We start from the raw sequence: 288,358 nt of genomic DNA on the forward strand, positions 1-288,358 counted from the left end.
TCTTCTTACTGACTATGTTTTGAACCATTCCTGTGACACTAGTTATAGATTCCGATGCTTCACTTCAGGTTTACTGTATCCCTTGGACCTTCTTATTGACGATGAAACACAGAAATGGCATCTGAATTAAATAGAAAAGGCACAATGCCGACTTAAGTACAACAGGACTGACTCTTCCTTCTGTCTAAGTTTGAACCATTCCTGTGATACTAGTTGTGGATTCCGATGCTTCACTTCACGTTTACTGAATCCCTCTGACCTTCTTATTGACGATGAAACACAGAAATGGCATCGGAATGAAATAGAAAAGGCACAATGCCGACTTAAGTACAAGAAGACTGACTCACCTTACTGTCTCTGATTTGAACCATTACTGTGACACTAGTTATGGATTCCGATGCTTCACTCCAGGTTTAGTGTATCCCTTGGACCTTCTTATTGACGATAAAACACAGAAATTGCAACGGAATTAAATAGAAAAGGCACAATGCCGACTTAAGTACAAGAAGACTGACTCTTCTAACTGATTATAGTTTGAACCATTCCTGTGACACAGGTAATAGGTTCCGATGATTTACTTCAGGTTTACTGTATACCTTGGACCTTCATATTCACTATGAAACACAGAAATTGCATCGGAATTAAATAGAAGAGGCACAATGCCGACTTAAGTACAAGAAAACTGTTTCTTATTACTGACTATGTTTTGAACCATTCCTGTGACACTAGTTTTGCATTCCGATGTTTCACTTCAGGTTTACTGTATCCCTCTGACCTTCTTATTGACAATGATACACAGAAATTGCATCGGAAATTAATACAAAAGGCACAATGCCGACTAAAGGACAAGAAGACTGAATCTTCATACTGACTATGTTTTGCACCATTCCTGTGACACTAGTTATAGATTCCCATGCTTCACTTCAGGTTTACTGTATCCCTCTGACCTTCTTATTGACTATGAAACACAGAAATTGCATCGGAATTAAATACAAAAGGCACAATGTCGACTTAAGTACAAGAAGACTGACTCTTCTTACTGTCTATGCTTTGAACCATTCCTGTGATACTAGTTTTAGATTCCGATGCTTCACTTCAGGTTTACTGTATCCCTCTGACCTTCTTATTGACTATGAAACACAGAAATTGCATCGGAATTAAATACAAAAGCCACAATGCCGAGTTAAGTACAATAAGACTGACTCTTCTTACTGTCTATGCTTTGAACCATTCCTGTGATACTAGTTATAGATTCCGATGTTTCACTTCAGGTTTACTGTTTCCCTTGGACCTTCTCATTGACGATGACACACAGAAATTGCATCGGAATTAAATACAAAAGGCACAATGCCGACTTAAGTACAAGAAGACTGACTCTTCCTACTGTCTATGATTTCAACCATTTCTGGGACACTAGTTATAGAGTCCGATGCTTCACTTCAGGATTACTGTATCCCTTGGACCTTCATATTGACTATGAAACACAGAAATTGCATCGGAATTAAATACAAAAGGCACAATGTCGACTTAAGTACAAGAAGACTGACTCTTCTTAATGTCTATGTTTTGAACCATTCCTGTGACACTAGTTATAGATTCCGATGCCTCACTTCAGGTTTACTGTATCCCTTGGACCTTCTTATTGACGATTAAACACAGAAATTGCATCGGAATTAAATAGAAAAAGCACAATGCCGACTTAAGAACAAGAAGACTGTTTCTTCTTACTGACTATGTTTTGAACCATTCCTGTGATACTAGTTTTGCATTCCGATGCTTCACTTCAGGTTTACTATATCCCTCTGACCTTCTTATTGACTATGAAACACAGAAATTGCATCGGAATTAAATACAAAAGCCACAATGCCGACTTAAGTACAAGAAGACTGACTCATCTTACTGTCTATGATTTGAACCATTCCTGTGACACTAGTTATAGATTCCGATGCTTCACTTTAGGTTTACTGCTTCCCTTGGACGTTCATATTGACGTTCAAACACAGAAATTGCATCGGATGAAATAGAAAAGAAACAACGCCAACTTAAGTACAAGAAGACTGACTCTTATTACTGATTATCCTTTGAACCATTCCTGTGACACTAGTTATAGATTCCGAACCTTTACTTCAGGTTTACTGTATACCTTGGACATTCTTATTGACGATGAAACACAGGAATTGCATCGGAATTAAATAGAAAAGGCACAATGTCGAATTAAGTACAACAAGACTGACTCTTCTTACTGTCTATGTTTTGATCCACTCCTGTGACACTAATTATAGATTCCGATGCTTCACTCCAGATTTACTGTATCCCTTGGACGTTCATATTGACGTTGAAACACAGAAATTGCATCGGATGAAATAGAAAAGGCACAACGCCGACTTAAGTACAAGAAGACTGACTCTTCTTACTGACTATGCTTTGAACCATTCCTGTGACACTAGTTATATAATCCGATGCTTCACTTCAGGTTTACTGTATCCCTTGTACCATCTTATTGACGATGAAACACAGAAATTGCAACGAAATTAAATACAAAAGGCACAATGTCGACTTAAGTACATGAAGACCGATTCTTCCTACTGACTATGATTTGAACCATTCCTGTGACACTAGTTACAGATTCCGATGCTTCACTTGAGGTTTACTGTATCCCTTGGACCTTGTTATTGACGATGAAACACAGAAATTGCATCGGAATTAAATAGAAAACGCACAATGCCGACTTTAGTACAAGAAGAGTGACTCTTCTCACTGAATATGTTTTGAACCATTCCTGTGACACTAGTTATAGATTCCGATGCTACACTTCAGGTTTACTGTATCCCTTGGACCTTCTTATTGACGATGAAACAAAGAAATTGCATCGGAATTAAATAGAAAAGGCACAATGCCGACTTAAGTACAAGTAGACTGACTCTTCTTACTGACTATGCTTTGAACCATTCCTGTGACACTAGTTATAGATTGCGATGCTTCACTTCAGGTTTACTGTATACCTTGGACCTTCTTATTGACGACGAAACACAGAAATTGCATCAGAATTAAATACAAAAGGCACAATGCCTACTTAAGTACAAGAAGACTGACTCTTCCTACTGTCTATGTTTTGAACCATTCCTGTGACACTAGTTTTGGATTCCGATGCTTCACTTAAGGTTTACTGTATCCCTCTGATCTTCTTATTGACTATGAAACTCACAGATTCCATCGGAATTAAATACAAAAGGCACAATGCCGACTTAAGTACAAGAAGACTGACCCTTCTTACTGTCTATGATTTGAACCATTCCATTGACACTAGTTATAGTTTCCGATGCTTCACTCCAGGTTTAGTGTATCCCTTGGACCTTCTTATTGACGATGAAACACAGAAATTGCATCGAAATTAAATACAAAAGGCACAATGCCGACTGAAGTACAAGAAGACTGACTCTTCTTACTGACTATGTTTTGAACCATTCCTGTGACACTAGTTATAGATTCCGATGCTTCACTTCAGGTTTACTGTATCCCTTGGACCTTCTTATTGACGATGAAACACAGAAATGGCATCTGAATTAAATAGAAAAGGCACAATGCCGACTTAAGTACAACAGGACTGACTCTTCCTTCTGTCTAAGTATGAACCATTCCTGTGACACTAGTTGTGGATTCCGATGCTTCACTTCAGGTTTACTGAATCCCTCTGACCTTCTTATTGACGATGAAACACAGAAATGGCATCGGAATGAAATAGAAAAGGCACAATGCCGACTTAAGTACAAGAAGACTGACTCACCTTACTGTCTCTGATTTGAACCATTACTGTGACACTAGTTATAGATTCCGATGCTTCACTCCATGTTTAGTGTATCCCTTGGACCTTTTTATTGACGATAAAACACAGAAATTGCAACGGAATTAAATAGAAAAGGCACAATGCCGACTTAAGTACAAGAAGACTGACTCTTCTAACTGATTATAGTTTGAACCATTCCTGTGACACAGGTAATAGGTTCCGATGATTTACTTCAGGTTTACTGTATACCTTGGACCTTCATATTCACTATGAAACACAGAAATTGCATCGGAATTAAATAGAAGAGGCACAATGCCGACTTAAGTACAAGAAAACTGTTTCTTCTTACTGACTATGTTTTGAACCATTCCTGTGACACTAGTTTTGCATTCCGATGTTTCACTTCAGGTTTACTGTATCCCTCTGACCTTCTTACTGACAATGATACACAGAAATTGCATCGGAATTAAATACAAAAGGCACAATGCCGACTAAAGGACAAGAAGACTGACTCTTCATACTGACTATGTTTTGCACCATTCCTGTGACACTAGTTATAGATTCCCATGCTTCACTACAGGTTTACTGTATCCCTCTGACCTTCTTATTGACTATGAAACACAGAAATTGCATCGGAATTAAATACAAAAGGCACAATGTCGAGTTAAGTACAATAAGACTGACTCTTCTTACTGTCTATGCTTTAAACCATTCCTGTGATACTAGTTATAGATTCCGATGTTTCACTTCAGGTTTACTGTTTCCCTTGGACCTTCTTATTGACGATGACACACAGAAATTGCATCGGAATTAAATACAAAAGGCACAATGCCGACTTAAGTACAAGAAGACTGACTCTTCCTACTGTCTATGATTTCAACCATTTCTGGGACACTAGTTATAGAGTCCGATGCTTCACTTCAGGATTACTGTATCCCTTGGACCTTCATATTGACTATGAAACACAGAAATTGCATCGGAATTAAATACAAAAGGCACAATGTCGACTTAAGTACAAGAAGACTGACTCTTCTTAATGTCTATGTTTTGAACCATTCCTGTGACACTAGTTATAGATTCCGATGCCTCACTTCAGGTTTACTGTTTCACTTGGACCTTCTTATTGACGATTAAACACAGAAATTGCATCGGAATTAAATAGAAAAAGCACAATGCCGACTTAAGTACAAGAAGACTGTTTCTTCTTACTGTCTATGATTTGAACCATTCCTGTGACACTAGTTATAGATTCCGATGCTTCACTTTAGGTTTACTGCTTCCCTTGGACGTTCATATTGACGTTCAAACACAGAAATTGCATCGGATGAAATAGAAAAGAAACAACGCCGACTTAAGTACAAGAAGACTGACTCTTATTACTGATTATCCTTTGAACCATTCCTGTGACACTAGTTATAGATTCCGAACCTTTACTTCAGGTTTACTGTATACCTTGGACATTCTTATTGACGATGAAACACAGGAATTGCATCGGAATTAAATAGAAAAGGCACAATGTCGAATTAAGTACAAGAAGACTGACTCTTCTTACTGTCTATGTTTTGATCCACTCCTGTGACACTAATTATAGATTCCGATGCTTCACTCCAGATTTACTGTATCCCTTGGACGTTCATATTGACGTTGAAACACAGAAATTGCATCGGATGAAATAGAAAAGGCACAACGCCGACTTAAGTACAAGAAGACTGACTCTTCTTACTGACTATGCTTTGAACCATTCCTGTGACACTAGTTATATATTCCGATGCTTCACTTCAGGTTTACTGTATCCCTTGTACCTTCTTATTGACGATGAAACACAGAAATTGCAACGGAATTAAATACAAAAGGCACAATGTCGACTTAAGTACATGAAGACCGATTCTTCCTACTGACTATGTTTTGAACCATTCCTGTGACACTAGTTATAGATTCCGATGCTTCACTTGAGGTTTACTGTACCCCTTGGACCTTGTTATTGACGATGAAACACAGAAATTGCATCGGAATTAAATAGAAAACGCACAATGCCGACTTTAGTACAAGAAGAGTGACTCTTCTCACTGAATATGTTTTGAACCATTCCTGTGACACTAGTTATAGATTCCGATGCTACACTTCAGGTTTACTGTATCCCTTGGACCTTCTTATTGACGATGAAACACAGAAATTGCATCGGAATTAAATAGAAAAGGCACAATGCCGACTTAAGTACAAGTAGACTGACTCTTCTTACTGACTATGCTTTGAACCATTCCTGTGACACTAGTTATAGATTGCGATGCTTCACTTCAGGTTTACTGTATACCTTGGACCTTCTTATTGACGACGAAACACAGAAATTGCATCAGAATTAAATACAAAAGGCACAATGCCTACTTAAGTACAAGAAGACTGACTCTTCCTACTGTCTATGTTTTGAACCATTCCTGTGACACTAGTTTTGGATTCCAATGCTTCACTTAAGGTTTACTGTATCCCTCTGATCTTCTTATTGACTATGAAACTCACAGATTCCATCGGAATTAAATACAAAAGGCACAATGCCGACTTAAGTACAAGAAGACTGACCCTTCTTACTGTCTATGGTTTGAACCATTCCATTGACACTAGTTATAGTTTCCGATGCTTCACTCCAGGTTTAGTGTATCCCTTGGACCTTCTTATTGACGATGAAACACAGAAATTGCATCGAAATTAAATACAAAAGGCACAATGCCGACTGAAGTACAACAGGACTGACTCTTCCTTCTGTCTAAGTATGAACCATTCCTGTGACACTAGTTGTGGATTCCGATGCTTCACTTCAGGTTTACTGAATCCCTCTGACCTTCTTATTGACGATGAAACACAGAAATGGCATCGGAATGAAATAGAAAAGGCACAATGCCGACTTAAGTACAAGAAGACTGACTCACCTTACTGTCTCTGATTTGAACCATTACTGTGACACTAGTTATAGATTCCGATGCTTCACTCCATGTTTAGTGTATCCCTTGGACCTTTTTATTGACGATAAAACACAGAAATTGCAACGGAATTAAATAGAAAAGGCACAATGCCGACTTAAGTACAAGAAGACTGACTCTTCTAACTGATTATAGTTTGAACCATTCCTGTGACACAGGTAATAGGTTCCGATGATTTACTTCAGGTTTACTGTATACCTTGGACCTTCATATTCACTATGAAACACAGAAATTGCATCGGAATTAAATAGAAGAGGCACAATGCCGACTTAAGTACAAGAAAACTGTTTCTTCTTACTGACTATGTTTTGAACCATTCCTGTGACACTAGTTTTGCATTCCGATGTTTCACTTCAGGTTTACTGTATCCCTCTGACCTTCTTACTGACAATGATACACAGAAATTGCATCGGAATTAAATACAAAAGGCACAATGCCGACTAAAGGACAAGAAGACTGACTCTTCATACTGACTATGTTTTGCACCATTCCTGTGACACTAGTTATAGATTCCCATGCTTCACTACAGGTTTACTGTATCCCTCTGACCTTCTTATTGACTATGAAACACAGAAATTGCATCGGAATTAAATACAAAAGGCACAATGTCGACTTAAGTACAAGAAGACTGACTCTTCTTACTGTCTATGCTTTGAACCATTCCTGTGATACTAGTTATAGATTCCGATGCTTCACTTCAGGTTTACTGTATCCCTCTGACCTTCTTATTGACTATGAAACACAGAAATTGCATCGGAATTAAATACAAAAGCCACAATGCCGAGTTAAGTACAATAAGACTGACTCTTCTTACTGTCTATGCTTTAAACCATTCCTGTGATACTAGTTATAGATTCCGATGTTTCACTTCAGGTTTACTGTTTCCCTTGGACCTTCTTATTGACGATGACACACAGAAATTGCATCGGAATTAAATACAAAAGGCACAATGCCGACTTAAGTACAAGAAGACTGACTCTTCCTACTGTCTATGATTTCAACCATTTCTGGGACACTAGTTATAGAGTCCGATGCTTCACTTCAGGATTACTGTATCCCTTGGACCTTCATATTGACTATGAAACACAGAAATTGCATCGGAATTAAATACAAAAGGCACAATGTCGACTTAAGTACAAGAAGACTGACTCTTCTTAATGTCTATGTTTTGAACCATTCCTGTGACACTAGTTATAGATTCCGATGCCTCACTTCAGGTTTACTGTTTCACTTGGACCTTCTTATTGACGATTAAACACAGAAATTGCATCGGAATTAAATAGAAAAAGCACAATGCCGACTTAAGTACAAGAAGACTGTTTCTTCTTACTGTCTATGATTTGAACCATTCCTGTGACACTAGTTATAGATTCCGATGCTTCACTTTAGGTTTACTGCTTCCCTTGGACGTTCATATTGACGTTCAAACACAGAAATTGCATCGGATGAAATAGAAAAGAAACAACGCCGACTTAAGTACAAGAAGACTGACTCTTATTACTGATTATCCTTTGAACCATTCCTGTGACACTAGTTATAGATTCCGAACCTTTACTTCAGGTTTACTGTATACCTTGGACATTCTTATTGACGATGAAACACAGGAATTGCATCGGAATTAAATAGAAAAGGCACAATGTCGAATTAAGTACAAGAAGACTGACTCTTCTTACTGTCTATGTTTTGATCCACTCCTGTGACACTAATTATAGATTCCGATGCTTCACTCCAGATTTACTGTATCCCTTGGACGTTCATATTGACGTTGAAACACAGAAATTGCATCGGATGAAATAGAAAAGGCACAACGCCGACTTAAGTACAAGAAGACTGACTCTTCTTACTGACTATGCTTTGAACCATTCCTGTGACACTAGTTATATATTCCGATGCTTCACTTCAGGTTTACTGTATCCCTTGTACCTTCTTATTGACGATGAAACACAGAAATTGCAACGGAATTAAATACAAAAGGCACAATGTCGACTTAAGTACATGAAGACCGATTCTTCCTACTGACTATGTTTTGAACCATTCCTGTGACACTAGTTATAGATTCCGATGCTTCACTTGAGGTTTACTGTACCCCTTGGACCTTGTTATTGACGATGAAACACAGAAATTGCATCGGAATTAAATAGAAAACGCACAATGCCGACTTTAGTACAAGAAGAGTGACTCTTCTCACTGAATATGTTTTGAACCATTCCTGTGACACTAGTTATAGATTCCGATGCTACACTTCAGGTTTACTGTATCCCTTGGACCTTCTTATTGACGATGAAACACAGAAATTGCATCGGAATTAAATAGAAAAGGCACAATGCCGACTTAAGTACAAGTAGACTGACTCTTCTTACTGACTATGCTTTGAACCATTCCTGTGACACTAGTTATAGATTGCGATGCTTCACTTCAGGTTTACTGTATACCTTGGACCTTCTTATTGACGACGAAACACAGAAATTGCATCAGAATTAAATACAAAAGGCACAATGCCTACTTAAGTACAAGAAGACTGACTCTTCCTACTGTCTATGTTTTGAACCATTCCTGTGACACTAGTTTTGGATTCCAATGCTTCACTTAAGGTTTACTGTATCCCTCTGATCTTCTTATTGACTATGAAACTCACAGATTCCATCGGAATTAAATACAAAAGGCACAATGCCGACTTAAGTACAAGAAGACTGACCCTTCTTACTGTCTATGGTTTGAACCATTCCATTGACACTAGTTATAGTTTCCGATGCTTCACTCCAGGTTTAGTGTATCCCTTGGACCTTCTTATTGACGATGAAACACAGAAATTGCATCGAAATTAAATACAAAAGGCACAATGCCGACTGAAGTACAAGAAGACTGACTCTTCTTACTGACTATGTTTTGAACCATTCCTGTGACACTAGTTATAGATTCCGATGCTTCACTTCAGGTTTACTGTCTCTCTTGGACCTTCTTATTGACGATGAAACACAGAAATGGCATCTGAATTAAATAGAAAAGGCACAATGCCGACTTAAGTACAACAGGACTGACTCTTCCTACTTTCTATGTTTGAACCATTCCTGTGACACTAGTTGTGGATTCCGATGCTTCACTTCAGATTTACTGAATCCCTCTGACCTTCTTATTGACGATGAAACACAGAAATGGCATCGGAATGAAATAGAAAAGGCACAATGCCGACTTAAGTACAAGAAGACTGACTCTCCTTACTGTCTATGATTTGAACCATTACTGTGACACTAGATATAGATTCCGATGCCTCACTCCAGGTTTAGTGTATCCCTTGGACCTTCTTATTGACGATAAAACACAGAAATTGCAACGGAATTAAATAGAAAAGGCACAATGCCGACTTAAGTACAAGAAGACTGACTCTTCTAACTGATTGTAGTTTGAACCATTACTGTGACACAGGTAATAGGTTCCGATGATTTACTTCAGGTTTACTGTATACCTTGGACCTTCATATTCACTATGAAACACAGAAATTGCATCGGAATTAAATAGAAGAGGCACAATGCCGACTTAAGTACAAGAAAACTGTTTCTTCTTACTGACTATGTTTTGAACCATTCCTGTGTCACTAGTGTTGGATTCCGATGTTTCACTTGAGGTTTACTGTATCCCTCTCACCTTCTTATTGACAATGATACACAGAAATTGCATCGGAATTAAATACAAAAGGCACAATGCCGACTAAAGGACAAGAAGACTGACTCTTCATACTGACTATGTTTTGCACCATTCCTGTGACACTAGTTATAGATTCCCATGCTTCACTTCAGGTTTACTGTATCCCTCTGACCTTCTTATAGACTATGAAACACAGAAATTGCATCGGAATTAAATACAAAAGGCACAATGTCGACTTAAGTACAAGAAGACTGACTCTTCTTACTGTCTATGCTTTGAACCATTCCTGTGATACTAGTTATAGATTCCGATGCTTCACTTCAGGTTTACTGTTTCCCTTGGACCTTCTTATTGACGATGAAACACAGAAATTGCATCGGAATTAAATAGAAAAGGCACAATGCCGACTTAAGTACAAGAAGACTGACTCTTCTTACTGATTATAGTTTGAACGATTCCTGTGACACTGGTTATAGATTCCGATGCTTTACTTCAGGTTTACTGTATACCTTGGACCTTCATATTGACTATGAAACACAGAAATTGCATCGGAATTAAATACAAAAGGCACAATGCCGACTTAAGGACAAGAAGACTGACTTCTCTTACTGACTATGATTTGAACCATTCCTGTGCAACTAGCAATAGATTCCGATGCTTCACTTCAGGTTTATTGTATCCCTCTGACCTTCTTAATGACGATGAAACACAGATATTGTATCGCAATTAAATACAAAAAGCATAATGCCGACTTAAGTATAAGAAGACTGACTCTTCTTACTGTCTATGTTTTGAACCATTCCATTGACACTAGTTATAGATTCCGATGCATCACTCCAGGTTTACTGTATCCCTTGGACATTGTTATTGACGATGAAACACAGAAATTGCATCGGAATTAAATAGAAAAGGCACAATGTCGACTTTAGTACAAGAAGACTGACTCTTCTTACTGTCTATGTTTTGAACCATTCCTGCGACACTAGTTTTGCGTTCCGATGCTTCACTTCAGGTTTACTGTATCCCATTGACCTTCTTATTGACTATGAAACACAGAAATTGCATCGGAATTAAATACAAAAGCCACAATGCCGACTTAAGTACAATAAGACTGGCTCTTCTTACTGTCTATGCTTTGAACCATTCCTGTGATACTAGTTATAGATTCCGATGCTTCACATCAGGTTTACTGTTTCCCTTGGACCTTCTTATTGACGATGACACACAGAAATTGCATCGGAATTAAATACAAAAGGCACAATGCCGACTTAAGTACAAGAAGACTGACTCTTCCTACTGTCTATGATTTCAACCATTTCTGGGACACTAGTTATAGAGTCCGATGCTTCACTTCAGGTTTACTGTATCCCTTGGACCTTCTTGTTGACAATGAATCATAGAAATTGCATCGGAATTAAGTACAAAAGGCACAATGCCATCTTAAGTACATGAAGGCTGACTCTTCTTACTGTCTGTAATTTGAACCATTCCAGTGACACTAGTTATAGATGCCGACGCTTCACTTCAGGTTTACTGTATCCCTTGGACCTTTTTATTGACGATGAAACACAGAAATTGCATCGGAATTAGATAAAAAAGGCACAATGCCGACATAAGTACAAGAAGACTGACTCTTCTTACTGTCTATGCTATGAACCATTCCAGTGACACTAGTTATAGATTCCGATGCTTCACTCCAGGTTTACTGTATCCCTTTGACCTACTAATTGACGATGAAACACAGAAATTGCATCGGAATTAAATAGTAGAGGCACAATGCCGACTTAAGTACAAGAAGACTGTTTCTTCTTACTGACTATGTTTTGAACCATTCCTGTGACACTAGTTTTGGATTCCGATGTTTCACTTCAGGTTTACTGTATCCCTCTGACCTTCTTATTGACAATGATACACTGAAATTGCATCGGAATTAAATACAAAATGCACAATGCCGACTTAAGTACAAGAAGACTGACTCTTCCTACTGTCTATGTTTTGAACCATTCCTGTGACACTAGTTATAGATTCCGATGCTTCACTTCAGGTTTACTGTATCCCTCTGATCTTATTGCCGATGAAACACAGTAATTGCATCGGAATTAAATACAAAAGGCACAATGCCGACTAAAGGACAAGAAGGTTGACTCTTCTCACTGATTATTGTTTGAACCATTCCTGTGACACTTCTTATAGATTCCGATGCTTTACTTCAGGTTTACTGTATACATTGGACCTTCATATTGACTATGAAACACAGAAATTGCATCGGAATTAAATACAAAAGGCACAATGTCGACTTAAGTACAAGAAGACTGACTCTTCTTAATGTCTATGTTTTGAACCATTCCTGTGACACTAGTTATAGATTCCGATGCCTCACTTCTGGTTTACTGTATCCCTTGGACCTTCTTATTGACGATTAAACACAGAAATTGCATCGGAATTAAATAGAAAAAGCACAATGCCGACTTAAGTACAAGAAGACTGTTTCTTCTTACTGACTATGTTTTGAACCATTCCTGTGATACTAGTTTTGCATTCCGATGCTTCACTTCAGGTTTACTACATCCCTCTGACCTTCTTATTGACTATGAAACACAGAAATTGCATCGGAATTAAATACAAAAGCCACAATGCCGACTTAAGTACAAGAAGACTGACTCATCTTACTGTCTATGATTTGAACCATTCCTGTGACACTAGTTATAGATTCCGATGCTTCACTTTAGGTTTACTGCTTCCCTTGGACGTTCATATTGACGTTCAAACACAGAAATTGCATCGGATGAAATAGAAAAGAAACATCGCCGACTTAAGTACAAGAAGACTGACTCTTCTTACCGACTATGCTTTGAACCATTCCTGTGACACTAGTTATAGATTCCGATGCTTCACTTCAGGTTTACTGTATACCTTGGACCTTCTTATTGACGATGAAAGACAGAAATTGCATCGGAATTAAATGGAAAAGGCACGATGCCGACTTAAGTACAAGAAGACTGACTCTTATTATTGATTATCCTTTGAACCATTCCTGTGACACTAGTTATAGATTCCGAACCTTTACTTCAGGTTTACTGTATACCTTGGACATTCTTATTGACGATGAAACACAGAATTTGCCTCGGAATTAAATGGAAAAGGCACAATGTCGACTTAAGTACAAGAAGACCGACTCTTCTTACTGTCTATGTTTTGTACCACTCCTGTGACACTAATTATAGATTCCGATGCTTCACTCCAGATTTACTGTATCCCTTAGACGTTCATATTGACGTTGAAACACAGAAATTGCATCGGATGAAATAGAAAAGGCACAACGCCGACTTAAGTACAAGAAGACTGAGTCTTCTTACTGACTATGCTTTGAACCATTCCTGTGACACTAGATATATATTCCGAAGCTTCACTTCAGGTTTACTGTATCCCTTGTACCTTCTTATTGACGATGAAACACAGAAATTGCAACGGAATTAAATACAAAAGGCACAATGTCGACTTAAGTACATGAAGAACGATTCTTCCTACTGACTATGTTTTGAACCATTCCTGTGACACTAGTTATAGATTCCGATGCTACACTTCAGGTTTACTGTATCCCTTGGACCTTCTTATTGACGATGAAACACAGAAATTGCATCGGAATTAAATACACAATGCAAAATGCCAACTTAAGTATACGAAGACTGACTCTTCTTACTGTCTATGCTTTGAACCATTCCTGTGACACTAGTTATAGATTCCGATGCTACACAGCAGGTTTACTGTATCCCTTGAACCTTCTTATTGTCGATGAAACACAGAAATTGCATCGGAATTAAACACAAAATGCACAATGGCGACATAAGGACATGAAGACTGACTCTTCTTACTGACTTTGTTTGAACCAGTCCTGTGACACTAGTTATAGATTCCGGTGCTTCACTTCAGGTTTACTGTATCCCTAGGACCTTCGTATTGACGGTGAAACACAGAAATTGCATCGGAATTAAATACAAAAAACACAATGCCGACTTAAGTACAAGAAGACTGACTCTTCCCACCGTCAAAGTTTTGAACCATTCCTGTGACACTAGTTATAGATTCCGATGCTTCACTTCAGGTCTACTGTATCCCTAAGACCTTCTTATTGACGATGAAACCCAGAAATTGCAACGGAATTAAATACAAATGGCACAATGCCGACTTAAGTACATGAAGACCGATTCTTCCTACTGACTATGTTTTGAACCATTCCTGTGACACTAGTTATAGATTCCAATGCTTCACTTGAGGTTTACTGTATCCCTTGGACCTTCTTAATGACGATGAAACACAGAAATTGCATCGGAATTAAATACAAAAGGCACAATGCCGACTTAAGTACACGAAGACTGACTCTTCTTACTGTCTATGCTTTGAACCATTCCTGTGACACTAGTTATAGATTACGATGCAACACTCCAGGTTTACTGTATCCCTTAGACCTTCTTATTGACGATGAAACACAGAAATTGCATCGGAATTAAATACAAAAGGCACAATGCCGACTTAAGGACAATAAGACTGACTCTTCTTACTGACTTTTTTGAACCATTCCTGTGACACTAGTTATAGATTCCGATGCTTCAATTGAGGTTTACTGTATCCCAAGGACCTTCGTATAGACGATGAAACACAGAAATTGCATCGGAATTAAATACAAAAGACACAATGCCGACTTAAGTACAAGAAGACTGACCTACTGTCTATGTTTTGAACCATACCTGTGACACTAGTTATAGATTCCGATGCTTCACTCCAGGTTTACTGTATCCCTTGGACCTTCTTATTGACGATGAAACACAGAATTTGCATCGGAATGAAATACAAGAGGCAAAATGCCGACTTAAGTACATGAAGACCGATTCTTCCTACTGACTATGTTTTGAACTATTCCTTTGACACTAGTTATAGATTCCGCTGCTTCACTAGAGGTTTACTGTATCCCTTGGACCTTCTTATTGACGATGAAACACAGAAATTGCATCGGAATTAAATACAAAAGCCACAATGCCGAATTAAGTACAAGAAGACTGACTCATCTCACTGTCTATGATTTGAACCATTCCTGTGTCACTAGTTACAGATTCCGATGCTTCACTTCAGGTTTACTGTTTCCCTTGGACCATCTTATTGACGATGAAACACAGAAATTGCATCGGAATTAAATACAAAAGGGACAGTGCCGACTTAAGTACAAGAAGACTGACTCTTCCTACTGTCTATGTTTTGAACCATTTCTGTGACACTAGTTATATTGTTCGATGCCTCACTTCAGGTTTACTGCATCCCTCTGACCTTCTTATTGACGATGAATCACAGAAATTGCATCGGAATTAAATACAAAAGGCACAATGCCGACTTAAGTACAAGAAGACTGACTCTTCTTACTGTCTATGTTTTGAACCATTCCTGTGACACTAGTTATAGATTCCGATGCTTCACTCCAGGTTTAGTGTATCCCTTGGACCTTCTTAATGACGATGAAACACAGAAATTGCATCGGAATTAAATACAAAAGGCACAATGCCGACTTAAGTACACGAAGACTGACTCTTCTTACTGTCTATGCTTTGAACCATTCCTGTGACACTAGTTATAGATTACGATGCTACACTCCAGGTTTACTGTATCCCTTAGACCTTCCTATTGACGATGAAACACAGAAATTGCATCGGAATTAAATACAAAATGCAAAATGCCAACTTGAGTACACTAAGACTGACTCTTCTTACTGTCTATGCTTTGAACCATTCCTGTGACACTAGTTATAGATTCGGATGCTACACTCCAGGTTTGCTGTATCCCTTGAACCTTCTTATTGACGATGAAACACAGAAATTGCATCGGAATTAAATACAAAATGCACAATGCCGACTTAAGGACATGAAGACTGACTCTTCTTACTGACTTTGTTTGAACCATTCCTGTGACACTAGTTATAGATTCCGATGCTTCACTTCAGGTTTACTGTAGCCCTAGGACCTTCGTATTGACGGTGAAACACAGAAATTGCATCGGAATTAAATACAAAAGACACAATGCCGACTTAAGTACAAGAAGACTGACTCTTCCTACCGTCTATGCTTTGAACCATTCCTGTGACACTAGTTATAGATTCCGATGCTTCACTTCAGGTTTACTGTATCCCTTGGACCTTCTTATTGACGATGAAACACAGAAATTGCAACGGAATTATATACAAATGGCACAATGCCGACTTAAGTACATGAAGACCGATTCTTCCTACTGACTATGTTTTGAACCATTCCTGTGACACTAGTTATAGATTCCAATGCTTCACTTGAGGTTTACTGTATCCCTTGGACCTTCTTATTGACGATGAAACACAGAAATTGCATCGGAATGAAATACAAAAGGCACAATGCCGACGTAAGTACACGAAGACTGACTCCTATTACTGTCTATGCTTTGAACCATTCCTGTGACACTAGTTATAGATTCCGATGCTACACTCCAGGTTTACTGTATCCCTTAGACCTTCTTATTGACGATGAAACACAGAAATTGCATCGGAATTAAATACAAAAACACAATGCCGACTTAAGGACAAGAAGACTGACTCTTCTTACTGACTTTGTTTGAACCATTCCTGTGACACTAGTTATAGATTCCGATGCTTCACTTCAGGTTTATTGTATGCCTCTGACCTTCTTATTGATGTTGAAACACAGAAATTGCATCGGAATTATATAGAAAAGGCACAATGTCGACTTAAGTACAAGAAGACTGACTCTTCTTACTGTCTATGTTTTGAACCATTCCTGTGACACTAGTTATAGATTCCGATGCTTCACTTCAGTTTTACTGTATACCTTGGACCTTCTTATTGACGATGAAACACAGAAATTGCATCGGAATGAAATACAAAAGGCACAATGCCGACGTAAGTCCACGAAGACTGACTCTTATTACTGTCTATGCTTTGAACCATTCCTGTGACACTAGTTATAGATTCCGATGCTACACTCCAGGTTTACTGTATCCCTTGTACCTTCTTATTGACGATGAGACACAGAAATTGCATCGGAATTAAATGCAAAAGTCACAATGCCGACTTAAGTACAAGAAGACTGACTCTTCCTACTGTCTATGTTTTGAACCATTCCTGTGACACTAGTTCTGGATTCCGATGCTTCACTTCAGGTTTACTGTATCCCTCTGACCTTCTTGTTGACGATGAAACACAGAAAATGCATCGGAATTAAATACAAAATGCACAATGCCGACTTAAGGACAACAAGACAGACTCTTCTTACTGTCTACGATTTGAAGCATTCCTGTGACACTAGTCATAGATTCCGATGCTTCACTTCAGGTCAACTGTATCCCTCTGACCTTCTTATTGACGATGAAACACAGAAATTGCATCGGAATTAAATACAAAAGGCATAATGCCGACATAAGTACAAGAAGACTGACTCTTCTTACTGACTATGTTTTGATCCATTCCTGTGACACTAGTTATCGATTCCGATTCTTCACTTCAGGTTTTCTGTATCCCTGGGACCTTTTTTTGACGATGAAACACAGAAATTGCATCGGAATTAAATACAAAAGGCAAAATGCCAACTTTAGTACAAGAAGACTGACACTTCTTACTGTCTATGTTTTGAACCATTCCTGTGACACTAGTTATAGATTCCGATGCTTCACTCCAAGTTTACTATATCCCTTGGACCTTCTTATTGACGATGAAACATAGAAATTGCATCGGAATTAAATACAAAAGGCACAATGCCGACTTAAGGACAAGAAGACTGACTCTTTAATGACTATGTTTTGAACCATTCCTATGATACTAGTTATAGATTCCGATGCTTCACTTCAGGTTTACAGTATCCCTCAGACCTTCTTATTGACGATTAATCTCAGAAATTGCATCGGAATCAAATAGAAAAGGCACAATGCCGACTTAAGTATAGAAGACTGACTCTTCTTACTGTCTATGTTTTGAACCATTCCATTGACACTAGTTATAGATTCCGATGCTTCACTCCTGGTTTACTGTATCCCTAGGACCTTCTTTTTGACGATGACACACAGAAATTGCATTGGAATTAAATAGAAAATGCACAATGCCGACATAAGTACAAGAAGACTGACTCTTCTTACTGACTATGTTTTGAACCATTCCTGTGACACCAGTTATAGATTCCGATGCTTCACTTCAGGTGTACTGTATCCCTTGGACCTTCTTATTGACGATGAAACGTAGAAATAGCATCGGAATTAAATATAAAAGGGAAAATGCCGACTTAAGTTCACGAAGACTGACTCTTCTTACTGTCTATGTTTTGAACCATTCCTGTGACACTAGTTATAGATTCCGATGCTACACTCCAGGTTTACTGTATCGCTTGGACCTTCTTATTCCGATGAATCACAGAAATTACATCGGAATTAAATACAAAAGGCACAATGCCGACTTAAGTACAAGAAGACTGACTCTTCTTACTGACTATGTTTTGAACCATTCCTGTGCACTAGTTATAGATTGCGATGCTTCACTTCAGGTTTACTGTATCCCTCTGACCTTCTTATTGACGATGAAATACAGAAATTGCATCGGAAATAAATACAAAAGGCACAATGCCGACTTAAGTACAAGAAGACTGACTCTTCTTACTGTCTATGTATTGAACCATTCCTGTGACACTAGTTATAGATTCCGATGCTTCACCTCAAGGTTGACTGTATCCCTTGGACCTTCTTATTGACGATAAAACACAGAAATTGCATCGGAATTAAATAGAAAAGGCACAATTCTGACTTAAGTACAAGAAGACTGACTCTTCTTACTGATTAAAGTTTGATCCATTCCTGTGACACTAGTTATAGACTCCGATGCTTTACTTCAGGTTTACTGTATACCTTGGACATTCTTATTGACGATGAAACACAGAAATTGCATCGGAATTAAATAGAGAAGTCACAATGTCGGCTTAAGTACAAGAAGACTGACTCTTCTTACTGTCTATGTTTTGAACCATTCCTGTGACACTAGTTATAGATTCCGATGCTTCACTCCAGGTTTACTGTATCCCTTGGACTTTCATATTGACGACGAAACACAGAAATTGCATGGGAATTAAATAGAAAAGGCACAATGCCGACTTAACTACATGAAGACTGACTCTTCTTACTGACTATGTTTTGAACCATTCCTGTGACACTAGTTATAGATTCCGATGCTTCACTTCAGGTTTCCTGTATCCCTTGGACCTTCTTATTGACGATGAAACACAGAAATTGCATCGGAACTAAATACAAAAGGCACAATGCCGACTTTAGTACAAGAAGACTGACTCATCTTACTGACTATGTTTTGAACCGTTCCTGTGCACTACTTATAGATTCCGAGGCTTCACTTCAGGTTTACTGTATCCCTCTGCCCTTCTAATTGACGATGAAACACAGAAATTGCATCGGAAATAAATACAAAAGGCACAATGCCGACTTAAGTACAAGAAGACTGACTCTTCTTACATTCTATGTATTGAACCATTCCTGTGACACTAGTTATAGATTCCGATGCTTCACCTCAAGATTGACTGTATCCCTTGGACCTTCTTATTGACGATGAAACACAGAAATTGCTTCGGAATTTAATACAAAACGCACAACGCCGACTTAAGTGCAAGAAGACTTACTTTTTTTACTGATTATAGTTTGAACCATTCCTGTGACACTAGTTATAGATTCCGATGCTTTACTTCAGGAATACTGTATAACTTGGACAATCTTATTGACGATGAAACACAGAAATTGCATCGGAATTAAATAGAAATGGCACAATGTCGACTTAAGTACAAGAAGACTGACTCTTCTTACTGTCTATGTTTTGAACCATTCCTGTGACACTAGTTATAGATTATGATGCTTCAGTCCAGGTTTACTGTATCCCTTGGACCTTCATATTGACGACAAAACACAGAAATTGCATCGGAATTAAATAGAAAAGTCTCAATGCCGACTTATCTACAAGAAGACTGACCCTTCTTACTGACTATGTTTAGACCATTCCTGTGACACTAGTTATAGATTCCGATGCTTCACTTCAGGTTTACTGTATCCCACTGACCTTATTCCCGATTAAACACAGAAATTGCATCGGAATTAAATACAAAAGGTACAATGCCGACTTACGGACAAGAAGACTGACTCTTCTTACTGACTATTCCTGAACCATTCCTTTGGCTCTAGTTATAGATTCCGATGCTTCACTTCAGGTTTACTGTATCCCTCTGTCCTTCTTATTGACGATGAAACACAGAAATTGCATCGGAATTAAATACAAAAGCCACAATGCCGACTGAAGTACAAGTAAACTGACTTTTCTTACTGCCTATATATTGAACCATTCCAGTGACACTTGTTATAGATTCCGATGCTTCACTTCAGGTTTACTGTATTCCTTGGACCATCTTATTGACGATGCAACACAGAAATTGCATCGGAATTAAATACAAAAGGCACAATACCGACTTAAGTACAAGAAGACTGACTCTTCTTACTGTCTATGTTTTGAACCATTACTGTGACACTAGTTATAGATTCCGATGCTTCACTCCAGGTCTACTGTATCCCTTGGACCTTCTTATTGACGATGAACCACAGAAATTGCATCGGAACTAAATACAAAAGGCACAATGCCGACTTAAGGACAAGAAGACTGACTCTTCTTACTGACTATGTTTTGAACCATTCCTGTGACACTAGTTATAGATTCCGATGCTTCATTTCAGGTTTACTGTATCCCTCTGACCTTCTTATTGACGATGAAACACAGAAATTCCATCGGAATTAAATACAAAAGCACAATGCCGATTTAAGTATAAGAACACTGACTCTTCTTACTGTCTATGTTTGAACCATTCCTGTGACTCTACTTATAGATTCCGATGCTTCACTTCAGGTTTATTGTATCCCTCTGACCTTATTCCCGATTAAACACAGAAATTGCATCGGAATTAAATACAAAAGGTACAATGCCGACTTACGGACAAGAAGACTGACTCTTCTTACTGACTATGTTTTGAACCATTCCTGTGACACTAGTTATAGATTCCGATGCTTCATTTCAGGTTTACTGTATCCCTCTGACCTTCTTATTAACGGTGAAACACAGAAATTGCATCGGAATTAAATACGAAAGGCACAATGCCGACTTAAGTACAAGAAGACTGACTCTTCGTACTGCCTATGTTTTGAACCATTCTGTGACACTAGTAATAGATTCTGATGCTTCAGGTTTACTGTATCTTGGACCTTCTTATTGACGATGAAACACAGAAATTCCATCGGAATTAAATACAAAAGCACAATGCCGATTTAAGTATACGAAGACTGACTCTTCTTACTGTCTATGTTTGAACCATTCCTGTGACATTACTTATAGATTCCGATGCTTCACTTCAGGTTTACTGTATCCCTCTGACCTTCTTATTGACGGTGAAACACAGAAATTGCATCGGAATTAAATACGAAAGGCACAATGCCGACGTAAGTACAAGAAGACTGACTCTTCTTACTGACTATGTTTTGAACCATTCCTGTGACACTAGTTATAGATTCCGATGCTTCACTTCATGTTTACTGTTTCCCTTGGACCTTCTTATTGACGATGAAATACAAAAATTGCATCGGTATTAAATAGAAAAGAAACAATGCCGACTTAAGTACAAAAAGACTGACTCTTCTTACTGTCTATTTTTTCAACCATTCCTGTGACACAAGTTATAGATTCCGATGCTTCACTCAAGGTTTCCTGTATCCCTTGGACCGTCTTATTGACGATGAAACACAGAAATTGCATCGGAATTAAATAGAAAAGGCACAATGCCGCCTTAAGTACAAGAAGACCGACTTTTCTTACTGATTATAGTTTGAACCATTTCTGTGACACTAGTTACAGATTCCGATGGTTTAGTTCATGTTTACTGTATACCTTGGAACTTCTTATTGACGATGAAACACAGAAATTGCATCGGAATTAAATACAAAAGGCACAATGCCGACTTAAGTACAAGAAGACTGACTCTTCCTACTGTCTATGCTTTGAACCATTCCTGTGACACTAGTTGTGGATTCCGATGCTTCACTTCAGGTTTACTGTATCCCTCTAACCTTCTTATTGACGATGAAACACAGAAATTGCATCGGAATTAAATACAAAGGGCACAATGCCGACTTAAGGGCAGGAAGACTGACTCTTCTTACTGACTATGTTTTCAACCATTCCTGTGGCACTAGCAATAGATTCCGACGCTTCACTTCAGGTTTACTGTATTCCTCTGACCTTCTTATTGACGATGAAAAACAGAAATTGCTTCCGAATTAAATACAAAAGGCATAATGCCGACTTAAGTACAAGAAGACTGACTCTTCTTACTGTCTATGTTTAGAACGATTCCATTGACACTAGATATAGATTCCGATGCTTCACTCCAGGTTTACTGTATCCCTTGGACCTTGTTATTGACGATGAAACACAGAAATTGCATCGGAATTAAATAGAAAAGGCATAATGCCGACTTAAGTACAAGAAGACAGACTCCTCTTACTGACAATGTTTTGAGCCATTCCTGTGACACTACTTATAGATTCCAATGCTTGAATTCAGGTTTACTGTATACCTTGGACCTTCTTATTGACGATGAAACACAGAAATTGCATCGGAATTAAATACAAAAAGCACAATGCCGACTAAAGTACAAGAAGACTGACTCTTCCAACTGTCTATGTTTTGAACCATTCCTGTGACACTAGTTGTGGATTCCGATGCTTCACTTCATGTTTACTGTATCCCTCTGACCTTCTTGTTGACGATGAAACACAGAAATTGCATCGGAAATAAATACAAAATGCACAATGCCGACTTAAGGACAAGAAGACTGACTCTTCTTACTGACTATGATTTGAACCATTCCTGTAACACTAGTTATAGATTCCGATGCTTCACTCCAGGTTTACTATATACCTTGGACCTTCTTATTGACGATGAAACACAGAAATTGTATCGGAATTAAATTCAAAATGCACAATGCCGACTGAAGTACAAGAAGACTGACTCTTCTTACTGTCTATGTTTTGAACCATTCCATTGACACTAGTTATAGATTCCGATGCTTCACTCCAGGTTAACTGTATCATTTGGTCCTTCTTATTGACGATGACACACAGAAATTGCATCGGAATTAAATAGAAAAGGCACAATGCCGACATAAGTACAAGAAGACTGACTCTTCTTACTGATTATAGTTTGAACCATTCCTGTGACACTAGTTATAGATTCCGATGCTTTACTTCAGGTTTACTGTATACCTTGGACATTCGTATTGACGATGAAACACAGAAATTGCACCGGAAATAAATAGAAAAGGCACAATGTCGACTTAAGTACAAGAAGACTGACTCTTCTTACTGTCTATGTTTTGAACCATTCCTGTGACACTCGTTATTGATTCCGATTCTTCACTCTAGGTTTACTGTATCCCTTGGACCTTCATATTGGCGATGAAACACAGAAATTGCATCGGAATTAAATAGAAAAGGCACAATGCCGACTTAAGTACAAGAAGACTGACTCTTCTTACTGACTATGTTTTGAACCATTCCTGTGACACTAGTTATAGATTCCGATGCTTCACTTCAGGTCTACTGTATACCTTGGACCTTGTTATTGACGATGAAACAAAGAAATTGCATCGGAATTAAGTACAAAAGGCACAATGCCGACTTAAGTAAAAGAAGACTGACCCTTCCTACTGTCTATGTTTTGAACCATTCCTGTGACACTTGTTTTGGATTCCGATGCTTCTCTTCAGGTTTACTGTATTACTCTGACCTTCTTATTGACGATCAAACACAGAAATTGCATCGGAATTAAATACAAATGGCTCAATGCCGACTTAAGTACAAGAAGACTGACTCTTCCTACTGTCTAGGATTTGAACCATTTCTGTGACACTAGTTATAGAGTCCGATGCTTCACTTCAGGTTTACTGTATCCCTTGGCCCTTAATATTGACGATGAAACACAGAAATTGCATCGGAATTAAATACAAAAGGCACAATGCCGACTTGAGGACAAGAAGACTGACTCCTCTTACTGACTATGTTTTGAACCATTCCTGTGATACTAGTTGTAGATTCCGATGCTTCACTTCAGGTCTACTGTATACCTTGGACCTTGTTATTGACGATGAAACAAAGAAATTGCATCGGAATTAAGTACAAAAGGCACAATGCCGACTTAAGTAAAAGAAGACTGACCCTTCCTACTGTCTATGTTTTGAACCATTCCTGTGACACTAGTTATAGATTCCGATTCTACACTCCAGGTTTACTGTATCCATCTGACCTTCTTATTGACGATGAAACACAGAAATTGCATCGGAATTAAATACAAAATGCACAATGCCGACTTAAGGACAAGAAGACTGACTCTTCTTACTGACTATGATTTGAACCATTATTGTGATGCTAGCAATAGATTCCGATGCTCCACTTCAGGTTTACTGTATCCCTCTGACCTTCTTATTGACGATGAAACACAGAAATTGCATCGGAATTAAATACAAAAGTCATAATGCCGACTGATGTACAAGAAGACTGACTCTTCTTACTGTCTATGTTTTGAACCATTCCATTGACACTAGTTATAGATTCCGATGCTTCACTCCAGGTTTACCGTATCACTTAGACCTTGTTATTGACGATGAGACACAGATATTGCATCGGAATTAAATAGAAAAGGCACAATGCCGACATAAGTATAAGAAGACTGACTCTTCTTACTGACTATGATTTGAACCATTCCTGTGACACTAGTTATAGATTCCGATGCTTCCCTCCAGGTTTACTGTATCCCTTGGACCTTCTTATTGACGATGAAACACAGAAATTGCATCGGAATTAAATAGAAAAGGCACAATGCCGACTTAAGTACAAGAAGACTGACTCTTCTTACTGATTATAGTTTGAACCATTCCTGTGACACTAGTTATAGATTCCGATGCTTTACTTCAGGCTTACTGTATACCTTGGACATTCGTAATGACGATAAAACACGGAAATTGCATCGGAAATAAATAGAAAAGGCACAATGTCGACTTAAGTACAAGAAGACTTACTCTTCCTACTGTCTATGTTTTGAACCATTTCTGTGACACTAGTTATACAGTCCGATGCTTCACTTCAGGTTTGCTGTATCCCTTGGCCCTTAATATTGACGATGAAACACAGAAATTGCATCGGAATTTAATACAAAAGGCACAATGCCGACTTGAGGACAAGAAGACTGACTCTTCTTACTGACTATGTTTTGAACCATTAGTGTGACACTAGTTATAGATTCCGATGCTTCATTTCAGGTTTACTGTATCCCTCTGACCTTGTTATTGACGATGAAACTCAGAAATTGCATCGGAATTAAATAGAAAAGGCACAATGCCCACTTAAGTACAAGAAGACTGACTCTTCCTACAGTCTATGTTTTGAACCATTCCTGTGACACCAGTTATAGATTCCGATGCTTCACTTCAGGTTTACTGTATCCCTTGGACCTTCTTATTGACGATGAAACACAGAAATTGCATCGGAATTAAATACAAAAGGCACAATGCCGACTTAAGTACTAGAGGACTGACTCTTCCTACTGTCTATGTTTTGAACCATTTCTGTGACACTAGTTATAGAGTCCGATGCTTCACTTCAGGTTTACTGAATCCGTTGGCCCTTCTTAATGACGATGAAACACAGAAATTACATCGGAATTAAATACAAAAGGCACAATGCCGACTTGAGGACCAGAAGACTGACTCTTCTTACTGACTATGTTTTGAACCATTCCTGAGACACTAGTAATAGATTCCGATGCTTCACTTCAGGTCTACTGTATACCTTGGACCTTGTTATTGACGATGAAACAAAGAAATTGCATCGGAATTAAATACAAAAGGCACAATGCCGACTTAAGTACAAGAAGACCGACTCCTCTTACTGATTATAGTTTGATCCATTCCTGTGACACAAGTTATAGATACCGATGGTTTACTTCAGGTTTACTGTATACCTTGGACCTTATTATTGACGATGAAACTCAGAAATTGCATCCGAATTAAATACAAAAGCCTTAATGCCGACTTAAGTACAAGAAGGCTGACTCTTCCTACTGTCTATGTTTTGAACCATTCCTGTGACACTAGTTATAGATTCCGATGCTTCACTTCAGGTTTACTGTATCCCTCTGACCTTATTGCCGATGAAACACAGAAATTGCATCGGAATTAAATACAAAAGGCACAATGCCGACTTAACGTCAAGAAGACTGACTCTTCTTACTGACTATGTTTTGAACCATTCCTGTGACACTAGTTATAGATTCCGATGCTTCACTTCATGTTTACTGTATCCCTCTGACCTTCTTGTTGACTATGAAGCACAGTAATTGCATCGGAATTAAATACAAAAGCCACAATGCCGACTTAGGTACAAGAAGACTGACTCTTCTTACTGACTATGTTTTGAACCATTCCTGTGACACTAGTTATAGATTCCGATGCTTCATTTCAGGTTTACTGTATCACTCAGACCTTCGTATTGACCATGAAACACAGAAATTGCATCGGAAATAAATAGAAAAGGCACAATGCCGACTTAAGTACAAGAGGAATGACTCTTCTTACAGATTATAGTTTGAACCATTCCTGTGACACTAGTTATAGATTCCGATGCTTTACTTCAGGTTTACTGTATACCTTGGACATTCTTATTGACCATGAAACACAGAAATTGCATCGGCTTTAAATAGAAAAGGCACAATGTCGACTCAAGTACAAGAAGACTGACTCTTCTTACTGTCTATGTTTTGAACCATTCCTGTGACACTAGTTATAGATTTTGATGCTTCACTCCTGGTTTACTGTATCCCTTGGACCTTGTTATTCACGATGAAACACAGAAATTGCATCGGAATTAAATAGAAAAGGCACAATGCCGACTTAAGTACAAGAAGAATGACTCCTCTTACTGACTATGTTTTGAACCATTCCTGTGACACTAGTTATAGATTCCGATGCTTCACTTCAGGTTTACTGTATCACTCTGACCTTCGTATTGACCATGAAACACAGAAATTGCATCGGAAATAAATAGAAAAGGCACAATGCCGACTTAAGTACAAGAGGAATGACTCTTCTTACTGATTATAGTTTGAACCATTCCTGTGACACTAGTTATGGATTGCGTTGCTTTACTTCAGGTTTACTGTATACCTTGGACATTCTTATTGACCATGAAACACAGAAATTGCATCGGAATTAAATAGAAAAGGCACAATGTCGACTGAAGTACAGGAAGACTGACTCTTCTTACTGTCTATGATTTGAACCATTCCTGTGACACTAGTTATAGATTCCGATTCTTCACATCAGGTTTACTGTATACCTTGGATCTTCTTATTGACGATGAAACACAGAAATTGCATCGGAAGTAAATACAAAAGGCACAATGCCGACTTAAGGACAAGAAGACTGACTCTTCTTACTGACTATGTTTTGAACCATCCCTGTGACTCTAGTTATGGATTCCGATGCATCACTTCAGGTTTACTGTATCCCTCTGACCGTCTTTTTGACGATGAAACACAGAAATTGCATCGGAATTAAATACAAAAGGCACAATGCCGACTTAAGTACAAGAAGACTGACTGTTCTTACTGATTATAGTTTGAACCATTCCTGTGACACTAGTTATAGATTCCGATGCTTTACTTCAGGTTTACTTTATACCTTGGACCTTCTTATTGACGATGAAACTCAGTAATTGCATCGGAATTTAATACAAAAGGCACAATGCCGACTTAAGTACAAGAAGACTGACTCTTCTTACTGTCTATGCTTTGAACCATTACTGTGACAAGTGTTATAGATTCCGATGATTCACTCCATGTTTACTGTATCGCTTGGACCTTCTTAATGACGATGAAACACAGACATTGCCTCGGAATTAAATACAAAAAACACAATGCCGTCTTAAGGACAAGAAGACTGACTCTTCTTTGTGACTATGTTTGAACCATTCCTCTGACACTAATTATAGACTCCGAAGCATCACTTCAGGTTCACTGTATTCCTCTGACCTTCTTATTGACGTTGAAACACAGAAATGGCATCGGAATTAATACAAAAGGCACCTTGCCGACTTAAGTACAAGAAGTATGACTCTTCTTACTGTCTATGTTTGAACCAGTCCTGTGACACTAATTATAGATTCCGATGCTTCACTTCAGGTTTACTGTATCACTCTGACCTTCTTATTGACGGTGAAACACAGAAATTGCATCGGCATTAAATACAAAAGGCACAATGCCGACTTAAGGAAACTGACTCTTCTTACTGACTATGTTTTGAACCATTCCTGTGACACTAGTTATAGTTTCCAATGCTTCACTTCAGGTTTACTGTATCCCTCTGACCTTCTTATTGACGATGAAACAGAAAAATTGCATCGAAATTAAATATAAAAGGCACAATGCCGACTTAAGTACAAGAAGACTGACTCTTCTTACGGTCTATGTTTTGAACCAATCCTGTGACACTAGTTGTAGAATCCGATGCTTCACTTCATGTTTACTGTATCCCTTGTACCATCTTATTGACGATAAAACACATAAAATGGCATCGGAATTAAATACAAAAGGCACAATGACGACTTAAGTTCATGAAGACTGACTCTTCTTACTGTCTATGTTTTGAACCATTCCTGTGACACTAGTTATAGTTTCCGATGCTACACTCCAGGTTTACTGTATCCCTTGGACCTTCTTATTGACGATGAAACACAGAAATTGCATCGGAATTTAATACAATAGGCACAATGCCGACTTAAGTACAAGAGGACTGACTCTTCTTACTGACTATGTTTTCAACCATTCCTGTGACACTAGTTATAGATTCCGATGCTTCACTTCAGGTTTACTGTATCCCTCTGACCTTCTTTTTGACGATGAAACACAGATATTGCATCGGATTTAAATAGAAAAGGCACAATGCCGACTTAAGTACAAGAAGACTGACTGTTCTTAATGTCTATCTTTTGAACCATTCCTGTGACACTAGTTATAGATTCTGATGCTTCACTCCAGGTTAACTGTATCCCTTGGACCTTCTTATTGACGATGAAACACAGAAATTGCATCGAAATTAAATAGAAAACGCACAATGCCGACTTAAGTACAAGAAGACTGACTCTTCTTACTGATTATAGTTTGAACCATTCCTGAGACACTAGTTATAGATTCCGATCCTTTACTTTAGGTTTACTGTATACCTTGGACCTTCTTATTGACGATGAAAGACAGAAATTGCATCGGAATTAAATAAAAAAGGCACAATGCCGAGTTAAGTACACGAAGACTGACTCTCCTTACTGACTATGATTTGAACCATTCCTGTGGCACTAGATATAGATTCCGATGCTTCACTTCAGGTTTACTGTTTCCCTTGGACCTTCTTATTGACGATGAAGCACAAAAATTGCATCGGAATTATATACAAAATGCACAATGCAGACTTAAGTACAAGAAGACTTACTCTTCTTACTGACTATGATTTGAACCATTCCTGTGGCACTAGTTATAGATTCCGATGTTTCACTTCAGGTTTACTGTTTCCCTTGGACCGTCTTATTGACGATGAAACACAAAAATTGCATCGGAATTAAATACGAAAGGCACAATGCAGACTTAAGTACAAGAAGACTGACTCTTCTTACTGTCTATGTCTGAACCATTCCTGTGACACTAGTTATAGATTCGGATGCTTCACTTCAGGTTTACTGATTCCCTCTGACCTTCTTATTGACGGTGAAACACAGAAACTGCATCGGAATTAAATCCGAAAGGCACAATGCCGACTTAAGTACAAGAAGACTGACTCTTCTTACTGACTATGCTTTGAACCATTCCTGTGACACTAGTCATAGATTCCGATGCTTCACTTCAGGTTTACTGTATCCCTCTGACCTTCGTATTGACGATGAAACACAGAAATAGCATCGGAATTAAATAGTAAAGGCACAATGCCGACATAAGTACAAGAACACTGACTCTTCCTACTGTCTATGTTTTGAACCATTCCTGTGACACTAATTATGGATTCCGATGCTTCACTTGAGGTTTACTGCATCCTTTGCACCTTCCTATTGACGATGAATCACAGCAATTGCATCGGAATTAAATAGAAAAGGCACAATGCCGACTTAAGTACAAGAAGACTGACTGTTCTTACTGACTATGATTTGAACCATTCCTGTGACACTACTTATTGATTCCGATGCTTCACTTCAGGTTAACTGTATCCCTTGGACCTTCTTATTGACGATGAAACCCAGAAATTGCAATCGAATTAAATAGAAAAGGCAAAATGCCGACTTAAGTACACGAAGACAGACTCTTCTTACTGTCTATGTTTTGAACCATTCCTGTGACACTAGTTATAGATTCCGATGCTACACTCCAGGTTTACTGTATCCCCTGGACCTTCTTATTGACGATGAAACACAGAAATTGCATCGGAATTTAATACAAAAGGCACAATGCCGACTTAAGTACAAGAAGACTGACTCTTCTAACTGACTATGTTTTCAACCATTCCTGTGACACTAGTTATAGATTCCGATGCTTCACTTCAGGTTTACTGTATCCCTCTGACCTTATTGACGATGAAACACAGAAATTGCATCGGAATTAAATAGAAAAGGCACAATGCCGACTTAAGTACAAGAAGACTGACTCTTCTTAATGTCTATCTTTTGAACCATTCCTGTGACACTAGTTATAGATTCTGATGCTTCACTCCAGGTTAACTGTATCCCTTGGACCTTCTTATTGACGATGAAACACAGAAATTGCATCGAAATTAAATAGAAAACGCACAATGCCGACTTAAGTACAAGAAGACTGACTCTTCTTACTGATTATAGTTTAACCATTCCTGTGACACTAGTTATAGATTCCGATCCTTTACTTTAGGTTTACTGTATACCTTGGACCTTCTTATTGACGATGAAACACAGAAATTGCATCGGAATTAAATGGAAAAGGCACAATGCCGAGTTAAGTACAAGAAGACCGACTCTTCCTACTGTCTATGTTTTGAACCATTCCTGTGACACTAGTTATAGATTCCGATGCTTCACTTCAGGTTTACTGTATCCCTCTGACCTTCTTATTGACGATGAAACACAGAAATTGCATCGCAATTAAATACAAAAGGCACAATGAGGACTTAAGTACAAGAAGACTGACTCATCCTACTGTCTATGTTTTGAACCACTCCTGTGACACTAGTTATAGATTCCGATGCTTCACTTCAGGTTTACTGTATCCCTCTTACCGTATTGCCGAAGAAACACAGAAATGGCATCGGAATTAAATACAAAAGGCACAATGCCGACTTAAGTACAAGAAGACTTACTCTTCTTACTGACTATGATTTGAACCATTCCTGTGGCCCTAGTTATAGATACCGATGCTTCACTTCAGGTTTACTAATTCCCTTGGACCTTCTTATTGACGATGAAACACAAAAATTACATCGGAATTAAATACAAAATGCACAATGCAGACTTAAGTACAAGAAGACTGACTCTTCTTACTGTCTATGTCTGAACCATTCCTGTGACACTAGTTATAGATTCGGATGCTTCACTTCAGGTTTACTGTATCCCTCTGACCTTCTTATTGACGATGAAACACAGAAATTGCATCGGAATTAAATACGAAAGGCACAATGCCGACTTAAGTACAAGAAGACTGACACTTCTTACTGGCTATGTTTTGAACTACTCCTGTGACACTTGTTATAGAGTCCGATGCTTCACTTCAGTTTTACTGTATCCCTCTGATTTTCGTATTGACGATGAAACACAGAAATATATCGGAATTAAATAGAAAAGGCACAATGCCGACATAAGTACAAGAACACTGACTCTTCCTACTGTCTATGTTTTGAACCATTCCTGTGACACTAGTTATGGATTCCGATGCTTCACTTGAGGTTTACTGCATCCTTTGCACCTTCCTATTGACGATGAATCACAGAAATTGCATCGGAATTAAATACAAAAGGCACAATGCGGACTTAAGTACAAGAAGACTTACTCTTCTTACTGACTATGATTTGAACCATTCCTGTGGCACTAGTTAGAGATTTTGAAGCTTCACTTCAGGTTTACTGTATCCCTTGGACCTTGTTATTCACGATGAAACACAGAAATTGCATCGGAATTAAATAGAAAAGGCACAATGCCGACTTAAGTACAAAAAGACTGACTCTTCTTACTGACTATTTTTTGAACCATTCCTGTGACACTAGTTATAGATTCCGATTCTTCACTTCAGGTTTACTGTATACCTTGGATCTTCTTATTGACGATGAAACACAGAAAATGCATCGGAAGAAAATACAAAATGCACAATGCCGACTTAAGGACAAGAAGACTGACTCTTCTTACTGACTATGTTTTAAACAATTCCTGTGACACTAGTTATAGATTCCGATGCTTCACTTCAGGTTTACTGTATCCCTCTGACCTCATTGCCGAAGAAACACAGAAATGGCATCGGAATTAAATACAAAAGGCACAATGCCGACTTAAGTACAAGAAGACTTACTCTTCTTACTGACTATGATTTGAACCATTCCTGTGGCCCTAGTTATAGATACCGATGCTTCACTTCAGGTTTACTGTTTCCCTTGGACCTTCTTATTGACGATGAAACACAAAAATTACATCGGAATTAAATACAAAATGCACAATGCAGACTTAAGTACAAGAAGACTGACTCTTCTTACTGTCTATGTCTGAACCATTCCTGTGACACTAGTTATAGATTCGGATGCTTCACTTCAGGTTTACTGTATCCCTCTGACCTTCTTATTGACGATGAAACACAGAAATTGCATCGGAATTAAATACGAAAGGCACAATGCCGACTTAAGTACAAGAAGACTGACACTTCTTACTGGCTATGTTTTGAACTACTCCTGTGACACTTGTTATAGAGTCCGATGCTTCACTTCAGTTTTACTGTATCCCTCTGATTTTCGTATTGACGATGAAACACAGAAATAGCATCGGAATTAAATAGAAAAGGCACAATGCCGACATAAGTACAAGAACACTGACTCTTCCTACTGTCTATGTTTTGAACCATTCCTGTGACACTAGTTATGGATTCCGATGCTTCACTTGAGGTTTACTGCATCCTTTGCACCTTCCTATTGACGATGAATCACAGAAATTGCATCGGAATTAAATACAAAAGGCACAATGCCGACTTAAGTACAAGAAGACTTACTCTTCTTACTGACTATGATTTGAACCATTCCTGTGGCACTAGTTAGAGATTTTGAAGCTTCACTTCAGGTTTACTGTATCCCTTGGACCTTGTTATTCACGATGAAACACAGAAATTGCATCGGAATTAAATAGAAAAGGCACAATGCCGACTTAAGTACAAAAAGACTGACTCTTCTTACTGACTATTTTTTGAACCATTCCTGTGACACTAGTTATAGATTCCGATTCTTCACTTCAGGTTTACTGTATACCTTGGATCTTCTTATTGACGATGAAACACAGAAAATGCATCGGAAGTAAATACAAAATGCACAATGCCGACTTAAGGACAAGAAGACTGACTCTTCTTACTGACTATGTTTTGAACAATTCCTGTGACACTAGTTATAGATTCCGATACTTCACTTCAGGTTTACTGTATCCCTCTGACCTCATTGCCGATGAAACACAGAAATTGCATCGGAATTAAATACAAAGGGCACAATGCCACCTTAAGGACAAGAAGACTGACTCTTCTTACTGACTATGTTTTGAACCATTCCTGTGACTCTAGTTATGGATTCCGATGCATCACTTCAGGTTTACTGTATCCCTCTGATCGTCTTTTTGACGATGAAACACAGAAATTGCATCGGAATTAAATACAAAAGGCACAATGCCACCTTAAGGACAAGAAGACTGACACTTCTTACTGGCTATGTTTTGAACTACTCCTGTGACACTAGTTATAGATTCCGATGCTTTACTTCAGGTTTACTTTATACCTTGGACCTTCTTATTGACGATGAAACTCAGTAATTGCATCGGAATTTAATACAAAAGGCACAATGCCGACTTAAGTACAAGAAGACTGACTCTTCTTACTGTCTATGCTTTGAACCATTACTGTGACACTAGTTATAGATTCCGATGCTTCACTCCATGTTTACTGTATCGCTTGGACCTTCTTAATGACGATGAAACACAGAAATTGCCTCGGAATTAAATACAAAAAACACAATGCCGACTTAAGGACAAGAAGACTTACTCTTCTTACTGACTATGTTTGAACCATTCCTGTGACACTAATTATAGACTCCGAAGCATCACTTCAGGTTCACTGTATTCCTCTGACCTTCTTATTGACGATGAAACACAGAAATGGCATCGGAATTAATACAAAAGGCACAATGCCGACTTAAGTACAAAAAGTCTGACTCTTCTTACTGACTATTTTTTGAACCATTCCTGTGACACTAGTTATAGATTCCGATTCTTCACTTCAGGTTATCTGTATACCTTGGATCTTCTTATTGACGATGAAACACAGAAAATGCATCGGAAGTAAATACAAAATGCACAATGCCGACTTAAGGACAAGAAGACTGACTCTTCTTACTGACTATGATTTGAACCATTCCTGTTTCACTACTTATTGATTCCGATGCTTCACTTCAGGTTTACTGTATCCCTTGGACCTTCTTATTGACGATGAAACACAGAAATTGCATCGGAATTAAATAGAAAAGGCAAAATGCCGACTTAAGTACACGAAAACAGACTCTTCTTACTGTCTATGTTTTGAACCATTCCTGTGACACTAGTTATAGATTCCGATGCTACACTCCAGGTTTACTGTATCACTTGGACCTTCTTATTGACGATGAAACACAGAAATTGCATCGGAATTTAATACAAAAGGCACAATGCCGACTTAAGTACAAGAAGACTTACTCTTCTTACTGACTATGTTTTCAACCATTCCTGTGACACTAGTTATAGATTCCGATGCTTCACTTCAGGTTTACTGTATCCCTCTGACCTTCTTATTGACGATGATACACAGAAATTGCATCGGAATTAAATAGAAAAGGCAAAATGCCGATTTATGTACAAGAAGACTGACTCTTCTTAATGTCTATCTTTTGAACCATTCCTGTGACACTAGTTATAGATTCTGATGCTTCACCCCATGTTAACTGTATCCCTTGGACCTTCTTATTGACGATGAAACACAGAAATTGCATCGAAATTAAATAGAAAACGCACAATGCCGACTTAAGTACAAGAAGACTGACTCTTCTTACTGATTATAGTTTGAACCATTCCTGAGACACTACTTATAGATTCCGATCCTTTACTTTAGGTTTACTGTATACCTTGGACCTTCTTATTGACGATGAAACACAGAAATGGCATCGGAATTAAATACAAAAGGCACAATGCCGAGTTAAGTACAAGAAGACTGACTCTTCTTACTGACTATGATTTGAACCATTCCTGTGGCACTAGTTATAGATTCCGATGCTTCACTTCAGGTTTACTGTTTCCCTTGGCCCTTCTTATTGACGATGAAGCACAAAAATTGCATCGGAATTATATACAAAATGCACAATGCAGACTTAAGTACAAGAAGACTTACTCTTCTTACTGACTATGATTTGAACCATTCCTGTGGCACTTGTTATAGATTACGATGCTTCACTTCAGGTTTACTGTATCCCTTTGACCTTCGTATTGACGATGAAACACAGAAATAGCATCGGAATTAAATAGAAAAGGCACAATGCCGACATAAGTACAAGAACACTGACTCTTCCTACTGTCTATGTTTTGAACCATTCCTGTGACACTAGTTATGGATTCCGATGCTTCACTTGAGGTTTACTGTATCCTTTGCACCTTCCTATTGACGATGAATCACACAAATTGCATCGGAATTAAATACAAAAGGCACAATGCCGACTTAAGTACAAGAAGACTTACTCTTCTTACTGACTATGATTTGAACCATTCCTGTGGCACTAGTTATAGATTCCGAAGCTTCACTTCAGGTTTACTGTATCCCTCTGACCTTCTTAATGACGATGAAACACAGATATTGCACCGGAATTAAATACAAAAAGCACAATGCCGACTTAAGTACAAGAAGACTGACTCTTCTTACTGACGATGTTTTGTTACATTCCTGTGACACTAGTTATTGATACCGATGCTTCACTTCAGGTTTACTGTATCCCTCTGACCTTCTTATTGACGATGAAACACAGAAATTGCATCGGAATTAAATAGAAAAGACACAATGCCGACTTAAGTACAAGAAGACTGACTCTTCTTACTGTCTATGTTTTGAACCATTCCTGTGACACTAGTTATAGATTCTGATGCTTCACTTCAGGTTTACTGTGTCCCTTTCACCTTCTTATTGACGATGAAGCACAGAAATTGCATCGAAATAAAATACAAAATGCACAATGCCGACTTAAGTACAAGAAGACGGACTCTTCTTACTGATTATTGTTTGAGGCATTCCTGTGACACTAGTTATAGATTCCGATGTTTTACTTCAGGTTTACTGTATCCCTTGGACCTTCTTATTGACGATGAAACACAGAAATTGCATCGGAATTAAATACAAAAGGCACAATGCCGACTTAAGTACAAGAAGACTGACTCTTCCTACTGTCTATGTTTTGAACCATACCTGTGACACTAGTTGTGGATTCCGATGCTTCACTTCAGGTTTACTGTATCCCTCTGACCTTCATAATGACGATGAAACACAGAAATTGCATCGGAATTAAATACAAAAGGCACAATGCCGACTTAAGTACAAGAAGACTGACTAATCCGACTGTCTATGCTTTGAACCACTCCTGTGACACTAGTTATAGATTCCGATGCGTCACTTCAGGTTTACTGTATCCCTCTGACCTTAATGCCGATGAAACACAGAAATTGCATCGGAATAAAATACAAAAGGCACAATGCTGCCTTAAGTACAAGAAGACTTACTCTTCTTACTGACTATGGTTTGAACCATTCCTATGGCACTAGTTATAGATTCCGATGCTTCACTTCAGGTTTACTATTTCCCTTGGACCTTCATATTGAAGATGAAACACAAAAATTGCATCGGAATTAAATACAAAAGGCACAATGCCGACTTAAGTACAAGAAGACTTACTCTTCTTACTGACTATGATTGGAACCATTCCTGTGGCACTAGTTATAGATTCAGATGCTTCACTTCAGGTTTACTGTTTCCCTTGGACCATCTTATTGACGATGAAACACAGAAATTGCATCGGAATTAAATACAAAATGCACAATGCCGACTTAAGTAAAAGAAGACTGAATCTTCCTGCTGTCTATTTTTTGAACCATTCCTGTGACACTAGTTTAGGATTCCGATGCTTCACTTCAGGTTTACTCTATCCCTCTGACCTCCTTATTGACGATGAAACACAGAAATTGCATAGGAATTAAATACATAAGGCACAATGCCGACTTAAGTACAAGACAAATGACTTTTCCTACTATCTATGTTTTGAACCATTCCTGTGATACTAGTTATAGATTCCGATGCTTCACTTCAGGTTTACTGTATCCCTCTGACCTTATTGACGATGAAACACAGAAATTGCATCGTAATTAAATACAAAAGGCACAATACCAACTTAAGTACAAGAAGATTGACTCTTCTTACTGTCTGTGTTTTGAACCATTCCTGTGACACTAGTTATATATTCGATGCTTCACTTTAAGTTTCTGTATCCCTTGGACATTCTTATTGACGATGATACACAAAAATTTCATCGGACTTAAATACAAAGGGCACTATGCCGACTTAAGTACAAGAAGACTGACTCTTCTTACGGACTAAGTTTTGAACCATTCCTGTAACACTAGTGTTAGATTCCGATGCTTCACTTCAGGTTTACTGTATCCCTTGGACCTTCTTATTGACGATGAATCACAGAAATTGCATCGGAATTAAATACAAAAGGCAAAATGCCGACATAAGTACAAGAAGACTGACTCTTCTTACTGTCTATGTTTTGAACCATTCTCTGTGACACTAGTTATAGATTCCGATGCTTTACTTAAGGTTTACTGTATCCCTCTGACCTTCTTATTGACGATGAAACACAGAAATTGCATCGGAATTAAGTCGAAAAGGCACAATGCCGTCTTAAGTGCAAGAAGACTGACTCTTCTTACTGTCTATGTTTTGAACCATTCCTGTGCCACTAGTTATAGATTCCGATGCTTCACTCCAGGTATACTGTATCCCTTGCACCTTCTAATTGACGATGAAACACAGAAATTGCATCGGAATTAAATACAAAAGGCACAATGCCGACTTAGGTATAAGAAGACTGACTCTTCTTACTGTCTATGTTTTGAACAATTCCCGTGACACTAGTTATAGATTCCGAAGCTTCACTCCAGGTTTACTGTATCCCTTGGACCTTCTTATTGACGATGAAGCACAGAAATTGCATCGGAATTAAGTCGAAAAGGCACAATGCCGACTTAGGTACAAGAAGACTGACACTTCATACTGTCTATGTTCTGAACCATTCCTGTGACACTAATTATAGATTCCAATGCTTCACACCAGGTTTACTGTATCCCTTGGACCTTCTTATTGACGATGAATCACAGAAATTGCATCGGAATTATATACAAAAGGCACAATGCCGACTAAAGTACAAGAAGACTGACCTTTCTTACTGTCTATGTTTTGAACCATTCCTGTGACACAAGTTATCGACTCCGATGCTTCACTACAGGTTTACTGTATCCCCTGGACCTTCTTATTGACGATGAAACACAGAAATTGCATCGGAATTAAGTACAAAAGGCACAATGCCGACTAAAGTACAAGAAGATTGACTCTTCTTACTGGCAATGTTTTGAACCATTCCTGTGACACTAGTTATAGATTCCGATGCTTCGCTTCAGGTTTGCTGTATCCCTTGGACCTTCTTATTGACGATGAAACACAGAAATTGCAACGGAATTATATACACAAGGCACAATGCCGACTTAAGTACAAGGAGACTGACACTTTCTGCTGTCTATGTTTTGAACCATTCCTGTGACACTAGTTTTGGATTCCGATGCTTCACTTCAGGTTTACTGTATACCTTCGACCTTCTTATTGTCGATGAAACTCAGAAATTGCATCAGAATTTAATACAAAAGGCACAATGCCGACTTAAGTACAATAAGACTGACTCTTCTTACCGTCTATGTTTTGAACCATTACTGTGACACTAGTTATAGATTCCGATGCCTCACTCCATGTTTACTGTATCTCTTGGACCTTGTTATTGACGATGAAACACAGAAATTGCATCGGAATTTAATACAAAAGGCACAATGCCGACTTAAGTACAAGAAGACTGACTCTTCTTACTGACGATGTTTTGTTACATTCCTGTGACACTAGTTATTGATTCCGATGCTTCACTTCAGGTTTACTGTATCCCTCTGACCATCTTATTGACGATGAAACACAGAAATTGCATCGGAATTAAATAGAAAAGACACAATGCCGACTTAAGTACAAGAAGACTGACTCCTCTTACTGTCTATGTTTTGAACCATTCCTGTGACACTAGTTATAGATTCCGATGCTACACCCCAGGTTTACTGTATCCCTTGGACCTTCTTATTGACGATGAAACACAGAATTTGCATCGGAATTTAATACAAAAGGCACAATGCCGACTTAAGTACAAGAAGACTGACTCTTCTTACTGACGATGTTTTGTTACATTCCTGTGACACTAGTTATTGATTCCGATGCTTCACTTCAGGTTTGCTGTATCCCTCTGACCTTCTTATTGACGATGAAACACAGAAATTGAATCGGAATTAAATAGAAAAGACACAATGCCGACTTAAGTACAAGAAGACTGACTCTTCTTACTGATTATTGTTTGAGGCATTCCTGTGACACTAGTTATAGATTCCGATGTTTTACTTCAGGTTTACTGTATCCCTTGGACCTTCTTATTGACGATGAAACACAGAAATTGCATCGGAATTAAATACAAAAGGCACAATGCCGACTTAAGTACAAGAAGACTGACTCTTCCTACTGTCTATGTTTTGAACCATACCTGTGACACTAGTTGTGGATTCCGATGCTTCACTTCAGGTTTACTGTATCCCTCTGACCTTCATAATGACGATGAAACACAGAAATTGCATCGGAATTAAATACAAAAGGCACAATGCCGACTTAAGTACAAGAAGACTGACTAATCCGACTGTCTATGCTTTGAACCACTCCTGTGACACTAGTTATAGATTCCGATGCGTCACTTCAGGTTTACTGTATCCCTCTGACCTTAATGCCGATGAAACACAGAAATTGCATCGGAATAAAATACAAAAGGCACAATGCTGCCTTAAGTACAAGAAGACTTACTCTTCTTACTGACTATGGTTTGAACCATTCCTATGGCACTAGTTATAGATTCCGATGCTTCACTTCAGGTTTACTATTTCCCTTGGACCTTCATATTGACGATGAAACACAAAAATTGCATCGGAATTAAATACAAAAGGCACAATGCAGACTTAAGTACAAGAACACTGACTCTTCCTACTGTCTATGTATTGAAACATTTGTGTGACACTAGTTATAGATTCCGATGCTTCACTTCAGGTTTACTGTGTCCCTTGCATCTTCTTATTGACGATGAATCACAGAAATTGCATCGGAATTAAATACAAAAGGCACAATGCCGACTTAAGTACAAGAAGACTTACTCTTCTTACTGACTATGATTGGAACCATTCCTGTGGCACTAGTTATAGATTCAGATGCTTCACTTCAGGTTTACTGTTTCCCTTGGACCATCTTATTGACGATGAAACACAGAAATTGCATCGGAATTAAATACAAAATGCACAATGCCGACTTAAGTAAAAGAAGACTGACTCTTCCTGCTGTCTATTTTTTGAACCATTCCTGTGACACTAGCTTAGGATTCCGATGCTTCACTTCAGGTTTACTCTATCCCTCTGACCTCCTTATTGACGATGAAACACAGAAATTGCATAGGAATTAAATACATAAGGCACAATGCCGACTTAAGTACAAGACAAATGACTTTTCCTACTATCTATGTTTTGAACCATTCCTGTGATACTAGTTATAGATTCCGATGCTTCACTTCAGGTTTACTGTATCCCTCTGACCTTATTGACGATGAAACACAGAAATTGCATCGTAATTAAATACAAAAGGCACAATACCAACTTAAGTACAAGAAGATTGACTCTTCTTACTGTCTGTGTTTTGAACCATTCCTGTGACACTAGTTATATATTCGATGCTTCACTTTAAGTTTCTGTATCCCTTGGACATTCTTATTGACGATGATACACAAAAATTTCATCGGACTTAAATACAAAGGGCACTATGCCGACTTAAGTACAAGAAGACTGACTCTTCTTACGGACTAAGTTTTGAACCATTCCTGTAACACTAGTGTTAGATTCCGATGCTTCACTTCAGGTTTACTGTATCCCTTGGACCTTCTTATTGACGATGAATCACAGAAATTGCATCGGAATTAAATACAAAAGGCAAAATGCCGACATAAGTACAAGAAGACTGACTCTTCTTACTGTCTATGTTTTGAACCATTCTCTGTGACACTAGTTATAGATTCCGATGCTTTACTTAAGGTTTACTGTATCCCTCTGACCTTCTTATTGACGATGAAACACAGAAATTGCATCGGAATTAAGTCGAAAAGGCACAATGCCGTCTTAAGTGCAAGAAGACTGACTCTTCTTACTGTCTATGTTTTGAACCATTCCTGTGCCACTAGTTATAGATTCCGATGCTTCACTCCAGGTATACTGTATCCCTTGCACCTTCTAATTGACGATGAAACACAGAAATTGCATCGGAATTAAATACAAAAGGCACAATGCCGACTTAGGTATAAGAAGACTGACTCTTCTTACTGTCTATGTTTTGAACAATTCCCGTGACACTAGTTATAGATTCCGAAGCTTCACTCCAGGTTTACTGTATCCCTTGGACCTTCTTATTGACGATGAAGCACAGAAATTGCATCGGAATTAAGTCGAAAAGGCACAATGCCGACTTAGGTACAAGAAGACTGACACTTCATACTGTCTATGTTCTGAACCATTCCTGTGACACTAATTATAGATTCCAATGCTTCACACCAGGTTTACTGTATCCCTTGGACCTTCTTATTGACGATGAATCACAGAAATTGCATCGGAATTATATACAAAAGGCACAATGCCGACTAAAGTACAAGAAGACTGACCTTTCTTACTGTCTATGTTTTGAACCATTCCTGTGACACAAGTTATCGACTCCGATGCTTCACTACAGGTTTACTGTATCCCCTGGACCTTCTTATTGACGATGAAACACAGAAATTGCATCGGAATTAAGTACAAAAGGCACAATGCCGACTAAAGTACAAGAAGATTGACTCTTCTTACTGGCAATGTTTTGAACCATTCCTGTGACACTAGTTATAGATTCCGATGCTTCGCTTCAGGTTTGCTGTATCCCTTGGACCTTCTTATTGACGATGAAACACAGAAATTGCAACGGAATTATATACACAAGGCACAATGCCGACTTAAGTACAAGGAGACTGACACTTTCTGCTGTCTATGTTTTGAACCATTCCTGTGACACTAGTTTTGGATTCCGATGCTTCACTTCAGGTTTACTGTATACCTTCGACCTTCTTATTGTCGATGAAACTCAGAAATTGCATCAGAATTTAATACAAAAGGCACAATGCCGACTTAAGTACAATAAGACTGACTCTTCTTACCGTCTATGTTTTGAACCATTACTGTGACACTAGTTATAGATTCCGATGCCTCACTCCATGTTTACTGTATCTCTTGGACCTTGTTATTGACGATGAAACACAGAAATTGCATCGGAATTTAATACAAAAGGCACAATGCCGACTTAAGTACAAGAAGACTGACTCTTCTTACTGACGATGTTTTGTTACATTCCTGTGACACTAGTTATTGATTCCGATGCTTCACTTCAGGTTTACTGTATCCCTCTGACCATCTTATTGACGATGAAACACAGAAATTGCATCGGAATTAAATAGAAAAGACACAATGCCGACTTAAGTACAAGAAGACTGACTCCTCTTACTGTCTATGTTTTGAACCATTCCTGTGACACTAGTTATAGATTCCGATGCTACACCCCAGGTTTACTGTATCCCTTGGACCTTCTTATTGACGATGAAACACAGAATTTGCATCGGAATTTAATACAAAAGGCACAATGCCGACTTAAGTACAAGAAGACTGACTCTTCTTACTGACGATGTTTTGTTACATTCCTGTGACACTAGTTATTGATTCCGATGCTTCACTTCAGGTTTGCTGTATCCCTCTGACCTTCTTATTGACGATGAAACACAGAAATTGAATCGGAATTAAATAGAAAAGACACAATGCCGACTTAAGTACAAGAAGACTGACTCTTCTTACTGATTATTGTTTGAGGCATTCCTGTGACACTAGTTATAGATTCCGATGTTTTACTTCAGGTTTACTGTATCCCTTGGACCTTCTTATTGACGATGAAACACAGAAATTGCATCGGAATTAAATACAAAAGGCACAATGCCGACTTAAGTACAAGAAGACTGACTCTTCCTACTGTCTATGTTTTGAACCATACCTGTGACACTAGTTGTGGATTCCGATGCTTCACTTCAGGTTTACTGTATCCCTCTGACCTTCATAATGACGATGAAACACAGAAATTGCATCGGAATTAAATACAAAAGGCACAATGCCGACTTAAGTACAAGAAGACTGACTAATCCGACTGTCTATGCTTTGAACCACTCCTGTGACACTAGTTATAGATTCCGATGCGTCACTTCAGGTTTACTGTATCCCTCTGACCTTAATGCCGATGAAACACAGAAATTGCATCGGAATAAAATACAAAAGGCACAATGCTGCCTTAAGTACAAGAAGACTTACTCTTCTTACTGACTATGGTTTGAACCATTCCTATGGCACTAGTTATAGATTCCGATGCTTCACTTCAGGTTTACTATTTCCCTTGGACCTTCATATTGACGATGAAACACAAAAATTGCATCGGAATTAAATACAAAAGGCACAATGCAGACTTAAGTACAAGAACACTGACTCTTCCTACTGTCTATGTATTGAAACATTTGTGTGACACTAGTTATAGATTCCGATGCTTCACTTCAGGTTTACTGTGTCCCTTGCATCTTCTTATTGACGATGAATCACAGAAATTGCATCGGAATTAAATACAAAAGGCACAATGCCGACTTAAGTACAAGAAGACTTACTCTTCTTACTGACTATGATTGGAACCATTCCTGTGGCACTAGTTATAGATTCAGATGCTTCACTTCAGGTTTACTGTTTCCCTTGGACCATCTTATTGACGATGAAACACAGAAATTGCATCGGAATTAAATACAAAATGCACAATGCCGACTTAAGTAAAAGAAGACTGACTCTTCCTGCTGTCTATTTTTTGAACCATTCCTGTGACACTAGCTTAGGATTCCGATGCTTCACTTCAGGTTTACTCTATCCCTCTGACCTCCTTATTGACGATGAAACACAGAAATTGCATAGGAATTAAATACATAAGGCACAATGCCGACTTAAGTACAAGACAAATGACTTTTCCTACTATCTATGTTTTGAACCATTCCTGTGATACTAGTTATAGATTCCGATGCTTCACTTCAGGTTTACTGTATCCCTCTGACCTTATTGACGATGAAACACAGAAATTGCATCGTAATTAAATACAAAAGGCACAATACCAACTTAAGTACAAGAAGATTGACTCTTCTTACTGTCTGTGTTTTGAACCATTCCTGTGACACTAGTTATATATTCGATGCTTCACTTTAAGTTTCTGATTCCCTTGGACATTCTTATTGACGATGATACACAAAAATTTCATCGGACTTAAATACAAAGGGCACTATGCCGACTTAAGTACAAGAAGACTGACTCTTCTTACGGACTAAGTTTTGAACCATTCCTGTAACACTAGTGTTAGATTCCGATGCTTCACTTCAGGTTTACTGTATCCCTTGGACCTTCTTATTGACGATGAATCACAGAAATTGCATCGGAATTAAATACAAAAGGCAAAATGCCGACATAAGTACAAGAAGACTGACTCTTCTTACTGTCTATGTTTTGAACCATTCTCTGTGACACTAGTTATAGATTCCGATGCTTTACTTAAGGTTTACTGTATCCCTCTGACCTTCTTATTGACGATGAAACACAGAAATTGCATCGGAATTAAGTCGAAAAGGCACAATGCCGTCTTAAGTGCAAGAAGACTGACTCTTCTTACTGTCTATGTTTTGAACCATTCCTGTGCCACTAGTTATAGATTCCGATGCTTCACTCCAGGTATACTGTATCCCTTGCACCTTCTAATTGACGATGAAACACAGAAATTGCATCGGAATTAAATACAAAAGGCACAATGCCGACTTAGGTATAAGAAGACTGACTCTTCTTACTGTCTATGTTTTGAACAATTCCCGTGACACTAGTTATAGATTCCGATGCTTCACTCCAGGTTTACTGTATCCCTTGGACCTTCTTATTGACGATGAAGCACAGAAATTGCATCGGAATTAAGTCGAAAAGGCACAATGCCGACTTAAGTACAAGAAGACTGACACTTCTTACTGTCTATGTTCTGAACCATTCCTGTGACACTAATTATAGATTCCAATGCTTCACACCAGGTTTACTGTATCCCTTGGACCTTCTTATTGACGATGAATCACAGAAATTGCATCGGAATTATATACAAAAGGCACAATGCCGACTAAAGTACAAGAAGACTGACCTTTCTTACTGTCTATGTTTTGAACCATTCCTGTGACACAAGTTATCGACTCCGATGCTTCACTACAGGTTTACTGTATCCCCTGGACCTTCTTATTGACGATGAAACACAGAAATTGCATCGGAATTAAGTACAAAAGGCACAATGCACACTAAAGTACAAGAAGATTGACTCTTCTTACTGGCAATGTTTTGAACCATTCCTGTGACACTAGTTATAGATTCCGATGCTTCGCTTCAGGTTTGCTGTATCCCTTGGACCTTCTTATTGACGATGAAACACAGAAATTGCAACGGAATTAAATACACAAGGCACAATGCCGACTTAAGTACAAGGAGACTGACACTTTCTGCTGTCTATGTTTTGAACCATTCCTGTGACACTAGTTTTGGATTCCGATGCTTCACTTCAGGTTTACTGTATCCCTCTGACCATCTTATTGACGATGAAACACAGAAATTGTATGGGAATTAAATACCAAAGGCACAATGCTGACATAAGTACAATGAGACTGACTCTTCCTACTATCTCCGATTTGAACCATTCCTGTGACACTAGTTATAGATTCCGATGCTTCACTTCAGGTTTACTGTATCCCTCTGACCTTATTGACGATGAAACACAGAAATTGCATCGGAATTAATTACAAAAGGCACAATACCGACCTAAGTACAAGAAGACTGACTCTTCTTACTGTCTATGTTTTGAACCATTCCTGTGACACTAGTTATACATTCCGATGCTTCACTTCATGTTTACTGTATCCCTTGGACCTTCGTATTGACGATGAAACACAGAAATTGCATCGGAATTAAACACAAAAGGCACAATGCCGACTTAAGTACAAAAAGCCTGACTCTTCTTACTGTCTATGTTTTGAACCAATCCTGTGACACTAGTTATAGATTCCGATGCTTCACTTCAGGTTTACTGCACCCCTTGGACCTTCTTATTGACGATGAAACACAGAAATTGCATCGGAATTAAATTGAAAAGCCACAATGCCGACTTAAGTACAAAAAGACTGCCTCTACTTACTGACTATGTTTTGAACCTTTCCTGTGACACTAGTTATAGATTCCGATGCTTCACTTCAGGTTTACTGTATCCCTCTGACCTTCTTATTGACGATGAAACACAGAAATTGCATCGGAATTAAATACAAAAGGCACAATGCCGACTTAGGTATAAGAAGACTGACTCTTCTTACTGTCTATGTTTTGAACCATTCCCGTGACACTAGTTATAGATTCCGATGCTTCACTTCAGGTTTACTGTATCCCTTGGACCTTCTTATTGACGATGAAGCACAGGAATTGCATCGGAATTAAGTCGAAAAGGCACAATGCCGACTTAAGTACAAGAAGACTGACACTTCTTACTGTCTATGTTCTGAACCATTCCTGTGACACTAATTATAGATTCCAATGCTTCACACCAGGTTTACTGTATCCCTTGGACCTTCTTATTGACGATGAATCACAGAAATTGCATCGGAATTATATACAAAAGGCACAATGGTGACTAAAGTACAAGAAGACTGACCTTTCTTACTGTCTATGTTTTGAACCATTCCTGTGACACAAGTTATCGACTCCGATGCTTCACTACAGGTTTACTGTATCCCCTGGACCTTCTTATTGACGATGAAACACAGAAATTGCATCGGAATTAAGTACAAAAGGCACAATGCCGACTAAAGTACAAGAAGATTGACTCTTCTTACTGGCAATGTTTTGAACCATTCCTGTGACACTAGTTATAGATTCCGATGCCTCGCTTCAGGTTTACTGTATCCCTTGGACCCTCTTATTGACGATGAAACACAGAAATTGCATCGGAATTAAGTACAAAAGGCACAATGCCGACTAAAGTACAAGAAGATTGACTCTTCTTACTGGCAATGTTTTGAACCATTCCTGTGACACTAGTTATAGATTCCGATGCCTCGCTTCAGGTTTACTGTATCCCTTGGACCTTCTTATTGACGATGAAACACAGAAATTGCAACGGAATTAAATACACAAGGCACAATGCCGACTTAAGTACGAGGAGACTGACACTTTCTGCTGTCTATGTTTGAACCATTCCTGTGACACTAGTTTTGGATTCCGATGCTTCACTTCAGGTTTACTGTATCCCTCTGACCATCTTATTGACGATGAAACACAGAAATTGTATTGGAATTAAATACCAAAGGCACAATGCTGACATAAGTACAATGAGACTGACTCTTCCTACTATCTATGATTTGAACCATTCCTGTGACACTAGTTATAGATTCCGATGCTTCACTTCAGGTTTACTGTATCCCTCTGACCTTATTGACGATGAAACACAGAAATTGCATCGGAATTAAATACAAAAGGCACAATACCGACCTAAGTACAAGAAGACTGACTCTTCTTACTGTCTATGTTTTGAACCATTCCTGTGACACTAGTTAAACATTCCGATGCTTCACTTCAGGTTTACTGTATCCCTTGGACCTTCGTATTGACGATGAAACACAGAAATTGCATCGGAATTAAACACAAAAGGCACAATGCCGACTTAAGTACAAGAAGCCTGACTCTTCTTACAGTCTATGTTTTGAACCAATCCTGTGACACTAGTTATAGATTCCGATGCTTCACTTCAGGTTTACTGCACCCCTTGGACCTTCTTATTGACGATGAAACACAGAAATTGCATCGGAATTAAATTCAAAAGCCACAATGCCGACTTAAGTACAAAAAGACTGCCTCTACTTACTGACTATGTTTTGAACCTTTCCTGTGACACTAGTTATAGATTCCGATGCTTCACTTCACGTTTACTGTATCCCTCTGACCTTCTTATTGACGATGAAACACAGAAATTGCATCGGAATTAAATACAAAAGGCACAATGCCTACTTAAGTACAAGAAGACTTACTCTTCTTACTGACTATGTTTTGAACCATTCCTGTGACACTAGTTATAGATTCCGATAATTCACTTCAGGTTTACTGTATCCCTCTGACCTTCTAATTGACGATGAATCACTGAAATTGCATTGGAATTAAATAGAAAAGGCACAATGTCGACTTAAGTACATGAAGACTGACTCATCTTACTGTCAATGTTTTGAACCATTCCTGTGACACTAGATATAGATTCCGATGTTTGACTTCAGTTTTACTGTATCGCTTGGACCTTCGTATTGACGATGAAACACAGAAATTGCATCGGAATTGAATACAAAAGGCACAATGCCGACTTAAGTACAAGAGACTGACTCTTCATACTGACTTTGTTTTGAACCATTCGTGTGACACTAGTTATAGATTCCGATGCTTCACTTTTGGTTTACTGTATCCCTCTGACGTATTTATTGATGGTGAAACACAGAAATTGCATCGGAATTAAATCGAAAAGGCACAATGTCGACTTAAGTACAAGAAGACTGACTCTTCTTACTATCTATGTTTTGAACCATTCCTGTGACACTAGTAATATATTCGATGCTTCACTTTAGGTAACTGTATCCCTTGGACATTCTAATTGACGATGAAACACAGAAATTGCATCGGAATTAAATACAAAAGGAACTATGCCGACTTAAGTACAAGAAGACTGACTCTTCTTACTGACTATGTTTTGAACCATTCCTGTGACACTAGTTATAGTTTCCGATGTTTCACTTCAGGTTTACTGTATTCCTTGGACCTTCTTATTGATGATGAAACACAGAAATTGCATCGGAATTAAATACAAAAGGCACAATGCCGACTTAAGGACAAGAAGACTGACTCTTCTTACTGTCTATGTTTTGAACCATTCCTGTGACACTAGTTATAGATTCCGATGCTTCACTCTAGGTTTAGTGTATCCCTTGGACCTTCTTATTGACGATGAAACACAGAAATTGCATCGGAATTAAATCGAAAAGGCACAATGTCGACTTAAGTACAAGAAGACTGACTCTTCTTACTATCTATGTTTTGAACCATTCCTGTGACACTAGTTATAAATTCCGATGCTTCACACCAGGTTTAATGTATCCCTTGGACCTTCTTATTGACGATGAAACACAGAAATTGCATTGGAATTTTATACAAAAGGCACAATGCCGACTTAAGTACAAGCAGACTGACTCTTCTTACTGTCTATGTTTTGAACCATTCCTGTGACACTAGTTATCGATTCCGATGCTTCACTCCAGGTTTACTGTATCCCTCGGACCTTCGTATTGACGATGAAACACAGAAATTGCATCGGAAGTAAGTACAAAAGGCACAATGCCGACTAAAGTACAAGAAGACTGACTCTTCTTACTGGCTATGATTTGAACCATTCCTGTGACACTAGTTATAGATTCCGATGCTTCACTTCAGGTTTACTGTATCCCTTGGACCTTCTTATTGACGATGAAGCACAGAAATTGCAACGGAATTAAATACACAAGTCACAATGCCGACTTAAGTACAAGGAGACTGACTCTTTCTGTTGTTTATGATTTGAACCATTCCTGTGACACTAGTTTTGGATTCCGATGCTTCACTTCAGGTTTACTGTATCCCTCTGACCATCTTATTGACGATGAAACACAGAAATTGTATCGAAATGAAATACCAAAGGCACAATGCCGACTTAAGTACAAGAAAACTGACTCTTCCTACTAACTATGTTTTGAACCATTCCTGTGACGCTAGTTATAGATTCCGATGCTTCACTTCTGGTTTACTGTATCCCTCTGACCTTATTGACGATGAAACACAAAAATTGCATCGGAATTAAATACAAAAGGCACAATACCGACTTAAGTACAAGAAGACTGACTCTTCTTACTGTCTATGTTTTGAACCATTCCTGTGACACTAGTTATAGATTCCTATGCTTCCCTTCATGTTTACTGTATCCCTTGGACCTTCGTATTGACGATGAAACACAGAAATTGCATCGGAATTAAATACAAAAGTCACAATGCCGACTTAAGTACAAGAAGCCAGACTCTTCTTACTGTCTATGTTTTGAACCAATCCTGTGACACTAGTTATAGATTCCGATGCTTCACTTCAGGTTTACTGCATCCCTTGGACCTTCTTATTGACGATGAAACACAGATATTGCATCGGAATTAAATTCAAAAGCCACAATGCCGACTTAAGTACAAAAAGGCTGCCTCTTCTTACTGATTATGTTTTGAACCTTTCCTGTGGCACTAGTTATAGATTCCGATGCTTCACTTCAGGTTTACTGTATCCCTCTGACCTTCTTATTGACGATGAAACACAGAAATTGCATCGGAATTAAATAGAAAAGGCACAATGCCGACTTAAGTACAAGAAGACTGACTCTTCCTACTATCTACGTTTTGAACCATTCCTGTGACACTAGTTATAGATTCCGATGCTTCACTTCAGGTTTATTGCATCCCTCTGACATTATTGTTGATGAAACACAGAAAATGCATCGGAATTAAATACAAAAGGCACAATACCGACTTAAGTACAAGAAGACTGACTCTTATTACTGTTTATGTTTTGAACCATTCCTGTGACACTAGTAATATATTCGATGCTTCACTTTAGGTTACTGTATCCCTTGGACATTCTTATTGAAGATGAAACACAGAAATTGCATCGGAATTAAATACAAATGGCACTATGCCGACTTAAGTACAAGAAGACTGACTCTTCTTACTGACTATGTTTGAAACATTCCTGTGACAGTAGTTATAGATTCCGATGCTTTACTTAAGGTTTACTGTATCCCTCTGACCTTCTTATTGACGATGAAACACAGAAATTAAATCGAAATTAAATCGGAAAGGCACAATGCCGACTTAAGTACAAGAAGACTGACTCTTCCTACTATCTATGTTTTGAACCATTCCTGTGACACTAGTTATAGATTCCGATGCTTCACTTCAGGTTTACTGTATCCCTCTGACCTTATTGACGATGAAACACAGAAATTGCATCGGAATTAAATACAAAAGGCACAATACCGACTTAAGTACAAGAAGACTGACTCTTCTTGCTGACTATGTTTGAACCATTCCTGTGACACTAGTTATAGATTCCGATGCTTCATTTCAGATTTACTGTATCCCTTGAACCTTCTTATTGACGATTAAACACAGAAATTGCATCGGATTTAAATACAAAAGGTACAATGCCGACTTAGGTACATGTAGACTGACACTTCTTACTGTCTATGTTTTGAACCATTCCTGTGACACTAGTTATAGATTCCAATGATACTCTCCAGGTTTACTGTATCCCTTGGACCTTCTTATTGACGATGAAACACAGAAATTGCATCGGAATTAAATACAAAAGTCACAATGCCACTTAAGGACAAGAGGACTGACACTTCTTACTGACTATATTTTGAACCATTCCTGTGACACTAGTTATAGATTCCGATGCTTCACTTCAGGTTTACTGTATCTCTCTGACCTTCACATTGACGATGAAACACAGAAATTGCATCGGAATTAAATACAAAAGGCACAATGCCGACTTAAGTACAAGAAGACTGTATCTTCTTACTGACTATGTTTTGAACCATTCCTGTGACAATAGTTATAGATTCCGTTGCTTCACTCCAGGTTTACTGTATCCCTTGGACCTTCTTATTGACGATGAAACACAGAAATTGCATCGGAATTAAATACAAAAGGCACAATGCCGTCTTAAGGGCAAGAAGACTGACTCTTCTTACTGACTATGTTTTGAACCATTCCTGTGACACTAGTTATAGATTCCGATGCTTCACGTCAGGTTTACTGTATTCCTCAGACCTTATTGACGATGAAACACAGAAATTGCATCGGAATTAAATACAAATGGCACAATGCCGACTTAAGTACATGAAGACTGACTCTTCTTGCTGACTATGTTTGGTACCATTCCTGTGACACTAGTTATAGATTCCGATGCTTCACTTCAGGTTTACTGTATCCCTAGGACCTTCTTATTGACGATGAAACACAGAAATTGAATCGGAATTAAATACAAAGGGCATAAGGCGGACTTATGGACATGAAGACTGTCTCTTCTTTCTGACTAGGTTTTGAACCATTCCTGTGACACTAGTTATAGATTCCGATGCTTCACTTCAGGTTTACTATATCCCTCTGACCTTCTTGTTGACGATGAAACACAGAAATTGCACTGGAATTAAATACAAAAGGCACAATGCCGACTTAAGTACTAGAAGACTGACTCTTCTTACTGACTATGTTTTGAACCATTCCTGTGACACTAGTTATAGATTCCGATGCTTCACTTCAGATTTACTGTATCCCTTGGACCTTCTTATTGACGATGAAACACAGAAATTGCATCGGAATTAAATACAAAAGTCACAATGCCACTTAAGGACAAGAGGACTGACTCTTCTTACTGACTATATTTTGAACCATTCCTGTGACACTAGTTATAGATTCCGATGCTTCACTTCAGGTTTACTGTATCTCTCTGACCTTCACATTGACGATGAAACACAGAAATTGCATCGGAATTAAATACAAAAGGCACAATGCCGACTTAAGGACAAGTACACTGTCTCTTCTAACTGACTACGTTTTGAACCATTCCTTTGACACTAGTCATAGATTCCGATGCTTCACTTCAGGTTTACAGTATCCCTCTGACTTTATTGACGATGAAACACTGAAATTGCATCGGAATTGAATACAAAAGGCACAATACCGACATAAGTACAAGAAGACTGACTCTCCTTACTGTCTATGTTTTGAACCATTCCTGTGACACTACTTATAGATTCCGATGCTTCACTTCATGTTTACTGTATCCCTTGGACCTTCGTATTGACGATGAAACACAGAAATTGCATCGGAATTAAATACAAAAGGCACAATGCCGACTTGAGTACAAGAAGCCTGACTCTTCTTACTGTCAATGTTTTGAACCAATCCTGTGACATTAGTTATAGATTCCGATGCTTCACTTCAGGTTTACTGCATCCCTTGGACCTTCTTATTGACGATGAAACACTGAAATTGCATCGGAATTAAATTCAAAAGCCACAATGCCGACTTAAGTTCAAAAAGACTGCCTCCTCTTACTGACTATGTTTTGAACCTTTCCTCCGACACTAGTTATAGATTCCGATGCTTCACTTCAGGTTTACTGTATACCTCTGACCTTCTTATTGATGATGAACCACAGATATTGCACCGGAATTAAATACAAAAGGCACAATGCCGACTTAAGTACAAGAAGATTGACTCTTCTTACTGTCTATGGTTTGAACCATTCCATTGACACTAGTTATAGATTCCGATGCTTCACTCCAGGTTTACTGTATCCCTTGGACCTTCTTATTGACGATGAAATCCTGAAATTGCATCGGAATTAAATATAAAAGTCACAATGCCACTTAAGGACAAGAGGACTGACTCTTCTTACTGACTATATTTTGAACCATTCCTGTGACACTAGTTATAGATTCCGATGCTTCACTTCAGGTTTACTGTATCTCTCTGCACTTCACATTGACGATGAAACACAGAAATTCCATCGGAATTAAATACAAAAGGCACAATGCCGACTTAAGTACAAGAAGACTGTATCTTCTTACTGACTATGTTTTGAACCATTCCTGTGACAATAGTTATAGATTCCTATGCTTCACTCCAGGTTTACTGTATCCTTTGGACCTTCTTATTGACGATGAAACACAGAAATTGCATCGGAATTAAATACAAAAGGCACAATGCCGACTTAAGGGCAAGAAGACTGACTCTTCTTACTGACTATGTTTTGAACCTTTCCTGTGACACTAGATATAGATTCCGATGCTTCACTTCAGGTTTACTGTATCCCTCTGACCTTCTAATTGACGATGAAACACAGAAATTGCATCGGAATTAAAAACAAAAGTCACAAGGCCGACTTAAGTACAAGAAGACTGACTCTTCTTACTGACTATGTTTTGAACCATTCCTGTGACACTAGTTATAGATTCCGATGTTTCACATCAGGTATACTGTATCCCTTAGACCTTCCTATTGACGATGAAATACAGAAATTGCATCGGAATTAAATAGAAAAGGCACAGTGCCGACTTAAGTGCATGAAGACTGACTCTTTCTACTGACTATGTTTTGAACCATTCCTGTGACACTAGTTATAGATTCCGATGCTTCACTTCAGGTTTACTGTATTCCTCAGACCTTATTGACGATGAAACACAGAAATTGCATCGGAATTAAATACAAATGGCACAATGCCGACTTAAGTACATGAAGACTGACTCTTCTTACTGACTATGTTTGGTACCATTCCTGCGACACTAGTTATAGATTCCGATGCTTCACTTCAGGTTTACTGTATCCCTTGGACCTTCTTATTGACGATGAAACACAGAAATTGAATCGGAATGAAATACAAAGGGCATAAGGCGGACTTAAGGACAAGAAGACTGTCTCTTCTTTCTGACTAGGTTTTGAACCATTCCTGTGACACTAGTTATAGATTCCGATGCTTCACTTCAGGTTTACTATATCCCTCTGACCTTCTTGTTGACGATGAAACACAGAAATTGCACTGGAATTAAATACAAAAGGCACAATGCCGACTTAAGTACTAGAAGACTGACTCTTCTTACTGTCTATGTTTTGAATCATTCCATTGACACTAGTTATTGATTCCGATGCTTCACTCCAGGTTTACTTTATCCCTTGGACTTTGTTATTGACGATGAATCACAGAAATTGCATCGGAATTAAATACAAAAGGCATAAGGCCGACTTAAGGACAAGTACACTGTCTCTTCTTACTGACTACGTTTTGAACCATTCCTTTGACACTAGTTATAGATTCCGATGCTTCACTTCAGGTTTACTGTATCCCTCTGGCCTTCTTATTGACGATGAATCACAGATATTGCACCGGAATTAAATACAAAAGGCACAATGCCGATTTAAGTACAAGAAGACTGACTCTACTTACTGTCTATGTTTTGAACCATTCCATTGACACTAGTTATAGATTCCGATGCTTCACTCCAGGTTTACTGTATCCCTTGGACCTTCTTATTGACGATGAAAGACTGAAATTGCATCGGAATTAAATAGAAAAGTCACAGTGCCGACTTAAGTACAAGAAGACTGACTCTTCTTACTGACTATGCTATGAACCGTTCCTGTGACACTAGTTATAGATTCCGATGCTTCACTTCAGATTTACTGTATCTATTGGACCTTCTTATTGATGATGAAACACACAAATTGCATCGGAATTAAATACAAAAGGCACAATGCCGACCTAAGTACATGAAGACTAACTCTTCTTACTGACTATGTTTTGAACCATTCCTGTGACACTTGTTATAGATTCCGATGCTTCACTTCAGATTTACTGTATCCCATGAACCTTCTTATTGACGATGAAACACAGAAATTGCATCGGAATTAAATACAAAAGGTACAATGCCGACTTAGGTACATGAAGAATGACTCTTCTTACTGTCTATGTTTTGAACCATTCCTGTGACACTATTTATAGATTCCGATGCTACACTCCAGGTTTACTGTATCCATCTGATCTTCTTATTGACGATGAAACACAGAAATTGCATCGGAATTAAATACAAAAGGCACAATGCCGACTTAAGGACAAGAAGACTGACTCTTCTTACTGACTATGTTACTGTGACACTAGTTATAGATTCCGATGCTTCACTTTAGGTTTACTGTATCCCTCTGACCTTCTTAATGGACGATGAAACACAGAAATTGCATCGGAATTAAATACAAAAGGCACAATGCCGACTTAAGTACAATATGACTGACTCTTCTTACTGTCTATGTTTTGAACCATTCCTGCAACACTAGTTAAAGATTCCGATGCTTCACTTCTGGTTTACTGTATCCCTTGGACCTTCTTGTTGAGGATGAAACACAGAAATATAATCGGAATTATATACAAAAGGCATAAGGCCGACTTAAAGACAAGAAGACTGTCTCTTCTTACTGACTGGGTTTTGAACCATTCCAGTGACACTAGTTATAGATTCCGATACTTCACTTCAGGTTTACTATATCCATCTGACCTTCTTATTGACGATGAAACACAGAAATTGCACCGGAATTAAATACAAAAGGCACAGTGCCGACTTAAGTACAAGAAGACTGACTCTTCTTACTGACTATGTTTTGAACCATTCCTGTGACACTAGTTATAGATTCCGATGCTTCACTTCAGGTTTACTGCATCCATTGGACCTTCTTATTGACGATGAAACACAGAAATTGCATTGGAATTAAATACAAAAGGCACAATGCCGACTTAAGTACATGAAGACTGACTCTTCTTACTGACTATGTTTTGAACCATTCCTGTGACTCTAGTTATAGATTTCGATGCTTCACTTCAGCTTTACTGTATCCCTTGAACCTTCTTATTGACGATGAAACACAGAAATTGCATCGGAAATATATGGAAAAGGCACAATGCCGACATAGGTACAAGAAGACTGACTCTTCATACTGTCTATGATTTGAACCATTCCTGTGACACTAGTTATAGATTCCGATGCTACACTCCAGGTTTACTGTATCCCTTGGACCTTCTTATTGACGATGAAACACAGAAATTGCATTGGAATTAAATACAAAAGGCATTATGCCGACTTAAGAACAAGAAGACTGACTCTTCTTACTGACTATGTTTTGAACCATTCCTGTGACACTAGTTATAGATTCCGATACTTCAGTTGAGGTTTACTGTATCCCTCTGACATTCTTATTGACAATGAAACCCAGAAATTGCATCGGAATTAAATACAAAAGGCACAATGCCGACTTAAGTAGAAGAAGACTGACTCTTCTTACAGTCAATGATTTGAACCAATTGTGTGACACTAGTTATAGATTCCAATGCTTCACCTCAGGTTGATTGCATCCCTTGGACCTTCCTATGGACGATGAAACACAAAAATTGCATCGAAATTAAATAGAAAAGGCACAATGCCGACTTAAGTACAAGAAGACTGACTCTTCTTACTGACTATGTTATGAACTATTCCTGTGACACTGGTTATGGATTCCGATGCTTCACTTCAGGTTTACTGTATCCATTGGACCTTCTTATTGACGATGAAACACAGAAATTGCATCGGAATTAAATACAAAAGGCACAATGCCGACTTAAGTACATGAAAACTGACTCTTCTTACTGACTATGCTTTGAACCATTCCTGTGACACTAGTTATAGATTCCGATGCTTCATTTCAGATTTAGTGTATCCCTTGAACCTTCTTATTGACAATTAAACACAGAAATTGCATCGGATTTAAATACAAAAGGTACAATGCCGACTTAGGTACATGAAGACTGACACTTCTTACTGTCTATTTTTTGAACCATTCCTGTGACACTAGTTATAGATTCCAATGCTACTCTCCAGGTTTACTGTATCCCTTGGACCTTGTTATTGACGATGAAACACAGAAATTGCATCGGAATTAAATACAAAAGGCACAATGCCGAATTAAGGACAAGTACACTGTCTCTTCTTACTGACTACGTTTTGAACCATTCCTTTGACACTAGTCATAGATTCCGATGCTTCACTTCAGGTTTACAGTATCCCTCTGACCTTATTGACGATGAAACACAGAAATTGCATCGGAATTGAATACATAAGGCACAATACCGAATTAAGTACAAGAAGACTGACTCTTCTTACTGTCTATGTTTTGAACCATTCCTGTGACACTACTTATAGATTCCGATGCTTCACTTCATGTTTACTGTATCCCTTGGTCCTTCGTATTGACGATGAAACACAGAAATTGCATCGGAATTAAATGCAAAAGGCACAATGCCGACTTGAGTACAAGAAGCCTGACTCTTCTTACTGTCAATGTTTTGAACCAATCCTGTGACACTAGTTATAGATTCCGATGCTTCACTTCAGGTTTACTGCATCCCTTGGACCTTCTTATTGATGATGAAACACTGAAATTGCATCGGAATTAAATTCAAAAGCCACAATGCCGACTTAAGTTAAAAAGACTGCCTCCTCTTACTGACTATGTTTTGAACCTTTCCTCCGACACTAGTTATAGATTCCGATGCTTCACTTCAGGTTTACTGTATCCCTCTGACCTTCTTATTGACGATGAAACACTGAAATTGCATTTGAATTAAATAGAAAAGGCACAATGCCGACTTAAGTACATGAGGACTGACTCTTCTTACTGTCTATGTTATGAACCATTCCTGTGTCACTAGATATAGATTCCGATGTTTGACTTCAGTTTTACTGTATCCCTTGGACCTTCTTATTGACGATGAAACACAGAAATTGCATCGGAATTGAATACAAAAGGCACAATGCCGACTTAAGTACAAGAGGCTTACTCTTCTTACTGACTATGTTTGAACCATTCCTGTGACACTAGTTATAGATTCCGATGCTTCACTTCAGGTTTACTGTATCCCTCTGACGTTCTTATTGACGATGAAACGCAGAAATTGCATCGGAATTAAATAGAAAAGGCACAATGCCGACTTAAGTACAAGAAGACTGACTCTTCTTACTGACAATGATATGAACTATTCCTGTGACACTGGTTATGGATTCCGATGCTTCACTTCAGGTTTACTGTATCCCTCTGACCTTCTTATTGACGATGAAACACAGAAATTGTATCGGAATTAAATTCAAAAGCCACAATGCCGACTTAAGTTCAAAAAGACTGCCTCTTCTTACTGACTATGTTTTGAACCTTTCCTGTGACACTAGTTATAGATTCCGATGCTTCACTTCAGGTTTACTGTATCCCTTGGACCTTCTTATTGACGATGAAACACAGAAATTGCATCGGAATTAAATACAAAAGGCATAAGGCCGACTTTTGGACAAGAAGACTGTCTCTTCTTACTGACCTTGTTTTGAACCATTCCTGTGACGCTTGTTGTAGATTCCGATGCTTCACTTCAGGTTTACTGTATCCCTCTGACCTTCTTATTGATGATGAACCACAGATATTGCACCGGAATTAAATACAAAAGGCACAATGCCGACTTAAGTACAAGAAGACTGACTCTTCTTACTGTCTATGGTTTGAACCATTCCATTGACACTAGTTATAGATTCCGATGCTTCACTCCAGGTTTACTGTATCCCTTGGACCTTCTTATTGACGATGAAATCCTGAAATTGCATCGGAATTAAATATAAAAGTCACAGTGCCAACTTAAGTACAAGAAGACTGACTCTTCTTACTGACTATGTTTTGAACCATTCCTGTGACACTAGTTATAGATTCCGATGCTTCACTTCAGATTTACTGTATCCATTGGACCTTCTTATTGACGATGAAACACAGAAATTGCATCGGATTTAAATACAAAAGGTACAATGCCGACTTAGGTACATGAAGACTGACACTTCTTACTGTCTATGTTTTGAACCATTCCTGTGACACTAGTTATAGATTCCAATGCTACACTCCAGGTTTACTGTATCCCTTGGGCCTTCTTATTGACGATGAAACACAGAAATTGCATCGGAATTAAATACAAAAGTCACAATGCCACTTAAGGACAAGAGGACTGAGTCTTCTTACTGACTATATTTTGAACCATTCCTGTGACACTAGTTATAGTTTCCGATGCTTCACTTCAGGTTTACTGTATCTCTCTGCACTTCACATTGACGATGAAACACAGAAATTCCATCGGAATTAAATACAAAAGGCACAATGTCGACTTAAGTACAAGAAGACTGTATCTTCTTACTGACTATGTTTTGAACCATTCCTGTGACAATAGTTATAGATTCCGATGCTTCACTCCAGGTTTACTGTATCCCTTGGACCTTCTTATTGACGATGAAACACAGAAATTGCATCGGAATTAAATACAAAAGGCACAATGCCGACTTAAGGGCAAGAAGACTGACTCTTCTTACTGACTATGTTTTGAACCATTCCTGTGACACTAGATATAGATTCCGATGCTTCACTTCAGGTTTACTGTATCCCTCTGGCCTTCTAATTGACGATGAAACACAGAAATTGCATCGGAATTAAATACAAAAGTCACAATGCCGACTTAAGTACAAGAAGACTGACTCTTCTTACTGACTATGTTTTGAACCATTCCTGTGACACTAGTTATAGATTCCGATGTTTCACATCAGGTGTACTGTATCCCTTAGACCTTCCTATTGACGATGAAATACAGAAATTGCATCGGAATTAAATAGAAAAGCCACAATGCCGACTTAAGTGCATGAAGACTGACTCTTCCTACTGACTATGTTTTGAACCATTCCTGTGACACTAGTTATAGATTCCGATGCTTCCCTTCAGGTTTACTGTATTCCTCAGACCTTATTGACGATGAAACACAGAAATTGCATCGGAATTAAATACAAATGGCACAATGCCGACTTAAGTACATGAAGACTGACTCTTCTTACTGACTATGTTTGGTACCATTCCTGTGACACTAGTTATAGATTCCGATGCTTCACTTCAGGTTTACTGTATCCCTTGGACCTTCTTATTGACGATGAAACACAGAAATTGAATCGGAATTAAATACAAAGGGCATAAGGCGGACTTAAGGACAAGAAGACTGTCTCTTCTTTCTGACTAGGTTTTGAACCATTCCTGTGACACTAGTTATAGATTCCGATGCTTCACTTCAGGTTTACTATATCCCTCTGACCTTCTTGTTGACGATGAAACACAGAAATTGCACTGGAATTAAATACAAAAGGCACAATGCCGACTTAAGTACTAGAAGACTGACTCTTCTTACTGTCTATGTTTTGAATCATTCCATTGACACTAGTTATTGATTCCGATGCTTCACTCCAGGTTTACTTTATCCCTTGGACTTTGTTATTGACGATGAATCACAGAAATTGCATCGGAATTAAATACAAAAGGCATAAGGCCGACTTAAAGACAAGTACACTGTCTCTTCTTACTGACTACGTTTTGAACCATTCCTTTGACACTAGTTATAGATTCCGATGCTTCACTTCAGGTTTACTGTATCCCTCTGACCTTCTTATTGACGATGAATCACAGATATTGCACCGGAATTAAATACAAAAGGCACAATGCCGACTTAAGTACAAGAAGACTGACTCTACTTACTGTCTATGTTTTAAACCATTCCATTGACACTAGTTATAGATTCCGATGCTTCACTCCAGGTTTACTGTATCCCTTGGACCTTCTTATTGACGATGAAAAACTGAAATTGCATCGGAATTAAATAGAAAAGTCACAGTGCCGACTTAAATACAAGAAGAATGACTCTTCTTACTGACTATGCTATGAACCGTTCCTGTGACACTAGTTATAGATTCCGATGCTTCACTTCAGATTTACTGTATCTATTGGACCTTCTTATTGATGATGAAACACACAAATTGCATCGGAATTAAATACAAAAGGCACAATGCCGACCTAAGTACATGAAGACTAACTCTTCTTACTGACTATGTTTTGAACCATTCCTGTGACACTTGTTATTGATTCCGATGCTTCACTTCAGATTTACTGTATCCCATGAACCTTCTTATTGACGATGAAACACAGAAATTGCATCGGAATTAAATACAAAAGGTACAATGCCGACTTAGGTACATGGAGAATGACTCTTCTTACTGTCTATGTTTTGAACCATTCCTGTGACACTATTTATAGATTCCGATGCTACACTCCAGGTTTACTGTATCCATCTGATCTTCTTATTGACGATGAAACACAGAAATTGCATCGGAATTAAATACAAAAGGCACAATGCCGACTTAAGGACAAGAAGACTGACTCTTCTTACAGACTATGTTACTGTGACACTAGTTATAGATTCCGATGCTTCACTTTAGGTTCACTGTATCCCTCTGACCTTCTTAATGGACGATGAAACACAGAAATTGCATCGGAATTAAATACAAAAAGCACAATGCCGACTTAAGTACAAGAAGACTGACTCTACTTACTGTCTATGTTTTTATCCATTCCATTGACACTAGTTATAGTTTCCGATTCTTCACTCCAGGTTTACTGTATCCCTTGGACCTTCTTATTGACGATGAAACACAGAAATTGCATCGGAATTAAATACAAAAGGCACAATGCCGACTTAAGTACAATATGACTGACTCTTCTTACTGTCTATGTTTTGAACCATTGCTGCAACACTAGTTAAAGATTCCAATGCTTCACTTCTGGTTTACTGTATCCCTTGGACCTTCTTGTTGAGGATGAAACACAGAAATATAATCGGAATTAAATACAAAAGGCATAAGGCCGACTTAAAGACAAGAAGACTGTCTCTTCTTACTGACTGGGTTTTGAACCATTCCAGTGACACTAGTTATAGATTCCGATACTTCACTTCAGGTTTACTATATCCATCTGACCTTCTTATTGACGATGAAACACAGAAATTGCACCGGAATTAAATACAAAAGGCACAGTGCCGACTTAAGTACAAGAAGACTGACTCTTCTTACTGACTATGTTTTGAACCATTCCTGTGACACTAGTTATAGATTCCGATGCTTCACTTCAGGTTTACTGTATCCATTGGACCTTCTTATTGACGATGAAACACAGAAATTGCATTGGAATTAAATACAAAAGGCACAATGCCGACTCAAGTACATGAAGACTGACTCTTCTTACTGACTATGTTTTGAACCATTCCTGTGACTCTAGTTATAGATTTCGATGCTTCACTTCAGCTTTACTGTATCCCTTGAACCTTCTTATTGACGATGAAACACAGAAATTGCATCGGACATATATGGAAAAGGCACAATGCCGACATAGGTACATGAAGACTGACTCTTCTTACTGTCTATGTTTTGAACCATTCCTGTGACACTAGTTATAGATTCCGATGCTACACTCCAGGTTTACTGTATCCCTTGGACCTTCTTATTGACGATGAAACACAGAAATTGCATTGGAATTAAATACAAAAGGCATAATGCCGACTTAAGAACAAGAAGACTGACTCTTCTTACTGTCTATGTTTTGAACCATTCCTGCGACAGTAGTTATAGATTCCGATGCTTGACTTCAGTTTTACTGTATCCCCTGGACCTTCTTATTGACGATGAAACACAGAAATTGCATCGGAATTAAATACAAAAGGCACAATGCCGACTTAAGGAAAAGAGACTGACTCTTCTTACTGTCTATGTTTTGAACCATTCCTGTGACACTAGTTATAGATTCCGATGCTTCACTTCAGGTTTACTATATTCCGCTGACCTTCTTATTGATGATGAAACACAGAAATTGCATCGGAATTAAATACAAAACGCACTATGCCGACTTAAGTACAAGAAGACTAACTCTTCTTACTAACTATGTTTTGAACCATTCCTATAACACTAGTTATAGATTCCGATGCTTCACTTCAGGTTTTCCTTATCCCTCTGACCTTCTTATTGACGATGAAACACAGAAATGGCATCGGAATTAAATACAAAAGGCACAATGCCGACTTAAGTACAGGAAGACTGACTCTTCTTAGTGTCTATGTTTTGAACCATTCCTGTGACACTAGTTATAGATTCCGATGCTACACTCCAGGTTTACTGTATCCCTCTGACCTTCTTATTGACGATGAAACACAGAAATTGTATCGGAATTAAATTCAAAAGCCACAATGCCGACTTAAGTTCAAAAAGACTGCCTCTTCTTACTGTCTATGTTTTGAACCATTCCTGTGACACTAGTTATAGATTCCGATTTTTGACTTCATTTTTACTGTATCTCTTGGGCCTTCTTATTGACGATGAAACACAGAAATTGCACTGGAATTAAATACAAATGGCACAATGCCGACTTAAGTACAAGAGACTGACTCTTCTTACTGACTATGTTTTGAACCATTCCTGTGACACTAGTTATAGATTCCGATGCTTCACTTGAGGTTTACTATATCCCTTGGGCCTTCTTATTGACGATAAAACACAGAAATCGCATCGGAATTAAATATAAAAGACACAATGCCGACTTGGTACAAGAAGTCTGACTCTTCTTAATGACTATGTTTTGAACCATTCCTGTGACACTAGTGATAGATTCCGATGCTTCACTTCAGGTTTACTGTATCCCTTGGACCTTCTTATTGTCGATGAAACACAGAAATTCCATCGGAATTAAATACAAAAGGCACAATACTGACTTAAGTACTGTATATGTTATGAACCATTCCTGTGACACTAGTTATAGAATCCGAAGCTTCACTCCAGGTTTACTGTATCGCTTGGACCTTCTTATTGACGATGAAACACAGAAATTCCATCGGAATTAATTGCAAAAGGCATAAGGCCGACCTAAGGACAAGAAAACTGTCTCTTCTTACTGACTACTTTTTGAACCATTCCTGTGACACTAGTTATAGATTCCTTTGCTTCACTTCAGGTTTACTGCATTCCTCTGACCTTCTTATTGACGATGAAACACCGAAATTGCACCGGAATTAAATACAAATGGCACAATGCCGACTTAAGTACAAGGAGACTGACTCTTCTTACTGTCTATGTTTTGAACCATTCCATTGACACTAGTTATAGATTCCGATGCTTCACTCCAGGTTTACTGTAACCCTTGGACCATCATATTGACGATGAAACACTGATATTGCATCGGAATTAAATAGAAAAGGCACAATGCCGACTTAAGTACAAGAAGACTCACTCTTCTTACTGTCTATGATTTGAACCATTCCTGCGACAGTAGTTATGGATTCCGATGCTTGACTTCAGTTTTACTGTATCCCCTGCACCTTCTTATTGACGATGAAACACAGAAATTGCATCGGAATTAAATACAAAAGGCACAGTGCCGACTTAAGGACAAGAGACTGACTCTTCTTACTCTCTATGTTTTGAACCATTCCTGTGACACTAGTTATTTATTCCGATGCTTCACTTCAGGTTTACTATATTCCTCTGACCTTCTTATTGATGATGAAACACAGAAATTGCATCGGAATTAAATACAAAAGGCACTATGCCGACTTAAGTACAAGAAGACTAACTCTTCTTACTAACTATGCTTTGAACCATTCCTGTGACACTAGTTATAGATTCCGATGCTTCACTTCAGGTTTACTATATCCCTTGGGCCTTCTTATTGACGATAAAACACAGATATTGCGTCGGAATTAAATATAAAAGACACAATGCCGACTTGGTAAAAGAAGACTGACTCTTCTTACTGACTATGTTTTGAACCATTCCTGTGACACTAGTGATAGATTCCGATGCTTCACTTCAGGTTTACTGTATCCCTTGGACCTTCTTATTGTCGATGAAACACAGAAATTCCATCGGAATTAAATACAAAAGGCACAATACTAACTTAAGTACTGTATATGTTATGAACTATTCCTGTGACACTAGTTATATATTCCGAAGCTTCACTCCAGGTTTACTGTATCGCTTGGACCTTCTTATTGACGATGAAACACAGAAATTCCATCGGAATTAATTGCAAAAGGCATAAGGCCGACCTAAGGACAAGAAGATTGTCTCTTCTTACTGACTACGTTTTGAACCATTCCTGTGACACTAGTTATAGATTCCTTTGCTTCACTTCAGGTTTACTGCATTCCTCTGACCTTCTTATTGACGATGAAACACCGAAATTGCACCGGAATTAAATACAAAAGGCACAATGCCGACTTAAGTACAAGAAGACTGACTCTTCTTACTGTATATGTTTTGAACCATTCCATTGACACTAGTTATAGATTCCGATGCTTCACTCCAGGTTTACTGTAACCCTTGGACCATCATATTGACGATGAAACACTGATATTGCATCGGAATTAAATAGAAAAGGCACAATGCCGACTTAAGTACAAGAAGACTCACTCTTCTTACTCTCTATGTTTTGAACCATTCCTGCGACAGTAGTTATAGATTCCGATGCTTGACTTCAGTTTTGCTGTATCCCCTGGACCTTCTTATTGACGATGAAACACAGAAATGGCTTCGGAATTAAATACAAAAGGCACTATTCCGACTTAATTACAAGATGACTGAGTCTTATACTGACTATGATATGTACCATTCCTGTCACTCTAGTTATAGATTCCGATGCTTCACTTCAGGTTTACTGTATCCCTCTGTCCTTCTTATTGACGATGAAACGCAGAAATTGCATCGGAATTAAATGGAAAAGGCACAATGCCGACTTAAGTACAAGAAGACTGACTCTTCTTACTGTCTGTGATTTGAACCATTCCTGGGACACTAGTTATAGATTCCGATGCTTGACGTCAGTTTTACTGTATCCCTTGGACCTTCTTATTGACGATGAAACACAGAAATTGCATTGGAACTAAATACAAAAGCACAATGCCGACTTAATTACAAGAGACTGACTCTTTTTACTTTCTACGTTTTGAACCTTTCCTGTGACACTAGTTATAGATTCCGATGCTTCACTTCAGGTTTACTGTATCCCTCTGACCTTCTTATTGACGATGAAACACAGAAATTGCATCGGAATTATATACAAAAAGCACAATGCCGACTTAAGTACAAGAAGACTGACTCTTCTTACTGACTATGTTTTGAACCATTCCTGTGACACTAGTTATAGATTCCGATGCTTCACTTCAGTTTTACTGTTTCCCTCTGACCTTCTTATTGACGATGAAACACTGAAATTGCATCGGAAATAAAAAGAGAAGGCACAATGCCGACTTAAGTACAAGAAGACTGACTCTTCTTACTGTCTATGTTTTGAACCATTCCTGTGACACTAGTTATAGATTCCGATTTTTGACTTCATTTTTACTGTATCCCTTGAACCTTCTTATGGACGATGAAACACAGAAATTGCATCGGAATGAAATACAAAAGGCACAATGCCGACTTAAGTACAAAAAGACTGACTCTTCTTACTAACTATGTTTTGAACCATTCCTATAACACTAGTTATAGATTCCGATGCTTCACTTCAGGTTTTCCTTCTCCCTCTGACCATCTTATTGACGATGAAACACAGAAATTGCATCGGAATTAAATACAAAAGGCACTATTACGACTTAATTACAAGATGACTGACTCTTCTTACTAACTATGCTTTGAACCATTCCTGTCACTCTAGTTATAGATTCCGATGCTTCACTTCAGGTTTACTGTATCCCTCTGACCTTCTTATTGACGATGAATCACCGAAATTGCATCGGAATTAAATACAAAAGGCACAATGCCGACTTAAGTATGAGAAGACTGACTCTTATTACTGACTATGTATTGAACCATTCCTGTGATACTAGTTATAGATTCCGATGCTTCACTTCAGGTTTACTGTATCCCTCTGATCTTCTTATTGACGATGAAACACAGAAATTGCATCGGAATTAAATAGAAAAGGCACAATGCCGACTTAAGTACAAGAAGACTGACTCTACTTACTGTCTATGTTTTGACCCATTCCTGTGACACTAGTTATAGATTCCGATGTTTGACTTCAGTTTTACTGTCTCCCTTGTACCTTCTTATTGACGATGAAACACAGAAATTGCATCGGAATTAAATACAAAAGGCACAATGCCGACTTAAGTACAAGAGACTGACTCTTCTTACTGACTATGTTTTGAACCATTCCTGTGACACTAGTTATAGATTCCGATGCATCACTTCATGTTTACTGTATCCCTCTGACGTCCTTTTTGACGATGAAACACAGAAATTCCATAGGAATTAAATAGAAAAGGCACAATGCCAAGTTAAGTACAAGAAAACTAACTCTTCTTACTGATTATGTTTGAACCATTCCTGTGACACTAGTTATAGATTCCGATGCTTCACTTCAGGTTTACTGTATCCCTCTGACCTACTTATTGACGATGAAACACAGAAAATGCATCGGAATTAAATAGAAAAGGCACAATTCCGACTAAAGTACAAGAAGACGGACTCTTCTTACTGTCTATGTTTTGAACCACTCCTGTGACACTAGTTATAGATTCCGATGCTTCACTTCAGGTCTACTATATCCCTTGGGCCTTCTTATTGACGATGAAACACAGAAATTGCATCGGAATTAAATATAAGAGGTACAATGCCGACTTGGTACAAGAAGACTGACTCTTCCTCCTGTCTATGTTTTTATCCATTCCTGTGACACTAGTTATAGATTCCGATGCTTCACTTCAGGTTTACTGTATCCCTTGGACCTTCGTATTGACGATGAAACACAGAAATTGCATCGGAATTAAATACAAAAGGCACAATGCCGACTAAAGTACAAGAAGACTGACTCTTCTTACTGTCTATGTTTTGAACCATTCCATTGACACTAGTTATAGATTCCGATGCTTCACTCCTGGTTTACTGTATCCCTTGGACCATCTTATTGACGATGAAACACTGATATTGCATCGGAATTAAATAGAAAAGGCACAATCCCGACTTAAGTACAAGAAGACTGACTCTTCTTACTGTCTATGATTTGAACCATTCCTGGGACACTAGTTATAGATTCCGATGCTTGACTTCAGTTTTACTGTATCCCTTGGACCATCTTATTGACGATGAAACACAGAAATTGCATTGGAATTAAATACAAAAGGCACAATGCCGACTTAAGTACAAGAGACTGACTCTTCTTACTTTCCATGTTTTGAACCATTCCTGTGACACTAGTTATAGATTCCGATGCTTCACTTCAGGTTTACTGTATCCCTTGGACCTTCTTATTGACGATGAAACACAGAAATTGCATCGGAATTAAATACAAAAGGCACAATGCCGACTTAAGTACAAGAAGACTGATTCTTCTTACTGACTATGTTTTGAACCAATCCTGTGACACTAGTTGTAGATTCCGATGCTTCACTTCAGGTTTACTGCATCCCTTATACCTTCTTATTGACAATGAAACACAGAAATTGCATCGGAATGAAATACAAAAGGCACAATGCCGACTTAAGTACAAGAATTCTGACTCTTCTTACTGACTATGTTTTGAACCATTCCTGTGACACTAGTTATAGATTCCGATGCTTCACTTCAGGTTTACTGTATCCCTCTGACCTTCTTATTGACGATGAAACACAGAAATTGCATCGGAATTAAATACAAAAGGCACAATACCGACTTAAGTACAAGAAGACTGACTCTTCTTACTGACTCTGTTTTGAACCATTCCAGTGACACTAGTTATAGATTCCGATGCTTCACTTCAGGTTTACTGTATCCCTCTGACCTTCTTATTGACGGTGAAACACACAAATTGCATCGGAATTAAATAGAAAAGGCGCAATGCCGACTTAAGTACAAGAAGACTGACTCTTTTTACTGTCTATGTTTTGAACCATTCCTGTGACACTAGTTATGGATTCCGATGTTTGACTTCAGTTTTACTGTTTCCGTTGTACCTTCTTATTGACGATGAAACACAGAAATTGCATCGGAATTAAATACAAAAGGCACAATGCCGACTTAAGTAAAAGAGACTGACTCTTCTTACTGACTATGTTTTGAACCATTCCTGTGACACTAGTTATAGATTCCGATGTTTCACTTCAGGTTTACTGTATCCCTCTGACCTACTTATTGACGATGAAACACAGAAATTGCATCGGAATGAAACGAAAGAGGCACAATGCCGACTTAAGTACAAGAAGACTGACTCTTCTTACTGTCTATGTTTTGAACCATTCCTGCGACCCTAGTTATAGGTTCCGATATTTGACTTCAGTTTTTCTGTATCCTTTGAAACTTCTTATTGACGATGAAACACAGAAATTGCATCGGAATTAAATACAAAAGGCACAATGCCGACTTAAGTACAAGAGACTGACTCATCTTACTGTCTATGTTTTGAACCATTCCTGTGACACTAGTTATAGATTCCGATGCTTCACTTCAGGTCTACTATATCCCTCTGACCTTCTTATTGATGATGAAACACAGAAATTGCATCGGAATTAAATACAAAAGGCACTATGCCGACTTAATTACAAGATGACTGACTCTTCTTACTGACTATGCTTTGAACCATTCCTGTCACTCTAGTTATAGATTCCGATGCTTCACTTCAGGTTTGTTGTATCCCTCTGTCCTTCTTATTGACGATGAAACACAGAAATTGCATCGGAATTAAATATAAAAGGCACAATGCCGACTTAAGTACAAGAAGACTGACTCTTCTTACTGTCTATGTTTTGAACCATTCCTGGGACTCTAGTTATAGATTCCGATGCTTGACGTCAGTTTTACTGTATCCCTTGGACCTTCTTATTGACGATGAAACACAGAAATTGCATCGGAATTAAATACAAAAGGCACAATGCCGACTTAAGTACAAGAGACTGACTCTTCTAACTGACTATGTTTTGAACCATTCCTGTGAAACTAGTTACAGATTCCGATGCTTCACTTCAGGTTTACTGTATCCCTCTGACGTCCTTTTTGACGATAAAACACAGAAATTGCATCGGAATTAAATAGAAAAGGCACAATGCCAAGTTAAGTACAAGAAGACTGACTCTTCTTACTGACTATGTTTTGAACCATTCCTGTGACTCTAGTTATAGATTCCGATGCTTCACTTCAGGTTTACTGTATCCCTCTGACCTACTTATTGACGATGAAACACAGAAATTGCATCGGAATTAAATAGAAAAGGCACAATGCCGACTAAAGTACAAGAAGACTGACTCTTCTTACTGTCTATGTTTTGAACCATTCATGTGACACTAGTTATAGATTCCGATGCTTCACTTCAGGTCTACTATATCCCTTGGGCCTTCTTATTGACGATGAAACACAGAAATTGCATCGGAATTAAATATAAGAGGTACAATGCCGACTTGGTACAAGAAGACTGACTCTTCCTCCTGTCTATGTTTTTATCCATTCCTGTGACACTAGTTATAGATTCCGATGCTTCACTTCAGGTTTACTGTATCCCTTGGACCTTCGTATTGACGATGAAACACAGAAATTGCATCGGAATTAAATACAAAAGGCACAATGCCGACTAAAGTACAAGAAGACTGACTCTTCTTACTGTCTATGTTTTGAACCATTCCATTGACACTAGTTATAGATTCCGATGCTTCACTCCTGGTTTACTGTATCCCTTGGACCATCTTATTGACGATGAAACACTGATATTGCATCGGAATTAAATAGAAAAGGCACAATCCCGACTTAAGTACAAGAAGACTGACTCTTCTTACTGTCTATGATTTGAACCATTCCTGGGACACTAGTTATAGATTCCGATGCTTGACTTCAGTTTTACTGTATCCCTTGGACCTTCTTATTGACGATGAAACACAGAAATTGCATTGGAATTAAATACAAAAGGCACAATGCCGACTTAAGTACAAGAGACTGACTCTTCTTACTTTCCATGTTTTGAACCATTCCTGTGACACTAGTTATAGATTCCGATGCTTCACTTCAGGTTTACTGTATCCCTTGGACCTTCTTATTGACGATGAAACACAGAAATTGCATCGGAATTAAATACAAAAGGCACAATGCCGACTTAAGTACAAGAAGACTGATTCTTCTTACTGACTATGTTTTGAACCAATCCTGTGACACTAGTTGTAGATTCCGATGCTTCACTTCAGGTTTACTGCATCCCTTATACCTTCTTATTGACAATGAAACACAGAAATTGCATCGGAATGAAATACAAAAGGCACAATGCCGACTTAAGTACAAGAATTCTGACTCTTCTTACTGACTATGTTTTGAACCATTCCTGTGACACTAGTTATAGATTCCGATGCTTCACTTCAGGTTTACTGTATCCCTCTGACCTTCTTATTGACGATGAAACACAGAAATTGCATCGGAATTAAATACAAAAGGCACAATACCGACTTAAGTACAAGAAGACTGACTCTTCTTACTGACTCTGTTTTGAACCATTCCAGTGACACTAGTTATAGATTCCGATGCTTCACTTCAGGTTTACTGTATCCCTCTGACCTTCTTATTGACGGTGAAACACACAAATTGCATCGGAATTAAATAGAAAAGGCGCAATGCCGACTTAAGTACAAGAAGACTGACTCTTTTTACTGTCTATGTTTTGAACCATTCCTGTGACACTAGTTATGGATTCCGATGTTTGACTTCAGTTTTACTGTTTCCGTTGTACCTTCTTATTGACGATGAAACACAGAAATTGCATCGGAATTAAATACAAAAGGCACAATGCCGACTTAAGTAAAAGAGACTGACTCTTCTTACTGACTATGTTTTGAACCATTCCTGTGACACTAGTTATAGATTCCGATGTTTCACTTCAGGTTTACTGTATCCCTCTGACCTACTTATTGACGATGAAACACAGAAATTGCATCGGAATGAAACGAAAGAGGCACAATGCCGACTTAAGTACAAGAAGACTGACTCTTCTTACTGTCTATGTTTTGAACCATTCCTGCGACCCTAGTTATAGGTTCCGATATTTGACTTCAGTTTTTCTGTATCCTTTGAAACTTCTTATTGACGATGAAACACAGAAATTGCATCGGAATTAAATACAAAAGGCACAATGCCGACTTAAGTACAAGAGACTGACTCATCTTACTGTCTATGTTTTGAACCATTCCTGTGACACTAGTTATAGATTCCGATGCTTCACTTCAGGTCTACTATATCCCTCTGACCTTCTTATTGATGATGAAACACAGAAATTGCATCGGAATTAAATACAAAAGGCACTATGCCGACTTAATTACAAGATGACTGACTCTTCTTACTGACTATGCTTTGAACCATTCCTGTCACTCTAGTTATAGATTCCGATGCTTCACTTCAGGTTTGTTGTATCCCTCTGTCCTTCTTATTGACGATGAAACACAGAAATTGCATCGGAATTAAATATAAAAGGCACAATGCCGACTTAAGTACAAGAAGACTGACTCTTCTTACTGTCTATGTTTTGAACCATTCCTGGGACTCTAGTTATAGATTCCGATGCTTGACGTCAGTTTTACTGTATCCCTTGGACCTTCTTATTGACGATGAAACACAGAAATTGCATCGGAATTAAATACAAAAGGCACAATGCCGACTTAAGTACAAGAGACTGACTCTTCTAACTGACTATGTTTTGAACCATTCCTGTGAAACTAGTTACAGATTCCGATGCTTCACTTCAGGTTTACTGTATCCCTCTGACGTCCTTTTTGACGATAAAACACAGAAATTGCATCGGAATTAAATAGAAAAGGCACAATGCCAAGTTAAGTACAAGAAGACTGACTCTTCTTACTGACTATGTTTTGAACCATTCCTGTGACTCTAGTTATAGATTCCGATGCTTCACTTCAGGTTTACTGTATCCCTCTGACCTACTTATTGACGATGAAACACAGAAATTGCATCGGAATTAAATAGAAAAGGCACAATGCCGACTAAAGTACAAGAAGACTGACTCTTCTTACTGTCTATGTTTTGAACCATTCATGTGACACTAGTTATAGATTGCGATGCTTCATTTCAGGTTTACTATATCCCTTGGGCCTTCTTATTGACGATGAAACACAGAAATTGCATAGGATTTAAATATAAAAGGCACAATGCCGACTTGGTACAAGAAGTCTGACTCATTCTACTGTCTATGTTTTTATCCTTTCCTGTGACACTAGTTATAGATTCCGATGCTTCCCTTTAGGTTTACTGTATCCCTTGGACCTTCTTATTGACGATGAAACACAGAAATTGCATCGGAATTAATTGCAAAAGGCATAAGGCCGACCTAAGTACAAGAAGACTGTCTCTTCCTACTGTCTATGCTTTGAACCATTCCATTGACTCTAGTTATAGATACCGATGCTTCACTCCAGGTTTACTGTATCCCTTGGACCATCTTATTGACGATGAAACACTGATATTGCATCGGAATTAAATAGAAAAGGCACAATGCCCACTTAAGTACAAGAAGACTGACTGTTCTTACTGTCTATGATTTGAACCATTCCTGCGACCCTAGTTATAGATTCCGATATTTGACTTCAGTTTTTCTGTATCCCTTGAACCTTCTTATTGACGATGAAACACAGAAATTGCATCGGAATTAAATACAAAAGGCACAATGCCGACTTAAGTACAAGAGACTGACTCATCTTACTGCCTATGTTTTGAACCATTCCTGTGACACTAGTTATAGATTCCGATGCTTCACTTCAGGTTTACTATATCCCTCTGACCTTCTTAATGATGATGAAACACAGAAATTGCATCGGAATTAAATGCAAAAGGCACTATGCCGACTTAAGTACAAGAAGACTGACTCTTCTTACTAACTATGTTTTGAACCATTCCTATAACGCTAGTTATACATTCCGATGCTTCACTTCAGGTTTTCCTTATCCCTCTGACCTTCTTATTGACGATGAAACACAGTAATTGCATCGGAATTAAATACAAAAGGCACTATGCCGACTTAATTACAAGATGACTGACTCTTCTTACTGACTATGCTTTGAACCATTCCTGTCACTCTAGTTATAGATTCCGATGCTTCACTTCAGGTTTACTGTATCCCTCTGTCCTTCTTATTGACGATGAAACACAGAAATTGCATCGGAATTAAATATAAAAGGCACAATGCCGACTTAAGTACAAGAAGACTGACTCTTCTTACTGTCTATGTTTTGAACCATTCCTGGGACACTAGTTATAGATTCCGATGCTTGACGTCAGTTTTACCGTATCCCTTGGACCTTCTTATTGACGATGAAACACAGAAATTGCATCGGAATTAAATACAAAAGGCACAATGCCGACTTAAGTACAAGAGACTGACTCTTCTAACTGACTATGTTTTGAACCATTCCTGTGACACTAGTTATAGATTCCGATGCTTCACTCCAGGTTTACTGTATCATTTGGACTATCTTATTGACGATGAAACACTGATATTGCATTGGAATTAAATAGAAAAGGCACAATGACCACTTATGTACAAGAAGACTGACTCTTCTTTCTGTCTATGTTTTGAACCATTCCTGCGACCCTAGTTATAGGTTCCGATATTTAACTTCAGTTTTTCTGTATCCCTTGAAACTTCTTATTGACGATGAAACACAGAAATTGCACCGGAATTAAATACAAAAGGCACAATGCCGACTTAAGTACAAGAGACTGACTCATCTTACTGTCTATGTTTTGAACCATTCCTGTGACACTAGTTATAGATTCCGATGCTTCACTTCAGGTCTACTATATCCCTCTGACTTTCTTATTGATGATGAAACACAGAAATTGCATCGGAATTAAATACAAAAGGCACTATGCCGACTTAAGTACAAGAAGACTGACCCTTCCTACTGACTATGTTTTGAACCAATCCTCTGACACTAGTTATAGATTCCGATGCTTCACTTCGGGTTTACTGTATCCCTTCGGTCCTTCTTATTGACAATGAAACACAGAAATTGCATCGGAATTAAATACAAAAGGCACAATACCGACTTAAAGACAAGATGACTGACTCTTCTTACTAACTATGTTTTGAACCATTCCTATAACGCTAGTTATACATTCCGATGCTTCACTTCAGGTTTTCATTATCCCTCTGTCCTTCTTATTGACGATGAAACACAGAAATTTCATCGGAATTAAATACAAAAGGCACTATGCCGACTTAATTACAAGATGACTGACTCTTCTTACTGACTATGATTTGAACCATTCCTGTCACTCTAGTTATAGATTCCGATGCTTCACTTCAGGTTTGTTGTATCCCTCTGTCCTTCTTATTGACGATGAAACACAGAAATTGCATCGGAATTAAATATAAAAGGCACAATGCCGACATAAGTACAAGAAGACTGACTCTTCTTACTGTCAATGTTTTGAACCATTCCTGGGACTCTAGTTATAGATTCCGATGCTTGACGTCAGTTTTACTGTATCCCTTGGACCTTCTTATTGATTATAAAACACAGAAATTGCATCGGAATTAAATACAAAAGGCACAATGCCGACTTAAGTACAAGAGACTGACTCTTCTAACTGACTATGTTTTGAACCATTCCTGTGAAACTAGTTACAGATTCCGATGCTTCACTTCAGGTTTACTGTATCCCTCTGACTTCCTTTTTGACGATAAAACACAGAAATTGCATCGGAATTATATAGAAAAGGCACAATGCCAAGTTAAGTACAAGAAGACTGACTCTTCTTACTGACTATGTTTTGAACCATTCCTGTGACTCTAGTTATAGATTCCGATGCTTCACTTCAGGTTTACTGTATCCCTCTGACCTACTTATTGACGATGAAACACAGAAATTGCATCGGAATTAAATAGAAAAGGCACAATGCCCACTTAAGTACAAGAAGACTGACTGTTCTTACTGTCTATGATTTGAACCATTCCTGCGACCCTAGTATATAGATTCCGATATTTGACTTCAGTTTTTCTGTATCCCTTGAACCTTCTTATTGACGATGAAACACAGAAATTGCATCGGAATTAAATACAAAAGGCACAATGCCGACTCAAGTACAAAAGACTGACTCATCTTACTGTCTATGTTTTGAACCATTCCTGTGACACTAGTTATAGATTCCGATGCTTCACTTCAGGTTTACTGTATCCCTTGGACCTTCGTATTGACGATGAAACACAGAAATTGCATCGGAATTAAATACAAAAGGCACTATGCCTACTCAAGTACAAGAAGACTGAGTCTTCTCACTGACTATGTTTTGAACCAATCCTCTGACACTAGTTATAGATTCCGATGCTTCACTTCAGGTTTACTGTATCCCTTGGACCTTCGTATTGACGATGAAACACAGAAATTTCATCGGAATTAAATACAAAAGGCACAATGCCGACTTAAGTACATGAAGACCGACTCTTCTTACTGACTATGTTTTGAACCATTCCTGTGACACTAGTTATAGATTCCGATGCTTCACTTCAGGTTTATTGTATTCCTTGAACCTTCTTATTGACGATGAAACACAGAAATTGCATCGGAATTAAATACAAAAGGCACAATGCCGACTTAAGTATTGTCTATGTTTTGAACAATTCCATTGACACTAGTTATAGATTCCGATGCTTCACTGCAGGTTTACTGTAACCCTTGGACCATCATATTGACGATGAAACACTGATATTGCATCGGAATTAAATAGAAAAGGCACAATGCCGACTCAAGTACAAGAAGACTTACTCTTCTTACTGTCTATGTTTTGAACCATTCCTGCGACAGTAGTTATAGATTCCGATGCTTGACTTCAGTTTTACTGTATCCCTTGGACCTTCTTATGGACGATGAAACACAGAAATTGCATCGGAATTAAATACAAAAGGCACAATGCCGACTTAAGGACAAGAGACTGACTCTTCTTACTGTCTATGTTTTGAACCATTCCTGTGACACTAGTAATAGATTCCGATGCTTCACTTCAGGTTTACTATATTCCTCTGACCTTCTTATTGATGATGAAACACAGGAATTGCATCGGAATTAAATACAAAAGGCACTATGCCGACTTAAGTACAAGAGGACTGACTCTTATTACTGACTATGCTTTGATCTAATTCCTGTCACTCTAGTTATAGATTCCGATGCTTCACTTCAGGTTTACTGTATCCCTCTGACCTTCTTATTGACGATGAATCACCGAAATTGCATCGGAATTAAATACAAAGGGCACAATGCCGACTTAAGTATGAGTAGACTGACTCTTCTTACTGACTATGTATTGAAACATTCCTGTGACACTAGTTATATATTCCGATGCTTCACTTCAGGCTTACTGTATCCCTCTGATCTTCTTATTGACGATGAAACACAGAAATTGCATCGGAATGAAATACAAAAGGCACAATGCTGCCTTAAGTACAAGAAGACTGACTTTACTTACTGTCTATGTTTTGAACCATTCCTGTGAAACTAGTTATGGATTCCGATGTTTGACTTCAGGTTTACTGTATCCCTCTGACCTTCTTATTGACGATCAAACACACAAATTGCATCGGAATTAAATAGAAAAGGCGCAATGCCGACTTAAGTACAAGAAGACTGACTCTTTTTACTGTCTATGTTTTGAACCATTCCTGTGACACTAGTTATGGATTCCGATGTTTGACTTCAGTTTTACTGTCTCCCTTGTACCTTCTTATTGACGATGAAACACAGAAATTGCATCGGAATTAAATACAAAAGGCACAATGCCGACTTAAGTACAAGAGACTGACTCTTCTTACTGACTATGTTTTGAACCATTCCAGTGACACTAGTTATAGATTCCGATGCTTCACTTCAGGTTTACTGTATCCCTCTGACCTTCTTATTGACGATGAAACACACAAATTGCATCGGAATTAAAGAGAAAAGGCGCAATGCCGACTTAAGTACAAGAAGACTGACTCTTTTTACTGTCTATGTTTTGAACCATTCCTGTGACACTAGTTATGGATTCCGATGTTTGACTTCAGTTTTACTGTATCCGTTGTACCTTCTTATTGACGATGAAACACAGAAATGGCATCGGAATTTAAATACAAAATGCACAATGCCGACTTAAGTAAAAGAGACTGACTCTTCTTACTGACTATGTTTTGAACCATTCCAGTGACACTAGTTATAGATTCCGATGCTTCACTTCAGGTTTACTGTATCACTCTGACCTACTTATTGACGATGAAACACTGAAATTGCATCGGAATGAAATGAAAAAGTCACAATGCCGACTTAAGTACAAGAAGACTGACTCTTCTTACTGTCTATGTTTTGAAACATTCCTGTGACACTAGTTATAGATTCCGATGCTTCCCTTTAGGTTTACTGTATCCCTTGGACCTTCTTATGGACGATGAAACACAGAAATTGCATCGGAATTAATTGCAAAAGGCATAAGGCCGACCTAAGGACAAGAAGACTGTCTCTTCCTACTGTCTATGTTTTGAACCATTCCATTGACTCTAGTTATAGATTCCGATGCTTCACTCCAGTTTTACTGTATCCCTTGGACCATCTTATTGACGATGAAACACTGATATTGCATCGGAATTAAATAGAAAAGGCACAATGCCCACTTAAGTACAAGAAGACTGACTATTCTTACTGTCTATGTTTTGAACCATTCCTGCGACCCTAGTTATAGATTCCGATATTTGACTTCAGTTTTTCTGTATCCCTTGAACCTTCTTATTGACGATGAAACACAGAAATTGCATCGGAATTTAATACAAAAGGCACAATGCCGACTTAAGTACAAGAGACTGAGACATCTTACTGTCTATGTTTTGAACCATTCCTGTGACACTAGTTATAGATTCCGATGCTTCACTTCGGGTTTACTATATCCCTCTGACCTTCTTATTGATGATGAAACACAGAAATTGCATCGGAATTAAATACAAAAGGCACTATGCCGACTTAAGTACAAGAAGACTGACTCTTCTTACTGACTATGTTTTGAACCAATCCTCTGACACTAGTTATAGATTCCGATGCTTCACTTCAGGTTTACTGTATCCCTCTGATCTGCTTATTGACGATGAAACACAGAAATTGCATCGGAATTAAATAGAAAAGGCACAATGCCGACTTAAGTACAAGAAGACTGACTTTACTTACTGTCTATGTTTTGAACCATTCCTGTGACACTAGTTATGGATTCCGATGTTTGACTTCAGGTTTACTGTATCCCTCTGACCTTCTTATTGACGATGCAACACACAAATTGCATCGGAATTAAATAGAAAAGGCGCAATGCCGACTTAAGTACAAGAAGACTGACTCTTTTTACTGTCTATGTTTTGAACCATTCCTGTGACACTAGTTATGGATTCCGATGTTTGACTTCAGTTTTACTGTCTCCCTTGTACCTTCTTATTGACGATGAAACACAGAAATTGCATCGGAATTAAATACAAAAGGCACAATGCCGACTTAAGTACAAGAGACTGACTCTTCTTACTGACTATGTTTTGAACCATTCCAGTGACACTAGTTATAGATTCCGATGCTTCACTTCAGGTTTACTGTATCCCTCTGACCTTCTTATTGACGATGAAACACACAAATTGCATCGGAATTAAATAGAAAAGGCGCAATGCCGACTTAAGTACAAGAAGACTGACTCTTTTTACTGTCTATGTTTTGAACCATTCCTGTGACACTAGTTATGGATTCCGATGTTTGACTTCAGTTTTACTGTATCCGTTGTACCTTCTTATTGACGATGAAACACAGAAATGGCATCGGAATTAAATACAAAAGGCACAATGCCGACTTAAGTAAAAGAGACTGACTCTTCTTACTGACTATGTTTTGAACCATTCCAGTGACACTAGTTATAGATTCCGATGCTTCACTTCAGGTTTACTGTATCACTCTGACCTACTTATTGACGATGAAACACTGAAATTGCATCGGAATGAAATGAAAAAGTCGCAATGCCGACTTAAGTGCAAGAAGACTGACTCTTCTTACTGTCTATGTTTTGAAACATTCCTGTGACACTAGTTATAGATTCCGATGCTTCCCTTTAGGTTTACTGTATCCCTTGGACCTTCTTATTGACGAAGAAACACAGAAATTGCATCGGAATTAATTGCAAAAGGCATAAGGCCGACCTAAGGACAAGAAGACTGTCTCTTCCTACTGTCTATGTTTTGAACCATTCCATTGACACTAGTTATAGATTCCGATGCTTCACTCCAGTTTTACTGTATCGCTTGGACCATCTTATTGACGATGAAACACTGATATTGCATCGGAATTAAATAGAAAAGGCACAATGCCCACTTAAGTACAAGAAGACTGACTATTCTTACTGTCTATGTTTTGAACCATTCCTGCGACCCTTGTTATAGATTCCGATATTTGACTTCAGTTTTTCTGTATCCCTTGAACCTTCTTATTGACGATGAAACACTGAAATTGCATCGGAATGAAATGAAAAAGTCACAATGCCGACTTAAGTACAAGAAGACTGACTATTCTTACTGTCTATGTTTTGAACCATTCCTGCGACCCTTGTTATAGATTCCGATATTTGACTTCAGTTTTTCTGTATCCCTTGAACCTTCTTATTGACGATGAAACACAGAAATTGCATCGGAATTAAATACAAAAGGCACAATGCCGACTTAAGTACAAGAAGACTGACTCTTCTTACTGACTATGTTTTGAACCAATCCTCTGACACTAGTTATAGATTCCGATGCTTCACTTCGGGTTTACTGTATCCCTTCGGTCCTTCTTATTGACGATGAAACACAGAAATTGCATCGGAATTAAATACAAAAGGCACTATGCCGACTTAATTACAAGATGACTGACTCTTCTTACTGACTATGATTTGAACCATTCCTGTTACTCTAGTTATAGATTCCGATGCTTCACTTCAGGTTTACTGTATCCCTCTGTCCTTCTTATTGACGATGAAACACAGAAATTGCATCGGAATTAAATATAAATGCACAATGCCGACTTAAGTACAAGAAGTATGACTCTTCTTACTGTCTATGTTTTGAACCATTCCTGGGACACTAGTTATAGATTCCGATGCTTGACGTCAGTTTTACTCTATCCCTTGGACCTTCTTATTGACGATGAAACACAGGAATTGCATCGGAATTAAATACAAGAGGCACAATGCCGACTTAAGTACAAGAGACTGACTCTTCTTACTGACTATGTTTTGAACCATTCCAGTGACACTAGTTATAGATTCCGATGCTTCACTTCAGGTTTACTGTATCCCTCTGACCTTCTTATTGACGATGAAACACACAAATTGCATCGGAATTAAAGAGAAAAGGCGCAATGCCGACTTAAGTACAAGAAGACTGACTCTTTTTACTGTCTATGTTTTGAACCATTCCTGTGACACTAGTTATGGATTCCGATGTTTGACTTCAGTTTTACTGTATCCGTTGTACCTTCTTATTGACGATGAAACACAGAAATGGCATCGGAATTTAAATACAAAATGCACAATGCCGACTTAAGTAAAAGAGACTGACTCTTCTTACTGACTATGTTTTGAACCATTCCAGTGACACTAGTTATAGATTCCGATGCTTCACTTCAGGTTTACTGTATCACTCTGACCTACTTATTGACGATGAAACACTGAAATTGCATCGGAATGAAATGAAAAAGTCACAATGCCGACTTAAGTACAAGAAGACTGGCTCTTCTTACTGTCTATGTTTTGAAACATTCCTGTGACACTAGTTATAGATTCCGATGCTTCCCTTTAGGTTTACTGTATCCCTTGGACCTTCTTATTGACGATGAAACACAGAAATTGCATCGGAATTAATTGCAAAAGGCATAAGGCCGACCTAAGGACAAGAAGACTGTCTCTTCCTACTGTCTATGTTTTGAACCATTCCATTGACTCTAGTTATAGATTCCGATGCTTCACTCCAGTTTTACTGTATCCCTTGGACCATCTTATTGACGATGAAACACTGATATTGCATCGGAATTAAATAGAAAAGGCACAATGCCCACTTAAGTACAAGAAGACTGACTATTCTTACTGTCTATGTTTTGAACCATTCCTGCGACCCTAGTTATAGATTCCGATATTTGACTTCAGTTTTTCTGTATCCCTTGAACCTTCTTATTGACGATGAAACACAGAAATTGCATCGGAATTTAATACAAAAGGCACAATGCCGACTTAAGTACAAGAGACTGAGACATCTTACTGTCTATGTTTTGAACCATTCCTGTGACACTAGTTATAGATTCCGATGCTTCACTTCGGGTTTACTATATCCCTCTGACCTTCTTATTGATGATGAAACACAGAAATTGCATCGGAATTAAATACAAAAGGCACTATGCCGACTTAAGTACAAGAAGACTGACTCTTCTTACTGACTATGTTTTGAACCAATCCTCTGACACTAGTTATAGATTCCGATGCTTCACTTCAGGTTTACTGTATCCCTCTGATCTGCTTATTGACGATGAAACACAGAAATTGCATCGGAATTAAATAGAAAAGGCACAATGCCGACTTAAGTACAAGAAGACTGACTTTACTTACTGTCTATGTTTTGAACCATTCCTGTGACACTAGTTATGGATTCCGATGTTTGACTTCAGGTTTACTGTATCCCTCTGACCTTCTTATTGACGATGCAACACACAAATTGCATCGGAATTAAATAGAAAAGGCGCAATGCCGACTTAAGTACAAGAAGACTGACTCTTTTTACTGTCTATGTTTTGAACCATTCCTGTGACACTAGTTATGGATTCCGATGTTTGACTTCAGTTTTACTGTCTCCCTTGTACCTTCTTATTGACGATGAAACACAGAAATTGCATCGGAATTAAATACAAAAGGCACAATGCCGACTTAAGTACAAGAGACTGACTCTTCTTACTGACTATGTTTTGAACCATTCCAGTGACACTAGTTATAGATTCCGATGCTTCACTTCAGGTTTACTGTATCCCTCTGACCTTCTTATTGACGATGAAACACACAAATTGCATCGGAATTAAATAGAAAAGGCGCAATGCCGACTTAAGTACAAGAAGACTGACTCTTTTTACTGTCTATGTTTTGAACCATTCCTGTGACACTAGTTATGGATTCCGATGTTTGACTTCAGTTTTACTGTATCCGTTGTACCTTCTTATTGACGATGAAACACAGAAATGGCATCGGAATTAAATACAAAAGGCACAATGCCGACTTAAGTAAAAGAGACTGACTCTTCTTACTGACTATGTTTTGAACCATTCCAGTGACACTAGTTATAGATTCCGATGCTTCACTTCAGGTTTACTGTATCACTCTGACCTACTTATTGACGATGAAACACTGAAATTGCATCGGAATGAAATGAAAAAGTCGCAATGCCGACTTAAGTGCAAGAAGACTGACTCTTCTTACTGTCTATGTTTTGAAACATTCCTGTGACACTAGTTATAGATTCCGATGCTTCCCTTTAGGTTTACTGTATCCCTTGGACCTTCTTATTGACGAAGAAACACAGAAATTGCATCGGAATTAATTGCAAAAGGCATAAGGCCGACCTAAGGACAAGAAGACTGTCTCTTCCTACTGTCTATGTTTTGAACCATTCCATTGACACTAGTTATAGATTCCGATGCTTCACTCCAGTTTTACTGTATCGCTTGGACCATCTTATTGACGATGAAACACTGATATTGCATCGGAATTAAATAGAAAAGGCACAATGCCCACTTAAGTACAAGAAGACTGACTATTCTTACTGTCTATGTTTTGAACCATTCCTGCGACCCTTGTTATAGATTCCGATATTTGACTTCAGTTTTTCTGTATCCCTTGAACCTTCTTATTGACGATGAAACACTGAAATTGCATCGGAATGAAATGAAAAAGTCACAATGCCGACTTAAGTACAAGAAGACTGACTATTCTTACTGTCTATGTTTTGAACCATTCCTGCGACCCTTGTTATAGATTCCGATATTTGACTTCAGTTTTTCTGTATCCCTTGAACCTTCTTATTGACGATGAAACACAGAAATTGCATCGGAATTAAATACAAAAGGCACAATGCCGACTTAAGTACAAGAAGACTGACTCTTCTTACTGACTATGTTTTGAACCAATCCTCTGACACTAGTTATAGATTCCGATGCTTCACTTCGGGTTTACTGTATCCCTTCGGTCCTTCTTATTGACGATGAAACACAGAAATTGCATCGGAATTAAATACAAAAGGCACTATGCCGACTTAATTACAAGATGACTGACTCTTCTTACTGACTATGATTTGAACCATTCCTGTTACTCTAGTTATAGATTCCGATGCTTCACTTCAGGTTTACTGTATCCCTCTGTCCTTCTTATTGACGATGAAACACAGAAATTGCATCGGAATTAAATATAAATGCAGAATGCCGACTTAAGTACAAGAAGTATGACTCTTCTTACTGTCTATGTTTTGAACCATTCCTGGGACACTAGTTATAGATTCCGATGCTTGACGTCAGTTTTACTCTATCCCTTGGACCTTCTTATTGACGATGAAACACAGGAATTGCATCGGAATTAAATACAAGAGGCACAATGCCGACTTAAGTACAAGAGACTGACTCTTCTAACTGACTATGTTTTGATCCATTCCTGTGACACTAGTTATAGATTCCGATGCTTCACTTTAGGTTTAATGTATCCCTCTGACGTCCTTTTTGACGATAAAACACAGAAATTGCATCCGAATTAAATAGAAAAGACACAATGCCAAGTTAAGTACAAGAAGACTGACTCTTCTTACTGACTATGTTTTGAACCATTCTTGTGACTCTAGTTATAGATTCCGATGCTTCACTTCAGGTTTAGTGTATCCCTCTGACCTACTTATTGACGATGAAACACAGAAATTGCATCGGAATTAAATAGAAAAGGCACAATGCCGACTAAAGTACAAGAAGACTGACTCTTCTTACTGTCTATGTTTTGAACCATTCCTGTGACACTAGTTATAGATTGCGATGCTTCACTTCAGGTTTACTATATCCCTTGGGCCTTCTTATTAACGATGAAACACAGAAATTGCATAGGATTCAAATATAAAAGGCACAATGCCGACTTGGTACAAGAAGTCTGACTCATCCTACTGTCTATGTTTTTATCCTTTCCTGTGACACTAGTTATAGACTCCGATGCTTCACTTCAGGTTTACTGTATCCCTTGGACCTTCGTAATGACGATGAAACACAGAAATTGCATCGGAATTAAATACAAAAGGCACTATGCCTACTTAAGTACAAGAAGACTGAGTCTTCTTACTGACTATGTTTTGAACCAATCCTCTGACACTAGTTATAGAGTCCGATGCTTCACTTCAGGTTTGCTGTATCCCTTGGACCTTCGTATTGACGATGAAACACAGAAATTGCATCGGAATTAAATACAAAAGGCACAATGCCGACTTAAGTACATGAAGACCGACTCTTCTTACTGACTATGTTTTGAACCATTACTGTGACACTAGTTATAGATTCCGATGCTTCACTTCAGGTTTATTGTATTCCTTGAACCTTCTTATTGACGATGAAAAACAGAAATTGCATCGGAATTAAATACAAAAGGCACAATGCCGACTTAAGTGCTGTCTATGTTTTGAACAATTCCATTGACACTAGTTATAGATTCCAATGCTTCACTCCAGGTTTACTGTAACGCTTGGACCATCATATTGACGATGAAACACTGATATTGCATCGGAATTAAATAGAAAAGGCACAATGCCGACTTAAGTACAAGAAGACTTACTCTTCTTACTGTCTATGTTTTGAACCATTCCTGCGACAGTAGTTATAGATTCCGATGCTTGACTTCAGTTTTACTGTATCCCTTGGACCTTCTTATGGACGATGAAACACAGAAATTGCATCGGAATTAAATACAAAAGGCACAATGCCGACTTAAGGGCAAGAGACTGACTCTTCTTACTGTCTATGTTTTGAACCACTCCTGTGACACTAGTTATAGATTCCGATGCTTCACTTCAGGTTTACTATATTCCTCTGACCTTCTTATTGATGATGAAACACTGAAATTGCATCAGAATTAAATACAAAAGGCACTATGCCGACTTAAGTACAAGAAGACTGACTCTTCTTACTGTCTATGTTTTGAACAAATGCTCTGACACTAGTTATAGATTCCGTTGCTTCACTTCGGGTTTACCTTATCCCTTCGGTCCTTCTTATTGACGATGAAACACAGAAATTGCATCGGAATTAAATACAAAAGGCACAATGCCGACTTAAGTATAAGAAGACTGACTCTTCTTACTGTCTATGATTTGAACCTTTCCTGTGACTCTAGTTATAGATTCCGATGCGTCACTTCAGGTTTTCCTTATCCCTCTGACCTTCTTATTGACGATGAAACACAGAAATTGCGTCGGAATTAAATACAAAAGGCACTATTCCGACTTAATTACAAGATGACTGACTCTTCTTGCTCACTATGCTTTGAACAATTCCTGTCACTCTAGTTATAGATTCCGATGCTTCACTTCAGGTTTACTGTATCCCTCTGACCTTCTTATTGACGATGAATCACCGAAATTGCATCGGAATTAAATACAAAAGGCACAATGCCGACTTAAGTATGAGAAGACTGACTCTTCTTACTGACTATGTATTGAAACATTCCTGTGACACTAGTTATAGATTCCGATGCATCACTTCAGGTTTACTGTATCCCTCTGAACTTCTTATTGACGATGAAACACAGAAATTGCATCGGAATTAAATAGAAAAAGCACAATGCCGACTTAAGTACAAGAATACTGACTCTACTTACTGTCTATGTTTTGAACCATTCCTGTGACACTAGTTATAGATTCCGATGTTTGACTTCAGTTTTACTGTCTCCCTTGTACCTTCTTATTGACGATGAAACACAGAAATTGCATCGGAATTAAATACAAAAGGCACAATGCCGACTTAAGTACAAGAGACTGACTCTTCTTACTGACTATGTTTTGAACCATTCCTGTGACACTAGTTATAGATTCCGATGCATCACTTCAGGTTTACTGTATCCCTCTGACGTCCTTTTTGACGATGAAACACAGAAATTACATCGGAATTAAATAGAAAAGGCACAATGCCACGTTAAGTACAAGAAGACTGACTCTTCTTACTGATTATGTTTTGAACCATTCCTGTGACTCTAGTTATAGATTCCGATGCTTCACTTCAGGTTTACTGTATCCCTCTGACCTACTTATTGACGATGAAACACAGAAATTGCATCGGAATGAAATAGATAACGCACAATTCCGACTAAAGTACAAGAAGACTGAATCTTCTTACTGTCTATGTTTTGAACCATTCCTGTGACACTAGTTATAGATTCCGATGCTTCACTTCAGGTCTACTATACCCCTTGGGCCTTCTTATTGACGATGAAACAGAGAAATTGCATCGGAATTAAATATAAAAGGCACAATGCCGACTTGGTGCAAGAAGACTGACTCTTCCTCCTGTCTATGTTTTTATCCATTCCTGTGACACTAGTTATAGATTCCGATGCTTCACTTCAGGTTTACTGTATCCCTTGGACCTTCGTATTGACGATGAAACACAGAAATTGCATCGGAATTAAATACAAAAGGCACAATGCCGACTAAAGTACAAGAAGACTGACTCTTCTTACTGTCTATGTTTTGAACCATTCCATTGACACTAGTTATAGATTCCGATGCTTCACTCCAGGTTTACTGTATCCCTTGGACCATCTTATTGACGATGAAACACTGATATTGCATCGGAATTAAGTAGAAAAGGCACAATGCCGACTTAAGTACAAGAAGACTGACCCTTCTTACTGTCTATGTTTTGAACCATTCCTGCGACAGTAGTTATAGATTCCGATGATTGACTTCAGTTTTACTGTATCCATCTGACCTTCTGATTGATGATGAAACACAGAAATTGCATCGGAATTAAATACAAAAGGCACTATGCCGACTTAATTATAAGAAAACTGACTCTTCTTACTGTCTATGATTTGAACCATTCCTGTGACTCTAGTTATAGATTCCGATGCTTCACTTCAGGTTTACTGTATCCCTCTGTCCTCCTTATTGACGATGAAGCACAGAAATTGCATCGGAATTAAATAGAAAAGGCACAATGCCGACTTAAGTACAAGAAGACTGACTCTGCTTACTGTCTATGATTTGAACCATTCCTGGGACACTAGTAATAGATTCCGATGCTTGACTTCAGTTTTACTGTATCCCTTGGACCTTCTTATTGACGATGAAACACAGAAATTGCATTGGAATTAAATACAAAAGGCACAATGCCGACTTAAGTACAAGAGACTGACTCTTCTTACTTTCTATGTTTTGAACCATTCCTGTGACACTTGTTATAGATTCCGATGCTTCACTTCAGGTTTACTGTATCCCTTGGACCTTCTTATTGACGATGAAACACAGAAATTGCATCGGAATTAAATACAAAAGGCACAATGCCGACTTAAGTACAAGAAGACTGACTCTTCTTACTGACTATGTTTTGAACCAATCCTGTGAAACTAGTTAGAGATTCCGATGCTTCACTTCAGGTTTACTGCATCCCTTGGACCTTCTTATTGACGATGAAACACAGAAATTGCATCGGAATGAAATACAAAAGGCACAATGCCGACTTAAGTACAAAAAGTCTGACTCTTCTTACTGACTATGTTTTGAACCATTTCTGTGACACTAGTTATAGATTCCGATGCTTCACTTCAGGTTTACTGTATCCCTCTGACTTTGTTATTGACGATGACACACACAAATTGCATCGGAATTAAATAGAAAAGGCGCAATGCCGACTTAAGTACAAGAAGACTGACTCTTTTTACTGTCTATGTTTTGAAACATTCCTGTGACACTAGTTATAGATTCCGATGATTGACTTCAGTTTTACTGTATCCGTTGTACCTTCTTATTGGCGATGAAACACAGAAATTGCATCGGAATTAAATACAAAATGCACAATGCCGACTTAAGTAAAAGAGACTGACTCTTCTTACTGACTATGTTTTGAACCATTCCTGTGACACTAGTTATAGATTCCGATGCTTCACTTCAGGTTTACTGTATCCCTCTGACATACTTATTGACGATGAAACACAAAAATTGCATCGGAATGAAATGAAAAAGGCACAATGCCGACTTAAGTACAAGAAGACTGACTCTTCTTACTGTCTATGTTTTGAACCATTCCTGTGACACTAGTTATAGATTCCGATGCTTCCCTTTAGGTTTACTGTATCCCTTGGACCTTCTTATTGACGATGAAACACAGAAATAGCATCGGAATTAATTGCAAAAGGCATAAGGCCGACCTAAGGACAAGAAGACTGTCTCTTCTTACTGTCTATGCTTTGAACCATTCAATTGACTCTAGTTATAGATTCCGATGCTTCACTCCAGGTTTACTGTATCCTTTGGACCATCTTATTGACGATGAAACACTGATATTGCATCGGAATTAAATAGAAAAGGCACAATGCCGACTTAGGTACAAGAAGACTGACTCTTCTTACTGTCTATGTTTTGAACCATTCCTGCGACCCTAGTTATAGATTCCGATATTTGACTTCAGTTTTTCTGTATCCCTTGAACCTTCTTATTGACGATGAAACACAGAAATTGCATCGGAATTAAATACAAAAGGCACAATGCCGACTTAAGTACAAGAGACTGACTCATCTTACTGTCTATGTTTTGAACCATTCCTGTGACACTAGTTATAGATTCCGATGCTTCACTTCAGGTTTACTATATCCCTCTGACCTTCTTATTGATGATGAAACACAGAAATTGCATCGGAATTAAATACAAAAGGCACTATGCCGACTTAAGTACAAGAAGACTTACTCTTCTTACTGATTATGTTTTGAACCAATCCTCTGACACTACTTATAGATTCCGATGCTTCACTTCGGGTTTACTGTATCCCTTCGGTCCTTCTTAATGACGATGAAACACAGAAATTGCATCGGAATTAAATACAAAAGGCACAATACCGTCTTAAAGACCAGAAGACTGACTCTTCTTACTAACTACGCTTTGAACCATTCCTATAACACTAGTTATACATTCCGATGCTTCACTTCAGGTTTTCCTTATCCCTCTGACCTTCTTATTGACGATTAAACACAGAAATTGCATCGGAATTAAATACAAAAGGCACTATGCCGACTTAATTACAAGATGACTGACTCTTCTTACTGACTATGCTTTGAACCATTCCTGTCACTCTAGTTATAGATTCCGATGCTTCACTCCAGTTTTACTGTATCCCTTGGACCATCTTATTGACGATGAAACACTGATATTGCATCGGAATTAAATAGAAAAGGCACAATGCCCACTTAAGTACAAGAAGACTGACTATTCTTACTGTCTATGTTTTGAACCATTCCTGCGACCCTAGTTATAGATTCCGATATTTGACTTCAGTTTTTCTGTATCCCTTGAACCTTCTTATTGACGATGAAACACAGAAATTGCATCGGAATTAAATACAAAAGGCACTATGCCGACTTAATTACAAGATGACTGACTCTTCTTACTGACTATGATTTGAACCATTCCTGTTACTCTAGTTATAGATTCCGATGCTTCACTTCAGGTTTACTGTATCCCTCTGTCCTTCTTATTGACGATGAAACACAGAAATTGCATCGGAATTAAATATAAATGCACAATGCCGACTTAAGTACAAGAAGTATGACTCTTCTTACTGTCTATGTTTTGAACCATTCCTGGGACACTAGTTATAGATTCCGATGCTTGACGTCAGTTTTACTCTATCCCTTGGACCTTCTTATTGACGATGAAACACAGAAATTGCATCGGAATTAAATACAAAAGGCACAATGCCGACTTAAGTACAAGAGACTGACTCTTCTAACTGACTATGTTTTGATCCATTCCTGTGACACTAGTTATAGATTCCGATGCTTCACTTTAGGTTTACTGTATCCCTCTGACGTCCTTTTTGACGATAAAACACAGAAATTGCATCGGAATTAAATAGAAAAGGCACAATGCCAAGTTAAGTACAAGAAGACTGACTCTTCTTACTGCCTATGTTTTGAACCATTCTTGTGACTCTAGTTATAGATTCCGATGCTTCACTTCAGGTTTAGTGTATCCCTCTGACCTACTTATTGACGATGAAACACAGAAATTGCATCGGAATTAAATAGAAAAGGCACAATGCCGACTAAAGAACAAGAAGACTGACTCTTCTTACTGTCTATGTTTTGAACCATTCCTGTGACACTAGTTATAGATTGCGATGCTTCACTTCAGGTTTACTATATCCCTTGGGCCTTCTTATTAACGATGAAACACAGAAATTGCATAGGATTCAAATATAAAAGGCACAATGCCGACTTGGTACAAGAAGTCTGACTCATCCTACTGTCTATGTTTTTATCCTTTCCTGTGACACTAGTTATTGACTCCGATGCTTCACTTCAGGTTTACTGTATCCCTTGGACCTTCGTAATGACGATGAAACACAGAAATTGCATCGGAATTAAATACAAAAGGCACTATGCCTACTTAAGTACAAGGAGACTGAGTCTTCTTACTGACTATGTTTTGAACCAATCCTCTGACACTAGTTATAGAGTCCGATGCTTCACTTCAGGTTTACTGCATCCCTTGGACCTTCGTATTGACGATGAAACACAGAAATTGCATCGGAATTAAATACAGAAGGCACAATGCCGACTTAAGTACATGAAGACCGACTCTTCTTACTGACTATGTTTTGAACCATTACTGGGACACTAGTTATAGATTCCGATGCTTCACTTCAGGTTTATTGTATTCCTTGAACCTTCTTATTGACGATGAAACACAGAAATTGCATCGGAATTAAATACAAAAGGCACAATGCCGACTTAAGTGCTGTCTATGTTTTGAACAATTCCATTGACACTAGTTATAGATTCCGATGCTTCACTCCAGGTTTACTGTAACGCTTGGACCATCATATTTACGATGAAACACTGATATTGCATCGGAATTAAATAGAAAAGGCACAATGCCGACTTAAGTACAAGAAGACTTACTCTTCTTACTGTCTATGTTTTGAACCATTCCTGCGACAGTAGTTATAGATTCCGATGCTTGACTTCTGTTTTACTGTATCCCTTGGACCTTCTTATGGACGATGAAACACAGAAATTGCATCGGAATTAAATACAAAAGGCACAATGCCGACTTAAGGGCAAGAGACTGACTCTTCTTACTGTCTATGTTTTGAACCACTCCTGTGACACTAGTTATAGATTCCGATGCTTCACTTCAGGTTTACTATATTCCTCTGACCTTCTTATTGATGATGAAACACTGAAATTGCATCAGAATTAAATACAAAAGGCACTATGCCGACTTAAGTACAAGAAGACTGACTCTTCTTACTGTCTATGTTTTGAACAAATGCTCTGACACTAGTTATAGATTCCGTTGCTTCACTTCGGGTTTACCTTATCCCTTCGGTCCTTCTTATTGACGATGAAACACAGAAATTGCATCGGAATTAAATACAAAAGGCACAATGCCGACTTAAGTATAAGAAGACTGACTCTTGTTACTGTCTATGATTTGAACCTTTCCTGTGACTCTAGTTATAGATTCCGATGCTTCACTTCAGGTTTTCCTTATCCCTCTGACCTTCTTATTGACGGTGAAACACAGAAATTGCGTCGGAATTAAATACAAAAGGCACTATTCCGACTTAATTACAAGATGACTGACTCTTCTTACTCACTATGCTTTAAACAATTCCTGTCACTCTAGTTATAGATTCCGATGCTTCACTTCAGGTTTACTGTATCCCTCTGACCTTCTTATTGACGATGAATCACCGGAATTGCATCGGAATTAAATACAAAAGGCACAATGCCGACTTAAGTATGAGAAGACTGACTCTTCTTACTGATTATGTTTTGAAAAATTCCTGTGACTCTAGTTATAGATTCCGATGCTTCACTTCAGGTTTACTGTATCCCTCTGACCTACTTATTGACGATGAAACACAGAAATTGCATCGGAATGAAATAGATAAGGCACAATTCCGACTAAAGTACAAGAAGACTGAATCTTCTTACTGTCTATGTTTTGAACCATTCCTGTGACACTAGTTATAGATTCCGATGCTTCACTTCAGGTCTACTATATCCCTTGGGCCTTCTTATTGACGATGAAACAGAGAAATTGCATCGGAATTAAATATAAAAGGCACAATGCCGACTTGGTACAAGAAGACTGACTCTTCCTCCTGTCTATGTTTTTATCCATTCCTGTGACACTAGTTATAGTTTCCGATGCTTCACTTCAGGTTTACTGTATCCCTTGGACCTTCGTATTGACGATGAAACACAGAAATTGCATCGGAATTAAATACAAAAGGCACAATGCCGACTAAAGTACAAGAAGACTGACTCTTCTTACTGTCTATGTTTTGAACCATTCCATTGACACTAGTTATAGATTCCGATGCTTCACTCCAGGTTTACTGTATCCCTTGGACCATCTTATTGACGATGAAACACTGATATTGCATCGGAATTAAATAGAAAAGGCACAATGCCGACTTAAGTACAAGAAGACTGACTCTTCTTACTGTCTATGTTTTGAACCATTCCTGCGACAGTAGTTATAGATTCCGATGATTGACATCAGTTTTACTGTATCCATCTGACCTTCTGATTGATGATGAAACACAGAAATTGCATCGGAATTAAATACAAAAGGCACTATGCCGACTTAAGTATAAGAAAACTGACTCTTCTTACTGTCTATGATTTGAACCATTCCTGTGACTCTAGTTATCGATTCCGATGCTTCACTTCAGGTTTACTGTATCCCTCTGTCCTCCTTATTGACGATGAAGCACAGAAATTGCATCGGAATTAAATAGAAAAGGCACAATGCCGACTTAAGTACAAGAAGACTGACTCTGCTTACTGTCTATGATTTGAACCATTCCTGGGACACTAGTTATAGATTCCGATGCTTGACTTCAGTTTTACTGTATCCCTTGGACCTTCTTATTGACGATGAAACACAGAAATTGCATTGGAATTAAATACAAAAGGCACAATGCCGACTTAAGTACAAGAGACTGACTCTTCTTACTTTCTATGTTTTGAACCATTCCTGTGACACTTGTTATAGATTCCGATGCTTCACTTCAGGTTTACTGTATCCCTTGGACCTTCTTATTGACGATGAAACACAGAAATTGCATTGGAATTAAATACAAAAGGCACAATGCCGACTTAAATACAAGAGACTGACTCTTCTTACTTTCTATGTTTTGAACCATTCCTGTGACACTTGTTATAGATTCCGATGCTTCACTTCAGGTTTACTGTATCCCTTGTACCTTCTTATTGACGATGAAACACAGAAATTGCATCGGAATTAAATACAAAAGGCACAATGCCGACTTAAGTAAAAGAGACTGACTCTTCTCACTGACTATGTTTTGAACCATTCCTGTGACACTAGTTATAGATTCCGATGCTTCACTTCAGGTTTACTGTATCCCTCTGACATACTTATTGACGATGAAACACAGAAATTGCATCGGAATGAAATGAAAAAGGCACAATGCCGACTTAAGTACAAGAAGACTGACTCTTCTTACTGTCTATGTTTTGAACCATTCCTGTGACACTAGTTATAGATTCCGATGCTTCAATTTAGGTTTACTGTATCCCTTGGACCTTCTTATTGACGATGAAACACAGAAATTGCATCGGAATTAATTGCAAAATGCATAAGGCCGACCTAAGGACAAGAAGACTGTCTCTTCTTACTGTCTATGCTTTGAACCATTCCATTGACTCTAGTTATAGATTCCGATGCTTCACTCCAGGTTTACTGTATCCTTTGGACCATCTTATTGACGATGAAACACTGATATTGCATCGGAATTAAATACAAAAGGCACAATACCGTCTTAAAGACCAGAAGACTGACTCTTCTTACTAACTACGCTTTGAACCATTCCTATAACACTAGTTATACATTCCGATGCTTCACTTCAGGTTTTCCTTATCCCTCTGACCTTCTTATTGACGATTAAACACAGAAATTGCATCGGAATTAAATACAGAAGGCACTATGCCGACTTAATTACAAGATGACTGACTATTCTTACTGACTATGCTTTGAACCATTCCTGTCACACTAGTTATAGATTCCGATGCTTCACTTCAGGTTTACTGTATCCCTCTGTCCTTCTTATTGACGTTGAAACACAGAAATTGCATCGGAATTAAATATAAAAGGCACAATGCCGACTTAAGTACAAGAAGACTGACTCTTCTTACTGACTATGTTTTGAACCATTCCTGTGACACTAGTTATAGATTCCGATGCTTCACTTCAGGTTAACTGTATCCCTCTGACGTCCTTTTTGACGATAAAACACAGAAATTGCATCGGAATTAAATAGAAAAGGCACAATGCCAAGTTAAGTACAAGAAGACTGACTCTTCTTACTGACTATTTTTTGAACCATTCCTGTGACTCTAGTTATTGATTCCGATGCTTCACTTCACGTTTACCGTATCCCTCTGACCTACTTATTGACGATGAAACACAGAAATTGCATCGGAATTAAATAGAAAAGGCACAATGCCGACTAAAGTACAAGAAGACTGACTCTTCTTACTGTCTATGTTTTGAACCATTCCTGTGACACTAGTTATAGATTCCGATCCTTCACTTCAGGTTTACTATATCCCTTGGGCCTTCTTATTGCCGATGAAACACAGAAATTGCATCGGAATTAAATATAAAAGGCACAATGCCGACTTGGTACAAGAAGTCTGACTCATCCTACTGTCTATGTTTTTATCCATTCCTGTGACACTAGTTATAGATTCCGATGCTTCACTTCAGGTTTACTGTATCCCTTGGACCTTCGTATTGACGATGAAACACAGAAATTGCATCGGAATTAATTGCAAAAGGCATAAGGCCGACCTAAGGACATGAAGACTATCTCTTCTTACTGACTATGTTTTGAACCATTCCTGTGACACTAGTTATAGATTCTGATGCTTCACTTCAAGTTTACTGTATCCCTCTGACCTTCTTATTGACGATGAAACACCGAAATTGCACCGGAATTAAATACAAAAGGCACAATGCCGACTAAAGTACAAGAAGACTGACTCTTCTTACTGACTATGTTTTGAACCATTCCTGTGACACTAGTTATAGATTCCAATGCTTCACTACAGGTTTACTGTATCCCTCTGACCTTCTTATTGACGACGAAACACAGAAATTGCATCGGAATTAAATACAAAAGGCACAATGCCGACTTAAATACAAGAAGACTGACTCTTCTTACTGACTATGTATTGAACCATTCCTGTGACACTAGGTATAGATTCCGATGCTTCACTTCAGGTTTACTGTATCCCTCTGACCTTCTTATTGACGATGAAACACAGAAATTGCATCGGAATTAAATAGAAAAGGCACAATGCCGACTTAAGTACAAGAAGACTGACTCTTCTTAATGTCTATGTTTGAACCATTCCTGTGACACTAGTTATAGTTTCCGATGCTTCACTTCAGGTTTACTATATCCCTCTGACCTTCTTATTGACGATGAAACACAGAAATTGCATCGGAACTAAATATAAAAGGCACAATGCCGAATTGGTACAAGGAGACTGACTCTTCCTACTGTCTATGATTTGAACCATTCCTGTGACACTAGTTATAGATTCCGATGCTTCACTTCAGGTTTACTGTATCCCTTGGACCTCCGTATTGACGATGAAACACAGAAATTGCATCGGAATTAAATACAAAAGGCACAATGCCGACTTAAGTACAAGAAGACTGACTCTTCTTACTGTCTATGTTTTGAACCATTCCATTGACACTAGTTATAGATTCCGATGCTTCACTCCAGGTTTACTGTATCCCTTGGACCATCTTATTGACGATGAAACACTGATGTTGCATCGGAATTAAATAGAAAAGGCACAATGCCGACTTAAGTACAAGTAGACAGACTCTTCTGACTGTCTATGTTTTGAACCATTCCTGCGACACTAGTTATAGATTCCGATGCTTCACTTCAAGTTTACTGTATCCCTTCGGTCCTTCTTATTGACGATGACACACAGAAATTGCGTCGGAATTAAATACAAAATGCACAATGCTGACTTAAGTACAAGAAGACTGACTCATCTTACTGACTATGTTTTGAACCATTCCTGTGACACTACTTATAGATTCCGATGCTTCACTTCGGGTTTACTGTATCAATCTGACCTTCTTATTGATGAAGAAACACAGAAACTGCATCGGAATTAAATACAAAAGGCACTATGCCGACTTAAGTACAAGAAGACTGACTCTTCTTACTGACTATGTTTTGAACCAATCCTCTGACACTAGTTATAGATTCCGATGCTTCACTTCAAGTTTACTGTATCCCTTGGACCTTCGTATTGACGATGAAACACAGAAATTGCATAGGAATGAAATACAAAAGGCACAATGCCGACTTAAGTACAAAAAGACTGACTCTTCTTACTGACTATGATTTGAACCATTCCTGTGACACTAGTTATAGATTCCGATGCTTCACTTCAGGTTTACTATACCCCCTGACCTTCTTATTGACGATGAAACACAGAAATTGCATCGAAATTGAATACAAAAGGCACAATGCCGACTTAAGTACAAGAAGACTGACTCTTCTTACTATGTTTTGAACCATTCCAGTGACACTAGTTATAGATTCCGATGCTTCACTTCAGGTTTACTGTATCCCTCTGACCTTCTTATTGACGATGAAACACAGAAATTGCATCAGAATGAAATAAAAAAGGCACAATGCCGACTTAAGTACAATAAGACTGACTCATCTTACTGTCTATGTTTTGAACCATTCCTGTGACACTAGTTATAGATTCCGACGATTCCCTTCAGGTTTACTGTTTCCCTTGGTCCTTCTTATTGACGATGAAACACAGAAATTGCATCGGAATTAAATACAAAAGGCACAATGCCGAATTAAGTACAAGAAGACTGACTCTTCCTACTGTCTATGTTTTGAACCATTGCTGTGACACTAGTTATAGATTCCGATGCTTCACTTCAGGGTTTCTGTATCCCTTGGACCTTCGTATTCACCATGAAACACAGGAATTGCATCGAAATTAAATACAAAAGGCACAATGCCGACTTAAGTACATGAAGACCGACTCTTCTTACTGACTATGCTTGAACCATTCCTGTGACACTAGTTATAGATTCCGATGATTCACTTCAGGTTTACCGTATCCCTTGGACCTTCTTATTGACGATGAAACACAGAAATTGCATCGGAATTAAATACAAAAGGCGTAAGGACGATTTAAGAACAAGAAGACGGTCTCTTCTTACTGTCTATGTTTTGAACCATTCCTGTGACACTAGTTATAGATTCCGATGCATCACTCCAGGTTTACTGTATCCCTAGGACCTTATTATTGACGATGAAACACTGAAATTGCATCGGAATTAAATAGAAAAAGCACAGTGCCGACGTAAGTACACGAAGAGTGACTCTTCTTACTGACTATGTTTTGAACCATTCCTGTGACACTAGTTATAGATTCCGATGCTTCACTTCAGGTTAACTGTATCCCTTCGGTCCTTCTTATTGACCATGAAACACAGAAATTGCATCGGAATTAAATACAAAAGGCACAATGCCGACTCAAGTACAAGAAGACTGACTCTTCCTACTGTCTATGTTTTGAACCATTCCTGTGACACTAGTTATAGATTCCGATGCTTCACTTCAGAGTTTCTGTATCACTTGGACCTTCGTATTCACGATGAAACACTGGAATTGCATCGGAATTAAATACAAAAGGCACAATGCCGACTTAAGTACATGAAGACCGACTCTTCTTACTGACTATGCTTGAACCATTCCTGTGACACTAGTTATAGATTCCGATGCTCCACTTCAGGTTTACTGTAACCCTCTGACCTTCTTATTGACGATGAAACACAGAAATTGCATCGGAATTAAATACAAAAGGCACAATGCCGACTTAAGTACAAGAAGACTGTATCTTCTGACTGTCTACGATTTAAACCATTCCGGTGACATTAGTTATAGATTTCGATGCTTCACTCCAGGTTTACTGTATCCCTTGGACCTTCGTATTGACGATGAAACACAGCAATTGGATCGGAATCAAATAGAAAAGGGACAATGCCCACTTAAGTACAAGAAGACTGACTCTTCTTACTGACTATGGTTTGAACCATTCCTGTGACACTAGTTATAGATTACGATGCATCACTTCAGGTTTACTGTATCCATCTGACCGTCTTATTGACGATGAAACACAGAAATTGCATCGGAATTAAATAGAAAAGGCACAATGCCGACTTAAGTACAAGAACACTGACTCTTCTTACTGTCTATGTTTTGAACCAATCCTGTGACACTAGTTATAGATTCCGATGCTTCACTTCAGGTTAACTGTATCCCTTCGGTCCTTCTTATTGACGATGAAACACAGAAATTGCATCGGAATTAAATACAAAAGGCACAATGCCGGCTTAAGGACAAGAAGACTGAATCTTCATACTGTCTATGCTTTGAACCAATCCTGTGACACTAGTTATAGATTCCGATGCTTCACTTCCGTTTTACTGCATACCTTGGACCTTCTTATTGACGATGAAACACAGAAATTGCATCCGATTTAAATACAAAAGGCACAATGCCGACATAAGTACAAAAAGACTGCCTCTTCTTACTGACTATGTTGTGAACCATTACTGTGACACAGTTATAGATTCCGATGCTTCAATTCATGTTTACTGTATGCCTCTGACCTTCTTATTGACGATGAAACACAGAAATTGCATCGGAATTAAATACAAAAGGCACAATGCCGACTTAAGTACAAGAAGACTGACTCTTCTTACTGACTATGTTTGAACCATTCCTGCGATACTAGTTATAGATTCCGATGCTTGACTTCAGTTTTACTATATCCCTTGGACCTAATTATTGAGGATGAAACACAGAAATTGCATCGGAATTAAATACAAAAGGCACAATGCCGACTTAACTGAAAGAGACTGACTCTTCTTACTGACTATGTTTTGAACCATTCCTCTGACACTAGTTATTGATTCCGATGCTTTACTTCAGGTTTACTGTATCCCTCTGACGTTCTTATTGACGATGAAACAGAGAAATTGCATCGGATTTAAATAGGAAAAGCCGAATGCCGAGTTAATTACTAGAAGACTGACTCTTCTTACTGACTGTGTTTTGAACCATTCCTGTGACTCTAGTTACAGTCTGCGATGCTTCACCTCAGGTTTACTGTATCCCTCTGACCTTCTGATTGACGATGAAACACAGAAATTGCATTGGAATTAAATACAAAAAGCACAATGCCGACTTAAGTACAAGTGACTGACTCTTCTTACTTTCTATGTTTTGAACCATTCCTGCGACACTAGTTATAGATTCCGATGCTTCACTTCAGGTTTATTGTATCCCTTGGACCTTCGTATTGACGATGAAACACAGAAATTGCATCGGAATTAAATACAAAAGGCACAATGCCGACTTAAGTACAAGAAGACTGACTCTTCTTACTGACTATTTTTTGAACCAATCCTGTGACACTAGTTATAAATTCCGATGCTTCACTTCAGGTTTACTGCATCCCTTGGACCTTCGTATTGACGATGAAACACAGAAATTGCATCGGAATGAAATACAAAAGGCACAATGCCGACTTAAGTACAAAAAGACTGACTCTTGTTACTGACTATGATTTGAAACATTCCTGTGACACTAGTTATAGATTCCGATGCTTCACTTCAGGTTTACTATACCCCCTGACCTTCTTATTGACGATGAAACACAGAAATTGCATCGAAATTGAATACAAAAGGCACAATGCCGACTTAAGTACAAGAAGACTGACTCTTCTTACTATGTTTTGAACCATTCCAGTGACACTAGTAATAGATTCCGATGCTTCACTTCAGGTTTACTGTATCCCTCTGACCTTCTTATTGACGATGAAACACAGAAATTGCATCAGAATGAAATAAAAAAGGCACAATGCCGACTTAAGTACAATAAGACTGACTCATCTTACTGTCTATGTTTTGAACCATTCCTGTGACACTAGTTATAGATTCCGATGATTCCCTTCAGGTTTACTGTTTCCCTTGGTCCTTCTTATTGACGATGAAACACAGAAATTGCATCGGAATTAAATACAAAAGGCACAATGCCGAATTAAGTACAAGAAGACTGACTCTTCCTACTGTCTATGTTTTGAACCATTGCTGTGACACTAGTTATAGATTCCGATGCTTCACTTCAGGGTTTCTGTATCCCTTGGACCTTCGTATTCACCATGAAACACAGGAATTGCATCGAAATTAAATACAAAAGGCACAATGCCGACTTAAGTACATGAAGACCGACTCTTCTTACTGACTATGCTTGAACCATTCCTGTGACACTAGTTATAGATTCCGATGATTCAGTTCTGGTTTACCGTATCCCTTGGACCTTCTTATTGACGATGAAACACTGAAATTGCATCGGAATTAAATAGAAAAGGCACAATGCCAACTTAAGTACAAGAAGACTGACTCTTCTTACTGTCTATGTTTTGAATCATTCCTGCGATACTTGTTATAGATTCCGATGCTTGACTTCAGTTTTACTATATCCCTTGGACCTTCTTATTGACGATGAAACACAGAAATTGCATCGGAATTAAATACAAAAGGCGTAAGGACGATTTAAGAACAAGAAGACGGTCTCTTCTTACTGTCTATGTTTTGAACCATTCCTGTGACACTAGTTATAGATTCCGATGCATCACTCCAGGTTTACTGTATCCCTAGGACCTTATTATTGACGATGAAACACTGAAATTGCATCGGAATTAAATAGAAAAAGCACAGTGCCGACGTAAGTACACGAAGAGTGACTCTTCTTACTGACTATGTTTTGAACCATTCCTGTGACACTAGTTATAGATTCCGATGCTTCACTTCAGGTTAACTGTATCCCTTCGGTCCTTCTTATTGACCATGAAACACAGAAATTGCATCGGAATTAAATACAAAAGGCACAATGCCGACTTAAGTACAAGAAGACTGACTCTTCCTACTGTCTATGTTTTGAACAATTCCTGTGACACTAGTTATAGATTCCGATGCTTCACTTCAGGGTTTCTGTATCACTTGGACCTTCGTATTCACGATGAAACACTGGAATTGCATCGGAATTAAATACAAAAGGCACAATGCCGACTTAAGTACATGAAGACCGACTCTTCTTACTGACTATGCTTGAACCATTCCTGTGACACTAGTTATAGATTCCGATGCTTCACTTCAGGTTTACTGTAACCCTCTGACCTTCTTATTGACGATGAAACACAGAAATTGCATCGGAATTAAATACAAAAGGCACAATGCCGACTTAAGTACAAGAAGACTGTATCTTCTGACTGTCTACGATTTAAACCATTCCGGTGACATTAGTTATGGATTTCGATGCTTCACTCCAGGTTTACTGTATCCCTTGGACCTTCGTATTGACGATGAAACACAGCAATTGGATCGGAATCAAATAGAAAAGGGACAATGCCCACTTAAGTACAAGAAGACTGACTCTTCTTACTGACTATGGTTTGAACCATTCCTGTGACACTAGTTATAGATTACGATGCATCACTTCAGGTTTACTGTATCCATCTGAAAGGCTTATTGACGATGAAACACAGAAATTGCATCGGAATTAAATACAAAAGGCGTAAGGACGATTTAAGAACAAGAAGACGGTCTCTTCTTACTGTATATGTTTTGAACCATTCCTGTGACACTAGTTATAGATTCCGATGCATCACTCCATGTTTACTGTATCCCTAGGACCTTATTATTGACGATGAAACACTGAAATTGCATCGGAATTAAATAGAAAAAGCACAGTGCCGACGTAAGTACACGAAGAGTGACTCTTCTTACTGACTATGTTTTGAACCATTCCTGTGACACTAGTTATAGATTCCGATGCTTCACTTCAGGTTAACTGTATCCCTTCGGTCCTTCTTATTGACCATGAAACACAGAAATTGCATCGGAATTAAATACAAAAGGCACAATGCCGACTTAAGTACAAGAAGACTGACTCTTCCTACTGTCTATGTTTTGAACAATTCCTGTGACACTAGTTATAGATTCCGATGCTTCACTTCAGGGTTTCTGTATCACTTGGACCTTCGTATTCACGATGAAACACTGGAATTGCATCGGAATTAAATACAAAAGGCACAATGCCGACTTAAGTACATGAAGACCGACTCTTCTTACTGACTATGCTTGAACCATTCCTGTGACACTAGTTATAGATTCCGATGCTTCACTTCAGGTTCACTGTATCCCTTCGGTCCTTCTTATTGACGATGAAACACAGAAATTGCATCGGAATTAAATACAAAAGGCACAATGCCGGCTTCAGGACAAGAGGACTGAATCTTCATACTGTCTATGCTTTGAACCAATCCTGTGACACTAGTTATAGATTCCGATGCTTCACTTCCGTTTTACTGCATACCTTGGACCTTCTTATTGACGATGAAACACAGAAATTGCATCCGATTTAAATACAAAAGGCACAATGCCGACTTAAGTACAAAAAGACTGCCTCTTCTTACTGACTATGTTGTAAACCATTACTGTGACACAGTTATAGATTCCGATGCTTCAATTCATGTTTACTGTATCCCTCTGACCTTCTTATTGACGATGAAACACAGAAATTGCATCGGAATTAAATACAAAAGGCACAATGCCAACTTAAGTACAAGAAGACTGACTCTTCTTACTGACTCTGTTTGAACCATTCCTGCGATACTAGTTATAGATTCCGATGCTTGACTTCAGTTTTACTATATTCCTTGGACCTAATTATTGAGGATGAAACACAGAAATTGCATCGGAATTAAATACAAAAGGCATAAGGCCGACTTAAGGACAAGAAGACGGTCTCTTCTTACTGTCTATGTTTTGAACTATTCCTGTGACACTAGTTATAGATTCCGATGCTTCACTCCAGGTTTACTGTATCCCTAGGACCTTCTTATTGACGATGAAACACTGAAATTGCATCGGAATTAAATAGAAAAGGCACAGTGCCGACGTAAGTACACGAAGAGGTACTCTTCTTACTGACTATGTTTTGAACCGTTCCTGTGGCACTAGTTATAGATTCCGACGCTTCACTTCAGGTTTACTGTATCCCTCTGACCTTCTTATTGACGATGAAACACAGAAATTGCATCGGAGTTAAATACAAAAGGCACAATGCCGACTTAAGTACAAGAAGACTGTATCTACTGACTGTCTATGATTTTAACCATTCCTGTGACATTAGTTATAGATTTCGATGCTTCACTCCACGTTTACTGTATCCCTCTGACCTTCTTATTGACGATGAAACACAGAAATTGCATCGGAATTAAATACAAAAGGCACAATGCCGACTTAAGTACAAGAAGACTGACTCTTCCTACTGTCTATGTTTTGAACCATTCCTGTGACACTAGTTATAGATTCCGATGCTTCACTTCAGGGTTTCTGTATCCCTTGGACCTTTGTATTCACGATGAAACACAGGAATTGCATCGGAATAAAATACAAAAGGCACAATGCCGACTTAAGTACATGAAGACCGACTCTTCTTACTGACTATGCTTGAACCATTCCTGTGACACTAGTTATAGATTCTGATGCTTCACTTCAGGTTTACTGTATCCCTCTGACCATCTTATTGACGATGAAACACAGAAATTGCATCGGAATTAAATACAAAAGGCACAATGCCGACTTAAGTACAAGAAGACTGTATATTCTGACTGTCTATGATTTAAACCATTCCGGTGACATTAGTTATAGATTTCGATGCTTCACTCCAGGTTTACTGTATCCCTTGGAGCTTCGTATTGACGATGAAACACAGAAATTGGATCGGAATCAAATAGAAAAGGGACAATGCCCACTTAAGTACAAGAAGACTGACTCTTCTTACTTTCTATGTTTTGAACCATTCCTGCGACACTAGTTATAGATTCCGATGCTTCACTTCAGGTTTATTGTATCCCTTGGACCTTCGTATTGACGATGAAACACAGAAATTGCATCGGAATTAAATACAAAAGGCACAATGCCGACTTAAGTACAAGAAGACTGACTCTTCTTACTGACTATTTTTTGAACCAATCCTGTGACACTAGTTATAAATTCCGATGCTTCACTTCAGGTTTACTGCATCCCTTGGACCTTCGTATTGACGATGAAACACAGAAATTGCATCGGAATGAAATACAAAAGGCACAATGCCGACTTAAGTACAAAAAGACTGACTCTTGTTACTGACTATGATTTGAAACATTCCTGTGACACTAGTTATAGATTCCGATGCTTCACTTCAGGTTTACTATACCCCCTGACCTTCTTATTGACGATGAAACACAGAAATTGCATCGAAATTGAATACAAAAGGCACAATGCCGACTTAAGTACAAGAAGACTGACTCTTCTTACTATGTTTTGAACCATTCCAGTGACACTAGTAATAGATTCCGATGCTTCACTTCAGGTTTACTGTATCCCTCTGACCTTCTTATTGACGATGAAACACAGAAATTGCATCAGAATGAAATAAAAAAGGCACAATGCCGACTTAAGTACAATAAGACTGACTCATCTTACTGTCTATGTTTTGAACCATTCCTGTGACACTAGTTATAGATTCCGATGATTCCCTTCAGGTTTACTGTTTCCCTTGGTCCTTCTTATTGACGATGAAACACAGAAATTGCATCGGAATTAAATACAAAAGGCACAATGCCGAATTAAGTACAAGAAGACTGACTCTTCCTACTGTCTATGTTTTGAACCATTGCTGTGACACTAGTTATAGATTCCGATGCTTCACTTCAGGGTTTCTGTATCCCTTGGACCTTCGTATTCACCATGAAACACAGGAATTGCATCGAAATTAAATACAAAAGGCACAATGCCGACTTAAGTACATGAAGACCGACTCTTCTTACTGACTATGCTTGAACCATTCCTGTGACACTAGTTATAGATTCCGATGATTCACTTCTGGTTTACCGTATCCCTTGGACCTTCTTATTGACGATGAAACACTGAAATTGCATCGGAATTAAATAGAAAAGGCACAATGCCAACTTAAGTACAAGAAGACTGACTCTTCTTACTGTCTATGTTTTGAATCATTCCTGCGATACTTGTTATAGATTCCGATGCTTGACTTCAGTTTTACTATATCCCTTGGACCTTCTTATTGACGATGAAACACAGAAATTGCATCGGAATTAAATACAAAAGGCGTAAGGACGATTTAAGAACAAGAAGACGGTCTCTTCTTACTGTCTATGTTTTGAACCATTCCTGTGACACTAGTTATAGATTCCGATGCATCACTCCAGGTTTACTGTATCCCTAGGACCTTATTATTGACGATGAAACACTGAAATTGCATCGGAATTAAATAGAAAAAGCACAGTGCCGACGTAAGTACACGAAGAGTGACTCTTCTTACTGACTATGTTTTGAACCATTCCTGTGACACTAGTTATAGATTCCGATGCTTCACTTCAGGTTAACTGTATCCCTTCGGTCCTTCTTATTGACCATGAAACACAGAAATTGCATCGGAATTAAATACAAAAGGCACAATGCCGACTTAAGTACAAGAAGACTGACTCTTCCTACTGTCTATGTTTTGAACAATTCCTGTGACACTAGTTATAGATTCCGATGCTTCACTTCAGGGTTTCTGTATCACTTGGACCTTCGTATTCACGATGAAACACTGGAATTGCATCGGAATTAAATACAAAAGGCACAATGCCGACTTAAGTACATGAAGACCGACTCTTCTTACTGACTATGCTTGAACCATTCCTGTGACACTAGTTATAGATTCCGATGCTTCACTTCAGGTTTACTGTAACCCTCTGACCTTCTTATTGACGATGAAACACAGAAATTGCATCGGAATTAAATACAAAAGGCACAATGCCGACTTAAGTACAAGAAGACTGTATCTTCTGACTGTCTACGATTTAAACCATTCCGGTGACATTAGTTATGGATTTCGATGCTTCACTCCAGGTTTACTGTATCCCTTGGACCTTCGTATTGACGATGAAACACAGCAATTGGATCGGAATCAAATAGAAAAGGGACAATGCCCACTTAAGTACAAGAAGACTGACTCTTCTTACTGACTATGGTTTGAACCATTCCTGTGACACTAGTTATAGATTACGATGCATCACTTCAGGTTTACTGTATCCATCTGAAAGGCTTATTGACGATGAAACACAGAAATTGCATCGGAATTAAATACAAAAGGCGTAAGGACGATTTAAGAACAAGAAGACGGTCTCTTCTTACTGTATATGTTTTGAACCATTCCTGTGACACTAGTTATAGATTCCGATGCATCACTCCATGTTTACTGTATCCCTAGGACCTTATTATTGACGATGAAACACTGAAATTGCATCGGAATTAAATAGAAAAAGCACAGTGCCGACGTAAGTACACGAAGAGTGACTCTTCTTACTGACTATGTTTTGAACCATTCCTGTGACACTAGTTATAGATTCCGATGCTTCACTTCAGGTTAACTGTATCCCTTCGGTCCTTCTTATTGACCATGAAACACAGAAATTGCATCGGAATTAAATACAAAAGGCACAATGCCGACTTAAGTACAAGAAGACTGACTCTTCCTACTGTCTATGTTTTGAACAATTCCTGTGACACTAGTTATAGATTCCGATGCTTCACTTCAGGGTTTCTGTATCACTTGGACCTTCGTATTCACGATGAAACACTGGAATTGCATCGGAATTAAATACAAAAGGCACAATGCCGACTTAAGTACATGAAGACCGACTCTTCTTACTGACTATGCTTGAACCATTCCTGTGACACTAGTTATAGATTCCGATGCTTCACTTCAGGTTCACTGTATCCCTTCGGTCCTTCTTATTGACGATGAAACACAGAAATTGCATCGGAATTAAATACAAAAGGCACAATGCCGGCTTCAGGACAAGAGGACTGAATCTTCATACTGTCTATGCTTTGAACCAATCCTGTGACACTAGTTATAGATTCCGATGCTTCACTTCCGTTTTACTGCATACCTTGGACCTTCTTATTGACGATGAAACACAGAAATTGCATCCGATTTAAATACAAAAGGCACAATGCCGACTTAAGTACAAAAAGACTGCCTCTTCTTACTGACTATGTTGTAAACCATTACTGTGACACAGTTATAGATTCCGATGCTTCAATTCATGTTTACTGTATCCCTCTGACCTTCTTATTGACGATGAAACACAGAAATTGCATCGGAATTAAATACAAAAGGCACAATGCCAACTTAAGTACAAGAAGACTGACTCTTCTTACTGACTCTGTTTGAACCATTCCTGCGATACTAGTTATAGATTCCGATGCTTGACTTCAGTTTTACTATATTCCTTGGACCTAATTATTGAGGATGAAACACAGAAATTGCATCGGAATTAAATACAAAAGGCATAAGGCCGACTTAAGGACAAGAAGACGGTCTCTTCTTACTGTCTATGTTTTGAACTATTCCTGTGACACTAGTTATAGATTCCGATGCTTCACTCCAGGTTTACTGTATCCCTAGGACCTTCTTATTGACGATGAAACACTGAAATTGCATCGGAATTAAATAGAAAAGGCACAGTGCCGACGTAAGTACACGAAGAGGTACTCTTCTTACTGACTATGTTTTGAACCGTTCCTGTGGCACTAGTTATAGATTCCGACGCTTCACTTCAGGTTTACTGTATCCCTCTGACCTTCTTATTGACGATGAAACACAGAAATTGCATCGGAGTTAAATACAAAAGGCACAATGCCGACTTAAGTACAAGAAGACTGTATCTACTGACTGTCTATGATTTTAACCATTCCTGTGACATTAGTTATAGATTTCGATGCTTCACTCCACGTTTACTGTATCCCTCTGACCTTCTTATTGACGATGAAACACAGAAATTGCATCGGAATTAAATACAAAAGGCACAATGCCGACTTAAGTACAAGAAGACTGACTCTTCCTACTGTCTATGTTTTGAACCATTCCTGTGACACTAGTTATAGATTCCGATGCTTCACTTCAGGGTTTCTGTATCCCTTGGACCTTTGTATTCACGATGAAACACAGGAATTGCATCGGAATAAAATACAAAAGGCACAATGCCGACTTAAGTACATGAAGACCGACTCTTCTTACTGACTATGCTTGAACCATTCCTGTGACACTAGTTATAGATTCTGATGCTTCACTTCAGGTTTACTGTATCCCTCTGACCATCTTATTGACGATGAAACACAGAAATTGCATCGGAATTAAATACAAAAGGCACAATGCCGACTTAAGTACAAGAAGACTGTATATTCTGACTGTCTATGATTTAAACCATTCCGGTGACATTAGTTATAGATTTCGATGCTTCACTCCAGGTTTACTGTATCCCTTGGAGCTTCGTATTGACGATGAAACACAGAAATTGGATCGGAATCAAATAGAAAAGGGACAATGCCCACTTAAGTACAAGAAGACTGACTCTTCTTACTGACTATGGTTTGAACCATTCCTGTGACATTAGTTATAGATTCCGATGCATCACTTCAGGTTTACTGTATCCCTTGGACCTTCGTATTGACGATGAAACACAGAAATTGGATCGGAATCAAATAGAAAAGGGACAATGCCCACTTAAGTACAAGAAGACGGACTCTTCTTACTGACTATGGTTTGAACCATTCCTGTGACACTAGTTATAGATTCCGATGCTTCACTTCAGGTTTACTGTATCCCTCTGACCTTCTTATTGACGATGAAACACAGAAATTGCATCGGAATTAAATACAAAAGGCTCAATGCCGACTTAAGTACAACAAGACTGTATCTTCTGACTGTCTATGATTTAAACCATTCTTGTGACATTAGTTATAGATTTCGATGCTTCACTCCACGTTTACTGTATCCCTTGGACCTTCGTATTGACGATGAAACACAGAAATTGGATCGGAATCAAATAGAAAAGGCACAATGCCGACTTAAGTACAAGAAGGCTGACTCTTCTTACTGACTATGGTTTGAACCATTCCTGTGACACTAGTTATAGATTCCGATGCAGCACTTCAGTTTTACTGTATCCATCTGACCGTCTTATTGACGATGAAACACAGATATTGCATCGGAATTAAATAGAAAAGGCACAATGCCGACTTAAGTACAAGAACACTGACTCTTCTTACTGTCTATGTTTTGAACCAACCCTGTGAGACTAGTTATAGATTCCAATGCTTCACTTCAGGTTTACTGTATCCCTTCGGTCCCTCTTAATGACGATGAAACGCAGAAATTGCATCGGAATTAAATACAAAAGGCATAATGCCGACATAAGGACAAGAAGACTGACTCTTCTTACTGTCTATGTTTTGAACCAATCCTGTGACACTAGTTAGAGATTCCGATGCTTCACTTCCGTTTTACTGCATACTTTGGACCTTCTTATTGCCGATGAAACACAGAAATTGCATCGGAATTAATTACAAAAGGCACAATGCCTACTTAAGTACAAAAAGACTGTCTCTTCTTCCTGACTATGTTGTGAACCATTACTGTGACACTAGTTATAGATTCCAATGCTTCACTTCATGTTTACTGTATCCCTCTGACCTTCTTATTGACGATGGAACACAGTAATTGCATCGGAATTAAAAAAAAAAGGCACACTGCCGACTTAAGTACAAGAAGACTGACTCTTCTTACTGACTATGTTTGAACCATTCCTGTGACACTAGTTATAGATTCCGATGCTTCACTTCAGGTTTACTATATCCCTCTGACCTTCTTATTGACGATGAAACACAGAAATTGCATCGGAATTAAATACAAAAGGCACAATGCCGACTTAAGTACAAGAAGACTGTATCTTCTTACTGTCCATGTTTGAACCATTCCTGTGACACTAGTTATAGATCCCGATGCTTCACCCCAGGTTTACTGAATCCCTTGGACCTTCGTATTGACGATGAAACACAGAAATTGGATCGGAATCAAATAGAAAAGTCACAATGCCGACTTAAGTACAAGAAGGCTGACTCTTCTTACTGACTATGGTTTGAACCATTCCTGTGACACTAGTTATAGATTCCGATGCAGCACTTCAGTTTTACTGTATCCATCTGACCGTCTTATTGACGATGAAACACAGATATTGCATCGGAATTAAATAGAAAAGGCACAATGCCGACTTAAGTACAAGAACACTGACTCTTCTTACTGTCTATGTTTTGAACCAACCCTGTGACACTAGTTATAGATTCCAATGCTTCACTTCAGGTTTACTGTATCCCTTCGGTCCTTCTTAATGACGATGAAACACAGAAATTGCATCGAAATTGAATACAAAAGGCACAATGCCGACTTAAGTACAAGAAGACTGACTCTTCTTACTATGTTTTGAACCATTCCAGTGACACTAGTTATAGATTCCGATGCTTCACTTCAGGATTACTGTATCCCTCTGACCTTCTTATTGACGATGAAACACACAAATTGCATCGGAATTAAATAGAAAAGTCACAATGCCGACTTAAGTACAAGCAGACTGACTCTTCTTACTGTCTATGTTATGAACCATTCCTGTGACTCTAGTTATGGATTCCGATGTTTGACTTCAGTTTTACTGTATCCCTTGTACCTTCTTATTGACGATGAAACACAGAAATTGCATCGGAATTAAATACAAAAGGCACAATGCCGACTTAAGTAAAAGAGACTGACTCTTCTTACTGACTATGCTTTGAACCATTCCTGTGACACTAGTTATTGATTTCGATGCTTTACTTCAGGTTTACTGTATCCCTCTGACGTTCTTATTGACGATGAAACAGAGAAATTGCATCGGAATTAAATAGGAAAAGCAGAATGCGGAGTTAAGTACAAGAAGACTGACTCTTCTTACTGACTATGTTTTGAACCATTCCTGTGACTCTAGTTAAAGTCTCCGATGCTTCACTTCAGGTTTACTGTATCCCTCTGACCTTCTTATTGACGTTGAAACACAGAAATAGCATCAGAATGAAATAAAAAAGGCACAATGCCGACTTAAGTACAACCAGACTGACTCATCTTACTGTCTATGTTTTGAACCATTCCTGTGACACTAGTTATAGATTCCGATGATTCCCTTCAGGTTTACTGTATCCCTTGGACCTTCTTGTTGACGATGAAACACAGAAATTGCATCGGAATTAAATACAAAAGGCACAATGCCGACATAAGTACAAGAAGACTGACCCTTCCTACTGTCTATGCTTTGAACCATTCCTGTGACACTAGTTATAGATTCCGATGCTTCACGTCAGGGTGTCTGTATCCCTTGGACCTTCGTATTGACGATGAAACACAGGAATTGCATCGGAATTAAATACAAATGGCACAATGCCGACTTAAGTACTTGAAGACCGACTTTTCTTACTGACTATGTTTGAACCATTCCAGTGACACTAGTTATAGATTCCGATGCATCACTTCTTGTTTACTGTATCCCTTGGACCTTCTTATTGACGATGAAACACTGAAATTGCATCGGAGCTTCACTTCAGGTTTACTGTATCCCTCTGACCTTCTTATTGACGATGAAACCCAGAAATTGCATCGGAATTAAATACAAAAGGCACAATGCAGACTTAAGTACAAGAAGACTGCATCTTCTGACTGTCTATGATTTAAACCATTCCTGTGACATTAGTTATGGATTTCGATGCTTCACTCCAGGTTTACTGTAACCCCTGGGACCTTCGTATTGACGATGAAACACAGATATTGGATCGGAATCAAATAGAGAAGGCACAATGCCGACTTAAGTACAAGAAGACTGACTCTTCTTACTGTCTAGGTTTTGAACCAATCCTGTGACACTAGTTATAGATTCCGATGCTTCACTTCAGGGTTTCTGTATCCCTTGGACCTTCGTATTGACGATGAAACACAGAAATTGGATCGGAATCAAATAGAAAAGGCACAATGCCGACTTAAGTACAAGAAGACTGACTCTTCTTACTGTCTAGGTTTTGAACCAATCCTGTGACACTAGTTATAGATTACGATGCTTGACTTCAGTTTTACTATATCCCTTGGACCTTCGTATTGACGATGAAACACAGAAATTGCATCGGAATTAAATACAAAAGGAATAAGGCCGACTTAAGGACAAGAAGACGGTCTCTTCTTACTCTCTATGTTTTGAACCATTCTTGTGACACTAGTTATAGATTCCGATGCTTCACTCCAGGTTTACTGTATCCCTAGGACCTTCTTATTGACGATGAAACACTGAAATTGCATCGGAATTAAATAGAAAATGCACAGTGCCGACGTAAGTACACGAAGAGTGACTCTTCTTACTGACTATGTTTTGAACCATTCCTGTGACACTAGTTATAGATTCCGATGCTTCACTTCAGGTTTACTGTATCCCTCTGACCTTCTTATTGACGATGAAACCCAGAAATTGCATCGGAATTAAATACAAAAGGCACAATGCCGACTTAAGTACAAGAAGACTGCATCTTCTGACTGTCTATGATTTAAACCATTCCTGTGACATTAGTTATGGATTTCGATGCTTCAGTCCAGGTTTACTGTATCCCTTGGACCTTCGTATTGACGATGAAACACAGAAATTGGATCGGAATCAAATAGAAAAGGCACAATGCCGACTTAAGTACAAGAAGACTGACTCTTCTTACTGTCTAGGTTTTGAACCAATCCTGTGACACTAGTTATAGATTCCGATGCTTCACTTCAGGGTTTCTGTATCCCTTGGACCTTCGTATTGACGATGAACCACAGAAATTGGATCGGAATCAAATAGAAAAGGCACAATGCCGACTTAAGTACAAGAAGACTGACTCTTCTTACTGTCTAGGTTTTGAACCAATCCTGTGACACTAGTTATAGATTCCGATGCTTCACTTCAGGGTTTCTGTATCCCTTGGACCTTCTTATTGACGATGAAACACAGAAATTGCATCGGAATTAAATACAAAAGGCATAAGGCCGCTTAAGGACAAGAAGACGGTCTCTTCTTACTGTCTATGTTTTGAACCATTCCTGTGACACTAGTTATAGATTCCGATGCTTCACTTCCGTTTTACTGCATACCTTGGACCTTCTTATTGACAACGAAACACAGAAATTGCATCGGAATTAAATACAAAAGGCACAATGCCGACTTAAGTACAAGAAGACTGACTCTTCTTACTGACTATGTTTGAACCATTCCTGTGACACTAGTTATAGATTCCGATGCTTCACTTCATGTTTACTGTATCCCTCTGATCTCTTATAGACGATGAAACACTGAAATTGCATCGGAATTAAATAGAAAAGGCACAATGCCGACTTAAGTACAAGAAGACTGACTCTTCTTACTGTCTAGGTTTTGAACCATTCCTGTGACACTAGTTATAGTTTCCGATGTTTGACTTCAGTTTTACTGTATCCCTTGCACCTTCTTATTGACGATGAAACACAGAAATTGCATCGGAATTAAATACAAAAGGCATAAGGCCGCTTAAGGACAAGAAGACGGTCTCTTCTTACTGTCTATGTTTTGAACCATTCCTGTGACACTAGTTATTGATTCCGATGCATCACTTCAGGTTTACTGTATCCCTCTGACCTTCTTATTGACGAAGAAACACAGAAATTGCATCGGAATTAAATACAAAAGCACAATGCCGATTTAAGTCCTGTCTATGTTTCGAACCATTCCTGTGACACTAGTTATAGATTCCGATGCTTCACTTCATGTTTACTATTTCCCTCTGACCTTCTTATTGACGATGAAACACAGATATTGCATCGAAATTGAATACAAAAGGCACAATGGCGAGTTAAGTACAAGAAGACTGACTCTTCTTACTATGTTTTGAACCATTCCAGTGACACTAGTTATAGATTCAGATGCTTCACTTCAGGTTTACTGTATCCCTCTGACCTGCTTATTGACGATGAAACACACAAATTGCATCGGAATTAAATAGAAAAGGCACAATGCCGACTTTAGTACAAGAAGACTGACTCTTCTTACTGTCTATGTTATGAACCATTCCTGTGACACTAGTTATAGATTCCGATGTTTGACTTCAGTTTTACTGTATCTCTTGTACCTTCTTATTGACGATGAAACACAGAAATTGCATCGGAATTAAATACAAAAGGCACAATGTCGACTTAAGTAAAAGAGACTGACTCTTCTTACTGACAATGGTTTGAACCATTCCTGTGACACTAGTTATTGATTCCGATGCTTTACTTCAGGTTTACTGTATCCCTCAGACGTTCTTATTGACGATGAAACAGAGATATTGCATCGGAATTAAATAGGAAAAGCACAATGCCGAGTTAAGTACAAGGAGACTGACTCTTGTTACTGACTATGTTTTGAACCATTCCTGTGACTCTAGTTACAGTCTCCGATGCTTCACTTCAGGTTTACTGTATCCCTCTGACCTTCTTATTGACGATGAAACACAGAAATTGCATCAGAATGAAATAAAAAAGGCACAATGCCGACTTAAGTACAAGAAGACTGACTCTTCTTACTGTCTATGTTTTGAACCATTCCTGAGACACTAGTTAGAGATTCCGATGATTCCCTTCAGGTTTACTGTATCCCTTGGACCTTCTTATTGACGATGAAACACAGAAATTGAATCGGAATTAAATACAAAAGGCACAATGCCGACTAAAGTACAAGAAGACTGAATCTTCCTACTGTCTATGTTTTGAACCATTCCTGTAACACTAGTTATAGATTCCGATGCTTCACTTAGGGGTTTCTGTATCCCTTGGACCTTCTTATTGACGATGAAACACAAAAATTGCATCGGAATTAATTACAAAAGGCATAAGGCCGCTTAAGGACAAGAAGACGGCCTCTTCTTACTGTCTATGTTTTGAACCATTCCTGTGACACTAGTTATAGATTCCGATGCTTCACTCCAGGTTTACTGTATCCCTAGGACCTTCTTATTGACGATGAAACACTGAAATTGCATCGGAATTAAATAGAAAAGCCACAGTGCCGACGTAAGTACACGAAGAGTGACTCTTCTAACTGTCTATGTTTTGAACCTTTTCTGTGACACTAGTTATGGATTCCGATGTTTCACTTCAGGTTTACTGTATCCCTTTGACCTTCTTATTGACGATGAAACACAGAAATTGCATCGGAATTAAATACAAAAGGCACAATGCCGACTTAAGTACAAGAAGACTGCATCTTCTGACTGTCTATGATTTAAACCATTCCTGTGACATTAGTTATGGATTTCGATGCTTCAGTCCAGGTTTACTGTATCCCTTGGACCTTCGTATTGACGATGAAACACAGAAATTGGATCGGAATCAAATAGAAAAGGCACAATGCCGACTTAAGTACAAGAAGACTGACTCTTCTTACTGTCTAGGTTTTGAACCAATCCTGTGACACTAGTTATAGATTCCGATGCTTCACTTCAGGGTTTCTGTATCCCTTGGACCTTCGTATTGACGATGAACCACAGAAATTGGATCGGAATCAAATAGAAAAGGCACAATGCCGACTTAAGTACAAGAAGACTGACTCTTCTTACTGTCTAGGTTTTGAACCAATCCTGTGACACTAGTTATAGATTCCGATGCTTTAACTTCAGGGTTTTTGTATCCCTTGGACCTTCTTATTGACGATGAAACACAGAAATTGCATCGGAATTAAATACAAAAGGCATAAGGCCGCTTAAGGACAAGAAGACGGTCTCTTCTTACTGTCTATGTTTTGAACCATTCCTGTGACACTAGTTATAGATTCCGATGCTTCACTTCCGTTTTACTGCATACCTTGGACCTTCTTATTGACAACGAAACACAGAAATTGCATCGGAATTAAATACAAAAGGCACAATGCCGACTTAAGTACAAGAAGACTGACTCTTCTTACTGACTATGTTTGAACCATTCCTGTGACACTAGTTATAGATTCCGATGCTTCACTTCATGTTTACTGTATCCCTCTGATCTCTTATAGACGATGAAACACTGAAATTGCATCGGAATTAAATAGAAAAGGCACAATGCCGACTTAAGTACAAGAAGACTGACTCTTCTTACTGTCTAGGTTTTGAACCATTCCTGTGACACTAGTTATAGTTTCCGATGTTTGACTTCAGTTTTACTGTATCCCTTGCACCTTCTTATTGACTATGAAACACAGAAATTGCATCGGAAATAAATGCAAAAGGCACAATGCCGACTTAAGTACAAGAAGACTGACTCTTCTTACTGACTATGGTTTGAACCATTCCTGTGACACTAGTTATTGATTCCGATGCATCACTTCAGGTTTACTGTATCCCTCTGACCTTCTTATTGACGAAGAAACACAGAAATTGCATCGGAATTAAATACAAAAGCACAATGCCGATTTAAGTCCTGTCTATGTTTTGAACCATTCCTGTGACACTAGTTATAGATTCCGATGCTTCACTTCATGTTTACTATTTCCCTCTGACCTTCTTATTGACGATGAAACACAGATATTGCATCGAAATTGAATACAAAAGGCACAATGGCGAGTTAAGTACAAGAAGACTGACTCTTCTTACTATGTTTTGATCCATTCCAGTGACACTAGTTATAGATTCAGATGCTTCACTTCAGGTTTACTGTATCCCTCTGACCTGCTTATTGACGATGAAACACACAAATTGCATCGGAATTAAATAGAAAAGGCACAATGCCGACTTTAGTACAAGAAGACTGACTCTTCTTACTGTCTATGTTATGAACCATTCCTGTGACACTAGTTATAGATTCCGATGTTTGACTTCAGTTTTACTGTATCTCTTGTACCTTCTTATTGACGATGAAACACAGAAATTGCATCGGAATTAAATACAAAAGGCACAATGTCGACTTAAGTAAAAGAGACTGACTCTTCTTACTGACAATGGTTTGAACCATTCCTGTGACACTAGTTATTGATTCCGATGCTTTACTTCAGGTTTACTGTATCCCTCAGACGTTCTTATTGACGATGAAACAGAGATATTGCATCGGAATTAAATAGGAAAAGCACAATGCCGAGTTAAGTACAAGAAGACTGACTCTTGTTACTGACTATGTTTTGAACCATTCCTGTGACTCTAGTTACAGTCTCCGATGCTTCACTTCAGGTTTACTGTATCCCTCTGACCTTCTTATTGACGATGAAACACAGAAATTGCATCAGAATGAAATAAAAAAGGCACAATGCCGACTTAAGTACAAGAAGACTGACTCTTCTTACTGTCTATGTTTTGAACCATTCCTGAGACACTAGTTAGAGATTCCGATGATTCCCTTCAGGTTTACTGTATCCCTTGGACCTTCTTATTGACGATGAAACACAGAAATTGAATCGGAATTAAATACAAAAGGCACAATGCCGACTAAAGTACAAGAAGACTGAATCTTCCTACTGTCTATGTTTTGAACCATTCCTGTAACACTAGTTATAGATTCCGATGCTTCACTTAGGGGTTTCTGTATCCCTTGGACCTTCTTATTGACGATGAAACACAGAAATTGCATCGGAATTAATTACAAAAGGCATAAGGCCGCTTAAGGACAAGAAGACGGTCTCTTCTTACTGTCTATGTTTTGAACCATTCCTGTGACACTAGTTATAGATTCCGATGCTTCACTCCAGGTTTACTGTATCCCTAGGACCTTCTTATTGACGATGAAACACTGAAATTGCATCGGAATTAAATAGAAAAGCCACAGTGCCGACGTAAGTACACGAAGAGTGACTCTTCTAACTGTCTATGTTTTGAACCTTTTCTGTGACACTAGTTATAGATTCCGATGTTTCACTTCAGGTTTACTGTATCCCTTTGACCTTCTTATTGACGATGAAACACAGAAATTGCATCGGAATTAAATACAAAAGGCACAATGCCGACTTAAGTACAAGAAGACTGAGCCTTCTTACTGACTATGGTTTGAACCATTCCTGTGACACTAGTTGTAGATTCCGATGCATCACTTCAGGTTTACTGTATCCATCTGACCGTCTTATTGACGATGAAACACAGAAATTGCATCGGAATTAAATAGAAAAGTCACAATGCCGACTTAAGTACAAGAACACTGACTCTTCTTACTGTCTATGTTTTGAACCAATCCTGTGACACTAGTTATAGATTCCGATGCTTCACTTCAGGTTTACTGTATCCCTTCGGTCCTTCTTATTGACGATGAAACACAGAAATTGCATCGGAATTAAATACAAAAGGCACAATTCCGACTTCAGGACAAGAAGACTGACTCTTCTTACTGTCTATGTTTTGAACCAATCCTGTGACACTAGTTAAAGATTCCGATGCTTCACTTCCGTTTTACTGCATACCTTGGACCTTCTTATTGACGATGAATCACAGAAATTGCATCGGAATTAAATACAAAAGGCACAATGCTGACTTAAGGTCAAGAAGACTGACTCTTCTTACTGACTATGTTTTGAACCATTCCGGTGACTCTAGTTATAGATTCCGATGCTTCAGTTCAGGTTAACTGTAACCCTCTCACCTACTTATTGACGGTGAAACACAGAAATTGCACCGCAAATAAATACAAATGGCACAATGCCGACTTAAGTACAAGAAGACTGACTCTTCTTACTGTCTATGTTTTGAACCATTCCTGTGACACTAGTTATAGATTCCGATGCTTCACTCCAGGTTTACTGTATGCCTTGGAACTTCTTATTGACGATGAAACACAGGAATTGCATCGGAATTAAATACAAATGGCAAAATGCCGACTTAAGTACATGAAGACTGACTCTTCCTACTGTCTATGTTTTGAACCATTCCTGTGGCACTAGTTTTAATTCCGATGCTTCATTTCCGGTTTACTGTATCCCTCTGACCTTATTGACGATGAAACACAGAAATTGCATCGGAATTAAATGCAAAAGGCACAATGCCGACTTAAGGACCAGAAGACTGACTCTTCTTACAGACTATGTTTTAACCATTCCTGTGACACTAGTTATAGATTCCGATGCGTCACTTCAGGATTACTGTATCCCTCTGACCATCTTATTGACGATGAAACACAGAAATTGCATCGGAATTAAATAGAAAAGGCACAATGCCGACATAAGTACAAAAAGACTGGCTCTTCTTACTGTCTATGTTTTGAACCATTCCTGTTACACTAGTTATATATTCCGAAGCTTCACTTTAGGTTACTGTTTCCCTTGGACCTTCTAATTGACGATGAAACACAGAAATTTCAGCGGAATTAAATACAAAAGGCGCAATGCCGACTTATGTACAGGAAGACTGACTCTTCCCACTGTCTATGTTTTGAACTATTCGTGTGACACTAGTTATAGAGTCCGATGCTTCACTTCTGGTTTATTGTATCCCTTGGAATTCTTATTGACGATGAATCTCAGAAATTGCATCGGAATTAAATACAAGAGGCACAATGCCGACTTAAGTACAAGAAGACTGACTCTTCTTACTGTCTATGTTTTGAACCATTCCTGTGACACGAGTTATAGATTCCGATGCTTCACTTAAAGTTTACTGTATCCCTTGGACCTTCTAATTGACGATGAAACACAGAAATTGCATCGGAATTAAATACAAAAGGCACAATGCCCACTTAAGTACAAGAAGACTGACTCTTCTTACTGTTTATGTTTGAAGCATTCCTGTGACACAAGTTATAGATTCCGATGCTTCACTCCAGGTTTACTGTATCCCTCTGACCGTCTTATTCACGATGAAACACAGAAATGGCATCGGAATGAAATACAAAAGGCACAATGCCGGCTTCAGTACAAGAAGACTGAATCTTCCTACTGTCTATGTTTTGAACCATTCCTGTGACACTAATTATGGATTCCGATGCTTCACTTCAGGTTAACTGCATCCCTTGGACCTTCTTATTGACGATGAAACACAGAAATTGCATCATTAAATACAAAAGGCACAATGCCGACTTAAGTACAAGAAGACTGACTCTTCTTACTGTCTATGTTTTGAACCAATTCTGTGACACTAGTTATAGATCCGATGCTTCACTTCAGGTTTACTGTGTACCTTAGGTCCTTCTTATTGACGATGAAACACAGAAATTGCATCGGAATTAGATATAAAAGGCTCAATGTCGACTTAAGTACAAAATGGACTGACTCTTCTAACTGACTATGTTTTGAACCATTCCTGTAACACTAGTTATAGATTCCGATGCTTCGGTTCAGGTTTACTGTATCCCTCTGGCCTTCTTATTGACGATGAATCACAGAACTTGGATTGGAATTAAATACAAAAGGCAATATGCCGACTTAAGTACAAGAAGACTGACTCTTCTAACCGACTATGTTTTGAACCATTCCTGTGTCACTAGTTATAGATTCCGATGCTTCACTTCAGGTTTACTGAATCCCTCTGACCTTCTTATTGACGATGAAACACGGAACTTGCATCGGAATTAAATATAAAAGGCACAATGCCGACTTAAGTACAAGAAGACTGACTCTTCTTACTGTCTATGTTTTGAACCAATCCTGTGACACTAGTTATAGATTCCGATGTTTCACTTCAGGTTTACTGTATCCCTTGGACCTTCTTATTGACGAAGAAACACAGATATTGCATTGGAATTAAATACAATAGACACAATGCCGACTTAAGTACAAAAGGACTGACTCTTCTTACTGACTATGTTTTGAACCATTCCTGCGATACTAGTTATAGATTCCAATACTTGACTTCAGTTTTACTATATCCCTTGGACCTTCTTATTGACGATGAAACACAGAAATTGCATCGGAATTAAATACAAAAGGCATAAGGCCGACTTAAGGACAAGAAGACGGTCTCTTCTTACTGTCTATGTTTCGAACCATTCCTGTGACACTAGTTATAGATTCCGATTCTTCACTCCAGGTTGACTGTATCCCTAGGACGTTCTTATTAACGATGAAACACTGAAATTGCATCGGAATTAAATAGAAAAGGCACAGTGCCGACGTAAGTACACGAAGAGTGACTCTTCTAACTGACTATGTTTTGAACCATTTCTGTGACACTAGTTATAGATTCCGATGCTTCACTTCTGGTTTACTGTATCCCTCTGACCTTCTTATTGACGATGAAACACAGAAATTGCATCGGAATTAAATACAAAAGGCACAATGCCGACTTAAGTTCAAGAAGACTGTATCTTCTGACTGTCTATGATTTAAACCATTCCTGTGGCATTAGTTATAGATTTTGATGCTTCACTCCAGGTTTACTGTATCCCTTGGACCTTCGTATTGACGATGAAACACAGAAATTGGATCGGAATCAAATAGAAAAGGCACAATGCCGAGTTAAGTACAAGAAGACTGACTCTTCTTACTGACTATGGTTTGAACCATTCCTGTGACACTAGTTATAGATTCCGATGCATCACTTCAGGTTTACTGTATCCATCTGACCGTCTTATTGACGATGAAACATAGAAATTGCATCGGAATTAAATAGAAAAGGCACAATGCCGACTTAAGTACAAGAACACTGACTCTTCTTACTGTCTATGTTTTGAACCAATCCTGTGACACTAGTTATAGATTCCGATGCTTCACTTCAGGTTTACTGTATCCCTTCGGTCCTTCTTATTGACGATGAAACACAGAAATTGCATCGGAATTAAATACAAAAGGCACAATGCCGACTTAAGGACAAGAAGACTGACTCTTCTTACTGTCTATGTTTTGAACCAATCCTGTGACACTAGTTATAGATTCCGATGCTTCACTTCCGTTTTACTGCATACCTTGGACCTTCTTATTGACGATGAAACACAGAAATTGCATCGGAATTAAATACAAAAAGCACAATGCCGACTTAAGTACAAAAAGACTGACTCTTATTACTGACAATGATGTGAACCATTACTGTGACACTAGTTATAGATTCCGATGCTTCACTTCATGTTTACTGTATCCCTCTGACCTTCTTATTGACGATGAAACACAGAAATTGCATCGGAATTAAATACAAAAGGCACAATGCCGACTTAAGTACAAAAAGACTGACTCTTTTAACTGACAATGTCGTGAACCATTACTGTGACACTAGTTATAGATTCCGATGCTTCACTTTATTTTTACTGTATCCCTCTGACCTTCTTATTGACGAAGAAACACAGAAATTGCATCGGAATTAAATACAAAAGGCACAATGCCGGATTAAGTACAAGAAGACTGCTCTTTTTACTGTCTATGTTTTGAACCATTCCTGTGACACTAGTTATAGATTCCGATGTTTGATTTCAGTTTTACTGTATCCCTTGCACCTTCTTATTGACTAGGAAACACAGAAATTGCATCGGAAATAAATGCAAAAGGCACAATGCCGACTTAAGTACAAGAAGACTGACTCTTCTTACTGACTATGGTTTGAACCTTTCCTGTGACACTAGTTATAGATTCCGATGCATCACTTCAGGTTTACTGTATCCCTCTGACCTTCTTATTGATGAAGAAACACAGAAATTGCATCGGAATTAAATACAAAAGCACATTGCCGACTTAAGTCCTGTCTATGTTTTGAACCATTCCTGTGACACTAGTTATAGATTCCGACGCTTCACTTCAGGTTTACTATATCCCTCTGACCTTCTTATTGACGATGAAACACAGAAATTGCATCGGAATTAAATACAAAAGGCACAATGCCGACTTAAGTACAAGAAGACTGTATCTTCTTACTGTCTATGTTTGAACCATTCCAGTGACACTAGTTATAGATTCCAATGCTTCACTCCAGGTTTACTGAATCCCTTGGACCTTCTTATTGACGATGAAACACAGAAATTGCATCGAAATTAAATACAAAAGGCACAATGCTGACTTAAGGCCAAGAAGACTGACTCTTCTTACTGTCTATGATTTGAACCATTCCTGTGACACTAGTTATAGATTCCGATGCTTCACTCCAGGTTTACTGTATGGCTTGGACCTTCTTATTGACGATGAAACAGGAATTGCATCGGAATGAAATACAAATGGCAAAATGCCGACTTAAGTACATGAAGACTGACTCTTCCTACTGTCTATGTTTTGAATCATTCATGTGGCACTAGTTATAGATTCCGATGCTTCACTTCAGGTTTACTGTATCCCTCTGACCTTATTGACGATGAAACACAGAAATTGCATCGGAATTAAATACAAAACTCACAATACCGACTTAAGTACAAGAAGACTGACCCTTCTTACTGTCTATGTTTTGAACCATTCCTGTGACACTAGTTATAGATTCCGATGCTTCACTCCAGGTTTACTATATCACTTGGACCTTCTTATTGACGATGAAACACAGAAATTGTATCGGAATTAAATACAAAAAGCACAATGCCGACTTAAGTACAAGAAGACTGACTCTTCTTACTGACTATGCTTTGAACCATTCCTGTGACACTAATTATAGATTCCGATGCTTCACTTCAGGTTCACTGTATCCCTTGGACCTTCGTATTGACGTTGAAACACAGAAATAACATCGGAATTAAATACAAAAGGCACAATGCCGACTTATGTACATGAAGACCGACTCTTCTTACTGTCTATGTTTTGAACCAGTCTCTGTGACACAAGTTATAGATTCCGATGCTACACTGCAGGTTTACTGTATCCCTCTGAACGTCTTATTGACGATGAAACACAGAAATTGCATCGGAATGAAATACAAAAGGCACAATGCCGACTTCACTACAAGAACACTGAATCTTCCTACTGTCTATGTTTTGAACCATTCCTGTGACACTAATTATAGATTCCGATGCTTCACTTCAGGTTAACTGCATCCCTTGGACCTTCTTATTGACGATGAAACACAGAAATTGCATTGGAATTAAATACAAAAGGCACAATGCCGACTTAAGTACAAGAAGACTGGCTCTTCTTTCTGTCTATGTTTGACCCAATCCTGTGACACTAGTTTTAGATTCCGATGCTTCACTTCAGATTTACTGTATACCTTCGGTCCTTCTTATTGACGATGAAACACAGAAATTGCATCGGAATTAAATACAAAAGACACAATGCCGACTTGAGTACAAAAAGAATGACTCTTCTTACTGACTATGTTTTGAACCATTCCTGTAACACTAGTTATAGATTCCGATGCTTCACTTCAGGTTTATTGTATCCCTTGGACCTTCTTATTGACAATGAAACTCAGAAATTGCATCGTAATTAAATACAAAAGACACAATGCCGACTTAAGTACAAGAAGACTTACTCTTCTTACTGTCTATGCTTTGAACCATTCATGTGACACGAGTTACAGATTCCGATGCTTCACTTCAAGGTTACTGTATCCCTTGGACATTTTAATTGACGATGAAACACAGAAATTGCATCGGAATTAAATACAAAAGGCACAATGCCGACTTAAGTACAAGAAGACTGACACTTCATACTGTCTATGTTTTGAGGCATTCCTGTGACACTAGCTATAGATTCCGATGCTTTACTCCACGTTTACTGTATCCCTCTGACCTTCTTATTGACGATGAAAAAAAGAAATTGCATCGGAATTAAATACAAAAGTCTCAATGCCGACTTAAGTACAAGAAGACTGAATCTTCCTGCTGTCTACGTTATGAACCATTCCTGTGACACTAGTTATAGATTCCGATGCTTCACTTCAGGTTTAATGTATCCCTTAGACCTTCTTATTGACGATGAAACACAGAAATTGCATCGGAATTAAATACAAAATGCACAATGCCGACTTAAGTACAAGAAGACTGACTCTTCTTACTGTCTATGTTTTGAACCAATCCTGTGACACTAGTTATAGATCCGATGTTTCACTTCAGGTTTACTGTGTACCTTAGGTCCTTCTTATTGACGATGAAACACAGAAATTGCATCGGAATTAAATACAAAAGGCTCAATGCCGACTTAAGTACAAAAAGACTGACTCTTCTAACTGACTATGTTTTGAACCATTCCTGTAACACTAGATATAGATTCCGATGCTTCGGTTCAGGTTTACTGTATCCCTCTGACCTTCTTATTGACGATGAATCACAGAAATTGGATTGGAATTAAATACAAAAGGCAATATGCCGACTTAAGTACAAGAAGACTGACTCTTCTTACCGACTATGTTTTGAACCATTCCTGTGTCACTAGTTATAGATTCCGATGCTTCACTTCAGGTTTACTATATCACTTGGACCTTCTTATTGACGATGAAACACAGAAATTGTATCGGAATTAAATACAAAAAGCACAATGCCGACTTAAGTACAAGAAGACTGACTCTTCTTACTGACTATGCTTTGAACCATTCCTGTGACACTAATTATAGATTCCTATGCTTCACTTCAGGTTCACTGTATCCCTTGGACCTTCGTATTGACGTTGAAACACAGAAATAACATAGGAATTAAATACAAAAGGCACAATGCCGACTTATGTACATGAAGACCGACTCTTCTTACTGTCTATGTTTTGAACCAGTCTCTGTGACACAAGTTATAGATTCCGATGCTTCACTTGAGTTTTACTGTATCCCTCTGACCTTCTTTTGACGATGAAACACAGAAATTGTATCGGAATTAAATACAAATGGCACAATGCCGACTTAAGTACAAGTAGACTGACTCTTCTTACTGACTATGTTTTGAACCAATCCTGTGACACTAGTTATAGATCCGTTGTTTCACTTCAGGTTTACTGTGTACCTTAGGTCCTTCTTATTGACGATGAAACACAGAAATTGCATCGGAATTAAATACAAAAGACTCAATGCCGACTTAAGTACAAAAAGACTGACTCTTCTAACTGACTATGTTTTGTACCATTCCTGTAACACTAGTTATAGATTCCGATGCTTCGGTTCAGGTTTACTGTATCCCTCTGACCTTCTTATTGACGATGAATCACAGAAATTGGATTGGAATTAAATACAAAAGGCAATATGCCGACTTAAGTACAAGAAGACTGACTCTTCTTACCGACTAAGTTTTGAACCATTCCTGTGTCACTAGTTAGAGATTCCGACGCTTCACTTCAGGTTTACTGTATCCCTCTGACCTTCTTATTGACGATGAAACACAGAAATTGCATTGGAATTAAATACAAAAGGCACAATGCCGACTTAAGTACAAAAAGACTGACTCATCTTACTGACTATGTTTTGAACCATTCCTGTGACACTAGTTATAGATTCCGATGCTTCACTTGAATTTTACTGTATCCCTCTGACCTTCATTTGACGATGAAACACAGAAATTGCATCGGAATTAAATAAAAATGGCACAATGCCGACTTAAGTACAAGAAGACTGACTCTTCTTACTGACTATGTTTTGAACCATTCCTGTGACACTAGTTATAGATTCCGATGCATGACTTCTGTTTTACTGTATCCCTTTGACCTTCTTATTGACGATGAAACACAGAAATTGCATAGGAATTAAATACAAAAAGCACAAATCCGACTTAAGCACAAGAAGACTGACTCTTCTTACTGACTATGCTTTGAACCATTCCTGTGACACTAATTATAGATTCCGATGCTTCACTTCAGGTTCACTGTATCCCTTGGACCTTCGTATTGACGTTGAAACACAGAAATAACATCGGAATTAAATACAAAAGGCACAATGCCGACTTATGTACATGAAGACCGACTCTTCTTACTGTCTATGTTTTGAACCAGTCTCTGTGACACAAGTTATAGATTCCGATGCTTCACTTGAGTTTTACTGTATCCCTCTGACCTTCTTTTGACGATGAAACACAGAAATTGTATCGGAATTAAATACAAATGGCACAATGCCGACTTAAGTACAAGAAGACTGACTCTTCTTACTGACTATGTTTTGAACCAATCCTGTGACACTAGTTATAGATCCGATGTTTCACTTCAGGTTTACTGTGTACCTTAGGTCCTTCTTATTGACGATGAAACACAGAAATTGCATCGGAATTAAATACAAAAGACTCAATGCCGACTTAAGTACAAAAAGACTGACTCTTCTAACTGACTATGTTTTGAACCATTCCTGTAACACTAGTTATAGATTCCGATGCTTCGGTTCAGGTTTACTGTATCCCTCTGACCTTCTTATTGACGATGAATCACAGAAATTGGATTGGAATTAAATACAAAAGGCAATATGCCGACTTAAGTACAAGAAGACTGACTCTTCTTACCGACTATGTTTTGAACCATTCCTGTGACACTAGTTATAGATTCCGATGCTTCACTTGAGTTTTACTGTATCCCTCTGACCTTCTTTTGACGATGAAACACAGAAATTGCATCGGAATTAAATAAAAATGGCACAATGCCGACTTAAGTACAAGAAGACTGACTCTTCTTACTGACTATGTTTTGAACCATTCCTGTGACACTAGTTATAGATTCCGATGCATGACTTCTGTTTTACTGTATCCCTTGGACCTTCTTATTGACGATGAAACACAGAAATTGCATAGGAATTAAATACAAAAGGCACAATGTTGACTTAAGTACAAGAGACTGACTCTTCTTACTGACTATGTATTGAACCATTCCTGTGACACTAGTTATAGATTCCGATGCTTCACTTCAGGTTTACTGTATCCCTCTTACCTTCTTATTGACGATGATACACAGAAATTGCATCAGAATTAAATACAAAAAGCACAAATCCGACTTAAGCACAAGAAGACTGACTCTTCTTACTGACTATGTTTTGAACCATTCTTGTAACACTAGTTATAGATTCCGATGCTTCACTTCAGATTTACTGTATCCCTCTGACCTTCTTATTGACGATGAAACACAGGAATTGCACCGGAATTAAATAGAAAAGGCACAATGCCGACTTAAGTACAAGAAGACTGACTCTTCTTACTGTCTATGATTTGAACTATTCCTATGACACTAGTTATAGATTCTGATGCTTCACTTCAGGTTTACTGTATCCCTTGTACCTTCTTATTGACGATGAAACACAGAAATTGCATCGGAATTAAATACAAAATGCACAATGCGGACATATGTACATGAAGACCGACCCTTCTTACTGACTATGTTTGGAACCATTCCTGTGACACTAGTTATAGATTCCGATGCTTCACTTCAGGTTTACTGTATCCCATGGACCTTCTTATTGACGATGAAACACAGAAATTGCAACGGAATTAAATACAAAAGGCACAATGCCGACTTTAGTACTGTCTATGTTTTGAACCATTCCTGTGACACCAGTTATAGATTCCGATGCTTCACTCCACGTTTACTGTATCCCTTGGACCTTCTTATTGACGATAAAACACAGAAATTGCATCGGAATTAAATACAAAAAGCATAAGGCCGACATAAGGACAGGAAGACTGACTCTTCTTACTGACTATGTTTCGAACCTTTCCTGTGACACTAGTTACAGATTCCGATGCTTCACTTCAGGTTTACTGTATCCCTCTAACCTTCTTATTGACGATGAAACACATAAATTGCACCGGAATTAAATACAAAAGGCACAATGCCGACTTAAGTACAAGAAGACAGACTATTCTTTCTGTCTATGTTTTGAACCATTCCATTGACACTAGTTGTAGATTCCGATGCTTCACTCCAGGTTTACTGAGTCCCTTGGCCTTCTTATTGACGAGGAAACACAGAAATTGCATAGGAATTAAATACAAAAGGCACAATGCCGACTTAAGTACTGTCTATGTTTTGAACCATTCCTGTGACACTAGTTATAGATTCCGATGCTTCACTTCAGCTTTACTGTATCCCTTGGACCCTCTTATTGACGATGAAACACAGAAAATGCATCGGAATTAAATACATTAGGCACAATGCCGACTTAAGTACATGACGACTGACTCTTCTTACTGACTATGTTTTGAACCATTCCTGTGAGACTAGTTATAGATTCCGATGCTTCACTTCAGGTTTACTGTATCCCTTGAACATTCTTATTGACGATGAAACACAGAAATTGCATGGGAATTAAATACAAAAGGCACAATGCCGACTTAGGTGCATGAAGACTGACTCTGCTTACTGTCTATGATTCGAACCATTCCTGTGACACTAGTTGTAGATTCCGATGCTACACTCAAGGTTTGCTGTATCCCTTGGTCCTTCTTATTGACGATGAAACACAGAAATTCCATCGGAATTAAATACAAAACGCACAATGCCGACTTAAGGACAAGAAGACTGACTCTTCTTACTGACTATGTTTTGAACCATTCCTGTGACACTAGTTATAGATTCCGATGCTTCACTCCAGGTTTACTATATCCCTCGGACCTTCTTATAGACGATGAAACACAGAAATTGCATCGGAATTAAATACAAAAAGCACAATGCCGACTTAAGGACAAGAAGACTGACTCTTCTCACTGACTATGTTTTGAACCATTCCTGAGACAACAGTTATGGATCCCGATGTTTCACTTCAGGTTTACTGTATCCCTCTGACCTTGTTATTGACGATGAAACACAGAAATTGCACCGGAATTAAATACAAAATGTCAATGCCGACTGAAGTACAAGAAGACTGACTCTTCTTACTGTCTATGTTTTGAACCACTCCTGTGACACTAGTTATAGATTCCGATGCTTAACTTCAGGTTTACTGTATCCCTCTGACCTTATTGACGATGAAACACAGAAATTGCATCGGAAATAACTACAAAAGGCACAATACCGACTTAAGTACAAGAAGACTGACTCATCTTACTGTCTATGTTTTGAACCATTTCTGTGACACCAGTTACAGATTGCGATGCTTCACTTCAGGTTTGCTTTATCATTTGGACCTTCTTCTTGACTATGAAACACAGAAATTACATCGGAATTAAATACAAGAGGCACAATGCCGACTTAAGTACAAAAAGACTGACTCTTCTTACTGACTACGTTTTGAACCATTCCTGTGACACTAGTTATGGATTCCGATGCTTCACTTCAGGTTTACTGTATCCCTCTGACCTTCTTATTAACGATGAAACACAGAAATTGAACCGGAATTAAATACAAATGGCACAATGCCGACTTAAGTACAAGAAGACTGACTCTTCTAGCTGTCTATGATTTGAACCATTCCTGTGACACTAGTTATAGATTCCGGTGCTTCACTTCAGGTTTACTGTATCCCTTGGACCTTCTTATTGACGATGAAACACAGAAATTGCATTGGAATTAAATACAAAAGGCATAATGCCGACTTAAGTACAAGACGACTGACTCTTCCTAGTGCCTATGTTTTGAACCATTCCTGTGATACTAGTTATATATTCCGATGCTACATTTCGGGTTTACTGTATCCCTCTGACCTTCTTATTGACGATGAAACACAGAAATTGCACCGGAATTAAATACAAAAGTCCAATGACGACTGAAGTGCAAGAAGACTGACTCTTCTTACTGTCTATGTTTTGAACCATTCCTGTGGCACTAGTTATAGATTCCGATGCTTCACTTCAGGTTTAATGTATCCTTCTGACCTTATTGACGATGAAACACAGAAATTGCATCGGAATTAAATACTAAAGGCACAATACCGACTTAAGTACAAGAAGACTGACTCTTCATACTGTCTATGTTTTGAACCATTCCTGTGACACCAGTTACAGATTCCGATGCTTCACTTGAGTTTCACTGTATCCTCTGACATTCTTTTGACGATGAACCACAGAAATTGGATCGGAATTAAATACAAATGGCACAATGTTGACTTAAGTACAAGAGACTGACTCTTCTTACTGACTATGTTTTGAACCATTCCTATGACACTAGTTATATATTCCGATGCTTCACTTCAAGTTTACTGTATCCCTCTTACCTTCTTATTGACGATGATACACAGAAATTGCATCGGAATTAAATACAAAAAGCACAATTCCGACTTAAGCACAAGAAGACTGACTCTTCTTACTGACTATGCTTTGAACCATTCTTGTAACACTAGTTATAGATTCCGATGCTTCACTTCAGATGTACTGTATCCCTCTGACCTTCTTATTGACGATGAAACACAGAAATTGCATCGGAATTAAATAGAAAAGGCACAATGCCGACTTAAGTACAAGAAGACTGACTCCTCTTACTGTCTATGATTTGAACCATTCCTGTGACACTAGTTATAGATTCCGATGCTTCACTTCAGGTTTACTGTATCCCTTGGACCTTCTTTTTGACGATGAAACACAGAAATTGCATCGGAATTAAATACAAAAGGCACAATGCAGACTTAAGTACAAGATGACTGACTCTTCCTACTGTCTATGTTTTGAACCATTCCTGTGATACTAGTTATATTTTCCGATGCTTCACTTCAGGTTAAATGTATCCCTTGGACCTTCGTATTGACGATGAAAGACAAAAATTGCATCGGAATTAAATACAAAAGGCACAATGCCGACAAAAGTACATGAAGACCGACTCTTCTTACTGACTATGTTTGGAACCATTCCTGTGACACTAGTTATAGATTCCGATGCTTCACTTCAGGTTTACTGTATCCTCTGACCTTCTTTTGACGATGAAACACAGAAATTGCATCGGAATTAAATACAAATGGCACAATGCCGACTTAAGTACAGGAAGACTGACTCTTCTTACTGACTATCTTTTGAACCATTCCTGTGACACTAGTTATAGATTCCGATGCATGACTTCAGTTTTACTGTATCCCTTGGACCTTCTTATTGACGATGAAACACAGAAATTGCATCGGAATTAAATAGAAAAGCACAATGCCGACTTAAGTACAAGAAGACTGACTCTTGTTACTGACTATGATCTGAACCATTCCTGTGCCACCAATTATAGATTCCGATGCTTCACTTCAGGTTTACTGTATTCATTGGACCTTCTTATTGACGATGAAACACAGAAATTGCATCGGAATTAAGTACAAAAGGCACAATACCGACTAAAGTACAACAAGACTGATTCTTCCTACTGTCTATGTTTTGAACCATTCCTGTGACACTACTTATTGATTCCGATGCTTCACTTCAGCTTTAATATATCCCTTGGCCCTTCGTATTGACGATGAAACACAGAAATTGCATCGTAATTAAATATAAAAGGCACAATGCCGACTTAAGTACATGAAGACCGACTCATCTTAGTGACTATGTTTTGAACCATTCCTGTGACACTAGTTATAGATTCCGATGCTTCACTTCAGGTTTACTGTATCAATTGGACCTTCTTATAGACGATGAAACACATATATTGCATCGGAATTAAATACAAAATGCACAATGCCGACTTAAGTACTGTCTATGTTTTGAACCATTCCTGTGACACTAGTTATAGATTCCGATGTTTCACTCCAGGTTTACTGTAACCCTTGGACCTTCTTATTGACGATGAAACACTGAAATTGCAACGGAATTAAATAGAAAAGGCACAATGCCGACTTAAGTACAAGAAGACTTACTCTTCTTACTGACTATGTTTTGAACCATTCCAGTGACACTAGTTATAGATTCCGATGCTTCACTTCAGGTTTACTGTATCCATTGGACCTTCTTATTGACGATGAAACACAGAAATTGCATCGGAATGAAATACATTAGGCACAATGCCGACTTAGGTACATGAAGACTGACTCTTCTTACTGACTATGTTTTGAACCATTCCTGTGACACTAGTTATAGATTCCGATGCTTCACTTGAGTTTTACTGTATCCTCTGACCTTCTTTTGACGATGAAACACAGAAATTGCATCGCAATTAAATACAAATGGCACAATGCCGACTTAAGTACAGGAAGACTGACTCTTCTTACTGACTATCTTTTGAACCATTCCTGTGATACTAGTTATAGATTCCGATGCATGACTTCAGTTTTACTGTATCCCTTGGACCTTCTTATTGACGATGAAACACAGAAATTGCATCGGAAATAAATACAAAAGGCACAATGCCGACTTAAGGACAAGGGGACTGACTCTTCTTACTGACTACGGTTTGAACCATTCTTGAGACAATAGTTATAGATCCCGATACTTTACTTCAGGTTTACTGTATCCCTCTGACCTTCTTATTGACGATGAAACACAGAAATTGCACCGGAATTACATACAAAAGGCCATTGCCGACTGAAGTACAAGAAGACTGACTCTTCTTACTGCCTATGTTTTGAACCATTCCTGGGACACTAGTTATAGATTCCGATGCTTCACTTCAGGTTTATTGTATCCCTCTGACCTTATTGACGAAGAAACACAGAAATTGCATCGGAAATAAATACAAAAGGCACAATACCGACTTAAGTACAAGAAGACTGACTCTTCTTACTGTCTATGTTTGAACCATTCCTGTGACACCAGTTACAGATTCCGATGCTTCACTTCAGGTTTGCTGTATCATTTGGACCTTCTTCTTGACTATGAAACACGGAAATTACATCGGAATTAAATACAAAAGGCACAATGCCGACTTAAGTACAAAAAGACTGACTCTTCTTACTGACTATGTTTAGAACCATTCCTGTGACACTAGTTATGGATTCCGATTTTTCACTTCAGGTTTACTGTATACCTCTGACCTTCTTATTAACGATGAAACACAGAAATTGCACCGGAATTAAATACAAATGGCACAATGCCGACTTAAGTACAAGAAGACTGACTCTTCTAGCTGTCTATGATTTGAACCATTCCTGTGACACTAGTTATAGATTCCGGTGCTTCACTTCAGGTTTACTGTATCCCTTGGACCTTCTTATTGACGATGAAACACAGAAAATGCATTGGAATTAAATACAAAAGGCATAATACCGACTTAAGTACAAGACGACTGACTCTTCCTACTGCCTATGTTTTGAACCATTCCTGTGATACTAGTTATATATTCCGATGCTACATTTCAGGTTTACAGTATCCCTCTGACCTTCTTATTGACGATGAAACACAGAAATTGCACCGGAATTAAATACAAAAGTCCAATGACGACTGAAGTGCAAGAAGACTGACTCTTCTTACTGTCTATGTTTTGAACCATTCCTGTGGCACTAGTTATAGATTCCGATGCTTCACTTCAGGTTTAATGTATCCCTCTGACCTTATTGACGATGAAACACAGAAATTGCATCGGAATTAAATACTAAAGGCACAATACCGACTTAAGTACAAGAAGACTGACTCTTCATACTGTCTATGTTTTGAACCATTCCTGTGACACTAGTTACAGATTCCGATGCTTCACTTGAGTTTTACTGTATACTCTGACCTTCTTTTGACGATGAAACACAGAAATTGCTTCGGAATTAAATACAAATGGCACAATGTTGACTTAAGTACAAGAGACTGACTCTTCTTACTGACTATGTTTTGAACCATTCCTATGACACTAGTTATATATTCCGATGCTTCACTTCAAGTTTACTGTATCCCTCTTACCTTCTTATTGACGATGATACACAGAAATTGCATCGGAATTAAATACAAAAAGCACAATTCCGACTTAAGCACAAGAAGACTGACTCTTCTTACTGACTATGTTTTGAACCATTCTTGTAACACTAGTTATAGATTCCGATGCTTCACTTCAGATTTACTGTATCCCTCTGACCTTCTTATTGACGATGAAACACAGAAATTGCATCGGAATTAAATACAAATGGCACAATGCCGACTTATGTACAAGATGACTGACTCTTCCTACTGTCTATGTTTTGAACCATTCCTGTGATACTAGTTATATATTCCGATGCTTCACTTCAGGTTAAATGTATCCCTTGGACCTTCGTATTGACGATGATACACAAAAATTGCATCGGAATTAAATACAAAAGGCACAATGCAGACAAAAGTACATGAAGACCGACTCTTCTTACTGACTATGTTTGGAACCATTCCTGTGACACTAGTTATAGATTCCGATGCTTCACTTCAGGTTTACTGTATCCTCTGACCTTCTTTTGACGATGAAACACAGAAATTGCATCGGAATTAAATACAAATGGCACAATGCCGACTTAAGTACAGGAAGACTGACTCTTCTTACTGACTATCTTTTGAACCATTCCTGTGACACTAGTTATAGATTCCGATGCTTCACTTCAGGTTTACTGTATTCATTGGACCTTCTTATTGACGATGAAACACAGAAATTGCATCGGAATTAAGTACAAAAGGCACAATACCGACTAAAGTACAACAAGACTGATTCTTCCTACTGTCTATGTTTTGAACCATTCCTGTGACACTACTTATTGATTCCTATGCTTCACTTCAGCTTTAATATATCCCTTGGCCCTTCATATTGACGATGAAACACAGAAATTGCATCGTAATTAAATATAAAAGGCACAATGCCGACTTAAGTACATGAAGACCGACTCATCTTAGTGACTATGTTTTGAACCATTCCTGTGACACTAGTTATAGATTCCGATGCTTCACTTCAGGTTTACTGTATCCCTTGGACCTTCTTATAGACGATGAAACACATATATTGCATCGGAATTAAATACAAAATGCACAATGCCGACTTAAGTACTGTCTATGTTTTGAACCATTCCTGTGACACTAGTTATAGATTCCGATGTTTCACTCCAGGTTTACTGTATCCCTTGGACCTTCTTATTGACGATGAAACACTGAAATTGCAACGGAATTAAATAGAAAAGGCACAATGCCGACTTAAGTACAAGAAGACTTACTCTTCTTCCTGACTATGTTTTGAACCATTCCAGTGACACTAGTTATAGATTCCGATGCTTCACTTCAGGTTTACTGTATCCATTGGACCTTCTTATTGACGATGAAACACAGAAATTGCATCGGAATTAAATACATTAGGCACAATGCCGACTTAGGTACATGAAGACTGACTCTTCTTACTGACTATGTTTTGAACCATTCCTGTGACACTAGTTATAGATTCCGATGCTTCACTTGAGTTTTACTGTGTCCTCTGACCTTCTTTTGACGATGAAACACAGAAATTGCATCGGAATTAAATACAAATGGCACAATGCCGACTTAAGTACAGGAAGACTGACTCTTCTTACTGACTATCTTTTGAACCATTCCTGTGACACTAGTTATAGATTCCGATGCATGACTTCAGTTTTACTGTATCCCTTGGACCTTCTTATTGACGATGAAACACAGAAATTGCATCGGAAATAAATACAAAAGGCACAATGCCGACTTAAGGACAAGAGGACTGACTCTTTTTACTGACTATGGTTTGAACCATTCCTGAGACAATAGTTATAGATCCCGATGCTTTACTTCAGGATTACTGTATCCCTCTGACCTTCTTATTGACGATGAAACACAGAAATTGCACCGGAATTACATACAAAAGGCCATTGCCGTCTGAAGTACAAGAAGACTGACTCTTCTTACTGCCTATGTTTTGAACCATTCCTGGGACACTAGTTATAGATTCCGATGCTTCACTTCAGGTTTACTGTATCCCTCTGACCTAATTGACGAAGAAACACAGAAATTGCATCGGAAATAAATACAAAAGGCATAATACCGACTTAAGTACAAGAAGACTGACTCTTCTTACTGTCTATGTTTGAACCATTCCTGTGACACCAGTTACAGATTCCGATGCTTCACTTCAGGTTTGCTGTATCATTTGGACCTTCTTCTTGACTATGAAACACGGAAATTACATCGGAATTAAATACAAATGGCACAATGCTGCCTTAAGTACAAAAAGACTGACTCTTCTTACTGACTATGTTTAGAACCATTCCTGTGACACTAGTTATGGATTCCGATTTTTCACTTCAGGTTTACTGTATACCTCTGACATTCTTATTAACGATGAAAAACAGAAATTGCACTGGAAATAAATACAAATGGCACAATGCCGACTTAAGTACAAGAAGACTGACTCTTCTAGCTGTCTATGATTTGATCCATTCCTGTGACACTAGTTATAGATTCCGATGCTTCACTTCAGGTTTACTGTATCCCTTGGACCTTATTATTGACGATGAAACACAGAAATTGCATCGGTATTAAATACAAAAGGCACAATGCCGACTTAAGTACAAGACGACTGACTATACTTACTGTCTATGTTTTGAACCATTCCTGTGACACCAGTTACAGATTCCGATGCTTCACTTCAGGTTTGCTGTATCATTTGGACATTCTTCATGACGATGAAACACAGAAATTACATCGGAATTAAATACAAAAGGCAAAATGCCAACTTAAGTACAAAAAGACTGACTCTTCTTACTGACTACGTTTTGAACCATTTCTGTGACACTAGTTATAGATTCCGATGCTTCACTTGAGTTTTACTGTATCCTCTGACCTTCTTTTGACTATGAAACACAGAAATTGCATCGGAATTAAATACAAATGGCACAATGCCGACTTAAGTACAGGAAGAATGACTCTTCTTACTGACTATGTTTTGAACCATTCCTGTGACACTAGTTATAGATTCCGATTCATGATTTCAGTTTTACTGTATCCCTTGGACCTTCTTATTGAAGATGAAACACAGAAATTACATCGGAATTAAATATAAAAGGCACAATGTTGACTTAAGTACAAAAGACTGACTCTTCTTACTGACTATGTTTTGAACCATTCCTGTGACACAAGTTATATATTCCGATGCTTCACTTCAGGTTTACTGTATCCCTCTTACCTTCTTATTGACGATGATACACAGAAATTGCATCGGAATTAAATACAAAAAGCACAATTCCGACTTAAGCACAAGAAGACTGACTCTTCTTACTGTCTATGATTTGAACCATTCCTGTTACACTAGTTATAGATTCCGATGCTTCACTTCAGGCTTACTGTATCCCTTGGACCTTCTTATTGATGATGAAACAGAGAAATTGCATCGGAATTAAATACAAAATGCACAATGCCGACTTAAGTACAAGATGACTGACTCTTCCTACTGTCTATGTTTTGAACCATTCCTGTGATACTAGTTCTATATTCCGATGCTTCACTTCAGGTTAAATGTATCCCTTGGACCTTCGTATTGACGATGAAACACATAAATTGCATCGGAATTAAATACAAAAGACACAATGCCGACATAAGTACATGAAGACCGACTCTTCTTACTGACTATGTTTGGAACCATTCCTGTGACACTAGTTATAGATTCCGATGCTTCACTTCAGGTTTACTGTATCCCTTGGACCTTCTTATTGACGATGAAACACAGAAATTGCATCAGAATTAAATACAAAAGGCACAATGCCGACTTTAGTACTGTCTATGTTTTGAACCATTGCTGTGACACTAGTTATAGATTCCGATGCTTCACTCCACGTTTACTGTATCCCTTGGACCTTCTTATTGACGAAAAAAAACACAGTAATTGCATCGGAATTAAATACAAAAAGCATAAGGCCGACATAAGGACAAGAAGACTGACTCTTCTTACTGACTATGTTTCGAACCTTTCCTGTGACACTAGTTATACATTCCGATGCTTCACTTCAGGTTTACTGTATCCCTCTAACCTTCTTATTGACGATGAAACACATAAATTGCACCGGAATTAAATACAAAAGGCACATTGCCGACTTAAGTACAAGAAGACAGATTATTCTTTCTGTCTAAGTTTTGAACCATTCCATTGACACTAGTTATAGACTCCGATGCTTACCTCCAGGTTTGCTGTATCCCTTGGCCTTCTTATTGACGACGAGACACTGAAATTGCATCGGAATTAAATAGAAAAGCACAATGCCGACTTAAGTACAAGAAGACTGACTCTTGTTACTGACTATGATCTGAACCATTCCTGTGCCACCAATTATAGATTCCGATGCTTCACTTCAGGTTTACTGTATTCATTGGACCTTCTTATTGACGATGAAACACAGAAATTGCATCGGAAATAAGTACAAAAGGCACAATACCGACTAAAGTACAACAAGACTGATTCTTCCTACTGTCTATGTTTTGAACCATTCCTGTGACACTACTTATTGATTCCGATGCTTCACTTCAGCTTTAATATATCCCTTGGCCCTTCATATTGACGATGAAACACAGAAATTGCATCGTAATTAAATATAAAAGGCACAATGCCGACTTAAGTACATGAAGACCGACTCATCTTAGTGACTATGTTTTGAACCATTCCTGTGACACTAGTTATAGATTCCGATGCTTCACTTCAGGTTTACTGTATCCCTTGGTCCTTCTTATAGACGATGAAACACATATATTGCATCGGAATTAAATACAAAATGCACAATGCCGACTTAAGTACTGTCTATGTTTTGAACCATTCCTGTGACACTAGTTATAGATTCCGATGTTTCACTCCAGGTTTACTGCATCCCTTGGACCTTCTTATTGACGATGAAACACTGAAATTGCAACGGAAGTAAATAGAAAAGGCACAATGCCGAGTTAAGTACAAGAAGACTTACTCTTCTTACTGACTATGTTTTGAACCATTCCAGTGACACTAGTTATAGATTCCGATGCTTCACTTCAGGTTTACTGTATCCATTGGACCTTCTTATTGACGATGAAACACAGAAATTGCATCGGAATTAAATACATTAGGCACAATGCCGACTTAGGTACATGAAGACTGACTCTTCTTACTGACTATGTTTTGAACCATTCCTGTGACACTAGTTATAGATTCCGATGCTTCACTTGAGTTTTACTGTATCCTCTGACCTTCTTTTGACGATGAAACACAGAAATTGCATCGGAATTAAATACAAATGGCACAATGCCGACTTAAGTACAGGAAGACTGACTCTTCTTACTGACTATCTTTTGAACCATTCCTGTGACACTAGTTATAGATTCCGATGCATGACTTCAGTTTTACTGTATCCCTTGGACCTTCTTATTGACGATGAAACACAGAAATTGCATCGGAAATAAATACAAAAGGCACAATGCCGACTTAAGGACAAGAGGACTGACTCTTCTTACTTACTATGGTTTGAACCATTCCTGAGACAATAGTTATAGATCCCGATGCTTTACTTCAGGTTTACTGTATCCCTCTGACCTTCTTATTGACGATGAAACACAGAAATTGCACCGGAATTACATACAAAAGGCCATTGCCGACTGAAGTACAAGAAGACTGACTCTTCTTACTGCCTATGTTTTGAACCATTCCTGGGACACTAGTTATAGATTCCGATGCTTCACTTCAGGTTTACTGTATCCCTCTGACCTTATTGACGAAGAAACACAGAAATTGCAACGGAAATAAATACAAAAGGCACAATACCGACTTAAGTACAAGAAGACTGACTCTTCTTACTGTCTATGTTTGAACCATTCCTGTGACACCAGTTACAGATTCCGATGCTTCACTTCAGGTTTGACGTATCATTTGGACCTTCTTCTTGACTATGAAACACGGAAATTACATCGGAATTAAATACAAAAGGCACAATGCCGACTTAAGTACAAAAAGACTGACTCTTCTTACTGACTATGTTTAGAACCATTCCTGTGACACTAGTTATGGATTCCGATTTTTCACTTCAGGTTTACTGTATACCTCTGACCTTCTTATTAACGATGAAACACAGAAATTGCACTGGAATTAAATACAAATGGCACAATGCCGACTTAAGTACAAGAAGACTGACTCTTCTAGATGTCTATGATTTGATCCATTCCTGTGACACTAGTTATAGATTCCGATGCTTCACTTCAGGTTTACTGTATCCCTTGGACCTTCTTATTGACGATGAAACACAGAAATTGCATCGGTATTAAATACAAAAGGCACAATGCCGACTTAAGTTCAAGACGACTGACTCTTTCTACTGCCTATGTTTTGAACCATTCCCGTGATACTAGTTATATATTCCGATGCTTCACTTCAGGTTTACTGTATCCCTCTGACCTTCTTATTGACGATGAAACACAGAAATTGCACCGGAATTAAATACAAAAGTCCAATGACGACTGAAGTACAAGAAGACTGACTCTTCTTACTGTCTATGTTTTGAACCATTCCTGTGGCACTAGTTATAGATTCCGATGCTTCACTTCAGGTTTAATGTATCCCTCTGACCTTATTGACGATGAAACACAGAAATTGCATCGGAATTAAATACTAAAGGCACAATACCGACAAGTACAAGAAGACTGACTATACTTACTGTCTATGTTTTGAACCATTCCTGTGACACCAGTTACAGATTCCGATGCTTCACTTCAGGTTTGCTGTATCATTTGGACCTTCTTCATGACGATGAAACACAGAAATTACATCGGAATTAAATACAAAAGGCAAAATGCCAACTTAAGTACAAAAAGACTGACTCTTCTTACTGACTACGTTTTGAACCATTCCTGTGACACTAGTTATAGATTCCGATGCTTCACTTGAGTTTTACTGTATCCTCTGACCTTCTTTTGACTATGAAACACAGAAATTGCATCGGAATTAAATACAAATGGCACAATGCCGACTTAAGTACAGGAAGACTGACTCTTCTTACTGACTATGTTTTGAACCATTCCTGTGACACTAGTTATAGATTCCGATTCATGACTTCAGGTTTACTGTATCCCTTGGACCTTCTTATTGAAGATGAAACACAGAAATTGCATCGGAATTAAATATAAAAGGCACAATGTTGACTTAAGTACAAGAGACTGACTCTTCTTACTGACTATGTTTAGAACCATTCCTGTGACACAAGTTATATATTCCGATGCTTCACTTCAGGTTTACTGTATTCCTCTTACCTTCTTATTGACGATGATACACAGAAATCGCATCGGAATTAAATACAAAAAGCACAATTCCGACTTAAGCACAAGAAGACTGACTCTTCTTACTGTCTATGATTTGAACCATTCCTGTTACACTAGTTATAGATTCCGATGCTTCACTTCAGGCTTACTGTATCCCTTGGACCTTCTTATTGATGATGAAACAGTGAATTGCATCGGAATTAAATACAAAATGCACAATGCCGACTTAAGTACAAGATGACTGACTCTTCCTACTGTCTATGTTTTGAACCATTCCTGTGATACTAGTTCTATATTCCGATGCTTCACTTCAGGTTAAATGTATCCCTTGGACCTTCGTATTGACGATGAAACACATAAATTGCATCGGAATTAAATACAAAAGGCACAATGCCGACATAAGTACATGAAGACCGAATCTTCTTACTGACTATGTTTGGAACCATTCCTGTGACACTAGTTATAGATTCCGATGCTTCACTTCAGGTTTACTGTATCCCTTGGACCTTCTTATTGACGATGAAACACAGAAATTGCATCCGAATTAAATACAAAAGGCACAATGCCGACTTTAGTACTGTCTATGTTTTGAACCATTGCTGTGACACTAGTTATAGATTCCGATGCTTCACTCCACGTTTACTGTATCCCTTGGACCTTCTTATTGACGAAAAAAAACACAGTAATTGCATCGGAATTAAATACAAAAAGCATAAGGCCGACATAAGGACAAGAAGACTGACTCTTCTTACTGACTATGTTTCGAACCTTTCCTGTGACACTAGTTATACATTCCGATGCTTCACTTCAGGTTTACTGTATCCCTCTAACCTTCTTATTGACGATGAAACACATAAATTGCACCGGAATTAAATACAAAAGGCACATTGCCGACTTAAGTACAAGAAGACAGATTATTCTTTCTGTCTAAGTTTTGAACCATTCCATTGACACTAGTTATAGACTCCGATGCTTACCTCCAGGTTTGCTGTATCCCTTGGCCTTCTTATTGACGACGAAACACTGAAATTGCATCGGAATTAAATAGAAAAGCACAATGCCGACTTAAGTACAAGAAGACTGACTCTTCATACTGACAATGTTTTGAACCATTCCTGTGCCACTAGTTATAGATTCCGATGCTTCACTTCAGGTTTACTGTATTCATTGGACCTTCTTTTTGACGATGAAACACAGAAATTGCATCGGAATTAAGTACAAAAGGCACAATACCGACTTAAGTACAACAAGACTAATTCTTCCTACTGTCTATGTTTTGAACCATTCCTGTGACACTTCTTATAGATTCCGATGCTTCACTTCAGGTTTAATATGTCCCTTTGACCTTCGTATTGACGATGAAACACAGAAATTGCATCGGAATTAAATACAAAAGGCACAATGCCGACTTAAGTACATGAAGACCGACTCTTCTTACTGACTATGTTTTGAACCATTCCTGTGACACTAGTTATAGATTCCGATGCTTCACTTCAGGTTTACTGTATCCCTTGGACCTTCTTATAGACGATGAAACACAAAAATTGCATCGGAATTAATACAAAAGGGAGAATGCTGACTTAAGTACTGTCTATGCTTTGAACCATTCATGTGACACTAGTTATAGATTCCGATGCTTCACTCAAGGTTTACTGTATCCCTTGAACATTCTTATTGACGATGAAACACAGAAATTGCATCGGAATTAAATACAAAAGGCACAATGCCGACGTAGGTACATGAAGACTGACTCTGCTTACTGTCTATGTTTCGAACCATTCCTGTGACACTAGTTGTAGATTCCGATGCCACACTCAAGGTTTACTGTATCCCTTGGACCTTCTTATTGACGATGAAACACAAAAATTGCATCGGAATTAAATACAAAAGGCACAATGCCGACAAAAGTACATGAAGACCGACTCTTCTTACTGACTATGTTTGGAACCATTCCTGTGACACTAGTTATAGATTCCGATGCTTCACTTCAGGTTTACTGTATCCTCTGACCTTCTTTTGACGATGAAACACAGAAATTGCATCGGAATTAAATACAAATGGCACAATGCCGACTTAAGTACAGCAAGACTGACTCTTCTTACTTACTATCTTTTGAACCATTCCTGTGACACTAGTTATAGATTCCGATGCATGACTTCAGTTTTACTGTATCCCTTGGACCTTCTTATTGACGATGAAACACAGAAATTGCATCGGAATTAAATAGAAAAGCACAATGCCGACTTAAGTACAAGAAGACTGACTCTTGTTACTGACTATGATCTGAACCATTCCTGTGCCACCAATTATAGATTCCGATGCTTCACTTCAGGTTTACTGTATTCATTGGACCTTCTTATTGACGATGAAACACAGAAATTGCATCGGAATTAAGTACAAAAGGCACAATACCGACTAAAGTACAACAAGACTGATTCTTCCTACTGTCTATGATTTGAACCATTCCTGTGACACTACTTATTGATTCCGATGCTTCACTTCAGCTTTAATATATCCCTTGGCCCTTCATATTGACGATGAAACACAGAAATTGCATCGTAATTAAATATAAAAGGCACAATGCCGACTTAAGTACATGAAGACCGACTCATCTTAGTGACTATGTTTTGAACCATTCCTGTGACACTAGTTATAGATTCCGATGCTTCACTTCAGGTTTACTGTATCCCTTGGACCTTCTTATAGACGATGAAACACATATATTGCATCGGAATTAAATACAAAATGCACAATGCCGACTTAAGTACTGTCTATATTTTGAACCATTCCTGTGACACTAGTTATAGATTCCGATGTTTCACTCCAGGTTTACTGTATCCCTTGGACCTTCTTATTGACGATGAATCACTGAAATTGCAACGGAATTAAATAGAAAAGGCACAATGCCGACTTAAGTACAAGAAGACTTACTCTTCTTACTGACTATGTTTTGAACCATTCCAGTGACACTAGTTATAGATTCCGATGCTTCACTTCAGGTTTACTGTATCCATTGGACCTTCTTATTGACGATGAAACACAGAAATTGCATCGGAATTAAATACATTAGGCACAATGCCGACTTAGGTACATGAAGACTGACTCTTCTTACTGACTATGTTTTGAACCATTCCTGTGACACTAGTTATAGATTCCGATGCTTCACTTGAGTTTTACTGTATCCTCTGACCTTCTTTTGACGATGAAACACAGAAATTGCATCGGAATTAAATATAAAATGGCACAATGCCGACTTAAGTACAGGAGGACTGACTCTTCTTACTGACTATCTTTTGAACCATTCCTGTGACACTAGTTATAGATTCCGATGCATGACTTCAGTTTTACTGTATCCCTCGGACCTTCTTATTGACGATGAAACACAGAAATTGCATCGGAAATAAATACAAAAGGCACAATGCCGACTTAAGGACAAGAGGACTGACTCTTCTTACTGACTATGGTTTGAACCATTCCTGAGACAATAGTTATAGATCCCGATGCTTTACTTCAGGTTTACTGTATCCCTCTGACCTTCTTATTGACGATGAAACACAGAAATTGCACCGGAATTACATACAAATGGCCATTGCCGACTGAAGTACAAGAAGACTGACTCTTCTTACTGCCTATGTTTTGAACCATTCCTGGGACACTAGTTATAGATTCCGATGCTTCACTTCAGGTTTACTGTATCCCTCTGACCTTATTGACGAAGAAACACAGAAATTGCATCGGAAATAAATACAAAAGGCACAATACCGACTTAAGTACAAGAAGACTGACTCTTCTTACTGTCAATGTTTGAACCATTCCTGTGACACCAGTTACAGATTCCGATGCTTCACTTCTGGTTTGCTGTATCATTTGGACCTTCTTCTTGACTATGAAACACGGAAATTACATCGGAATTAAATACAAAAGGCACAATGCCGACTTAAGTACAAAAAGACTGACTCTTCTTACTGACTATGTTTAGAACCATTCCTGTGACACTAGTTATGGATTCCGATTTTTCACTTCAGGTTTACTGTATACCTCTGACCTTCTTATTAACGATGAAACACAGAAATTGCACCGGAATTAAATACAAATGGCACAATGCCGACTTAAGTACAAGAAGACTGACTCTTCTAGCTGTCTATGATTTGATCCATTCCTGTGACACTAGTTATAGATTCCGATGCTTCACTTCAGGTTTACTGTATCCCTTGGACGTTCTTATTGACGATGAAACACAGAAATTGCATCGGTATTAAATACAAAAGGCATTATGCCGACTTAAGTACAAGACGACTGACTCTTCCTACTGCCTATGTTTTGAACCATTCCTGTGATACTAGTTATATATTCCGATGCTTCACTTCAGGTTTACTGTATCCCTCTGACCTTCTTATTGACGATGAAACACAGAAATTGCACCGGAATTAAATACAAAAGTCCAATGACGACTGAAGTACAAGAAGACTGACTCTACTTACTGTCTATGTTTTGAACCATTCCTGTGGCACTAGTTATAGATTCCGATGCTTCACTTCAGGTTTAATGTATCCCTCTGACCTTATTGACGATGAAACACAGAAATTGCCTCGGAATTAAATACTAAAGGTAGAATGCCAACTTAAGTACAAAAAGACTGACTCTTCTTACTGACTACGTTTTGAACCATTCCTGTGACACTAGTTATAGATTCCGATTCATGACTTCAGTTTTACTGTATCCCTTGGACCTTCTTATTGAAGATGAAACACAGAAATTGCATCGGAATTAAATATAAAAGGCACAATGTTGACTTAAGTACAAGAGACTGACTCTTCTTACTGACTATGTTTTGAACCATTCCTGTGACACTAGTTATATATTCCGATGCTTCACTTCAGGTTTACTGTATCCCTCCTACCTTCTTATTGACGATAATACACAGAAATTGCATCGGAATTAAATACAAAAAGCACAATTCCGACTTAAGCACAAGAAGACTGACTCTTCTTACTGTCTATGATTTGAACCATTCCTGTTACACTAGTTATAGATTCCGATGCTTCACTTCAGGCTTACTGTATCCCTTGGACCTTCTTATTGATGATGAAACAGAGAAATTGCATCGGAATTAAATACAAAATGCACAATGCCGACTTAAGTACAAGATGACTGACTCTTCCTACTGTCTATGTTTTGAACCATTCCTGTGATACTAGTTCTATATTCCGATGCTTCACTTCAGGTTAAATGTATCCCTTGGACCTTCGTATTGACGATGAAACACATAAATTGCATCGGAATTAAATACAAAAGGCACAATGCCGACATAAGTACATGAAGACCGACTCTTCTTACTGACTATGTTTGGAACCATTCCTGTGACTCTAGTTATAGATTCCGATGCTTCACTTCAGGTTTACTGTATCCCTTGGACCTTCTTATTGACGATGAAACACAGAAATTGCATCGGAATTAAATACAAAAGGCACAATGCCGACTTTAGTACTGTCTATGTTTTGAACCATTGCTGTGACACTAGTTATAGATTCCGATGCTTCACACCACGTTTACTGTATCCCTTGGACCTTCTTATTGACGAAAAAAAACACAGTAATTGCATCGGAATTAAATACAAAAAGCATAAGGCCGACATAAGGACAAGAAGACTGACTCTTCTTACTGACTATGTTTCGAACCTTTCCTGTGACACTAGTTATACATTCCGATGCTTCACTTCAGGTTTACTGTATCCCTCTAACCTTCTTATTGACGATGAAACACATAAATTGCACCGGAATTAAATACAAAAGGCACATTGCCGACTTAAGTACAAGAAGACAGACTATTCTTTCTGTCTAAGTTTTGAACCATTCCATTGACACTAGTTATAGACTCCGATGCTTCACTCCAGGTTTGCTGAATCCCTTGGCCTTCTTATTGACGACGAAACACTGAAATTGCATCGGAATTAAATAGAAAAGCACAATGCCGACTTAAGTACAAGAAGACTGACTCTTCATACTGACTATGTTTTGAACCATTCCTGTGCCACTAGTTATAGATTCCGATGCTTCACTTCAGGTTTACTGTATTCATTGGACCTTCTTTTTGACGATGAAACACAGAAATTGCATCGGAATTAAGTACAAAAGGCACAATACCGACTTAAGTACAACAAGACTAATTCTTCCTACTGTCTATGTTTTGAACCATTCCTGTGACACTTCTTATAGACTCCGATGCTTCACTTCAGGTTTAATATATCCCTTGGACCTTCGTATTGACGATGAAACACAGAAATTGCATCGGAATTAAATACAAAAGGCACAATGCCGACTTAAGTACATGAAGACCGACTCTTCTTACTGACTATGTTTTGAACCATTCCTGTGACACTAGTTATAGATTCCGATGCTTCACTTCAGGTTTACTGTATCCCTTGGACCTTCTTATAGACGATGAAACACAAAAATTGCATCGGAATTAATACAAAAGGTAGAATGCTGACTTAAGTACTGTCTATGTTTTGAACCATTCCTGTGACACTAGTTATTGATTCCGATGCTTCACTCAAGGTTTACTCTATCCCTTGAACATTCTTATTGACGATGAAACACAGAAATTGCATCGGAATTAAATACAAAAGGCACAATGCCGACGTAGGTACATGAAGACTGACTCTGCTTACTGTCTATGTTTCGAACCATTCCTGTGACACTAGTTGTAGATTCCGATGCCACACTCAAGGTTTACTGTATCCCTTGGACCTTCTTATTGACGATGAAACACAGGAATTCCATCGGAAATAAATACAAAACGCACAATGCCGACTTAAGGACAAGAAGACTGACTCTTCTTACTGACTATGTTTTGAACCATTCCTGTGACACTAGTTATAGATTCCGATGCTTCACTCCAGGTTTACTATATCCCTCGGACCTTCTTATTGACGATGAAACACAGAAATTGCATCGGAATTAAATACAAAAGGCACAATGCCGACTTAAGGTCAAGAAGACTGATTCTTCCTACTGTCTATGTTCTGAACCATTCCTGTGGCACTACTTATAGATTCCGATGCTTCACTTCAGGTTTAATATATCCCTTGGACCTTCGTATTGACGATGAAACACAGAAATTGCATCGGAATTAAATATAAAAGGCACAATGCCGACTTAAGTACAACAAGACTGATTCTTCCTACTGTCTATGTTTTGAACCATTCCTGTGACACTACTTATAGATTCCGATGCTTCACTTCAGGTTTAATATATCCCTTGGACCTTCGTATTTACGATGAAACACAGAAATTGCATCGGAATTAAATACATAAGGCACAATGCCGACTTAAGTACATGAAGACCGACTCTTCTTACTGACTATGTTTTTAACCATTCCTGTGACACTAGTTATAGATTCCGATGCTTCACTTCAGGTTTACTGTATCCCTTGGACCCTCTTTTTGACGATGAAACACAGAAATTGCACCGGAATTAAATACAAAAGTCCAATGACGACTGAAGTGCCAGAAGACTGACTCTTCTTACTGTCTATGTTTTGAACCATTCCTGTGGCACTAGTTATAGATTCCGATGTTTCACTCCAGGTTTAATGTATCCCTTGGACCTTCTTATTGACGATGAAACACTGAAATTGCAACGGAATTAAATAGAAAAGGCACAATGCCGACTTAAGTAAAAGAAGACTTACTCTTCTTACTGACTATGTTTTGAACCATTCCAGTGACACTAGTTATAGATTCCGATGCTTCACTTCAGGTTTACTGTATCCATTGGACCTTCTTATTGACGATGAAACACAGAAATTGCATCGGAATTAAATACATTAGGCACAATGCCGACTTAGGTACATGAAGACTGACTCTTCTTACTGACTATGTTTTGAACCATTCCTGTGACACTAGTTATAGATTCCGATGCTTCACTTGAGTTTTACTGTATCCTCTGACCTTCTTTTGACGATGAAACACAGAAATTGCATCGGAATTAAATACAAATGGCACAATGCCGACTTAAGTACAGGAGGACTGACTCTTCTTACTGACTATCTTTTGAACCATTCCTGTGACACTAGTTATAGATTCCGATGCATGTCTTCAGTTTTACTGTATCCCTCGGACCTTCTTATTGACGATGAAACACAGAAATTGCATCGGAAATAAATACAAAAGGCACAATGCCGACTTAAGGACAAGAGGACTGACTCTTCTTACTGACTATGGTTTGAACCATTCCTGAGACAATAGTTATAGATCCCGATGCTTTACTTCAGGTTTACTGTATCCCTCTGACCTTCTTATTGACGATGAAACACAGAAATTGCACCGGAATTACATACAAAAGGCCATTGCCGACTGAAGTACAAGAAGACTGACTCTTCTTACTGCCTATGTTTTGAACCATTCCTGGGACACTAGTTATAGATTCCGATGCTTCACTTCAGGTTTACTGTATCCCTCTGACCTTATTGACGAAGAAACACAGAAATTGCATCGGAAATAAATACAAAAGGCACAATACCGACTTAAGTACAAGAAGACTGACTCTTCTTACTGTCAATGTTTGAACCATTCCTGTGACACCAGTTACAGATTCCGATGCTTCACTTCAGGTTTGCTGTATCATTTGGACCTTCTTCTTGACTATGAAACACGGAAATTACATCGGAATTAAATACAAAAGGCACAATGCCGACTTAAGTACAAAAAGACTGACTCTTCTTACTGACTATGTTTAGAACCATTCCTGTGACACTAGTTATGGATTCCGATTTTTCACTTCAGGTTTACTGTATACCTCTGACCTTCTTATTAACGATGAAACACAGAAATTGCACCGGAATTAAATACAAATGGCACAATGCCGACTTAAGTACAAGAAGACTGACTCTTCTAGCTGTCTATGATTTGATCCATTCCTGTGACACTAGTTATAGATTCCGATGCTTCACTTCAGGTTTACTGTATCCCTTGGACGTTCTTATTGACGATGAAACACAGAAATTGCATCGGTATTAAATACAAAAGGCATTATGCCGACTTAAGTACAAGACGACTGACTCTTCCTACTGCCTATGTTTTGAACCATTCCTGTGATACTAGTTATATATTCCGATGCTTCACTTCAGGTTTACTGTATCCCTCTGACCTTCTTATTGACGATGAAACACAGAAATTGCACCGGAATTAAATACAAAAGTCCAATGACGACTGAAGTACAAGAAGACTGACTCTTCTTACTGTCTATGTTTTGAACCATTCCTGTGGCACTAGTTATAGATTCCGATGCTTCACTTCAGGTTTAATGTATCCCTCTGACCTTATTGACGATGAAACACAGAAATTGCATCGGAATTAAATACTAAAGGCAAAATGCCAACTTAAGTACAAAAAGACTGACTCTTCTTACTGACTACGTTTTGAACCATTCCTGTGACACTAGTTATAGATTCCGATTCATGACTTCAGTTTTACTGTATCCCTTGGACCTTCGTATTGAAGATGAAACACAGAAATTGCATCGGAATTAAATATAAAAGGCACAATGTTGACTTAAGTACAAGAGACTGACTCTTCTTACTGACTATGTTTTGAACCATTCCTGTGACACTAGTTATATATTCCGATGCTTCACTTCAGGTTTACTGTATCCCTCTTACCTTCTTATTGACGATAATACACAGAAATTGCATCGGAATTAAATACAAAAAGCACAATTCCGACTCAAGCACAAGAAGACTGACTCTTCTTACTGTCTATGATTTGAACCATTCCTGTTACACTAGTTATAGATTCCGATGCTTCACTTTAGGCTTACTGTATCCCTTGGACCTTCTTATTGATGATGAAACAGAGAAATTGCATCGGAATTAAATACAAAATGCACAATGCCGACTTAAGTACAAGATGACTGACTCTTCCTACTGTCTATGTTTTGAACCATTCCTGTGATACTAGTTCTATATTCCGATGCTTCACTTCAGGTTAAATGTATCCCTTGGACCTTCGTATTGACGATGAAACACATAAATTGCATCGGAATTAAATACAAAAGGCACAATGCCGACATAAGTACATGAAGACCGACTCTTCTTACTGACTATGTTTGGAACCATTCCTGTGACTCTAGTTATAGATTCCGATGCTTCACTTCAGGTTTACTGTATACCTTGGACCTTCTTATTGACGATGAAACACAGAACTTGCATCGGAATTAAATACAAAAGGCACAATGCCGACTTTAGTACTGTCTATGTTTTGAACCATTGCTGTGACACTAGTTATAGATTCCGATGCTTCACTCCACGTTTACTGTATCCCTTGGACCTTCTTATTGCCGAAAAAAAACACAGTAATTGCATCGGAATTAAATACAAAAAGCATAAGGCCGACATAAGGACAAGAAGACTGACTCTTCTTACTGACTATGTTTCGAACCTTTCCTGTGACACTAGTTATACATTCCGATGCTTCACTTCAGGTTTACTGTATCCCTCTAACCTTCTTATTGACGATGAAACACATAAATTGCACCGGAATTAAATACAAAAGGCACATTGCCGACTTAAGTACAAGAAGACAGACTATTCTTTCTGTCTAAGTTTTGAACCATTCCATTGACACTAGTTATAGACTCCGATGCTTCACTCCAGGTTTGCTGAATCCCTTGGCCTTCTTATTGACGACGAAACACTGAAATTGCATCGGAATTAAATAGAAAAGCACAATGCCGACTTAAGTACAAGAAGACTGACTCTTCATACTGACTATGTTTTGAACCATTCCTGTGCCACTAGTTATAGATTCCGATGCTTCACTTCAGGTTTACTGTATTCATTGGACCTTCTTTTTGACGATGAAACACAGAAATTGCATCGGAATTAAGTACAAAAGGCACAATACCGACTTAAGTACAACAAGACTAATTCTTCCTACTGTCTATGTTTTGAACCATTCCTGTGACACTTCTTATAGATTCCGATGCTTCACTTCAGGTTTAATATATCCCTTGGACCTTCGTATTGACGATGAAACACAGATATTGCATCGGAATTAAATACAAAAGGCACAATGCCGACTTAAGTACATGAAGACCGACTCTTCTTACTGACTATGTTTTGAACCATTCCTGTGACACTAGTTATAGATTCCGATGCTTCACTTCAGGTTTACTGTATCCCTTGGACCTTCTTATAGACGATGAAACACAAAAATTGCATCGGAATTAATACAAAAGGTAGAATGCTGACTTAAGTACTGACTATGTTTTGAACCATTCCTGTGACACTAGTTATAGATTCCGATGCTTCACTCAAGGTTTACTGTATCCCTTGAACATTCTTATTGACGATGAAACACAGAAATTGCATCGGAATTAAATACAAAAGGCACAATGCCGACGTAGGTACATGAAGACTGACTCTGCTTACTGTCTATGTTTCGAACCATTCCTGTGACACTAGTTGTAGATTCCGATGCCACACTCAAGGTTTACTGTATCCCTTGGACCTTCTTATTGACGATGAAACACAGAAATTCCATCGGAAATAAATACAAAACACACAATGCCGACTTAAGGACAAGAAGACTGACTCTTCTTACTGACTATGTTTTGAACCATTCCTGTGACACTAGTTATAGATTCCGATGCTTCACTCCAGGTTTACTATATCCCTCGGACCTTCTTATTGACGATGAAACACAGAAATTGCATCGGAATTAAATACAAAAGGCACAATGCCGACTTAAGGACAAGAAGACTGATTCTTCCTACTGTCTATGTTCTGAACCATTCCTGTGACACTACTTATAGATTCCGATGCTTCACTTCAGGTTTAATATATCCCTTGGACCTTCGTATTGACGATGAAACACAGAAATTGCATCGGAATTAAATATAAAAGGCACAATGCCGACTTAAGTACAACAAGACTGATTCTTCCTACTGTCTATGTTTTGAACCATTCCTGTGACACTACTTATAGATTCCGATGCTTCACTTCAGGTTTAATATATCCCTTGGACCTTCGTATTTACGATGAAACACAGAAATTGCATCGGAATTAAATACAAAAGGCACAATGCCGACTTAAGTACATGAAGACCGACTCTTCTTACTGACTATGTTTTGAACCATTCCTGTGACACTAGTTACAGATTCCGAAGCTTCACTTCAGGTTTACTGTATCCCTTGGACCCTCTTTTTGACGATGAAACACAGGAATTGCACCGGAATTAAATACAAAAGTCCAATGACGACTGAAGTGCCAGAAGACTGACTCTTCTTACTGTCTATGTTTTGAACCATTCCTGTGGCACTAGTTATAGATTCCGATGCTTCACTTCAGGTTTAATGTATCCCTCTGACCTTATTGACGTTGAAACACAGAAATTGCATCGGAATTAAATACAAATGGCACAATGACGACTTAAGTACAAGAAGACTGACTCTTCTTACTGACTATGTTTTGAACCATTCCTGTGACGCTAGTTATAGATTCCGATGCATGACTTCAGTTTTACTGTATCCCTTGGACCTTCTTATTGAAAATGAAACACAGAAATTGCATCGGAATTAAATACAAAAGGCACAATGTTGACTTAAGTACAAGAGACTGACTCTTCTTACTGACTATGTTTTGAACCATTCCTATGACACTAGTTATATATTCCGATGCTTCACTTCAAGTTTACTGTATCCCTCTTACCTTCTTATTGACGATGATACACAGAAATTGCATCGGAATTAAATACAAAAAGCACAATTCCGACTTAGGCACAAGAAGACTGACTCTTGTTACTGACTATGTTTTGAACCATTCTTGTAACACTAGTTATAGATTCCGATGCTTCACTTCAGATTTACTGTATCCCTCTGACCTTCTTATTGACGATGAAACACAGAAATTGCATCGGAATTAAATAGAAAAGGCACAATGCCGACTTAAGTACAAGAAGACTGACTCTTCTTACTGTCTATGATTTGAACCATTCCTGTGACACTAGTTATAGATTCCGATGCTTCACTTCAGGTATACTATATCCCTTGGACCTTCTTATTGACGATGAAACACAGAAATTGCATCGGAATTAAATACAAAAGGCACAATGCCGACTTAAGTACAGGATGACTGACTCTTCCTACTGTCTATGTTTTGAACCATTCCTGTGATACTAGTTATATATTCCGATGCTTCACTTCAGGTTAAATGTATCCCTTGGACCTTCGTATTGACGATGAAACACAAAAATTGCATCGGAATTACATACAAAAGGCACAATTCCGACAAAAGTACATGAAGACCGACTCTTCTTACTGACTATGTTTGGAACCATTCCTGTGACACTAGTTATAGATTCCGATGCTTAACTTCAGGTTTACTGTATCCCTCTGACCTTCTTATTGACGATGAAACATAGAAATTGCATCGGAATTGAACACAAAAGGCACAATGCCGACTTTAGTACTGTCTATGTTTTGAACCATTCCTGTGACACTAGTTAAGGATTCCGATGCTTCACTCCACGTTTACTGTATCCCTTGGACCTTCTTATTGACGTTGAAACACATAAATTGCACCGGAATTAAATACAAAAAGCACAATGCAGACTTAAGTACAAGAAGACAGACTATTCTTTCTGTCTATGTTTTGAACCATTCCATTGACACTAGTTATAGATTCCGATGCTTCACTCCAGGTTTACTGTATCCCTTGGCCTTCTTATTGACGACGAAACACTGAAATTACATCGGAATTAAATAGATAAGCACAATGCCGACTTAACTACAAGAAGACTGACTCTTGTTACTGACTATGATCTGAACCATTCCTGTGCCACCAATTATAGATTCCGATGCTTCACTTCAGGTTTACTGTATCCCTCTGACCTTCTTATTGACGATGAAACACAGAAATTGCACCGGAATTACATACAAAAGGCCAATGCCGACTGAAGTACAAGAAACTGACTCTTCTTACTGTCTATGTTTTGAACCATTCCTGTGACACTAGTTATTGATTCCGATGCTTCACTTCAGGTTTACTGTATCCCTCTGACCTTATTGTCGATGAAACACAGAAATTGCATCGGAAATAAATACAAAAGGCACAATACCGACTTAAGTACAAGAAGACTGACTCTTCTTACAGTCTATGTTTTGAACCATTCCTGTGACACCAGTTACAGATTCCGATGCTTCACTACAGGTTTGCTGTATCATTTGGACCTTCTTCTTGACTATGAAACACAGAAATTGCACCGGAATTAAATACAAATGGCACAATGCCGACTTAAGTACAAGAAGACTGACTCTTCTAGCTGTCTATGATTTGATCCATTCCTGTGACACTAGTTATAGATTCCGATGCTTCACTTCTGGTTTACTGTATCCCTTGGACCTTCTTATTGACGATGAAACACAGAAATTGCATCGGTATTAAATACAAAAGGCACAATGGCGACTTAAGTACAAGACGACTGACTCTTACTACTGCCTATGTTTTGAACCATTCCTGTGATAGTAGTTATATATTCCGATGCTTTACTTCAGGTTTACTGTATCCCTCTGACCTTCTTATTGACGATGAAACACAGATTTTTCCACCGGAATTAAATACAAAAGTCCAATGACGACTGAAGTACAAGAAGACTCACTCTTCTTACTGTCTATGTTTTGAACCATTCCTGTGGCACTAGTTATAGATTCCGATGCTTCACTTCAGGTTTAATGTATCCCTCTGACCTTATTGACGATGAAACACAGAAATTGCATCGGAATTAAATACTAAAGGCACAATACCGACAAGTACAAGAAGACTGACTCTACTTACTGTCTATGTTTTGAACCATTCCTGTGACACCAGTTACAGATTCCGATGCTTCACTTCAGGTTTGCTGTATCATTTGGACCTTCTTCATGACGATGAAACACAGAAATTACATCGGAATTAAATACAAAAGGCAAAATGTCAACTTAAGTACAAAAAGACTGACTCTTCTTACTGACTACGTTTTGAACCATTCCTGTGACACTAGTTATAGATTCCGTGCTTCACTTGAGTTTTACTGTATCCTCTGACCTTCTTTTGTCGATGAAACACAGAAATTGCATCGGAATTAAATACAAATGGCACAATGCCGACTTAAGTACAGGAAGACTGACTCTTCTTACTGACTATGTTTTGAACCATTCCTGTGACACTAGTTATATATTCCGATGCTTCACTTCAGGTTTACTGTATCCCCCTTACCTTCTTATTGACGATGATACACAGAAATTGCATCGGAATTAAATACAAAAAGCACAATTCCGACTTAAGCACAAGATGACTGACTCTTCCTACTGTCTATGTTTTGAACCATTCCTGTGATACTAGTTCTATATTCCGATGCTTCACTTCAGGTTAAATGTATCCCTTGGACCTTCGTATTGACGATGAAACACATAAATTGCATCGGAATTAAATACAAAAGGCACAATGCCGACATAAGTACATGAAGACCGACTCTTCTTACTGACTATGTTTGGAACCATTCCTGTGACACTAGTTATAGATTCCGATGCTTCACTTCAGGTTTACTGTATCCCTTGGACCTTCTTATTGACGATGAAACACAGAAATTGCATCGGAATTAAATACAAAAGGCACAATGCCGACTATAGTACTGTCTATGTTTTGAACCATTGCTGTGACACTAGTTATAGATTCCGATGCTTCACTCCACGTTTACTGTATCCCTTGGACCTTCTTATTGACGAAAAAAAAACACAGTAATTGCATCGGAATTAAATACAAAAAGCATAAAGCCGACATAAATACAAGAAGACTGACTCTTCTTACTGACTATGTTTCGAACCTTTCCTGTGACACTAGTTATTCATTCCGATGCTTCACTTCAGGTTTACTGTATCCCTCTAACCTTCTTATTGACGATGAAACACATAAATTGCACCGGAATTAAATACAAAAGGCACAATGCCGACTTAAGTACAAGAAGACAGACTATTCTTTCTGTCTATGTTTTGAACCATTCCATTGACACTAGTTATAGACTCCTATGCTTCACTCCAGGTTTGCTGTATCCCTTGGCCTTCTTATTGACGACGAAACACTGAAATTGCATCGGAATTAAATAGAAAAGCACAATGCCGACTTAAGTACAAGAAGACTGACTCTTCTTACTGACTATGTTTTGAACCATTCCTGTGCCACTAGTTATAGATTCCGATGCTTCACTTAGGTTTACTGTATTCATTGGACCTTCTTTTTGACGATGAAACACAGAAATTGCATCGGAATTAAGTACAAAAGGCACAATACCGACTTAAGTACAACAAGACTGATTCTTCCTACTGTCTATGTTTTGAACCATTCCTGTGACACTACTTATAGATTCCGATGCTTCACTTCAGGTTTAATATATCCCTTGGACCTTCGTATTGACGATGAAACACAGAAATTGCATCGGAATTAAATACAAAAGGCGCAATGCCGACTTAAGTACATGAAGACCGACTCTTCTTACTGACTATGTTTTGAACCATTCCTGTGACACTAGTTACAGATTACGATGCTTCACTTCAGGTTTACTGTATCCCTTGGACCTTCTTATAGACGGTGAAACACAAACATTGCATCGGAATTAAATACAAAAGGTAGAATGCTGACTTAAGTACTGTCTATGTTTTGAACCATTCCTGTGGCACTACTTATAGTTTCCGATGCTTCACTCCAGGTTTACTGTATCCCTTGAACATTCTTATTGACGATGAAACACAGAAATTTCATCGGAATTAAATACAAAATGCACAATGCCGACTTAGGTACATGAAGACTGACTCTGCTTACTGTCTATGTTTCGAACCATTCCTGTGACACTAGTTATGGATTCCGATGCTTCACATCAGGTTTACTGTATCCCTCTGACATTCTTATTAACGATGAAACACAGAAATTGCATCGGAATTAAATATAAAAGCACAATGCCGACTTAAGTACAAGAAGACTGACTCTTCTTACTGTCTATGATTTGAACCATTCCTGTGATACTAGTTATATATTCCTATGCTTCACTTCAGGTTAAATGTATCCCTTGGACCTTCGTATTGACGATGAAACACAAAAATTGCATCGGAATTAAATACAAAAGGCACAATGCCGACATAAGTACATGAAGACCGACTCTTCTTACTGACTATGTTTGGAACCATTCCTGTGACACTAGTTATAGATTCCGATGCTTCACTTAAGGTTTACTGTATCCCTTGGACCTTCTTATTGACGATGAAACACAGAAATTGCATCGGAATTAAATACAAAAGGCACAATGCCGACTTTAGTACTGTCTATGTTTTGAACCATTCCTGTGACACTAGTTATAGATTCCTATGCTTCACTCCTCGTTTACTGTATCCCTTGGACCTTCTTATTGACGATAAATCTCAGAAATTGCATCGGAATTAAATAAAAAACAGCATAAGGCCGACTTAAGGACTAGAAGACTGACTCTTCTTACTGACTATGTTTCGAACCATTCCTTTGACACTAGTTATAGATTCCGATGCTTCACTTCAGGTTTACTGTATCCCTCTGACCTTCATAATTGACGATGAAACACATAAATTGCACCGGAAATAAATACAAAAGGCACAAAGCCGACTTAAGTACAAGATGACTGACTATTCTTTCTGTCTATGTTTTGAACCATTCCATTGACACTAGTTATAGATTCCAATGCTTCACTCCAGGTTTACTGTATCCCTTGGCCTTCTTATTGACGATGAAACACTGAAACTGCATCGGAATTAAATAGAAAAGCACAATGCCGACTTAAGTACAAGAAGACTGACTCTTCTTTCAGACTATGCTTTGAACCATTCCTGTGACACTAGTTATAGATTCCGATGCTTCACTTCAGGTTTACTGTATTCATTGGACCTTCTTATTGACGATGAAACACAGAAATTGCATCGGAATTAAGTACAAAAAGCACAATGCCGACATAAGTACAACAAGACTGATTCTTCCTACTGTCTATGTTTTGAACCATTCCTGTGACACTACTTATAGATTCCGATGCTTCACTTCAGGTTTAATGTATCCCTTGGACCTTCGGATTGACGATGAAACACAGAAATTGCATCGGAATTAAATACAAAAGGCACAATGCCGACTTAAGTACATGAAGACCGACTCATCTTACTGACTATGTTTTGAACCATTCCTGTGACACTAGTTATAGATTCCGTCGCTTCACTTCAGGTTTACTGTATCCCTTGTACCTTCTTACTGACGATGAAACACAGAAATTGCATCGGAATTAAACACAAAAGTCACAATGCCGACTTAAATACTGTCTATGCTTTGAACCATTCCTGTGACACTAGTTATAGATTCCGATGCTTCACTCCAGGTTTACTGTATCGTTTGGACCTTCTTATTGACGATGATACACAGAAATTGCATCGCAATTAAATAGAAGAGGCATAAGGCCGACTTAAGGACAAGAAGACTGACTCTTCTGACTGACTATGTTTGGAACCATTCCTGTGACACTAGTTATAGATTCCGATGCTTCACTCCAGGTTTACTGTATCCCTTGGACGTTCTTATTGACGATGGACACTGAAATTGCATCGGAATTAAATAGAAAATGCACAATGCCGACTGAAGTACAAGAAGACTGACTCTTCTTACTGACTATGTTTTGAACCATTCCTGTGACACTAGTTATAGATTCCGATGCTTCACTTCAGGTTTACTGTATCCATTGGACCTTCTTATTGACGATGAAACACAGAAATTACATCGGAATTAAATACATTAGGCACAATGCCGACTTAAGTACATGAAGACTGACTCTTCTTACTGACTATGTTTTGAACCATTCCTGTGACACTAGTTATAGATACCGATGCTTCACTTCAGGTTTACTGTATCCCTTGAACATTTTTATTGACGATGAAACAAAGAAATTGCATCGGAATTAAATACAAAAGGCACGATGCCGACTTAAGGACAAGAAGACTGACTCTTCTTACTGACTATATTTTGAACCATTCCTGTGACACTAGTTATTGATTCCGATGCTTCACTCCAGGTTTACTATATCCCTCGGACCTTCATATTGACGAAGACACACAGAAATTGCATCGGAATTAATACAAAAGACACAATGCCGTCTTAAGGACAAGAAGACTGACTCTTCTTACTGACTATGTTTTGAACCATTCCTGAGACAATAGTTATAGATTCCAATGCTTCACTTCAGGTTAACTGCATCCCTGTGACCTTCTTATTGACGATGAAACACAGAAATTGCACCGGAATTAAATACAAAAGGCCAATGCCGACTGAAGTACAAGAAGACTGACTCTTCTTACTGTCTACGTTTTGAACCATACCTGTGACACTGGTTATAGATTCCGATGCTTCACTTCAGGTTTACTGTATCCCTCAGAACTCATTGACGATGAAACACTGAGATTGCATCGGAATTAAATACAAAAGGCACAATACCGACTTAAGTACAAGAAGACTGACTCTTCTTACTGTCTATGTTATGAACCTTTCCTGTGACACCAGTTACAGATTCCGATGCTTCACTTCAGGTTTGCTGTATCATTTGGACCTTCTTCTTGACGATGAAACACAGAAATTACATCGGAATTAAATACAAAAGGAACAATGCCGACTTATGTACAAAAAGACTGATACTTCTTACTTACTATGTTTTGAACCATACCTGTGACACTAGTTATGAATTCCGATGCTTAACTTCAGGTTTACTGTATCCCTCTGACCTTCTTATTAACGATGAAACACAGAAATTGCACCGGAATTAAATAGAAAAGGCACAATGCCGATTTAAGTACAAGATGACTGACTCTTCTTGTTGTCTATGTTTTGAACCATTACTGTGACACTAGTTATAGATTCCGATGCTTGACTTCAGGTATACTGTATCCCTTGGACCTTCTTATTGATGATGCAACACAGAAATTGCATCGGAATTTAATACAAAAGGCACAATGCCGACTCAGGTACAAGAAGACTGATTCTTCTTACTGTCTATGTTTTGAACCATTCCTGTCACACTAGTTATTGATTCCGATGCTTCACTTCAGGTTTACTGTATCCCTCAGCCCTTCTTATTGACGATGAAACACAGAAATTGCATCGGAATTAAATACAAAAGGCACAATGCCTACTTAAGTACAAGAAGACTGACTCTTCTTACTGACTATGTTTTGGAGCATTTCTGTGACACTAGTTATAGATTCCGATGCTTCACTTCATGGATACTGAATCCTTCTGACCTTCTTATTGACGATGAAACACAGAAATTGCATCGGAATTAAATACAAAAGGCACAATGCCGACTTAAGTACAATAAGACTGACTCTTCTGACGGTCTTTGTTTTGAACCATTCCTGTGACACTAGTTATAGATTCCAATGCTTCACTTCAGGTTTACTGTATCCCTTGGACCTTCTTATTGGCGATGAATCACAGAAATTGCATCGCAATTAAATACAAAAGGCACAATGCCGACTTAAGTACAAGAAAACTGTATCTTCTTACTGTCTACGTTTTCAACCATTACTGTGACACTAATTATAGATTCCGATGCTTCACTCCAGGTTTACTGTATCCCTTGGACCTTCGTATTGACGATGAAACACAGAAATTGCATCGGAATTAAATACTAAAGGCAAAATGCCGACTTAAGGACAAGAAGACTGACTCTTCCTACTGTCTATGTTATGAACCATTCCTGTGATACTAGTTACATATTCCGATGCTTCACTTCAGGTTTACTGTATCCCTCTGACCTTCTTATTGACGATGAAACACAGAAATTGCACCGGAATTAAATACAAAAGTCCAATGCCGACTGAAGTACAAGAAGACTGACTCTTCTTACTGTCTATGATTTGAACCATTCCTGTGGCACTAGTTAGAGATTCCGATGCTTCACTTCAGGCTTAATGTATCCCTCTCACCTTATTAACGATGAAACACAGAAATTGCATCGGAATTAAATACAAAACGCACAATGCCGACTTAAGGACAAGAAGACTGACTCTTCTTACTGACTATGTTTTGAACCATTCCTGTGACACTAGTTATAGATTCCGATGCTTCACACCAGGTTTACTATATCCCTCGGACCTTCTTATTGACGATGAAACACAGAAATTGCATGGGAATTAAATACAAAAGGCACAATGCCGACTTAAGGACAAGAAGACAGACTCTTCTTACTGACTATGCTTCGAACCATTCCTGAGACAATAGTTATAGATCCCGATGCTTCACTTCAGGTTTACTGTAACCCTCTGACCTTCTTATTGACGATGAAACACAGAAATTGCACCGGAATTAAATACAAAAGGCCAATGCCGACTGAAGTACAAGAAGACTGACTCTTCTTACTGCCTATGTTTTGAACCATTCCTGTGACTCTAGTTATAGATTCCGATGCTTCACTTCAGGTTTACTGTATCCCTCTGACCTTATTGACGATGAAACACAGAAATTGCATCGGAAATAAATACAAAAGGCAGAATACCGACTTAAGTACAAGAAGACTGACTCTTCTTACTGTATATGTTTTGAATCATTCCTGTGACACCAGTTACAGATTCTGATGCTTCATTTCAGGTTTGCTGTATCATTTGGACCTTCATCTTGACTATGAAACACAGAAATTACATCGGAATTAAATACAAAAGCACAATGCCGACTTAAGTACAAAGAGACTGACTCTTCTTACTGACTATGTTTTGAACCATTAATGTGACACTAGTTATGGATTCCGATGCTTCACTTCAGGTTTACTGTATCCCTCTGACCTTCTTATTGTCGATGAAACACAGAAATTGCACCAAAAGGAAATACAAAAGTCCAATGCCGACTGAAGTACAAGAAGACTGACTCTTCTTACTGTCTATGTTTTAAACCATTCCCTTGGCACTAGTTATAGATTCCGATGATTCACTTCAGGTTTAATGTATCCCTGTGACCTTATTGACGAAGAAACACAGATATTGCATCGGAATTAAATACAAAAGGCACAATACCGACTTAAGTACAAGAAGACTGACTCTCCTTACTGTCTATGTTTTGAACCATTCCTGTGACACCAGTTACAGATTCCGATGCTTCACTTCCGGTTTGCTGTATCATTTGGACCTTCTTCTTGACGATGAAACACAGAAAATTCATCGGAATTAAATACAAAAGGCAAAATGCCGACTTAAGTACAAAAAGACTGACTCTTCTTACTGACTATGTTTTGAACCATTCCTGTGACACTAGTTGTAGATTCCGATGCTTCACTTGAGTTTTACTGTATCCTCTGACCTTCTTTTGACGATGATACACAGAAATTGCATCGGAATTAAACACAAAAAGCACAATTTCGACTTAACCACAAGAAGACTGACTCTTCTTACTGACAATGTTTTGAACCATTCTTGTAACACTAGATATAGATTCCGATGCTTCACTTCAGATTTCCTGTATCCCCCTGACCGGATAATTGACGATGAAACACAGAAATTGCATCGGAATTAAATAGAAAAAGGCACAATGCCGACTTAAGTACAAGAAGACTGACTCTTCCTACTGTCTATGTTTTGAACCATTCCTGTGACACTAGTTATAGATTCCGATGCTTCACTCTACGTTTACTGTATCCCTTGGACCATCTTATTGACGATAAATCACAGAAATTGCATCGGAATTAAATACAAAAAGCATAACGCCGACTTAAGGACTAGAAGACTGACTCTTCTTACTGACTATGTTTCGAACCATTCCTGTGACACTAGTTATAGATTCCGATGCTACACTTCAGGTTTACTGTATCCCTCTGACCATCATAATTGACGATGAAACACATAAATTGCACCGGAATTAAATACAAAAGGCACAATGCCGACTTAAGTACAAGAAGACTAACTATTCTTTCTGTCTATGTTTTGAACCATTCCATTGACACTAGTTATAGATTCCGATGCTTCACTCCAGGTTTACTGTATCCCTTGGCCTTTTTATTGACGATGAAACACAGAAACTGCATCGGAATTAAGTACAAAAGGCACAATGCCGACTTAAGTACAACAAGACTGATTCTTCCTACTGTCTATGATTTGAACCATTCCTGTGACACTACTTATAGATTCCGATGCTTCACTCTACGTTTACTGTATCCCTTGGACTTTCTTATTGACGATAAATCACAGAAATTGCACCGGAATTAAATACAAAAGGCACAATGCCGACTTAAGGACAAGAAGACTGACTCTTCTTACTGACTATGTTTTGAACCATTCCTGAGACAATAGTTATAGATCCCGATGCTTCACTTCAGGTTTACTGTATCCCTCTGACCTTCTTATTGACAATGAAACACAGAAATTGCATCGGAATTAAATACAAAAGGCCAATGCCGACTGAAGTACAAGAAGACTGACTCTTCTTACTGTCTTTGTTTTGAACCATTCCTGTGACTCTAGTTATGGATTCCGATGCTCCACTTCAGGTTTACTGAATCCCTCTGACCTTCTTATTAACGATGAAACACAGAAATTGCACCGGAATTAAATACAAATGGCACAATGCCTACTTAAGAACAAGAAGACTGACTCTTCTAGCTGTCTATGATTTGAACCATTTCTGTGACACTAGTTATAGATTCCGATGCTTCACTTCAGGTTTACTGTATCCCTTGGACCTTCTTATTGACGATGAAACACAGAAATTGCATCGGAATTAAATACAAAAGGCACAATGCCACTTAAGTACAAGACGACTGACTCTTCCTACTGGCTATGTTTTGAACCATTCCTGTGATACTAGTTATATATTCCGATTCTTCACTTCAGGTTTATGTATCCCTCTGACCTTCTTATTGTCGATGAAACACTGAAATTGTTCCGGAATTAAATACAAAAGTCCAATGCCGACTGATGTACAAGAAGACTGACTCTTCTTACTGTCTATTTTTTGAACCATTCCTGTGGCACTAGTTATAGATTCCGATGCTTCACTTCAGGTTTAATGTATCCCTCTGACCTTATTGACGAAGAGGCACAGAAATTGCATCGGAATTAAATTGAAAAGGCACAATACCGACTTAAGTACAAGAAGACTGACTCTTCTTACTTTCTATGTTTTGAACCATTCCTGTGACACCAGTTACAGATTCCGATGCTTCACTTCAGGTTTGCTGTATCACTTGGACCTTCTTCTCGACGATGAAACACAGAAAATTTATCGGAATTAAATACAAAAGGCAAAATGCCGACTTAAGTACAAAAAGACTGACTCTTCTTACTGTCTATGATTTTAACCATTCCTGTGACACTAGTTATAGATTCCGATTCATGACTTCAGTTTTACTGTATACCATGGCCCTTCTTATTGAAGATGAAACACAGAAATTGCATCGGAATTAAATACCAAAGGCACAATGTTGACTTAAGTACAAGAGACTGACTCTTCTTACTGACTATGTTTTGAACCATTCCTGTGACACTAGTTATATATTCCGATGCTTCACTTCAGGTTTACTGTATCCCTCTTACCTTCTTATTGACGATGATACAGAGAAATTGCATCGGAATTAAATACAAAAAGCACAATTCCGACTTAACCACAAGAAGACTGACTCATCTTACTGACTATGTTTTGAACCATTCTTGTAACACTAGTTATAGATTCCGATGCTTCACTTCAGATTTCCTGTATCCCCCTGACCGTCTTATTGACGATGAAACACAGAAATTGCATCGGAATTAAATAGAAAAAGGCACAATGCCGACTTAAGTACAAGAAGACTGACTCTTCCTACTGTCTATGTTTTGAACCATTCCTGTGATACTAGTTATATATTCCGATGCTTCACTTAAGGTTAAATGTATCCCTTGCACCTTCGTATTGACGATGAAACACAAAAATTGCATCGGAATTAAATACAAAAGGCACAATGCCGACATAAGTACATGAAGACCGACTCTTCTTACTGACTATGTTTGGAACTATTCCTGTGACACTAGTTATAGATTCCGATGCTTCACTTCAGGTTCACTGTATCCCTTGGCCCTTCTTATTGAAGATGAAACACAGAAATTGCATCGGAATTAAATACATGAGGCACAATGTTGACTTACGTACAAGAGACTGACTCTTCTTACTGACTATGTTTTGAACCATTCCTGTGACACTAGTTATAGATTCCGATGCTTCACTTTAGGTTTACTGTATCCCTTGGACCTTCTTATTGACGATGAAACACAGAAATTGCATCGGAATTAAATACAAAAGACACAATGCCGACTTAAGTACAAGAAGACTGACTCTTCCTACTGTCTATGTTTTGAAGAATTCCTGTGATACTAGTTACATATTCCGATGCTTCACTTAAGGTTAAATGTATCCCTTGGACCTTCGTATTGACGATGAAACACAGAAATTGCATCGGAATTAAATACAAAAGGCACAATGCCGACATAAGTACATGAAGGCCGACTCTTCTTACTGACTATGTTTGGAACCATTCCTGTGACACTAGTTATAGATTACGATGCTTCACTTCAGGTTTACTGTATCCCTCTGCCCTTCATACTTGACGATGAATCACATAAATTGCACCGGAATTAAATACAAAAGGCACAATGCCGACTTAAGTACAAGAAGACTGACTATTCTTTCTGTCTTTGTTTTGAACCATTCCATTGACACTAGTTATAGATTCCGATGCTTCACTCCAGGTTTACTGTATCCCTTGGACCTTCTTATTGACGATGAAACACAGAAATTGCATCGCAATTAAATACAAAACGCATAAGGCCGACTTAAGGACAAAAAGACTGACTCTTCTTACTGACTATGTTTTGAACCATTCCTGTGACACTAGTTATAGATTCCGATTCTTCACTTCAGGTTTACTGTATCCCTTGAACATTCTTATTGACGATGAAACAAAGAAATTACATCGGAATTAAATACAAAAGGCACAATGCCGAATTAGGTACATGAAGACTGACTCTGATTACTGTCTATGTTTCGAACCATTCCTGTGACACTAGTTGTAGATTCCGATGCTACACTCCAGGTTTACTGTATCCCTTGGACCTTCTTATTGACGATGAAACACAGAAATTGCATCGCAATTAAATACAAAACGCATAAGGCCGACTTAAGGACAAAAAGACTGACTCTTCTTACTGACTATATTTTGAACCATTCCTGTGACACTAGTTATAGATTCCGATGCTTCACTCCAGGTTTACAATATCCCTCGGACCTTCATATTGACGAAGACACACAGAAATTGCATCGGAATTAATACAAAAGGCACAATTCCGACTTAAGGACAAGAAGACTGACTCTTCTTACTGACTAAGTTTTGAACCATTCCTGAGACAATGGTTATAGATTCCGATGCTTCACGTCAGGTTTACTGTAACCCTCTGATCTTCTTATTGACGATGAAACACAGAAATTGCACCGGAATTAAATACAAAAGGCCAATGCCGACTGAAGTACAAGAAGACTGACTCTTCATACTGTCTATGTTTTGAACCATTCCTGTGACACTAGTTATAGATTCCGATGCTTCACTTCAGGTTTACTGTATCCCTCAGACCTCATTGACGATGAAACACAGAAATTGCATCGGAATTAAATACAAATGGCACAATACCGACTTAAGTACAAGAAGACTTACTCCTCTTACTGTCTATGTTTTGAACCATTCCTGTGACACCAGTTACAGATTCCGATGCTTCACTTCAGGTTTGCTGTATCATTTGGACCTTCTTCTTGACGATAAAACACAGAAATTACATCGGAATTAAATACAAAAGGCACAATGCCGACTTAAGTACAAAAAGACTGACACTTCTTACTGACTATGTTTTGAACCATTCCTGTGACACTAGTTATGGATTCCGATGCTTCACTTCAGGTTTACTGTATCCCTCTGACCTTCTTATTAACGATGAAACACAGAAATTGCACCGGAATTAAATAGAAAAGGCACAATGCCGACTTAAGTACAAGAAGAATGACTCTTCTTGTTGTCTATGTTTTGAACCATTACTGCGAAACTAGTTATAGATTCCGATGCTTGACTTCAGGTTTACTGTATCCCTTGGACCTTCTTATTGACGATGAAACACAGAAATTGCATCGGAATTTAATACAAAAGGCACAATGCCGACTCAAGTACAACAAGACTGACTCTTCTTACTGTCTATGTTTTGAATCATTCCTGTGACACTATTTATTGATTCCGATGCTTCACTTCAGGTTTACTGTATCCCTCTGACCTTCTAATTGACGATGAAACACAGAAATTGCATCGGAATTAAATACAAAAGACACAATGCCTACTTAAGTACAAGAAGACTGACTCTTCTTACTGACTATGATTTGAACCATTTCTGTGACACTAGTTATAGATTCCGATGCTTCACTTCAGGGTTACTGAATCGTTCTGACCTTCTTATTGACGATGAAACACAGAAAATGCATCGGAATTAAATACAAAAGGCACAATGCCGACTTAAGTACAATAAGACTGACTCTTCTTACGGTCTATGTTTTGAACCATTCCTGTGACACTAGTTATAGATTCCGATGCTTCACTTCAGGTTTACTGTATCCCTTGGACCTTCGAATTGGTGATGAATCACAGAAATTGCATCGGAATTAAATACAAAAGGCACAAAGCCGACTTAAGTACAAGAAAACTGTATCTTCTTACTGTCTATGTTTTGAACCATTCCTGTGACACTAGTTATAGATTCCGATGCTTCACTCCAGGTTTACTGTATCCCTTGGACCTTCGTATTGACGATGAAATACAGAAATTGCATCGGAATTAAATACTAAAGGCAAAATGCCGACTTAAGGACAAGAAGACTGACTCTTCTACTGACTATGTTCTGAACCATTCCTGTTACACTAGTTATAGATTCCGATGCTTCTCTTCATGTTTACTGTGTCCCTCTGACCTTCTTATTGACGATGAAACACAGAAATTGCATCGGAATTAAATACAAAAGGCCCAATGCCGACTTAAGGACAAGAAGACTGACTCTTCTAACTGATTATGTTCTGAACCATTCCTGTGACACTAGTTATAGATTCCGATGCTTCTCTTCATGTTTACTGTATCCCTCTGACCTTCTTATTGACGATGAAACACAGAAATTGCATCGGAATTAAATAGAAAACGCACAATGCTGACCTAAGTACAGGAATACTGACTCTTCTTACTGACTATGTTTGAACCATTACTGTGACACTAGTTATAGATTCCGATGCTTCACTTCAGGTTTACTGTATCCCTTGGACATTCTTATTGACGATGAAACACAGAAATTGCATCGGAATTAAATACAAAAGGCACAATGCCGACTTAGGTACATGAAGACTGACTCTTCTTACTGTCTATGATTTGAACCATTACTTTGACACTAGTTATAGATTCCGATGCTTGACTCCAGGTTTACTGTATCCCTCTGACCTTCTTATTGACGATGAAACACAGAAATTGCATCGGAATTAAATAGAAAAGGCACAATGCCGACTTAAATACAAGAATACTGACTTTTTTTGCTGACTATGTTTTGAGCCATTTCTGTGACACTAGTTATATATTCAGATGCTTCACTTCAGGGTTACTGTATCCCTCTGACCTTCTTATTGACGATGAAACACAGAAATTGCATCAGAATTAAATACAAGAGGCACAATGCCGACTTAAATACAAGAAGGCTGACTCTTCTTACTGTCTATGTTTTGAACCATTCCTGTGACACTAGTTATAGATTCCGATGCTTCACTTCAGGTTTACTGTAACCCATGGTCCTTCTTATTGACGATGAAACACAGAAATTGCATCGGAATTAAATAGAAAATGCACAATGCCGGCTTAAGAACAAGAAGACTGACTCTTCTAGCTGTCTATGATTTGAACCATTCCTGTGACACTAGTTATAGATTCCGATGCTTCACTTCAGGTTTACTGTATCCCTCTGACCTTCTTATTAACGATGAAACACAGAAATTGCACCGGAATTAAATACAAATGGCACAGTGCCGACTTAAGAACAAGAAGACTGACTCTTCTAGCTGTCTATGATTTGAACCATTCCTGTGACACTAGTTATAGATTCCGATGCTTCACATCAGGTTTACTGTATCCCTTGGACCTTCTTATTGACGATGAAACACAGAAATTGCATCGGAATTAAATACAAAAGGCACAATGCCGACTTAAGTACAAGACGACTGACTCTTCCTACTGGCTATGTTTTGAACCATTCCTGTGATACTAGTTATATATTCCGATGCTTCACTTCAGGTTTACTGTATCCCTCTGACCTTATTGAAGATGAAACACAGAAATTGCATCGGAATTAAATACCAAAGGCACAATGTTGACTTAAGTACAAGAGACTGACTCTTCTTACTGACTATGCTTTGAACCATTCCTGTGACACTAGTTATATATTCCGATGCTTCACTTCAGGTTTACTGTATCCCTCTTACCTTCTTATTGACGATGATACAGAGAAATTGCATCGGAATTAAATACAAAAAGCACAATTCCGACTTAACCACAAGAAGACTAAATCTTCTTACTGACTATGTTTAGAACCATTCTTGTAACACTAGTTATAGATTCCGATGCTTCACTTCAGATTTCCTGTATCCCCCTGACCGTCTTATTGACGATGAAACACAGAAATTGCATCGGAATTAAATAGAAAAAGGCACATTGCCGACTTAAGTACAAGAAGACTGACTCTTCCTACTGTCTATGTTTTGAACCATTCCTGTGATACTAGTTATATATTCCGATGCTTCACTTAAGGTTAAATGTATCCCTTGCACCTTCGTATTGACGATGAAACACAAAAATTGCATCGGAATTAAATACAAAAGGCACAATGCCGACATAAGTACATGAAGACCGACTCTTCTTACTGACTATGTTTGGAACTATTCCTGTGACACTAGTTATAGATTCCGATGCTTCACTTCAGGTTTACTGTATCCCTTGGCCCTCCTATTGAAGATGAAACACAGAAATTGCATCGGAATTAAATACATGAGGCACAATGTTGACTTACGTACAAGAGACTGACTCTTTTTACTGACTATGTTTCGAACCATTCCTGTGACACTAGTTATAGATTCCGATGCTTCAGTTCAGGTTTACTGTATCCATTGCACCTTCTTATTGACGATGAAACACAGAAATTACATCGGAATTAAATACATTAGGCACAATGCCGACTTAAGTACATGATGACTGACTCTTCTTACTGACTATGTTTTGAACCATTCCTGTGACACTAGTTATAGATTCCGATTCTTCACTTCAGGTTTACTGTATCCCTTGAACATTCTTATTGACGATGAAACAAAGAAATTACATCGGAATTAAATACAAAAGGCACAATGCCGAATTAGGTACATGAAGACTGACTCTGATTACTGTCTATGTTTCGAACCATTCCTGTGACACTAGTTGTAGATTCCGATGCTACACTCAAGGTTTACTGTATACCTTGGACTTTCTTATTGACGATGAAACACAGAAATTACATCGGAATTAAATACAAAAGGCACAATGCCGACTTAAGGACAAGAAGACTGACTCTTCTTACTGACTATATTTTGAACCATTCCTGTGACACTAGTTATAGATTCCGATGCTTCACTCCAGGTTTACTATATCCCTCGGACCTTCATATTGACGAAGACACACAGAAATTGCATCGTAATTAATACAAAAGGCACAATGCCGACTTAAGGACAAGAAGACTGACTCTTCTTACTGACTAAGTTTTGAACCATTCCTGAGACAATAGTTATAGATTCCGATGCTTCACGTCAGGTTTACTGTAACCCTCTGACCTTCTTATTGACGATGAAACACAGAAATTGCACCGGAATTAAATACAAAAGGCCAATGAAGACTGAAGTACAAGAAGACTGACTCTTCTTACTGACTATGATTTGAACCATTCCTGTGACACTAGTTATAGATTCCGATGCTTCACTTTAGGTTTACTGTATCCCTTGGACCTTCTTATTGACGATGAAACACAGAAATTGCATCGGAATTAAATACAAAAGACACAATGCCGACTTAAGTACAAGAAGACTGACTCTTCCTACTGTCTATGTTTTGAAACATTCCTGTGATACTAGTTATATATTCCGATGCTTCACTTAAGGTTAAATGTATCCCTTGGACCTTCGTATTGACGACGAAACACAGAAATTGCATCGGAATTAAATACAAAAGGCACAATGCCGACATAAGTACATGAAGGCCGACTCTTCTTACTGACTATGTTTGGAACCATTCCTGTGACACTAGTTACAGATTAAGATGCTTCACTTCAGGTTTACTGTATCCCTCTGCCCTTCATACTTGACGATGAATCACATAAATTGCACCGGAATTAAATACAAAAGGCACAATGCCGACTTCAGTACAAGAAGACTGACTATTCTTTCTGTCTATGTTTTGAACCATTCCATTGACACTAGTTATAGATTCCGATGCTTCACTCCAGGTTTACTGTATCCCTTGGACCTTCTTATTGACGATGAAACACAGAAATTGCATCGCAATTAAATACAAAAGGCATAAGGCCGACTTAAGGACAAGAAGACTGACTCTTCTTACTGACTATGTTTTCAACCATTCCTGTGACACTAGTTATTGATTCCGATGCTTCACTCCAGGTTTACTGTATCCCTTGGACCTTCTTATTGACGATAATACACTGAAATTGCATCGGAATTAAATAGAAAATGCACAATGCTGACTTAAGTACATGAAGACTGACTCTTCTTACTGACTATGTTTTGAACCATTCCTGTGACACTAGTTATAGATTCCGATGCTTCACTTCAGGTTTACTGTATCCATTGCACCTTCTTATTGACGATGAAACACAGAAATTACATCGGAATTAAATACATTAGGCACAATGCCGACTTAAGTACATGATGACTGACTCTTCTTACTGACTATGTTTTGAACCATTCCTGTGACACTAGTTATAGATTCCGATTCTTCACTTCAGGTTTACTGTATCCCTTGAACATTCTTATTGACGATGAAACAAAGAAATTACATCGGAATTAAATACAAAAGGCACAATGCCGAATTAGGTACATGAAGACTGACTCCGATTACTGTCTATGTTTCGAACCATTCCTGTGACACTAGTTGTAGATTCCGATGCTACACTCAAGGTTTACTGTATACCTTGGACCTTCTTATTGACGATGAAACACAGAAATTCCATCGGAATTAAATACAAAAGGCACAATGCCGACTTAAGGACAAGAAGCCTGACTCTTCTTACTGACTATATTTTGAACCATTCCTGTGACACTAGTTATAGATTCCGATGCTTCACTCCAGGTTTACAATATCCCTCGGACCTTCATATTGAAGAAGACACACAGAAATTGCATCGTAATTAATACAAAAGGCACAATGCCGACTTAAGGACAAGAAGACTGACTCTTCTTACTGACTAAGTTTTGAACCATTCCTGAGACAATAGTTATAGATTCCGATGCTTCACGTCAGGTTTACTGTAACCCTCTGACCTTCTTATTGACGATGAAACACAGAAATTGCACCGGAATTAAATACAAAAGGCCAATGCCGACTGAAGTACAAGAAGACTGACTCTTCATACTGTCTATGTTTTGAACCATTCCTGTGACACTAGTTATAGATTCCGATGCTTCACTTCAGGTTTACTGTATCCCTCAGACCTCATTGACGATGAAACACAGAAATTGCATCGGAATTAAATACAAATGGCACAATACCGACTTAAGTACAAGAAGACTTACTCCTCTTACTGTCTATGTTTTGAACCATTCCTGTGACACCAGTTACAGATTCCGATGCTTCACTTCAGGTTTGCTGTATCATTTGGACCTTCTTCTTGACGATAAAACACAGAAATTACATCGGAATAAATACAAAAGGCACAAAGCCGACTTAAGTACAAAAAGACTGACACTTCTTACTGACTATGTTTTGAACCATTCCTGTGACACTAGTTATGGATTCCGATGCTTCACTTCAGGTTTACTGTATCCCTCTGACCTTCTTATTAACGATGAAACACAGAAATTGCACCGGAATTAAATAGAAAAGGCACAATGCCGACTTAAGTACAAGAAGAATGACTCTTCTTGTTGTCTATGTTTTGAACCATTACTGCGAAACTAGTTATAGATTCCGATGCTTGACTTCAGGTTTACTGTATCCCTTGGACCTTCTTATTGACGATGAAACACAGAAATTGCATCGGAATTTAATACAAAAGGCACAATGCCGACTCAAGTACAACAAGACTGACTCTTCTTACTGTCTATGTTTTGAATCATGCCTGTGACACTATTTATTGATTCCAATGCTTCACTTCAGGTTTACAGTATCCCTCTGACCTTCTAATTGACGATGAAACACAGAAATTGCATCGGAATTAAATACAAAAGACACAATGCCTACTTAAGTACAAGAAGACTGACTCTTCTTACTGACTATGATTTGAACCATTTCTGTGACACTAGTTATAGATTCCGATGCTTCACTTCAGGGTTACTGAATCGTTCTGACCTTCTTATTGACGATGAAACACAGAAAATGCATCGGAATTAAATACAAAAGGCACAATGCCCACTTAAGTACAATAAGACTGACTCTTCTTACGGTCTATGTTTTGAACCATTCCTGTGACACTAGTTATAGATTCCGATGCTTCACTTCAGGTTTACTGTATCCCTTGGACCTTCGTATTGGTGATGAATCACAGAAATTGCATCGGAATTAAATACAAAAGGCACAATGCCGACTTAAGTACAAGAAAACTGTATCTTCTCACTGTCTATGTTTTGAACCATTCCTGTGACACTAGTTATAGATTCCGATGCTTCACTCCAGGTTTACTGTATCCCTTGGACCTTCGTATTGACGATGAAATACAGAAATTGCATCGGAATTAAATACTAAAGGCAAAATGCCGACTTAAGGACAAGAAGACTGACTCTTCTACTGACTATGTTCTGAACCATTCCTGTTACACTAGTTATAGATTCCGATGCTTCTCTTCATGTTTACTGTATCCCTCTGACCTTCTTATTGACGATGAAACACAGAAATTGCATCGGAATTAAATAGAAAACGCACAATGCCGACCTAAGTACAAGAAGACTGACTCTTCTACTGACTATGTTTGAACCATTACTGTGACACTAGTTATAGATTCCGATGCTTCACTTCAGGTTTACTGTATCCCTTGGACATTCTTATTGACGATGAAACACAGAAATTGCATCGGAATTAAATACAAAAGGCACAATGCCGACTTAGGTACATGAAGACTGACTCTTCTTACTGTCTATGATTTGAACCATTACTTTGACACTAGTTATAGATTCCGATGCTTGACTCCAGGTTTACTGTATTCCTTGGACCTTCTTATTGATGATGAAACACAGAAATTGCATCGGAATTAAATACAAAAGGCACAATGCGGACTTAAGTACATGAAGACCGACTCTTCTTACTGACTATGTTTTGAACCAATTCTGTGACACTAGTTAAAGATTCCGATGCTTCACTTCAGGTTTACTGTATCCCTTGGACCTTCTTATTGACAATGAAACACAGAAATTACATCGATATTAAATACAAAGGGCACAATGCCGACTTAGGTTCTGTCTATGTTTTGAACCATTCCTGTGACACTAGTTTCCGATGCTTCACTCCAGGTTTACTGTATCCCTCTGACCTTCTTATTGACGATGAAACACAGAAATTGCATCGGAATTAAATAGAAAAGGCACAATGCCGACTTAAATACAAGAATACTGACTTTTTTTACTGACTATGTTTTGAACCATTTCTGTGACACTAGTTATATATTCAGATGCTTCACTTCAGGGTTACTGTATCCCTCTGACCTTGTTATTGACGATGAAACACAGAAATTGCATCAGAATTAAATACAAGAGGCACAATGCCGACTTAAATACATGAAGGCTGACTCTTCTTACTGTCTATGTTTTGAACCATTCCTGTGACACTAGTTATAGATTCCGATGCTTCACTTCAGGTTTACTGTAACCCATGGTCCTTCTTATTGACGATGAAACACAGAAATTGCATCGGAATTAAATACAAAAGTCACAATGCCTACTTAAGTAGAAGATGACTGTATCTTCTTACTGTCTATGCTTTGAACCATTCCTGAGACAATAGTTATAGATTCCGATGCTTCACTTCAGGTTTGCTGTATCCGTCTGACCTTCTTATTGACGATGAAACACAGAAATTGCATCGGAATTAAATACAAAAGTCACAATGCCTACTTAAGTACAAGAAGACTGTATCTTCTTACTGTCTATGTTTTGAACCATTCCTGAGACAATAGTTATTGATTCCGATGCTTCACTTCAGGTATACTGTATCCCTCCGACCTTCTTATTGACGATGATACAGAGAAATTGCATCGGAATTAAATACAAAAAGCACAATTCCGACTTAACCACAAGAAGACTGACTCTTCTTACTGACTATGTTTTGAACCATTCTTGAAACACAGAAATTGCATCGCAATTAAATACAAAAGGCATAAGGCCGACTTAAGGACAAGAAGACTGACTCTTCTTACGGACTATGTTTTGAACCATTCCTGTGGCACTAGTTATTGATTCCGATGCTTCACTCCAGGTTTACTGTATCCCTTGGATCTTCTTATTGACGATGAAACACTGAAATTGCATCGGAATTAAATAGAAAATGCACAATGCCCACTTAAGAACAAGAAGACTGACTCTTCTAGCTGTCTATGATTCGAACCATTCCTGTGACACTAGTTATAGATTCCGATGCTTCACTTCAGGTTTACTGTATCCCTCTGACCTTCTTATTAACGATGAAACACAGAAATTGCACCGGAATTAAATACAAATGGCACAGTGCCGACTTAAGAACAAGAAGACTGACTCTTCTAGCTGTCTATGATTTGAACCATTCCTGTGACACTAGTTATAGATTCCGATGCTTCACTTCAGGTTTACTGTATCCCTTGGACCTTCTTATTGACGATGAAACACAGAAATTGCATCGGAATTAAATACAAAAGGCACAATGCCGACTTAAGTACAAGACGACTGACTCTTCCTACTGGCTATGTTTTGAACCATTCCTGTGATACTAGTTATATATTCCGATGCTTCACTTCAGGTTTACTGTATCCCTCTGACCTTATTGAAGATGAAACACAGAAATTGCATCGGAATTAAATACCAAAGGCACAATGTTGACTTAAGTACAAGAGACTGACTCTTCTTACTGACTATGTTTTGAACCATTCCTGAGACACTAGTTATATATTCCGATGCTTCACTTCAGGTTTACTGTATCCCTCTTACCTTCTTATTGACGATGATACAGAGAAATTGCATCGGAATTAAATACAAAAAGCACAATTCCGACTTAACCACAAGAAGACTGACTCTTTTTACTGACTATGTTTTGAACCATTCTTGTAACACTAGTTATAGATTCCGATGCTTCACTTCAGATTTCCTGTATCCCCTGACCGTCTTATTGACGATGAAACACAGAAATTGCATCGGAATTAAATAGAAAAAGGCACAATGCCGACTTAAGTACATGAAGACCGACTCTTCTTACTGACTATGTTTGGAACTATTCCTGTGACACTAGTTATAGATTCCGATGCTTCACTTCAGGTTTACTGTATCCCTTGGCCCTCCTATTGAAGATGAAACACAGAAATTGCATCGGAATTAAATACATGAGGCACAATGTTGACTTACGTACAAGAGACTGACTCTTCTTACTGACTATGTTTTGCACCATTCCTGTGACACTAGTTATAGATTCCGATGCTTCACTTCAGGTTTACTGTATCCATTGCACCTTCTTATTGACGATGAAACACAGATATTACATCGGAATTAAATACATTAGGCACAATGCCGACTTAAGTACATGATGACTGACTCTTCTTACTGACTATGTTTTGAACCATTCCTGTGACACTAGTTATAGATTCCGATTCTTCACTTCAGGTTTACTGTATCCCTTGAACATTCTTATTGACGATGAAACAAAGAAATTACATCGGAATTAAATACAAAAGGCACAATGCCGAATTAGGTACATGAAGACTGACTCTGATTACTGTCTATGTTTCGAACCATTCCTGTGACACTAGTTGTAGATTCCGATGCTACACTCAAGGTTTACTGTATACCTTGGACTTTCTTATTGACGATGAAACACAGAAATTCCATCGGAATTAAATACAAAAGGCACAATGCCGACTTAAGGACAATAAGACTGACTCTTCTTACTGACTATATTTTGAACCATTCCTGTGACACTAGTTATAGATTCCGATGCTTCACTCCAGGTTTACTATATCCCTCGGACCTTCATATTGATGGAGACACACAGAAATTGCATCGGAATTAATACAAAAGGCACAATGCCGACTTAAGGACAAGAAGACTGACTCTTCTTACTGACTAAGTTTTTAACCATTCCTGAGACAATAGTTATAGATTCCGATGCTTCACGTCAGGTTTACTGTAACCCTCTGACCTTCTTATTGACGATGAAACACAGAAATTGCACCGGAATTAAATACAAATGGCACAATACCGACTTAAGTACAAGAAGACTTACTCTTCTTACTGTCTATGTTTTGAACCATTCCTGTGACACCAGTTACAGATTCCGATGCTTCACTTCAGGTTTGCTGTATCATTTGGACCTTCTTCTTGACGATAAAACACAGAAATTACATCGGAATTAAATACAAAAGGCACAATGCCGACTTAAGGACAAGAAGACTGACACTTCTTACTGACTATGTTTTGAACCATTTCTGTGCCACTAGTTATATATTCCGATGCTTCACTTCAGGTTTACTGTATCCCTCTTACCTTCTTATTAACGATTAAGCACAGAAATTGCACCGGAATTAAATAGAAAAGGCACAATACCGACTTAAGTACAAGAAGAATGACTCTTCTTGTTGTCTATGTTTTGAACCATTACTGTGAAACTAGTTATAGATTCCGATGGTTGACTTCAGGTTTACTGTATCCCTTGGACCTTCTTATTGACGATGAAACACAGAAATTGCATCGGAATTTAATACAAAAGGCACAATGCCGACTCAAGTACAACAAGACTGACTCTTCTTACTGTCTATGTTTTGAATCATTCCTGTGACACTATATATTGATTCCGATGCTTCACTTCAGGTTTACTGTATCCCTCTTACCTTCTTATTGACGATGATACAGAGAAATTGCATCGGAATTAAATACAAAAAGCACAATTCCGACTTAACCACAAGAAGACTGTCTCTTCTTACTGACTATGTTTTGAACCATTCTTGTAACACTAGTTATAGACTCCGATGCTTCATTTCAGATTTCCTGTATCCCCCTGACCGTCTTATTGACGATGAAACACAGAAATTGCATCGGAGTTAAATAGAAAAAGGCACAATGCCGACTTATGTACAAGAAGACTGACTCTTCCTACTGTCTATGTTTTGAACCATTCCTGTGATACTAGTTATATATTCCGATGCTTCACTTAAGGTTAAATGTATCCCTTGCACCTTCGTATTGACTATGAAACACAAAAATTGCATCGGAATTAAATACAAAAGGCACAATGCCGACATAAGTACATGAAGACCGACTCTTCTTACTGACTATGTTTGGAACTATTAATGCGACACTAGTTATAGATTCCGATGCTTCACTTCAAGTTTACTGTATCCCTTGGCCCTTCTTATTGAAGATGAAACACAGAAATTGCATCGGAATTAAATGCATGAGGCACAATGTTGACTTACGTACAAGAGACTGACTCTTCTTACTGACTATGTTTTGAACCATTCCTGTGACACTAGTTATATATTCCGATGCTTCACTTCAGGTTTACTGTATCCCTCTTACCTTCTTATTGACGATGATACACAGAAATTGCATCGGAATTAAATACAAAAAGCGCAATTCCGACTTAACCACAAGAAGACTGACTCTTCTTACTGACTATGTTTTGAACCATTCTTGTAACACTAGTTATAGATTCCGAAGCTTGACTTCAGATTTACTGTATCCCTCTGACCTTCTTATTGACGATGAAACACAGAAATTGCATCGGAATTAAATAGAAAAGGCACAATGCCGACTTAAGTACAAGAAGACTGACTCTTCTTACTGACTGTGATTTGAACCATTCCTGTGACACTAGTTATAGATTCCGATGCTTCACTTTAGGTTTACTGTATCCCTTGGACCTTCTTATTGACGATGAAACACAGAAATTGCATCGGAATTAAATACAAAAGACACAATACCGACTTAAGTACAAGAAGACTGACTCTTCCTACTGTCTATGTTTTGAACCATTCCTGTGATACTAGTTATATATTCCGATGCTTCACTTAAGGTTAAATGTATCCCTTGGACCTTCGTTTTGACGATGAAACACAGAAATTGCATCGGAATTAAATACAAAAGGCACATTGCCGATATAAGTACATGAAGACCGACTCTTCTTACTGACTATGTTTGGAACCATTCCTGTGACACTAGTTATAGATTACGATGCTTCACTTCAGGTTTACTGTATCCCTCTGACCTTCATAATTGACGATGAATCACATAAATTGCACCGGAATTAAATACAAAAGGCACAATGCCGACTTAAGTACAAGAAGACTGACTATTCTTTCTGCCTATGTTTTGAACCATTCCATTGACACTAGTTATAGATTCCGATGCTTCACTCCAGGTTTACTGTATCCCTTGGACCTTCTTATTGACGATGAAACACAGAAATTGCATCGCAATTAAATACATTAGGCACAATGCCGACTTAAGTACATGATGACTGACTCTTCTTACTGACTATGTTTTGAACCATTCCTGTGACACTAGTTATAGATTCCGATTCTTCACTTCAGGTTTACTGTATCCCTTGAACATTCTTATTGACGATGAAACAAAGAAATTACATCGGAATTAAATACAAAAGGCACAATGCCGAATTAGGTACATGAAGACTGACTCTGATTACTGTCTATGTTTCGAACCATTCCTGTGACACTAGTTGTAGATTCCGATGCTACACTCAAGGTTTACTGTATACCTTGGACTTTCTTATTGACGATGAAACACAGAAATTCCATCGGAATTAAATACAAAAGGCACAATGCCGACTTAAGGACAATAAGACTGACTCTTCTTACTGACTATATTTTGAACCATTCCTGTGACACTAGTTATAGATTCCGATGCTTCACTCCAGGTTTACTATATCCCTCGGACCTTCATATTGATGGAGACACACAGAAATTGCATCGGAATTAATACAAAAGGCACAATGCCGACTTAAGGACAAGAAGACTGACTCTTCTTACTGACTAAGTTTTTAACCATTCCTGAGACAATAGTTATAGATTCCGATGCTTCACGTCAGGTTTACTGTAACCCTCTGACCTTCTTATTGACGATGAAACACAGAAATTGCACCGGAATTAAATACAAATGGCACAATACCGACTTAAGTACAAGAAGACTTACTCTTCTTACTGTCTATGTTTTGAACCATTCCTGTGACACCAGTTACAGATTCCGATGCTTCACTTCAGGTTTGCTGTATCATTTGGACCTTCTTCTTGACGATAAAACACAGAAATTACATCGGAATTAAATACAAAAGGCACAATGCCGACTTAAGGACAAGAAGACTGACACTTCTTACTGACTATGTTTTGAACCATTTCTGTGCCACTAGTTATATATTCCGATGCTTCACTTCAGGTTTACTGTATCCCTCTTACCTTCTTATTAACGATGAAGCACAGAAATTGCACCGGAATTAAATAGAAAAGGCACAATACCGACTTAAGTACAAGAAGAATGACTCTTCTTGTTGTCTATGTTTTGAACCATTACTGTGAAACTAGTTATAGATTCCGATGGTTGACTTCAGGTTTACTGTATCCCTTGGACCTTCTTATTGACGATGAAACACAGAAATTGCATCGGAATTTAATACAAAAGGCACAATGCCGACTCAAGTACAACAAGACTGACTCTTCTTACTGTCTATGTTTTGAATCATTCCTGTGACACTATATATTGATTCCGATGCTTCACTTCAGGTTTACTGTATCCCTCTTACCTTCTTATTGACGATGATACAGAGAAATTGCATCGGAATTAAATACAAAAAGCACAATTCCGACTTAACCACAAGAAGACTGTCTCTTCTTACTGACTATGTTTTGAACCATTCTTGTAACACTAGTTATAGACTCCAATGCTTCATTTCAGATTTCCTGTATCCCCCTGACCGTCTTATTGACGATGAAACACAGAAATTGCATCGGAGTTAAATAGAAAAAGGCACAATGCCGACTTATGTACAAGAAGACTGACTCTTCCTACTGTCTATGTTTTGAACCATTCCTGTGATACTAGTTATATATTCCGATGCTTCACTTAAGGTTAAATGTATCCCTTGCACCTTCGTATTGACTATGAAACACAAAAATTGCATCGGAATTAAATACAAAAGGCACAATGCCGACATAAGTACACGAAGACCGACTCTTCTTACTGACTATGTTTGGAACTATTAATGCGACACTAGTTATAGATTCCGATGCTTCACTTCAAGTTTACTGTATCCCTTGGCCCTTCTTATTGAAGATGAAACACAGAAATTGCATCGGAATTAAATGCATGAGGCACAATGTTGACTTACGTACAAGAGACTGACTCTTCTTACTGACTATGTTTTGAACCATTCCTGTGACACTAGTTATATATTCCGATGCTTCACTTCAGGTTTACTGTATCCCTCTTACCTTCTTATTGACGATGATACACAGAAATTGCATCGGAATTAAATACAAAAAGCGCAATTCCGACTTAACCACAAGAAGACTGACTCTTCTTACTGACTATGTTTTGAACCATTCTTGTAACACTAGTTATAGATTCCGAAGCTTGACTTCAGATTTACTGTATCCCTCTGACCTTCTTATTGACGATGAAACACAGAAATTGCATCGGAATTAAATAGAAAAGGCACAATGCCGACTTAAGTACAAGAAGACTGACTCTTCTTACTGACTATGATTTGAACCATTCCTGTGACACTAGTTATAGATTCCGATGCTTCACTTTAGGTTTACTGTATCCCTTGGACCTTCTTATTGACGATGAAACACAGAAATTGCATCGGAATTAAATACAAAAGACACAATACCGACTTAAGTACAAGAAGACTGACTCTTCCTACTGTCTATGTTTTGAACCATTCCTGTGATACTAGTTATATATTCCGATGCTTCACTTAAGGTTAAATGTATCCCTTGGACCTTCGTTTTGACGATGAAACACAGAAATTGCATCGGAATTAAATACAAAAGGCACATTGCCGATATAAGTACATGAAGACCGACTCTTCTTACTGACTATGTTTGGAACCATTCCTGTGACACTAGTTATAGATTACGATGCTTCACTTCAGGTTTACTGTATCCCTCTGACCTTCATAATTGACGATGAATCACATAAATTGCACCGGAATTAAATACAAAAGGCACAATGCCGACTTAAGTACAAGAAGACTGACTATTCTTTCTGCCTATGTTTTGAACCATTCCATTGACACTAGTTATAGATTCCGATGCTTCACTCCAGGTTTACTGTATCCCTTGGACCTTCTTATTGACGATGAAACACAGAAATTGCATCGCAATTAAATACAAAAGGCATAAGGCCGACTTAAGGACAAGAAGACTGACTGTTCTTACTGACTATGTTTTGAACCATTCCTGTGACACTAGTTATTGATTCCGATGCTTCACTCCAGGTTTACTGTATCCCTTGGACCTTCTTATTGACGATGAAACACTGAAATTGAATCGGAATTAAATAGAAAATGCACAATGCCGACTTAAGTACAAGAAGACTGACTCTTCTTACTGACTATGTTTTGAACCATTCCTGTGACACTAGTTATAGATTCCGATGCTTCACTTCAGGTTTACTGTATCCATTGCACCTTCTCATTGACGATGAAACACAGAAATTACATCGGAATTAAATACATTAGGCACAATGCCGACTTAAGTACATGATGACTGACTCTTCTTACTGACTATGTTTTGAACCATCCCTGTGACACTAGTTATAGATTCCGATTCTTCACTTCAGGTTTACTGTATCCCTTGAACATTCTTATTGACGATGAAACAAAGAAATTACATCGGAATTAAATACAAAAGGCACAATGCCGAATTAGGTACATGAAGACTGACTCTGATTACTGTCTATGTTTCGAACCATTCCTGTGACACTAGTTGTAGATTCCGATGCTACACTCAAGGTTTCTTGTATACCTTGGACCTTCTTATTGACGATGAAACACAGAAATTCCATCGGAATTAAATACAAAAGGCACAATGCCGACTTAAGTACAAGAAGACTGACTCTTCTTACTGACTATATTTTGAACCATTCCTGTCACACTAGTTATAGATTCCGATGCTTCACTCCAGGTTTACTATATCCCTCGGACCTTCATATTGACGAAGACACACAGAAATTGCATCGGAATTAATACAAAAGGCACAATGCCGACTTAAGGACAAGAAGACTGACTCTTCTTACTGACTAAGTTTTGAACCATTCCTGAGACAATAGTTATAGATTCCGATGCTTCACGTCAGGTTTACTGTATCCCTCAGACCTCATTGACGATGAAACACAGAAATTGCATCGGAATTAAATACAAATGGCACAATACCGACTTAAGTACAAGAAGACTTACTCTTCTTACTGTCTATGTTCTGAACCATTCCTGTGACACCAGTTACAGATTCCGATGCTTCACTTCAGGATTGCTGTATCATTTGGACCTTCTTCTTGACGATAAAACACAGAAATTACATCGGAATTAAATACAAAAGGCACAATGCCGACTTAAGTACCAAAAGACTGACACTTCTTACTGACTATGTTTTAAACCATTCCTGTGACACTAGTTATGGATTCCGATGCTTCACTTCAGGTTTACTGTATCCATCTGACCTTCTTATTAACGATGAAACACAGAAATTGCACCGGAATTAAATAGAAAAGGCACAATGCCGACTTAAGTACAAGAAGAATGACTGTTCTTGTTGTCTATGTTTTGAACCATTACTGTGAAACTAGTTCTAGATTCCGATGCTTGACTTCAGGTTTACTGTATCCCTTGGACCTTCTTATTGACGATGAAACACAGAAATTGCATCGGAATTTAATACAAAAGGCACAATGTCGACTCAAGTACAACAAGACTGACTCTTCTTACTGTCTATGTTTTGAATCATTCCTGTGACACTATTTATTGATTCCGATGCTTCACTTCAGGTTTACTGTATCCCTCTGACCTTCTAATTGACGATGAAACACAGAAATTGCATCGGAATTAAATACAAAAGACACAATGCCTACTTAAGTACAAGAAGACTGACTCTTCTTACTGACTATGATTTGAACCATTTCTGTGACACTAGTTATAGATTCCGATGCTTCACTTCAGGATTACTGTATCCCTTGGACCTTCGTATTGGTGATGAATCACAGAAATTGCATCGGAATTAAATACAAAAGGCACAATGCCGACTTAAGTACAAGAAAACTGTATCTTCTTACTGTCTATGTTTTGAACCATTCCTGTGACACTAGTTATAGATTCCGATGCTTCACTCCAGGTTTACTGTATCCCTTGGACCTTCGTATTGACGATGAAATACAGAAATTGCATCGGAATTAAATACTAAAGGCAAAATGCCGACTTAAGGACAAGAAGACTGACTCTTCTACTGACTATGTTCTGAACCATTCCTGTTACACTAGTTATAGATTCCGATGCTTCTCTTCATGTTTACTGTATCCCTCTGACCTTCTTATTGACGATGAAACACAGAAATTGAATCGGAATTAAATACAAAAGGCCCAATGCCGACTTAAGGACAAGAAGACTGACTCTTCTAACTGACTATGTTCTGAACCATTCCTGAGACACTAGTTATAGATTCCGATGCTTCTCTTCATGTTTACTGTATCCCTCTGACCTTCTTATTGACGATGAAACACAGAAATTGCATCGGAATTAAATAGAAAACGCACAATGCCGACCTTAGTACAAGAAGACTGACTCTTCTTACTGACTATGTTTGAACCATTCCTGTGACACTAGTTATAGATTCCGATTCTTCACTTCAGGTTTGCTGTATCCCTTGGCCATTCTTATTGACGATGAAACACAGAAATTGCATCGGAATTAAATACAAAAGGCACAATGTCGACTTAGGTACATGAAGACTGACTCTTCTTACTGTCTATGATTTGAACCATTACTTTGACACTAGTTATAGATTCCGATGATTGACTCCAGGTTTACTGTATTCCTTGGACCTTCTTATTGATGATGAAACACAGAAATTGCATCGGAATTAAATACAAAAGGCACAATGCGGACTTAAGTACATGAAGACCGACTCTTCTTACTGACTATGTTTTGAACCAATTCTGTGACACTAGTTAAAGATTCCGATGCTTCACTTCAGGTTTACTGTATCCCTTGGACCTTCTTATTGACAATGAAACACAGAAATTACATCGATATTAAATACAAAGGGCACAATGCCGACTTAGGTTCTGTCTATGTTTTGAACCATTCCTGTGACACTAGTTATAGATTCCGATGCTTCACTAGAGGTTTACTGTATCCCTCTGACCTTCTTATTGACGATCAACCACAGAAATTGCATCGGAATTAAATAGAAAAAGCACACTGCCGACTTAAGTACAAGAATACTGACTTTTTTTACTGACTATGTTTTGAATCATTTCTGTGACACTAGTTATATATTCAGGTGCTTCACTTCAGGGTTACTGTATCCCTCTGACCTTCTTATTGACGATGAAACACAGAAATTGCATCAGAATTAAATACAAGAGGCACAATGCCGACTTACATACAAGAAGGCTGACTCTTCTTACTGTCTATGTTTTGAACCATTCCTGTGACACTAGTTATAGATTCCGATGCTTCACTTCAGGTTTACTGTAACCCATGGACCTCCTTATTGACGATGAAACACAGAAATTGCATCGGAATTAAATACAAAAGTCACAATGCCTACTTAAGTAGAAGAAGACTGTATCTTCTTACTGTCTATGATTTGAACCATTCCTGAGACAATAGTTATAGATTCCGATGCTTCACTTCAGGTTTGATGTATCCCTCTGACCTTCTTATTGACGATGAAACACAGAAATTGCACCGGAATTAAATACAAAAGGCCAATGCCGACTGAAGTACAAGAAGACTGACACTTGTTACTGTCTATACTTTTAAACCATTCCTGTGACACTAGTTATAGATTCCGATGCTTCACTTCAGGTTTACTGTATCCCTCTGACCGTCTTATTGACGATGAAACACAGAAATTGCATCGGAATTAAATACAAGAGGCACAATGCCGACTTAAATACAAGAAGACTGACTCTTCATACTGTCTATGTTTTGAACCATTCCTGTGACACTAGTTATAGATTCCGATGCTTGACTTCAGGTTTACTGTATCCCATGGACCTTCTTATTGACGATGAAACACAGAAATTGCATCGGAATTAAATACAAAAGGCACAATCACTACTTAAGTACAAGAAGACTGTAATTTCTCACTGTCTATGCTTTGAACCATTCCTGAGACAATAGTTATAGATTCCGATGCTTCACTTCAGGTTTACTGTATCCCTCTGACGTTCTTATTGACGATGAAACACAGAAATTGCATCGGAATTAAATACAAAAGGCACAATGCCGACTTAATGACAAGAAGACTGACTCTTCTTACTGACTATGTTTTGAACCATTCCTGAGACCATAGTTATAGATTCCGATGCTTCACTTCAGGTTTACTGTATCCCTCTGACCTTCTGATTGACGATGAAACACAGAAATTGCACCGGAATTAAATACAAAAGGCCAATGCCGACTGAAGTACAAGAAGACTGACTCTTCTTACTGTCTATGTTTTGAATCATTCCTGTGACACTAGTTATAGATTCCGATGCTTCACTTCAATTTAACTGTATCCCTCTGACCTTATTGACGATGAAACACAGAAATTGCATCGGAATTTAATACAAAAGGCACAACACCGACTTAAGTACAAGAAGATTGACTCTTCTTGTTGTCTATATTTTGAACCATTCCTGTGACACTAGTTACAGATTCCTATGCTTGACTTCAGGTTTACTGTATCCCTTGGACCTTCTTATTGACGATGGAACACAGAAATTGCATCGGAATTAAATACAAAAGGCACAATGCCGACTCAAGTACTAGAAGACTAACTCTTCTTACTGTCTATGTTTTGAACCATTCCTGTGACACTAGTAATTGATTCCGATGCTTCACTTCAGGTTTACTGTTTCCCTCTGACCTTCTTATTGACGATGAAACACAGAAATTGCATCGGAATTAAATACAAAAGGCACAATACCTACTTAAGTATAAGAAGACTGTCTCTTCCTACTGACTATGTTTTGAACCATTTCTGTGACACTAGTTATAGATTCCGATGCTTCACTTCAGGGTTACTGAATCCCTCTGACCATCTTATTGACGATGAAACACAGAAATTACATCGGAATTAAATACAAAAGGCACAATGCCGACTTAAGTACAAGAAGACTGACTCTTCTTATGGTCTATGTTTTGAACCATTCCTGTGACACTAGTTATAGATTCCGATGCTTCACTTCAGGTTTACTGTATCCCTTGGACCTTCTTATTGGCGATGAATCACAGAAATTGCATCGGAATTAAATACAAAACGCACAATGCCGACTTAAGTACAAGAAGAGTGTATCTTCTTACTGTCTATGTTTTAACCATTCCTGTGACACTAGTTATAAAATCCGATGCTTCATTCCAGGTTTACTGTATCCCTCTGACCTTCTTATTGACGATGAAACACAGAAATTGCATCGGAATTAAATACAAAAGTCACAATGCCGACTTAAGTACATGAAGACCGACTCTTCTTACTGACTATGCTTTGAACCATTCCTGTGACACTAGTTAAAGATTCCGATGCTTCACTTCAGGTTTACTGTATCCCTTGGACCTTCTTATTGACGATGAAACACAGAAATTACATCGATATTAAATACAAAGGGCACAATGCCGACTTAGGTTCTGTCTATGTTTTGAACCATTCCTGTGACACTAGTTATAGATTCCGATGCTTCACTCCAGGTTTACTGTATGCCTCTGACCTTCTTATTGACGATGAAACACAGAAATTGCATCGGAATTAAATAGAAAAGGCACAATGCCGACTTAAGTACAAGAAGACTGACTCTTTTTACTGACTATGTTTTGAACCATTTCTGTGACACTAGTTATATATTCAGATGCTTCACTTCAGTGTTACTGTATCCCTCTGACCTTCTTATTGACGATGAAACACAGAAATTGCATCGGAATTAAATACGAGAGGCAAAATGCCGACTTAAATACAAGAAGTCTGACTCTTCTTACTGTCTATGTTTTGAACCATTCCTGTGACACTAGTTATAGATTCCGATGCTTCACTTCAGGTTTACTGTATCCCATGGACCCTCTTATTGACGATGAAACACAGAAATTGCATCGGAATTAAATACAAAAGTCACAATGCCTACTTAAGTAGAAGAAGACTGTATCTTCTTACTGTCTATGCTTTGAACCATTCCTGAGACAATAGTTATAGATTCCGATGCTTCACTTCAGGTTTACTGTATCCCTCCGACCTTCTTATTGACGATGAAACGCAGAAATTGCATCGGAATTAAATACAAAAGGCACAATGCCTACTTAAGTACAAGAAGTCTGTATCTTCTTACTGTCTATGCTTTGAACCATTCCTGAGACAATAGTTATAGATTCCGATGCTTCACTTCAGGAATACTGTATCCCTCTGACCTTCTTATTGACGATGAAACACAGAAATTGCATCGGAATTAAATACAAATGGCACAATGTCGACTTAAGGACAAGAAGACTGACTCTTCTTACTGACTATGTTTTGAACCATTCCTGAGACAATAGTTATAGATTCCGATGCTTCACTTCTGGTTTACTGTATCCCTCTGACCTTCTGATTGACGATGAAACACAGAAATTGCACCGGAATTAAATACAAATGGCCAATGCCGACTGAAGTACAAGATGACTGACTCTTCTTACTGTCTATGTTTTCAACCATTCCTGTGACACTAGTTATAGATTCCGATGCTCCACTTCAGGTTTACTGTATCCCTCTGACCTTCTTATTGACGATGAAACACAGAAATTGCATCGGAATTAAATACAAGAGGCACAATGCCGACTTAAATACAAGAAGACTGACTCTTCTTACTGTCTATGATTTGAACCATTCCTGTGACACTAGTTATAGATTCCGATGCTTCACTTCAGGTTTACTGTATCCCATGGACCGTCTTCTTGACGATGAAACACAGAAATTGCATCGGAATTAAATACAAAAGGCACAATGCCTATTTAAGTACAAGAAGACTGTATCTTCTTACTGTCTATCCTTTGAACCATTCCTGAGACATTAGTTATAGATTCCGATGCTTCACTTCAGGTTTACTGTATCCCTCTGACCTTCTTATTGACGATGAAACACAGAAATTGCATCGGAATTAAATACAAAAGGCACAATGCCTACTTAAGTAAAAGAAGACTGACTCTTCCTACTGACTATGTTTTGTACCATTTCTGTGACACTAGTTATAGATTCCGATGCTTCACTTCAGGGTTACTGAATCCCTCTGACCATCTTATTGACGATGAAACACAGAAATTGCATCGGAATTAAATACAAAAGGCACAATGCCGACTTAAGTACAAGAAGACTGACTACTCTTATGGTCTATGTTTGAACCATTCCTGTGACACTAGTTACAGATTCCGATGCTTCACTTCAGGTTTACTGTATCCTTTGGACTTTCTTATTGGCGATGAATCACAGAAATTGCATCGGAATTAAATACAAAAGGCACAATGCCGACTTAAGTACAAGAAGACTGTATCTTCTTACTGTCTATGTTTTAAACCCTTCCTTTGACACTAGTTATAGATTCCGATGCTTCAGTCCAGGTTTACTGTATCCCTTGGACCTTCTTATTGACGATGAAACACAGAAATTGCATCGGAATTAAATACTAAAGGCAAAATGCCGACTTAAGGACAAGAAGACTGACTCTTCTTACTGACTATGTTCTGAACCATTCCTGTGACACTAGTTATGGATTACGATGCTTCTCTTCAAGTTTACTGTATCCCTCTGACCTCCTTATTGACGATGAAACACAGACATTGCATAGAAAATAAATAGAAAAGGCACAATGCCGACTAAAGTACAAGAAGACTGACTCTTCTTACTGACTATGTTTTGAACCATTCCTGTGACACTAGTTATAGATTCTGATGCTTCACTTCAGGTTTACTGTATCCCTTGGACCTTCTTATTGACGATGAAACACAGAAATTGCATCGGAATTAAATACAAAAGGCACAATGCCGACTTAAGCACATGAAGACCGACTCTTCTCACTGACTATGTTTTGAACCATTCCTGTGACACTAGTTATAGATTCCGATGCTTCACTTCAGGTTTACTGTATCCCTTGGACCTTCTTATTGACGATGAAACACAGAAATTACATCGGAATGAAATACAAAAGGCACAAGGCCGACCTAAGGACAAAAAGACTGACTCTTCTTACTGACTGTGCTTTGAACCATTCCTGTGACACTAGTTATAGATTCCGATGCTTCACTTCAGGTTTACTGTATCCCTCTGAGCTTCTTATTGACGATGAAACACAGAAATTGCACCGGAATTAAATACAAAAGGAACAATTCCGACTTAAGTACAAGTAGACTGACTCTTCTTACTGTCTATGTTTTGAACCATTCCATTGACAGTAGTTATAGATTCCGATGCTTCAATCCAGGTAAACTGTATCCCTTGGACCTTCTTATTGACGATGAAACACTGAAATTGCATCGGAATTAAATAGAAAAGGCACAATGCCGACTTAAGTACAAGAAGACTGACTCTCCTCACTAAATATGTTTTGAACCATTCCTGTGACACTAGTTATAGATTGCGATGCTTCACTTCAGATTTACTGTATCCCTTGGACCTTCTTATTAACGATGAATCACAGAAGTTGCATCGGAATTAAATACAAAAGGCACAATGCCGACTCAAGTACAAGAAGACTGACTCTTCTAACTGTCTATGTTTTGAACCATTCCTGTGACACTAGTTATTGATTCCGATGCTTCACTTGAGATGTACTGTATCCCACTCCCCTTCTTATTGACGATGAAACACAGAAATTGAATCGGAATGAAATACAAAAGGCACAATGCGGACTTAAGTACAAGAGAAAGACTCTTTTTACTGACTACGGTTTGAACCATTTCTGTGACACTAGTTATAGATTCAGATGCTTCACTTCAGAGTTACTGTATCCCTCTGACCTTCTTATTGACGATGAAACACAGAAATTGCATCGGAATTAAATACAAGAGGCACAATGCCGACTTAAATACAAGAAGACTGACTCTTCCTACTCTCTATGTTTTGAACCATTCCTGTGACACTAGTTATAGATCCGATGCTTCACTTCATGTTTACTGTATCTCTTGGACCTTCTTATTTACGATGAAACAAAGAAATTGCATCTTATTTACATACAAATGGCACAATGCCGACTTAAGTACAAGAAGACAGACTCTTCTTACTGTCTATGTTTTGAACCATTCCTGTGACACTAGTTATAGACTCCGATGCTTCACTTCAGATTTACTGTATCCCTTGGACCTTCTTATTGACGATGAAACACAGAAATTGCATCGGAATTAAATACAATAGGCACAATGCCGACTAATGTACATGAAGACTGACTCCTCTTACTGACTATGATTTGAACCATTCCTTTGACACTAGTTATAGATTCCGATGCTTCACTTCATGTTTACTGTATCCGTCTGACCTTCTTATTGACGATGAAACACAGAAATCCCACCGGTATTAAATACAAAGGGCACAATGCCGACTTAAGTACAAGAAGACTGACTCTTCTTACTGTCCGTGGTTTGAACCATTCCATTGACACTAGTTATAGATTCCGATGCTTCAATCTAGGTTTACTGAACCCCTCGGACCTTCTTATTGACGATGAAACCCCAAAGTTGCACCGGAATTAAATAGAAAAGGCACAATGCCAACTTAAGTACAAGAAGACTGACTCTTCTTACTGACTATGTTTTGAACCATTCCTGTGACACTAGTTACAGATTCCGATACTTCACTTCAGGTTTACTATATCCCTTGGACCTTCTTATTCACAATGAAACACTGAAATTGCATCGGAATTATATACAAAAGGCACAATGCCGACTTAAGTACATGAAGACGGTTTCTTCTTACTGACTATTTTTTGAACCTTTCCTGTGACACTAGTTATAGATTCCGATGCTTCACTTCACGTTTACTGTATCCCTTGAACCTTCTTATTGACGAAGAAACACAGAAATGCATCGGAATTAAGTACAAAAGGCACAATGCCGACATAAGTACATGAAGACTGATTCTTCTTACCGTCTATGTTTTGAACCATTCCTGTGACACTAGTTATAGATTCCGATGCTACACTCCAGGTTTACTGTATCCCTTGGACCTTCTTATTGACGATGAAACACAGAAATTGCATCGGAATTAAATACAAAAGGCACAATGCCGACTTAAGTAGAAGAGGACTATATCTTCTTACTGTCTATGCTTTGAACCATTCCTGTGACACTAGTTATAGATTCCGATGCTTCAATCCAGCTTTAGTGTATCCCTTGGACTTTCTTTTTGACGATGAAACACAGAAATTGCATCGGAATTAAATACAAAAGGCACAATGCCGACTTAAGGACAAGAAGACTGACTCTTCTTACTGACTATGTTATTGAACAATTCCTGTGACACTACTTATAGATTCCGATGCTTTACTTCATGTTTACTGTATCCCTCTGACCCTCTTATTGACGATGAAACACAGAAATTGCAGCGGAATTAAATCCAAAGGCACAATGCCGACTTAAGTACAAGAAGACTGACTTTTCTTACTGTCTATGTTTTGAATCATTCCATTGACACTTGTTATAGTTTCCGATTCATCACTTGAGGTTTACTGTATCCCTCTGACCTTCTTATCGACGATGAAACACTGAAATTGCATCGGAATTAAATACAAAAGGCACAATGCCGACATAAGTACTGTCTTTGTTTTGAACCATTTCTGTGACACTAGTTATAGATTCCGAAGCTTCACTTCAGGGTTACTCTACCCCTCTGACCTTCTTATTGACGATGAAACACAGAATATGCATCGGAATTAAATACAATAGGCACAATGCCGACTTAAGTACAAGAAGACTGACTCTTCTTACTGTCTATGATTTGAACCATTCCTGTGACACTACTTATAGATTCCGATGCTTCACTTCAGGTTTAATGTATCCCTTGGACCTTCTTATTGACGATGAAACACGGAAATTGCATCGGAATTAAATAAAAAAGGCACAATGCCGACTTAAGTACAACAAGACTGTATCTTCTTACTGGATGTGTTTTGAACCATTCCTGTGACACTAGTTATAGATTCCGATGCTTCTCTTCAGGTTTTCTGTATCCCTCTGACCTTCTTATTGACGATGAAACACAGAAATTGCACCGGAATTAAATACAAAAGGCACAATGCCGACTTAAGTACATGAAGACAGACTCTTCTTACTGACTATGTTTTGAACCATTCCTGTGACACTAGTTATAGATTCCGATGCTTCACTTCAGGTTTACTGTATCCCTTGGACCTTCGTATTGACGATGAAACACAGAAATTGCATCGGAATTAAATACAAAAGGCACAATGCCGACTTAAGTACAAGAAGACTGTATCTTCTTACTGTCTATGATTTGAACCATTCCTGTGTCACTAGTTATAGATTCCGATGCTTCACTCCAGGTTTACTGTATCCCTTGGACCTTCTTATTGACGATGAAACACAGAAATTGCATCGGAATTAAATACAAAAGGCACAAGGCCGACTTAAGGACAAGAAGACTGACTCTTCTTACTGACTATGTATTGAACCATTCCTGTGACAGTAGTTATAGATTACGATGCTTCACTTCAGGTTTACTGTATCCCTTGGACCTTCTTATTGACGATGAAACACAGAAATTGCTTCGGAATTAAATACAAAAGGCACAATGCCGACTTAAGTACTGTCTTTGTTTTGAACCATTCCTATGACACTAGTTATAGATTCCGATGCTTCACTCCAGGTTTACTGTATCCCTTGGAACTTCTTATTGACGATGAAACACAGAAATTGAATCGGAATTAAATACAAAACGCACAAGGCCGACTTAAGGACAAGAAGACTGACTTTTCTTTCTGTCTATGTTTTGAACCATTCCATTGAAACTAGTTATAGATTCCGATGCTTCACTCCAGGTTTACTGTATTCCTTGGACCTTCTTATTGACGATGAAACACAGAAATTGCATCGGAATTAAATACAAAATGCACAAGGCCGTCTTAAGGACAAGAAGACTGACTCTTCTTACTGACTATGTTTTGAACCATTCCTGTGACACTACTTATAGATACAGATGCTTCACTTCAGGTTTATTGTGTCCCTCTGACCTACTTATTGACGATGAAACACAGAAATTGCACCGGAATGAAATACAAAAGGCACAATGCCGACTTAAGTACAAGAAGACTGACTCTTCTTACTGTCTATGTTTTGAACCATTCCATTGACACTAGTTATAGATTCCGATGCTTCAATCCAGGTAAACTGTATCCCTTGGACCTTCTTATTGACGATGAAACACTGAAATTGCATCGGAATTAAATAGAAAAGGCACAATGCCGACTTAAGTACAAGAAGACAGACTCTCCTCACTAAATATGTTTTGAACCATTCCTGTGACACTAGTTATAGATTGCGATGCTTCACTTCAGATTTACTGTATCCCTTGGACCTTCTTATTAACGATGAATCACAGAAGTTGCATCGGAATTAAATACAAAAGGCACAATGCCGACTCAAGTACAAGAAGACTGACTCTTCTAACTGTCTATGTTTTGAACCATTCCTGTGACACTAGTTATTGATTCCGATGCTTCACTTGAGATGTACTGTATCCCACTCACCTTCTTATTGACGATGAAACACAGAAATTGAATCGGAATGAAATACAAAAGGCACAATGCGGACTTAAGTACAAGAGAAAGACTCTTTTTACTGACTATGTTTTGAACCATTTCTGTGACACTAGTTATAGATTCAGATGCTTCACTTCAGAGTTACTGTATCCCTCTGACCTTCTTATTGACGATGAAACACAGAAATTGCATCGGAATTAAATACAAGAGGCACAATGCCGACTTAAATACAAGAAGACTGACTCTTCCTACTGTCTATGTTTTGAACCATTCCTGTGACACTAGTTATAGATTCCGATGCTTCACTTCATGTTTACTGTATCTCTTGGACCTTCTTATTTACGATGAAACACAGAAATTGCATCTTATTTACATGCAAATGGCACAATGCCGACTTAAGTACAAGAAGACAGACTCTTCTTACTGTCTATGTTTTGAACCATTCCTGTGACACTAGTTATAGACTCCGATGCTTCACTTCAGATTTACTGTATCCCTTGGACCTTCTTATTGACGATGAAACACAGAAATTGCATCGGAATTAAATACAAAAGGCACAATGCCGACTAAAGTACATGAAGACCGACTCCTCTTACTGACTATGATTTGAACCATTCCTTTGACACTAGTTATAGATTCCGATGCTTCACTTCATGTTTACTGTATCCGTCTGACCTTCTTATTGACGATGAAACACAGAAATCCCACCGGTATTAAATACAAAAGGCACAATGCCGACTTAAGTACAAGAAGACTGACTCTTCTTACTGTCCGTGGTTTGAACCATTCCATTGACACTAGTTATAGATTCCGATGCTTCAATCTAGGTTTACTGAATCCCTCGGACCTTCTTATTGACGATGAAACCCCAAAGTTGCACCGGTATTAAATAGAAAAGGCACAATGCCAACTTAAGTACAAGAAGACTGACTCTTCTTACTGACTATGTTTTGAACCATTCCTGTGACACTAGTTACAGATTCCGATACTTCACTTCAGGTTTACTATATCTCTTGGACCTTCTTATTCACAATGAAACACTGAAATTGCATCGGAATTAAATACAAAAGGCACAATGCCGACTTAAGTACATGAAGACGGTTTCTTCTTACTGACTATTTTTTGAACCTTTCCTGTGACACTAGTTATAGATTCCGATGCTTCACTTCAGGTTTACTGTATCCCTTGAACCTTCTTATTGACGAAGAAACACAGAAATGCATCGGAATTAAGTACAAAAGGCACAATGCCGACATAAGTACATGAAGACTGATTCTTCTTACCGTCTATGTTTTGAACCATTCCTGTGACACTAGTTGTAGATTCCGATGCTACACTCCAGGTTTACTGTATCCCTTGGACCTTCTTATTGTCGATGAAACACAGAAATTGCATCGGAATTAAATACAAAAGGCACAATGCCGACTTAAGTACAAGAGGACTGTATCTTCTTACTATCTATGCTTTGAACCATTCCTGTGACACTAGTTATAGATTCCGATGCTTCAATCGCGCTTTACTGTATCCCTTGGACTTTCTTATTGACGATGAAACATAGAAATTGCATCGGAATTAAATACAAAAGGCACAATGCCGACTAAAGGACAAGAAGACTGACTCTTCTTACTGACTATGTTATTGAACAATTCCTGTGACACTACTTATAGATTCCGATGCTTCACTTCATGTTTACTGTATCCCTCTGACCCTCTTATTGACGATGAAACACAGAAATTGCAGCGGAATTAAATCCAAAGGCACAATGCCGACTTAAGTACAAGAAGACTGACTTTTCTTACTGTCTATGTTTTGAATCATTCCATTGACACTTGTTATAGATTCCGATTCATCACTTGAGGTTTACTGTATCCCTCTGACCTTCTTATGGACGATGAAACACTGAAATTGCATCGGAATTAAATACAAAAGGCACAATGCCGACTTAAGTACTGTCTTTGTTTTGAACCATTTCTGTGACACTAGTTATAGATTCCGAAGCTTCACTTCAGGGTTACTCTACCCCTCTGACCATCATATTGACGATGAAACACAGAATATGCATCGGAATTAAATACAATAGGCACAATGCCGACTTAAGTACAAGAAGACTGACTCTTCTTACTGTCTATGATTTGAACCATTCCTGTGACACTAGTTATAGATTCCGATGCTTCACTTCAGGTTTAATGTATCCCTTGGACCTTCTTATTGACGATGAAACACAGAAATTGCATCGGAATTAAATAAAAAAGGCACAATGCCGACTTAAGTACAACAAGACTGTATCTTCTTACTGTCTATGTTTTGAACCATTCCTGTGACACTAGTTATAGATTCCGATGCTTCTCTTCAGGTTTTCTGTATCCCTCTGACCTTCTTATTGACGATGAAACACAGAAATTGCACCGGAATTAAATACAAAAAGCACAATGCCGACTTAAGTACATGAAGACAGACTCTTCTTACTGACTATGTTTTGAACCATTCCTGTGACACTAGCTATAGATTCCGAAGCTTCACTTCAGGTTTACTGTATCCCTTGGACCTTCGTATTGACGATGAAACACAGAAATTGCATCGGAATTAAATACAAAAGACACAATGCCGACTTAAGTACAAGAAGACTGTATCTTCTTACTGTCTATGATTTGAACCATTCCTGTGACACTAGTTATAGATTCCGATGCTTCACTCCAGGTTTACTGTATCCCTTGGACCTTCTTATTGACGATGAAACACAGAAATTGCATCGGAATTAAATACAAAAGGCACAAGGCCGACTTAAGGACAAGAAGACTGACTCTTCTTACTGACTATGTATTGAACCATTCCTGTGACACTAGTTATAGATTACGATGCTTCACTTCAGGTTTACTGTATCCCTTGGACCTTCTTATTGACGATGAAACACAGAAATTGCTTCGGAATTAAATACAAAAGGCACAATGCCGACTTAAGTACTGTCTTTGTTTTGAACCATTCCTATGACACTAGTTATAGATTCCGATGCTTCACTCCAGGTTTACTGTATCCCTTGGAACTTCTTATTGACGATGAAACACAGAAATTGAATCGGAATTAAATACAAAACGCACAAGGCCGACTTAAGAACAAGAAGACTGACTTTTCTTTCTGTCTATGTTTTGAACCATTCCATTGAAACTAGTTATAGATTCCGATGCTTCACTCCAGGTTTACTGTATTCCTTGGACCTTCTTATTGACGATGAAACACAGAAATTGCATCGGAATTAAATACAAAATGCACAAGGCCGTCTAAAGGACAAGAAGACTGACTCTTCTTACTGACTATGTTTTGAACCATTCCTGTGACACTAGTTATAGATACAGATGCTTCACTTCAGGTTTATTGTGTCCCTCTGACCTACTTATTGACGATGAAACACAGAAATTGCACCGGAATGAAATACAAAAGGCACAATGCCGACTTAAATACAAGAAGACTGACTCTTCTTACTGTCTATGTTTTGAACCATTCCATTGACACTAGTTATAGATTCCGATGCTTCACTCCAGGTTTACTGTATTCCTTGGACCTTCTTATTGACGATGAAACACAGAAATTACATCGATATTAAATACAAAGGGCACAATGCCGACTTAGGTTTTGTCTATGCTTTGAAGCATTCCTGTGACTTTAGTTATAGATTCCGAAGCTTCACTCCAGGTTTACTGTATCCCTCTGACCTTCTTATTGACGATGAAACACAGAAATTGCATCGGAATTAAATAGAAAAGGCACAATGCCGACTTAAGTACAAGAAGACTGACTCTTTTTACTGACTATGTTTTGAACCATTTCTGTGACACTAGTTATATATTCAGATGCTTCACTTCAGTGTTACTGTATCCCTCTGACCTTCTTATTGACGATGAAACACAGAAATTGCATCGGAATTAAATACAAGAGGCACAATGCCGACTTAAATACAAGAAGACTGACTCATCTTACTGTCTATGTTTTGAACCATTCCTGTGACACTAGTTATAGATTCCGATGCTTCACTTCAGGTTTACTGTATCCCATGGACCTTCTTATTGACGATGAAACACAGAAATTGCATCGGAATTAAATTCAAAAGGCACAATGCCTACTTAAGTACAAGAAGACTGTATCTTCTTACTGTCTATGCTTTGAACCATTCCTGAGACAATAGTTATAGATTCCGATGCTTCACTTCAGGTTTACTGTATCCCTCTGACCTTCTTATTGACGATGAAACACAGAAATTGCACCGGAATTAAACACAAAAGGCACAATGCCGACTTAAGTACATGAAGACAGACTCTTCTTACTGACTATGTTTTGAACCATTCCTGTGACACTAGTTATAGATTCCGATGCTTCACTTCAGGTTTACTGTATCCCTTGGACCTTCGTATTGACGATGAAAAACAGAAATTGCATCGGAATTAAATACAAAAGGCACAATGCCGACTTAAGTACAAGAAGACTGTATCTTCTTACTGTCTATGTTTTGAACCATTCCTGTGACACTAGTTATAGATTCCGATGCTTCACTCCAGGTTTACTGTATCCCTTGGACCTTCTTATTGACGATGAAACACAGAAATTGCATCGGAATTAAATACAAAAGGCACAAGGCCGACTTAAGGACAAGAAGACTTACTCTTCTTACTGACTATGTATTGAACCATTCCTGTGACACTAGTTATAGATTACGATGCTTCACTTCAGGTTTACTGTATCCCTTGGACCTTCTTATTGACGATGAAACACAGAAATTGCTTCGGAATTAAATACAAAAGGCACAATGCCGACTTAAGTACTGTCTTTGTTTTGAACCATTCCTATGACACTAGTTATAGATTCCGATGCTTCACTCAAGGTTTACTGTATTCCTTGGACCTTCTTATTGACGATGAAACACAGAAATTGCATCGGAATTAAATACAAAATGCACAAGGCCGTCTTAAGGACAAGAAGACTGACCCTTCTTACTGACTATGTTTTGAACCATTCCATTGACACTAGTTATAGATTCCGATGCTTCACTCCAGGTTTACTGTATTCCTTGGACCTTCTTATTGATGATGAAACACAGAACTTGCATCGGAATTAAATAGAAAAGGCACATAGGCGACTTAAGTACAAGAAGACTGACTCTTTTTACTGACTATGTTTTGAACCATTTCTGTGACTCTAGTTATATATTCAGATGCTTCACTTCAGTGTTACTGTATCCCTCTGACATTCTTATTGACGATGAAACACAGAAATTGCATCGGAATTAAATACAAGAGGCACAATGCCGACTTAAATACAAGAAGACTGACTCTTCTTACTGTCTATGTTTTGAACCATTCCTGTGACACTAGTTATAGATTCCGATGCTTCACTTCAGGTTTACAGAATCCCATGGACCTTCTTATTGACGATGAAACACAGAAATTGCATCGGAATTAAATACAAAAGTCACAATGCCTACTTAAGAAGACTGTATCTTCTTACTGTCTATGCTTTGAACCATTCCTGAGACAAAAGTTATAGATTCTGATGCTTCACTTCAGGTTTACTGTATCCCTTGGACCTTCTTATTGACGATGAAACACAGAAATTGCATCGGAATTAAATAAAAAAGGCACAATGCCGACTTAAGTACAACAAGACTGTATCTTCTTACTGTCTATGTTTTGAACCATTCCTGTGACACTAGTTATAGATTCCGATGCTTCTCTTCAGGTTTTCTGTATCCCTCTGACCTTCTTATTGACGATGAAAAACAGAAATTGCACCGGAATTAAATACAAAAGGCACAATGCCGACTTAAGTACATGAAGACAGACTCTTCTTACTGACTATGTTTTGAACCATTCCTGTGACACTAGCTATAGATTCCGATGCTTCACTTCAGGTTTACTGTATCCCTTGGACCTTCGTATTGACGATGAAACACAGAAATTGCATCGGAATTAAATACAAAAGGCACGATGCCGACTTAAGTACAAGAAGACTGTATCTTCTTTCTGTCTATGATTTGAACCATTCCTGTGACACTAGTTATAGATTCCGATGCTTCACTCCAGGTTTACTGTATCCCTTGGACCTTCTTATTGACGATGAAACACAGAAATTGCATCGGAATTAAATACAAAAGGCACAAGGCCGACTTAAGGACAAGAAGACTGACTCTTCTTACTGACTATGTATTGAACCATTCCTGTGACACTAGTTATAGATTACGATGCTTCACTTCAGGTTTACTGTATCCCTTGGACCTTCTTATTGACGATGAAACACAGAAATTGCTTCGGAATTAAATACAAAAGGCACAATGCCGACCTAAGTACTGTCTTTGTTTTGAACTATTCCTATGACACTAGTTATAGATTCCGATGCTTCACTCCAGGTTTACTGTATCCCTTGGAACTTCTCATTGACGATGAAACACAGAAATTGAATCGGAATTAAATACAAAACGCACAAGGCCGACTTAAGGACAAGAAGACTGACTTTTCTTTCTGTCTATGTTTTGAACCATTCCATTGAAACTAGTTATGGATTCCGATGCTTCACTCCAGGTTTACTGTATTCCTTGGACCTTCTTATTGACGATGAAACACAGAAATTGCATCGGAATTAAATACAAAAAGCACAAGGCCGTCTTAAGGACAAGAAGACTGACTCTTCTTACTGACTATGTTTTGAACCATTCCTGAGACACTAGTTATAGATACAGATACTTCACTTCAGGTTTATTGTGTCCCTCTGACCTACTTATTGACGATGAAACACAGAAATTGCACCGGAATGAAATACAAAAGGCACAATGCCGACTTAAATACAAGAAGACTGACTCTTCTTACTGTCTAAGTTTTGAACCATTCCATTGACACTAGTTATAGATTCCGATGCTTCACTCCAGGTTTACTGTATTCCTTGGACCTTCTTATTGACGATGAAACACAGAAATTACATCGATATTAAATACAAAGGGCACAATGCCGACTTAGGTTTTGTCTATGTTTTGAAGCATTCCTGTGACACTAGTTATAGATTCCGAAGCTTCACTCCAGGTTTACTGTATCCCTCTGACCTTCTTATTGACGATGAAACACAGAAATTGCATCGGAATTAAATAGAAACGGCACAATGCCGACTTAAGTACAAGAAGACTGACTCTTTTTACTGACTATGTTTTGAACCATTTCTGTGACACTAGTTATATATTCAGATGCTTCACTTCAGTGTTACTGTATCCCTCTGACCTTCTTATTGACGATGAAACACAGAAATTGCATCGGAATTAAATACAAGAGGCACAATGCCGACTTAAATACAAGAAGACTGACTCATCTTACTGTCTATGTTTTGAACCATTCCTGTGACACTAGTTATAGATTCCGATGCTTCACTTCAGGTTTACTGTATCCCATGGACCTTCTTATTGACGATGAAACACAGAAATTGCATCGGAATTAAATACAAAAGTCTCAATGCCTACTTAAGTTGAAGAAGACTGTATCTTCTTACTGTCTATGCTTTGAACCATTCCTGAGACAATAGTTACAGATTCCGATGCTTCACTTTAGGTTTACTGTATCCCTCTGACCTTCTTATTGACGATGAAACACAGAAATTGCATCGGAATTAAATGCAAAATTCACAATGCCTACTTAAGTACAAGAAGACTGTATCTTCTTACTGTCTATGATTTGAACCATTCCTGAGACAATAGTTATAGATTCCGATGCTTCACTTCAGGTTTACTGTATCCCATGGACCTTCCTATTGACGATGAAACACAGAAATTGCATCGGAATTAAATACAAAAGTCACAATGCCGACTTAAGGACAAGAAGACTGACTCTTCTTACTGACTATGTTTTGAACCATTCCTGAGACAATAGTTATAGATTCCGATGCTTCACTTCAGGTTTACTGTATCCCTCTGACCTACTTATTGACGATGAAACACAGAAATTGCACCGGAATTAAATACAAAAGGCCAATGCCGACTGAAGTACAAGAAGACAGACTCTTCTTACTGTCTATGATTTGAACCATTCCTGTGACACTAGTTATAGATTCCGATACTCCACTTCAGGTTTACTGTATCCCTCTGACCTTCTTATTGACGATGAAACACAGAAATTGCATCGGAATTAAATACAAGAGGCACAATGCCGACTTAAATACAAGAAGACTGACTCTTCACACTGTCTATGTTTTGAACCATTCCTGTGACACTAGTTACAGATTCCGATGCTTCACTTCAGGTTTACTGTATCCCATGGACCTTCTTATTGACGATGAAACACAGAAATTGCATCGGAATTAAATTCAAAAGGCACAATGCCTACTTAAGTACAAGAAGACTGTATCTTCTTACTGTCTATGCTTTGAACCATTCCTGAGACAATAGTTATAGATTCCGATGCTTCACTTCAGGTTTACTGTATCCCTCTGACCTTCTTATTGACGATGAAACACAGAAATTGCACCGGAATTAAACACAAAAGGCACAATGCCGACTTAAGTACATGAAGACAGACTCTTCTTACTGACTATGTTTTGAACCATTCCTGTGACACTAGTTATAGATTCCGATGCTTCACTTCAGGTTTACTGTATCCCTTGGACCTTCGTATTGACGATGAAAAACAGAAATTGCATCGGAATTAAATACAAAAGGCACAATGCCGACTTAAGTACAAGAAGACTGTATCTTCTTACTGTCTATGTTTTGAACCATTCCTGTGACACTAGTTATAGATTCCGATGCTTCACTCCAGGTTTACTGTATCCCTTGGACCTTCTTATTGACGATGAAACACAGAAATTGCATCGGAATTAAATACAAAAGGCACAAGGCCGACTTAAGGACAAGAAGACTGACTCTTCTTACTGACTATGTATTGAACCATTCCTGTGACACTAGTTATAGATTACGATGCTTCACTTCAGGTTTACTGTATCCCTTGGACCTTCTTATTGACGATGAAACACAGAAATTGCTTCGGAATTAAATACAAAAGGCACAATGCCGACTTAAGTACTGTCTTTGTTTTGAACCATTCCTATGACACTAGTTATAGATTCCGATGCTTCACTCCAGGTTTACTGTATTCCTTGGACCTTCTTATTGACGATGAAACACAGAAATTGCATCGGAATTAAATACAAAATGCACAAGGAAGTCTTAAGGACAAGAAGACTGACCCTTCTTACTGACTATGTTTTGAACCATTCCATTGACACTAGTTATAGATTCCGATGCTTCACTCCAGGTTTACTGTATTCCTTGGACCTTCTTATTGATGATGAAACACAGAACTTGCATCGGAATTAAATAGAAAAGGCACATAGGCGACTTAAGTACAAGAAGACTGACTCTTTTTACTGACTATGTTTTGAACCATTTCTGTGACTCTAGTTATATATTCAGATGCTTCACTTCAGTGTTACTGTATCCCTCTGACATTCTTATTGACGATGAAACACAGAAATTGCATCGGAATTAAATACAAGAGGCACAATGCCGACTTAAATACAAGAAGACTGACTCTTCTTACTGTCTATGTTTTGAACCATTCCTGTGACACTAGTTATAGATTCCGATGCTTCACTTCAGGTTTACAGAATCCCATGGACCTTCTTATTGACGATGAAACACAGAAATTGCATCGGAATTAAATACAAAAGTCACAATGCCTACTTAAGAAGACTGTATCTTCTTACTGTCTATGCTTTGAACCATTCCTGAGACAAAAGTTATAGATTCTGATGCTTCACTTCAGGTTTACTGTATCCCTCTGACCTTCTTATTGACGATGAAACACAGAAATTGCATCGGAATTAAATACAAAATTCACAATGCCTACTTAAGTACAAGAACACTGTATCTTCTTACTGTCTATGCTTTGAACCATTCCTGAGACAATAGTTATAGATTCCGATGCTTCACTTCAGGTATATTGTATCCCTCTGACCTTCTTATTGACGATGAAACACAGAAATTGCATCGGAATTAAATACAAAAGGCACAATGCCGACTTAAGGACAAGAAGACTGACTCTTCTTACTCACTATGTTTTGAACCATTCCTGAGACAATAGTTATAGATTCCGATGCTTCACTTCAGGTTTACTGTATCCCTCTGACCTTCTTATTGACGATGAAACACAGAAATTGCACCGGAATTAAATACAAAAGGCCAATGCCGACTGAAGTACAAGAAGACAGACTCTTCTTACTGTCTATGATTTGAACCATTCCTGTGACACTAGTTATAGATTCCGATGCTCCACTTCAGGTTTACTGTATCCCTCTGACCTTCTTATTGACGATGAAAAACAGAAATTGCATCGGAATTAAATACAAGAGGCACAATGCCGACTTAATTACAAGAAGACCTACTCTTCTTACTGTCTATGTTTTGAACCATTCCTGTGACACTAGTTATAGATTCCGATGCTTCACTTCAGGTTTACTGTATCCCATGGACCTTCTTATTGACGATGAAACACAGAAATTGCATCGGAATTAAATTCAAAAGGCACAATGCCTACTTAAGTACAAGAAGACTGTATCTTCTTACTGTCTATGCTTTGAACCATCCCTGAGACAATAGTTATAGATTCCGATGCTTCACTTCAGGTTTACTGTATCCCTCTGACCTTCTTATTGACGATGAAACACAGAAATTGCATCGGAATTAAATACAACAGGCACAATGCCGACTTAAGGACAAGAAGACTGACTCTTCTTACTGACTATGTTTTGAACCATTCCTGAGACAATAGTTATAGATTCCGATGCTTCACTTCAGGTTTACTGTATCTCTTTGACCTTCTGATTGACGATGAAACACAGAAATTGCACCGGAATTAAATACAAAAGGCCAATGCCGACTGAAGTACAAGAAGACTGACTTCTTACTGTCTATGATTTGTATCATTCCTGTGACACAAGTTATAGATTCCGATGCTTCACTTCAGTGTTACTGTATCCCTCTGACCTTCTTATTCACGATGAAACACAGAAATTGCATCGGAATTAAATAGAAAAGGCACAATGCCGACTTATGTACAAGAAGACTGACTCTTTTTACTGACTATGTTTTGAACCATTTCTGTGACACTAGTTATATATTCAGATGCTTCACTTCAGTGTTACTGTATCCCTCTGACCTTCTTATTGACGATGAAACACAGAAATTGCATCGGAATTAAATACAAGAGGCACAATGCCGACTTAAATACAAGAAGACTGACTCTTCTAACTGTCTATGGTTTGAACCATTCCTGTGACACTAGTTATAGATTCCGATGCTTCACTTCAGGTTTACTGTATCCCATGGACCTTCATATTGACGATGAAACACAGAAATTGCATCGGAATTAAATACAAAAGTCACAATGGCTACTTAAGTAGAAGAAGACTGTATCTTCTTACTGTCTATGCTTTGAACCATTCCTGAGACAATAGTTATAGATTCCGATGCTTCACTTCAGGTTTACTGTATCCCTCTGACCTTCTTATTGACGATGAAACACAGAAATTGCATCGGAATTAAATACAAAATTCACAATGCCTACTTAAGTACAAGAACACTGTATCTTCTTACTGTCTATGCTTTGAACCATTCCTGAGACAATAGTTATAGATTCCGATGCTTCACTTCAGGTATACTGTATCCCTCTGACCTTCTTATTGACGATGAAACACAGAAATTGCATCGGAATTAAATACAAAAGGCACAATGCCGACTTAAGGACAAGAAGACTGACTCTTCTTACTGACTATGTTTTGAACCATTCCTGAGACAATAGTTATAGATTCCGATGCTTCACTTCAGGTTTACTGTATCCCTCTGACCTTCTTATTGACGATGAAACACAGAAATTGCACCGGAATTAAATACAAAAGGCCAATGCCGACTGAAGTACAAGAAGACAGACTCTTCTTACTGTCTATGATTTGAACCATTCCTGTGACACTAGTTATAGGTTCCGATGCTCCACTTCAGGTTTACTGTATCCCTCTGACCTTCTTATTGACGATGAAACACAGAGATTGCATCGGAATTAAATACAAGAGGCACAATGCCGACTTAAATACAAGAAGACTGACTCTTCTTACTGTCTATGTTTTGAACCATTCCTGTGACACTAGTTATAGATTCCGATGCTTCACTTCAGGTTTACTGTATCCCATGGACCTTCTTATTGACGATGAAACACAGAAATTGCATCGGAATTAAATTCAAAAGGCACAATGCCTACTTAAGTACAAGAAGACTGTATCTTCTTACTGTCTATGCTTTGAACCATTCCTGAGACAATAGTTATAGATTCCGATGCTTCACTTCAGGTTTACTGTATCCCTCTGACCTTCTTATTGACGATGAAACACAGAAATTGCATCGGAATTACATACAATAGGCACAATGCCGACTTAAGGACAAGAACACTGACTCTTCTTACTGACTATGTTTTGAACCATTCCTGAGACAATAGTTATAGATTCCGATGCTTCACTTCAGGTTTACTGTATCTCTCTGACCTTCTGATTGACGATGAAACACAGAAATTGCACCGGAATTAAATACAAAAGGCCAATGCCGACTGAAGTACAAGAAGACTGACTTGTTACTGTCTATGTTTTGAATCATTCCTGTGACACTAGTTATAGATTCCGATGCTTCACTTCAGGTTTACTGTATCCCTTGGACCTTCTCATTGACGATGAAACACAGAAATTGCTTCGGAATTAAATACAAAAGGCACAATGCCGACTTAAGTACTGTCTTTGTTTTGAACCATTCCTATGACACTAGTTATAGATTCCGATGCTTCACTCCAGGTTTACTGTATCCCTTGGAACTTCTTATTGACGATGAAACACAGAAATTGAATCGCAATTAAATACAAAACGCACAAGGCCGACTAAAGGACAAGAAGACTGACTCTTCTTTCTGTCTATGTTTTGAACCATTCCATTGTAACTAGTTACAGATACCGATGCTTCACTCCAGGTTTACTGTATTCCTTGGACCTTCTTATTGACGATGAAACACAGGAATTACATCGATATTAAATACAAAGGGCACAATGCCGACTTAGGTTCTGTCTATGTTTTGAACCATTACTGTGACACTAGTTATAGATTCCGAAGCTTCACTCCAGGTTTACTGTATCCCTCTGACCTCCTTATTGACGATGAAACACAGAAATTGCATCGGAATTAAATAGAAAAGGCACAATGCCGCCTTAAGTACAAGAAGACTGACTCTTTTTACTAACTATGTTTTGAACCATTTCTGTGACACTAGTTATATATTCAGATGCTTCACTTCAATGTTACTGTATCCCTCTGACCTTCTTATTGACGATGAAACACAGAAATTGCATCGGAATTAAATACAAGAGGCACAATGCCGACTTAAATACAAGAAGACTGACTCTTCTTACTGTCTATGTTTTGAACCATTCCTGTGACACTAGTTATAGATTCCGATGCTTCACTTCAGGTTTACTGTATCCCATGGACCTTCTTATTGACGATGAAACACAGAAATTGCATCGGAATTAAATACAAAAGTCACAATGCCTACTTAAGTAGAGGAAGACTGTATCTTCTTACTGTCTATGCTTTGAACCATTCCTGAGACAATAGTTATAGATTCCGATGCTTCACTTCAGGTTTACTGTATCCCTCTGACCTTCTTATTGACGATGAAACACAGAAATTGCATCGGAATTACATGCAAAATTCACAATGCCTACATAAGTACAAGAAGACTGTATCTTCTTACTGTCTATGCTTTGAACCATTCCTGAGACAATAGTTATAGATTCCGATGCTTCACTTCAGGTATACTGTATCCCTCTGACCTTCTTATAGACGATGAAACACAGAAATTGCATCGGAATTAAATACAAAAGGCACAATGCCGACTTAAGGACAAGAAGACTGACTCTTCTTAATGACTATGTTTTGAACCATTCCTGAGACAATAGTTATAGATTCCGATGCTTCACTTCAGGTTTACTGTATCCCTCTGACCTTCTTATTGACGATGAAACACAGAAATTGCATCGGAATTAAATACAAAAGGCACAATGCCGACTTAAGGACAAGAAGACTGACTCTTCTTACTCACTATGTTTTGAACCATTCCTGAGACAATAGTTATAGATTCCGATGCTTCACTTCAGGTTTACTGTATCCCTCTGACCTTCTTATTGACGATGAAACACAGAAATTGCACCGGAATTAAATACAAAAGGCCAATGCCGACTGAAGTACAAGAAGACAGACTCTTCTTACTGTCTATGATTTGAACCATTCCTGTGACACTAGTTATAGATTCCGATGCTCCACTTCAGGTTTACTGTATCCCTCTGACCTTCTTATTGACGATGTAAAACAGAAATTGCATCGGAATTAAATACAAGAGGCACAATGCCGACTTAAATACAAGAAGACTGACTCTTCTTACTGTCTATGTTTTGAACCATTCCTGTGACACTAGTTATAGATTCCGATGCTTCACTTCAGGTTTACTGTATCCCTCTGACCTTCTTATTGACGATGAAACACAGAAATTGCATCGGAATTAAATACAACAGGCACAATGCCGACTTAAGGACAAGAAGACTGACTCTTCTTACTGACTATGTTTTGAACCATTCCTGAGACAATAGTTATAGATTCCGATGCTTCACTTCAGCTTTACTGTATCTCTTTGACCTTCTGATTGACGATGAAACACAGAAATTGCACCGGAATTAAATACAAAAGGCCAATGCCGACTGAAGTACAAGAAGACTGACTTCTTACTGTCTATGTTTTGAATCATTCCTGTGACACTAGTTATAGATTCCGATGCTTCACTTCAGGTTTACTGTATCCCTTGGACCTTCTTATTGACGATGAAACACAGAAATTGCTTCGGAATTAAATACAAAAGGCACAATGCCGACTTAAGTACTGTCTTTGTTTTGAACCATTCCTATGACACTAGTTATAGATTCCGATGCTTCACTCCAGGTTTACTGTATCCCTTGGAACTTCTTATTGACGATGAAACACAGAAATTGAATCGTAATGAAATACAAAACGCACAAGGCCGACTTAAGGACAAGAAGACTGACTCTTCTTTCTGTCTACGTTTTGAACCATTCCATTGAAACTAGTTATAGATTCCGATGCTTCACTCCAGGTTTACTGTATTCCTTGGACCTTCTTATTGACGATGAAACACAGAAATTACATCGATATTAAATACAAAGGGCACAATGCCGACTTAGGTTCTGTCTTTGTTTTGAACCATTCCTGTGACACTATTTATAGATTCCGAAGCTTCACTCCAGGTTTACTGTATCCCTCTGACCTTCTTATTGACGATGAAACACAGAAATTGCATCGGAATTAAATAGAAAAGGCACAATGCCGACTTAAGTACAAGAAGACAGACTCTTTTTACTGACTATGTTTTGAACCATTTCTGTGACACTAGTTATATATTCAGATGCTTCACTTCAGTGTTACTGTATCCCTCTGACCTTCTTATTGACGATGAAACACAGAAATTGCATCGGAATTAAATACAAGAGGCACAATGACGACTTAAATACAAGAAGACTGACTCTTCTTACTGTCTATGTTTTGAACCATTCCTGTGACACTAGTTATAGATTCCGATGCTTCACTTCAGGTTTACTGTATCCCATGGACCTTCTTATTGACGATGAAACACAGAAATTGCATCGGAATTAAATACAAAAGTCACAATGGCTACTTAAGTAGAAGAAGACTGTATCTTCTTACTGTCTATGCTTTGAACCATTCCTGAGACAATAGTTATAGATTCCGATGCTTCACTTCAGGTTTACTGTATCCCTCTGACCTTCTTATTGACGATGAAACACAGAAATTGCATCGGAATTAAATACAAAATTCACAATGCCTACTTAAGTACAAGAAGACTGTATCTTCTTACTGTCTATGCTTTGAACCATTCCTGAGACAATAGTTATAGATTCCGATGCTTCACTTCAGGTATACTGTATCCCTCTGACCTTCTTATTGACGATGAAACACAGAAATTGCATCGGAATTAAATACAAAAGGCACAATGCCGACTTAAGGACAAGAAGACTGACTCTTCTTACTGACTATGTTTTGAACCATTCCTGAGACAATAGTTATAGATTCCGATGCTTCACTTCAGGTTTACTGTATCTCTCTGACCTTCTTTTTGACGATGAAACACAGAAATTGCACCGGAATTAAATACAAAAGGCCAATGCCGACTGAAGTACAAGAAGACAGACACTTCTTACTGTCTATGATTTGAACCATTCCTGTGACACTAGTTATAGATTCCGATGCTCCACTTCAGGTTTACTGTATCCCATGGACCTTCTCATTGACGATGAAACACAGAAATTGCTTCGGAATTAAATACAAAAGGCACAATGCCGACTTAAGTACTGTCTTTGTTTTGAACCATTCCTATGACACTAGTTATAGATTCCGATGCTTCACTTCAGGTTTACTGTATCCCATGGACCTTCTTATTGACGATGAAACACAGAAATTGCATCGGAATTAAATTCAAAAGGCACAATGCCTACTTAAGTACAAGAAGACTGTATCTTCTTACTGTCTATGCTTTGAACCATTCCTGAGACAATAGTTATAGATTCCGATGCTTCACTTCAGGTTTACTGTATCCCTCTGACCTTCTTATTGACGATGAAACACAGAAATTGCATCGGAATTAAATACAATAGGCACAATGCCGACTTAAGGACAAGAACACTGACTCTTCTTACTGACTATGTTTTGAACCATTCCTGAGACAATAGTTATAGATTCCGATGCTTCACTTCAGGTTTACTGTATCTCTCTGACCTTCTGATTGACGATGAAACACAGAAATTGCACCGGAATTAAATACAAAAGGCCAATGCCGACTGAAGTACAAGAAGACTGACTTCTTACTGTCTATGTTTTGAATCATTCCTGTGACACTAGTTATAGATTCCGATGCTTCACTTCAGGTTTACTGTATCCCTTGGACCTTCTCATTGACGATGAAACACAGAAATTGCTTCGGAATTAAATACAAAAAGCACAATGCCGACTTAAGTACTGTCTTTGTTTTGAACCATTCCTATGACACTAGTTATAGATTCCGATGCTTCACTCCAGGTTTACTGTATCCCTTGGAACTTCTTATTGACGATGAAACACAGAAATTGAATCGGAATTAAATACAAAACGCACAAGGCCGACTTAAGGACAAGAAGACTGACTCTTCTTTCTGACTATGTTTTGAACCATTCCATTGAAACTAGTTACAGATTCCGATGCTTCACTCCAGGTTTACTGTATTCCTTGGACCTTCTTATTGACGATGAAACACAGAAATTACATCGATATTAAATACAAAGGGCACAATGCCGACTTAGGTTCTGTCTATATTTTGAACCATTACTGTGACACTAGTTATAGATTCCGAAGCTTCACTCCAGGTTTACTGTATCCCTCTGACCTCCTTATTGACGATGAAACACAGAAATTGCATCGGAATTAAATAGAAAAGGCACAATGCCGCCTTAAGTACAAGAAGACTGACTCTTTTTACTAACTATGTTTTGAACCATTTCTGTGACACTAGTTATATATTCAGATGCTTCACTTCAATGTTACTGTATCCCTCTGACCTTCTTATTGACGATGAAACACAGAAATTGCATCGGAATTAAATACAAGAGGCACAATGCCGACTTAAATACAAGAAGACTGACTCTTCTTACTGTCTATGTTTTGAACCATTCCTGTGACACTAGTTATAGATTCCGATGCTTCACTTCAGGTTTACTGTATCCCATGGACCTTCTTATTGACGATGAAACACAGAAATTGCATCGGAATTAAATACAAAAGTCACAATGCCTACTTAAGTAGAAGAAGACTGTATCTTCTTACTGTTTATGCTTTGAACCATTCCTGAGACAATAGTTATAGATTCCGATGCTTCACTTCAGGTTTACTGTATCCCTCTGACCTTCTTATTGACGATGAAACACAGAAATTGCATCGGAATTAAATACAAAATTCACAATGCCTACTTAAGTAGAAGAAGACTGTATCTTCTTACTGTCTATGCTTTGAACCATTCCTGAGGCAATAGTTATAGATTCCGATGCTTCACTTCAGGTATACTGTATCCCTCTGACCTTCTTATTGACGATGAAACACAGAAATTGCATCGGAATTAAATACAAAAGGCACAATGCCGACTTAAGGACAAAAAGACTGACTCTTCTTACTGTCTATGTTTTGAACCATTCCTGAGACAATAGTTATAGATTCCGATGCTTCACTTCAGGTTTACTGTATCCCTCTGACCTTCTTATTGACGATGAGACACAGAAATTGCACCGGAATTAAATACAAAAGGCCAATGCCGACTGAAGTACAAGAAGACTGACTCTTCTTACTGTCTATGATTTGAACCATTCCTTTGACACTAGTTATAGATTCCGATGCTCCACTTCAGGTTTACTGTATCCCTCTGACCTTCTTATTGACGATGAAACACAGAAATTGCATCGGAATTAAATACAAGAGGCACAATGCCGACTTAAATACATGAAGACTGACTCTTCTTACTGTCTATGTTTTGAACCATTCCTGTGACACTAGTTATAGATTCCGATGCTTCACTTCAGGTTTACTGTATCTCTCTGACCTTCTGATTGACGATGAAATACAGAAATTGCACCAGAATTAAATACAAAAGGCCAATGCTGACTGAAGTACAACAAGACTGACTCTTCTTACTGTCTATGTTTTGAATCACTCCTGTGACACTAGTTATAGATTCCGATGCTTCACTTCAGGTTTACTGGATCCCTCAGACCTTATTGACGATGAAACACAGAAATTGCATCGGAATTAAATACAAAAGGCACAACACCGACTTAAGTACAAGAAGACGGCCTCTTCTTGTTGTCTATGTTTTGAACCATTCCTGTGACACTAGTTATGGATTCCGATGCTTGACTTCAGGTTTACTGTATCCCTTGGACCTTCTTATTGACGATGAAACACAGAAATTGCATCGGAATTAAATACTAAAGGCAAAATGCCGACTTAAGGACAAGAAGACTGAGTCTTCTTACTGACTATGTTCTGAACCATTCCTGTGACACTAGTTATGGATTCCGATGCATCTCTTCAGGTTTACTGTATCCCTCTGACCTTCTTATTGACGATGAAAGACAGACATTGCATCGAAATTAAATAGAAAAGGCACAATGTCGACTAAAGTACAAGAAGACTGACTCTTCTTACTGACTATGTTTTGAACCATTCCTGTGACACTAGTTATAGATTCCAATGCTTTACTTCAGGTTTACTGTATCCCTTGGACCTTCTTATTGACGATGAAACACAGAAATTGCATCGGAATTAAATACAAAAGGCACAATGCCGACTTAAGTACATGAAGACCGACTCTTCTTACTAACTATGTTTTGAACCATTCCTGTGACACTAGTTACAGATTCCGAAGCTTCACTTAAGGTTTACTGTATCCCTTGGACCTTCTTATTGACGATGAAACACAGAAATTACATCGGAATTAAATATAAAAGGCACAAGGCCGACTTAAGGACAAGAAGACTGACTCTTCTTACTGACTGCGTTTTGAACCATTCCTGTGACACTAGTTATAGATTCCGATGCTTCACTCCAGGTATACTGTATCCCTTGGATCTTCATATTAACGATGAAACTAAGAATTTGCATCGGAATTAAATACAAAAGGCACAAGGCCGACTTAAGGACAAGAAGACTGACTCTTCTTACTGACTGTGTTTTGAACCTCTCCTGTGACACTAGTTATAGATTCCGATACTTCACTTCAGGTTTACTGTATCCCTCTGAGCTTCTTATTGACGATGAAACACAGAAATTGCACCGGAATTAAATACAAAAGGAACAATTCCGACTTAAGTACAAGTAGACTGACTCTTATTACTGTCTATGTTTTGAACCATTCCATTGACACTAGTTATAGATTCCGATGCTTCAATCCAGGTAAACTGTATCCCTTGGACCTTCTTATTGACGATGAAACACTGAAATTGCATCGGAATTAAATAGAAAAGGCACAATGCCGACTTAAGTACAAGAAGACTGACTCTTCTCACTGACTATGTTTTGAACCATTCCTGTGACTCTAGTTATAGATTGCGATGCTTCACTTCAGATTTACTGTATCCCTTGGACCTTCTTATTAACGATGAATCAGAGAAGTTGCATCGGAATTAAATACAAAAGGCACAATGCCGACTCAAGTACAAGAAGACTGACTCTTCTAACTGTCTATGTTTTGAACCATTCCTGTGACACTAGTTATTGTTTCCGATGCTTCACTTGAGATTTACTGTATCCCTCTCACCTTCTTATTGACGATGAAACACAGAAATTGCATCGGAATGAAATACAAAAGGCACAATGCGGACTTAAGTACAAGAGAAAGACTCTTTTTACTGACTATGTTTTGAACCATTTCTGTGACACTAGTTATAGATTCAGATACTTCACTTCAGGGTTTCTGTATTCCTCTGACCTTCTTATTGACGATGAAACACAGAAATTGCATCGGAATTAAATACAAGAGGCACAATGCCGACTTAAATACAAGAAGACTGACTCTTCTTACTGTCCGTGGTTTGAACCATTCCATTGACACTAGTTATAGATTCCAATGCTTCAATCTAGGTTTACTGAATCCCTCGGAGCTTCTTATTGACGATGAAACCCCGAAGTTGCACCGGAATTAAATAGAAAAGGCACAATGCCAACTTAAGTACAAGAAGACTGACTCTTCTTACTGACTATGTTTTGAACCATTCCTGTGACACTAGTTATAGATTCCGATACTTCACTTCAGGTTTACTATATCCCTTGGACCTTCTTATTTACGATGAAACACAGAAATTGCATCTTATTTACATAGAAATGGCACAATGCCGACTTAAGTACAAGAAGACAGACTCTTCTTACTGTCTATGTTTTGAACCATTCCTGTGACACTAGTTATAGACTCCGATGCTTCACTTCAGATTTACTGTATCCCTTGGACCTTCTTATTGACGATGAAACACAGAAATTGCATCGGAATTAAATACAAAAGGCACAATGCCGACTTAAGTACATGAAGACAGACTCTTCTTACTGACTATGTTTTGAACCATTCCTGTGACACTAGTTATAGATTCCGATGCTTCACTTCAGGTTTACTGTATCCCTCTGACCTTCTTATTGACGATGAAACACAGAAATTGCACCGGAATTAAATACAAAAGGCCAATGCCGACTGAAGTACAAGAAGACTGACTCTTCTTACTGTCTATGATTTGAACCATTCCTGTGACACTAGTTATAGATTCCGATGCTCCACTTCAGGTTTACTGTATCCCTCTGACCTTCTTATTGACGATGAAACACAGAAATTGCATCGGAATTAAATACAAGAGGCACAATGCTGACTTAAATACAACAAGACTGACTCTTCTTACTGTCATTGTTTTGAACCATTCCTGTGACACTAGTTATAGATTCCGATGCTTCACTTCAGGTTTACTGTATCCCACTGACCTTCTTATTGACGATGAAACACAGAAATTGCATCGGAATTAAATACAAAAGGCACAATGCCGACTTAAGAACAAGAAGACTGACTCTTCTTACTGACTGTGTTTTGAACCATTCCTGAGACAATAGTTATAGAATCCGATATTTCACTTCAGGTTTACTGTATCTCTCTGACCTTCTGATTGACGATGAAATACAGAATTTGCACCGGAATTAAATACAAAAGGCCAATGCCGACTGAAGTACAAGAAGTCTGACTCTTCTTACTGTCTATGTTTTGAATCATTCCTGTGACACTAGTTATAGATTCCGATGCTTCACTTCAGGTTTACTGTATTCCTCTGACCTTATTGACGATGAAACACAGAAATTGCATCGGAATTAAATACAAGAGGCACAATGCCGACTTAAATACAAGAAGACTGACTCTTCTTACTGTCCGTGGTTTGAACCATTCCATTGACACTAGTTATAGATTCCGATGCTTCAATCTAGGTTTACTGAATCCCTCGGACCTTCTTATTGACGATGAAACCCCGAAGTTGCACCGGAATTAAATAGAAAAGGCACAATGCCAACTTAAGTACAAGAAGACTGACTCTTCTTACTGACTATGTTTTGAACCATTCCTGTGACACTAGTTATAGATTCCGATACTTCACTTCAGGTTTACTATATCCCTTGGACCTTCTTATTTACGATGAAACACAGAAATTGCATCTTATTTACATTGAAATGGCACAATGCCGACTTAAGTACAAGAAGACAGACTCTTCTTACTGTCTATGTTTTGAACCATTCCTGTGACACTAGTTATAGACTCCGATGCTTCACTTCAGATTTACTGTATCCCTTGGACCTTCTTATTGACGATGAAACACAGAAATTGCATCGGAATTAAATACAAAAGGCACAATGCCGACTTAAGTACATGAAGACAGACTCTTCTTACTGACTATGTTTTGAACCATTCCTGTGACACTAGTTATAGATTCCGATGCTTCACTTCAGGTTTACTGTATCCCTTGGAACTTCTTATTGACGATGAAACACAGAAATTACATCTGAATTAAATATAAAAGGCACAAGGCCGACTTAAGGATAAGAAGACTGACTCTTCTTACTGACTGTGTTTTGAACCATTCCTGTGACACTAGTTATAGATTCCGATGCTTCACTCCAGGTATACTGTATCCCTTGGACCTTCATATTAACGATGAAACTAAGAATTTGCATCGGAATTAAATACAAAAGGCACAAGGCCGACTTAAGGACAAGAAGACTGAATCTTCTTACTGACTGTGTTTTGAACCATTCCTGTGACACTAGTTATAGATTCCGATGCTTCACTTCAGGTTTACTGTATCCCTCTGAGCTTCTTATTGACGATGAAACACAGAAATTGCACCGGAATTAAATACAAAAGGAACAATTCCGACTTAAGTACAAGTAGACTGACTCTTCTTACTGTCTATGTTTTGAACCATTCCATTGACACTAGTTATAGATTCCGATGCTTCAATCCAGGTAAACTGTATCCCTTGGACCTACTTATTGACGATGAAACACAGAAATTGCATCGGAATTAAATACAAAAGGCACAATGCCGACATAAGGACAATAAGACTGACTCTTCTTACTGACTATGTTATTGAACCATTCCTGTGATACTACTTATAGATTCCGATGCTTCACTTCATGTTAACTGTATCCCTCTGACCCTCTTATTGACGATGAAACACAGAAATTGCAGCGGAATTAAATCCAAAGGCACAATGCCGACTTAAGTACAAGAAGACTGACTTTTCTTACTGTATATGTTTTGAACCATTCCATTGACACTTGTGATAGATTCCGATTCATCACTTGAGGTTTGCTGTATCCCTCTGACCTTCTTATGGACGATGAAACACTGAAATTGCATCGGAATTAAATACAAAAGGCACAATGCCGACTTAAGTACAAGAGAAAGACTCTTTTTACTGACTATGTTTTGAACCATTTCTGTGACACTAGTTATAGATTCAGATACTTCACTTCAGGGTTTCTGTATTCCTCTGACCTTCTTATTGACGATGAAACACAGAAATTGCATCGGAATTAAATACAAGAGGCACAATGCCGACTTAAATACAAGAAGACTGACTCTTCTTACTGTCCGTGGTTTGAACCATTCCATTGACACTAGTTATAGATTCCAATGCTTCAATCTAGGTTTACTGAATCCCTCGGAGCTTCTTATTGACGATGAAACCCCGAAGTTGCACCGGAATTAAATAGAAAAGGCACAATGCCAACTTAAGTACAAGAAGACTGACTCTTCTTACTGAGTATGTTTTGGACCATTCCTGTGACACTAGTTATAGATTCCGATACTTCACTTCAGGTTTACTATATCCCTTGGACCTTCTTATTTACGATGAAACACAGAAATTGCATCTTATTTACATAGAAATGGCACAATGCCGACTTAAGTACAAGAAGACAGACTCTTCTTACTGTCTATGTTTTGAACCATTCCTGTGACACTAGTTATAGACTCCGATGCTTCACTTCAGATTTACTGTATCCCTTGGACCTTCTTATTGACGATGAAACACAGAAATTGCATCGGAATTAAATACAAAAGGCACAATGCCGACTTAAGTACATGAAGACAGACTCTTCTTACTGACTATGTTTTGAACCATTCCTGTGACACTAGTTATAGATTCCGATGCTTCACTTCAGGTTTACTGTATCCCTCTGACCTTCGTATTGACGATGAAACACAGAAATTGCACCGGAATTAAATACAAAAGGCCAATGCCGACTGAAGTACAAGAAGACTGACTCTTCTTACTGTCTATGATTTGAACCATTCCTGTGACACTAGTTATAGATTCCGATGCTCCACTTCAGGTTTACTGTATCCCTCTGACCTTCTTATTGACGATGAAACACAGAAATTGCATCGGAATTAAATACAAGAGGCACAATGCCGACTTAAATACAACAAGACTGACTCTTCTTACTGTCATTGTTTTGAACCATTCCTGTGACACTAGTTATAGATTCCGATGCTTCACTTCAGGTTTACTGTATCCCACTGACCTTCTTATTGACGATGAAACACAGAAATTGCATCGGAATTAAATACAAAAGGCACAATGCCGACTTAAGAACAAGAAGACTGACTCTTCTTACTGACTATGTTTTGAACCATTCCTGAGACAATAGTTATAGAATCCGATATTTCACTTCAGGTTTACTGTATCTCTCTGACCTTCTGATTGACGATGAAATACAGAATTTGCACCGGAATTAAATACAAAAGGCCAATGCCGACTGAAGTACAAGAAGTCTGACTCTTCTTACTGTCTATGTTTTGAATCATTCCTGTGACACTAGTTATAGATTCCGATGCTTCACTTCAGGTTTACTGTATTCCTCTGACCTTATTGACGATGAAACACAGAAATTGCATCGGAATTAAATACAAGAGGCACAATGCCGACTTAAATACAAGAAGACTGACTCTTCTTACTGTCCGTGGTTTGAACCATTCCATTGACACTAGTTATAGATTCCGATGCTTCAATCTAGGTTTACTGAATCCCTCGGACCTTCTTATTGACGATGAAACCCCGAAGTTGCACCGGAATTAAATAGAAAAGGCACAATGCCAACTTAAGTACAAGAAGACTGACTCTTCTTACTGACTATGTTTTGAACCATTCCTGTGACACTAGTTATAGATTCCGATACTTCACTTCAGGTTTACTATATCCCTTGGACCTTCTTATTTACGATGAAACACAGAAATTGCATCTTATTTACATAGAAATGGCACAATGCCGACTTAAGTACAAGAAGACAGACTCTTCTTACTGTCTATGTTTTGAACCATTCCTGTGACACTAGTTATAGACTCCGATGCTTCACTTCAGATTTACTGTATCCCTTGGACCTTCTTATTGACGATGAAACACAGAAATTGCATCGGAATTAAATACAAAAGGCACAATGCCGACTTAAGTACATGAAGACAGACTCTTCTTACTGACTATGTTTTGAACCATTCCTGTGACACTAGTTATAGATTCCGATGCTTCACTTCAGGTTTACTGTATCCCTTGGAACTTCTTATTGACGATGAAACACAGAAATTACATCTGAATTAAATATAAAAGGCACAAGGCCGACTTAAGGATAAGAAGACTGACTCTTCTTACTGACTGTGTTTTGAACCATTCCTGTGACACTAGTTATAGATTCCGATGCTTCACTCCAGGTATACTGTATCCCTTGGACCTTCATATTAACGATGAAACTAAGAATTTGCATCGGAATTAAATACAAAAGGCACAAGGCCGACTTAAGGACAAGAAGACTGAATCTTCTTACTGACTGTGTTTTGAACCAATCCTGTGACACTAGTTATAGATTCCGATGCTTCACTTCAGGTTTACTGTATCCCTCTGAGCTTCTTATTGACGATGAAACACAGAAATTGCACCGGAATTAAATACAAAACGAACAATTCCGACTTAAGTACAAGTAGACTGACTCTTCTTACTGTCTATGTTTTGAACCATTCCATTGACACTAGTTATAGATTCCGATGCTTCAATCCAGGTAAACTGTATCCCTTGGACCTACTTATTGACGATGAAACACAGAAATTGCATCGGAATTAAATACAAAAGGCACAATGCCGACATAAGGACAATAAGACTGACTCTTCTTACTGACTATGTTATTGAACCATTCCTGTGATACTACTTATAGATTCCGATGCTTCACTTCATGTTAACTGTATCCCTCTGACCCTCTTATTGACGATGAAACACAGAAATTGCAGCGGAATTAAATCCAAAGGCACAATGCCGACTTAAGTACAAGAAGACTGACTTTTCTTACTGTATATGTTTTGAACCATTCCATTGACACTTGTTATAGATTCCGATTCATCACTTGAGGTTTACTGTATCCCTCTGACCTTCTTATGGACGATGAAACACTGAAATTGCATCGGAATTAAATACAAAAGGCACAATGCCGACTTAAGTACTGTCTTTGTTTTGAACCATTTCTGTGACACTAGTTATAGATTCCGAAGCTTCACATCAGGGTTACTCAACCCCTCCGACCTTCTTATTGACGATGAAACACAGAATATGCATCGGAATTAAATACAATAGGCACAATGCCGACTTAAGTACAAGAAGACTGATTCTTCTTACTGTCTATGTTTTGAACCATTCCTGTGACACTAGTTATAGATTCCGATGCTTCACTTCAGGTTTAATGTATCCCTTGGACCTTCTTACTGACGATGAAACACAGAAATTGCATCGGAATTAAATACAAAAGGCACAATGCCGACTTAAGTACAACAAGACTGTATCTTCTTACTGTCTATGTTCTGAACCATTCCTGTGACACTAGTTATAGATTCCATGCTTCTCTTCAGGTTTTCTGTATCCCTCTGACCTTCTTATTGACGATGAAACACAGAAATTCCACCGGAATTAAATACAAAAGGCACAATGCCGACTTAAGTACATGAAGACAGACTCTTCTTACTGACTATGTTTTGAACTATTCCTGTGACACTAGTTATAGATTCCGATGCTTCACTTCAGGTTTACTGTATCCCTTGGACCTTCGTATTGACGATGAAACACAGAAATTGCATCGGAATTAAATACAAAAGGCACAATGCCGACTTAAGTACAAGAAGACCGTATCTTCTTACTGTCTATGTTTTGAACCATTCCTGTGACACTAGTTTAGATTCCGATGCTTCACTCCAGGTTTACTGTATCCCTTGGAACATCTTATTGACGATGAAACACAGAAATTGCATCGGAATTAAATACAAAACGCACAAGGCCGACTTAAGTACAAGAAGACTGACTCTTCTTACTGTCTATGGTTTGAACCATTCCATTGAAACTAGTTATAGATTCCGATGCTTCACTCCAGGTTTACTGTATTCATTGGACCTTCTTATTGACGATGAAACACAGAAATTGCATCGGAATTAAATACAAAATGCACAAGGCCGTCTTAAGGACAAGAAGACTGACTCTTCTTACTGACAATGTTTTGAACCATTCCTGTGACACTAGTTATAGATACAGATGCTTCACTTCAGGTTAATTGTATCCTTCTGACCTACTTATTGACGATGAAACACAGAAATTGCACCGGAATTAAATACAAAAGGCACAATGCCGACATAAGTACAAGAAGACTGACTCTTCTTACTGTCTATGTTTTGAACCATTCCATTGACACTAGTTATAGATTCCGATGCTTCACTCCAGGTTTACTGTATTCCTTGGACCTTCTTATTGACGATGAAACACAGAAATTGCATGGGAATTAAATAGAAAATGCACAATGACGACTTAAGTTCAAGAAGACTCACTCTTCTTACTGACTATGTTTTGAACCATTCCTGTGACACTAGTTATAGGTTCCGATGCTTCACTTGAGGTTTACTGTATCCCTTGGACCTTCTCATTGACGATGAAACACAGAAATTGCTTCGGAATTAAATACAAAAAGCACAATGCCGACTTAAGTACTGACTTTGTTTTGAACCATTCCTATGACACTAGTTACAGATTCCGATGCTTCACTCCAGGTATACTGTATCCCTTGGAACTTCTTATTGACGATGAAACACAGAAATTGCATCGGAATTAAATACAAAAGGCACAAGGCCGACTTAAGGACCAGAAGACTGACTCTTCTTACTGTCTATGATTTGAACCATTCCATTGAAACTAGTTATAGATTCCGATGCTTCACTCCAGGTTTACTGTATTCCTTGCACCTTCTTATTGACGATGAAACACAGAAATTGCATCGGAATAAAATACAAAAGGCACAAGGCCGACTTAAGGACAAGAAGACTGAGTCTTCTTACTGACTATGATTTGAACCATTCCTGTGACACTAGTTATAGATACAGATGCTTCACTTCAGGTTTATTGTATCCCTCTGACCTACTTATTGACGATGAAACACAGAAATTGCACCGGAATTAAATACAAAAGGCAAAATGCCGACTTAAGTACAACAAGACTGACTCTTCTTACTGTCTATGTTTTGAACCATTCGATTGACACTAGTTATAGATTCCGATGCTTCACTCCAGGTTTACTGTATTCCTTGGACCTTCTTATTGACGATGAAACACTGAAATTGCATGGGAATTAAATAGAAAAGGCACAATGCCGACTTAAGTTCAAAAAGACTCACTCTTCTTACTGACTATGTTTTGAACCATTCCTGTGACACTAGTTATAGATTCCGATGCTTCACTTGAGGTTTAGTGTATCCCTTGGACCTTCTTATTGACGATGAAACACAGAAATTGCATCGGAATTAAATACAAAAGGCACAATGCCGACTTAAGGACAAGAAGACTGACTCTTCTTCCTGACTATGATTTGAACCATTCCTGTGACACTAGTTATAGATTCCGATGCTTCACTTCAGGTTTACTGTATCCATTGGACCTTCTTATTGACGATGAAACACAGAAATTGCATCGGAATTAATAACGAAAGGCACAATGCCGACTTAAGTACAAGAAGACTGTATCTTCTTACTGTCTATGTTTTGAACCATTCCTGTGACACTAGTTATTGATTCCGATGCCTCACTCCAGGTATACTGTATCCCTTGGACCTACTTATTGACGATGAAACACAGTAATAGTATCGGAATTAAATACAAAAGGCACAATGCCGATTTAAGGACAAGAAGACTGACGCTTCTTACTGACTATGGTTTGAACCATTCCTGTGACACTAGTTATAGATACCGATGCTTCACTTCAGGTTTACTGTATCCCTTGGACCTACTTATTGACGATGAAACACAGTAATAGTATCGGAATTAAATACAAAAGGCACAATGCCGATTTAAGGACAAGAAGACTGACGCTTCTTACTGACTATGTTTTGAACCATTCCTGTGACACTAGTTATAGATTCCGATGCTTCACTTGAGGTTTAGTGTATCCCTTGGACCTTCTTATTGACGATGAAACACAGAAATTGCATCGGAATTAAATATAAAAGGCACAATGCCGACTTAAGGACAAGAAGAGTGACTCTTCTTCCTGACTATGATTTGAACCATTCCTGTGACACTAGTTATAGATTCCGATGCTTCACTTCAGGTTTACTGTATCCATTGGACCTTCTTATTGACGATGAAACACAGTAATAGTATCGGAATTAAATACAAAAGGCACAATGCCGATTTAAGGACAAGAAGACTGACGCTACTTACTGACTATGGTTTGAACCATTCCATTGACACTAGTTATAGATTCCGATACTTCACTTCAGGTTTACTGTATCATTTGGACCTTCTTATTGACGATGAAACACAGAAATTGCATCGGAATTAAATAGAAAAGGCACAATGGCGACTTAAGTACAAGAAGACAGACTCTTCTTACTGCTATGTTTTGAACCAATCCTGTGACACAAGTTATAGATTCCGATGCTTAACTTCAGGTTTACTGTATCCCTAGGACCTTCTTATTGACGATGAAAGACAGAAATTGCATCGGAATTTAATAAAAAAGCACAATGCCGACTCAAGTACAAGAAGACTGACTCTTCTTCCTGTCTATGTTTTGAACGATTCCTGTGACACTAGTTACAGATTTCGATACTTCACTTCAGGTTCACTGTATCCCTCTGACCTCCTTATTGACGATGAAACACAGAAATTCTGAGGAATTAAATACAAATGACACAATGCCGACTTAAGTACAAGAAGACTGACTATTCTTACTGACTATATTTTGAACCATTCCTGTGTCACTAGTTATAGATTCCGATGCTTCACTCAGGTTTACTGTATCCATCTGACCTTCTTATTGACGGTGAAACACAGATATCCCACCGGAATTAAATACAAAAGGCACAATGCCGACTTAAGTACAAGAAGACTGACTCTTCTTACTGACTATGTTTTGAACCATTCCTGTGACACTAGTTATAGGTTCCGATACTTCACTTCATGTTTACTATATCCCTTGGACCTTCTTATTCACGATGAAACTCTGAAATTGCATCGGAATTAAATACAGAAGGCATAATGCCGACTTAAGTACATGAAGACTGACTCTTCTTACTGACTATTTTTTGAACCATTCCTGTGACACTAGTTATAGATTCCGATGCTTCACTTCAGGTTTACTGTATCACTTGAACCGTCTTATTGACGAAGAAACACAGAAATGCATCGGAATTAAGTACAAAAGGCACAATGCCGACTTAAGTACATGAAGACTGATTCTTCTTACCGTCTATGTTTTGAACCATTCCTGTGACACTAGTTATAGATTCCGATGCTTCACTTCAGGTTTAATGTATCCCTTGGACCTTCTTATTGACGATGAAACACAGAAATTGCATCGGAATTAAATACAAAAGGCACAATGCCGACTTAAGTACATGAAGACAGACTCTTCTTACTGACTATGTTTTGAACCATTCCTGTGACACTAGTTATAGATTCCGATGCTTCACTTCAGGTTTACTGTATCCCTTGGACCTTCGTATTGACGATGAAACACAGAAATTGCATCGGAATTAAATACAAAAGGTACAATGCCGACTTAAGTACAAGAAGACCGTATCTTCTTACTGTCTATGTTTTGAACCATTCCTGTGACACTAGTTTAGATTCCGATGCTTCACTCCAGGTTTACTGTATCCCTTGGAACATCTTATTGACGATGAAACACAGAAATTGCATCGGAATTAAATACAAAACGCACAAGGCCGACTTAAGTACAAGAAGACTGACTCTTCTTACTGTCTATGGTTTGAACCATTTCATTGAAACTAGTTATAGATTCCGATGCTTCACTCCAGGTTTACTGTATTCATTGGACCTTCTTATTGACGATGAAACACAGAAATTGCATCGGAATTAAATACAAAATGCACAAGGCCGTCTTAAGGACAAGAAGACTGACTCTTCTTACTGACAATGTTTTGAACCATTCCTGTGACACTAGTTATAGATACAGATGCTTCACTTCAGGTTTATTGTATCCCTCTGACCTACTTATTGACGATGAAACACAGAAATTGCACCGGAATTAAATACAAAAGGCACAATGCCGACATAAGTACAAGAAGACTGACTCTTCTTACTGTCTATGTTTTGAACCATTCCATTGACACTAGTTATAGATTCCGATGCTTCACTCCAGGTTTACTGTATTCCTTGGACCTTCTTATTGACGATGAAACACAGAAATTGCATGGGAATTAAATAGAAAATGCACAATGACGACTTAAGTTCAAGAAGACTCACTCTTCTTACTGACTATGTTTTGAACCATTCCTGTGACACTAGTTATAGGTTCCGATGCTTCACTTCAGGTTTACTGTATCCCTTGGACCTTCTTATTGACGATGAAACACAGAAATTGCTTCGGAATTAAATACAAAAAGCACAATGCCGACTTAAGTACTGACTTTGTTTTGAACCATTCCTATGACACTAGTTACAGATTCCGATGCTTCACTCCAGGTATACTGTATCCCTTGGAACTTCTTATTGACGATGAAACACAGAAATTGCATCGGAATTAAATACAAAAGGCACAAGGCCGACTTAAGGACAAGAAGACTGACTCTTCTTACTGTCTATGATTTGAACCATTCCATTGAAACTAGTTATAGATTCCGATGCTTCACTCCAGGTTTACTGTATTCCTTGCACCTTCTTATTGACGATGAAACACAGAAATTGCATCGGAATAAAATACAAAAGGCACAAGGCCGACTTAAGGACAAGAAGACTGACTCTTCTTACTGACTATGATTTGAACCATTCCTGTGACACTAGTTATAGATACAGATGCTTCACTTCAGGTTTATTGTATCCCTCTGACCTACTTATTGACGATGAAACACAGAAATTGCACCGGAATTAAATACAAAAGGCACAATGCCGACATAAGTACAAGAAGACTGACTCTTCTTACTGTCTATGTTTTGAACCATTCCATTGACACTAGTTATAGATTCCGATGCTTCACTCCAGGTTTACTGTATTCCTTGGACCTTCTTATTGACGATGAAACACAGAAATTGCATGGGAATTAAATAGAAAATGCACAATGACGACTTAAGTTCAAGAAGACTCACTCTTCTTACTGACTATGTTTTGAACCATTCCTGTGACACTAGTTATAGGTTCCGATGCTTCACTTGAGGTTTACTGTATCCCTTGGACCTTCTTATTGACGATGAAACACAGAAATTGCATCGGAATTAAATACAAAAGGCACAATGCCGACGTAAGGACAAGAAGACTGACTCTTCTTCCTGACAATGTTTTGAACCATTCCTGTGACACTAGTTATAGATTACGATGCTTCACTTCAGGTTTACTGTATCCCTTGGACCTTCTTATTGACGATGAAACACAGAAATTGCTTCGGAATTAAATACAAAAAGCACAATGCCGACTTAAGTACTGACTTTGTTTTGAACCATTCCTATGACACTAGTTACAGATTCCGATGCTTCACTCCAGGTATACTGTATCCCTTGGAACTTCTTATTGACGATGAAACACAGAAATTGCATCGGAATTAAATACAAAAGGCACAAGGCCGACTTAAGGACAAGAAGACTGACTCTTCTTACTGTCTATGATTTGAACCATTCCATTGAAACTAGTTATAGATTCCGATGCTTCACTCCAGGTTTACTGTATTCCTTGCACCTTCTTATTGACGATGAAACACAGAAATTGCATCGGAAAAAAATACAAAAGGCACAAGGCCGACTTAAGGACAAGAAGACTGACTCTTCTTACTGACTATGATTTGAACCATTCCTGTGACACTAGTTATAGATACAGATGCTTCACTTCAGGTTTATTGTATCCCTCTGACCTACTTATTGACGATGAAACACAGAAATTGCACCGGAATTAAATACAAAAGGCAAAATGCCGACTTAAGTACAACAAGACTGACTCTTCTTACTGTCTATGTTTTGAACCATTCGATTGACACTAGTTATAGATTCCGATGCTTCACTCCAGGTTTACTGTATTCCTTGGACCTTCTTATTGACGATGAAACACTGAAATTGCATGGGAATTAAATAGAAAAGGCACAATGCCGACTTAAGTTCAAAAAGACTCACTCTTCTTACTGACTATGTTTTGAACCATTCCTGTGACACTAGTTATAGATTCCGATGCTTCACTTGAGGTTTAGTGTATCCCTTGGACCTTCTTATTGACGATGAAACACAGAAATTGCATCGGAATTAAATACAAAAGGCACAATGCCGACTTAAGGACAAGAAGACTGACTCTTCTTCCTGACTATGATTTGAACCATTCCTGTGACACTAGTTATAGATTCCGATGCTTCACTTCAGGTTTACTGTATCCATTGGACCTTTTTATTGACGATGAAACACAGAAATTGCATCGGAATTAATAACGAAAGGCACAATGCCGACTTAAGTACAAGAAGACTGTATCTTCTTACTGTCTATGTTTTGAACCATTCCTGTGACACTAGTTATTGATTCCGATGCTTCACTCCAGGTATACTGTATCCCTTGGACCTACTTATTGACGATGAAACACAGTAATAGTATCGGAATTAAATACAAAAGGCACAATGCCGATTTAAGGACAAGAAGACTGACGCTTCTTACTGACTATGGTTTGAACCATTCCTGTGACACTAGTTATAGATACCGATGCTTCACTTCAGGTTTACTGTATCCCTTGGTTCTACTTATTGACGATGAAACACAGTAATAGTATCGGAATTAAATACAAAAGGCACAATGCCGATTTAAGGACAAGAAGACTGACGCTTCTTACTGACTATGTTTTGAACCATTCCTGTGACACTAGTTATAGATTCCGATGCTTCACTTGAGGTTTAGTGTATCCCTTGGACCTTCTTATTGACGATGAAACACAGAAATTGCATCGGAATTATATACAAAAGGCACAATGCCGACTTAAGGACAAGAAGAGTGACTCTTCTTCCTGACTATGATTTGAACCATTCCTGTGACACTAGTTATAGATTCCGATGCTTCACTTCAGGTTTACTGTATCCATTGGACCTTCTTATTGACGATGAAACACAGTAATAGTATCGGAATTAAATACAAAAGGCACAAAGCCGATTTAAGGACAAGAAGACTGACGCTACTTACTGACTATGGTTTGAACCATTCCATTGACACTAGTTATAGATTCCGATACTTCACTTCAGGTTTACTGTATCATTTGGACCTTCTTATTGACGATGAAACACAGAAATTGCATCGGAATTAAATAGAAAAGGCACAATGGCGACTTAAGTACAAGAAGGCAGACTCTTCTTACTGCTATGTTTTGAACCAATCCTGTGACACAAGTTATAGATTCCGATGCTTAACTTCAGGTTTACTGTATCCCTAGGACCTTCTTATTGACGATGAAAGACAGAAATTGCATCGGAATTTAATAAAAAAGCACAATGCCGACTCAAGTACAAGAAGACTGACTCTTCTTCCTGTCTATGTTTTGAACGATTCCTGTGACACTAGTTATAGATTTCGATACTTCACTTCAGGTTCACTGTATCCCTCTGACCTCCTTATTGACGATGAAACACAGAAATTCTGAGGAATTAAATACAAATGACACAATGCCGACTTAAGTACAAGAAGACTGACTATTCTTACTGACTATATTTTGAACCATTCCTGTGTCACTAGTTATAGATTCCGATGCTTCACTCAGGTTTACTGTATCCATCTGACCTTCTTATTGACGGTGAAACACAGATATCCCACCGGAATTAAATACAAAAGGCACAATGCCGACTTAAGTACAAGAAGACTGACTCTTCTTACTGACTATGTTTTGAACCATTCCTGTGACACTAGTTATAGGTTCCGATACTTCACTTCATGTTTACTATATCCCTTGGACCTTCTTATTCACGATGAAACTCTGAAATTGCATCGGAATTAAATACAGAAGGCATAATGCCGACTTAAGTACATGAAGACTGACTCTTCTTACTGACTTTTTTGAACCATTCCTGTGACACTAGTTATAGATTCCGATGCTTCACTTCAGGTTTACTGTATCACTTGAACCGTCTTATTGACGAAGAAACACAGAAATGCATCGGAATTAAGTACAAAAGGCACAATGCCGACTTAAGTACATGAAGACTGATTCTTCTTACCGTCTATGTTTTGAACCATTCCTGTGACACTAGTTATAGATTCCGATGCTTCACTTCAGGTTTAATGTATCCCTTGGACCTTCTTATTGACGATGAAACACAGAAATTGCATCGGAATTAAATACAAAAGGCACAATGCCGACTTAAGTACAACAAGACTGTATCTTCTTACTGTCTATGTTTTGAACCATTCCTGTGACACTAGTTATTGATTCCGATGCTTCACTTCAGGTTCTCTGTATCCCTCTGACCTTCTTATTGACGATGAAACACAGAAATTGTACCGGAATTAAATACAAAAGGCACAATGCCGACTTAAGTACATGAAGACAGACTCTTCTTACTGACTATGTTTTGAACCATTCCTGTGACACTAGTTATAGATTCCGATGCTTCCCTTCAGGTTTTCTGTATCCCTCTGACCTTCTTATTGACGATGAAACACAGAAATTGTACCGGAATTAAAAACAAAAGGCACAATGCCGACTTAAGTACATGAAGACAGACTCTTCTTACTGACTATGTTTTGAACCATTCCTGAGACACTAGTTATAGATTCCGATGCTTTACTTCAGGTTTACTGTATCCCTTGGACCTTCGTATTGACGATGAAACACAGAAATTGCATCGGAATTAAATACAAAAGGCACAATGCCGACTTAAGTACAAGAAGACTGTATCTTCTTACTGTCTATGTTTTGAACCATACCTGTGACACTAGTTATAGATTCTGATGCTTGACACCAGGTTTACTGTATCCCTTGGACCTTCTTATTGACGATGAAACACAGAAATTGCATCGGAATTAAATACAAAAGGTACAAGGCCGACTTAAGGACAAGAAGACTGACTCTTCTTACTGACTATGTTTTGAACCATTTCTGTGACACTAGTCATAGATTACGATGCTTCACTTCAGGTTTACTGTATCCCTTGGACCTTCTTATTGACGATGAAACACAGAAATTGCTTCGGAATTAAATACAAAAGGCGCAAGGCCGACTTAAGGACAAGAAGACTGTCTCTTCTTACAGACTATGTTTTGAACCATTCCTGTGACACTAGTTATAGATACAGATTCTTCACTTCAGGTTTATTGTATCCCCCTGACCTACTTATTGACGATGAAACACAGAAATTGCACTGGAATTAAATACAAAAGCCACAATGCCGACTTAAGTACAAGAAGACTGACTCTTCCTGCTGTCTATGTTTTGAACCATTCCATTGACACTAGTTATAGATTCCGATGCTTCACTCCAGGTTTACTGTTTTCCTTGGACCTTCTTATTGACGATGAAACACTGAAATTGCATGGGAATTAAATAGAAAAGGCACAATGCCGACTTAAGTTCAAGAAGACTCACTCTTCTTACTGACTATGTTTTGAACCAATCCTGTGACACTAGTTATAGATTCCGTTGCTTCACTTGAGGTTTACTGTATCCCTTGGACCTTCTTATTGACGATGAAACACAGAAATTGCATCGGAATTAAATAGGAAAGGTACAATGCTGACTTAAGGACAAGAAGACTGACTCTTCTTCCTGACTATGTTTTGAACCATTCCTGTGACACTAGTTATAGATTCCGATGCTTCACTTCAGGTTTACTGTATCCATTGGACCTTCTTATTGACGATGAAACACAGAAATTGCATCGGAATTAAATACAAAAGGCACAATGCCGACTTAAGTACAAGAAGACTGTATCTTCTTACTGTCTATGTTTTAAACCATTGCTGTGACACTAGTAATTGATTCCGATGCTTCACTCCAGGTATTCTGTATCCCTTGGACCTACTTATTGACGATGAAACACAGTAAAAGTATCGGAATTAAATACAAAAGGCACAATGCCGATTTAAGGACAAGAAGACTGACTCTTCTTACTGACTATGGTTTGAACCATTCCTGTGACACTAGTTATAGATTCCGATGCTTCACTTCAGGTTTACTGTATCCCTTTGACCTTCTTAATGACGATGAAAGACAGAAATTGCACCGGAATTAAATACAAAAGGCACAATGCCGATTAACTAAAAGAATACTGACTCTTCTTACTGTCTATGATTTGAACCATTCCAATGACACTAGTTATAGATTCCGATGCTTCACTTCAAGTTTACTGTATCCCTGTGAGCTCCTTATTGACGATGAAACACAGAAATTGCTGAGGAATTAAATTCAAATGACACAATGCCGACTTAAGTACAAGAAGACTGACTCTTCTTACTGTCTGTGTTTTGTACCATTCCATTGACACTAGTTATAAATTACGATGCTTCACTCCAGGTTTACTGTATCCCTTGGAACTTCTTATTGACGATGAAACACAGAAATTGCCTCGGAATTAAATACAAAAGGCACAAGGCCGACTTAAGAACAAGAAGACTGACTCTTCTTACTGTCTATGTTTTGAACCATTCCATTGAAACTAGTTATAGATTCCGATGCTTCACTCCAGGTTTACTGTATTCCTTGGACCTTCTTATTGACGATGAAACACAGAAATTGCATCGGAATTAAATACAAAAGGCACAAGGCCAACTTAAGGACAAGAAGACTGACTCTTCTTACTGACTATGTTTTGAACCATTCCTGTGACACTACTTACAGATACAGACGCTTCACTTCAGGTTTATTGTATCCCTCTGACCTACTTATTGACGATGTAACACAGAAATTGCACCGGAATTAAATACAAAAGGCAAAATGCCGACTTAAGTACAACAAGACTGACTCTTCTTACTGTCTATGTTTTGAACCATTCCATTGACACAAGTTATAGATTCCGATGCTTCACTCCAGGTTTACTGTATTCCTTGGACCTTCTTATTGACGATGAAACACTGAAAATGCATGGGAATTAAATAGAAAAGGCACAATGCCGACTTAAGTTCAAAAAGACTCACTCTTCTTACTGACTATGTTTTGAACCATTCCTGTGACACTAGTTATTGATTCCGATGCTTCACTTGAGGTTTACTGTATCCCTTGGACCTTCTTATTGACGATGAAACACAGAAATTGCATCGGAATTAAATACAAAAGGCACAATGCCGACTTAAGGACAAGAAGACTGACTCTTCTTCCTGACTATGATTTGAACCATTCCTGTGACACTAGTTATAGATTCCGATGCTTCACTTCAGGATTACTGTATCCATTGGACCTTCTTATTGACGATGAAACACAGAAATTGCATCGGAATTAATAACAAAAGTCACAATGCCGACTTAAGTACAAGAGGACTATATCTTCTTACTGTCTATGCTATGAACCTTTCCTGTGACACTAGTTATAGATTCTGATGCTTCAATCCAGGTTTACTGTTTCCCTTGGACTTTCTTATTGACGATGAAACACAGAAATTGCACCGGAATTAAATACAAAAGCACAATGCCGACATAACTACAAGAAGACTGACTCTTCTTACTGTCTATGATTTGAACCATTCCATTGACACTAGTTATAGATTCCGATACTTCACTTCAGGTTTACTGTATCTTTTGGACCTTCTTATTGACGATGAAACACAGAAATTTCATCGGAATTAAATACAAAACAGACAATGCCGACTTTAGCACAAAAAGACTGACTCTTGTTACTGACTATGTTTTGAACTATTTCAGTGACACTAGTTATAGATTCCGATGCTTCACTTCTGGTTTACTGTATCCCTCTGACCTTCTTATTGACGATGAAACACAGAAATTGCATCGGAATTAAATAGAAAAGGCACAATGGCGACTTAAGTATAAGAAGACAGACTCTTCTTACTGCTATGTTTTGAACCAATCCTGTGACACAAGTTATAGATTCCGATGCTTAACTTCAGGTTTACTGTATCCCTAGGACCTTCTTATTGACGATGAAAGACAGAAATTGCATCGGAATTTAATAAAAAAGCACAATGCCTACTCAAGTACAAGAAGACTGACTCTTCTTCCTGTCTATGTTTTGAACGATTCCTGTGACACTAGTTACAGATTTCGATACTGCACTTCAGGTTCACTGTATCCCTCTGACCTCCTTATTGACGATGAAACACAGAAATTCCTGAGGAATTAAATACAAATTACACAATGCCGACATAAGTACAAGAAGACTGACTATTCTTACTGACTATATTTCGAATCATTCCTGGGTCACTAGTTATAGATTCCGATGCTTCACTCAGGTTTACTGTATCCGTCTGACCTTCTTATTGACGATGAAATACAGAAATCCCACCGGAATTAAATACAAAAGGCACAATGCCGACTTAAGTACAAGAAGACTGACTCTTCTTACTGTCAGTGGTTTGAACCATTCCATTGACACTAGTTATAGATTCCGATGCTTCAATCTAGGTTTACTGAATCCCTCGGACCTTCTTATTGACGATGAAACCCCGAAGTTGCACCGGAATTAAATAGAAAAGGCACAGTGCCAACTTAAGTACAAGAAGGCTGACTCTTCTTACTGACTATGTTTTGAACCAATCCTGTGACACTAGTTATAGATTCCGATACTTCACTTCAGGTTTACTATATCCCTTGGACCTTCTTCTTCACGATGAAACACTGAAATTGCATCGGAATTAAATACAGAAGGCATAATGCCGACTTAAGTACATGAAGACTGACTCTTCTTACTGACTATTCTTTGAACCATTCCTGTGACACTAGTTATAGATTCCGATGCTTCACTTAAGGTTTACTGTATCACTTGAACCTTCTTATTGACGAAGAAACACAGAAATGCATCGGAATTAAGTACAAAAGGCACAATGCCGACTTAAGTACATGAAGACTGATTCTTCTTACCGTCTATGTTTTGAACCATTCCTGTGACACTAGTTATAGATACCGAGGCAACACTCCAGGTTTACTGTATCCCTTGGACCCTCTTATTGACGATGAAACACAGAAATTACATCGGAATTAAATACAAAAGGCACAATGCCAACTTAATTACAAGAGGACTGTATCTTCTTACTGTCTATGCTTTGAAACATTCCTGTGACACTAGTTATAGATTCTGATGCTTCAATCCAGGTTTACTGTTTCCCTTGGACTTTCTTATTGACGCTGAAACACAGAAATTGCATCGGAATTAAATACAAAAGGCACAATGCCGACTTAAGGACCAGAAGACTGACTCTTCTTACTGACTATGTTATTGAACCATTCCTGTGACACTACTTATAGATTCCGATGCTTCACTTCATGATTACTGTATCCCTCTGACCCTCTTATTGACGATGAAACACAGAAATTGTAGCGGAATTAAATCCAAAGGCACAATGCCGACTTAAGTTCAAGAAGACTGACTTTTCTTACTGTCTATGTTTTGAACCATTCCTGTGACACTTGTTATAGATTCCGAAGCTTCACTTCAGGGTTACTCTATCCCTCTGACCTTCTTATTGGCGATGAAACACAGAATATGCATCGGAATTAAATACAATAGGCACAATGACGACTTAAGTACAAGAAAACTGACTCTTCTTACTGTCTACGTTTTGAACCATTCCTGTGACACTAGTTATAGATTCCGATGCTTCGCTTCAGGTTTAATGTATCCCTTGGACCTTCTTATTGACGATGAAACACAGAAATTGCATCGGAATTAAATACAAAAGGCACAATGCCGACTTAAGTACAACAAGACTGTATCTTCTTACTGTCTATGTTTTGAACCATTTCTGTGACACTATTTATTGATTCCGATGCTTCACTTCAGGTTCTCTGTATCCCTCTGACCTTCTTATTGACGATGAAACACAGAAATTGTACCGGAATTAAATACTAAAAGGCACAATGCCGACTTAAGTACATGAAGACAGACTCTTCTTACTGACTATGTTTTGAACCATTCCTGTGACACTAGTTATAGATTACGATGCTTCACTTCAGGTTTACTGTATCCCTTGGACCTTCTTATTGACGATGAAACACAGAAATTGCTTCGGAATTAAATACAATAGGCACAATGCCGACTCAAGTACTGTCTTTGTTTTGAACCATTCCTATGACACTAGTAATAGATTCCGATGCTTCACTCCAGGTTTACTATATCCCTTGGAAATTCTTATTGACGATGAAACACAGAAATTGCATCGGAATTAAATACAAAAGGCACAAGGCCGACTTAAGGACAAGAAGACTGACTCTTCTTACTGTCTATGTTTTGAACCATTCCATTGACACTAGATATAGATTCCGATGCTTCACTCCAGGTTTACTGTATTCCTTGGACCTTCTTATTGACGACGAAACACAGAAATTGCATCGGATTTAAATACAAAAGGCGCAAGGCCGACTTAAGGACAAGAAGACTGACTCTTCTTACTGTCTATGTTTTGAACCATTCCATTGACACTAGTTATAGATTCCGATGCTTCACTCCAGGTTTACTGTTTTCCTTGGACCTTCTTATTGACGATAAAAAACTGATATTGCATGGGAATTAAATAGAAAAGGCACAATGCCGACTTATGTTCAAGAAGACTCACTCTTCTTACTGACTATGTTTTGAACCATTCCTGTGACACTAGTTATAGATTCCGATGCTTCACTTCAGGTTTACTGTTTCCCTTTGACCTTCTTATTGACGATGAAACACAGAAATTGCACCGGAATTAAATACAAGAGGCACAATGCCGACTTAACTACATGAAGACTGACTCTTCTTACAGACTATGTTTTGAAGCATTCCATTGACACTAGTTATAGATTCCGATGCTTCACTTCAGGTTTACTGTATCCCTCTGACATTCTTATTGACGATGAAACACAGAAATTGCATCGGAATTAAATACAAAAGGCACAATGCCAACTTAAGAACAAGAAGACTGACTCTTCTTACTGTCTATGTTTTGAAACATTCCTCTGACACTAGTTATAGATTCCGATGCTTCACTTCAGGTTTACTGTATCCCTTGGACCTTCTTGTTGACGATGAAACACAGAAATTGCATCGGAATTAAATACAAAAGGCACAATGCCGACTTCAGTACATGAAGACCGACTCTTCTTACTGACTATCTTTTGAACCATTGCTGTGACACTAGTTATAGATTACGATGGTTCACTTCAGGTTTATTGTATACCTCTGACCTGCTTATTGACGATGAAACACAGAAATTGCACCGGAATTAAATACAAAAGGCACAATGCCAACTTAAGTACAAGAAGACTGACTCTTCTTACTGTCTATGTTTTGAACCATTCCACTGACACTAGTTATAGATTCCGATGCTTCACTCCAGGTTTACTGTATCCCTTGGACGTTCTTATTGACGATGAAACACTGAAATTGCCTCGGAATTAAATAGAAAAGGCAAAATGCCGACTTAAGTTTAAGAAGACTCACTCTCCTTACTGACTATGCTTTGAAAAATTCTTGTGACACTAGTTATAGATTCCGGTGCTTCACTTCAGGTTTACTGTATCCCTTGGACCTTTCTATTGACGATGAAACACAGCAATAGTATCGGAATTAAATACAAAAGGCACAATGCCGACTTAAGTACAAGAAGACTGTATCTTCTTACTGTCTATGTTTGAACCATTCCAGTGACACTAGTTATAGATTCCGATGTTTCACTTCAGGTTTACTGTATCCATTGTACCTTCTTATTGACGATGAAACACAGCAATAGTATCGGAATTAAATACAAAAGGCACAATGCCGATTTAAGGACAAGAAGACTGACTCTTCTTACTGACTATGTTTTGAACCATTTATGTGACACTTGTTATAGATTTCGAAGCTTCACTTCAGGTTTACTGTATCCCTCTGACCCTCTTATTGACGATGAAACACAGAAATTGCACCGGAATTAAATGCAAAAGGCACAATGCCGACTTAAGTACATAAAGACAGACTCTTCTTACTGACTATGTTTTGAACCATTCCTGTGACACTAGTTATAGATTCCGATGCTTCACTTCAGGTTTACTGTATCCCTCTGACATTCTTATTGACGATGAAACACAGAAATTGCATCGGAATTAAATACAAAAGGCACAATGCTGACTTAACTACATGAAGACTGACTCTTCTTACAGACTATGTTTTGAAGCATTCCATTGACACTAGTTATAGATTCCGATGCTTCACTTCAGGTTTACTGTATCCCTCTGACATTCTTATTGACGATGAAACACAGAAATTGCATCGGAATTAAATACAAAAGGCACAAAGCCAACTTAAGTACAAGAAGACTGACTCTTCTTACTGTCTATGTTTTGAAACATTCCTCTGACACTAGTTATAGATTCCGATGCTTCACTTCAGGTTTACTGTATCCCTTGGACCTTCTTGTTGACGATGAAACACAGAAATTGCATCGGAATTAAATACAAAAGGCACAATGCCGACTTCAGTACATGAAGACCGACTCTTCTTACTGACTATCTTTTGAACCATTGCTGTGACACTAGTTATAGATTACGATGGTTCACTTCAGGTTTATTGTATACCTCTGACCTGCTTATTGACGATGAAACACAGAAATTGCACCGGAATTAAATACAAAAGGCACAATGCCAACTTAAGTACAAGAAGACTGACTCTTCTTACTGTCTATGTTTTGAACCATTCCATTGACACTAGTTATAGATTCCGATGCTTCACTCCAGGTTTACTGTATCCCTTGGACGTTCTTATTGACGATGAAACACTGAAATTGCCTCGGAATTAAATAGAAAAGGCAAAATGCCGACTTAAGTTCAAGAAGACTCACTCTCCTTACTGACTATGCTTTGAAAAATTCTTGTGACACTAGTTATAGATTCCGATGCTTCACTTCAGGTTTACTGTATCCCTTGGACCTTCGTATTGACGATGAAACACAGAAATTGCATCGGTATTAAATACAAAAGGTACAATGCCGGCTTAAGTACAAGAAGACTGTATCTTCTTACTGTCTATGTTTTGAACCATTACTGTGACACTAGTTATTGATTCCGATGCTTGACTCTAGGTTTACTGTATCCCTTGGACCTTCTTATTGACGATGAAACAGAGAAATTGCATCGGAATTAAATACAAAAGGCACAAGGCCGACTTAAGGACAAGAAGACTGACTCTTCTTACTGACTATGTTTGAACCATTCCTGTGACACTAGTTAATGATTCCAATGCTTCACTTCAGGTTTACTGTATCCCTCTGACCTTCTTATTGACGATGAAACATAGAAATTGCACCGAAATTAAGAACAAAAGGCACAATGCCGACTTAAATAAAAGAAGACTGACTCTTCTGACTTTCTTTGTTTTGAACCATTCCATTGACACCAGTTATAGATTCCGAAGCTTCACTCCAGGTTTACTGCATCCCTTGGACCTTCTTATTGTCGATAAAACACTGAAATTGCATCGGAATTAAATAGATTAGGCAAAATGCCGACTTAAGTACAATAAGACTGACTCTTCTTATTGACTATGTTTTGAACCATTCCATTGACACTAGTTATAGATCCCGATGCATCACTCCAGGTTTACTGCATTCCTTGGACCTTCTTATTGACGATGAAACACTGAAATTGCATCGGAATTAAATAGATTAGGCAAAATGCCGACTTAAGTACAAGAAGACAGACTCTTCTTACTGACTATGTTTTGAACCATTTCTGTGACACTAGTTATAGATTCCGATGCTTCACTTCAGGTTTACTGTATCCCTCTGACCTTCTTATTGACGATGAAACACAGAAATTGCATCGGAATTAAATACAAAGGGCACAATGCCGACTTAAGTACATGAAGACTGACTCTTCTTACTGACTATGTTTTGAAACATTCCTGTGACACTAGTTATAGATTCCGATGCGTCACTTCAGGTTTACTGTATCCCTTGGACCTTCTTGTTGACGATGAAACACAGATATTGCATTGGAATTAAATACAAAAGGTACAATGCCGACTAAAGTTCATGAAGACCGACTTTTCTTTCTGACTATGCTTTGAACCATTCCTGTGACACCAGTTATAGATTACGATTTTTCACTTCAGGTTTACTGTATCCCTTGGGCCTTCTTATTGACGATGAAACACAGAAATTGCTTCGGAATTTAATACAAAAGGCACAATGCCGACTTAAGTACTGTCTTTGTTTTGAACCATTCCTGTGACACTAGTTATAGATTCCGATGTTTCACTCCAGGTTTACTCTATCCCTTGGAACTTCTTATTGACGATGGAACACAGAAATTGCATCGGAATTAAATACAAAAGGCACAAGGCCGACTTAAGGACAAGAAGACTGACTCTTCTTACTGACTATGTTTTGAACCATTCCTGTGACACTAGTAATAGATTCAGATGCTTCACTTCAGGTTTATTGTATCCCTCTGATCTACTTATTGACAATGAAACACAGAAATTGCACCGGAATTAAATACAAGAGGCACAATGCCGACTTAAGTACAAGAAGATTGACTCTCCTTACTGTCTATGTTTTGAACCATTCCATTGACACTAGTTATAGATTCCGATGCTTAACTCCAGGTTTACTGTATTCCTTGGACCTTCTTTTTGACGATGAAACACTGAAATTGCATCGGAATTAAATAGAAAAGGCACAATGCCGACTTAAGTTCAAGAAGACTCTCTCTTCCTACTGACTATGTTTTGAACCATTCCTGTGACACCAGTTATAGATTCCGATGCTTCACTTCAGGTTTACTGTATTCCTTGGACCTTCTTATTGACGATGAAACACAGTAATTGCATCGGAATTAAATACAAAAGGCACAATGCCGACTTAAGGACGAGAAGACTGACTCTTCTTCCTGACTATGTTTTGAACCATTCCTGTGACCCTAGTTATAGATTCCGACGCTTCACTTCAGGTTTACTGTATCCATTGGACCTTCTTTTGACGATGAAACACAGAAATTACATCGGAATTAAATACAAAAGGCACAATGCCGATTTAAGGACAAGAAGACTGACTCTTCTTACTGACTATGTTTTGAACCATTTCTGTGCCACTAGTTATAGATTCCGAAGCTTCACTTCAGGGTTAATCTATCCCTCTGACCTTCTTATTGACGATGAAACACAGAAATTGCATGGGAATTAAATACAAAAGGCACAATGCCGACTTAAGTACAACAAGACTGTATCTTCTTAGTGTCTATGTTTTGAAACATTCCTCTGACACTAGTTATAGATTCCGATGCTTCACTTCAGGTTTACTGTATCCCTTGGACCTTCTTGTTGACGATGAAACACAGAAATTGCATCGGAATTAAATACAAAAGGCACAATGCCGACTTCAGTACATGAAGACCGACTCTTCTTACTGACTATCTTTTGAACCATTGCTGTGACACTAGTTATAGATTACGATGGTTCACTTCAGGTTTATTGTATACCTCTGACCTGCTTATTGACGATGAAACACAGAAATTGCACCGGAATTAAATACAAAAGGCACAATGCCAACTTAAGTACAAGAAGACTGACTCTTCTTACTGTCTATGTTTTGAACCATTCCACTGACACTAGTTATAGATTCCGATGCTTCACTCCAGGTTTACTGTATCCCTTGGACGTTCTTATTGACGATGAAACACTGAAATTGCCTCGGAATTAAATAGAAAAGGCAAAATGCCGACTTAAGTTTAAGAAGACTCACTCTCCTTACTGACTATGCTTTGAAAAATTCTTGTGACACTAGTTATAGATTCCGGTGCTTCACTTCAGGTTTACTGTATCCCTTGGACCTTTCTATTGACGATGAAACACAGCAATAGTATCGGAATTAAATACAAAAGGCACAATGCCGACTTAAGTACAAGAAGACTGTATCTTCTTACTGTCTATGTTTGAACCATTCCAGTGACACTAGTTATAGATTCCGATGTTTCACTTCAGGTTTACTGTATCCATTGTACCTTCTTATTGACGATGAAACACAGCAATAGTATCGGAATTAAATACAAAAGGCACAATGCCGATTTAAGGACAAGAAGACTGACTCTTCTTACTGACTATGTTTTGAACCATTTATGTGACACTTGTTATAGATTTCGAAGCTTCACTTCAGGTTTACTGTATCCCTCTGACCCTCTTATTGACGATGAAACACAGAAATTGCACCGGAATTAAATGCAAAAGGCACAATGCCGACTTAAGTACATAAAGACAGACTCTTCTTACTGACTATGTTTTGAACCATTCCTGTGACACTAGTTATAGATTCCGATGCTTCACTTCAGGTTTACTGTATCCCTCTGACATTCTTATTGACGATGAAACACAGAAATTGCATCGGAATTAAATACAAAAGGCACAATGCTGACTTAACTACATGAAGACTGACTCTTCTTACAGCCTATGTTTTGAAGCATTCCATTGACACTAGTTATAGATTCCGATGCTTCACTTCAGGTTTACTGTATCCCTCTGACATTCTTATTGACGATGAAACACAGAAATTGCATCGGAATTAAATACAAAAGGCACAAAGCCAACTTAAGTACAAGAAGACTGACTCTTCTTACTGTCTATGTTTTGAAACATTCCTCTGACACTAGTTATAGATTCCGATGCTTCACTTCAGGTTTACTGTATCCCTTGGACCTTCTTGTTGACGATGAAACACAGAAATTGCATCGGAATTAAATACAAAAGGCACAATGCCGACTTCAGTACATGAAGACCGACTCTTCTTACTGACTATCTTTTGAACCATTGCTGTGACACTAGTTATAGATTACGATGGTTCACTTCAGGTTTATTGTATACCTCTGACCTGCTTATTGACGATGAAACACAGAAATTGCACCGGAATTAAATACAAAAGGCACAATGCCAACTTAAGTACAAGAAGACTGACTCTTCTTACTGTCTATGTTTTGAACCATTCCATTGACACTAGTTATAGATTCCGATGCTTCACTCCAGGTTTACTGTATCCCTTGGACGTTCTTATTGACGATGAAACACTGAAATTGCCTCGGAATTAAATAGAAAAGGCAAAATGCCGACTTAAGTTCAAGAAGACTCACTCTCCTTACTGACTATGCTTTGAAAAATTCTTGTGACACTAGTTATAGATTCCGATGCTTCACTTCAGGTTTACTGTATCCCTTGGACCTTCGTATTGACGATGAAACACAGAAATTGCATCGGTATTAAATACAAAAGGTACAATGCCGGCTTAAGTACAAGAAGACTGTATCTTCTTACTGTCTATGTTTTGAACCATTACTGTGACACTAGTTATTGATTCCGATGCTTGACTCTAGGTTTACTGTATCCCTTGGACCTTCTTATTGACGATGAAACAGAGAAATTGCATCGGAATTAAATACAAAAGGCACAAGGCCGACTTAAGGACAAGAAGACTGACTCTTCTTACTGACTATGTTTGAACCATTCCTGTGACACTAGTTAATGATTCCAATGCTTCACTTCAGGTTTACTGTATCCCTCTGACCTTCTTATTGACGATGAAACATAGAAATTGCACCGAAATTAAAAACAAAAGGCACAATGCCGACTTAAATAAAAGAAGACTGACTCTTCTGACTTTCTTTGTTTTGAACCATTCCATTGACACCAGTTATAGATTCCGAAGCTTCACTCCAGGTTTACTGCATCCCTTGGACCTTCTTATTGTCGATAAAACACTGAAATTGCATCGGAATTAAATAGATTAGGCAAAATGCCGACTTAAGTACAATAAGACTGACTCTTCTTATTGACTATGTTTTGAACCATTCCATTGACACTAGTTATAGATCCCGATGCATCACTCCAGGTTTACTGCATTCCTTGGACCTTCTTATTGACGATGAAACACTGAAATTGCATCGGAATTAAATAGATTAGGCAAAATGCCGACTTAAGTACAAGAAGACAGACTCTTCTTACTGACTATGTTTTGAACCATTTCTGTGACACTAGTTATAGATTCCGATGCTTCACTTCAGGTTTACTGTATCCCTCTGACCTTCTTATTGACGATGAAACACAGAAATTGCATCGGAATTAAATACAAAGGGCACAATGCCGACTTAAGTACATGAAGACTGACTCTTCTTACTGACTATGTTTTGAAACATTCCTGTGACACTAGTTATAGATTCCGATGCGTCACTTCAGGTTTACTGTATCCCTTGGACCTTCTTGTTGACGATGAAACACAGATATTGCATTGGAATTAAATACAAAAGGTACAATGCCGACTAAAGTTCATGAAGACCGACTTTTCTTTCTGACTATGCTTTGAACCATTCCTGTGACACCAGTTATAGATTACGATTTTTCACTTCAGGTTTACTGTATCCCTTGGGCCTTCTTATTGACGATGAAACACAGAAATTGCTTCGGAATTTAATACAAAAGGCACAATGCCGACTTAAGTACTGTCTTTGTTTTGAACCATTCCTGTGACACTAGTTATAGATTCCGATGTTTCACTCCAGGTTTACTCTATCCCTTGGAACTTCTTATTGACGATGGAACACAGAAATTGCATCGGAATTAAATACAAAAGGCACAAGGCCGACTTAAGGACAAGAAGACTGACTCTTCTTACTGACTATGTTTTGAACCATTCCTGTGACACTAGTAATAGATTCAGATGCTTCACTTCAGGTTTATTGTATCCCTCTGATCTACTTATTGACAATGAAACACAGAAATTGCACCGGAATTAAATACAAGAGGCACAATGCCGACTTAAGTACAAGAAGATTGACTCTCCTTACTGTCTATGTTTTGAACCATTCCATTGACACTAGTTATAGATTCCGATGCTTAACTCCAGGTTTACTGTATTCCTTGGACCTTCTTTTTGACGATGAAACACTGAAATTGCATCGGAATTAAATAGAAAAGGCACAATGCCGACTTAAGTTCAAGAAGACTCTCTCTTCCTACTGACTATGTTTTGAACCATTCCTGTGACACCAGTTATAGATTCCGATGCTTCACTTCAGGTTTACTGTATTCCTTGGACCTTCTTATTGACGATGAAACACAGTAATTGCATCGGAATTAAATACAAAAGGCACAATGCCGACTTAAGTACGAGAAGACTGACTCTTCTTCCTGACTATGTTTTGAACCATTCCTGTGACCCTAGTTATAGATTCCGACGCTTCACTTCAGGTTTACTGTATCCATTGGACCTTCTTTTGACGATGAAACACAGAAATTACATCGGAATTAAATACAAAAGGCACAATGCCGATTTAAGGACAAGAAGACTGACTCTTCTTACTGACTATGTTTTGAACCATTTCTGTGCCACTAGTTATAGATTCCGAAGCTTCACTTCAGGGTTAATCTATCCCTCTGACCTTCTTATTGACGATGAAACACAGAAATTGCATGGGAATTAAATACAAAAGGCACAATGCCGACTTAAGTACAACAAGACTGTATCTTCTTAGTGTCTATGTTTTGAACCATTCCTGTGACACTAGTTATAGATTCCGATGCTTCACTTCAGGTTTACTGTATCCCTCTGACCGTCTTATTGACGATGAAACACAGAAATTGCACCGAAATTAAATACAAAAGGCACAATGCCGACTTAAGTACATGAAGACAGTCTCTACTTACTGACTATGTTTTGAACGATTCCTGTGACACTAGTTATAGATTCTGATGCTTCACTTCAGGTTTACTGTATCCCTTGGACCTTCGTATTGACGATGAAACACAGAAATTGCATCGGAATTAAATACAAAAGGCACAATGCCGGCTTAAGTACAAGAAGACTTTATCTTCTTACTGTCTATGATTTGAACCATTACTGTGACACTAGTTATAGATTCCGATGCTTGACTCCAGGTTTACTGTATCCCTTGGACCTTCGTATTGACGATGAAACACAGAAATTGCATCGGAATTAAATACAAAAGGCACAAGTCCGACTTAAGGACGAGAAGACTGACTCTTCTTAATGACTATGATTTGAAACACTCCTGTGACACTAGTTATAGATTCCGATGCTTCACTTCACGTTTACTGTATCCCTTGGACCTTCTTATTGACGATGAAACACAGAAATTGCATCGGAATTAAATAGATTATTCAAATTGCCGACTAAGTACAATAAGACTAACTCTTCTTACTGACTATGTTTTGAACCATTCCTGTGACACTAGTTATAGATTCCGATGCTTCACATAATGTTTACTGTATCCCTTGGATATTGTTATTGACGATGAAATACAGAAATTGCATCGGAATTAAATACAAAGGGCACAATGCCGACTTAAGTACATGAAGACTGACTCTTCTTACTGTCTATGTTTTGAACCATTCCTGTGACACTAGTTATAGATTCCGATGCTTCACTTCAGGTTTAATGAATCCCTTGGACCTTCTTATTGACGATGAAACACAGAAATTGCACCGGAATTAAATACAAAAGGCACAATGCCGACTTAAGTACAACAAGACTGTATCTTCTTACTGTCTATGTTTTGAACCATTCCTGTGACACTAGTTATAGATTCCGATGCTTCACTTCAGGTTTACTGTATCCCTTTGACCTTCTTATTGACGATGAAACACAGAAATTGCACCGGAATTAAATACAAAAGGCACAATGCCGACTTAAGTACATGAAGACCGACTCTTCTTTCTGACTATGTTTTGAACGATTCCTGTGACACTAGTTATAGATTCCGATGCTTCACTTCAGGTTTACTGTATCCCTTGGACCTTCGTATTGACGATGAAACACAGAAATTGCATCGGAATTAAATACAAAAGGCACAATGCCGGCTTAAGTACAAGAAGACTGTATATTCTTACTGTCTATGTTTTGAACGATTACTTTACACTAGTTATAGATTCCGATGCTTGTCTCCAGGTTTACTGTATTCCTTGGACCTTCTTATTGACGATGAAACACAGAAATTGCATCGGAATTAAATACAAAAGGCACAAGGCCGACTTAAGGACAAGAAGACTGACTCTTCTTACTGACTATGATTTGAACCATTCCTGTGATACTAGTTAATGATTCCGATGCTTCACTTCAGGTTTACTGTATCCCTCTGACCTTCTTATTGACGATGAAACATAGAAATTGCACCGAAATTAAATACAAAAGGCACAATGCCGACTTAAATAAAAGAAGACTGACTCTTCTGACTGTCTTTGTTTTGAACCATTCCATTGACACTAGTTATAGATTCCGATGCTTCACTCCAGGTTTACTGCATCCCTTGGACCTTCTTATTGACGATGAAACACTGAAATTGCATCGGAATTAAATAGATTAGGCAAAATGCCGACTTAAGTACAATAAGACTGACTCTTCTTATTGACTACGTTTTGAACCATTCCTGTGCCACTAGTTATAGATTTCGTTGCTTCACATAATGTTTACTGTATCCCTTGGACCTTCTTATTGACGATGAAACACAGAAATTGCATCGGAATTAAAAACAAAGGGCACAATGCCGACTTAAGTACATGAAGACCGACTCTTCTTTCTGACTATGATTTGAACCATTCCTGTGACACCAGTTATAGATTACGATACTTCACTTCAGGTTTACTGTATCCCTTGGACCTTCTTATTGACGATGAAACACAGAAATTGCTTCGGAATTAAATACAAAAGGCACAATGCCGACTTAAGTACTGTCTTTGTTTTGAACAATTCCTGTGACACTAGTTATTGATTCCGATGCTTCACTCCAGGTTTACTCTATCCCTTGGAACTTCTTATTGACGATGAAACACAGAAATTGCATCGGAGTTAAATACAAAAGGCACAAGGCCGGCTTAAGGACAAGAAGACTGACTCTTCTTACTGACTATGTTTTGAACCACTCCTGTGACACTAGTTATGGATTCAGATGCTTCACTTCAGGTTTATTGTATCCCTCTGACCTACTTATTGACTATGAAGCACAGAAATTGCACCGGAATTCAATACAAAAGGCACAATGCCGACTTAAGTACAAGAAGACTGACTCTTCTTACTGTCTATGTTTTGAACCATTCCATTGACACTAGTTATAGATTCCGATGCTTCACTTGAGGTTTACTGTATTCCTTGGACCTTTTTATTGATGATGAAACACTGAAATTGCATCGGAAATAAATACAAAAGGCGCAATGCCGACTTAAGTTGAAGAAGACTCACTCTTCTTACTGACTATGTTTGAACCATTCCTGTGACACTAGTTATAGATTCCGATGCTTCACTTCAGGTTTACTGTATCCCTTGGACCATCTTATTGACGATGAAACACAGAAATTGCATCGGAATTAAATACAAATGGCACAATTCCGACTTAAGGACAAGAAGACTGACTCTTCTTCCTGACTATGCTTTGAACCATTCCTGTGACACTAGTTATAGATTCCGATGCTTCACTTCAGGTTTACTGTATCCATTGGACCTTCTTATTGACGATGAAACATAGAAATTGCACCGAAATTAAATACAAAAGGCACAATGCCGACTTAAATAGAAGAAGACTGACTCTTCTGACTTTCTTTGTATTGAACCATTCCATTGACACTAGTTATAGATTCCGAAGCTTCACTCCAGGTTTACTGAATCCCTTGGCCCTTCTTTTTGACGATGAAACACCGAAATTGCATCGGAATTAAATAGATTAGGCAAAATGCCGACTTAAGTACAATAAGACTGACTCTTCTTATTGACTATGTTTTGAACCATTCCATTGACACTAGTTATAGATTCCGAAGCTTCACTCCAGGTTTACTGCATCCCTTGGACCTTCTTATTGACGATGAAACACTCAAATTGCATCGGATTTAAATAGATTAGGCAAAATGCAGACTTAAGTACAAGAAGACTGACTCTTCTTACTGACTATGTTTTGAACCATTTCTGTGACACTAGTTATAGATTCCGATGCTTCACTTCAGGTTTACTGTATCCCTCTGACCTTCTTATTGACGATGAAACACAGAAATTGCATCGGAATTAAATACAAAGGGCACAATGCCGACTTAAGTACATGAAGACTGACTCTTCTTACTGACTATGTTTTGAAACATTCCTGTGACACTAGTTATAGATTCCGATGCTTCACTTCAGGTTTACTGTATCCCTTGGACCTTCTTGTTGACGATGAAACACAGATATTGCATTGGAATTAAATACAAAAGGTACAATGCCGACTAAAGTACATGAAGACCGACTTATCTTTCTGACTATGCTTTGAACCATTCCTGTGACACCAGTTATAGATTACGATGCTTCACTTCAGGTTTACTGTATCCCTTGGACCTTCTTTTTGACGATGAAACACAGAAATTGCTTCGGAATTAAATACAAAAGGCACAAGGCCGACTTAAGTACATGAAGACTGACTCTTCTTACTGACTATGTTTTGAAACATTCCTGTGACACTAGTTATTGATTCAGATGCTTCACTTCAGGTTTATTGTATCCCTCTGACCTACTTATTGACGATGAAACACAGAAATTGCACCGGAATTAAATACAAGAGGCACAATGCCGACTTAAGTACAAGAAGACTGACTCTTCTTACTGTCTATGTTTTGAACCATTCCATTGACACTAGTTATAGATTCCGATGCTTCACTCCAGGTTTACTGTATTCCTTGGACCTTCTTTTTGACGATGAAACACTGAGATTGCATCGGAATGTAATAGAAAAGGCACAATGCCGACTTAAGTTCAAGAAGACTCACTCTTCTTACTGACTATGTTTTGAACCATTCCTGTGACACTAGTTATAGATTCCGATGCTTCACTTCAGGTTTACTGTATCCCTTGGACCTTCTTATTGACGATGCAACACAGTAATTGCATCGGAATTAAATACAAAAGGCACAATGCCGACTTAAGGACAAGAAGACTGACTTTTCTTCCTGACAATGCTTTGAACCATTCCTGTGACACTAGTTATAGATTCCGATGCTTCACTTCAGGTTTACTGTATCCATTGGACCTTCTTTTGACGATGAAACACAGAAATTGCATCGGAATTAAAAACAAAGGGCACAATGCCGACTTAAGTACATGAAGACCGACTCTTCTTTCTGACTATGATTTGAACCATTCCTGTGACACCAGTTATAGATTACGATACTTCACTTCAGGTTTACTGTATCCCTTGGACCTTCTTATTGACGATGAAACACAGAAATTGCTTCGGAATTAAATACAAAAGGCACAATGCCGACTTAAGTACTGTCTTTGTTTTGAACAATTCCTGTGACACTAGTTATAGATTCCGATGCTTCACTCCAGGTTTACTCTATCCCTTGGAACTTCTTATTGACGATGAAACACAGAAATTGCATCGGAGTTAAATACAAAAGGCACAAGGCCGGCTTAAGGACAAGAAGACTGACTCTTCTTACTGACTATGTTTTGAAACATTCCTGTGACACTAGTTATGGATTCAGATGCTTCACTTCAGGTTTATTGTATCCCTCTGACCTACTTATTGACTATGAAGCACAGAAATTGCACCGGAATTAAATACAAAAGGCACAATGCCGACTTAAGTACAAGAAGACTGACTCTTCTTACTGTCTATGTTTTGAACCATTCCATTGACACTAGTTATAGATTCCGATGCTTCACTTGAGGTTTACTGTATTCCTTGGACCTTTTTATTGATGATGAAACACTGAAATTGCATCGGAAATAAATACAAAAGGCGCAATGCCGACTTAAGTTGAAGAAGACTCACTCTTCTTACTGACTATGTTTGAACCATTTTTGTGACACTAGTTATAGATTCCGATGCTTCACTTCAGGTTTACTGTATCCTTTGGACCATCTTATTGACGATGAAACACAGAAATTGCATCGGAATTAAATACAAATGGCACAATTCCGACTTAAGGACAAGAAGACTGACTCTTCTTCCTGACTATGCTTTGAACCATTCCTGTGACACTAGTTTTAGATTCCGATGCTTCACTTCAGGTTTACTGTATCCATTGGACCTTCTTATTGACGATGAAACATAGAAATTGCACCGAAATTAAATACAAAAGGCACAATGCCGACTTAAATAGAAGAAGACTGACTCTTCTGACTTTCTTTGTATTGAACCATTCCATTGACACTAGTTATAGATTCCGAAGCTTCACTCCAGGTTTACTGAATCCCTTGGCCCTTCTTTTTGACGATGAAACACTGAAATTGCATCGGAATTAAATAGATTAGGCAAAATGCCGACTTAAGTACAATAAGACTGACTCTTCTTATTGACTATGTTTTGAACCATTCCATTGACACTAGTTATTGATTCCGAAGCTTCACTCCAGGTTTACTGCATCCCTTGGACCTTCTTATTGACGATGAAACACTCAAATTGCATCGGATTTAAATAGATTAGGCAAAATGCAGACTTAAGTACAAGAAGACTGACTCTTCTTACTGACTATGTTTTGAACCATTTCTGTGACACTAGTTATAGATTCCGATGCTTCACTTCAGGTTTACTGTATCCCTCTGACCTTCTTATTGACGATGAAACACAGAAATTGCATCGGAATTAAATACAAAGGGCACAATGCCGACTTAAGTACATGAAGACTGACTCTTCTTACTGACTATGTTTTGAAACATTCCTGTGACACTAGTTATAGATTCCGATGCTTCACTTCAGGTTTACTGTATCCCTTGGACCTTCTTGTTGACGATGAAACACAGATATTGCATTGGAATTAAATACAAAAGGTACAATGCCGACTAAAGTACATGAAGACCGACTTATCTTTCTGACTATGCTTTGAACCATTGCTGTGACACCAGTTATAGATTACGATGCTTCACTTCAGGTTTACTGTATCCCTTGGACCTTCTTTTTGACGATGAAACACAGAAATTGCTTCGGAATTAAATACAAAAGGCACAAGGCCGACTTAAGTACATGAAGACTGACTCTTCTTACTGACTATGTTTTGAAACATTCCTGTGACACTAGTTATAGATTCAGATGCTTCACTTCAGGTTTATTGTATCCCTCTGACCTACTTATTGACGATGAAACACAGAAATTGCACCGGAATTAAATACAAGAGGCACAATGCCGACTTAAGTACAAGAAGACTGACTCTTCTTACTGTCTATGTTTTGAACCATTCCATTGACACTAGTTATAGATTCCGATGCTTCACTCCAGGTTTACTGTATTCCTTGGACCTTCTTTTTGACGATGAAACACTGAAATTGCATCGGAATGTAATAGAAAAGGCACAATGCCGACTTAAGTTCAAGAAGACTCACTCTTCTTACTGACTATGTTTTGAACCATTCCTGTGACACTAGTTATAGATTCCGATGCTTCACTTCAGGTTTACTGTATCCCTTGGACCTTCTTATTGACGATGCAACACAGTAATTGCATCGGAATTAAATACAAAAGGCACAATGCCGACTTAAGTACAACAAGACTGTATTTTCTTACTGTCTATGTTTTGAACCATTCCTGTGACACTAGTTATTGATTCCGATGCTTCACTCCAGGTTTACTGTATCCTTTGGACCTTCTTATTGACGATCAAACACAGCAATAGTATCGGAATTAAATACAAAAGGCACAATGCCGATTTAAGGACAAGAAGACTGACTCTTCTTACTGACTATGTTTTGAACCATTTCTGTGCCACTAGTTATAGATTCCGAAGCTTCACTTCAGGGTTAATCTATCCCTCTGACCTTCTTATTGACGATGAAACACAGAAATTGCATGGGAATTAAATACAAAAGGCACAATGCCGACTTAAGTACAACAAGACTGTATCTTCTTACTGTCTATGTTTTGAACCATTCCTGTGACACTAGTTATAGATTCCGATGCTTCACTTCAGGTTTACTGTATCCCTCTGACCTTCTTATTGACGATGAAACACAGAAATTGCACCGGAATTAAATACAAAAGGCACAATGCCGACTTAAGTACATGAAGGCAGACTCTACTTACTGACTATGTTTTGAACGATTCCTGTGACACTAGTTATAGATTCCGATGCTTCACTTCAGGTTTACTGTATCCCTTGGACCTTCGTATTGACGATGAAACACAGAAATTGCATCGGAATTAAATACAAAAGGCACAATGCCGGCTTAAGTACAAGAAGACAGTATCTTCTTACTGTCTATGTTTTGAACCATAACTGTGACACTAGTTATAGATTCCGATGCTTGACTCCAGGTTTACTGTATTCCTTGGACCTTCTTATTGACGATGAAACACAGAAATTGCATCGGAATTAAATACAAAAGGCACTAGGCCGACTTAAGGACGAGAAGACTGACTCTTCTTAATGACTATGTTTTGAAACATTCCTGTGACACTAGTTATAGATTCCGATGCTTCACTTCATGTTTACTGTATCCCATGGACCTTCTTATTTACGATGAAACACTGAAATTGCATCGGAATTAAATAGGTTAGGCAAATTGCCGACTTAAGTACAATAAGACTAACTCTTTTTATTGACTATGATTTGAACCATTCCTGTGACACTAGTTATAGATTCCGATGCTTCACATAATGTTTACTGTATCCCTTGGATCTTCTTATTGACGATGAAACACAGAAATTGCATCGGAATTAAATACAAAGGGCACAATGCCGACTTAAGTACATGAAGACTGACTCCTCTTATTAACTATTTTTTGAAACATTCCTATGACACTAGTTATAGATTCCGATGCTTCACTTCAGGTTTACTGTATCCCTTGGACCTTCTTGTTGACGATGAAACACAGAAATTGCTTCGGAATTAAATACAAAAGGCATAATGCCGACTTAAGTACTGTCTTAGTTTTGAACCATTCCTGTGACACTAGTTATAGATTCTGATGCTTCACTCCAGGTATACTGTATCCCTTGGAACTTCTTATTGACAATGCAACACAGTAATTGCATCGGTATTAAATACAAAAGGCTCAAGGCCGACTTAAGGACAAGAAGACTGACTCTTCTTACTGTCTATGTTTTGAACCATTCCATTGACACTAGTTATAGATTCCGATGCTTCACTCCAGGTTTACTGTATTCCTTGGACCTTCTTTTTGACGATGAAACACTGAAATTGCATCGGAATTTAAAAGAAAAGGCACAATGCCGACTTAAGTTCAAGAAGACTCACTCTTCTTACTGACTATGTTTTGAATCATTCCTGTGACACTAGTTATAGATTCCGATGCTTAACTTCAGGTTTACTGTATCCCTTGGACCTTCTTATTGACGATGAAACACAGTAATTACATCGGAATTAAATACAAAAGGCACAATGCCGACTTAAGGACAAGAAGACTGACTCTTCTTCCTGACAATGTTTTGAACCATTCCTGTGACACTAGTTATAGATTCCGATGGTTCACTTCAGGTTTACTGTATCCATTGGACCTTCTTTTGACGATGAAACACAGAAATTGCATCGAAATTAAATACAAAAGGCACAATGCCGACTTACGTACAAGAAGACTGTATTTTCTTACTGTCTGTGTTTTGAACCATTCCTGTGACACTAGTTATTGATTCCGACGCTTCACTCCAGGTTTACTGTATCCCTCTGACCTTCTTATTGACGATGAAACACAGAAATTGCATCGGAATTAAATAGATTAGGCAAATTGCCGACTTAAGTACAATAAGACTAACTCTTCTTATTGACTATGTTTTGAATCATTCCTGTGACACTAGTTATAGATTCCGATGGTTCACATAATGTTTACTGTATCCCTTGGATCTTCTTATTGACGATGAAACACAGAAATTGCATCGGAATTAAATACAAAGGGCACAATGCCGACATAAGTACATGAAGACTGACTCCTCTTACTGACTATGTTTTGAAACATTCCTGTGACACTAGTTATAGATTCCGATGCTTCACTTCATGTTTTCTGTATCCCTTGGACCTTCTTATTGACGATGAAACACTGAAATTGCATCGGAATTAAATAGATTAGGCAAATTGCCGACTTAAGTACAATAAGACTAACTCTTCTTATTGACAATGCTTTGAATCATTCCTGTGACACTAGTTATAGATTCCGATGCTTCACATAATGTTTACTGTATCCCTTGGATCTTCTTATTGACGATGAAACACAGAAATTGCATCGGAATTAAACACAAAGGGCACAATGCCGACTTAAGTACATGAAGACTGACTCCTCTTACTGACTATGTTTTGAAACATTCCTGTGACACTAGTTATAGATTCCGATGCTTCACTTCAGGTTTACTGTATCCCTTGGACCTTCTTGTTGACGATGAAACACAGAAATTGCTTCGGAATTAAAAACAGAAGGCACAATGCCGACTTAAGTACTGTCTTTGTTTGAACCATTCCTGTGACACTAGTTATAGATTCTGATGCTCCACTCCAGGTTTACTCTATCCCTTGGAACTTCTTATTGACGATGCAACACAGTAATTGCATCGGAATTAAATACAAAGGGCTCAAGGCCGACTTAAGGACAAGAAGACTGACTCTTCTTACTGACTATGTTTTGAACCATTCCTGTGACTCTAGTTATAGATTCAGATGCTTCACTTCAGGTTTATTGTATCCCTCTGACCTACTTATTGACGATGAAACACAGAAATTGCAACGGAATTAAATACAAAATGCACAATGCCGACTTAAGTACAAGAAGACTGACTCTTCTTACTGTCTATGTTTTGAACCATTCCATTGACACTAATTATAGATTCCGATGCTTCACTCCATGTTTACTGTATTTCTCTGACCTTCTTATTGACGATAAAACACTGAAATTGCATCGGAATTAAATAGAAAAGACACAATGCCGCCTTAAGATGAAGAAGACTTACTCTTCTTACTGACTATGTTTGAACCATTCCTGTGACACTTGTTATAGATTCCGATGCTTCACGTCAGGTTTACTGTATCCATTGGACCTTCTTATTGACGATGAAACACAGAAATTGCATCGGAATTACATACAATAGGCAAAATAACGACTTAAGTACAAGAAGACTGACTCTTCAAACTGTCTATGTTTTGAACCATTCCTGTGACACTAGTTATAGATTCCGATGCTTCACTTCAGGTTTAATGTATCCCTTGGACCTTGTTATTGACGATGAAACACAGAAATTGCATCGGAATTAAATACAAAAGGCACAATGCCGACTTAAGTACAACAAGACTGACTTTTTTTCCTGACAATGCTTTGAACCATTCCTGTGACACTAGTTATAGATTCCGATGCTTCACTTCAGGTTTACTGTATCCATTGGACCTTCTTTTGACGATGAAACACAGAAATTGCATCGGAATTAAATACAAAAGGCACAATGCCGACTTAAGTACAACAAGACTGTATTTTCTTACTGTCTATGTTTTGAACCATTCCTGTGACACTAGTTATTGATTCCGATGCTTCACTCCAGGTTTACTGTATCCTTTGGACCTTCTTATTGACGATCAAACACAGCAATAGTATCGGAATTAAATACAAAAGGCACAATGCCGATTTAAGGACAAGAAGACTGACTCTTCTTACTGACTATGTTTTGAACCATTTCTGTGCCACTAGTTATAGATTCCGAAGCTTCACTTCAGGGTTAATCTATCCCTCTGACCTTCTTATTGACGATGAAACACAGAAATTGCATGGGAATTAAATACAAAAGGCACAATGCCGACTTAAGTACAACAAGACTGTATCTTCTTACTGTCTATGTTTTGAACCATTCCTGTGACACTAGTTATAGATTCCGATGCTTCTCTTCAGGTTTACTGTATCCCTCTGACCTTCTTATTGACGATGAAACACAGAAATTGCACCGGAATTAAATACAAAAGGCACAATGCCGACTTAAGTACATGAAGGCAGACTCTACTTACTGACTATGTTTTGAACGATTCCTGTGACACTAGTTATAGATTCCGATGCTTCACTTCAGGTTTACTGTATCCCTTGGACCTTCGTATTGACGATGAAACACAGAAATTGCATCGGAATTAAATACAAAAGGCACAATGCCGGCTTAAGTACAAGAAGACAGTATCTTCTTACTGTCTATGTTTTGAACCATAACTGTGACACTAGTTATAGATTCCGATGCTTGACTCCAGGTTTACTGTATTCCTTGGACCTTCTTATTGACGATGAAACACAGAAATTGCATCGGAATTAATTACAAAAGGCACAAGGCCGACTTAAGGACGAGAAGACTGACACTTCTTAATGACTATGTTTTGAAACATTCCTGTGACACTAGTTATAGATTCCGATGCTTCACTTCATGTTTACTGTATCCCATGGACCTTCTTATTTACGATGAAACACTGAAATTGCATCGGAATTAAATAGGTTAGGCAAATTGCCGACTTAAGTACAATAAGACTAACTCTTTTTATTGACTATGATTTGAACCATTCCTGTGACACTAGTTATAGATTCCGATGCTTCACATAATGTTTACTGTATCCCTTGGATCTTCTTATTGACGATGAAACACAGAAATTGCATCGGAATTAAATACAAAGGGCACAATGCCGACTTAAGTACATGAAGACTGACTCCTCTTATTAACTATTTTTTGAAACATTCCTATGACACTAGTTATAGATTCCGATGCTTCACTTCAGGTTTACTGTATCCCTTGGACCTTCTTGTTGACGATGAAACACAGAAATTGCTTCGGAATTAAATACAAAAGGCATAATGCCGACTTAAGTACTGTCTTTGTTTTGAACCATTCCTGTGACACCAGTTATAGATTCTGATGCTTCACTCCAGGTATACTGTATCCCTTGGAACTTCTTATTGACAATGCAACACAGTAATTGCATCGGTATTAAATACAAAACGCTCAAGGCCGACTTAAGGACAAGAAGACTGACTCTTCTTACTGTCTATGTTTTGAACCATTCCATTGACACTAGTTATAGATTCCGATGCTTCACTCCAGGTTTACTGTATTCCTTGGACCTTCTTTTTGACGATGAAACACTGAAATTGCATCGGAATTTAAAAGAAAAGGCACAATGCCGACTTAAGTTCAAGAAGACTCACTCTTCTTACTGACTATGTTTTGAATCATTCCTGTGACACTAGTTATAGATTCCGATGCTTAACTTCAGGTTTACTGTATCCCTTGCACCTTCTTATTGACGATGAAACACAGTAATTACATCGGAATTAAATACAAAAGGCACAATGCCGACTTAAGGACAAGAAGACTGACTCTTCTTCCTGACAATGTTTTGAACCATTCCTGTGACACTAGTTATAGATTCCGATGGTTCACTTCAGGTTTACTGTATCCATTGGACCTTCTTTTGACGATGAAACACAGAAATTGCATTGAAATTAAATACAAAAGGCACAATGCCGACTTACGTACAAGAACACTGTATTTTCTTACTGTCTATGTTTTGAACCATTCCTGTGACACTAGTTATTGATTCCGACGCTTCACTCCAGGTTTACTGTATCCCTCTGACCTTCTTATTGACGATGAAACACAGAAATTGCATCGGAATTAAATAGATTAGGCAAATTGCCGACTTAAGTACAATAAGACTAACTCTTCTTATTGACTATGTTTTGAATCATTCCTGTGACACTAGTTATAGATTCCGATGGTTCACATAATGTTTACTGTATCCCTTGGATCTTCTTATTGACGATGAAACACAGAAATTGCATCAGAATTAAATACAAAGGGCACAATGCCGACATAAGTACATGAAGACTGACTCCTCTTACTGACTATGTTTTGAAACATTCCTGTGACACTAGTTATAGATTCCGATGCTTCACTTCATGTTTTCTGTATCCCTTGGACCTTCTTATTGACGATGAAACACTGAAATTGCATCGGAATTAAATAGATTAGGCAAATTGCCGACTTAAGTACAATAAGACTAACTCTTCTTATTGACAATGCTTTGAATCATTCCTGTGACACTAGTTATAGATTCCGATGCTTCACATAATGTTTACTGTATCCCTTGGATCTTCTTATTGACGATGAAACACAGAAATTGCATCGGAATTAAATACAAAGGGCACAATGCCGACTTAAGTACATGAAGACTGACTCCTCTTACTGACTATGTTTTGAAACATTCCTGTGACACTAGTTATAGATTCCGATGCTTCACTTCAGGTTTACTGTATCCCTTGGACCTTCTTGTTGACGATGAAACACAGAAATTGCTTCGGAATTAAAAACAGAAGGCGCAATGCCGACTTAAGTACTGTCTTTGTTTGAACCATTCCTGTGACACTAGTTATAGATTCTGATGCTTCACTCCAGGTTTACTCTATCCCTTGGAACTTCTTATTGACGATGCAACACAGTAATTGCATCGGAATTAAATACAAAGGGCTCAAGGCCGACTTAAGGACAAGAAGACTGACTCTTCTTACTGACTATGTTTTGAACCATTCCTGTGACTCTAGTTATAGATTCAGATGCTTCACTTCAGGTTTATTGTATCCCTCTGACCTACTTATTGACGATGAAACACAGAAATTGCAACGGAATTAAATACAAAATGCACAATGCCGACTTAAGTACAAGAAGACTGACTCTTCTTACTGTCTATGTTTTGAACCATTCCATTGACACTAGTTATAGATTCCGATGCTTCACTCCAGGTTTACTGTATTTCTCTGACCTTCTTATTGACGATAAAACACTGAAATTGCATCGGAATTAAATAGAAAAGACACAATGCCGCCTTAAGTTGAAGAAGACTTACTCTTCTTACTGACTATGTTTGAACCATTCCTGTGACACTTGTTATAGATTCCGATGCTTCACGTCAGGTTTACTGTATCCATTGGACCTTCTTATTGACGATGAAACACAGAAATTGCATCGGAATTACATACAATAGGCAAAATAACGACTTAAGTACAAGAAGACTGAATCTTCAAACTGTCTATGTTTTGAACCATTCCTGTGACACTAGTTATAGATTCCGATGCTTCACTTCAGGTTTAATGTATCCCTTGGACCTTCTTATTGACGATGAAACACAGAAATTGCATCGGAATTAAATACAAAAGGCACAATGCCGACTTAAGTACAACAAGACTGTATATTCTTACTGTCTATGTTTTGAACCATTCCTGTGACACTAGTTATAGATTCCGATGCTTCACTGCAGGTTTACTGTATACCCCTGACCTTCTTATTGACGATGAAACACTGAAATAGCATCGGAATTAAATAGATTAGGCAAAATGCCGACTTAAGTACAATAAGACTGACTCTTCTTATTGACTATGTTTTGAACCATTCCTGTGACTCTAGTTATAGATTTCGATGCTTCACATAATGTTTACTGTATCCCTAGGACCTTCTTATTGACGATGAAACACAGAAATTGCATCGGAATTAAATACAAAGGATACAATGCCGACTTAAGTACATGAAGACCGACTCTTCTTTCTGACTATGATTTGAACCATTCCTGTGACACCAGTTATAGATTACGATGCTTCACTTCAGGTTTACTGTATCCCTTGGACCTTCTTATTGACGATGAAACACAGAAATTGCTTCGGAATTAAATACAAAAGGCACAATGCCGACTTAAGTACTGTCTTTGTTTTGAACAATTCCTGTGACACTAGTTATAGATTCCGATGCTTCACTCCAGGTTTACTCTATCCCTTGGAACTTCTTATTGACGATGAATCACAGAAATTGCATCGGAATTAAATACAAAAGGCACAAGGCCGACTTAAGGACAAGAAGACTGACTCTTCTTACTGACTATGTTTTGAACCACTCCTGTGACACTAGTTATAGATTCAGATGCTTCACTTCAGGTTCATTGTATCCCTCTGACCTACTTATTGACTATGAAACACAGAATTTGCACCGGAATTAAATACAAAAGGCACAATGCCGACTTAAGTACAAGAAGACTGACTCTTCTTACTGTCTATGTTTTGAACCATTCCATTGACACTAGTTATAGATTCCGATGCTTCACTCCAGGTTTACTGTATTCCTTGGACCTTTTTATTGACGATGAAACACTGAAATTGCATCGGAAATAAATAGAAAAGGCACAATGCCGACTTAAGTTCAAGAAGACTCACACTTCCTACTGACTATGTTTTGAACCATTCCTGTGACACTAGTTATAGATTCCGATGCTTCACTTCAGGTTTACTCTATCCCTTGGACCTTCTTATTGACGATGAAACACAGAAATTGCATCGGAATTAAATACAAAACGCACAATGCCGACTTAAGTACATGAAGATTGACTCCTCTTACTGACTATGTTTTGAAACATTCCTGTGACACTAGTTATAGATTCCGATGCTTCACTTCAGGTTTACTGTATCCCTTGGACCTTCTTGTTGACGATGAAACACAGAAATTGCTTCGGAATTAAATACAAAAGGCACAATGCCGACTTAAGTACTGTCTTTGTTTTGAACCATTCCTGTGACACTAGTTATAGATTCTGATGCTTCACTCCAGGTTTACTCTATCCCTTGGAACTTCTTATTGACGATGCAACACAGTAATTGCATCGGAATTAAATACAAAAGGCTCAAGGCCGGCTTAAGGTCAAGAAGACTGACTCTACTTACTGACTATGTTTCGAACCATTCCTGTGACTATAGTTATAGATTCCGATGCTTCACTCCAGGTTTACTGTATTCCCTGGACCTTCTTATTGACGATGAAACACAGAAATTGCATCGGAATTAAATACAAAAGGCACAATGCCGACTTAAGTACAACAAGACTGTATCTTCTTACTGTCTATGTTTTGAACCATTCCTGTGACACTAGTTATAAATTCCGATGCTTCACTTCTGGTTTACTGTATCCCTCTGACCTTCTTATTGACGATGAAACACAGAAATTGCACCGGAATTAAATACAAAAGGCACAATGCCGACTTAAGTACATGAAGACAGACTCTTCTTACTGACTATGTTTTGAACGATTCCTGTGTCACTAGTTATAGATTCCGATGCTTCACTTCAGGTTTACTGTATCCCTTGGACCTTCGTATTGACGATGAAACACAGAAATTGCATCGGAATTAAATACAAAAGGCACAATGCCGGCTTAAGTACAAGAAGACTGTATCTTCTTACTGTCTATGATTTGAACCATTAGTTTGACACTAGTTATAGATTCCGATGCTTGACTCCAGGTTTACTGTATTCCTTGGACCTTCTTATTGACGATGAAACACAGAAATTGCATCGGAATTAAATACAAAAGGCACAAGGCCGACTTAAGGACAAGAAGACTGAATCTTCTTACTGACTATGATTTGAACCATTCCTGTGATACTAATTAATGATTCCGATGCTTCACTTCAGGTTTACTGCATCCCTTGGACCTTCTTATTGACGATGAAACACTGAAATTGCATCGGAATTAAATATGTTAGGCAAAATGCCGACTTAAGTACATTAAGACTGACTCTTCTTATTGACTATGTTTTGAACCATTCCTGTGACACTAGTTATAGATTTCGATGCTTCACAAAATGTTTACTGTATCCCTTGGACCTTCTTATTGACGATGAAACACAGAAATTGCATCGGAATTAAATACAAAGGTCACAATGCCCACTTAAGTACATGAAGACCGACTCTTCTTTCTGACTATGATTTGAACCATTCCTGTGACACCAGTTATAGATTACGATGCTTCACTTCAGGTTTACTGTATCCCTTATACCTTCTTATTGACGATGAAACACAGAAATTGCTTCGGAATTAAATACAAAAGGCACAAGGCCGACTTAAGTACTGCCTTTGTTTTGAACAATTCCTGTGACACTAGTTATAGATTCCGATGCTTCACTCCAGGTTTACTCTATCCCTTGGAACTTCTTATTGACGATGAAACACAGAAATTGCATCGGAATTAAATACAAAAGGCACAACGCCGACTTAAGTACTGTCTTTGTTTTGAACCATTCCTGTGACACTAGTTATAGATTCCGATGCTTCACTCCAGGTTTACTCTATCCCTTGGAACTTCTTATTGACGATGAAACACTGAAATTGCATCGGAATTAAATACAAAAGGCACAATGCCGACTTAAGGACAAGAAGACTGACTCTTCTTCCTGACTATGTTTTGAACCATTCCTGTGACACTAGTTATAGATTCCGATGCTTCACTTCAGGTTTACTGTATCCATTGGACCTTCTTATTGACGATGAAACAAGGAAATTGCATCGGAATTAAATACAAAAGGCACAATGCCGACTTAAGTACAAGAAGACTGTATCTTCTTACTGTCTATGTTTTGAACCATTCCTGTGACACTAGTTATTGATTCCGATGCTTCACTCCGGGTTTACTGTATCCCTTGGACCTTCTTATTGACGATGAAACACAGCAATAGTATCGGAATTAAGTACAAAAGGCACAATGCCGATTTAAGGACAAGAAGACTGACTCTTCTTACTGACTATGTTTTGAACCATTCCTGTGACACTAGTTGTTGTGTCGGTAGCTGGGCCAACACCGTGAAGTTGAGATGGCTGAAAATGAACTCTAGACTAACGCTGTAGCCGATAGGGCACGCACGGCTAAAGCAGACGGGCGTGAAGTCTGGAACATGAGAACTTATAAATGAATAAGAAGAAAAGTATGTAGATGCTTATTGCTTATCTTTTATTTAGTCCTTGGAATACATCTCTCTTGAATACTCGTAAGCTATAGGCACTGATACAAATGGCGCCTTGCTAGTTCATAGCCATTAACTTAGCTGATGGCTATTCTGTCTCTCGGCTAATGAGAGAGAAAGGCTTCGTACATCTGGTCGGTCGCTAGGTTCTCGTACAACTGGGCGGTAGCTAGGTTCTCGTACAACTGGTCGGTAGCTAGGTTCTCATACAACTGGGGCGAGTCCACTCTCGTATCACGAGACCTGCCTTGGTGGTGGCGCTAGGTCTGCGATCACCCAGTGGCGACACGCGGGTCCGACATGTACTAATTGGACCGCGGCCGATTTAAGCTACCACCTAGCAAGTGTGGTGTCTGGCGGTGACACCACATTCCTCCCCCGCAAATCGGCGAACGGTCGTGTGATAAGGCTTCCGCCCGCCGTGGGGAGGACCACATGTTGACGTATGCGATGAGGTGGGGAGCCTAACAACAGGCGAGGCTGTGCCACCCGCACCCGGCCATTCGGTCCGAGGAGAGCTAGGAAACGCCTGAAAAACTAGTCCAGGGTGCACGTCCACATGCGGTGTATGCGCCCGTAAAGAGACAGGAGTGACCGAAGGATCAACCTCCATTGCGTCGGGGTAGCCGACGCGCGATGACGTCATGTGGTCCGGAGCGGTCGGGAGTTCCATGGCGGAGGACAGCTGGTCACGGGAAGCGATCGGCGGCGCGTGACCCTGGGAGGCGCTTGGCGGCTGCAACGAAGCGTCGAATGCGGGCGGCGCCGGCGGGAGAACAAGCGGCGGCGGCGGCGGCTGCTGCTGCTGCGGCGGCGGCGGCGCGTCGCCATGGGGCAAAATGGAAGGCATCGTCGGTAACACCTGGGGATGAGGCGAGCCAGTAGATGGGTCCCCAGGGCGCTGACCGGACGGCACCGTCGCTGAAAGCAGACGGGGAGCGGCAGAACCCGAGCGACGACAGAGGCGCAGCTGATTGAGATGCCGACGCACCTCACCAGAGGCCCCCAAAACCAAATACATCGCGCGGCCGAGGCAGCGAAGAATGCGCCCTGCGAGCCAACGCCGTGAACCTCGATAGTTGCGATAAAATACAACGTCGCCTGGAGCAAAAGCAGGAGTCTGCCGCTGCACAGGAACCTGATGCGGCGGATGCAGCAAAGACATCAAGGTGCGATGAGGACGACCGTGGAGCAACTCAGCCGGCGAGCGACCATCTCGGGGCTGAGAGCGATACGAAGACAAAAAGAGCAACAATGCGTCCTCCCGAGAATGCGACTCTTTCAATTTCAACATCTGTGACTTGAAAGTCCGGACCAATCGTTCAGCGGCACCGTTGGACTGAGGCGAAAACGGCGCGGATGTCAGATGTTGAATACCATTGGCCTGGCAGAATGACTGAAATTCTGCGGACATGAATTGTGGGCCATTGTCGGAAACAATAGTCTGCGGAAGACCTTCAATGCAAAAGATAGCAGACAACGTGTGGATGGTGGCGGAGGACGTCGTGGAAGACATCCAGACAACAAAAGGAAAATTACTGAAGGCGTCGACCAGAACCAACCATCGAGCATTCCAGAGTGGACCAGCAAAATCAATGTGCAAGCGTTGCCAAGGGGAAGTGGCTTTTGGCCACGCAAAGACTTTCCGCGGCGGTGCGGACTGTTGTTCGGCACACGCCGGGCACGAAGAACACATATTCGTAATCGCAGCATCGATTCCGAACCAAGTACAGTGCTGACGAGCAAGTTGTTTCGTTCGCACTATACCCCAATGTCCTTGGTGAAGAAGCCGTAAAACAGAGGACTGTAACGAACGTGGGACCACGACTCTGGACTGATCATTATCAGAACGCAACAACAAAACACCACGTCGAACAAAAAGTCTCTCCTTGTGAGCAAAAAATCGGCGAACCAACGGATCCTCGATCCGAGACTTTGACAAAGGCCATTGCGTAGCAACAAAACGTAAAACAGTAGCAAGGACAGGGTCAGCAGCTGTGGCTGTAGCGACACGACAAAAATCAATCGGAAACGATTCGACCACGTCATCGGTTTCCGAATCAATGAACATGCAAGCAAGTTCGGAAGAATCGAATGCTTTATCCTCAGCAACAGGCAAACGGGACAACGCATCGGCGTTTCCGTGCTTAGCAGTGGACCGATACAAGATATCGTAGCGGTACTGCGAGAGGAAAATAGACCAGCGAATGAATTTCTGCGCTGTACGTGGAGGTACAGGCTTGGTCGGATGAAAAAGCGATGTCAAAGGTTTGTGGTCTGTGATGATGGTAAAGTGACGACCATACAAGAAATCATGGAACTTAGTAACACCAAACACGAGAGCCAAAGCTTCTTTCTCTATCTGTGAATAATTTCTTTGCGCAGACGAGAGCAATTTGGACGCAAAGGCAATAGGGCGATCATGGGAGCCAACTTTGTGCGCAAGCACAGCACCGATCCCGAAATCCGATGCATCTACCATCAACAAAAGGGGTTTCTGGGGATCGAATGGCGTAAGGCAAGTATTAGAAAGCAACGCCGATTTCAACTGGCGAAAGGCGCGTTCGCATTCCGTCGTCCAGAGAAACGGAACACCTGTACGGCGTACGCGATGAAGCGGAGCTGAAAGAGAAGAGGCATTGCGCACATTCACTCACACCTTGTGATTCTACCTTGTTCAATGTTCTTGCGACCTCCTGACGCAATGCGTGGGGAACATTGCGCGCTCTGAAAAATTTCGGTTGCGCGTTTCCTTCCAGTTCCAAATGTGCTTCATAGGTGTATAGCGCAACCTAAGCCCGGTGCAAAAATGTCTGCAAATTCGTCACACAGCCGAGAAACACTGTCTGTAGGCACAGTCTGATTCACTGATAGGACCCGATTTACAATAGACATGTCAAACAACTGAAACAAGTCTAGACCAAACAAATTCACTGCAGAAGAAGAACGAAGAACGTAAAATGACACAAGTTTTGTTTGTCCCTTGTATGTTGCAAGAAGGCTGCACTGTCCTAACACAGGAATTTTCTGTCCGGAATATGTAGTTAGCTTAACATTTGCGGAACGCAACGGAGGTTTGCCCAGTTGTTTGTACGTGTCGTGATTGAGCAATGAAACTGCAGCTCCGGTATCGAGCTGGAATGGTATCACTTTGCCTTCAAAGTCTAAGTCCACAAAAAGTTTATTGTTCTGCTGACGACAAGAGCGACTGTTTCGTGCAATTTGAACAGACACTGGTACAGAATCACTTGCTAATTGACGTGATTTCCGGCGACGTCGTCGCACAGTTTTTGTGGGACGATCACAGTCAGTGTTAGAGAAAGTGTCACTGGACGAAGTGGAATTTACGACATGAATGTCCATAGGCACAGGTCCACGAGCCTGAGTGTCCTTGGTTCGATTCCGGCGCGAAGCAAAGGGCCTGGAATGATTGTGATTGTCTGATCTGAGCTTTTTCTGGCAAACACTTTGAACATGTCCCTTCTTATTGCAGAAAAAGCAAATAGCTTGGCGTGACGGGCAATGTTCACGCGAATGTCTAGTAGCACACCGCGGGCATGATTTCACTGCATTTGTGGGCTGGCGCGGCACACCTGGCTTAGCACGCGACGGTCGCTGTGTCGACGTGCGCAAGGCCCGGTTACCGGGCCGCGCAGTGCGTCCAGCGGGCCGGTTAATGTTACACACGGCTGGCGAAGTTTCAAAAGATTCCTGAGCACAGTCAAGTGTGTCCTGTCTATCCAATATGTCTATCACTTGTTGAAGGGAGGGATTAACTAGTTTCAAAATTTGCTCCCGTATGCGAACATCAGAAACGTTCTGTGCAATTGCATCACGCACCATTGTATCTGAATAAGAAAGACCACAGTCACATTCAAAGGCACAGTCCCTAGTAAGTCCTTGCAATGTTGCTACCCACTCCCTATTAGTTTGACCGGCCGTACGTTTTGTACGAAAGAACGTATACCGTTTTGCAACCACATTAACTGTTTCTTTGAAATAGGCATCTAATGCAGACAAAATTTCCTCGTAGGACAGAGTTGCTACGTCGCGTCGGGGAAACAATTTCACTATCACACGGTATGTGGACACACCGACACAAGAAAGCAAAAACGGCTGCCGCTCATTACCTTGAATTCTGTAGGCAGCAAGGTGGAAGTTGAACTGGCGAGACCACTCTTGCCACGTCTCATCGGCTGCCACGTATGGTCGAAAGGGAGGTGCAACAGCGTTTAGTGGCAGCGGTAGCGAAGAAGCGGCGGCGGCCGCATCGGTTTGAATGGTACGTTGACCCTGGACGAGCTGTCCAAGGGCATCCAGTAACGCCTGCGTCTGCTGATTCTGCAAGCGATAAAATTCGGACAGTACATCTGGAGAATGTGGCGAAGCCATGACACAATTAAATGTAAGCAATCAGAACACTTTAAATCGTCGCCAATGTGGTAAACGAATTAATGCAAACTCTTTCGCTCGTCGCCAATAAATGTTGTGTCGGTAGCTGGGCCGACACCGTGAAGTTGAGATGGCTGAAAATGAACTCTAGACTAACGCTGTAGCCGATAGGGCACGCACGGCTAAAGCAGACGGGCGTGAAGTCTGGAACATGAGAACTTATAAATGAATAAGAAGAAAAGTATGTAGATGCTTATTACTTATCTTTTACTTAGTCCTTGGAATACATCTCTCTTGAATACTCGTAAGCTATAGGCACTAATACAAATAGCGCCTTGCTAGTTCATAGCCATTAACTTAGCTGATGGCTATTCTGTCTCTCGGCTAATGAGAGAGAAAGGCTTCGTACATCTGGTCGGTCGCTAGGTTCTCGTACAACTGGGCGGTAGCTAGGTTCTCCTACAACTGGTCGGTAGCTAGGTTCTCATACAACTGGGGCGAGTCCACTCTCGTATCACGAGACCTGCCTTGGTGGTGGCGCTAGGTCTGCGATCACCCAGTGGCGACATGCGGGTCCGACATGTACTAATTGGACCGCGGCCGATTTAAGCTACCACCTAGCAAGTGTGGTGTCTGGCGGTGACACCACACTAGTTATAGATTCCGATGCTTCACTTCAGGTTTACTGTATCCCTTTGACCTTCTTATTGACGATGAAACACAGAAATTGCACCGGAATTAAATACAAAAGGCACAATGCCGACTTAACTACAAGAAGACTGACTCTTCCTACTGTCTATGGTTTGAACCATTCGTTTTACACTAGTTATTGATTCCGATGCTTCACATCAGGTTTACTGTATCATTTGGACCTTCTTATTGACAATGAAACACAGAAATTGCATCGGAATTAAATACAAAACGCACAATGCCGACATAAATAAAAGAAGACTGACTCTTCTGACTGTCTTTGTTTTGAACCATTCCATTGACACTAGTTATAGATTCCGATGCTTTCTCTCCAGGTTTACTGCATCCCTTGGACCTTCTTATTGACGATGAAACACAGAAATTGCTTCGGAATTGAATACAAAAGGCACAATGCCGACTTAAGTACTGTCTTTGTTTTGAACCATTCCTGTGACACTAGTTATAGATTCCGATGCTTCAGTCCAGGTTTACTCTATCCCTTGGAACTTCACATTGACGATGAAACACAGAAATTGCATCGGAATTAAATACAAAAGGCACAATGCCGACTTAAGTACAAGAAGACTGACTCTTCTTACTGTCTATGTTTTGAACCATTCCATTGACACTAGTTATAGATTCTGATGCATCACTCCAGGTTTACTGTATTCCTTGGACCTTCTTATTGACTATGAAACACTGAAATTGCATCGGAATTAAATAGAAAAGGCACACTGCCGACTTAAGTTCAAGAAGACTCACTCTTCTTACTGACTATGTTTTGAACCATTCCTGTGACACTAGTTATAGATTCCGATGCTTCACTTCAGGTTTACTGTATGCCTTGGACCTTTGTATTGACGATGAAACACAGAAATTGCATCGGAATTAAATACAAAAGGCACAATGCCGACTTAAGCACAAGAAGACTGACTCTTCTTCCTGACTACGTTTTGAACCATTCCTGTGACACTAATTATAGATTCCGATGCTTCACTTTAGGTTTACTGTATCCCTTGGACCTTCTAATTGACGAAGAAACACAGAAATTGAATCGGAATTAAACACAAAAGACACAATGCCGACTTAAGTACTAGAAGACTGTATCTTCTTACTGTTCTATGTTTTGAACCATTCCTGTGACACTAGTTATTGATTCCGATGCTTCACTCCAGGTTTACTGTATCCCTTGGACCTTCTTATTGACGATGAAACACAGCAATAGTATCGGAATTGAATACAAAAGGCACAATGCCGATTTAAGGACAAGATGACTGACTCTTCTTACTGACTATGTTTTGAACCATTCCTGTGACACTAGTTATAGATTCCGATGCTTCACTTCAGGTTTACTGTATCCCTTTGACCTTCTTATTGTCGATGAAACACAGAAATTGCACTGGAATTAAATACAATACGCACAATGCCGACTTAAGTACAAAAAGACTGACTCTTGTTACTGACTATGTTTTGAACCATTCCAGTGACACTAGTTATAGATTCCGATGCTTCACTTCAGGTTTACTGTATCCCTTGGACCTTCTTATTGACGAAGAAACACAGAAATTGCTTCGGAATTGAATACAAAAGGCACAATGCCGACTTAAGTACTGTCTTTGTTTTGAACCATCCCTGTGACACTAGTTATAGATTCCGATGCTTCACTCCAGGTTTACTCTATCCCTTGGAACTTCTTATTGACGATGAAACACTGAAATTGCATCGGAATTAAATAAAAAAGGCACAATGAGGATTTAAGTTCAAGAAGACTCACTCTTCTTACTGACTATGTTTTTAACCATTCCTGTGACACTAGTTTTAGATTCCGATGCTTCACTTCAGGTTTACTGTATCCCCTCGACCTCCTTATTGACGATGAAACAGAAATTGCATCGGAATTAAATACAAAAGGCACAATGCCGACTTAAGGACAAGAAGACTGACTCTTCTTCCTGACTATGTTTTGAACCATTTCTGTGACACTAGTTATAGATTCCGATGCTTCACTTCAGGTTTACTGTATCCATTGGACCTTCATATTGACGATGAAACACAGCAATAGTATCGGAATTAAATACAAAAGGCACAATGCCGATTTAAGAACAAGAAGACTGACTCTTCTTACTGACTATGTTTTGAACCATTCCTGTGACACTAGTTATAGATTCCGATGCTTCACTTCAGGTTTACTGTACCCCTGTGACCTTCTTATTGACGATGAAACACAGAAATTGCACCGGAATTAAATACAAAAGGCACAATGCCGACTTATCTACAAGAAGACTGACTCTTCTTACTGTCTATGGTTTGAACCATTCCATTGACACTAGTTATAGATTCCGATGGTTCACATCAGGTTTACTGTATCATTTGGACCTTCTTATTGACAATGAAACACAGAAATTGCATTGGAATTAAATACAAAATGCACAATGCCGACATAAATAAAAGAAGACTGACTCTTCTGACTGTCTTTGTTTTGAACCATTCCATTGACACTAGTTATAGATTCCGATGCTCTCTCTCCAGGTTTACTGCATCCCTTGGACCTTCTTATTGACGATGAAACGCTGAAATTGCATTGGAATTAAATAGATTAGGCAAAATGCCGACTTAAGTACAATAAGACTGACTCTTCTAATTGACTATGTTTTGAACCATTCCTGTGACACTAGTTATAGATTCCGATGCTTCACATAATGTTTACTGTATCCCTTGGACCTTATTGACGATGAAACACAGAAATTGCATCGGAATTAAATACAAAGGGCACAATGCCGACTTAAGTACATGAAGACCGACTCTTCTTTCTGACTATGTCTTGAACCATTCCTGTGACACCAGTTACAGATTACGATGCTTCACTTCAGGTTTACTGTATCCCTTGGACCTTCTTATTGACGATGAAACACAGAAATTGCTTCGGAATTAAATACAAAAGGCACAATGCCGACTTAGGTACTGTCTTTGCTTTCAACAATTCCTGTGACACTAGTTATAGATTGCGATGCTTCACTCCAGGTTTACTCTATCCCTTGGAACTTCTCATTGACGATGAAACACAGAAATTGCATCGGAATTAAATACAAAACGCACATGCCGACATAAGGACAAGAAGACTGACTCTTCTTACTGACTATGTTTTGAACCATTCCTGTGACACTAGTTATAGATTCAGATGCTTCACTTCAGGTTTATTGTATCCCTCTGACCTACTTATTGACGATGAAACACAGAAATTGCACCGGAATTAAATACAAAAGGCACAATGCCGACTTAAGTACAAGAAGACTGACTCTTCTTACTGTCTATGTTTTGAACCATTCCATTGACACTAGTTATAGATTCCGATGCTTCACTCCAGGTTTACTGTATTCCTTGGACCTTTGTATTGACGATCAAACACAGAAATTGCATCGGAATTAAATACAAAAAGCACAATGCCGACTTAAGGACAAGAAGACTGACTCTTGTTACTGACTATGTTTTGAACCATTCCAGTGACACTAGTTATAGATTCCGATGCTTCACTTTAGGTTTACTGTATCCCTTGGACCTTCTTATTGACGATGAAACACAGCAGTAGTATCGGAATTAAATACAAAAGGCACAATGCCGACTTAAGTACATGAAGACCGACTCTTCTTTCTAACTATGTTTTGAACCATTCCTGTGACACCAGTTATAGATTACGATGCTTCACTTCAGGTTTACTGTATCCCTTGGACCTTCTTATTGACGATGAAACACAGAAATTGCTTCGGAATTGAATACAAAAGGCACAATGCCGACTTAAGTACTGTCTTTGTTTTGAACCATTCCTGTGACACTAGTTATAGATTCCGATGCTTCACTCCAGGTTTACTCCATCCCTTGGAACTTCTTATTGACGATGAACACTGAAATTGCATCGGAATTAAATAGAAAAGGCACAATGACGACTTAAGTTCAAGAAGACTTTACTCTTCTTACTGACTATGTTTTGAACCATTCCTGTGGCACTAGTTATAGATTCCGATGCTTCACTTCAGGTTTACTGTATCCCTTGGATTTTCTTATTGACGATGAAACACAGAAATTGCATCGGAATTCAATACAAAAGGCACAATGCCGACTTAAGGACAAGAAGACTGACTCTTCTTCCTGACTATGTTTTGAACCATTCCTGTGACACTAGTTATAGATTCCGATGCTTCACTTCAGGTTTACTGTGTCCATTGGAGCTTCTTATTGACGATGAAACAAGGAAATTGCATCGGAATTAAATACAAAGGCACAATGCCGACTTAAGTACAAGAAGACTGTATCTTCTTACTGTCTATGTTTTGTACCATTCCTGTGACTCTAGTTATTGATTCCGATGCTTCACTCCAGGTTTACTGTATCCCTTGGACCTTCTTATTGACGATGAAACACAGCAATAGTATCGGAATTAAATGCAAAAGGCACAATGCCGATTTAAGGACAAGAAGACTGACTCTTCTTACTGACTATGTTTAGAACCATTCCTGTGACACTAGTTATAGATTACGATGCTTCACATCAGGTTTACTGTATCATTCGGACCTTCTTATTGAAAATGAAACACAGAAATTGCATCGGAATTAAATACAAAACGCACAATGCCGACATAAATAAAAGAAGACTGACTCTTCTGACTGTCTTTGTTTTGAACCATTCCATTGACACAAGTTATAGATTCCGATGCTTTCTCTGCAGGTTTACTGCATCCCTTGGACCTTCTTATTGTCGATGAAACGCTGAAATTGCATTGGAATTAAATAGATTAGGCAAAATGCCGACTTAAGTACAATAAGACTGACTCTTCTAATTGACTATGTTTTGAACCATTCCTGTGACACTAGTTATGGATTTCGATGCTTCACATAATGTTTACTGTATCCCTTGGACCTTCTTATTGACGATGAAACACAGAAATTGCATCGGAATTAAATACAAAGGGCACAATGCCGCCTTAAGTACATGTAGACCGACTCTTCTTTCTGACTATGACTTGAACCATTCCTGTGACACCAGTTACAGATTACGATGCTTCACGTCAGGTTTACTGTATCCCTTGGACCTTCTTATTGACGATGAAACACAGAATTTGCTTCGGAATTAAATACAAAAGGCACAATGCCGATTTAAGTACTGTCTTTGTTTTCAACAATTCCTGTGACACTAGTTATAGATTCCGTTGCTTCACTCCAGGTTTACTGTATTCCTTGGACCTTCTTATTGACTATGAAACACTGAAATTGCATCGGAATTAAATAGAAAAGGCACACTGCCGACTTAAGTTCAAGAAGATTCACTCTTCTTACTGACTATGTTTTGAACCATTCCATTGACACTAGTTATAGATTCCGATGCTTCACTCCAGGTTTACTGTATTCCTTGGACCTTCTTATTGACTATGAAACACTGAAATTGCATCGGAATTAAATAGAAAAGGCACACTGCCGACTTAAGTTCAAGAAGATTCACTCTTCTTACTGACTATGTTTTGAACCATTCCTGTGACACTAGTTATAGATTCCGATGCTTCACTTCAGGTTTAGTGTATCCCTTGGACCTTTGTATTGACGATGAAACACAGAAATTGCATCGGAATTAAATACAAAAGGCACAATGCCGACTTAAGGACAAGAAGACTGACTCTTCTTCCTGACTATGTTTGGAACCATTAATGTGACACTAGTTATAGATTCAGATGCTTCACTTCAGGTTTACTGTATCCATTGGACCGTCTTATTGACGATGAAACACAGAAATTGCATCGGAATTAAATACAAAAGGCACAATGCCGACTTAAGTACAAGAAGACTGTATCTTCTTATGTCTATGTTTTGAACCATTCCTGTGACACTAGTTATTGATTCCGATGCTTCACTCCAGGTTTACCGTATGCCTTGGACCTTCTTATTGACGATGAAACACAGCAATAGTATCGGAATTAAATACAAAAGGTACAATGCCGACTTAAGTACATGAAGACCGACTCTTCTTTCTGACTATATTTTGAACCATTCCTGTGACACCAGTTATAGCTAACGATGCTTCACTTCAGGTTTAATGTATCCCTTGGACCTTCTTATTGCCGATGAAACACAGAAATTGCTTCGGAATTGAATACAAAAGGCACAATGCCGACTTAAGTACTGTCTTTGCTTTGAACCATTCCTGTGACACTAGTTATAGATTCCGATGCTTCACTCCAGGTTTACTGTATCCCTTGGACCTTCTTATTGACGATGAAACACAGCAATAGTATCGGAATTAAATACAAAAGGCACAATGCCGATTTAAGGACAAGAAGACTGACTCTTCTTACTGACTATGTTTTGAACCATACCTGTGACACTAGTTATAGATTCCGATGCTTCGCTTCAGGTTTTCTGTATCCCTTTGACCTACTTATTGACGATGAAACACAGAAATTGCACCGGAATTATGTACAAAAGGCACAATGCCGACTTAACTACAAGAAGACTGACTCTTCTTACTGTCTATGATTTGAACCATTCCATTGACACTAGTTATAGAATCCGATGCTTCACTTCAGGTTTGCTGTATCATTTGGACCTTCTTATTGACGATGAAACACAGGAATTGCATCGGAATTAAATACACAACGCACAATGCCGACTTAAGTACAAAAAACTGACTCTTGTTACTGACTATGTTTTGAACCATTCCAGTGACACTAGTTATAGATTCCGATGCTTCACTTCAGGTTTACTGTATCCCTCTGACCTTCTTATTGACGATGAAACACAGAAATTGCATTGGAATTAAATAGAAAAGGCACAATGGCGACTTAAGTACAAGGAGACTGACTCTTCTTACTGTTTTTATTTTGAACCATTCCTGTGACACTAGTTATAGATTCCGATGCTTGACTTCAGGTTTACTTTATCCATTGGGCCTTCTTATTGACCATGAAACACAGAAATTGCATCGGAATTAAATACAAAAGGCACAATGCCGACAAAAGTACAAGAAGACTGAATCTCCTTACTGTCTATGTTTTGAACCATTCCTGTGACACTAGTTATTGATTCCGAAGCTTCACTCCAGGTTTACTGTATCCCTTGGACCTTCTTATAGACGATGAATCACAACAATAGTATCGGAATTAAATACAAAAGGCACAATGCCGATTTAAGGACAAGAAGACTGACTCTTCTTCCTGTCTATGTTTCGAACCATTCCTGTGACACTAGTTATAGATTCCGATGCTTCCCTTCAGGTTTACTGTATCCCTTGGACCTTCTTATTGACGATGAAACACAGAATTTGCTTCGGAATTAAATACAAAAGGCACAATGCCGATTTAAGTACTGTCTTTGTTTTCAACAATTCCTGTGACACTAGTTATAGATTCCGATGCTTCACTCCAGGTTTACTCTATCCCTTGGAACTTCTCATTGACGATGAAACACAGAAATTGCATCGGAATTAAATACAAAAGGCACAAGGCCGACTTAAGGACAAAAAGACTGACTCTTCTTACTGACTATGTTTTGAACCATTCCTGTGACACTAGTTATTGATTCCGAAGCTTCACTCCAGGTTTACTGTATCCCTTGGACCTTCTTATAGACGATGAATCACAACAATAGTATCGGAATTAAATACAAAAGGCACAATGCCGATTTAAGGACAAGAAGACTGACTCTTCTTCCTGTCTATGTTTCGAACCATTCCTGTGACACTAGTTATAGATTCAGATGCTTCACTTCAGGTTTATTGTATCCCTCTGACCTACTTATTGACGATGAAACACGGAAATTGCACCGGAATTAAATACAAATGGCACAATGCCGACTTAAGTACAAGAAGACTGACTCTTCTTACTGTCTATGTCTTGAACCATTCCATTGACACTAGTTATAGATTCCGATGCTTCACTCCAGGTTTACTGTATTCCTTGGACCTTCTTATTGACTATGAAACACTGAAATTGCATCCGAATTAAATAGAAAAGGCACACTGCCGACTTAAGTTCAAGAAGATTCACTCTTCTTACTGACTATGTTTTGAACCATTCCTGTGACACTAGTTATAGATTCCGATGCTTCACTTCCGGTTTAGTGTATCCCTTGGACCTTTGTATTGACGATGAAACACAGAAATTGCATCGGAATTATATACAAAAGGCACAATGCCGACTTAAGGACAAGAAGACTGACTCTTCTTCCTGACAATGTTTGGAACCATTCCTGTGACACTAGTTATAGATTCAGATGCTTCACTTCAGGTTTACTGTATCCATTGGACCGTCTTATTGACGATGAAACACAGAAATTGCATCGGAATTAAATACAAAAGGCACAATGCCGACTTATGTATAAGAAGACTGTATCTTCTTATGTCTATGTTTTGAACCATTCCCGTGACACTAGTTATTGATTCCGATGCTTCACTCCAGGTTTACCGTATGCCTTGGACCTTCTTATTGACGATGAAACACAGCAATAGTATCGGAACTATTTACAAAAGGTACAATGCCGACTTAAGTACATGAAGACCGACTCTTCTTTCTGACTATATTTTGAACCATTCCTGTGACACCAGTTATAGATTACGATGCTTCACATCAAGTTTAATGTATCCCTTGGACCTTCTTATTGACGATGAAACACAGAAATTGCTTCGGAATTGAATACAAAAGGCACAATGCCGACTTAAGTACTGTCTTTGTTTTGAACCATTCCTGTGACACTAGTTATAGATTCCGATGCTTCACTCCAGGTTTACTCTATCCCTTGGAACTTCTCATTGACGATGAAACACAGAAATTGCATCGGAATTAAATACAAAAGGCACAATGCCGACTTAAGTACAAGAAGACTGACTCTTCTTACTGTCTATGTTTTGAACCATTCCATTGACACTAGTTATAGATTCCGATGCTTCACTCCAGGTTTACTGTATTCCTTGGACCTTCTTATTGACTATGAAACACTGAAATTGCATCTGAATTAAATAGGAAAGGCACGCTGCCGACTTAAGTTCAAGAAGACTCACTCTTTTTACTGACTATGTTTTGAACCATACCTGTGACACTAGTTATAGATTCCGATGCTTCACTTCAGGTTTACTGTATCCCTTGGACCTTTGTATTGACGATGAAACACAGAAATTGCATCGGCATTAAATACAAAAGGCACAATGCCGACTTAAGGACAAGAAGCCTGACTCTTCTTCCTGACTATGTTTTGTACCATTCCTGTGACACTAGTTATAGATTCCGATGCTTCACTTCAGGTTTACTGTATCCCTTGGACCTTCTTATTGACGATGAAACACAGAAATTGCATCGGAATTAGATACAAAAGGCACAATGCCGACTTAAGGACAAGAAGACTGACTCTTCTTCCTGACTATGTTTTGAACCATTCCTGTGACCCTAGTTATAGATTCCGATGCTTCACTTCAGGTTTACTGTATCCATTGGACCTTCTTATTGACGATGAAACAAAGAAATTGCATCGGAATTAATTACAAAAGGAACAATGCCGACTTAAATAAAAGAAGACTGTATCTTCTTACTGTCTATGTTTTGAACCATTCCTGTGACACTAGTTATTGATTCCGATGCTTCACTCCAGGTTTACTGTATCCCTTGGACCTTCTTATTGACGATGAAACACAGCAATAGTATCGGAATTAAATACAAAAGGCACAATGCCGATTTAAGGACAAGAAGACTGACTCTTCTTACTGACTATGTTTTGAACCATACCTGTGACACTAGTTATAGATTCCGATGCTTCGCTTCAGGTTTTCTGTATCCCTTTGACCTACTTATTGACGATGAAACACAGAAATTGCACCGGAATTAAGTACAAAAGGCACAATGCCGACTTAACTACAAGAAGACTGACTCTTCTTACTGTCTATGATTTGAACCATTCCATTGACACTAGTTATAGATTCCGATGCTTCACTTCAGGTTTGCTGTATCATTTGGACCTTCTTATTGACGATGAAACACAGGAATTGCATCGGAATTAAATACAAAACGCACAATGCCGACTTAAGTACAAAAAACTGACTCTTGTTACTGAGTATGTTTTGAACCATTCCAGTGACACCAGTTATAGATTCCGATGCTTCACTTCAGGTTTACTGTATCCCTCTGACCTTCTTATTGACGATGAAACACAGAAATTGCATCGGAATTAAATAGAAAAGGCACAATGGCGACTTAAGTACAAGGAGACTGACTCTTCTTACTGTTTTTATTTTGAACCATTCCTGTGACACTAGTTATAGATTCAGATGCTTGACTTCAGGTTTACTTTATCCATTGGGCCTTCTTATTGACGATGAAACACAGAAATTGCATCGGAATTAAATACAAAAGGCACAATGCCGACTTAAGTACAAGAAGACTGTATCTTCTTACTGTCTATGTTTTGAACCATTGTTGTGACACTAGTTATTGATTCCGATGCTTCACTCCAGGTTTACTGTATCCCTTGGACCTTCTTATTGACGATGAAGCACAGCAATTGTATCGGAATTAAATACAAAAGGCACAATGCCGATTTAAGGACGAGATGACTGACTCTTCTTACTGACTATGTTTTGAACCATTCCTGTGACACTAGTTATAGATTCCGATGCTTCACTTCAGGTTTACTGTATCCCTTTGACCTTCTTATTGACGATGAAACACAGAAATTGCACTGGAATTAAACACAAAACGCACAATGCCGACTTAAGTACAAAAAGACTGACTCTTGTTACTGACTATGTTTTGAACCATTCCAGTGACACTAGTTATAGATTCCGATGCTTCACTTCAGGATTACTGTATCCCTTGGAACTTCGTATTGACGATGAAACACAGAAATTGCATCGGAATTAAATACAAAAAGCACAATGCCGGCTTAAGTACAAGAAGACTGTATCTTCTTACTGTCTATGTTTTGAACCATTCCTGTGACACTAGTTATAGATTCCGATGCTTGACTCCTGCTTTACTGTATCCCTTGGACCTTCTTATTGACGATGAAACACAGAAATTGCATCGGAATTAAATACAAAAGGCACAAGGCCGACTTAAGGACAAGAAGACTGACTCTCCTTACTGACTATGATTTGAACCATTCCTGTGACACTAGTTAATGATTCCGATGCTTCACTTCAGGTTTACTGTATCCCTCTGACCTTCTTATTGACGATGAAACACTGAAATTGCATCGGAATTAAATAGATTAGGCAAAATGCCGACTTAAGTACAAGGAGACTGACTCTTCGTATTGACTATGTTTTGGACCATTCCTGTGACACTAGTTATAGATTCCGATGCTTCACTTCAGGTTTAGTGTATCCCTTGGACCTTTGTATTGACGATGAAACACAGAAATTGCATCGGAATTAAATACAAAAGGCACAATGCCGACTTAAGAACAAGAAGACAGACTCTTCTTCCTGACTATGTTTGGAACCATTCCTGTGACACTAGTTATAGATTCAGATGCTTCACTTCAGGTTTACTGTATCCATTGGACCTTCTTATTGACGATGAAACACAGAAATTGCATCGGAATTAAATACAAAAGGCACAATGCCGACTTAAGTACAAGAAGACTGTATCTTCTTACTGTCTATGTTTTGAACCATTCCTGTGACACTAGTTATTGATTCCGATGCTTCACTCCAGGTTTACCGTATGCCTTGGACCTTCTTATTGACGATGAAACTCAGCAATAGTATCGGAATTAAATACAAAAGGTACAATGCCGACTTAAGTACATGAAGACCGACTCTTCTTTCTGACTAAACTTTGAACCATTCCTGTGACACCAGTTATAGATTACGATGCTTCACTTCAGGTTTAATGTATCCCTTGGACCTTCTTATTGACGATGAAACACAGAAATTGCTTCGGAATTGAATACAAAAGCCACAATGCCGACTTAAGTACTGTCTTTGTTTTGAACCATTCCTGTGACACTAGTTATAGATTCCGATGCTTCACTCCAGGTTTACTCTATCCCTTGGAACTTCTCATTGACGATGAAACTCAGAAATTGCATCGGAATTAAATACAAAAGGCACAATGCCGTCTTAAGTACAAGAAGACTGACTCTTCTTACTGTCTATGTTCTGAACCATTCCATTGACACTAGTTATAGATTCCGATGCTTCACTCCAGGTTTACTGTATTCCTTGGACCTTCTTATTGACTATGAAACACTGAAATTGTATCGGAATTAAATAGAAAAGGCACGCTGCCGACTTAAGTTCAAGAAGACTCACTCTTCTTACTGACTATGTTTTGAACCATTCCTGTGACACTAGTTATAGATTCCGATGCTTCACTTCAGGTTTACTGTATCCATTGGACCTTCTTATTGACGATGAAACACAGAAATTGCATCGGAATTAAATACAAAAGGCACAATGCCGACTTAAGGACAAGAAGACTGACTCTTCTTCCTGACTATGTTTTGAACCATTCCTGTGACACTAGTTATAGATTCCGATGCTTCACTTCAGGTTTACTGTATCCCTTGGACCTTCTTATTGACGATGAAACACAGAAATTGCATCGGAATTAAATGCAAAAGGCACAATTCCGACTTAAGGACAAGAAGACTGATTCTTCTGCCTGACTATGTTTTGAACCATTCCTGTGACACTAGTTATAGATTCCGATGCTTCACTTCAGGTTTACTGTATCCATTGGACCTTCTTATTGACGATGAAACACAGAAATTGCATCGGAATTAATTACAAAAGGCACAATGCCGACTTAAGTAAAAGAAGACTGTACCTTCTTACTGTCTATGTTTTGAACCATTCCTGTGACACTAGTTATTGATTCCGATGCTTCACTCCAGGTTTACTGTATCCCTTGGACCATCTTAATGACGATGAAACACAGCAATAGTATCGGAATTAAATACAAAAGGCACAATGCCGATTTAAGGACAAGAAGACTGACTCTTCTTACTGACTATGTTTTGAACCATACCTGTGACACTAGTTATAGATTCCGATGCTTCACTTCAGGTTTTCTGTATCCCTTTGACCTTCTTATTGACGATGAAACACAGAAATTGCACCGGAATTAAGTACAAAGGGCACAATGCCGACTTAACTACAAGAAGACTGA

The sequence above is a fragment of the Schistocerca serialis genome, unplaced genomic scaffold (genome assembly GCF_023864345.2).
Source record: "Schistocerca serialis cubense isolate TAMUIC-IGC-003099 unplaced genomic scaffold, iqSchSeri2.2 HiC_scaffold_1417, whole genome shotgun sequence".
Taxonomy (NCBI): Eukaryota; Metazoa; Arthropoda; class Insecta; order Orthoptera; family Acrididae; genus Schistocerca; species Schistocerca serialis.